The following is a 278,499-nucleotide window of genomic DNA, read 5'->3' as shown; positions in this document are numbered from 1 at the left end:
AACAAAGAGAAGTTGGGAAGGTCTCTGCTTACTGTACGGCATCAGCCAGAGCCACTGAACCTTGGGGCTCGAGGGCTGAACTGTCACAGCTGTGGGAATCGATGGTACTCTCATGCAGAACGGTGTGCTCGTCACTGTGCTAAAAAACATGTGGCTGAAGTAGCGGGGAAGGAAGGAGGTGTGTGAAAAGATTGGGTATGCTTGGTTTGAAGATGTGTAAGAGTTATAAATGGTCCAGAGAACACCCACTTGGAGCTTTTAGGCAGTTTCATTTTTCTGGGAACAAAGAGAATTGGGAGTGAAATTCCGGTGAGATGGGGAGCTCCCAGCAGGCCCAACGCTGACCAGGGCTCCGTATTGCAGTGGTGGCAAAGGCACAGCGAGGAGTCGGGCTTTTGCTCCGGGATGAGGCCTCCCATGCAGAGGCTGGCCCATAGCCGCCCTGTTGTGCTGTGCTGGGGCTGGGTGCAGGGGGACGCTGTGCTCGCAGTTCTGGCGCCTGTAAGGGCAGAGGAGCAGCGCGTGCACAGACAGCTGACGGGGGCTGGAATGGGTGCGGGCTGGGGGCTGTCGCTGCCCACCCTGGCCGTGTCTCAGCATGAACTGGGGGCTGCGTCTGGAGCAATTGGAGCTGAAACTCGTGTTCCCCACGTTTGTGTCTGAAAGTGACATTTAGTGCGCTCTTGTTTTTAATGATGCGATTGTATTGCTTGGATTGCTTTTCACTGCCAGTTGCTTTTAAAATACTCCAGCTGTGATGCACACAGAGAGCTCCGCTCCCTGATTAGAATTCTCAGTTGCCAGATAAAATGTTCCTCCTCCTGTCTAAATAGCTTTGCAAAACAATTTTTTCTGTGCAGCGCAGATCTTTCCCTGTGGGTGTCTAGCAGCTCTCAAATTTCCGTGCTAACTGTCTGCAGTGACATCTACTGACATGAGCAGAGATTGACTGCAAGGTCTAAGGGGCAAAACCCGCTGATATATTAATCCAGTAGCTCTTCTATTATATTGTCATCTTCTCTGCTTCCCCAGTGATGCCACTTTCAATATCTGCCAGTTGGTATCTTCCATAGCCACCCGCGTGCTGCTTTGCACCTCTCCGGGTGTGGAGCAGGGGTGAGCGCCCTGCTGGCAGAGACCTTTCCCCCAGCTTTTGTGCCACAATGGCTACATAAACGTGTCAAACAGTTGCATGTAAAATAATGCGATACACTAACATTGCTGAGAAGCTGCTGTTACTTCTCTGAGTGCTGTTCTTCCACTTCTCCTTAATGATTTGCTACATCTGCCATTGGGGCGCATATGAAGATGACATTGCAAACTGTTTCTCTGGTATGCACTGCAAAACGGCTAGGAGATAATAACCAGTACTGGAGGAGCTCCGTGTGTACATTTGCTCATTTTTCTTTTTTAATGATGAACACAAATTGATCAAAAATAAAGATAAATTAGGAAAATCCTTGCACGCCTTGAATCTTAATCCATTTTCTCCTTTTCTGTCTCTGCCTTTCAAAGGAAGTTTTCTGGGTTTCTCCTTTTAACTTCTCTTTTAGAGCACAACTTTCTTCTCTGCTTTTCCTAAGAAGTACTTTCCTTGAAAGAAACAAAAATTGCACTGAGCTGCTTGATGATGATTCTTTTGTAAAAATGTATGTGCCTCTGTCTTGCAGAAATGCTGCTCATGGATTCTCACTTATTCAGGTGGACAGTATGAAGGTCACCATGAAAGATATCTTGCAAAAGGCCTTAAAGAGAAGGAAAGGATCGCAGAGAGGCTCAGGTGGGTCATTTGTTGCATTTTTTAGAGGAAAGTGTGCTTTTTCCTGAGGTTATTTCATATCACTTTTTAGCTGTTGTGAAAAATGCACCATTTTTTCAGTGGTCATTGTGATTTGCGGCACCACTCTGAAGCTGTTCTGTGCACAGGTCTGTGTTCTGGATGCTGCCAGAGGCAGACAGCGGAGGAAGTGCCTAATGTTTGCTGCAAAGCAGTGTATCCGTTACTGCAAGTATTTCTTTATGGTAACAAAGCCGTTTGTGCTCAAGTCCAGCCAGTGGTAGCTTGAGATGATGGGAGGCATTACGGTAAGGCCAGTCCTTGGTAGAATTGCTACACTTCTAATTTATGTGAGGAACTGATACCTGATAGGAGGTTAGAGTGTTTAAATAAGTAGTTGTTACATTTAGAGAAAAAGTGACTTTCTGCAGTGTTGTCAAAATAGTGCTATCATGGTTAGGACATATCGACATTTAAAATAGGAAAATTGACAGTTTGTGTTTTACAGCAGTGCTTTTCCCAGATATAAACATATTAGTACATATATTTCAGAAGTAGAAGGCTGAGAAATCTATCCAGCAACAAGGAATAATTGCTGTGAGAAATTGCACTGAGCTTTGTCATGCAACAAAGGAACTTTAATATAAACCTATCTGTGTACCAGGTAAAGATACAGATCTTGTCTTTGTAAATGAGTGAAGCCTCCTTGTACACCCTTAGTTTTAACTGCGTGAGGAGAAAATCAACCCCGTTCTGTTTGGAAGTGGTAGTTTGGTGCAGTTTTTGAAGGAGTATATAATCTGTCACGGATTTAATTAGCTATCTTCAGATGAAAGCTGAAGTTTTAATAAAAGTTAGAAGAGATAACACAGTGAAGGACACGGATGAGCTGTCTCAAGGCCATATTCCAAGGGAACGATAAGAGCTGTAAAAAATGGCAGAGGAGAGCAATTGAATGAAGCAATGAAAATCTGATTCTCGTAAAAGAAGGCAGAGCAGCGCTGTGCTGCTGCTGCTGGCGGGGCTGAGCTGCGCGGCTGTGAGCTCTGGCTGCTGGCCAGGAGCCATTGTTCACCGCGGCTGCGGCGGCTCCGTCCAGATGTGCCAACTGCACGTCCCGCTCTTGCCAGCTGACTGCGCCGTTTGATAACCGGCTCTCTGGATGCCCATCACTGGCCGCAGAGATAGAATTAAATGATGATGATCTTCCCACAAGTTGGGAGAGGAAACAATGCATATAAATCTTGATTTCATCTCAGCGTGAGAAGTCTTTATCCATCATCACTCATAATGAACAAGTCGTTAGCTGCGATGAATGGTGTTCTGTTTTTTTCAAACACCTCTTTTGTTCACTTTTTGGTTGACTTTTATTTATTTCTTGGGGTCAGATTTCTCTTCCCCGAAGGGAGATGTCTGGAGGATTCACTTAGCTCAGTATTTAAACTACTTTCCCCCTTCGAGTAACAGATGTTATTCCTTGTCCATTTGAAATTTCTTTTTGCTGTTATTCTGTTATGTTGTTTGGTCGTTTAGAAAAGGCATGGAACTGTCATTTATGCCTTCAGCTAATATATAAACTGCTTTTGTGGCACTTTTGTCAGAAACCCTTTGTTGTAAAGGGACTTACTGGCATAAATGTCATTTCTCTCCTTCTCTCTTTCTCTCTTATTTTCTTTTTTTTTTTTTTTTTTTTTTTTGAGGGAATAATATAAGAGGTAATTTAAATCTTGTTTCTATAAATAAATTATCCACTTGACTTTTCACTTCTTTGAAACATGACCATCATCTTTGCTGGATGTAAATCACAGCAGAATCTGCAGCTGAACATCTTTTGATCACTTCCACGTGTGTTTACTTGTGAACTCTCACTTTGATGAGAGCAGCAGTGTTCTTGCAGGTTGTGCTTTAAGCTCGTGGCCAGAGCTGCAGCTGTCAGCTCCGTGAGCTGCAGTCACTGCTGGGCACACGGTGGCTGTGGGAGAGTTGTGCTCGAGTTCCCGTGTTCCTGAGCCTCATAAAGCAAATGCTGTTTGTTTTGTATTTTTTACCTGTTGGTGAGCACTTGTAAGGCAGTGCTGACGCTGTTGTGTGACTGTGCCATGTGGGTGATACCTCCCAGACTAGGTATTGATGTATTAAATTGGTCAATCATAACTTAAACTTTTTTATTAAAAACTTCCCTTATCCAAAACTTCCCTCATTCCCTGTTACTGCAATTCATCATTCAGCTGATTTTAATTTATTTTTTCGGTCTCGCCTGTCATTTTTTAAAACAGCAGAAATTGCAGCTGTCTGCACAGAGGGTCCACTTGCTTGCACTGCCCTCTGGACCTGGAACAAGCCTTTCTCCATCCCCTTCTGCTGCTGGTAGCAGAACGGGATAGAAATGCCATCTAGATTAAAGGGCAGTTACACCTGCGGGTGCACACACTGACTGAAGCAAGCACAGAAGGATTTTCGTCACCACTCCTCAAGTAGCAGCAAATTCTTCATTTTGGGAGTGAGGGTACCTCTAACTTTCACTGGGAGATATGCAGATGAATGGAATTTGAGATCAGACTATTAGCAGAGTAAGGTCCCCTGCCTTTGTCTTTAAAGTAATTATTAAGCAGTGGATTAGTATGTCAGAGTTCTGAATAAAAGATGACGTAATTTAGGAAAAGTATTTCTCCTCATTCAGCAACACTTTTTTCTAAGCTGACTGCTCTGATTCTTAGAGCTACTAACCAAATTATGAACCGTGCATACGAACTTTTCTTCATATTCACTGTGCTTGCAGGTCGGTCTTCACAGGACAAATGAATCTGTGGTGCTTACAGCTTTGTAAATTGGTCCTACATTTATAGGAAATGTGGAAACCTCTGTTGGCTGTTCTGGGAGGAGGAGAGCTTAGATATTAGACTAGCTTTCCTGGCTATTTATTCAGCTAGAAACCTGTAGCTTACAGGAAAGCCTTTCAACAAGCAATTGTGTTGCGTGATCCTGAAAATCCCCAAGTCCTCACCTCTGCCAGCCCATAACCTCCTGAGCTTCTCGATTTCGCTTCTTTCTTTAAAAATGCCATTGCTGTCCTTGCAGCGACCAACCTTTGCTTGTGGAGCACGAGGCTGTTAATGACAGGACTGTCCTGACGAATGCGGTGCAGAGCCCCGGTTGCTGTTTTGTTTCAGTACGTGCACTGGCATTCGTGTAATTGCATGGTGGACTACGGCTGTAAAAGTAATATTAATGCATTTGTTTCAAAATTCTATTTGTTGAGAAGACCAAGGCTGAATAAGACTTCTGATTGCAATCTAACTGCAAACCAAAGATGATTTGCTACAGGAATATATAGGTCAATAGATGAGGACAGAAGTGGGCCGCGACCTTTCATTCATAGAAAGTGCAATGAAAGAAATGGAAAAAGTGTATCTGTTGTGTCCAGCTCTATTTAGATATTATGTTAGACAAAGACAAAGTTTCTGCAAAGAATTGAAAGTATTTTATATTCTTTGCAGTTACCCTTTCCTGTTATTGCAATGCCTTACATTGAATGTATGATCTCTGATAATTTTTAACTAATAAATTTTGTGCAAATCCACAGGAAGCGCAGGTGGAAAATCACCTGTTTGTGTCATGGCTGAGAGAAGCAGACCCCTGAAGTCCTTTCACAGAGCACGTGGTTGTACAGGAGCAGTGTATCAGGGGCCTCATGACCCATCCCCCAAGAAATACCAGTAGGGGGTTAATGGGAACGCTGTATCCTTGTCACATGCCCAAATAACAAACGGGAAGAAGTTTATGTGAATGGTGGCAAGGAAGGGAAAAGCCTGTAACAAACAGTCAGTGCTGCGTACTGGAGAAGATAAATCTGCAGAGGAAATTGTTGAGGCAGATGTTTAATTAGTTGGAGTCAGGCTGGATAAATCAGGGTAGGAGCTGTCTGTGCAGGTATGCCGGTTTGCCTGCCTTCTCTATGGGCTGCTTTCATTGTTTTTAAAGCTAACTGTTCTTCTTGCTTAGCAAAGAAGCAGCAAAAACAGCCATATAAGCTCTCTCTTATTGTAATGGATTCCCTTGTGTACACTCATAAAATAGAAAATGTAATTGATGTTTTCCTATGGTAATGAAAAATAACTAAGTAGAATTCTTTATCATCAGTTTGTTTAACCTATTGCATGCTCAGCAGCATGTACTGCAAATGCATATTTTACACAAGAGCTGGAAATAAAACAGTCTCGCCTGTGGAATGAGCTCCCAGAGGAGATCCTGCCATGGACCAGCTTGAGGGAGCTCCATAGAGTCTTTCATACAAGAGCTTTGTGAAAATAGCCAGAATGGGAGAGTAAGAGGGGAGAGCTGGGTGCTGCCCTGACTGCGGCAGGGAGGGGGAAAAGCTGAAATCCCCGCACGGCTCCTCAGGGCCTCGCGTGGGCCTCACTGTGTGGCTGGACTGAGGTGCTTGAACAGGGCTCTGAAGAGCACCCAGATGTGCACAGATAATTTAAGGATGGCTTTGTATCAGCTTGCTATGTCTAGGGATCTTGGAAAATATTACTGAACATTGTGAGCACTCTAGCAGCTGAAAGTTTAAGGATAAAGTTGGTCTGAAATGCAGACCCTGCTGTGAACTGTGGAGTACTGATGTCAGTGCAACTGCTGGTTCGCTCCACAGCTGAAACATTGCTGTACACAGTCAATCCTGAGAGTATTTCTTCTGATCTTGCTTTTGCACGCTTACTGGTCTTACTTTTAATGTACTTGCACGTTAGCCGCTAGTCAGCTCGCAGTAAGAATTCCGTTAGGGCAGAGGTACTCATTAAAGCCTGCTCGTTAGGAGGGCTCTCATACAGAACAAGGGAGGCGCGGTTGTTCCAAGGTGGGCTGCAGAGCCCGCCGTGTTCAGCCAGCACAGCACAGCGCTGGCTCCGACTGCTCCCCTCAAAGCGCAGTAGGCAGGTAGGTCCTATCAGGCTTCTTGTATCTGCACTAAAACCCACGTTCAGTGGTTTCTCTAAGGTGTGTTTGCGCGGCTTACAACTGTAAGAACATGAGAAAGATGATGGCTTCGTTCTTGACGCTTTGTATATCTTGATGCCATGGTGATTCTCAAATTAAATATGTGCAGGAACTATATGTACACTTGGAAGCTATCTTCCCTGCCTTTCAGCTGTCTCATTCCTTTTGTTCCTCAACAAATATACTCTCTAGGATGCCAGTTGCCTGTTTTTCCATGGCTTGACTGAACGGACTGTGAATGCTAACATAAAATAGGAATGCAAAGAGAATATGTGTAGAGGCTTTGGCTTTAAACAAATTAAGCACCGATGTCCATTTATAACAACTGAATGTTTTCAGAAGGAAATGAGAGTCAAAACTAAACAATGTAAAATGCTGAAACATTAGAATAAGCCTGCCTGTTCCTGGTCCGTGTCAGCCTCTCGTCATTGGAAATTTCTGTGAGTGAAGAAGCCTTGTCTGATTAATCTTGTCTGATTTTAAGTAGAAGTTCTTTGCAGGATGAACATGCTACTGATTGTTATTTAATAGCTGCTCCAACTGTAAACATGCCTGAACCAGAAATGCTCACTCCTTTTAAGAACAAAATGTGACACAAGTTTAATTGTTATAAACAGTATCTTCTGCCAACATTTCACAGACGTGACCTGTATTTTCCACAGGTTAGCGTGAGTTATTAGCACAGTATTCTGTTCAGTTTGGAGAAAGACTGGTGCATTTCTATAAATGAAAACAGCTGCTTTACAATAACATTCAAGTTCCTAACAGCTGTCAACTATTGCTTTCTGCATTCTTTAAAATTTGTAAAGTGACCAAAAATAGTCTAAAATAATCTTCCTAATCTGTATAAGTGTGTTATCTCACCGCCAAAGGAAGCTAAGTAATAGAGCAAAATTCAAGAACCGGGAATAGGATGTGGGGCTAAAAGCCTTCATGCTGTGTTTCGGTCCTGCAGCGGGGTCGGCCCGGCTGCCCCTCGTGGCTCTGAGCTCCTATCAGGGGGTGACGAGCTGTGGTGGGCCTGGTACAGAGCTGCATTGTGGTGCATGTAACTTCTGTTGGCTCTGAGCTATTCGGTTATCTTCATATCCTGGCCAACAGAAGCTCCCAGTAAGGAGCACTGAGGCACATGTGAGGCTTCTGTTTCATTCGACAGCAGCGAGGGAAAAGGTCCGGGTTTCGTGAGAAACCACATTCCAACAGATAGTCTCAGCACCACTTTTAATGTTAATTTCCCATTTCAAACATGCTTCTGAAAATGGTTTATTAACACATTTTATTCAAAACTTTTGCAGCAGATAAGCAACAGCTGTAATACAAAGATACAGTTGATTTGAGAAACCACGTATTGCCAAGTGCCCTGCCAGGCTGCAGGGAAAGCACGAGGAAGCCTTTCCTTTAAACCTGTCGCACAGTGTTCATCTTTCTGGAGTATTCAGAGCTGTGCCGGTAATGGTGGGTCTGGGTTTCCTTCACTCCCTGCTGACTGCAGGAGCTCCTGGTGGCACTGCTGGGGCTGGAGCCGAGCTGGGGAGTCGTGCGCTGGGCAGGGGCCGGGGGTGGGGAGGAGATCTGTGTGCGGGCAGCCCGTCCTCCCCCAGGTCACGGCTGGGTGTTGTGTGTTGGAGAGCGTGGGAAGGGAGGAACGGGGGATGGAAACAGCCCTGGAAAGATGCAGAGATAATAAAAAGGAGGAGAATTAGGAAACTGCCTAAATCCACAGCGCTGTGATGAAAGTGTTTTGAAGAGATGAACCACGATTAGAATAAACTGTCACTTAAGTCGGATGTTGCCGTTGAAGATGGTAGCTGAGGAGCTTAAAATTAAAAGTAAATATGTTAGAGTAGGCGACGCATATGTTTGCTCTGACTCTCAGAGATGGAAGCCTCAGCATCTGTGACAGTGAAAAGCCAATTAATTTGTATTTTCCTGTGCTTGCACGCGTGCTCTTCTGCTTAATGGTAGTTTTGAGTTTCCTTGGCTTTGCTTTGGGTAATTATAGCATCCCTGCAGAGTTTGCTGCCCTCAGTTGTGAATGGCTTTACCTGGAAATACTTCAGAACCACTGTTTTTCTTCTGTTTACACTAGCAAGATACAAATTTAAAACAATCAATACTCGTAGGTCCTTGGCCGGACTTTCTCATGCTGGCTGCCCCTCTCTCACCAACAAGAAAAATGTATTTAAAAAAATAAAGAAAACACTTCGGTTTAAGCACACAGCCTCCAAATGTCAAACCTTTCTCCCAGGTGTGCTTGTCCCGTTGCCAGGGGCAGCGAGGAGCTGGCTGAATTGTTTTCTTGTTATTTCTTCAGCAAAATGTCCTCCGGATTGGTGCTGTGCAGGGTGAGCACCTCTGTGCTGGGGAGGGTGGCACAAAGGCTGCTTGAAACAATTTCTGTCTGCCAACAGAGGCGATCTGTTTTGCAGCAGCAGTGATCAATTTCAGCCCTTTCTCTGAGCGCTGACGCTGTGCAGGCACGGACGTGGAGGGGGACGGGATGCTGGTGGACGTGGAACAGCTCATGGGGAATAAAGTTTGTGAATAGTTTGTCAGAACAGACATAGCTCGTTAGGCCCGTGCATTTGGGCTGATGGGATTCTGGACATCAGCCCAAATTGTGGAGGAAAATGTTTCACGTCTGGCCTCTGAAATGAAAGTGAGTTATAGAATTGAATCTCTTCCAGAGCTGTTGGTATTGAAATCGCACATTTATTGGTTATTCTGGATTGGTGATAAAGCCGTAATTTATGTGACATTTTAAATTCTCCAGTTCAGCATTTGAATGATAGAGGTTTTTGTTTATTTTATCCTCTGATGAGAGAAGGCATTACTGTTACACCAGGTACGTTTTGGGACCATCTCGTTCACTTTTTGGGAAGCTCATGCAGCACCTGCTGGGCAGTTGTGCTACCCGTGCTGTGCACTGCTTGATGGATAACAGGAGAAAAGCAGCGTTCTCACCTTGAGATCCACACTGGTAACAGACCGTGTGCCGATGCACAGCCCTGGTGGCAGCAGAGCCCGGGCTGCGCTGTGTGCCGATGCGCTCGGTGGGCAGCAGCTGCAGGGCCCTGTGCTGTGCTTGCTGCAGCGTGCAGAGCTGCACTGCCCGTAGCATTGCTTATCTCCAAAACCTGTGATGAAATACTGTGTGTGTGTTGTTGTGTTTTGGCCATAGGTACCTTATGTTATAGGTCGAAGCTGATGATTTCCTTTTCCTTTCCACTTTATTTAGAATTACGTTGCGAATGCATAAAGGTCTGTAGTAAAAATTACATATTTCCGTTAATGTTCCGCAGACCGGTTTGCTGCAGAGCAGCATGCTGCCTGCCTTTCTGTTCTACAAAAGAGTGATACGTAAACGAAGTGTGTTTGTTCCTTTTTAAGGGGCTTGTGACTAAATTCTTTAATTTCACTGGCTGTCAAGGTAGTGTTAAGTAAAATGGGTTTGAACTGCTGTAGTTTTTGTGTACTGGACTAGATGTCAGAAACCTTTGCCATCACTGGAAATTCTGTCACTCTGGATTTACTATCTGTTTCCCACAGCTGAATTCTTAAGCAGTGTGATTTAACACCTTGGCTCTCCATCAGCCAGTCCTGGCATTTATTTGAATGCATTACACCGCTGGTTTCCATAAACTATTTTACAATTGTTTCATATAAATGACTGTTTATTTCTACAAAAACCATCTGTATTTCTGTGGAGAGCAGCAGATAACTGTGTAAAATTTGGTCATGTCACAACAGTGCAAGTTAAGAAAAAGCAGATTGGACTTGGAGAAAAAGTCTCATGCTTGCACACAATATTAAAAGTTTGTTTTCACAATTCAGATATCTTTATTAACCAGTGTTTGCATTTGTAATGATAAAATCTTCACTCCACTTTAGGGGTGTTGAGAGACGTTGTGGATTTTTAACAGATAAACAGACTTAAGATGTCCTCACAGCAGCAGGGTTTGAGATGTAAACATTCTGGCTTTGCAGCTATTTCCTCTTGAACTGTTCACATACTTTCTGGCTCTACTGCCATTGCCAAGCAAACAATGCAATCCTTGCCCTGTCTGTTGCAATCTAACAAAAAATCACAATGCAGGAGTCCCAAGACCCCTCTGTTTTCAGTTTTTTGCTTTCCACAAACTGTCGGTCCTTCTGCTTCGACCTCTTTTGTTTGTCATCTTTGCTCTGTCTTACAACCAAGACTTAGGGTCCAGTGCTGATGGGAATGCATCGTCCCCTGCTGCAGCGCGGGCCGGGAGGACAAAGTGCCATCTCCCACTGCCATCTCCTGGTGCCACCAGGGCTCCGCTCTCAGCCACGTGGGCTCCTCCCCACTCCACGCACACATGGCCTGCTGAAAGCTGGGCTCTGCAGCACTGCGCTTGGCACGGCTGATGCTTTTTGACAGGCTACGTGGAAGGGTGGAAGTACATAAATGTCCTCTTCTTTATGGCCGTGTGATAGCCGTAGCATATTTTCAGCCATAATAAAGAAGTGGTAACAACACATAAATATAAACATAATTTAAACTAAAAAGAAATCTCACTTTCAAAACCTAGCAGAGCAGTAAAGCAGTAAATCATGCATCCTTGTGAAAGAAGAAATTTGTAACAGGGAAGTAGCACAAACATCGGCATTAAATGTTCATCAGCTGTTTCCTTTCCTGTCTTATCCCTGTACTTCAGCAGAGCCCGAAACACAGCTCACATTCACTTTTGTTTCCTTCCTGTCTGCCTGGCTGCTACTGCAGTGATCGTTAGGCAATGGCCGCCAAACCACCTTCCAATTTCTAATATCTTGTTTGCAAGTTTTGAATTAGAATGGTGTGCACAAGATGTGGAGCTGCGTGCTGCTGAGGATGCTGTACCCTCAAGCAGAGCCTTCCTGTGTGCTGAGAGGAGCTCTGCCTGGACAGTGAGTGCTGAAACTTGTCCATGAGCAGGCAGGCATCATGGACAGCATGGGGAGAGCTCACTTACGAATGTGCTGCAGTGTTAAATGGGGTGTGACATAATGCTCTTGCTGCCTTGCTCAGGGAGTGGTATGGCAGCCGTTCTTTGGAAGAGCGTGAGGAGAGACCTGCATTCCTCAGCTTCCTTTTAGCTACATAACATTTTAGCAAAGAAGGAAATTAAAAGGTGACGTGGACAAATGCAGTACAGCGAGGAAGAAATCGGTGCAGCTTTTGTAGGGGAGATTGTGCCTCACAAACATGTGAGCAGCCCCTGACACCAGAGACCCTCTGAATAAGGATGATGCGTTTTATACGGCACGCTTAGATTTCCAAAAAGATTTGACAAAGGCTCATAAAGCAATTAAGCTGTCATGGGATGAGAAGGAGGATCCTCACATGGATTAATAATTGATTAAAAGACAGGAAACAAAGAATAGGAATAATGGCTCTCCATTATTAGTAACTAGGTTACTGGTGAAGTTCCACTGGAACTGGTAGAACCTGCATTGTTCAGTTAATGTGCAGCGTGGAAAAGGATGTGAATGCTGATGTGACAAAATGTGCTGTTGATACAAAGGAAGCAAGAATAGTGCAAATAAAAGCTGTCTGTGAAGCGCTGCAGAGGTATCTCACAATGCTGAGTGACAGGACAATAAAACGAGAGAGGGAATTCAGTGTCAATGAGTGCAAAATAATATACGTGGTGAAAAGCAACCGTAAGTATACGTATAGAATGATGGGCTCTAATTACTTTCCATCAGTCAAGAAAAGTATCTTGGAGTCGTCATGGATAGTTCTCTGAACACTTCGGCTCCATGCTTAGGAGCAGTCAGGAAGACAAATAGAATATTAGAAATCAGGAGAGGAGGAGAGAACAAAACAGAAAGTGTTGCTGTGCCCATGCACACAAATCACGGAGTGCCCACATCTTGATTGTTATATTTTATCTTACAAAGGATATCTTAAAAAGGATAATGGTAGTAGCAACAAAGATGCAGAAACGTGTGAATGCAAAAATGGATCTGGCATGAAACGAGTAGGTTCTGAGCAGAGATCTTTGGCTAGTTTGGAAAATGAGATGACTGGGCACAAGGGGAGACCATGAAGTGTGTGGGCTGAGAACGGTACACTGTGTTAAATGGGAGGGTTTTATCACTGTTGTTCATAAAACAAGAACTGCGTGGCACCAAAAGCAGTAGGCAGACAATAATGTTCTGAGACAAAAGGGAATTCTTTTTCTCACACAGTGCAATAAATTATGGGAGCCAGTGTTGTGGAAATCAGAAATTCAAAAGTGTTTTGAACAAATGCCTGGACAATAAAGGGAGCGGAAGCAGCTGACAAAGGAACATAAGCTGGAGCTGGGGCTTTTGTGAGAATTCAGGAGCTCCTGGGAGCTAGGTGAAGATAAGGGCTGAGCAGGACCAAACGATGTGTTTTGTTGCAGACTAACACTAGGAATGTCGGTTCTGTTTTAAACCATTTGGGTGGGGATTTTTTTGTTTGTTTCTTTCTTTCTTTTATACTGGTGTGTTTAGAAAAGGTTAGGTTTGACAGCTCCACAAACATCAAATATCACGGTAAGTCTGTGATCCTCGTTTTATCTTATTAACTTGTGTGCAGATTGAGATGGCTTTTGTTCGGAGTTTTCCTTAAAGCCTCCTTCTCTTTCTAAGTGTTACTATTTGTTTATTGTGCAGATTCAACCCCTGACCGTGGTATTCTTCATTGCTATTGAAAGTTAATGGGGGAAAAATTGCATTCCAAACATTTGAACCTGTAGTAGCCATGGCTGAACTTAGTTGATCTCTGGTGATCGGTTCAATTTAGTTACGATTTTTAGCCATTAGGCTGGGGCTGAATGATGGTGATTTGGTTGAGGCCAAATGTCTGTAGAAAATTGGCTGTTTGATAAGAGCCCTGTTATCAGAGGGGGATACTTTCTCATTTACATTTAGATGAGTATTGATTATTTATTTACTCAGAGAAGTGAGATTCGTTCCCAATCTTATCTCTCTAGTCTCTGCTTGTCAGCAGAAAGAGAGATAGAGCTCCTGACATCAGCCCAAGATAACAGCACTTTGTAGTGAAGATAAAAGTTGGAATGGGCCTTTTTCTAGTCTTGACTGAAAGGATAAGTTTTAAAAATTAGAACTGATGGGTCATGCTTTCAAAACCCCATTCTGAAGGCTTTGCAGTTTAAAAGGCAACAGAATTGGTTTGTTGTTACATGGATGGCCATTCCCTTTTGTAAGAGAGATGCTTAATTTGATTATGCCGTGCGATTCTTCCTGGGACGCGTCAGAGTGGTGCTGTAGGAAAATAACACTACAGATGTGGTACTGCAATTTTTCTTGTCCGTTCTTAATTCCCAATAAGCCTTCCTCCGTTGTAAGGGCTATCTTGAAACAGCACGGTGCAGTAGGTGCCTGCCAGCAGCCAGCAGTGGTGCAGGGGGTCGCGTGGTGCTGGTCGGAGCAGTGGGGCCGCTGTGTGGGGGTGCCATCAGTCCCACTGCTGGCCGTGGCAGGAGCCAGGTGCCCAGGCTGCCCCGGGGCCAGGCGTGCTGCTGGGCCTCGAGCTGCTCCCTAGGGCTTGGGGCGTTTTCTCGCACCGTTTTGTGGCTGTTCCAGGACTTGGCTATTCCAGGCCCTGCTTGCTTTCTCTCAGCAGCGGTTTATCTCCCTCCAAGTATTGTGACAGAACCCAAGGACTGGAGCAGCAGCTCACAGCCATTCCCTTGGTTCTCAGGGTGGGTCCTGCTGCCTCCAGCCCTCCTGCAGCCGCACGGAGCCTTTGCACCAGGCAGCAGGGAGCCGTGGAGCCCAGCCTTGGCACTGCAGCCCGAAATGTGGTTGAAGTTCCCCCAGCCATGCTCTGTTAGGAGGCCATTAAATCACGTCATGTTTCTGCTACAGTTACTTCATTTGAACTCGTGAGGGACGTCTGCTAGTAAAAATCCCCCACGGAACCAGCAGGATGGTTGCCATCTGCCGTGAAGTGCGGGCCACATAAATGTGCACGGACACGTACTGTGTATTATTTCAGAGTAGGTACTGTAAAAACCCATGTGTACTTTTTTGTGAATTTCTTCGTATTTCCTGTTTTTAAGGAGTTATTCACATAGAAAGTTGCCTGAGCTTCTGAGCTCCATGGCGCAGAGGAGCGGTGCTCTGTTTGGGAGCTGAATGCTCTGCATGCAGCTTTGGGGAGGTGAGATGGGAAGCTGTAATTGAACGTCTGCTGTAGTAAATTTAAAATTAATTGGCTAACAAATTTCATTTCTTAGGCATGCCATCAGAGGCTAAGATACTTAATTTTCTTATATGTTTTAAATATTTCATTGCATACTGTCATAATTCAAAGTCAGAAAAGTACTCAGAAATATTTTAAATGCTCATAAAGAGGGAGTAGATTTATTTCATTATTTCAATCCCATTTATTTTGTTATATAAGGACCAGTGTAAAGGTGCTCTGTATCGTTGTTCACTCTAACCAGCCTTGGGCCAGCAGGTTGCTGCAGTTCCCTTCAGCAGCTGCCTTTTCCCCAACGTCAGGAGTAGATTTTAAGGTTGGACACCGCTCAATCTGATTTAAAGTAGCATTGTCATCTGAACTTTGCTTCAGAAATTGGAAACACTCCTTGAACTGTATACAGTTTGCAAGGATTAGGCTCTCAGGGCGCTCGCAGCAACCGCTCTGCTGTGCCCATTGCGATGCTGCTGCCCACAGTCAGGAGAGCAGGGCAGAGCTCCCAGCTGGGCACGCAGCTCAGGGGCTGGCAGGGAGTGCGCTGTCTGTGGCTGCAGTGAGGACAGAGCCCGTGCCCCAGCATGATGGGGCTTCTCCCTGCCAGGTCTTGGAGTGGTGTCAGCACTGTCTCCTTCAGTGGTGCGGTTTGAGAGGAAAGAAACTGACACCTGAACCTTGAAAAAGACCTATGACTGCAGGAAATGTGTCTGAAAATAACTCTTTTTAAGCAACAGCATCATTACGTGTTCATGTTTGATTCAGTTATATGAAATAGATTTTATCTTCAGCAGCTGTAATGTTAGCAGTATACAGATCTCTGCAAAAAGATCAAATTCCCCCACTGAAGACCCTTCCTACTCATTGCAGCCATCCGGCTGCTGGGACACCAGATCCTTCCCTTCAGGCAGCCCGGGTTCCTGGTTATTGAGGGAAATCCTTCGTGCTCAAGGGCAGTTCAGCCTTCTGAAGAGCCTTCTGTTGGCAGAGGTAGAAATAGCCAAATTGGGTGGAGCTGATTTTCATGGCAAAATGCAATTCTTAAAGGAAGTTACAAAAGAAGGACTATTTCCCTGCACAATGCTCTGTGCAGACTCTTCTCAGCTGTGTAACGGGCTTTCCGCAGTGTTTTCTAATTGTGTCTGTTTGGCTGAGCCCCACAAGACAAGCGGGCTTTGGTGCTGAGCTGGAAGAGTCACACACTGAGGTGTGCCAAGCCGCCACAAAGCAGCCATGCCCACTGCCTGGGGTGCCGAGCTGCACTGTCCTCGGGCAGACAGCAGCCAGGCAGCAACTGGGGATGGGTGTTCTGTACCAGAGTCACAGAGAGGGCAGAGCAGCTGGGAGCACACACGCTGTGCTTGTCACATGGGAAAAATGCCCGAGTAATACAGCATAGATACACACTGAGATCTGGATAGGAGTTTCTTAAAACAGGCAGTGCCCTTCTCTTGCAGCATGGGGAGTGTATTTAATACCAGCTCAGTTAGCATAGGAAAAGTGCAGAAGTTTTGGTTAGAATTTGGTTGGCAGCAAAGCGGGGAGCACGGCCAGACAGCCCAATGCATCTGGAGTATTTTGTCTCCTTGCACACCAGGCTGCTCTTTCTCACAACAGGGCCCTTCCCTTTGGAAAAGAACTTTGAAACATGTGTCTACCTGCCTTACTTCTAGGGTGTGAGTAATCTTGTGGTAGTTGAACGTGATAAGCCATCACTTTGTTAGAAAACAGATGATTTTACAAGTTACTTTATGTTTCAGGTCCTCAGTATCGGCTGGAGAAGCAGAGTGAACCTAATGTCCCAGTAGATTTAGACTGTACCTTGGAGAGCCAGAGCACTTTGGAATTCTGCCTTGTCCGAGAGAACAGTACGTTTGCCCTTTTCACTTTTGCTCTTGTAAATTGCTTAATCTCACATAAGTTATGTATTTTGGAATACAAGCTGTACTGTCTGGGCAAGTAAGTTCTGATGAGACCCTTTCCTGAGGCACTGCTCTGTTATGCCAAAAGAATATTCCAAAGGGAAATGATGGATTTCATACCTTTTAGTAAACAGTCTGCATCCTGTTTATTACTTCATGATTAATCTTTTTTTGTTGAACTCTGCTTTGTAAAGTTATGACCAATCCTGAGAAACACTGGAAACGTGAAGCTTCTTCTATTGCAGACACTGTTCTGTGAATGAAGTGGCTGGCCTGCAGTGTGCTTTGCCATGACTACACTGCTGTAGGAGTCAGTGACAAATTAGAATTTGAAGAAATTGAGCACGAAGCTGTAACTAGAGCAGTATGATGATTTAAAAAATGCTAGACAAATAGTCACCTCCTCACCTATGCTAAAATGTTTTTGCTCTGTTACTGTTATAATGATCCTAATACCATTTCCTAATTTACTTCTTTACAAGAAATTATGTGAAACTTATTACGTAGACTTTTAGCATAGATTTGTGTTTGTCCTCCATAGATGCTGTTCCATCCTTCAGCCTTTCCAACTGTTGTGCTCTCAGTTTTGGTTCGTTTGCATTCTATTTTAGTTGTCAAAATTGTGATTGTACCAATGAGGAAACTTTCAGCATTTCTGTTCTCAGTCAGGGCTGCGTTCAGAGTATTTACCGTGAACAATCACAGCCATTTTCAAGAAGCAGGAGAAAAATTTCTTGCTTTCAACGATGAGACCCCTTCATTTCTGCTTTCCTGCTGTAGCATTTCATATTTTGTCCTAGAAAGTCAGAAGACCATCACCAAAGTAATTCCTAACTCCAGTGGCAAGCAAAGACTCTGCTTCTGTGTAAGGAGTAGCAAAGCTGCAGCATGGCTGCAACGAGCCCTGTAGTGGTACATCAGTGCTGAGCTGAGGTTAAGCATTGTCTGCCAAAATATTCTTGGCACTCCTGCTTGCTTTCTTCATAAAGTGGTTCTAAGAAACTGAGAGAGAGAATGATGCAAGAGGCAGAGAAGTTGCGCACTGTTGTGATGAAGTGAAGCGATTGTAGCCTCCCTGCTCCAGTCACACTCTCCCAAAGGCTGAACTTCCCAACATCAGCACCCAGCTATTATTTTGTGTCAATTCTTGGCCTTTGAAAAGATGCATACTCACACTTCAGTGGGTTTTGCGTATTTTGGTTAAAAATGTTTGTATGCAGGGCCTGTAATTAAAAATAGATTTTATACACTACATCTTTAACTTACTTTTGTCATCTGTGGAAGAGTCCCCCCATGGCCAGTAAGTATTCATACTGTTGCTCTGAGCCCTCATGAGCTACTGGGTTGCTTCGCTTATCGATCTGTCCTACGTTTGTGAGTTGCTTAGCAGGAGGCACTCATCTCCCCTGCCTCCACCCAAACCTGCAGCCTTGGCAGGGCACACAGAGCCTCGGAGGGCTGCTCTCCAACTGGCACATATCAGGAAGCTCTCACGTCTGACTGGAGCCCTCCTGCAGCACACACTGCCCTTCTCAGTGAGGCGGCACGCGGGTGGGAGAGAGCTTCTGTGTGGAACACAGAGCTGAGGAAACGTGTGGGGAGGTTCTGAGGCTGCAGAGTCAAAAGCACTGCTTCTAACTCGAGCTCTCCAGGCCCATGTTAGACAGATCAGCAGAGCCCTGCCAGGACAGGGACTGCCTGGAGCCGTCCTGTCTGCAGGTGCTGGCTTTGGTCCCACGCACGGATTTTGTGCCTGGCTGAAAGGGAAGGCTGAGCGGCCACTTTGTCATTGAAAAACAGATCGCTGTTTGAGTTTGTTCAAGGCTGGCAGCAATCTAGGCAGAATAACAACCGCTTACGCACACTCTGTATCTTCTCTGCCATGCTGTAACTGGGCGCTCTGAACTGACACCGCATTCCCATAAAGAATGCAGGAGGAATTTCTCCCCCAAAGCGTAGGTGAATTTAAAGTGATTTTCCATTGTTCCTGTGCAGGGGTATATGCGAAACAGCCATGGTGAGCTCTCTGCACAAACAGATGTTCAAGGACAATGCAGTATATAAAATCAGTCATAATTCATGCATTGTAGTCCGGTTCCCCGAATGCGCTGAGAAATTGGATGCTGTGGTGCTTAAGGAGCTGTCTTTTGGCACGGCGCTTGAATAGAAATAGTGCCAATTTTGCACTGTTAATCAAATAACTTGAAAAATCTGAGTAACATCAAAATGTTAGTTCATGTTGTGCGTTTTGTTTTTATTCAAAGTATTTTTAGCTTCAATGTGCTACTTAGGAGAAAACTGTTATACTAACTATAATTATATATAATCTGTAATCTACTATATATAAACTATAATCTACTCTTCATAGTCTCATATCCATTCATAAATATGTATGCACATATATGTGTAAAATGTCAAATCTCTGCTGGTAAACTGGCTGTCAGTTTCCTTTGGGCAAATAGAAAGTTTATATTTCAGGGTATTAAATGAAACAGAGAACTTTCCATTATTAAAAATATACACGGAGAAATCCCATCTCTCTCCAGCTTTTACTAATGATGTTCAGACTAATAAAGTGTTTCCAATATTTAGAACTATTTAACTTGCACTAAGATTTGTCTTTAAGCTAAAAGCTGGCACTTTGTAATGTGAAACATGTAGTGGCAAAGTATTTATGGCTGATTTAGTTTTATTCTTACCATCTTACTTCTGGAAAGTTCCTCTTTCTCATTTTATCATTAGATAGTAATTAGTATTCAAAGGAAATTGGCCTTAATATATTAAAATTGGTTTAGTGCCTTTAGACCTGTACCAAAGGCTGTGTCTTATTGGAAAATGTAACCGGGGACTCTGTGTATGTAATTAATTGTAATACAATTAAGAACTTCCATTAAGCAATAGACAAGTACATTAAAGTAATAAGGGGACATTTCTGCAGTGCAGTCAACTTTATGTTTTGTTGTTGCATCAAGGAAATATAGGTTCACTTGCTCTTGAATGGGATTTTCTTAAATATTTTAAGAAGCTGTATTACAAGCAGCATCTCTATGTTCTGATATTAGAAATGCATCACTTTTAGACATCCCCTGGCTCTTCCAGGAGTCCATGCGGGATCAGCTTTGGCTTTCAGACACGTCCATTCCAGGCTCACGCCTCTGGTGCCACAGTGTGCTGTGTTACTGCTGCTGCAGCTCCCAGGGGGCCGCGGCTCAGCAGCCCTGCACTGCAGACCTCCACTCACCCTCAAGTTGCAGCACCAGGGATGTGCAGTCCTTGGGCAGCTGTCCCGGCTCAGCTTGGAGCAGCACCTCATGCTTCCTTCAGGCCGCTCCTTCCTGCTCTGCTCGTGGCTGAGCTCGTGCCCCGCTTCTCCCACTGCTGCGCCCTATGGAGGCACGGTGAGCAGCCCACTGCCTCGCAGTGCTTGGCACTTTTTGCAGGCTCCTACCTGTCTGTCCTGCGCACAGCTCCAGCTTCTTTTGCAGTTTCTTTCACAAGCCAAATCTCAATTAGGCAAACTGTTAGCAGAACTGCAGAACTCTAGGTGTTCTCTGCAAGCCATTATGCAGAGGCCTTTGTTTCTGGCCCAGGCCAGGGCCGTGTGCCCTGCCGGCCGCTGGGCAGCTCTCAGGGAAGCGCCGGCCCCAGCATCCACTTTACTTGATTGTCTTCCCAAGCAGAATCTTTTACATTCAAAAGCCACAGTGCGATCTCCATTACAAATACCCTGACAGGCCTGTAAATATTTGACAGGTTTATTCACAGCTGCTTGCATGTGGAAAATATTTTTATGATTCTTCCCCCAATCAGCCGAGGAGACGGCGCTGCTCCCCTCGCTGAATTCCGGCAGTCTCGCAGACATCCTCGGAGCTGCGGGGAGAGAGCAACGTGCCAAGCTCTGCAGTCAGGTTTTTCCCTGCAGGGCATTTCTCTCTGTTGTTACTGATATTACTGCTATTATCCAATGCACCCTCAGGGGTCCGGGTGTCTTGCCATCTTTAGACAGATGATCTGTTTTGATGGTGGAGTTTCTGGCTGCTCTCCCAAGAGCAGCAACTGTAGGATTCTGTAAACCTGAATCCACTCACAAAGCTTCATAAAACAAAATCAGCAGAGGTTATGTGATGCGCAGAGGATCTGAAATGCTTCCAGCGCAAAATCCTGCTGTTCCCTCACGTCAGCCACAGCAGAGCGCACTGCTGCAGCATCACACGCCAACACGCTCACGTTTGCAGCCACGGCGGCTTTTTTTTCCCCTGCTTATGACCTGGCAGGCTGCTAATTTTCTTTCTAATACTTTTAATAGAGGTGTGTGCCATGTGAGAGCAGCTGGGCGCTGGTAGCTACGGGCAGGCAGGGGCTGGGGCACAGCAGCAGTGGGACCAGGCAGAGCTTTCCTTCAGGAAAGGTGCAGGCTGAGGTTAGTATGTTCTTTCTGTTTGGTTTGGGAGGTGTTAATGATGGCAGAGCATTAACGATGTCCCCTGACCCACTGGGCCAGGAATGGGAGGTTGCTCCCTGAGCCCTGGTGTGCCATCACCCTGCTGCAAGATGCTTCTGAGTGCACCAAAAAGTTTGACATATCTCAGTGTATCTTTGAAGTACTGCAACGTGAGAATTTGACATGATACATTATGATAATCCATAGTATAGAGACATTAACACAGGGGTCTTTGACAAAATACATTGTAATGTCTCTGAAGGAGCCATTACAATTTATCTTGTCATTCTGGAGCATGGAGTGGTGGCGATGTTAAGATGGCTCTGCATAAATTCACACATAAACCATTTCCTTTGATTTTTGGAATTTTTTCAAGCCGAATGGCACAGCCCAGTGTGTAGCTTTAACTCCTCTGCCCCACACCACAGGTGCTCCCCGTGGGGCTGTGGGAGAAGTGTGGTCTCAGCCCTGCTGTGGGTGGGATGGAGGCAGTGGGACTGATGCGATGAAATGTGGATCTTCTGTGTGCTTTCAACGTGTGTTTTGACTCATGTAGCAGTAAATGCTCATCTTACTTCAGTGCAGACATGAATGGTATTTGTCATAAGCAATGACATTTGTAACTGAATTAACAAATAGAGAAGGGAACGCTCCTGGCAAGCTGGGAAAAAGCTCCATTCCTGGCGGTTTTGTTCCTTCTCTCCTACGTCTGTACTGCTTACAGCCACTGCTCTGACAGTTTCTCTTGCTGAAGCAAATGGTGGGTAGGTCTGAAATTACCCCGATACAAGGGAGCCTGCTTTGGAATCAATGCTAGGCACTTGACTCCTGTGCCAGGGCTCCCCCCGAGCCGCTGTCTTTCCAGTGTAGGTGCCCTTGTTGCCAGGGCCAGACCTGGGAATTCTCTCTGCTTCCTGGGAGCTGGAGTGCCCAGGTTGGGGCCAAGGGGCAGCACGACAGCGAGGTGGGGGCAGAGATGGGCAAGGGGTTCCCCAGAGCGTGCTGTGGCTTTAAGGCCTGTACTGAAAGTCCAGCATCTCATCTTCCCATTATTAAAATTTCAGCAAAATATAAAGTTTTCATTAATCTCCTGCAGCAAATTTAGTACCCTGAACTGGCAGTCGGTTCAGCTTTTAGGACTGCATTAGCTGGGATATTGAACAAAACGTGTCATTCTTCAGTATCTACTTGAAGAAGCTAAGTCAGTTTTCAAATATATTTTTACCTCTTTATCTAACGGCATTGGAATGATCATTTAGAGCTGAGATGCTTTATTAGCAGCTGGCATAGAAATTACTTTGTGCAAAATTATGTATTGCATTATAGTAATGTTTAAATTGGTGTTAATCCAATGTCATAAAACAAAAAAAATCCTTAAAATGTGTTGTATTTTTTCAGTAATTGGAATTTTGGCTTAATGAGATGTTACCTTTTATAAAGCCATACCTGCAGTGGTAATGAGAATACTAATTGACAGTAAGCTTCTGTACGGGGAGCTGAGCTGGGGGCAGAGGCGGTGCTGGCAGCGCAGGGGCCACGTTGCGCCGCGCCGCGCTGTGCTGCAGCCAGGAGAACCATGCAGGGGTGGGCGCCCACAGCCCTGGCTGACCCGTGCCCAACTGAGCTGGGGCTCAGATGCTGCTTCCCCTCCTGCTGTGCTGGAGAGCCCACGTGGCAGAGCTGGGGGGTCCCGTGCCCCACGAGGAGCTGATGCTGGGACATTGGGGACATGGCAGTGCTCTGCACTGGGCCGTGAACTTCTGCTGTAACGTCTGCGATGAGCTGGTGGCCAAGTCTGTGGGTGGAGCGTGAGAGGATCCTCCCGCTGCCGTGGGCCCTGAGCGCTTTCTTCTTTCCTGAACGAATTGGCAATCCCTTGGTTTAGATGTCAGTGCAGGTGCCCCCGCGCAGCCACGTGCCGCCAGTTTGCGTGCCGTCCTGTAACCTCTTGTTCATTGCTGTGGGTTGTTTTGCAGGTTCGAGAGGAGAGGAGATCTCAGAGGAGGACCCTCAGATTGACATAGCCACAGTGCAGGACATGCTCAGCAGCCACCACTACAAGTCCTTCAAAGTCAGCATGATCCATAGGCTTCGATTCACCACTGATGTTCAGTTAGGTAAATCAATCCCTACTAAAGTGCTGTGGAAAATTGAATGGTTCAAACCTTTGGCCATATCTAATAGCTAACTGTCCATTTCCGACATTTTTAAGGCATTCATTATCACGTTGGTCAGTTTTATTGTGGAGCACATCGCTTGAAAGTGTTGCTAGCATTTCAGCAGTAAAAAAAAAAAATGCTTTCCATTGAAAATAATTTGGTATTTTTATTATCCACCATCAGCTAGCACATGCTTCTTCTGAAGGAAGGCCATTGCTTAATGATCCCATCTCTTTTTTTTTTTACTGAAAGATTTTAACCACCGAGTCAACATTTGGAGCGAAGCAAAATACAGCTAGCATCCTCTGAAGGTGTTGTGTTGTCCTTCTTCACTTTCTGAAGGCTTTTGAAAACCTGAAGGCCAAGGGATGACAGAATCTTGAATTATCAAAGTCCCATTACTATTTTAAAATGATTGAATGGCTTTTTAACTTTGTGTTTAAATTGTGGGAATTTGATTAATGATGGACTGGTGGGTGACCTGGGACATTCCTGCAAGTACCGTCCATAAAGAAATGATTCGGCAGTAAAATATTAGGTGCTGTGGTGCTTACAAAACACACTTATTCTTGGGAATTCAGTAGAACTGTTAAATTTAAGTGCTAGCATTCTCTGTATTGTTGTCTTTACAGTCTCTTTGCTCTTGCATCCTTAAGCACATTATAAACGCATGTCTCTAAAATTTGTACAGGAGAGGCTTTCTTGGAGGTTCTGAGCTGCCTTGTTAAGGAAGGGTTGATAGGCTGGTGCTGGAGCAGGACAGCACTGGTGTGTTCTCTGCTTTTGAGCAAACTGTCGGGGAGTGAGAGTTGGCTTCCAGTGAAGTTTGACCCCCTGTGTCTGGAAGCCGTCTGAAATGAGAGCCCAAAGAGGTCACAACAGATAGCTGCAGATAAATGGGGAAGGGAGAATAGCTGTTAAATGAAACAAGTGGTGTATCTTGTTTTGTAGCAATGGAGCTGATCCTGCCCAGTAGTGTAAGGACCACAGCATTTCCCTTCCATAATAGTCTGTGAACATTTATGCTTTCTGATGACAGCACACTGGCAGTGGAATTTTTGCACTGTGACTATTGTTTGAAAATCCAAGAGGACTCAGTGAGGTGTTCACAGTCCAGGCAAACAGTGCCAAAGCCTCCAAAAGAAATCAAAATAATTGCACAGTGCTGGTTTTTTTCTACTGAATGTCTCTGTGATGTTAAAGGAGCACTGCTGATAAAGCAAGCACCGAGGTGCTATTTGCAGTAACAATGCTGAGTGCTAATGTGTTAATCATCTCCGAGTAACAGACTGCTCCATGCAGTCTGAAGTATTAAAAAAAAACTAATTCTCTTTTAATCTCTAATGAGTGGCTGTGGTTATGGAGAAATTCTTCATTGGCTTAGCGATCAGTTAGCAGTCAGTCACTAAGACTTTTCTCAGTAGCATTTTTATGTGTCACTGGTTTTATGGTGCAGCCACAGCAAAGCGACACTTTTCTGGAGATTCTGAAGCCACAGCATCGCTCCTTATTGGCAGCACTGGTGGTTTGATGGCAGCACAGGTCCAACAGCAGCACAGGACAGCCGGCCACTTAGCTGAAAAGTGGTGTGGTGACTGCCTGGAAATGTCTGTGTGGCTTTGGGGAGAGCCCCAGTTCCATCATCTGAATGTGGAATCTGGAATTAAATCTGGCAAAGGGGATAAAGGATAATAAAAAAGGTTTTTTCAAGTACATTAACAGTAAAAGGAAGACTAGGGAGAATGTGGCTCCCCTGCTAAGTGACGGGGGTGTTCTGGTAACGGGGGATGCTGAGAAGGCGGAGATACTGAATGCCTTCTTTGCTTCTGTCTTCAGTGGAAAAGCTCCCCCTCGGGAATCTGAGACCCTGGAGGTTAGTGAGAGGATCTGGGGAATGGAAGACCCCCCTTCTGTCAGGGAAGAGGTGGTCCGGGAGCGCCTAGGCAACATCAATGTTCAGAAATCCATGGGACCCGATGGGATTCATCCACGGGTGCTGAAGGAGCTGGCAGAGGTGATTGCTGAACCGCTTTCTGTCATCTTTGAGAAGTCTTGGAAAACAGGGAAGGTGCCTGAAGACTGGAAGATAGCCAACGTCACCCCGGTCTTCAAAAAAGGCAAGAAGGAAGACCCAGGCAATGATAGGCCAGTCAGCCTCACCTCTGTCCCTGGAAAGGTGATGGAACAGCTGCGCTGGATGTCATCTCCAGACAACTGGAAGAAAAGGAGGTTATCAGGAGTAGTCAGCACGGGTTCACAAGGGGGAGGTCGTGCTTGACCAACCTGGTAGCCTTCTATGATGTTGTCTCTGGCTGGGTGGATGGGGGGAGAGCAGTGGATGTAGTCTACCTTGATTTCAGCAAGGCATTTGATACTGTCCCCCATGACGTCCTTATAACAAAGCTGAGGAAGTGTGGGATAGATGAGTGGACAGTGAGGTGGGTTGAGAACTGGCTGACTGGCAGAGCACAGAGGGTCGTTGTTGGTGGTGCAGAGTCCGGTTGGAGGCCTGTAACCAGCGGTGTTCCTCAGGGGTCGGTGCTGGGTCCGGTCTTGTTCAACATCTTCATCAATGACCTTGATGAGGGGATAATGGCCACCCTCAGCAAGTTTGCCGATGATACGAAGTTGGGAGGATTGGCTGACACGCCTGAAGGCCGTGCTGCCATTCAGCAAGACCTGGATAGGCTGGAGAGCTGGGCAGAAAGAAACCGGGTGAGGTTTAACAAAAGCAAGTGTAGAGTCTTGCATCTGGGGAGGAATAATTGCATGCACCAGTACAGGTTGGGGGATGAGCTGCTGGAGGGGAGCTCTGCGGAAAGGGACCTGGGTGTCCTGGTGGACGACAGGTTGGCCATGAGCCAGCAGTGTGCCCTTGTAGCCAAAAAGGCCAATGGCTTACTGGAGTGCATTAAAAAGAGCATGGCCAGCAGGTCAAAGGAGGTGATCCTCCCCCTCTACTCTGCCCTGGTAAGACCTCATCTGGAGTACTGCGTCCAGTTCTGGGCTCCCCAGTACAAAAAAGACAGGGATCTCTTGGAAAGAGTCCAGCGGAGGGCCACGAAGATGGTGAAGGGCCTGGAGCATCTCTCTTATGAGGAAAGGCTGAGTGAACTGGGTCTGTTCAGCCTTGAGAAAAGGAGACTGAGAGGGGACCTGATCCAGGTCTATAAATATCTAAGGTGTGGGGGGCAGAATGGCGAGGCCGGACTCTTTTCAGTGGTGAGTGGAGACAGGACAAGGGGAAATGGCCAGAAACTGGAGCATAGGAAGTTCCGCACAAACATGCGCAAGAACTTCTTTACAGTGAGGGTGACGGAGCACTGGAACAGGCTGCCCAGGGAGGTGGTGGAGTCTCCTTCTCTGGAGACGTTCAGGACCTGCCTGGATGCCTACCTGTGCGACCTACTGTAGGGAACCTGCTTTGGCAGGGGGGTTGGACTCGATGATCTCTGGAGGTCCCTTCCAACCCCTACAATTCTGTGATTCTGTGATTCTGTGATTCTGTGAATGTGAAAGAATGTATAAGTACGTGCAAATACTCATCTTATTTGAATAGATCCCGTACTGTACCTTATTTCACTTGCATGGGGCAGGTAGCCAAAGTGTGAGCTGTGTTTGTGGATTGCTGTCTGCACAGTGGTACTTTTTGAAATGTTTTTAGCTGTCTGAAGAGTGGTCACTGAGTCTGACGCAAGATTTATTGAAAATATGGGGGCCAGCTCAGTCATCTTTACATTCTGCATGGTTCTTCTTGGCAGAAAAAAGAGATGCAAACGGGAAGGGGAGGAATGAGCACCTCGTGATGTGATTTTTGTTAGGGCTGGAAGCGGTAGCCCCGGCAGCTTAAAGCCTACCTTTGTGTGTCTCAGCTAATGGTGGATTATGATGCACATGCAGTAGTGCTCCCAACATTTTTAGAAAGGTGCAGTTGTGGTGTGAAGGCATAAGACAAATTTGCTTGTGTACCATGTTAGCAGAACGAAAAGAAGCGCATTGCCATGGGAAGCTGCTGCCAGAAAGCATTGCAGCGGGGTGAGGGCATCGCAGAGCCAGCAAGGGGAGCGAGGGCAGAGCAGTGGTACTGGGGTACTGCAGCTGTGGCATTTCTTGTGCTAAATTGAACGAATTTTAAAATACCCTAGAAGAGGTATTTTTGCTTATTTTCTGAGTATAATAAATTTGTGCTGCGACAGAGACTGTAGAAGCCACATCCATAATAGTGTTTTGATTTTAGGTTTCAAAGCGCGCAGATTGCAAGAACAATAACACAAAAAAGACAGCATTCTTTGTCAGTGTGCTCTTTGGATGTGTGTGAGCTTAAGCCAGTGATGCTGAGATACAGAAATAATGGATGAAGTATACAGCAACAATTTGCAGATAAAAATAATAGAAGTTAAAGTGTATTTTACATGATAAAAAAAAGATGAAAGAGGAGGAAGTCTGTTACATCTGAGACGGTTACAAAATCTGTGCTTGGTGAAGTAGCCTCTGCTGAAAAGATTGATGCAATGGGGAGTGACCTTGGCTTGGAGCAGGAGCTGGTGATGTATGTATGAGCATCTCTCTGCTAAATGGACCCAGATTTGTAGCACTAATATACATGGAAGCCCAGAACCAAACTCAGGATGGCAATAAATCAACAGCCACTTTGGGTGTCATTTCTGGTTTATATTCCACTATTGTTCTATCACTTTAATTCATGTCACTATCATCTGTTCATCTGGAACAGTTTTATATAATTTTCCAGTGGAGTTACCTGACAAATCCTATCAAATTAACAAGGTACGTTAACAATATTGACTGACTGTGGATGCTGAAGTTGCAGGACCATGCTGTGAAATTTTTAAAGGATATTTTTGGGCGTGACTTTTTCTAAAGGGCGGGCAGGGAGCATCCATTGCACGCAGAGAGTTTTATCTTTTATTCTTAGAACTTGCCTTGACTATTTCTTTATGTCCTCAACTTCACGTATTTTGATTAAGCTACAGGAAATTGCATTTTGAATAATCGATTACTGTGAAATAACAAAACTGATTTTAATGAATGTGTCCAAAATTACATTGCAAAACAAAGTGGGCTCCAGACAGAGCGTCAGCCTGCTCCCATTACGTAGTTCTAACAGTCCTTGTGTTAATTAGACTCTTGATACAGTGCTTAATTGAAATGTGATGTCTTTGATGTGACGTATGCTTAATGACAAAGTGCATTCTTGGATTAATAGAAGTGGGGAGGGAGTTGGTGGCATTGTTACCACCTGTCTCAGCAGCCACGGGTAAAGTGAAGGTTACCCTGTGTTCAGTGGAAAGGACAGTGAGAGAAGGCTGCTGCGAGCACGCATTGCTTGCTGTGTGTGCTTTCGTTTTAGGTGCATGAAGTACTGATGAAGTATTGACAGAGGAGATGTGCAAATTCTGCGGCAGTCACTGTGCTTTTAGAAACACTGACTTTGTTTTTGAGGGTTGAGACAGTTATGAATGTGGCATCCGATGCTTATTTGGTCACAGCTCTTAGAGGTTTTATAGTCAGCTTCTTTTTTTCTCCTGCTTCAGACAAAGCAAAGGCAATGTATTCAAAAGCATCGTAGCCAAAGCCCTTTAAAAGGAGAAGTTTCTCTCTGCCATTTTTCGTAAGTTGCAAGAGTGAACTAAAGTTCATTTACTCCTCTGCTGCTTCCTTTTTTCCTCCTGTACCATGAGCGTCCCCTGGAAGCCGTGACTTTTAGAGACTGAGAAGTTTGCTTCTCAGTGTCAGCAGACACGGAGCAATGAGCTCCTGCCCAGCAGCACAGCGCAGCAGTGCAGTGACGACGCCTGCAGCAAATGCCATGAGCACCCCAGCAGGCTGCAGCTCCCCGTTACATTCCACTGCACAAACACCGCTTGCAGGAGACATGCAGAGGGGTAATAGTGTAGGGATGTTCTGCACTCCGTCCCCAGAGGTCTGCAGCAGGATGCTGTGTGTGGAGGCACACCTGTGTGCGGTGGGAACCAGCCCCGGCCGTCTGGGCTGGCTGTGTGGGGCCAGGAGCTCCCCGGCTCCCAGTCTGTGCTCACTGCAGCATCATCAGAGCTGGGTGCCACTGTTTGTGGGTGTCTGTTTACCACAAAGAGCACTTCCGCAATACTAAAACACGTGTTGTCCTTGTGTAGAGTATGTTCTATGTGTGCTGCCGAGGAGATGTAACAGTGACGTGTGATGGTGCCTCTCACATATAGTGACGACTGAAAATATGTGTCTTCATATACATCCTGCAGTTCATGTAGCTGCTGCTTCCAGAAGAGCTCTGTGTGTGCTGGGAAGAAATTTTCCTGTGATTTTTTTTCTCATTGGTGTGCTTATTTCCCAGCAAGGCAGGAGAATAAAGTACAGATTATCAATGCACTTTGATAATCATTTGCTTTCGGTTTCAAAAGCTGCCATGCTTTCAAAAAGCCCAGAAGGGCGATATACTTTCATCCCATTTAAGATTTATAAAGTGTGTCAAATGGCTGATATGAAATCACTTAAACAGATCACTATTGTGGTTCTCTATTCTTTCTCATCTCAGGTATTTCTGGAGACAAGGTAGAGATAGACCCTGTTACTAATCAGAAGGCCAGCACTAAGTTTTGGATTAAGCAGAAACCTATTTCAATCGATTCTGAACTCCTCTGTGCCTGTGACCTTGTGGAAGAGAAGAGCCCAAGTGAGTAGTCCTTTTTATTTATGTCCTCTCTCCTCTCCCTCTCTCTGTGTGCTAGATGCCCAGAGAATTATTGCTGCCATGTCCTTTCCTTTTATAGGTGTATTTTATTCATTATAGAATGTTTTTAATCTGACTTGATTCTGTTGTAGAGAACATAACGCAAACAGATGCACGTTTTATGAGCCTCCTTTTAATGCTGTTTGTGGCCAGTGGTGTTGTTAAGTTTCCTGCCTGCTGTCTGTAGCCGCTGGCAGCGCCGCACCAAGGAATCGCTGGGTAGGCTGCAGCTCAGGAGTCACATCCCCGTTCCACATCTTTGTGATATTTTTGAACTTCTTAACATCTGGAAAGGCTTTGAACAATTCCTCGGACATGTGAGGATCTCAGTATCATCACAGTCTGAAATTGCTTCCATTGCGGCTGCAGGGTCAGCAGAGCTTTGATTCAGGAAGGCGTTGGCGCGGGCAGCAGCCAGAGGGCTCCTGTATGGAGGGGACACCGGGCAGAGCCAGGGAGCTGTGCTTATTGTGCCCGTGGAGTAATGAGGGTCTGTATTCCTAAAATTCATTGTAAAAGGCACAAGATAGGCCCTAGGAGAACGGGACAGTGTCTCCTGGTGGCGTCAAAACGTAACTATCCACTGGCAAAAAGTAACTGAGATTCAAAAACATGGCAGGATTTTATTACGCCTGGGCTTGTGCGGGGTAGAGATGCTACATATTAAGTACTTATCTGCAAGGTGACAGAGAGAGAGAATTATGTGATACGTATTTACAGAGGTAATGATCTGTTGAATTCTTTTGGAAGAGTAAATTTATAGCTGCCACAGATTTTATCAGCAATTATTGAACTATATCCTTCTCCCCTTCATTACCCCTTCCTAATTCCATATTCTTGCTCCAGTCACTGTCTCCCTTTCCTGTCTCCCAGCAAGTTTTTATGATCCTTGTGAAGGTGTGAGCCTGGGGAGAGATGTCCCTGCTGACCAGGCAGTCCAAGTGTGTAGCAGTTGTCTTTGTGGAGCTCTGAGATGGCACCCAACGTATCTCTGTAACAGATAACTGACAGCCTGCAAAGGCTGTGGCAGAGTCTGTGGTGCTTTGAAATACCCAACCACGTAGTGCTCAGCTGCACATCAGACCAGTTTTGTTGCTAAAGGTGTAGTTTGCACTTGTGAACATTAACACCTCAGGGTTTGTAGCCACATTTCATTTCAGATGCAGATATTCGTAGTGATAAAATTGTGCCAGCAAAATAGGACTGTATCTGAAAATCCAGCCCTGAAAGGCAAGGTTTCCAGCTTAGGCTCCCTTTAGCACCCTCAGCTGAGATCTTCAAGCTGTCCCTGAGCATCTCCAGAACTGTGTCCTTGTGGATGGGGCTGGGTGGCAGCGCCTGTGCCTCAGCAAATGACACTTGGACCCAAACGGAGCAAACTGATAACCCAGGGGGAAACAAGGGACAGAACCGCAACCTTAACGAAGTGCAGTCCACCTGTGAGTGGAGACCCTGAAATGAGGAACTGTGGTCAGTTTTGAGAGAGTTCTGACAGGTTATGTCAAAGGCAACCTTAAAGATACTGCATTTTTATTTTCGCATTTTCATGTAGCCATCCGTATGATTTTCATGTTTAATAAATGTTCAACATGGTTTCAAAAGGAGAAAATAATTTTCCCCTGAAATCCGCTGACCTCTTCCAGATTCACCAAAGATGTTCCGAAAGCCATTATTTTAGGTCAGCAGAAGAGACTTTTAGTGTGACATGTCAGAATGATGCATTTGGGGGAACTCTTAACAGCAGATCAGTATCTCTTGAATTTTAAATGGAAAAAAGTTATTTTAGTAGCATAAAGGAATGAAACTCACTGTATTTCACAAGTTTTGTCTGTGATTTTTATCAGCAGAGTGATATATGTTTATAGCAGAGTTTACATCAAAAATTATTCCTGGATCTTCCTTGAATGAATTATTGCAAAGAAAGAGAGGCTGAGCGAAGATAAGGTGCTTGAGTTCTGCAGTATATTTTGTTTCCATGTTTTTATCTCCCGTAACACAAACGCGCTCCATTTCGTCTTTCTGAGTGCTGTGCACACATAGCAGGGCTGGTGCCATTGCACCACAGGGAGCACAGCGTATGCTTTCTTAAACCGCCTCTGCTCCCAGCCGTGAGCAGCCGGGGCCGTGGGGCTGCTGGGCGATGCTGGGCTGTGAGCGGCGCGGGGATCTTGGAGCTGTGCTGCGGGCAGTGCTGCTCTGCGTGCTGCTCTGTGTGCTGCTCTGTGTGCTGCTCTGTGTGCTGCTCTGTGTGCTGCTGGCAGTGCTGCTCTGCGTGCTGCTCTGTGTGCTGCTGGCAGTGCTGCTCTGCGTGCTGCTCTGTGTGCTGCTCTGTGTGCTGCTCTGTGTGCTGCTCTGTGTGCTGCTCTGTGTGCTGCTCTGCGTGCTGCTCTGTGTGCTGCTCTGTGTGCTGCTGGCAGTGCTGCTCTGTGTGCTGCGGGCAGTGCTGCTCTGCGTGCTGCTCTGTGTGCTGCTCTGTGTGCTGCTCTGTGTGCTGCTCTGTGTGCTGCTGGCAGTGCTGCTCTGCGTGCTGCTCTGCGTGCTGCTCTGCGTGCTGCTCTGTGTGCTCCTCTGTGTGCTGCTGGCAGTGCTGCTCTGTGTGCTGCTCTGTGTGCTGCTCTGTGTGCTGCTCTGTGTGCTGCTCTGTGTGCTGCTGGCAGTGCTGCTCTGCGTGCTGCTCTGCGTGCTGCTCTGCGTGCTGCTCTGTGTGCTCCTCTGTGTGCTCCTCTGTGTGCTGCTGGCAGTGCTGCTCTGTGTGCTGCTCTGTGTGCTGCTGGCAGTGCTGCTCTGTGTGCTGCTCTGTGTGCTGCTGGCAGTGCTGCTCTGTGTGCTGCTCTGTGTGCTGCTCTGTGTGCTGCTCTGTGTGCTGCTGGCAGTGCTGCTCTGCGTGCTGCTCTGTGTGCTGCTGGCAGTGCTGCTCTGTGTGCTGCTCTGTGTGCTGCTCTGTGTGCTGCTGGCAGTGCTGCTCTGCGTGCTGCTCTGTGTGCTGCTCTGTGTGCTGCTGGCAGTGCTGCTCTGTGTGCTGCTCTGTGTGCTGCTCTGTGTGCTGCTCTGTGTGCTTCTCTGTGTGCTTCTCTGTGTGCTGCTCTGTGTGCTGCTCTGTGTGCTGCTGGCAGTGCTGCTCTGTGTGCTGCTGGCAGTGCTGCTCTGCGTGCTGCTCTGCGTGCTGCTCTGTGTGCTGCTCTGTGTGCTGTGGGCAGTGCTGCTCTCTGTGCTCACTGAGGGCCGTGCACTGTTTGTTCTGCTGCTGCCGGTAATTAACGCTGCATAGAACTCAGCCAGCTCTTACTTTCGGTGGACTAAAGGGGTGTCAGGGTTTTTACTGGTACTGGAAATGTAAAGATAGAAACTATATATAAACGTGGTGCGGATGGTTTGCTTACTTTCAGCTGAGGTTTTATCTGTGATGACAGGTTCGCACAGTTGTGCTTTAGTGCCACTTGTGTGTTAAAGGACCTGACAACCCAGATCCCGTGCTGTGAATGTTTGCAGGCGGGCTGGAAGCCGTTCTGGTAGGAGCAGAGCTTCCCTTTCCTGTAAGTTAGTAGAACTCGGAGCTGCGCTCAGTGAAAAGGGAAGATGACAACAGAAAGCTTTGGTATCTAATTCGCCATTATTGTGGGTATCAGAGGCAGGAACGGCTGATGATTTTTGTTTGCCCTCATAGTAGCCCAGGTTAGCATTTGAATTTTTATTTGTAAATTAAATCAGACTCCCTGAATTTAGACAGAGAGAAGAGGTAATGGCCCTGCTGGCTCGGTCAAATGCCATTAGAACCTGGAAACACTGTGTATAAACTGCTCGTTTAAATCAGGTTCAGTCTGATTATCACGAGAGATTCTCAATGTTTTGAATCTCGAAAGGAAGCATCCTATCATTGAGAAATAAGATTTAAACCTTAATAAAGTAGTTGTCATTTTTATAGCTGAAAAGAGCTTTGTATCTCAATTAAGTGTACATAATATAAAGTCTTAAGGAAGCAACATAATACGTTTAATACAATTATATCCTTTTGCAATAGTGTAATTTAAAGGAAATCTGATTCTGTTAATGTCTCTTACATTATTTGGACAAAGGATAAACTTCAGTGTCACTAACCACTGCCTTTGCTACTCAGCACCCTGCACACAGGGCTGTGACCACTGCATTGCTGGGCCGGGGCGGCACTGAGGGCAGTGCTAAGGGCTGTGCTGGGGGCAGGCCATCCAGTGGCACTGGCACCAACCACTTGGCAAGACGCACCATTTTCAAAATAAATATTTTTTTCTCCATTCTGTGTTTTATGACAGCTGCAGAAATTAGATTTATTTGATAATTTACTTGAAACACTGAACAAACGTTCTCTGTGATCATTTTTCTTCTGTTTTGTATGTTTTTCCTCTTAGGAAGGCAGATACGTCTCAAGCACTTGGTCAAAACAGCCTTAATATGAAGGTAGTCTAAACAAAGGTGTTCTGTAGGTCACGGAGTACATCAGTAACTTCGGTTTGTAATTTAATTGCCTTCTTTGCACCCCGCAGCTTAAGATTTCCTTTAAATTCTGATTCCATTGTTGCGCTGGGGCTTAACAGAGTGTTAACCTGGTAATAGGCACAGGGCCTCCCCATTATATGTCTCGCTATCGAGCGGTTCTGCATGACTAGTTAAAAAAGATGGCAAGAAGATTAATGAAAGCCGCCCGGTACAGAGGGGGCAGGCACCGTCACAAGACTTCCAGTGAGGAGATATTGGAGCTGAACCAGAGCTTGGCTTTTTCTTTATCCCGTGACCTCTGAACCCACCTTACTGTCGAGAGCTGCCAGCAGAGCCGACGTTTTGATTGATGTTGCTACACAAGTCAGTCTTTCCCATTGAATTCCACATCTGCACGAAAATAGCTTTTCTAGCAGTATTCATACTGGCTGTAAGTGATAGCCAAAGTGATGGCTGAAATGCTTTTATGTAGTTTTCATTTAAAGCTAAAGGTATTTGATGTTTTAATTCAGTATCAAGTTCCTCCAGATTATGCATGTTGGTAGTACTAATTTAATGAATTCATTATGGGGTTGTGAAAGGACTAAAAACGCACAGAGCGCGTTGGGGAGGAGCGGGTTCCCGCTGCTCGGGGAGCTCCAATAAGGATGTTGCACGGTTGTTCAAGGCCCTGCCGTGGGGCCAGAGCAAAGAGGCAGCAATTACCCAGGCACTGTGCAAATGGTGCACAAAATACTGCGTGGTAGTTCCTAATATTAATGCTCCTGCTGTGAGTAATGCAGTCTCTGAAATAATAGTGGAAAAATCATACATGATGGAAACCTAATCATAGATTCTGCTCAAAGGGTAAAAAATAGATTCAGCGGAGAAAATATTACCAATACTTCAGGCTCAGAGTGAAAGAAACCTCAAAGTGTGCATCAGAAAGATGTGAGTCCAAATGCGTGCAGACCCGTGGTTTGCCGAGCAGCAAAGTGCCTCAGAGGCAAGACAGCAGCGTGCATACGGCACTCGGTCTCATTGAACTTCCCACCTCTGTCACAGCTCTGGACTGCACACGGGTCATTGCGGCCATCGGGGGGCTGGCAAAGGTCAGAGATGTTGGAGCCCTGCAGCCCTTGGCCTGGGGAGGCACAGCAGGGCAGGGCAGGATGGGCAGGCAGAGCAGGGCAGGCCAGGACGGATGCTCCTGGCCCCACACATGTGGCTGCAGCCCACTGAGTGCGCTGCTGCTGAGGAGCCTGCATCAGAGTCCTCTGGAGCACAATCAGGAGCGTGCATTGCCTCATCCTTTTAACAAATATGTTTTGTAGCCCTATTAAAAGGGGTCTTCATCTATTCTGTCAAAGCTATTCTGCTGGGGTTTTTTAGTTTAATTACACTATCCAATTAAAACTCCTTGCTGCATTTTGATTCGCTTCTCCTTGGGCTTGAGTGGATATGACATTTACAAGGCTCGCCTTTCAAGCAGACAATAGCGTGATTGATGAGGTGCAGACGCAATGAAGGAGGCGATTGCCATGTGGAAACACTGCTTAGTGCATTTTGATTTATTTATCATCTTTTTTCCAAAACAAGGTTGCTGGTGAGAGGTTTGGGGCAACCCTGATTTCCCCTCCTGATTTTCAGTGCATTCTTGCAAAAAAAAGTCTTTATTCTGCCTTTGGTAAAAATTCAATGAAAAAACAAAAGGCTTTGGAAAAAAAATCCAGATGTGTGAATTGTTACCGTAACTTGACATAGAAGTGGGCTCTTTACGGACATCTGGAAACAAGGCATCCAGTAAAAGCAACGCTTTGTAGGAAGCCCATAGCAGAACATAAAGACCTGAGCTGTAGGAAGAGTGTTCATGGGGGGGCAGGGCTGCAGCACCCTGCTCTGAACATCGGCGTTGTTTGTTCCCACAGCAGCGGTGTTCTGGAGGAGAACATCAGGTGCAGGCTGCACTCTGTGTTGTTCCCAGAGGCGGTGGTGGGTCGGGGTTTCATCCATAGTGACTGCACTCTATTCACGAATTTTCTTTTCATGCTTCATCTAATTAGTGATTTAACTCAGTGCACACTGCTTTAAAGATTGGCACTGACAGATAGGGGCTTTTGATACCCTCTGAATTTGGGGTTGATGGAAGAGGTAGAATACAAACTATTCCTGAATGTTTGGAATACAGATTGCAGCAGAATTTCTCATTGGCCTCGTATTGACACAAAATCAGTGAATCTGGGGGGTGATGTGCAGTTGGGATGAGCACCTCTTCCCTGAACGTTGTCAGGAAAATGGGGTGCAGCCATGAGCAGTGGAGGTGCTGCCCATCCTGGTGCAGTGACCTGCAGTGCTCCTGCTGCGTGCCTGGCACTGTCTGAAAACCTGAGTTTCTTTCCTTAAATGTTTTAGCAGACGAATATAGTTTAAAATAATCCATATTTTCCAGCCAGTAAAACCTGATTGCAAGGTATTAAAATGTCCGTGTTTGGTCCCCTTCTGCCTTCAGCTGCCCAGCACAGGTGACGTGTGTAACCTGTCTGTGGTCCTGGTGACAGACAGCTGCTGGAGCTGAACGGCTGTGTTCCAAACAGGCTGAGGGCACACTGCTCGTGCAGGAGTCATTGTGGTGATGTTGTTGGTACAAGATCTGCATTTGTTTTAACTGCCATCATGTATGGTAGAATCCCACTGCTGCTGTTTGCTGCCAGATATTCTTGTATGGAAATATAAAAAAACATTGAAGTTCCTATTGATCTCTGAATTGTCAGAGGTGGTGCTCTATTGGAAAGTGGTACATCACACATTTAAGCACTCTTGGAAATGGAAATCAATCTCACAATTCATAAATTCCATCTGGCTGGAACAGTAGCAGAGCAAAGTGCCAGTTATGATTTCAATGAACTAATATTTCATGCTGTAAATAGTGTGATGTGGACATGGGAGCACATAAACATAATAGTGTAATGGAGTTTCTAAAGAAAAGTCTTTTTAGCCTCTTTCCACTACATCACCTGCCACGTGCAGGGCTCGTCCTGCTCCATGCTGGGGCAATGCAGGGCAGTCCAACTCAGGGGCTGCGGCTGAGCAGCTGCTGTCCTGGTCAGGGACACATGGATGTGGGGACACAGGGATGCTGCCCTGGCAAGGGTTGTCTCCAGGCTGCCGGAGGGACTGCAGCAGAGTGAGCTCTGCCTCCTGCCATGGGATGCAGCACAATTGGTATTGGCATCTGTAGCTCTAATTGTCTTCAAAACAGCTGACTCGATACAATCCTAAAACAAGTGTTGGAAATGAACTTCTGTGTTCTGCCTCTGTCAGCTGCGTAACTGCTTCTGCCAGAAAGGAGGAGTAAATCACTGCTTTAAAGGAAAGATGGAGATCCTGGGAGGGTTCCTTCGTTGGGCATGACGAAATCTATGGTCTCCCTTAATTTTTGTGTTAATCTCTCACCCTGTGGCTCAGTGCCCCACCCCCCAATGATGTGTGGCTGAGAAGCAGGCGGTCAGCACGCCGCCCATCATTCCCTCCACCCAGGATGCAGGGGCTGCCCTCAGCATGCCTCAACAGCACTGCACACCCAGCCTGCATGCAGCACCACGCACCAGCCCTGCAGCTGCTCCGGCACCGCTGCCCCTGGCAGCCCCAGCTCTGTCACATTGGGGTCATTGGTCACTGCCACCCTCTGCTGGGGTCTGAGCAGCGGGGAAGCTTGCCAGCAGAGAACCTCACAGATAAAAACTGCAGTTCTGTGTTAGTTTTTGATTGTTCTGCTTGCAGGGAGAGGTGCCTGGTTTCCTCGTACTGTTGCTACATTCCTTTGTATTTTACAGTGACATTTTCCTTTGCCTTAGCAACAGAGCAGGTTTGGGTATTATTATGGGGAGGGGATTTTGTGATAATTCCGGGACTAATTGGCCTTTTACCTTAAATATGGCACTTCTATGTGTGGTGGTTACACTGAATTGCTAGGTGAGCTGTTGCAGCGTGGCGGTGCGAGCGCTGCGGCCGTGGGCTGGCTGTGAGCTAACTGACCGTCTGATAGATCTTTGCTTTTCCTGCAGCAGGGATGTGATGGGAAAATGAACTTTATTGAAAGAGTTCAGCTGCTCCTGTAAGCCACCACTTGCCTTAAATTGAAATGACACGAGAAGCCTGTCAGCGTTTCATTGCTCCCTTCTGTTGTGCTGATGGTATGCTAAGATCACCATCTGTGTTTTGCTTCTGTCAGGCACACAGCTCGGCAGAAAACTTTAGGGAAATATTCTGAACCTTTTTTCTTATCTTTGCAGGTCATGCAATATTTAAACTTACATATCTAAGCAATCACGACTACAAACACCTGTACTTTGAATCAGATGCTGCTACTGTCAATGAAATTGTACTGAAGGTGAGTATTAAAATTTTAACGTGACCCAAAATTCTGAGTGTTGTACCAGTTGTTAGACATGGAAGTCTTCAGGAGGATCTGAAATGCGGGCATGGCGCAGCACCTGTGGAGCACTTGGGTGCTTTAGCTCCCAGTTTGCTGCCCCACTCCCTGGGCTGGGTTTCGGTCAGGAATTGGCACTGCAGGGACCACAGGGCACACATGGAACACAGGGCTGCGCAGCATCAGAGCGGCTCGAGCGGAGCAGAGCTGGGCTGGGGCAGTGCTGAGTGCAGCAGGACTGCTCCCCCCCGGGCCAGAATGGCTTGCTTTTCCCACAGCTCATTGATGTACGGATTGATCTACTTCCTGAAACAAATTGGAAGATTAAACTTCATTTTCTGCAATCTAGTATCTTACGTCAACTCAAAATCAAAAAAACAGTAATTTTAGGAATCCACCCGTTATGTTTGCTTTGCTGTGTGAAGCCCCAGGACTGCCGAATGGCCGACCTGCTGCAATGCTGGTGTTGGCGGCTGAGCGCGTGCTGCCTTCTCCCTTGGCTCTTAGTCCGGCAGGCTCCTCTGCTCCCACTTCATCTGCGGAGTCTCCGGAGCACTTGGCAGAGCCAGACTGCTCACACAAGAAAGCTGAAAAGAGTTTTGCTCTGAGTAACGAGAATATTCAGGGGAGAAACATTACCAAACAGTGCTTTATTTCTTACCTTGCAAATTGTTTATACAAAATACTTCTAGGTTTTTGTGTAAGTTACCAGTTTATTTTCAATTCCATCAGCATTAAGAAATATAGAGAAATCAGACTTTTCAAATTAGGCTTTTTACATGATCAAGTGCAAGACACCGAGGCTTTATTGACCATGAAAACTCCCTATATTTCTACGCCTTAAGCTGTAATATGCAATGAAAGTGAAACACTCTACAGTGCATAAAATCGTGCAAGTTTTAAGCCACAGCATATTAACCAGCTAATGGTGGACCAAAGGGCATTTTTATCTTTTTGATTCTTGCATTAACCTTCCATTAAAATTATCTATGTGATTATCACAAAGCACTGGAGATAATAAATTTAGGGAATAGCAGGCTTGTTAAATATCATTTAAAAATGCTTTCATCAAGTAAAATATGCCAAAACACAGGGAAACTCTGAGATTAGCTGAGTATGCAAACATCATAATGGAGGTATTATTTTTATTAAAGCTGATAAAATCTTTTATTGAAGCCCATAACCACTCCAGAGCAGCACAGCGGCCGCAGGACGTGCTGTGTTGGGGGACGGAGCTGCCCAGGCGCGAGGACGGGGGCAGAGCCGGGGGTGGCCCACATGCAGGGCCGCTCCTGCTGTGGTTTTGCCCTTTTCCTGTCGCCCTGCTGGAGGTGCAAGTGTCCCTGCCCTCCCAGGGCTGCATGCCAAAGCTCCACTGCAGTGAAATCCTTCCGTGTCTTGCAGGTTAACTATATTCTGGAATCACGAGCAAGTACAGCCAGAGCAGAATATTTTGCTCAGAAACAAAGAAAACTGAACAGGAGAACAAGCTTTAGCTTCCAGAAGGAGAAGAAATCGGGACAGCAGTAGCGCCGGGCCTCGAACAGAGCCTGACCGCCGTGTTCGGGGCGGGGGCTGCCGGAGGCCGGGGCAGAGCGGCGGAGCTCCAGCTGCTGACGGCAGGAGCGGCCGGGGAGGACATCGGCGCGACCCCGTGTCTGGTGGCTGCGCGATGCTCCCTCCTTGGCGAGAGGAGGTCTCCCCTGTGACACAAATAAAGAGCCATATCAGCCGGAAAGAAGACTGTTACGCTTCAGGTTCCTTTGATTAGAAATAAGAGAATGACGTAGACTGGCATCATTTAATTACTGTATTATGTACAATCACAAGAAGAGATGTGATTACATATTATTTCACAGCCTGGTTAAAATAAATTATATACATCTGTAATACACCCACGTACACACAGGTATTGCTTGTGACATGATCAAATTTCTAAAAACAAAATGTAGGACAAATGTATCCATTTTTACTATTAATAAACAGATGTAATCTTTTTCAAGGTCCATCTGATGCACAGTTCTTTTGCGGGGAGGCTGCAGTCCCAGATGGTTGCGCTTCTGTTGCTGACGTGCAGGAGGCAACTGTGAGCCAGGAGCAGCAGCCATGGCAGAGCGACTGGTGGGGGAGCGCTGAGGCGGTTCAGGTCTCTTTTGCTTCGTTCTTTTCAAAACAGGTTTGTGTAGCTGCTCCTCAGCTTTGCATCCCCTCTGTGGAAGGCACTTCCTGCAGCCAGCACCAAGGCAGCATCTGCAGCCTGAGGAGAGCGCGGCACAGCGCTGAGGCCACGGCTGGCACCCGGTGCTGGGTGTGCCCCTGCTCCTTACTGTTCTCTGGGAATAAAAACAGAGACCTGCTCTGTACTGGGACTTGTGACTGTGCTGGCCTTGTCTGTCTTCAACATATCAGGGAACACGTGAACGGGATTTCAGGAGCCAGAGCTGCATTTTGGTTCCACTCACCAGAGGTGTCCTTCACAAATCTCTCCAAGCTGCCGATGCTGGAGCCCTGTGCTGCAGCCGTGGGTTTGTACCATGCTGCACCCACAGCCCTGCGAGCTGCTCAGAGCCCAGCCGGCAGCGCGGGCTGTGTGCGAATGTGGGGCTGCGTGGAGCTATGTGGGCTGCGTGCCCTCCCTGCCGTGCTGCAGCACCACCTCCAGCAGTGGAGGTGCTACTTTTGTACAAAAAATGCTCTGAGCCTTAATGTGCAGGGTGTGGATAGCGGGAAGGCAGCAGGGCTCTGTGTCAGCTGTCTGTTACATTTAAGTTCTCTGTTGTAAAAGATTCAGTTTTGGAAGCACATGAGTGCCGCCCCCTGGGGCCACGCGGTCTCTGTGTGCAGTCTTCCACAGTTCCTATTTGCAAAGGATAAAACAGAAGGAAACATATTTTATAGTACAGTATTACATTTTTAAGTATTTTGTATGCACAATTGCAGCACAGATGCAACGGAGGAAAACCTTTCCAATAATGCAATGTAAATTATTCCTTTATTCAGCTTTGTGAACTATTTAACATTAAAGTTGTTATGTGAATGTGCTTTGCCACCCAGTTTCAGTTCTTCTTAAATGAAAATGTTCCCTACTTCGGTGTTGGGAACGACTTCCATCTCCAACTTCTTTTCTTGGCCATAACGCTGCTGCCACATTTACTCGTTCTCAGGAGATATTTGGTAGGTGCAGTGTTTTCCTCTCAGTGAAAGGAAGGCCTGTCACAATAAAGCCCTCCCCACTGGCAGTGCCGCAGTGCAGGTGGGTGCTCCCCTGCCAGGCCGTGCTGCTCCATACCTGCACTGCCCGCCCCTGAGCACACAGCACCAGCTGGGGTCGGGATGCACACAGTGAGCAGCAGCTCGAGGGGGCCGGGGCTGAGTCTGCTTGCTCCGAGACACTTGATCACACTTAAGAAATGATTTTTCCTTCAAACTGCAGATCGGAACACATGGTGCAGGGAACGCGTTTCCACTGCTTGGTGCTTGCTGCAAAAGTCAAAGCAGGGCTCCTGGCTGCAATCTGCGCGCAGCTGAGCACAGAGCCATCCCGGCTGGTCTTTCCCGGTAGTTGTAGATTTAATTGATTCAGATGGGCATTCAACTGGGTCAGGGAAGCAAGCTGTTCCTTCCATGCCGTGTTACTGGGCTTCAGCAGAGAGGGTGGCTGCTGGCTGCCGAGCAGGGATACTTCTCCCTGAAATGCATCAGACTCTGTTGGAGGGTGTCCACATTTTCTCTTCCTGTGAAGAGGCCCTGCTCTCCTGTGCACTGCAGCTCTACCTGCAGCAGTGCGGGGCCCCGGGAGGCTCCTGCAGAGGCTGAGCACTGCTCCAGGAGATAACGCAGAGGAACGGAGCCGCTTTCAAGCTGCAGTGCTGCAACATCTGTGTTGTGCTGGCACAGCCCTGGGCTGAGCAATGTGTCCAGAGGTTACTTCAAGTGATACATAATGCATGTGCAAAATCTGCTTTATGCCAGAAGCCTCTTCACCTAATGCAGAAAATTAAGCTTCTATTTCAAACTGAAATGATACATTTCTGTATCTACTTTCAAGTTAGATAAAAATGGAAGGCTCTTCAGCTGCCCTTGCTTCCAGCCATTCCAGGAGCCCTAAGTTCCGCAGATGCAGAAGGGCCGTGCGCTGGGAATGGGCCCTGTGCACCCATGGTTGGTGCAGGGCTGCTTGGGCCACAGCAGCAGTGATGTGCTCCAGGCAGTTGTGCAGCTCTGGTGGGGTTTGCCAGGAGAGATGGAGCAGAGATCTCTGCGGGCCGGAGGACGTCCATTGGCAGTGTGGCCGGGGCTGGGCTCCGCATGGACGGCGCTGCTCCCACCCAGCAATGGGGACGAGCAGGCAGAAGCCATCATGCCGCCCTGGGTGCAGCCCTGAGATTAATGGGGGGAGTTATTTATGGAGACATGTTTGTAATGGGCCCATGAATTTCACGGAAGCGCGCTGCCGAGGCGGCGGTGGTGTTGGGCGCCACTGCTGCTAAAATTAATGCTCCTTAAATCACATCCTGGGGCGGCCATCGTGGTGTGGGGATGGGCGAGGCCAGGGGCAGCGGTGCAGGGCTGTTGGGGGGGAGCACTGCAGCCCCACTGCTCAGAGCGGGGCCGGCACTGCTGCCAGCAGCGGGCACAGTGGGGCAGGGCCATGCATCGTGGCTGTGCGGTGCCACGCATCTCTGCGTCAATGCAAAAGAGGGAAAAAAAACTCAGCGGGGTGTTGTTGGCTCTAAAAACCCTAAGTATGATTTGTGAACTCTCACAGCCTCGGTAATCTCATCAGAGTAATGGGATTATATTTCAAATCACCATGGCCTGTTCATTACACATTTAAACTCCTTTGACAGAGGAAAAGTTAAATAAAATGTGTGCGTCAGCCCTGGTTGACTTTCCCAGTTCTCTTTCTTGATTAGACAAACAGATGCTGAGCTCCAAAATGAAAAAATAATGCGCTCATTTATTCATTTTTCTGACAAGTTGCAGCAGATTTTTAACGCCCCGGGTGGGAATGCAGGGTCAGTCTTTGCCACTGTGCCACGGCACCGAGCGGTGCCTGGTGCGCCCAGCGCAAGCCAAGAGCTCCGGAAGCCACCCCAGGTCCTGAGGAACAGAGCCGGGGTGGGGAGCAGTGTGGGGGTCCTGTCTCTGTGGGGCTGAGGCCTCATGCCCGCAGTGCACAGAGGGAAGCAGCTGCATGAGATTGGCAGCAGCCATCCCAGCCACCCCATCCCTGTGGGAGCAGTGCTGACACCGGGCAGGGATGCGCTGCCTCTGAGGGAGCTGCACACCAAGGAGTCTGGGGCTCAGTGAGGGAACTGAAATGCTGGATGATTAGAAATACACCAGCAAACACCATTATTGTCAGGAGTATGCGATAGCATACAGTAATGAAGCAATTATTAATGAGCAACTGCAAGGCTGTCATCAATTTAAGCTTTTCAGGATCACAGACTGAGGCAAGCTAAACATTTAACTGACATCCACTGGATGGTCAGTGGAGCACATGGGGCCACCCCCAGCACGCTGCCACAGAGGGCCCAGCACCCCCTGCACCCGCTATGGGCTCTGGCCCATGCACCAGGACATCCCTACAAGCAGCAGGACGGCCCTATGAACAGCAGGATGGCCGCGCCTGCTGACCTGTGCTCTCAGGCCAGGCACTGCCCACACACAAGGCATTGCAGCCCGGTGAGGCACAGAAGGGCCAGTTGTGTCCCGGAGCAGCTCCCGCACCAGCGCAGCCGTGCACCGCAATCTGTCACGGCGGCTGCGGCCACGTGCTCTGCAATCTGCACTGCGTGTCGGGGCTGTCATCCGACATAATTCCTCCCCGCTGGCATATTGCTGATTTGTGCATAAGTGATGCATGCAATCCACCTGAGTGAGGAGCGGGGGGCTGGCGGCCCGTGCTGTCAGGGCAGGGTGTTTTAGTGCCGCCTGCGATTAGGTGGAATTGACAGGCCCTGAAAGCGGGGAATTGCACAACAGGGGAATTAACAGCCAGGGACTGGAGTGGAGTGTGGCACTCGTTTAATCTGCAATTTATCAGTTTACGCGTCTTCTTGTCGCAGGCGGAAGATTACACTCCAAAAAAAGCAGGCTTCTTTTTTTTTAATTTCACCTGACAGGGAAAAGGAAGAGCAGTATTTAGAGGCTGATGCTCACCGGTTCCCACCGCGTTCAGGTCGGCGCTGCACTGAGCGGTGCTGAGCCACCCAGGGCACAGCAGCAGGGCCCCAACACGGCCTCGGAGCTGAGCTCTGCCCGCGGGGCGCACAGCTGCTGCCCTGCCCGAGGGTCCCGTGGTGATGTGCCCCCCTCCCCAACCCCGGCCTGCCAGTCCCGGCAGCCCCATCCCGCAATGCTGCAGTGCAGTGCACAGAGCCCCGGCCGCTGGGCCCCCACCATGCAGCTCGCTCCAATTTTGATCGTATCATCAGAGTCTGATAATGGTTTCCAGGAACACTGTAGCCTTTCTGCGAGGTGACAGCCTGTAAAGGCAGCATGACAGATAATGTATTCTACAAGGGTACAATAATGTGACTCCGAGCGCATTAAACTCCTTTAATGTGGGTGACATACACCTTCCTCTTAACATACGTTATCATCCTGGGGGCACACGCAGCACAGAGTCGGCACCCCGCACTGCGGCCCCCCCGGCACCGTGGCTCCCACTCGTCCCACTGCCAGCTCTGGTGCCAGCAGCCCCCCTTCCATCCGCAGCTCCTTCCCTCGGTGTGAGGAGGTCAAACTCAGCGATGCAAATGCTTTTGCTGCTCACGAGCAATCTCCTTGGCCTCCTCGGCAGCCTGCTCTGATACTGCAAACCTTTATCCAACCTCCTGGTATCAAAGAATATTTATAATGAATTAAATACATTTTTAGCTGCTTCTTTCCACACTTACTGCCACACTTCCACTGCCACTTCAACTTAATTAGGGAGGCCTCGCTAAAGAGATGGGAGTAAATTCATCTATAGAAATGTATCTGTGTATAAATGAAAAAAGCAGCCACCGCAGGTCAAACCAGTACTTTCAATTTATTGCCCCAGTACATTCATTTGTAAATAGCTCTGCCTTGCTGGTTTCTAAGTGCAAGGCTAATGTTGGAGTGCTTAAATTAATAGTGACGCACACCTTTCATTATTGCTATTAAATTAGGTGCTGGGCTTTGATGGATTCACTTGTTGCTGAACTAAAAGCCTCAGAAATGTGGGTGTGCGTATCCATTTGGCTTTACGGCAAATTTAGGTCTCAATGTCAAGGCGACAGCACCGAGCAGCTCCCCCAGAATGCACTAATTGCAGGACGGCCCTGGCACACAGCGGGCACAGAGCGTGCGGCTGCAGGCGCAGGATGGCACCAAACAAGAAGGGCAAAACTTCGGAGCTGTGCCACCTCTGAGGGTGCACCCATGTCCCCACCGGCAGCCAGCAGGTCACACCGGTGTGAGCACAGGAGGGGCTGATGTGGGACTAACGCCGGTGCCAGCAGGAAAGCACCCAGTTCCTCATTCACGGGGTGCTGTTCATCTGCGATGACACCATCAGGACACCGCAGGGTTTGCTCGTCAGCACTGCACCGCGTTCCTGCCCAGAGCAGGAGCTGAGTCTGCAGCTGGGACCGGGCCGGGACTGCAGGGCGAACTGCAGCGTGCGCTGCGGGTTGAGGCGCAAGGTGAGCCGCAGGGTGAGCCGCTGGCCGGGCCTGCAGGACGCGCCGCAGGCTGGGCTGCACGCAGCCGCCTTTGTTCTGCGGCGCGGTTCCCGCTCCCAGCGCGCCACCTTGAGGCGGCTGCCTGCAGCCCTCCGGCACCGCGCCGGCTGCGCACGCGCTGCCTCAGCCCCATCCTGACCCCATCCGGGCCCGGCTGCAGCCATCTCCGAGCCCGCGCCTGGAGCCGGAGCAGCTCCACGCGGAGGGAGCAGGGACTCCGCACTCACCCCAGCGGGGCGGGAGGGCCGTGGGAGCCGTGTGCTCACCATCCCTGTCCCTGTCCCAGCCTACGGTGTGGCGGTGGCAGAGTGGGAGCCCGTGAGCGGTGGTACCACGACCTGCCGCCTCACTGACCCGCATGCTAACCCAGCAAAGAGTATTCAATGCTGGTTCTTTCTAAAATGATAAAATTTGTCTATGCTATCAACTATTTAGCGTCTGGGTTCCCGAGAGATAAAATATTTAAACATCGTGTTTCCATGCAAATCTTGTCCCAGGCTTTAATATCCTTTTACCATGCATTCTCAAACACTGGGCTGCTGGAAGGGCCAGGGATGCACTGCAGACGCCCCTCTCCGAGCGCTGCTCTCCCACCGCGCTGTTGGAAGCTTTCACTCGCACAGAAAACCATCTTCTGGGGAAACGCGGCCGTTTGCATTCCAGTTTGGTGCCTCTCATTGCTTTGCTGCTGGGGGATTGAAATCATCGCCGTGATAAACCCGGGAATGGAAAATAAACAAACACAAACCGCCGCTGTGAGCCAGTCGCTCTGCGAGCTCAGACACTTTCCTTTGGCGCAGGGCCCCGCTTCTCCCTTTGTAAAACATTATTATTAGTCAATAAAAGCTAAATCCCCTCGATCAGCCGGCACCCCCGCAGAGGAGCAGACGGCCCCCCCTGGCCTCACTGATTGACTCTGCGCAGCCCCAGGACTGCTCACGCCTCCGCAAATGGGAAGATCTGATAAAGACCTAATCCAATTACAGTGCACACTTGCCAATGGTAGTTCGCCTTTAATGGAACTTTGGGTTTGTTTTTTTTCATCTCCCGCAGAATTTCTGCCCTTCTGATCTCCAGATGAGAAACCAGCGCCAGCTGTGGGAAGAGCACTCAGCGGTGAGATAGGGCCAGGGCTGCGGGGCTGCAGGGCAGAGCTCTGGGCCTCGGGCACAAACGTGGCACCGCTCGCCTGGGGCTGGGGAATGGGCTCTGCGTGTGCTGCGGCCACCCCTCCCTGGCCACAGTGCCACATGAGCACGGCAATGGTTTTGGTGCCAGCAGCCACCCCTCTGCCTGCAGTGCCAGGCGCACAAATTCCCATTGCTCCTTCAGTGTTTGAGAGAGAACAAATTGCTAATCAGCAGCCACCCCCTCCTCAGTGTCCTCTGCAGCAACACTCCAATAATTAATTATAAACTACAATACTGATCAGCTTGCATGTACTCCATCTGCACTGACAATCATTAACCATAATATGAAATTTATAATGTTGAGACATGGAACCTGGCGAGATGAACTGCTCTGCTTTTTAATCAGTTTTATGGGATGATATAATGCATTGATCGACAAAGACAAGATACAGTACGTGTTCCTCTGTCTATAGCCGGGCAACCTTATTAATTTAGATTTACAAAGAGTTGTTTGATCCGAAGAGGAGAGAGGTGGCAAAGCCCCAGCATGGGGTACCACCCCCCACCACAGGTCCCACAGCTCAGAGACCAAGCGGGGAGGTGCTGCGAGGGGATGGGAGGAAGAACCGGGAGGAAGAAGATAACCCAGGAATTAAGCGAGGTGCACAAACGATGGCTGCTCTCCGGAATCAGAGCTTTTCATGCGCCCACTGTGCAGCCGGGGGCATGGCTGCTGGGGGCCCCTCGAGGTGTGGGGCTGGTGCGGCCGCTCTGCTCGTGGCAATGGGCAGCGAGCCCCCGCCTGCCCCTCTCTGCCTCTCACGCCCCCTCCCCGGCTGCACCTGTGTCCAGAACAGCGCGGCCCATGGCAGCCGGACAGCTGGTAACCATATTGGTGTGCCATGGGCTGTCATCTCGCATTTGCACGCCTGTTCGTGCTCCAAGTCCAGGAGAGGCTGGATTGGTTGTTTTCAGGTCAGAGGCTGCATCCAATACAGGAGGAAAATTCCCATTTCCCCACCGAGCCGTTAACCGTGAAGTGTCCTGGCCCCGCTCCTCACCCAGCACAGGTGGCAGCAGGGCCACACCACCACCCAGCCCCATGTCCCCATGACCAGGTCATGCCATATGGCACCGGGGTATGTGTCCCCACCCCAGGAACACACCGCCTGCTGGGCACCTCCTGCCCACAAGGGACACGCGGTCCCCACAGCCCTCAGGATCCATCGCACTGCAGACGTCCACCTGGGGCTGCTGGTCCCACGGAGCAGAAGACCATGGCATGCAGTGCAGTACTGCAGCACTGAGGGTCCCCACGGTGCCCCCGGGTGCCAGTGCTGGGCTGTGGGGATTTGGCCGATCCCCTCAGGCCAACGCCGGTGCCGCAGAGTGCAGCTGAGGAGCTGAGCACAGATTCTGTCCCTGCAGAAAGGCAGTGCTGCTGGCGCAGCTCACAGATAACCACAGCTTGTCAAAAAATTTGGGTCTGCTCTCTGAATTTAGAAGTGTAAGTAACAAAGTAACTGAGGAGCAGCAGTACATGCAGGTCCTGTTAGGCGTTTGATTTAATAGCACATGACGTTTTGATTAAAAAATTAGCTCTATGTAATATCAATAGAGCACACATTAAAAGGATTAGGAACACAGTGACTGACAGCTCTCAGAAAGCGGCTGTCAATGGGGAATCGTCATCGAATGGTGATATTCTGCATCTCCCTCCATGATCTGAAGTAAATACAGAATCATCACAGGTAACAGTAGAACAGGAGGAGGAGGACCAGGCACCGGCAGAGATGGGACGTTTCCCCATTCCAGAGCAATGTAATGGGAGATCTGCAGCTACCGGGGCCACTGCGTGCCTGCAGGCCTGCAGTGTGCAGAGCAGCCGCCTCAGCTGCAGCTGCTGTTGGAGGGCACAGGCTGTCTGCAGAGCAGGGGCACCGTGCAGCAGCACTGCCTGCTGCAGGACACGGCCGGGGCGCTGCGCGCTGTGGTGCCACATGGCCAGTAGTGCCACTCCGCCACACTGCCGCCTGCAGCAGACGGAGGCTTTTGAAAGGCAAATCTTTATTAGTGCAGCAAGTGTGCCTAACCCACATTAATTCCCAATTGTGAATGCTTTCAATTAGCGACTGCAGGCACTCAGAGCACTGGATGTGTTCATTAGTGACACGGCCTTGCTGCTCAGTGACAAGCGGATGACAAACCTGTCTGAGGGACTCAGAAGGGTTTCAGCTGCATGCAGCTCTGGTGCCAGGAGGGGGAGAGCAGCAGGGATGGCCTGGCACTGGGCTCAGCAGCTCATTGCCACGTACGGTGCCCCAGCGTTGGCAGAGCCCACCGATCCAGGGCTCAGCATATCCATCACCAGGAGAGGCATTTGCAGAGTCTCTGGGCCATCGTGGAGTGCTGAGTCCTCTAAGCTCTGAGCAGATGGCCCAGAACTGCCTCCAGAACTGCCTGGGAGCAGCAGGACACAACCTGCCCTTGTCCAGGGTGCAGCCAGGCACAGACCTGCCCACAGGCATCACTGCCCACAGCCCTGAGGCAGCACTGTGCTTCCACAGAGCTCTCCTGGCCCAGTAAGGGAGTATCAGCTAAATAAAACAAGAAGTGAGTGATGCCACTGTGCCCTGCTGGATTGAAATCGTGAGAGCAAAGTGGTTTTCCCGGGGAGATTTATTTCCTCTGCGGGCAGCCAGCCCAGCACAGAGAACAGGCCCCGCTTCCTCCTGAAGTCAGTGTTCTGTTTTTATTTCATTTTTGAGGCAACCAGAACAATGAAGGAAATATAGAGATGTTCGTTCAGCACCACCGTGGCAGTGGAGGTGCGCAACCACAGATGCACACCATGCACAAGGGCAACCCCTGTAGGTGTCACAGCAGAACCGGAGTCCAAAGCTGCTCTCCTTCACCTCTCCTGCTGTGAGCTTCAATTTCAGATTGCGTCACCATGCAATATCTGGGTGCCAATGCTCCAGCCCTGCTCCCGCGAAGCACGCCATTATATCTCCCGTAATTGTAAAGATGGCAAAGTGCTTGAGTCAGCAGTCCCGCTGAATTTTGCTTTCAACATCTGCAGCCCTATAAATCTTTGTCTCCTTCAGGTGAACCGTGCTCTCCGCTCAGGCTCGGCTTTACGTTCCTCTCCTCTCTGTGCCCACGGCAGCTCCTGGCCCCGCGCAGCCCCAGCGCTGCACACCGGGCACCAGGCCCCGCCGCTGGCACCGCTCACTGCGTGCCAAAACCCCGCTGCTCACCAGACAGACCTTCACAGGGATTTTTTTTTTAATTGTTTTCAAAACAGATTTCATGTGGTCCCAAAATGAGACCGTGATTGTAAATTAAAGTGTAATTAGCCTTTACGCTTTTATATTCATTAACTCTTCTCTGTTAATGATGCAGAGGCTGGAGCACAAACCCAGCATTATGAAACCACATCCAGGAAATAAAATAGTGATTTAGATAATGGCCAGAATGTATTGCTACTTACACGTAATTAAACAAATGCTCAATTTACACTTGGAAACATGAATGAATGTTGATTAACCCCAGCCCAGTGGCTCTGCCGGCGACACGGGGACGTGGCCAGACTGCCGGCAGGGCAGGGAACACGGCACAGCCCTGCCAGCCCCACACGCGCCTGGCCCCGCAGCCGCAGCACAGCCAGCCCACAGGCACGCGGGCAGCTCCAGCTCGGCAGATCGGTGCCACGACCTCGCCCAGCCACAGCCATCGTCCCGCTGCCGCGCGGCCACAACAAGCTCCAGGGCTGCACCATCACACCCAGCTCCTCACAGTCCCGCAGCGAGGGCCGGAGCAGCACCACGGGGGGGCATCGCCTCTGCTGGGCCGGGTTCAGCGAGCTCTGCCGCCGCTCCTGCACGGGCTTTGTCTCCCGTGCGCCTCCTGCCCTCCAAATGCGCCAGTTACTATGGAGACGTCGCCTCGTTAGTGCGGGAGGAGCCTAACAAAGTCCACTTGTGCGGGATAACGCTGTTTGCTGCTGCAGATCCAGACGTGAGCAACGCAGGCAGGGGCACCAAGACCTGGCCAGGGCTCCATCTCTCCATCCTTGTTCCCACAGCCACCACAGCCTGCCGAGGCTCCCAGTGAGACAAAAGGAACTGCCCAGCAAGGCAGGATCCGCCACCTAGACACAGTGCAAAGCCTAGGAAAGACCTGAGTGCCCAGAGCACGTGGCTCATCTGGGGGGACAGGATGCACAGGGTCTGGCCATGAGGCGACAGGCTGTGCTGGGACAAGTCGTGCCAGCACAGTGAGGCAGGACCTCTACTCCCAGGGACCGAAGTTCATGGATCATTGACTCAACAGGCCATAATGGCTCCATCTATCGGGGTCAATACAGGCGCCTTTGACACATGATAGACAATAATTGCTCCTGCTTAGAGACTTTTTAGTTCATGGATCATTGACCTGATGGGCTGTAACAGCTCAAAGGAGGCTGTGACACGCTGTACACCCCTGCACCTGGAAGCCCTCAGGACAGAGCAGCATGAAGCCACGGCCCTGGCACATGAGCAGGAACCGAGGGCATGCTGGGCCCATGGGAGGGCAATTGCCAGGGACAGGGCCCTCACCTGAGCCTTGGGGAGAGCGCTGCAGCTACTGGCGCAGAAGGGCACCGACGGAGAGGAGCTGCCAACATCACCAGAGCCCAAATCCTGCAGCCTGGCAGCTGTGGGTCTGTGTGAGCCCTGCCACACTGCCCTGCAGTGCTCACCCAGCCACGTGGGCACCGGCCTCGTGCAGCCCAGCAGCCATGGGCGAGTAGCAGCAGGAGGAGGCCGGGGATCCCCACATGCCAACATCCCTGCGGTATGGGAGCAGCACACAGGAATGGGCTCCCAGCCGGGGGCTGCAGCTCCTCGCTCCAACAGCAACTTCCAGGTATATGATTTAATGAAAGGCACAATAAGAAGTGAAACAATTAGAATTTCTGCCTCATTATCATGGTAATCTTATCAGTCGGATAATGAGGTATTAATGGAGATTTAATGTGCCTCTCATAACAGAATCCCTTGGAGAAAACACATAAGGAAATTGCTGTAAATCCACTTAATGATGGAAAGGTCCCCAAACACCATATTCCAGAGGATGAAAAATGCCGGATGCAAATGAGAGAGAATCAAGGTCAATAACACTGCAGGGACCGCATTCACTGCGGCCCCGCGCGCAGCGGCCGCACCGGGCGGCAGAGCCGACCCCGCTCCGCTCCCGGGGCTGCGCCGCTGGGGTACCGCGCCGGGCCGGGCGGGGGCAGCGCCGCCGTGCCGCCCGTGGAGCCGTGCCGTGCCGCACCGCCCCGCGCGGCCGCCAGGGGGCAGCTCCGCCCGAACGCGGCCTCCGCCCGCCGAGGCCCCGGGCGCCGCGCGCTGCGTTCCGTGCGGAGGGCCGGGCCGGCGAGCGCGTGGGGTCGTGCTGTGCCTGCTGCTCCGGGGCCAAGGCACGCGCGGGGTTCTGCGGTTCCGGACCCAACCCTCCGCCCGAGAACGCGTAATAATTCAATTCTGCCATTTTTCCAAAGCTGAAAAAGTGATCGCGCGTGGCAGAGCGCTTTTAGGCGCCGTTTCCGGCCCGCACTGAGAACGGCGACCGCGGGACGCTCCCACCGCCGAGCAGCGCTGCCCCGCAGCGCACAGCCGTCTTCTTCCCGCTCTGGCCGTCAGGCCGAGCTCCCGGCGCAGCTCCGTGGAGCGGTACGGCAGCAGAGCGCGGGGCGCTGCCCGCGGTCCCCACGGAGCCCCACGGGCACAGCGCACAAACACGGACTCCAGCCAGGCCAACTGCTCTCCTTTTAATCAGTTTTTACAGAATAATACATAAATAATCACGTTAGAGACAAGATGGGTTTCCTGTATACAAGATTGTGCAAGCTCGCTCATTTAGATGTATAAAGGCTTTACCAGTTTCAAATAGGAGAGGCAGTACAAAGCTTTTAAATAGAGGTAAAGCACAATTAAAAGGTACAGAACACACACTACGCACTCAGCAGAGGTTAATTCTCCAGTAGTACAGGCTCAACCAAGGCACCAGCTGTTCCCGGCTCAGAGCTGCCTGCCCCGTCCTGCTGCTCCAGCTCTCCGTCCTGCTGCCAGCCTGAGGCTGCACAGTCGGTGCTGCACACGGCCACATAAGTTACACTCGATTTCACACACACATGCTTCACTTGCTTGAATCTTTGCTGCTAAGCAGGTCTGCCCTCTCCTGCTGCTCCTTTTCTGCCCCACCAGCCTTCCTCCACACACATTGCAGTTTGAAAGCAGCCGTGAGCTCTCAAACCTCTGCTCCAATTTGGCTTAAAGAGCATCAACATTTTCCAGCAATACAAACCAACACTGTGCTCACCAGAAACCCAACACAGGAAACAGGATCGTGGCTTTTTTTCCTGAAATTTATGGCAGTTACATTCAGCGTTTGGTAGCATAAGGTCTTCAAAACGAAAACCTCTGAACTCAAAGAGGCCACACCCACTCCAACTCTCCTTAAAGAGGATCTACAAAAGCCTTAAAGAGATTTCGTAAGAGTAAAAAAAAAGTAATTTCTCAGGGATGAAAGGATCAGCCCTTTTCTTCCACTCCTCCTCCCCAAAAAATGAAACCACCACCTTAGCAGCACCAGCAGGGACAGTCGTGGCACCGTTTACCTCGGCAGCTCCTCGGGACACACCAACAAGCTGCCCTCGAGCCGACCAATGCAAGCTACTGCTACTGACCCCGTGCCTTTTCCCTCAGAACGTCCCATTCGCCCTTCAGTTGTTGAAGGCATTTGAAGAGAGCACCAAGTTCACAGAGTCGGGTGCACGAGGTTGGCCGGCACCTTTTGGCAAGTTGTCACTTTTGGTCCTTTATGCGCTGTCTTTTCACATTCACCACTGCACACCAAAATCTAACAACATCACTTTCTACACATTTAATTCATCGTTCTAAAATAAAACGTTACAGGACACCAGGGAAAGTATTAATGTCATACTACAGGAAGGTTTTTAATTCTTTGGAAACCCTAATTCTCTAACTACGGCTAGCAATGCGACCTAAGGAACTTTCAAAGCTGTTTAAGAAAAAAAGCAAAGGACAATTTTGCCATGAAGACTCTCAGCTAATCTGGGGCACATCAAAACAAACACTGCTTTTAAAATAAAGTTTTAGAATGACTCCAGTTCTTTTAAGTAAGTATTTTTCTACACAGTGTAATGAAGATGGCAAAGGAAATGGTTCTTACCCCTTCCGTAAAGGAGAGCAAATCTGAAAGCCGTGGTGGTGCTGAGCAGAGCCCATCTGCCAGCAGGCAGAGGGCAGCGATCACCAGTCCTTGTGCCATCCTTTAAACGAGTACAGTGCAGAACAAGACCAATTTAGGGATCAGATATTCTCCTCAACTAAAACCCAAACTGCAGGACTAAAGGAACTTTCATACATTGGTCTTAACATCCGATACCCAAGTCATAATTAAATATTAAGGAGACTTCACTATAAATAAGTTTATATTGCTTTTAGAGATGATCTCGCCATACCTTCCAGGACATATTTGTGCTTTGCTTCTGGGTGTTATTGGTCAGGGCTGTGCTTGCAATATTAAGTTACGTGTTCAGCACCAATAACCCATCAAGGCTAAATAACTGGAATATTGCAATGCTCCACACTGAGTTACCGCAGGAAGGCAATCAAAGGAATTCCATTTCTATCGAGTGTTGCTCCTCCACAGAATGAATCTCTCAGAGCAGAAAGGCTCTAAATAAAAGTTCCCATTCCTCACTCTCACTTTGGATTAGCTTGGCAAAAGCGCCACACCGAATTACGTATTAGAAGAGTCCTAGTAAAGAAGTTTCTTTAATGATGCCTTGACAAGCAGCACAGCCAAACCAAGCACATGACAGTTTGCATACTCTGTTCTAATTTCAGTTAACCAAATTATTTTCTGGAGTACTAGCTGTGTTCGGGTTTTAATCATCAGGATGCACACATTCACAAAACCAAAACAAGTGTATTTTGCAAAGAACATGAGAAGGATTTTCTTTCCTTTACCACTCACAGACACCACATCTTACCGTGCCCTTCTGTCAGAAGTGCTCTCCACACTCCAGGAAGAGCAAAGAATAATACTGACATGAAAAAGATAAAGGCTCACTGCCCTTTTTCAGTGTAATTGTAGCTAAAAAAGAACAGCAATTGCTTGTATACACGTGACAACCACTGGCCATCACTCAGACTGTTCATGAAAAATCCGCGTGGTATTGTGCATAAAAACTTGTTTGAATTCATCGTTGTCAGTTTAAGGGAAAGGTGGGGTGGGAAATCTATAAAACACCCTGAACTGATGTCATGATATGTTTCATAAAGAACAGTGTTACATTTTAAAATATTTTATATGAACAGTAAAACTTGCACTGCTGCATAGCAGACAACATGAAGAACATTTAGTAAAAACATTCACTGAAACCCCTGGTATATGCATTTAATGTCACTAATCAAAATATATATTACAGCCCGAGGTTCTGTTAAGGATCTCTGTTTGGGGTTTGTACAGTATACACAATATTTCAGAAAAAAATATTACAGTAAGGTATTTTATTACTCCTCTTTTATATTAGGCTTATCTACTGTAACTTACAGACCCTCTCTCCTTTACATATTCAAACCCTTATAGTGCCCTAATGCCCCAGCCAAAAAGTGTTCAGCTATCTAACAAGCCCTGTCTATTATAAATTCCAGTTTCAGAAATTTCAGTACTCTTAATTACATTTTAATAAATAGTTCCATTTGCCCTTTTTTACTCTTTGCCTTTTTGAGGAAGTCCTTTCACTTACCAAAGCACAGTATGTAACAACCTGTTAGAGGTCAGAGAGGCTTTTGCTCGTTCACTCAAAGGACAGTGAGTCCACAGATAGCTGCGATGCATTAAATACAGTTATATACTATTTACATTGTCCTCTCTGATTTTCAATTTAGGTGAAATACACTTGGTAACTAATGTCACCTACTACAAACTTTCAGTGTGGCTGGTGCTTTATTAATAAAAGGTGTATTGAGCTAGAAAGTACACTGAGTGGTTGCCCTGATTATTCTTGTTTCAGTGTTCCGTTAGAAATGAAGTGAATTATTCATGTGAGTAAGAATTCAGGAAGAGGGGTGGTGGAAAAACCACAAAGACTTTTCTATATGTTTTGAGATTCCAAAATACCTGAAAACTGTGGTCCCTTTTTCAGTGCCAGTATCTGCAGGGGAGAAAAATGCAACCGAAAGAGAAGAGGAAAACCTGTTAAATTAATTTGATTAGTAAAGGTGTGTTTTAAAATGCCTCAATTCTGTACAATATTATACAATGGAAGTCTCTTCTTAGCTGTCACAGCTGTTGTACATTCTTACAGACTCTTCTGCTAACAGTCTGCCCATGTATGTGCTGAGTTACTTGCGATCATCAATAGTTTTAATGAATTCAACTGCTGCTGTGAACTGCATCCACCAGTAGGACTCTTCTCCAGATAAGCAGTTGGCATAGAAACTACTTATGTACTGAACAGTGGACAGCAAGCAAGGTGGATTTGCCTGAGGGTTAAAGAAGAAAAAGACGCTTACAGTTTGTTGCCAAACCTAAACTCAGAATTACAAGATACAGAATAAAAGTACAGTTGTATTTCTGCAGTGATCCTCACTACCACCCAGCACATGATCATGTAACACAGCGCAGGGCAGTGACTGTTTATCCTGAGCACCCTCACTTCCCCCCTCGGGAGGAATGGAAGGAGCATTTCTCTAATGCAGAAAAACGACAGGCAGGCCATGAAAAGAAGGAAATCACAGGCAGAACCTATCAAGTCATCACAGACTTCAGCACGTTAACCTGTTATGTTAGCATTTTATACATCACATGCCATTCTCCAAACTTTAAAAAAAAAAAAAAAAAAAAAGCAAGTCAGTATTAATGTGGATGTTGGTCATCAAAGAGAACAACATTAAGCATGAACAAGTGATAGGTGCATCTCAAAAAAGAAAGAAAGAAAGAAACAACCACCCCAAAGATCAACAATGAAAACCACCACCACCCCTCCAAACAATGCTCAGCTCTCAATTTCCCTGGTTCCAACTGCAAAGTGTGCTTGGATTCTAAAATCTTAGTTGTGACCACATTTCTATTTAAGCCTGCTGGATTAGCTCTCCTTTCGTAGTCTAGCATGCTCCTACTTACCCAAACGCATTATCATTTTTCCTGAAATTTGCTTGCTTGGTAAAAGAATTAGTTGTGGTTTGTGATCTTTGCAGAAGAACTCACCTTTATAAGAACAAAGACCAGAACAGGAACAAAATCATCTGCCCCAGGTACTGAATCTTCATTTGCCAGGCTAAGCAGGTTCATAATGGTTGAGCACATTCGCAGGATGCACTGCACTTTGTCTCGGGGGGTTTTGTAAGCACTTATGGTACGGATTTCAGACTGTGCCGATGGCCACGGTGCCTCCCGGAGATACACCTAGGAGAGAGAAACCCAACAGCAGGCCTCAGTTATCTGTGCTGCTACTGAGCACCAGAGGATCCAAGGTACCAGAGGCAGGAGCCAGGCTCCGGACAAATGAGAAACTCTGGGTCAATATGGCTCCACTGCAGGCAGAACAAAGGTGGCTTCCTGCTGTATTATAATGGAAAATCACAAGGAAATAACACTACGTGCAATTAACATAGTTAGACTGTACTTTCTCCTGACTTCTACAGTACCCTGTTTTGAAACATTGTAGAGCTGTATGCCTGTCTTCCATATATAAGCAGCTTTATGAATGTTTGCCATTTTCAGTCACACAGCTCAAACACTGAACTAGAATGACTGCAAGCATTCAGCCACTCACACATTTCTTAAGTCTACCAATCTAATTTAATTACCTTCTTAGCGCTGAGAAAAGTGAAAACACCAGGCAAATGGATAGATGTGTCAAGGTTCCATTAATGATGCCTAGTTCTGAACACCAATTTGATAACTACAAACCGCAGTCACAGCATATAAGTCATGTTAGAAATATAAAGGGTTGAAATCTTTATTCCAAAGAAAATTATCTGAAAGTTTGCATCTTATTGCAGTATAGTATTACTGCTTCAATCTTATCATCAGGACAGAAGTGGTAAAATTCAAAGAAGAAAAAAAAAGAATTTTAAAATATCAGCAGATGATCCCAAAGTATTGGTGCAGTGTGTTTTCCCTGCAGGGTATTTCAGCTGTATGGCTACAAAAGTAATGTTTCAAAATGTAAAGCAAAACAATCCTCTCCCTATCACAAACACCATCACTCCAACATACAGAGTGAAGGAAAGAAGTTCTTACCTCAGGAATCTGAAGTGCTTTGTGGTTTGCAGTCACCACTTTAGATAACCTCTGTATGTGCTCATGAAGGACCCTAAAAACAAACATAAAATCAAGAATAAGAAGCAAGCAGCAGCCAGCAGTCCCCAGGAGTTTCCCACCTAGTTTGGTGCACTACAGGAGAGATCTTCAGGGATGTGTATCACCACGATCTCAGCCAATGCACAGCAGGTCAATAAACCACACACAGGATTTCCAAACAATCAACTATGAAGTCAGTAAACCATTCAAAAAAGATGCTCAATAAAATACAAAAGAAACCCTAGATGAAAAGTACTGTCCTGAAACAGAAAAGGAAAAAGGAGTCCTGAAACAGATTTTATTTGTTCTCTTAGCATGTGCACAGAACTGAAGGTCTGTATCTTAAGTCATTACATTTTTAACTTTATTCTGCTTTTGTGGACTGTTGCAAACACAAACCTTCACACATGATGCTAAAGTGCTTCTCGGTTCTTGTACAAGACATTCTGAAATGAAACATAAGTTTGTAGGGCATGGTTGCCTTAAAAGAATCAAGTCTGTCACATTAAGACCAAAAAGCAGCCATCTGCACCAATAGTGAAAGAGAAACCAGGTATTTCAAACCACCATGACTTACTGGTCACGTAAAATATCTCCATCCTGATTAGGGTAGAATGCAAGTTTGAAAATACGATTCATCACGCTGCGCTCTATAGCTAACTGTGCATCCTGAAGCTGTTCTTCGCTGGCATTCTGCCATATGGCATCCTGAGCCATTGCTCCATATAAGAACTGAAGAAAATCTTCAACTTGGGCTGTTTTGTCATCTGCTGCCGTAAGTTTCTGGAAATCTGATTAAAATGTAAAAAGAAAACATATTCAGTTAAGGTTAAAAAAAAAATATTTCCAATAAGCTTTCCTGGAAAGAAGAGCTGAGAATCCACGTTGTACTTCTCGCCTGGCACCAGCGGGGCTCTGTGCTGCCCACAGCCTGGTCAGGGAAATTCAAGCGAGAGCATTTGAATACAGGAATTAAAGGAGAAGAATGTAGAACACGGTCAGTTAAGCATACCCTCACAATACCCTACTTGATACTATGTTAATCACTTCCTCTACAGTACCAGTTCTTGCCACCCACAGAGATAACACCCAGAATAATCACTACAACAGTTGCTGGTAGGAATGAGTGCATGCAAGGCTGTCAGATGCCAGAGAAAAAAAAAAAAAAAGAATCAAGAAAACTCATTTTTTAGCCCTACCTTTATTAAATAAGTATAGTTGCAACGTTAATGTTTATCTACAAAGTACAGAACAAGTGGCACAGCCAAGTTAATGCAGCATGACCAAATCACTGGCAACTCATCAGCATTGTATTTATAGCATTCTGTACCAGAAGACAACTGCCACTCAACATCTGCCAGCAGCCTAAATGCCACAGCTGCCAATTTCTCTTTTAGATCATCCAGAAATAGATGCCTCCCTTTAGTCCAATGAAAGGGCTTAACTCCTCTTCCTTGGTCACTGAACCTTACTAGTAGAACTTTAATGTCAGTAGATACAAATTCTTGCTAAAGACCAGCCTATATAGACACATTTAATACTGTATGCTGTATTAACACTGTATGCTGTATTAACACTGTATGCTCCAAGAGCAAGAACTGACTCCAAATTTCTTATATCTTTACTTCATCTTTACTTTGTGCATACGTAACACAGAAATTATTTCAAGAAACCTTGTTTTGAGAGTTGTCTTTCTGTGCCAATATTCTTTATGCTGTGACGTTTCCGTATCTTTGGCACCCACGTTAGTACATAAGGAGTGCAGAAACAAAAATAATCCACGGTCTGCATTAATCTTACCTTGAATAAACTCCCTGATTTTCTTTTCTTTGCTCTCTAGCAGTAACCTCACACACACTGTAGTGAAGTATCTGTTGGCCACCTCTTTGTCTCGCAGAACTCTTTGCAATAGCCTTTCCAAGTGTGCCTGTGTTGTCTGCAGGCCCTGGCGACATCGAGTTAAATAAGCAATATATGGAGCTCTTTTCCTGAAAGAAATGTTCTACGTTAGATTCACAGAAAAGAAAGAAAATAATAGCTTTATAAACTGCAAAGCTGTAACGCAAGAAGAGTCCGCAACCTGTTGCTTTTAAAACAAAGATAACACCTGAATTAGGAAGTTCAGTCCTACACAGACTTCACTGCCCTTGCAGCACTGCAGAATGCACAACTAAAGCCAAATTCTGAACTGCATCTCTTTGGGTGTGGAGCTGGATATCAGCCACAAGCTGATTTAATTCAATTTATTACTATTTAGTACAAGTCATTCCCAGAAAGAGGACGCAACCTCATTGTTTTGTGGAAAAGTAGAACTGTAATAAACTTATTTGGTAAGGTACAGTTTAAATAAAGGATCTTTCTAATCTGCTAGTGAACAAATGTATGCATTTGGAAACCCATTAATAAGATACAGAATAAACTACCTGTAGTCCTCTGCAATAGAGGCTAGCAGCTTCCGACAGGTCCTGTTATCAAAGCGGCTCACACATCGCATTGTTTCCTGCAGCTGGGCCATCAAGTTCTTGTCTTGAAGGTTAATAGCTTCAGCTAGCTGAACTTTCAAGAAGCACACAATTTCATTATCTAACACAGAATAAGGGAAAATTATTAAGGAAACGAAACATAGGCACAATCAAAACAGAAAAATGTTCTTCAACATGGGAAACACACACGCAACAGCTTAAACAAAAACATCTGCATAGAAGCATTTATTAAGTCTCTGAATCTTCCAGATATCAAGGAATACGTTTTTCTGTCATTACCTTATCTAGTATTGAGAACTACTCTGAAATGTAAAGAGGAATATAAGGAGATAGATTCACCTGTCTGCAAATAAACCTATAGTGGAGGAATGCAAACAAGTCATACAAATTAAGTCAAACGGAAGACTCAGCAAGTCTTCAAGCCAATATCTTGCTACTGTAGGTACTTCCCAACAGCACGTTATTGTGGGAACCAGATTTAGTAGGCAACAGAAAAGAGAAGATGCATACAATACAAAACTTCTGCATGTATAAAGAAAACTTACCTTCAGGATCTGTGTGATCTGGTAAACCATTCCTCGTTGAATGTGTCAACATTGGAAAAGCAACAGAATCTGCTGAACAGAGAGCCAACCTCAATTTCTTCTTTGCATCCCTTAAAGAAAAAAAACCATTTCCTTAACAAGGCTGCTGTGAAGACTGCTGCTTCATAAAGCAATCCACATTTTTTTTCTTTTTAAAATACTGACCAAACATTATGTAACATAACTTGAGCATACCAGTGTTGTCAAGATGGAAGAGGATCCCTTCTTTAGATACACCATCTAGACCAGTTTCACAGGAATTTTCCTAAACATTGTTCTCCTATCCCCCTCCCACCTCACTGGAGAAACAACAGTTTGAGATGCTTAAAACCAAAAACATGTAGCAGTTTACAATTAAGGAGGACATCATTATTCACATTAATATTTTTTGTGGGGAACTGATCACATGGCTTCAGCTTTCAAATCTTCTTTTTGTGGGTAAGACTAAATTTGAAAGTGTATTTACCTATAGGAGAAAGCAGAACTTTGTGGCTGAGCTACTTGACTTGCAGAGTCTGGGAGATCATCTGCAGACATGTTTTGCAAAGCCTCATCACGTGGAGAGTCGTGGACACTCTCACCATCCCCTGCAGTCTCTATGGAAAGGAAAAGTGACACTTGTGGAGTCAGAAGAACCTCGACTAATATCTTCTGTTTCGTTCTTGTTAGTGTGAGAGGAAATATAGAGACAGTAAGTAAGACAATCTAAGTTGAAAGGTCATATTAAAATACGCCATCTGCAAGTCCCTAAGAAGAAACTGCATCAGTTTAAGGCAAACTGTGAGCAAATACACTTCTTCAGTTTCCATTTTAAAAAAAGCAAACTGGTAAGAGATGTAACAAATCACCACCTCAGTGGCAACACAGATGACCCCTTTCAGGAACGTGGATTTCATTCCCAGTTTCAGAGGAACTACACCACAGGTTGTATGAGAAAACATTTCTGTTTTAGAGCTCACACTATTACACTGTTAGCACTATGTTTGTCTAGAACACTGAAGTGTTTTTTTTTATCTTTAAGAGGGAGAAACTATGTTGGTAAGGACTACAGACATCAGGTTCTCACCTCCACTGTCATAGTTTACTAAAGCTCCTTCACTAGGACTGGTTCGCTTAATTGCATTCCTGTATTTGTCCAGAATATCTTCTGCAGCTTGAGCCTGAGCGCTGAGCCTCGGGCTCGGATCATCTGGAAAGTCATTATAAACAAAAGGAGTAAACCATGGGTTATGCCAACGGAAAGCAAGATGCAAAAAAATTTACACCCATGCATTCAGATTCTAGCCATTACAAACAGCTACTTGCGTTCCGCGTAACTACAGTTCAAATATAAAGTCCAAAGCAAAAGCAGGAGGAAAAAAAAAAGCACTATGAAAGTGAGCAAATAAAATCAGATTGTTAGCATATTTATATCATATGCACCAGTGATTCTTGTATACTTGAAAGCCTCCAGAAATGACTATGGAAACAGAAAACTAAACACCCAGGTCCAAATCAAATTTAATTTAGCACTTAAGGAATTACCATAGGAATGTGTCTGCTGTCCTTACAGCTCAGCTGTGATAAGAACATAAGCTTTTTAATGAACATTCTAAAAAATAAATAAGTGGAGACCTGAGTCAAGATTCCAGTACAACTGATATTGACTGAAGTATGACAATTTAAAAGCAGTCTTCAAGGCAACAATCATCATTCACTTTCTTATTCAGAAAGCTAGTGGTGAATATTAAATACAATAGCCCATACCTGTCTGTAAATACACACCTAATGGGCACTCTGGAAATCTACAGGGCATGTTACAAGAGAAAATTACTATGATAACATTATTCACATACCTTGTAGTGTTGAGTATCTGTCAGGTACCATATCATCTTTGTCTTTTTCCTGCTTTTCTTTCTTTCTAAATGGAATTGGAGCTGAAAAATACATGGTAACTGTATGTTACCCGATGTCAGTCTGATAAGCTGCTCAAAGTGAAACGGTAAACATTTTCCAGTGAAGATACAAAAAGGCAGCATGCCCTAAGGTACCCAAACAAGACAGACAAGATCCTACCTTTGGGCATGGCAGACACAAAGCGTTTTCTCCACCACGGTTTGTTTCTGTCAGACTTCTCATCATCGCTGTCTTTTCGCTCATCCATCTGTGGAAGAATGGAATTTATATTTCAATATCACATATCACATGTAAGGACAGAATTTCCTCTTGACATCTACAGGTTCTACTCTATCAACTGAAAAAAAACCAACAACAAAAAAAACAAAAACAGAACTACAGCAGAGCACGGAAAGCCAGAGCAGACCAAGTTAGAAACATCCCTCCAGAAAAGGTAAGATTAAGTATGAAAAGCCAAAACTGTGAAGAAATTTAGATATTTTTTAAAATTAGGATCTACAGCATTTTAAATTTTAACAATACAACCAAACTATTTCTCAAATCCCATTAAGTCACATGGAGCTTTTCCAGTACATTTAAGAGGAACCAGGCATATTTAAGTCACTCTGAACACCTGCAGATTTCACTTGTAAAGGACTATTTTAAAAAAAGTGTATCATAATTCCTTGGTTAAACACATTTAACACCATTTTTCTCTGGCATGAGAAAAATAATTATATTTGGCACACTAGGGAAAAAAAAACCAGCAAGTGATAGATAGGAGCCTCACCTCTCCTCTAGAGGAGTCCTTACTGGGAGATGACGACGATGACTGGGATGTAGCCATCAGAACAGCCGCCCCTGGGGCTGGAAGCTCCCTCTCCTCATTACCAGGACGTCTGTTCCACCCAGGATCACTCATAGGTCTCCGAACTGATGACACTATATCCGAACTCCTGCTGCGGACCAGCCTTTCCGGATAAGAGTGCCTCTGCTTGAACGCTTCTAAATCAGTTGGAATTAAAGCATGAGACCCAAAGTTTGGTAATCGAGCCTCATTACCTCCCACAGCTCCTTCCAAAATTGGTGGGTCTGGTGGTGGGTGAGACGGTCTTGCATAATGTACTTTAGGCCGTACAACAGCTGACACACCTGAGGTAATAAACATAAAGGAAGCCACAACATTTTTAACATTCACTGAAATAAGTTGATACTAGCACAGAAGTACTGACTGCCAATTTTTGGCCTTTTCTTTCCAGCTTACCCTCATTCGATGACAAAGGGTCAAACAATGCAAGCAAAGAATCTGTCTGAGAAGGAGGAGATGTCAACTGACTGGCTCCTGAAATACAGGCAAACAAAAGTTAGCACTGTGCAAAGAACTGCCTACACATAAGGAACACTGGAAAAACAGACCAATCCCAATGAGCAAGAGGGATTACAGTCAGTGTAAATAAACAGAATTAGCAAAAGGTGATCTTAAATTGAAAGATCAGTCTCTAGTTGTACACAATACTGGCCTCTCTGTCAAAGAAATGGTGCTAACAAATCAGGAAAACGTTAAGCTTCATGGTCAGCAAAGCTTTGAAACAGGAAAAATTGAGGAATTTTTCTTTCATTTTCAGAGCTTCTACTGCACTCCTATAAGAACTCAAATTTAAGGATTTTAAACTTGTAATTTTAACTAATGTTGTGAGAACCCACTTACAGGTATCTTACTTACCATGGGCTGTTTCATCCATATCAGGACTTGTCACAGAATCTTTTCCCCCAAAGTCAGAGCTACATTCAGACCTGAGATCCTCAATCTTGTTAGGAATATCTTCAGATGTTGCACTAATACCTTCCACGTAACAACAAAAAAAAAGAAAACAAAAAAAACACCTTTAATACTCTTTCATACAAAAGGAGGCAAAATCCTGAAGCTCTTAAAATGTTTGGTGAGCACAGTAATAATCAAGTCCTAACTTACAGTAGTACTTAGAGACATTCTAAATTTCTGTGTTCCCAGCATAAGCCTTAATTATTTCTGCTTTATGTCTTCAATAGTTTTAATTCAATAGCTTTGAATACACTGAAAATTGGCATTAGAAAGGTGCTTCACTCTGATCAACTTTGTGGAAAACTGGGAGCTGAAGTATGTGTATGTATATATATATATAGATAAACGTACTTAAAGCCATTGTAATAAACAAAGGCCAAATCAACACTCTGCTGCTAACCATTGCTACTGTAACACAGATTATTTGATACACTTTTTTTTTTAAATTATTTCTTTCGTAAGAACTACTGCTTTGATAATTCATGAATGAGTAGATGGAGTTATAACTCATTTTTCTCATTCAATTAAAGCAATGGCAGCAAAGTAGATGCTGGTTGTGTTCTAATATAGAGATGTGTGTTCAGAGACAATTAAACCCACCTGATACAACACTGAGGCCTGGTGTACTGGGTCGAGAACTGACCTCCCTTACATCTGTGTCATCTGATGTGCTACCCAGCCCAGAACAGCTTTCCAGTTCTTGCAGCCTTTCCTCCTGTTTCAGATCTGGGGCTTCTACAAATGGAGACAACAGAGAGAAGAGAGAAAAAAGTATCACTACTCAATGCCGGGCTCCCTTGAAATTCACCCACAGAAGGAAGAGTGGGGGGCTTGATTTAGCATGCTAGGTTTTAAGCTAACTGAACCAATTCAGCAAGATAGCAATGCCCAAGCAGCATAAGCACTTGGCAAGTTTTTACTTAAGCGTTGTATTACCCAGACAGCGGTATACAACGTAACTAAAATGAATTGTGATCAAAGAAAGCACTACTTAGCATCACTGGAAAAGGAAGCAAATAGAATTTTGCTTTGCAAACCCTTTTCTCTCTTTTTTTAGAACTTAAGAACTTCATAAGTAAGAGTCTCTCTGCCTAGGAATACTTCATCCATCTAATACTAAAAGTATTCACAAACATTAAGGCAATGCTGTTGAATGTTCCCACTACTACTTCCCACTACTTTGTTGAGGGACATAGTTTAGTAGGAGCTATTGGGAATAGGTGAACGGTTGGACTGGGTGATCTTTTAGGTCTTTTCCAACGTTAGTGATTCTATGATTCTAAAGAAATAAGCACAAATTACACAATTCTGACCTGAATCGCTTGGTAATACTTCCACACTCCAAGCCTCACTTGTGGTTTCTGAGATGGTTGAACCTGTGCAAGGATCAAGCAACACGGATCCTGAACCTGGTAAACACAGCAAGCTGCCTAGCATGTTCTCTGCAGCTGCACCTGCAAGAGTAAAGCAGAAATGCACAGTGGCATATATGCTTCCTGAAGACAGATCTAATGCAAGAGAAAAATAAGACAGTTCAAGTGTCCTTAAGGTACTACAGAAAGAATATTGTAAATACAGAAATGAGTGACCAGATGCTATACAGGTCATGTGCAAAGTCTTCCTATAGAAAAGTCTTTCTTTAATGAATGCAAACACTTATTCAGAAAGAGATGAGAAGAGCTTTGCAACTTGACCATTTTACGACAAGCATGGAACATTTTAACATATCAGGTGCAGAAATGAGTTACCTGCAATTTCTTGTAAACGATCTTCGTCAATATTTGGATCAAAGTCACTACCCAAGACATCTGTACTCCAAGTTTCACTCACAGTTTCTGATATATCTCTGTCATCAGTCAACCCCATCATATCACGGATTTCAAATTTACGGAGCTTGTCATCAAGATTATCCTGAGTTGTGGCTATATGAAAATAAGAAGTACTGAGTTTTCTGAAAGGCCCCTTCAACTACTTCTAATTGGAAGTTTATAGGAGAACATTAAAGGAAAAAAAAAAAAGCTAACACCAACTGATTCCATCAGATAAGACAGCATTTAAAAGTAACACTTGTGAAGTACTCTTATACAAGAGAATGGTGCCTAAAAGCACTGAAGTGTATTTGAAGCTAAGAAAAATCTTGGACTACATTTGGTGGCATAAACTAACAAACAAATAGATAAAACTAACACGCTGTCAGGAAACTTCAGGCAGTTCCTATAAAAAGAACTTCTTACAGAACTGCTGAGGCTGGAAGGGGTAACTGAAGTCCAAACCCCTCTACTCAAAACACGGTTAATTGCAGGTTGGCTCGAGGCCATATCAGTCACATTTTGAAAATGGAGCTGGAGACTCCAAAACCCCTCTGAGCATCCCACCCCAGAGTCTGACAAATACATGCTAAAAATAAGCTAGCCAGATGCTCTAAGACTACTCCAATCCAGACCCCCTATTCCCTTGAAGGGAAAGTTAAGTACCAAGCAAAACTTTAAATGCATTTTCCTATGAAGGACTTAAGTCTCAAAATCCCATACATTCTTCTTTTCCTATGAACTACAAGAAATATTTCTAGAGGAAAACAAAACAGCAACAACAAAAAAATCCAAATAAAACTGATTGTACAAGGTGAGCATTTACTTATTTTCATCCCCAACTAGTCAATTTCTCAATCTTTTTCCACAGAACTTTCCCACCCACAGCACCACAGGAACTTGCACCTGCCTTGTTCGTGCTCCAGCAGCTGCAGAGCTTCAACACCATTACTCCCAGAGGGGCCTGCACCAAGCTCTGATACAGACTCCCCTTCCAAATCCAAAGATGACACTGAGTTGGAGCGATTTGAAGGACCTGTGAAAAAAATATTTTATTGTAAATCTGATTTGAATACCAGTTCCTAAATATACAGGATTAACAATCCAGGAGACAATTAAGATTAATACAAACAATGAAGAGAAATTAAGTAGTAATCCCAATATAAAATATCAAACTGATAAACTGTTTCTCTGCTCTTAATGTCTACCTTTTAGATACTTAACCTGCACTGTGATCTGTACTTTACATGCATAGAGGACCATATGATTACAAGAACCTAAAAATACGTTACCAGAGAGGGCTAGAATCTCACCATTGCCACTTTGACTAAAAGTCAGTAAAGACATCAATATAACACGTTTAATTGTTCATTAGCTTGTTTGCTTATTTTGAGAAGAGTAAAAACTATGTGACAGAAGTTATACAAAATAATGCCCACTGCAGAATTTGTACAAACTTCTTCAATACCACAGATAAACCCTGCTTTGTTCTGTCTGAGACTCATACAGAAGAACAGTTCTGAGTCCAGAAACCACTCTGGACTCAGAGATATGTAATAGTTAATTAAAAGATCGTGAAAAAGCCTTCAAAATCCCTCTGCTTCCATCTCTTAAATACGCTTCTTTTTGCCATAATCCTCAGACTAAGTTACGTCTTTGCTGGTCAAAATTCAGTTCCTAACCTTTTTCTCCAAAGGACTAACAGAAAAGAAAAGCTCCTAGAGTAACACAGCATGATCTTTGAACAGCAGAGATGACATGCTATGTTTAACAGAAATTCCTTTCATAGTTAAAAAAAAAAAAAAAAAGGGACAAAACTTCTTCAAGACTTAAGTAACCCTTCACCTTCAGATATTCCTTCCAGATTATCACTGCAGAGTGAAAAGCGCAAGGTTTTATCAGGTTTACCATGGAGTTTGTTTTCATCAACAGGGACATCTCCTTGTCCACCATCTGCAAGCTGCATATTTAGGACCTGGGGAGTAGGGGAATGAAACAATACTTCCTTAAAATAATCTATTTATTTCCTGATAATTACACAGTAAACAAAACATTGCATACATTTTTGCACACCTTTTTTTTCCTAGATGCTAATGGTACAATCAATTTTCTAACATTCCACTTGAAAAAAATAAAGTTACCTCCAAAGAGCCTGGAAAAAACACCAGGTAACCAATATGTGAACACAAGGCAAATCCTGCTAACAGCAGAACCAGTAGCTCCCTCCTCACCCCGGCTGTCCAGCCGAACATGTAAACTCATGGTTACACAAGGCTGCAAGAGGAAATAATCCAACCTATCAGGTATGACGCAAGTCTGAGTTGCCAAAAACTTTGGGATCAGCATTCCAGTGCTGTCATTCACCTATGCCACTCGAAGCAAAGGACATGGGGAGGTAATGGAATTAATTTATGCAGGCCTGGTTTGCTCTTGAGCATGTTAGACAACAAAGCCTCTCGATAAATCTGCCAGCTGCATTTTTCCTGTGTTAATATACTGACTTTCAGACCTTGCAGATGTATGAAGTTGTCGGAAAACAACTTCTAAACACAGGGAGGATTAACAGCTAAAATACCCAAGCTCAGTAAGGCAAACAAACAAAACAAAGTGAGTACTTTAATTCCTGTCCTGGATTTGTTGCCCAAACTCAAATGCCACAGGTTCATTGTCCTGCTACTACAGAACACAGAGGCCACATTTTTCAAAATATCTGAGCTTTGATGGTGTTGCATACCTCATTTTCTGACATCATTCCTGGAGTAATCTGTGGTCCGGCTCCCAAAGAAATCACCAGCACTTCTTCCGGCTGAACTTCTGGGATGGTTTCCTGGGAGGACGCTTCATGATCCCCATGCTGATCCATGAGAATATTTGACCTACTTCTGCTACGAGTTGCTAAGAAAGTATTTTGAAATATCAACATTAGAAAGCTTTTCCTTGTTTAAGAAGGAAAAAAAAAAAAGAGACAATACAATGAAAATACAGAACTGCAATGTTTTCAATTGGTAACATGCATGCTAACAAACTTATAAAATGCAGAGCCTCACTAGAATTTGAGAAGGAGCTAGCCTTCAAAACTCAAGTACTGATGCGTGGAAAAGCAATCTTTTACAGAACACCTTAGAGATACAAGGTACGATACATCCTGCTTGCCCACAAAAATTTCTACACCAAAGATCAGCACCGATTTCAGTAACTTCAAATGGCCCAACCTTCTGACATGAAAATACAAAATAAAACCAAGTAGTAGCAGCAGATTTACCCCAGCAGCCACAGAAGAGCTGTTTAGCAGCTGCAATTGGAGGTGGGAATAAGTCATCTGCACTGGGTTTGTTAACAAGACTATTTCATCCATGTAACTGAAAGGGATCTCAAAAGATACCTCAAGTATAACTAGCAGTCATACATGCCCACAACCTAGAAAAACCACGTATCCTCACAACAGTCTGACTCTGGTCTAAACAAATGGGGGAAAAATTGAAAAGTACCCAAAACCAAACAAATAGATCTCTTGAAAAACAGATTCTGCATTTGTCAGATTGTGTGTTCCAATCACAAAATGACTCTTAGAAAGTTAGTGGAGAACATTAAGAAGTCTGTGACCAACAGAAAAGGACAAGATTCCTGTGGCTTAAAACTGTAATTTGTTGAGCAATTTTTCTCCTAAGAAGCAGAGAAAAGTGACTCAAGCAGTTGTCCGAAACACAGATGCAAAGATTCAACACCAGGTGTTGGACTGTTTCATGGCTCTTCATCAGCCTTTTCGTGTAGCCTCATTTCCCCTGTTTGGCACTGAGAAAGGAAAAATGCCCATGTGGAATCAAGGCTGCTAAGTATGGTAGCATGACACCAGCCATTGCTTGATTCCATCTAGGAAAAACAAGACGAGTGTGCAGAACTAACAGGCCAAACTTTGGTTTTAAATTATTACACAAACACACCTAAGGTTTGCTGTTTTTTTAAAACTACATGTACATACAAAACGAGCTTCATACAGAAATCAGTGAAAAATCTGAAAAAGTAAGCAAGTGCCAAAGTGAACCAAAGGCATGCTGAGCTATCACGATCGTGTTACAAATAAAAGCTTCACAGAAAAGAATGGAAGGAAGGCATTACCCACCAAAAGGGGTTACTAGAGTTATATGAGCTGAAAGATTGGTAGCAGAGGTATCCCAGGCAGTAATGGCTGCCAACTGCTGTCCTGGATTTCGAAAGCATTAAAATGAAACAAAACAGATCAAAATTTTGAGCAACGACACTATTTGATGCTATAAAATAAATGCTATTGTGCCAATACTTCATAGATTTAAGAGCAGAGCCATTCAGATGCAGAGTAAAAATGACATGGGATAGGTCTGTTTGGGGGTTTGAGTTCCTGTGCCTCTTAGCTGGCTCTGGATAGTTGGATCCCACTACAAACTAACACCAACTCTCTCAAATGAACAAAAACATCCCATGAGGTCATACCCACATTAATATACACCAGAGAAGAGCATCACACTTCCTATTCTAACAGAAAACATTACCAAAATGGAAAAAGTTCAAGATTCAGAAATGCTATTGAAAGAGGGGGGAAAAAAACCAACAACCTAAAATTGCATTACAGTGGACTACCACAATTAGATCAGGCAGATAATGGAGAAGAAAAGAGGCAGTTTCTTCTTAATGCACTCCCTGAAAGTTCGACTCCTTCTTCTTCCTTCTTACATCAGCTCTCTTCTAAGACTCAATCATTTTAATTTTATTCTGTCCCACTAATGAAGTGTCAGAGCTTCCATCTTACCACTTTCCTCAGCAAACTTCCCATCTTCAAGTTTTCCCATTATTACCCTTTGCACTATCCTGAACAACAGCGACGTCAGCGTTTTTCTCCAGCTCAATCCAGAGTGGAGACGCTCCCTGTGCTTGCATCACAAAGTACTACAGATGCCTGTCTGTGCAAAGCAAAATACTTCACCACCTGCACATGAAAAGTAGAACTGAAGGTGCAGCTAAAGAGTACGCCTAAAAGAGCACTGAAAAAATGTTAAAGAAAAATGCATTGTGGTATCAAAAAGCGTGCAAGACGACTGTTTGCTGGCCTTACCTATCGGTAATCGATTTTTTTTGTTAGCTGGAGTAGTTGCCGGAGAGAGCTGTGGGGTATTGTACGGCGTCATTTCTAGGCTGCTGCTTTTCCCTGGTTTGTTCTGGGGTAAGTTTGTTAGCAGGTTTTCCAAAGCCATCCGATCTTCCTTAAGTTGATCACTCAACATTACATTTCGCATGAAACCGACCTGCAAATTTAGAAATTGTGTTGTTAAGAATTGCAGAGCCCTGTTTATCAACTACCTGTAAACATACGGGGCAAGTTTATTTTACTTCTATTTAAAAGCTTAAGAGATTACCAGAGTAGTTAGCTGGCTGTACGTCATGTAAACCACTGTTCTACTCAGCCCCTCCAGAAGGTTGACAGAAGACATGGGAGGAGTTTCAACTGCACGCCCATCAATAACGACATCCAGGAAAGCTGCAACACAGCTCTACAAGGGAAGAAGTTTGGAAACAAAGACCATTTACCAGAGATTAAAAAGAAATTCAGTTCACTAACAAGAGCTAAATATTTTACATAGTAATATAAGCTTTGCTTCCTATTTTTAAGATTTCAGGATAAAATACCATGTGTCATTAAAACCACTGAAAGTAAGGTAAGGAAAGCCTGCAGGGACTTTTAGTACTTCCTTCTGATCTTTCCCGCATTCAAAAATGGTAACTCACGTGTTTCATTGCAGTGTTCAGATTTTCCATAGGAATTCAGATTTTCAATAGGAATTACACTGCTTAAGGCAAACAATCTGTCCTAACAAAAGTGCTGAGCACAGACTAGAAGTGAAACAAGGAAGCATCGTGCAGCATCACTTTCTAACCTGTTACTCGTATAATAGATGTGTAAGTTCGTAGCAATGACACACAATTGTAATTAGCAAAAATCATCAAGTTACATAAATCAACGTGGTTTTTTTTTAAGTACAGGTTTTGATTTACTGCTGCATTCATTTCACTGTTCTAATGAAGTAACTGCAGAATTGCTATGGAGTACTGACACTAAGAGGGGAAAAGGAGAACAAAAAAAGCAAGAAAAGAACACCATTTCCTTGTGCTACCAAATTACTTTTTCCAATGCTAGATTTTACACAAAAGTCGTCTGCAGATCTGAGTTTTTTCTTTAGCTTCAGAAGAAAAACACAGACAGCAACTCAGAGTTTCCACTTGAAAAGGTTAACTTGCTTTGATGTCTTTTCTACATTTCCTTTTGAAAAGCAGCATAATGCCAGAATTGAGAATCCCTGAATCTAGTACTCAAGATTTTGTTCCCAGCTCTACGTAGGATTTAATCTGCTTTTCAGTACACGTAACACATAAATCAACTGCTTAGCAAGTCATTTGCAATGTCTGAACAAAGAAGCTGCAGAAGGATGAAGCACATCCAGGAGTCCTGGCTCCTTTTAGTTCACTCTTACTTTGTCGAATTTAGCAAGGTTGCTCTTCATACGTGGGTCTCCCTCCTCAGAACCTGTCATTGCCAACTGCTGCAGAAGTCTCCCAACCTGGAAAGAGATAAACTATGAGGAATAAGCATTTCAAAACAACATGAAGGTGGACCCTGCTATAACAATCAGTTAGGACAATTCCTCCATTTTACAAATAATAAAAACCAAAAGTAGTTGTGGTATTTAAGTAGAAAATCTGCATGCACAGTGTACTATGTGTGTCCATAATTCCAGCCTAAGAACAAAGCATATTTGTTTTCACAACATAACCTAGATTCAACTCTCAGTTCTCACATCTCAAACCTAGACATTCTGAATGGCTGTATATTCTTCATTAAGTGAAAGCTGGAGGAAAAAAATAGGAAGAAAGCCAACTCCAGGCCAGAGAAAATAATCCTTATTAATCACCAACTGCAAACCACTCTCAGTTTTAAAGAGTTGCCAATTGGAAGCTCTGTTACAACCTGCAGGCAGCAACACTGGACAAGATTACTTACGTATCTCCAAAAAACACTGCAAGGCCTGTTAGTAAAATGCAGTGAGTAAAATTCACCACAGTAATTTTCTGTAGGAATCACTTATTGTCCAGTTCACAGACATTTAAAAGCAGGCTGATTATGTGTGGGGAATATCCTCCACTAAATGTAATGATGCTTAATGTCATCAGGCAACAGGTCTATATTCTGTCATCAAATTATTTGAGATTTACACAAATATTTCTCACTAGGGCTGGGGAATGCCTTAAGGTCTAAAAAAACAGGAGGTGCTACTGGCAGACAAACTGCCCACTGCTGCCTGACAACATTTTTTGGCATAATACAATGTTACTTTACACACCCTCCAGAATTCATCTTAAAGCATAAATGTAACTGCAGCTTCCACTCCTTGGAGCAGCTCTCCTAAGGTGTATTTGCCACTTCTGTTAAGAGAGAAAGGAATGCATTCTACAGCGCTTTTAAAGTCAATATTTTAAGCAAACAGGCACATTAACTTTAAAGCATGCCTCCAGAGCAATGACGACACAAGCATTATATTAGCATTTGTCTTATCTATAGGATGAACAGTGCTCTATCTTTTCATGATACCACCTGCTGCAGCAGAAACAAAACACCACGAACATTTCTCTCCATGTCTTTTTTAGACCAGTTCAAAATGAGTCATACCTGCATCAGATTAAATCTCGCCACTTCGTTTATAGGTGCATCAGAAATTATCCCATACTGTTCTGGATTGACAATTGCAGGACAGATGAAACATGCTAGAAGGAGGTCTGTGCACATTGCTCTGACCTCCCCAACCTCCAGTCTGTCTACACACGAGAGCGTTTTGTACATTTGTGACACGATCCATCGCAAGCTATGTGGAAAACAGTACGTATTTTGTTTCAGATAGCCAATGAATTTGTTCACCAACGTCACCAGCTTCGCCTCATTGGAGTCAACCATTTCTTGGACTCTTTGCTTAAATTTTTCTGTGCCTTTCTCTCCAAACAACTTCTCCTGTTGGACTGGAGAGAATCTCTCAATTAATTTGTTTGGATCAGTTTCCAGGTGATCTTCATCTTCAACCAGAAGCTGCATGATCGGCTCATGTAAAGTTGCAGTAAGAAAGAGTTTCGCAGAAAAAAGTCCTTCAGAGAAAAGTTTGAATAAGATGCTGAACGCACAAGTGCCTCGTCTCAACAGCCGCCGAGGGTTGTCACTTTCCTTAAGTTCAAATTCGATCAAGTAACGAAGGACCTGCAGGAGGTAGCTCTCATCCTCCTGCATGATGCAGTTTCCATAAATGGAGGTAAAGACTGTGTGAATGACACTCTGGGTGTTGTCCTGGTTGAGCTTCTCTCCAGCAACCAGACAGGACGCGATAAGCCTAGGGTTCTCTCTCAATCTGTTTAGGAACTCTCCATAAGCAGTCTCCTGAAATCCCAACTGCTTATATCCATCCACAAACTGTGTATCCTCCAAGATTTTAGCATGCTGACAGCATTCAGCAGGAGAAGCTTCCGCACTTAAAGAAAAACATTGAAACACTCTAAGTAAACTCTTAAGCAAACAAATTTACCAGATGTCACATAGCCAATCTGTCCACACAAAAGATGTCCTTCCATATACTTAACCCAAATGATTTCCAAATTCAGGAATAAGAACGGTTTGTTCCCATAAACCACAAACAGCAGCAAAGCAAATACACACATTAGAAAGATGGTAGTTTAAGCAGACAACAAACAAGCCTCTGGTGAGCCAGATACCTCAGTTTAGATTCGTTTTTAAAAAGTGCTATTTTTGTAATTAGTACAGCAAAGGACTCTAAAGAGCGATAGTGTGAAAAATCTGGTAGTTTTGCTGCAATTCACGGAAGTTCAGGTATCTGTTCTCCCCAGGGCCACCACCCCTCCAAGTCACCTTGTTATGATCAGTCTGTCCAAGTTAATCCGTTGCTGCTTGGAAATCCACGCTGTGCGGTACAGCTTTTCAGCTGTCTTCAACACGTCTGCATTCAGCCTCTGAATAAGTTGCTTTTCTGAGTTTACATACAGTCGTTCCTGCTTGAGGTGATGAGCCAGTGTGTGTATATCCAGCTTCACCATCTTTGACAGCAGACTACACAGTACTCACTGAAAGAAAGGAAAAAAAGGAATGAAATCCAACAGTAATGGAAACAAGTTCTGTCAGCCCCAACAAAGTAATAAGCATAAGTAACAAAGTAAGGAGGCCATAAGCTTAGCAGTAAACACTTCTGTGCCCATTCTGCCTCCATGTACGGTTTTCTAGCTGCCAGTTTCATTAACACCTTGTCACTTCAGCACACCAGGAACACTTGCACAGCAGCCAACGGTATCTCTAGCTCACACCAACTGAGCTAGAGAAATAGCGATAGAGCACCACAAGGCTTACACCACACTCAGCACACAGAGTAAAGAAATGGGCTGGAAGAGAGCTGCAGCCAGTGCCATAGCCTAGGGAGCTCAGGGAGACAGCGAGGAGTCGTCCCACTGTGCCACCTGCATGGCAAACAGGGAAGAAAAAGCTTCTGTGCTTCCTGCTTTCCACTAAAGCACACCACCAGCACGTGGGCACAGTTACCTCCGGGCTGCTACAACAAATGCCACCTCTCACCTTTGCGTAACTGGACTTCTTTGCTAGATAAATTAATTGCTAGAAAAGGCGGCAGCTGGAAGTAAGTCTGGAGATGCTGCTCAGCAATAGAACTCATTCGGAAGAATTTCCTCAAATATTTCCACTTGTAAGAATATTTTTGGAGGGCCAATCCAGAAGTGTTTTTTAAAGAGAGAAACTGAAACAAGCAGAGGTTTTCCTATCACAACGGTGTCAAAATAAGCCAATCAATCAACACTAGCCACTGTTCTGTCTCAGTGTTTTCTAATTGTGAAGTCAGAGCTTACACTTATTACCACTATGTGGGCATGGGAGTTCAGTACCAGGCAGAACAAGTTCAAGCAGCAAATCCATCTAAAAGTTAGCTCAACGAAAGAAACAATAACATAAATTGCATTATGTTGACATGGGAAAGGGTAGAATCCCATAGATCAAATTATGTCTCCATGGAATCATTAACAGCCGCGGGGCTTCTTCACAAGAATTAACAGCAATACTGCATAATTTGGGAAGAAAAAGGGGTTGATCCACATATAATACATAGCTGTCAAACACACTGGCAATGGCTACATGGCAGAGCTGTCAGAGGGACGTGGTGGAGAAGCCTTGAACGCTGCGCTAGAGTTAAACAGAAAACTTACTTCCCATAATCTGCAACCACCCCAGAGAAGCCCACCTCTACAAGACCGTTTATTCCATGCTTGAGAAACTACAAATAATTTACCAAGCGCTCTCTTTTTGTGTTTTAAAGATCTGTGGTTCACTGCTCAGCAAAGTAGGAGATGATCTTCTCTGAAGAATACAGATTAGCTCCCTAATCAGGCAAGGTTTTACATCTGTTGGTGCTTGTTGGCGTTTTATTCCTAGTGTGAGAGCCTGATAACCAGGCATGCTGGCAGCGATGGCCACTCCTTGGCTGTGTAATTATGTCAGGTTACACTATAAATGAAAGAACAAAAATGCTAGCAGAGACAGAACCAGATGCTGTCACGTCCTTATGCATTCCTAGCAAATTCAGACAAACCTGTATACAAAGCTCTCTTTAAAAAGGAAAAGCATGCTAACAAAAAACCGTGACCCTAACCAGTGGTTACAGCTCATGCATTTATGCTATTCAAAGATGAGACTGAGCAAGGAACTTCAAGGATGCAGTGATTCTGATGTATTTAACTGGGGCAGTCTCAGACAAATGATTAGAAAAAAGAAATGCTGACATCACTGTCAAAGTTGTTTGAGAAGTGAACAATAACTTCTTGCAACTCATTTTTATTTTTAGTCACAGAATTTTAGGGCTTTCAGGAAAACAGCACTGAACTTGATACTGCCTGTAAAAATTAGCTTTTGTTTTGGACTGTCACCTGTTGATGTCAACTAGGGAAACGAATCCATTTAACTGCACCTACTGTGATATCTGTGGAACTACTGTCTGTCTTTTCAAGTGCTTTGCAGTGTAAAGCTGTATTTAATGATGTTCATGGTTTACCAAACTTTAACAGTTTTAATTGGCCGTTTGAAGGTGATCACTTGGAGGCTCTACATTTCTGAACAGAAAGTTAGTTCAGGTGGTTATCCTCAAATCCCAGTCAGCACAAAAGATAACAGCAGCCTGGAAAGAATACACTATTTCTAGTAAGCAACCACTGATGCAGCTGTTAGATTGCCAATAACTTCTCCTAGAGCTAAGGGCAATTAATCAAAAGAGAAATTAAAAAAAAATTAGCTAATACACAGAAAGCAAGTACAACTCCCAGACAATCTGGAGCCCAAATATGCACGTACATAACGTGTCTGGTCAGAGAAAAAGCACAACAGAACAGCAGGGAAGACTTCCACAGAACACTGCTGTGATTTGTAATGTCACCTATCGATACCTTATCAATATGCCACTATCTTTCAGACTCTTTTCTGTCTGCACCACAGAACACAAACATAATGAAAGTGAGAGGAGAACTGCTTTGAAACTGAGCTGCAAGACATCAGTGAGCATGACTGTTTTCTCAGGAACTGTGAAAATCCACAGGGCAACATGCTGACTGTCTGACAACAGTTTGTGCCCTACGTACATGAAAAAGGGATCAGCAGCTTCCTTGGCTTTACAGTCCTCCGAAATATTAAACTTGTTGGCAAGTACCAATTGCTACCAAAATATACCTCTGCAGATGAGGAATGCCTCACTCGCTCCTATTACCAATTATTAGGAACAAATTATTCCACAGTCATGCAAGCATAGCAAGAATCAGTGCAAACAAGTGGGTGTTCACCTTCCGTGACTGGCAGACGTCTGAGAACACTAGAGATGGAAAGCTGGAACTGTGACACATATGGACCTTCAGCAGCCTTCAGACTCACTCTAAAGAAAGCATAAAGCACAGTCAAAAACAAACCAACCAACCCAGTTGAACAAGATGCACATGCTATCCCTCTCTTCACACACTGGTATTCACATAGCCTATATCTGAAAAGGAAAACTACTCTATCGTTAATACACCTACGTGATGCACTGCTCCCCTCCAAAAGCCCCTTCCCTTCATGATCAGTACAAGCAGACAACAGCTGCATTCTTTAACCTTCCCACGCTGCACAGCATTCACGCCATGCCAGAGCTCAGGACAAGAGCTTTAAGAAGCAATTAGCCACACTTACGTATTTGGTAATGCACTGCAGCAGGCCGTAACAGAACAGACAGGACGGCAGCCACCTCAGCTGCTACTAGTTCCTGTTTATCAGCTTCTCATACACACAGAAGCCACCCAAAATTACCCAATTAACTACTTTACAACGATCATCCGTCGGACTTGAAATAAAAAGTGTCTGCGTGCAATTGTATGAAGGAGGCGGTTTAGGAAATTTAGAAATCCAACTGTCTGATGCAGTTGAAGAAATAACAGATATTAAATAAGTCCCACTATCTGCAAGCCATTTTTCAATCCAGGTAACTTCATTTTAATAGAAAAATATTTCAATTATTTTAAGACCGCTTAATAAGCTACTAACTGGAAAACTTACTGCAGCAATTCAAACAATTCCACCTCACAATGCCCCACCACAACAGACTGTGTGAGCTGACAGCATCTAAGATGTTTTGCCCTACTATCAGCATGCTCTGAGTTCTTCAGAATCCAGAGCAATCTATGTCTTTGGTAAACACGGACATAAACTGTTTCTCGCATTTAGAAGTCCCATAAAGCACTCCCTGAATCTTTAGGTGCTGAATAGCAGCACATGGAGCGTGTGTTTTGTACTGTGGCACACAGAAACAAGTGGCACCTCTGTTACACATTTCTGCAGTTCAGTTGAGAGAAAAGAGTAAGCAAAGCAGCAAATACTGCCACCGTACACTAAATTCTTCTTCCTCCTCCAACATTTCCTGCTCATGGTTATTTGTTCTTCCTGTGTCTGCTAAGCAAGACTCAGCTTCCAAAGCAAGTTTGGGCAGATCAACTGCAGGGAGGGCAGGGCAAGGCCAAACTGAGATTGTTCCTTCTTACTGAGAAAGAATTCTTAAGCAAGCTTGAATAGCTTCCATGCTAACTTACCCCAGGTGAAAGCATCTCATCTTCATTAACATTTATAGTAACAACAAGCAAGCCTTCTTTACATAAGCTAACAACCTATCTCCTAATGTTGAGCTAAAAAAAACCCAACATTTTTCAGTTCACCATGACTTAGGATTTACCTGCTGAACCCTCACATTATAATGCCCACCACATCAAAACACACAACGTGCAAAATGCATTTCAATTTGCTGCAATTCAACTATCTAATCAACATTAACACAAAACAAGCACCTCGAGTTTGCTTCTGCTCAGTGGCTGCTGTGCAACCAACACTGAACACAAGCTCTGTGTGCAAGAGCACTTCATTTCTCGAGTCCCTTATTAACAGAGCGTATCAGGAACGCATAGGCTCAGCTGCCTACTAAATTGTCAGCTGCGGTACTACAGCAACGCACAAGAGTCAACAGGGGCACATAACCACCAAAACCTGCTCCAGTAGCTCGTGCTGTTAGAAAGAGTCGCTCGCCCTACATAACGAGCCGCACCAATTAACTTCCAGGCAGAAGTGCAGAACCTGAAGTTGGTGGTTCCACAGCCCCCCGCGCAGGCTGTTCGCTCTCCTGGGCCCGCAGCACCGCGCAGCCAAACCCACACCTACGGCACCTGCGACGTCCCGAAACCCACCGCAGCGCAGCCGCTCTGAAGCCCTTTTTCTGAAACCACCAGCGCAGCCGACGCCAATTTGCAGAAGCGTGCTTCTTTCAGATCCCCCCAAGCGCAGCTCCCACTCGAGGCGCAGCCGCACCGCGCGGCTCCACCTCAGCGGCGGGCACAGCCGCTCCTTCAAAGCGCGCCGTCGTGACTTTGCAAGAACGAGAGACGGACACTCGCCTGACCAAAGTCCTCCGGCACGAAGCCTCTCGGCGACAAAAAAAAAGGAAGTCACGACACTGCCCAAGTTACAAGTTCTAAACCTCCGTCAGACGGAACCCGTAAACCCGGCGGTGCCGGCGCTCACGCCGCTCCGCAGCCGCGCTGTCCCGCCGCAGAGCACGAAGGGCCGCGAGGCGCTCCCGCCTGGCGACCGCCGGCGCTAACATGGCAGCGGGCGGAGCGCGGCCCGCTCAGCTCCCGCGGCGCGGACTGCGAGCGCGGCCCCCGTCCGGTGCTGGGCGCCTCCCCCCGCCCGGGGAATGCGGACGAGATCGGCACCTCGGCGCGTCGGCCTGCTCCTCGCAGCGCTTCCCGCTCGGCTCCCTGAAAAAGCAGAGAGGGGTCGGTTGGGCCCGTTCCGCTCTCCTTTCCTTTCCTTTCCTTTCCTTCCCCTTCCCTCCCTCCCCTCCCTTTCCCTCCCTTCCCTTCCCCCGCGCCGCCGGTGGGGATCCGAGCGGCGGTCCCAGCCGCGCGGGCTGCGAGCCCTCTCCCCTACCCGGCCCCGGCTCCGTCGCCGCCGCCCGGCTCCGCTGCGGCCCCGAGCCAGGCGCGGCGCGGCACTGCGCAGGCGGCGGGCGGCGACGCCGCGCTCCTGGGACATGTAGTCCCGCGGCCATGCGGTCCCGCGGCGCCGAGCCCCGGCCCCCGTTCTTTCTTCAGCCCCCACCGAGGCCGCGTGACGGCGCAGCATCTCTGGTGTGGGGCTGCTGCTGGGTGGCGCGAGGAAAAATCGGGCTCGGAGCGGTCGCTTCGCGCTGCATGGCTCTGATGGGCACCGTTCCCTGGGTTGCGTCCGGACGGACGCCGCCCTTCTCCCGCGGCTGCTTTACAAGGGAGGGCCGTAGGGCTCGGCCGGCCCTGCGGATCGAAACGCACGGTGACGAGCAGTGGAGTATGCAACGTGTAACAGCGCTGCGTGGGGCAATCTGCCTCACGTAATAGCACTGCTTAATCATAACCAGCATCACATGCGACTGCACAATCACAGCTTGTGCTTTAGTTGATGGTCACAAACTGATTTTAACTTTGCCCTCCTTTCTCAGCTGTCCCAAGATCCTCAGAAAGTACAGAGCTCACTGGCTGCCCGCAGGAATGGGGCCTTACACAGCTTTGCCGTGGGAAGCAGGAGGCTGAGATCAGACAGCTGAACGTACAGGTACGGCCCAGCCCCACCTGTGCTCCTCATAACACATGTAGCTCAATTAGAAATACTAGGGAAATCTATGTCTTAGGACATAACTTAGTACACACATAAAAAAATTCTTCCAACAGAGGTATTAAGAAGCTTGTTCTCTTAAAGAGAAAAAGGGCTGCACCATTTGTAGCCCAGCTCTCACCTGGGCACCTTGTTACACTGTGGAATGGTAGCAGTAAGCCAAAACCCAGCATGAGGGCATGGCATCCAGGCTGCAGCAGGGGCAGGGGTGACTCGGGTGGGAAAGTAACACTCCTCAGTCACCATTATTGCTTTTTCACGTCTAAGCCATCTGCAGAGCTCTTCTCTGCATCAGCTCAGCACAGCAGCCACACATCGGTGCTTTGTATTTCTCAATCTCCAAACTATTATGTGTGTGTCTTTTTCGTAGCTGACACAGTTACAGCCTCAAATCCTCTCCTCTGATAAAACAGTGCTTACGTAATTGAATTTTAAATATCCAAATGACTTTTTAAAAACAACCACGGCACACAGAAATGCAAGAACAAAAAAAGTTCCTTGAGCCCAAACACACACATCAGCAAAGCATTATGTCTGTACGACACAGCCAGCTGGCACACCGTGCTCCTGCCTGTAGCGCAGAACACGGGCTGCATTACAGCATCGCTGCCCTTAAGAGAACTGAGGGGAATGAGCCTGAGGCCTGCAAGCATCAAGATGTCTCCTTATCTACACGTGGCTTCCCGTGAAGAGATAAAATACGTTAGGCACAGTTCTTGGGATACGCAGTTGTAGCGAAGACAGTTCTTTAATAAGGCTAAGCTCAGTAATTTGCATCAGGATTCTTCAAAGAAGATGTGAATTCAATGCAGAAATAATTGAGTAAAAGAAATAAATCTACAACGATATATAGAAGACTCTGAAATACACCTCCTAATAGGAAGAACAGCACCCAGATGAGAGCTTCAGAAAAGGCGCACTGTGAGCAGTGGGATCACAGCACTGCCCTCAGCGCTGCCCAGCTGCGAGGCTCCCAGCATGGGGCAGCACCACGGCTGCGTTCTTACAGCGTGGCTCAGGGCTGTCTTTGGAGCCACGCTTTTATACAGCCCAGAGTTATTTCTGTTACGATTCAGCCCTGGTTTACGACGATATCACCCAATGGTTCACGAATCTCATTTTCTCATGTCGCGACTGACCCAGGGCCCTCAATTCCTTACACTAGTGCTCAGACACGACCCCAGGCCCGCTGCGTGAAGGTGCGGCCCTGCTGTCAGTGGGACAGCGCGGCCCGGCGCTGATGTAACCCGGCGTAACGCCGGGGCGAGGCGCGGCCTGTCGTTGTCCGGGTGCCAGCAGCAGGCGCGAGCGGGCGCTGCCGGCACGGACGGACCCGAGCCGAACTCTGCGGAGCTACGGAGAGCCCGCCCGCACCTAGGGCCCTGCAGGGAGGAGGCAGACCGCAAGGCGCGGCCCTCCTTCCGCCCATGTCTCCGGTCTCCGCCGCGCTTGGCCGAGAAGGCTCGCCGTCGCCAGCCTTCCCCCCCCCCCCCCCCCCCCCCCCAAGCACCGGGGTCGGTTACCATGGAAACTTCCAGAACGTCGCCCCCCCCCCCCCCCCCCCCCCCCCCCCGTTCCCTACCCTGGCCTCGCCGCCACGGCCGCCCCCAACCAATGGGCTTCTTCCGCTTGGCTCACGCTTCTCTGTTGATTGGCCCGCGATACCGGCGGGGTGAACCAATCGGGTGGCAGGAGGGGTGCGCGCCAGGCATGTCAGAGCAACCGCCCGCTCCTCACCAATCAAGGAAGGCCAGCTTAGTAGCAGTCGGCCAATGAGCGCTCTCCAGCGAGGGCTCTGCGGCCAATGGCGAGCCTCCACGAAGGAGTAACGAAGGATATATAAGGGCGCGCGGCGCGGCCTGGGTGTTCAGCGGCAGTTGGTGACACGGCGGTTCGTGTGTGACGGTAGGGGCGGTGGTGGGGCCTGCTGCGGCCTGCCGGGGCCTGGTGGGTGGGGTGGTGTGGGGGGCTGGCTGCGGAACTGGACTGAGCCCCGTGGGTGGGGGGGGGCAGTGAGGCCGGATTGGGTCGCGCCGCGCATGTGGCGCCTCCATTTTGTGACTGGCGTTCCTTAGCAGGGCGGCGAACGGGCGGCATGAGGCACCTCCTGTTGGCGCTGCTGCTGCTGTGCGGAGCGCGGGCGGACGACGAAGAGAAAAAGGAGGACGTGGGCACGGTGGTGGGCATCGACCTCGGCACGACCTATTCTTGGTGCGTAAGGAACCGTCTGTTGTGGGGATGGGCATCGTGGACATGGGGCTCAGGGTGGGGGGGGCTGGGGTGAGTGGCTGGGTGGGGGAAGAGGGCGGGCGGGAGAGAGAGAGAGAGGAAGGGATGAAGGAGCTGTGTGCTCCGGGGAGGGGTCTGGCAAGAGCTGGGTGGGGGAACCGTACCCCTGTGCCGTCTGACTGCTCCATTTCTCCTTCAGCGTGGGTGTCTTCAAGAACGGCCGCGTGGAAATCATCGCCAATGACCAGGGGAATCGCATCACTCCATCCTACGTGGCATTCACGCCTGAGGGGGAGCGCCTGATCGGGGATGCGGCCAAGAACCAGCTGACATCCAACCCTGAGAACACTGTGTTTGATGCCAAGCGGCTCATAGGCCGCACCTGGAATGACCCCTCGGTGCAGCAGGACATCAAGTATCTGCCCTTCAAGGTGTGCCTCATGAATAGGGGTGGGGGGGGTGGTGGCAGGGTTCTAGCTTTTGTGGTCAGGAGTGGGCTGCAGGAGCTGTGCATCTCTCTTGACTTGGGGGGGGGGGGGGGGGGGGGGGGGAGGGGTATGGTAGGTAAATAACAGTGCTGTTCTAAGCAGTCTGTGGTTTTATAGCCTTCTTAAGAAGGGCTGTTGATGTCTAGAGTACAGACTCTATGCTTAAGAACACCTGGAATACACCAGTCTTTCTCATTTCAGGTTGTTGAAAAGAAAGCTAAGCCGCATATTCAGGTTGATGTCGGTGGTGGACAAACAAAAACATTTGCTCCAGAAGAAATTTCTGCCATGGTCCTGACAAAGATGAAAGAAACTGCAGAGGCTTATCTGGGGAAGAAAGTAAGTTTGAATATTTATGACAGGAACTTAAAACAGTTTTAAAGCTAAGGATAACCTTGCAGTCCCAGACTTTGTTCAGTGCTGTTGGCTTCTTAGGCAGCCCAGTTGGTTGGGCTCAGCTAAAATGATTTCTTGCTATCAGAAGTGATAAGATTATTTCTAAGGTACATAGCTTTCCTTAATCTAATTGTTTTATTTTCTGCAGGTTACTCATGCTGTTGTTACTGTGCCAGCCTACTTCAATGATGCTCAGCGTCAGGCTACAAAAGATGCTGGTACAATTGCTGGATTGAACGTGATGCGCATTATTAATGAGCCGTAAGTAGCCTAAACTACCTTGCCTGCTGGTTATTTGGGAATGGGGTTTGGTAATCAAAAGTTTCCTGATCTGGTTACTTCTATACAGAACAGCTGCTGCCATTGCATATGGATTGGACAAGAGAGAGGGTGAGAAGAACATCCTTGTGTTTGACCTGGGTGGTGGAACTTTTGATGTCTCCCTCCTGACAATTGACAATGGAGTCTTTGAAGTTGTGGCTACCAATGGTGACACACACCTGGGTGGAGAAGACTTTGACCAACGTGTTATGGAACACTTCATCAAGCTCTACAAGAAGAAAACTGGAAAAGATGTCAGGAAGGATAACAGAGCTGTACAGAAACTAAGACGGGAAGTAGAGAAAGCAAAGCGAGCCCTGTCATCCCAGCACCAAGCTAGAATTGAAATAGAATCCTTTTTTGAAGGAGAGGATTTCTCGGAAACACTTACTCGTGCCAAATTTGAAGAACTGAATATGGTAAGGTTACAAAGCTGAAGCTACATTCCCTGAGCTCCAAATTAGTGACTTGCTAGCAGTGGTGTGCTGTTTCACTTAACTTAGTTACATTTAAACAGAGTAAAAATAACTTGCTACTTGAATAAAAAAGCAAGAAGTTACTTCCCAGGGTGTTTGGGACTCAGCATGTTACTGACAGCTAAGGTCTTAGGAAGGCTGACGATGAGCCGCTTGATGATCACTCTAATTCTTGGTACCCTAAGGGTGCTTAGTTTTGAAAATGGGCGTGGGAATGCGATCTTACTGTTCTAACTTTCTTCTTTCTAGGATCTGTTCCGTTCTACAATGAAGCCTGTTCAGAAAGTTCTGGAAGACTCTGACCTAAAGAAGTCTGATATTGATGAGATTGTTCTTGTTGGTGGTTCTACTCGCATCCCCAAAATACAGCAACTTGTTAAAGAGTTCTTCAATGGGAAGGAGCCTTCTCGTGGCATTAATCCAGATGAGGCTGTAGCCTATGGTGCAGCTGTTCAGGCTGGTGTTCTCTCTGGGGACCAAGACACAGGTAATGACAACAAATAGTATTGTTGGCAAGTGATAGAATGGAGTTTTCACAATCATAAGAAGCTTAATGTCTCTAACTCAGACTGCTGTTGCCAGTGATAGACTGTTATGCTTCTGCAAAGAGGAGCTGAAGTCAGTCATGCTCTGATGCACAATCTTTTTTACAGGTGATCTGGTGTTGCTTGATGTGTGTCCTCTGACACTTGGCATTGAGACAGTTGGAGGTGTAATGACTAAATTGATCCCAAGAAATACTGTTGTTCCTACAAAGAAGTCTCAGATCTTCTCCACAGCTTCTGACAATCAGCCAACTGTGACAATTAAGGTCTATGAAGGTAAGTGCCCTAGAGCTGAACTTTCTCATTCAGATTTATGCTTGTCTTGTCAGAAAGCTGTGTGGTGCTGTCAAGAAGCTTATGCACATCTCCATACAGAGAAGCTTGATAACAGTGTTAGCTCAGACTGTTCACCAACTGAGACAGCTCTGATCAGGCAGCTTGAACTCAAAAGCTATTCCTGTGGTTCTTTTCAAATAGTTTTTCAGTAGTTGTGATTGAAAGGGCTTTTCTTCAGAGTAAGGTACTGTAGGCATCTAAGACAGACATCAGGTTGGAATTAAAACCTCAGCTTTGGAAAGCATGCACCTCGAGTCAGGTGTTGCACAAAATGCAAACAAAGGTTAGTACATGAAACTGTATCAACCTGTTGTTTTAGGTGAGCGTCCCCTCACCAAGGACAACCATCTCCTGGGAACTTTTGATCTGACTGGAATCCCTCCTGCTCCTCGTGGCGTCCCACAGATTGAAGTTACCTTTGAAATAGATGTGAATGGAATCCTTCGTGTCACAGCTGAAGACAAGGGCACTGGGAACAAAAACAAGATCACAATTACAAATGATCAGAATCGGCTTACACCAGAGGAGATTGAGAGGATGGTTAATGATGCTGAGAAGTTTGCTGAGGAAGACAAAAAGCTTAAAGAACGCATTGATGCCCGGAATGAGCTGGAGAGCTATGCGTATTCTTTGAAGAATCAGATTGGGGACAAAGAGAAGCTGGGTGGCAAGCTGTCCTCTGAAGACAAAGAAACGATAGAAAAGGCAGTGGAGGAAAAGATAGAGTGGCTTGAAAGCCATCAGGATGCAGACATTGAAGACTTCAAATCAAAGAAGAAGGAGCTAGAGGAAATTGTTCAGCCAATTGTTAGCAAGCTGTATGGAAGTGCAGGCCCCCCTCCCACTGGTGAAGAAGAAGCAGCAGAGAAGGATGAGTTGTAGATACTGGCATCTCTGAATGTTGTGTGTGTATATATTGGACTCAGGAACACTTGTTAAAATATTGAACTCTTAATTTGGAATGTAACTTTGAATCTTCACCTGTGAGTGGAGCTGGAAATGCTGGCCCAAAGTGGCTGTTTACTGCGTTTCGTTAGCAGTTGCTTGATGTCTGGGGAGGGAAGGGTAGCAGGGGTGGGAATGTAAATGAGAAATGGGTTTAGAAATATTGGCCATGGAAGCATTCTATTTAACAGCTTGGTCATGTGAATTTGGTGTAGAACTTTTCTACCTGAAGTGACCACAATAAATTTGTTATTTACACTGGATTTTGTTGTAGCTTATAATTTGTATTGACTGAGTTCAGGTTAGCTGTCCTAAAGGCTTAATACAAAGAAGGCTGCAAAAGCTTTCAAGCTCAACTATGCTGATTCCGCTTGGTGCTAAAAGTCAGTTCCAGTCCTCTCCTTTTTTGTAGTTTGGTTTTTTTTAACATCAAACAGGCTGTAGCAAACAGCTCCAGAAGCGTGGACGTGGTGCCACTATTGGAATGAGAACTACTTACAAGCACTGAATTGTTTCTGCAGTGTAGCATTGTGCTTCCAGCTAATTACACCACACATTTGTTACAAAGCAAAAAGCCCAGGGGTTAACCTGAGCACCCAAGGGTTACAAGCGCTTGTAACAGTAACCTAAAGGAGAGAAAGGTACCTTGTTAAACCTGAACTGGTAAAGCTGGTACAGAAGCAAAGGGGACAATGTGCATCTACCATTGACTTTTCTGAAGGAAAAAAAAAAAAACAGCCTGCACCAAAAACTGGAAATGGCCACCTCAAGGTCAATCTTTACACGTGAGAACAGTGGTTCCCAAATGCAAGTAACACAAGTAGCAAGTCCAGCTCTCCCTACTTTGAAAGGTGGCTTTTCTGATGCAGGAGAGTCAGGGGTTTCTCATTCACTTATATTCAAAATAATTAAGGGCATTTGTCTTATACTATCTCCCAAATCTTTGTAGATAACCTCAGTTTTGCAAGTGGAAGTAGCTTTATAGTCAACTAGGAGCATGTGAGCTTCAGGGAGAAAGCTGCCTAAAACCTCTGCAACCCCCAGCTTTTCACCTTCCAGCAACACACAAGCCAAGAAGCTGCTGAAACCACAGCAGCCGCAGCCTACCAAAGGGGCTGACGTACCTACTTGTAAGCATGACTGCACACCGAAAGCAGGACTGCCACCCTTATGAGGGCAAGAATTTGTTTATTGGAAATAGTGAACTTAATCAGACACTGCTACAGAAAACTTGTAAGGAAAGGGATGGTACTGTGAAGGGCTGCAGCTGGACTATTCAATCAAACTTACAATGCAGTCCCTATATATCTCTGCTTGTGTATCCATCCCACCAAATATTAACAGCAGATGCATCACTGTGTCTTCAGTACGTGTCTTCTCATCCTGGCCTCTGCAGAGGTGGTCAGCTCTGTCACCAGCTGATGCAGCTGGCTCAGCTTTATCTTCCCTACTAACAGCTCCTGAGTCAGCGTTGTTGCCAGCCCGCCAAGGAATGACACACATGGCGTGGTCCAGTCTCCCAGCAGGCAGAGGAGAATCAAACTGCAGGAGTGTCCACTGCTGCTCCTCTGCAGTACAAAAATACATTCACATCTTAAAACATCACTTAACAGACTCAAAAGCCATGCTGGAACAGTCCCATTGCTGATTATACATCAGTCTGTAGTACCATCTAGCCTTAACTATTAGGTCTTGAACTGGTATATTTCCAGTGCAGTGACACTGATTGCTAAGAGAATGAAGCCTAAGAACTAAAACCACAATGTATTTTCAAACAGACTGGCATTTACCATTACAAAGCTGAGAGAAGTCTCCCTACCTATATGATACTTGTATGTAGTATCTAGCGTCCCATCTGGACCTATTCCACCAAAAATGTATAAGTGGTCTTTAAACACAGCCGACGAGTGGGAGGCCCGTCCTCCTGGCACATCACCAGTGGCTGCTATCTTAACCCACTTCATGTCTGCTGTTGCACAAAAAGAACAGAGTTATGGTTATGCATTATTAAACAAAACAAAAGAAACAAACAAACAAAACAAAGCAAAACACATCATAGCACAGCTATTGTTCTAAGATACTTATGGCCCTTCTTACTTGTATCAATGCAGAACAGATCATTGTAAAAAATATCACCAGCTAAACCTCCATGTATGAAAAGCTTGGTCCCAGCTGCAACAACAACATGTCCATGCCGAGGAGAAGGGGGATCGCCGTGGGTTTCAGGCTGAGTCCATGTCAAAGCAACTGAAAAATGAGAATGTGTGTGTATGAGGAGGAAAACTGATAGCTCTACAAACCAGTAGCCCCTGAGTCTTGCTGGGGCTCCCTTCTGGTGCATGCAGGGCCATAGGAATGAACAGAACAATACCAACAGTTCACGAGAAGTCCCACAGCATTCCCCATCCCAAATTTTTACACTGCCACTTTGGCCCAAATTTCCTATCACAGTACAGAGGTGAGCACGCATCAGCAGCAACCTTCACCCCTCCCTTTAAACTTGCAGCCAAGGCTGACAAAATCTGGGAGGCAGATCTCCAGTGCAGTGGGCAGTTCTCTGCTGGCACAGCCTGTGACACACAGAGGTACCTGTGTCAAAGACGTGAAGCTGCTGGTCTTTAACCGGCTCTGCTCCTTTGTCTCCCCCTCCGAAGACATACAGACAGTCCCCTACAGCTGCCGAGGAGGTGTGGAACGTCCTGGGCAGCGGCGGAACACCCTTCACCTCGGGACTCTCCCAGGTTCCTATTTCTAATTAAGAAAGCAAACACGGCAGACACACATGAGTTCCGCGGGGCCGCTCCGTGCCACGGCCAGGACCCACACCCGCTTCGCCGACGTCTGCACTCACCGGGGTCCAGCACTTGGACGCAGCTCCGGTTCCCGGCCCGGTGCGCGCCGCCGAACACCCAGAGGCGCGAGGGACAGCAGGCGGACAGGAACGTGGCGTGCTCGTAGCGCGGCCGCAGTCCGGTCCAGGCAGCCGGGGCCCAGAGATGCGCGCCTGCGGGCCGGGCGCGGCGCGGTTAGGGGGGACGGAGGCGGCCCTGCGCCCCGCCCGGCCCGGCCCTCACCCAGCTCCACGAAGTGGGCGTCCGCGAAAGCGCCCGCGGGGTCGGCGCCGCCCAGGAGGAGCACACGGCCCGGCCCGCCCGGCACGAAGATGCAGCCGTGGCCCACGCGCCCGCGGGGCCATTCACCGCGCGGTGCCAGCCGGTACCTGCGGGGAGCGACGAGCGGTGCTCAGCCGCGCCGAGAGGCAGCCGGGACCGCGCCGCCCCCCTCCCGCGGCATCCTCCGCGCTCACCACTTGCCCGCCTGCGGTCGGCAGCCCGGCTCCAGCAGCGGCAGCATCCGCGGCCCCATGGCGGGACCTGGCCGAGCCGCTCTGAGCTCAGCCCTTAGCGCGGGCCGGCCCCGCTCGGCTCCAGCCGCCACCTTCCGGTGCGCGGCCGGAAGTGCACGAACTTCCGCTGGCGTCCGAGGCCCGCGCCGCTTCCCGGAAGTGGAGGGCTTCGCTTCCGGCTCCGAGCTGCTGTCCCAAGATGGCGCCGCTGGACCTGGATAAGTACGTGGAGATCGCACGGCTCTGCAAGTACCTGCCCGAGAATGACCTCAAGGTGGGTGCGGGCGGGGTGGGGCGGGGTCGGACGGGCGGCGGCGGACGGTGCCGGTACCGGTACCGGTATTCTCCCGGTGCTGCTGGTGGTGGTGCTACCCACTGTGCTCCCGCAGCGCCTGTGCGACTACGTGTGCGACCTGCTGCTGGAGGAGTCCAACGTGCAGCCCGTCTCCACGCCCGTCACCGTCTGCGGGGACATCCACGGGCAGGTAACGGCGCGGCGCCGGGACACGCCTCAGTGCTCGGTGCCGCCGCCCGCGCTGACGTGTGCCCCATTCCGCAGTTCTACGACCTGTGCGAGCTGTTCCGGACCGGCGGGCAGGTGCCTGACACCAACTACATCTTCATGGTACGTGCCGGTGCCGCCTCACCCTCGCAGCTCGCGTCGGGCCCGGACCTGTGCTGAGTGCCGGCCCCGGCGGCAGCACCGTGCCTTCCCAGCCCTGGCTGCTGCCCGCGAGGGGAGCTGAGGCGGGTGTCCCGTGCGGCGGCTGTGCGGTCGGGGAGCAGAGAGCGCGTCCTCCCTGGTGGGCTGCAGGCCTCCTTCGGCATCAGGTTTCTTCGTGCACCGTGGAGTTAAAGCGACTGTTGCTTTGCATTTTTCAGCTTTGGTGTTTCTTTATTTATAATTTTGTTTTGACTTTGCAGGGTGACTTTGTAGATAGAGGTTACTATAGTCTTGAGACTTTCACTTATCTTCTTGCACTAAAAGCTAAATGGCCCGATCGTATCACGCTGTTACGAGGCAATCACGAAAGCAGGCAGATAACGCAAGTGTATGGATTTTATGGTAAGACTTCACCCAAGTGATTTCTGAATGGGGGGCAGCATGCCATAAACAACTATCTCGTATTTCCCTTTTAAAATCTGCTTTGTGTGCAGCGCTATGTGGGGCTTTCCTAGAACTGGGTGGGAAATGGTCTCAAATGTTAACACTGTTGTTGTGCTCAAGAAGTAAAGGTGTTTTATTCCATCTCTAGCCCATCTTTTCCTCCAGCATCTCAGTTTTTCTTTGTGTTTTTTTGATGATATGCTTTGGTGTCTTTTAATGAAAGATTCTACATAATTCTCTTTGGGTATAACTGAAAATCATTGTGACATACAGGCTTCAGCCTGCTTTCTTCTGGATAAGGTGCCATAGTGTGTCAACAAGAGCATATATAAACATTTATAAGCCTCATGAGGCTCCAAAGAAATACTTGTCCATCAGTTTTATTGATATATTTGTATAGCTGTAAACGAAGCTACCGTAGCACTTATTTGTGGTGAAGAGGACTTTAATTAGCCCTAACGGGTTCCCTGTTTCTGCCTCACATCTCTTGCATGAAGCGCGATCATATAATCAATATAAACACTGCTGGGTGAGCTGAGGGGCCGTTCCCAGGCAGTCGGTGGGAAACTGCTAAGGTGCTGTCAGTTGTGTTGCTTTTTTCTCTGTTGCTGAAGTAAGAAAAAGCAGTAGGTAGTGAGGTCCTCTCCCTGCTGGTGGACCACAGAAACAGTGAAGAGTGCTTTCCACCCAGCGCTTACTGGTTGCTCCCAGCTGTTTTTTATTTGTTTGTTTCCTTTTTGTTTTACATCTGCCTTTTCAAGTTCTGTTCTGTTTGACTCTGATCATATTGTCTGAATTTCTTCTGGTCTGCTAAGAAGAAAAACGTTCTCTATTTAACAGATGAGTGCCAAACCAAATACGGGAATGCTAATGCTTGGAGATACTGTACCAAAGTCTTTGACATGCTCACAATAGCAGCTGTAAGTGTGAACACCTCACTGAAAAGATGCGAGTAGATTGTCTAAATATAACGTATAGAATTGGTGGCCTCTAAGGTCCTGCTGGAGAGGTTCTGGGTTGGGCTGAAATACCCACTGTTTTGTGTTTCCTTTTCTCTCCAGTTAATAGATGAGCAGATTCTCTGTGTGCACGGAGGCTTGTCTCCAGACATCAAGACACTCGATCAGATTCGAACCATTGAACGTAATCAAGAAATTCCTCATAAAGGCGCCTTCTGTGACCTGGTTTGGTCTGATCCAGAAGATGTGGATACATGGGCCATCAGCCCGCGAGGAGCGGGTTGGCTGTTTGGTGCCAAGGTGACCAATGAGGTAATGATGCGATTCTGTGCTGTGTTCCATAATTGCAGGTGTGAGACAAAGCTTTACTGTAGTGATGGGTGGATTAAGGAACTTTCCCTGTGAGGGAGCTGGGAGTTGGTGTGGAGGTGAAGGAGGTTTTCTTGTGACTTATTGTTGTCCCTTCAAAAAGTGCCAAGTGAGATAATACACAGATCTTGATTTTAAAAAGTATAACTAGAATTACTAGGCTTTGTGTAGAATACTTTTCTAATGATTTGGAAGAAGAAATGCTGTTTTTGTTAACAATGTTTGACTTAATTTTTGTTACTTTGCAACATAGTAAGCAGGCTTCTTGAGGCTAAGAGCCATTGAACTTCCCAGGCTTCTGAACCAGCCCTAAGATGAATTCCTGAGTCATGCTGTGCATTGTTCTCTGTGGTCCTCTGCAGCATATTCAGGAAGGACTGAAAGGTGTGGGCAGCACAGGCCCAGGCACCATGGCCGTCCCGGGCAGGAGCGTTTCTCACTGTTCAGGTTTCAAAACCCAAAGCTGCCTTTTCTGTGCTCTGAGAGGAGAGGTTTGCTCCCAGCACCGTCTGCTCAGTCCCAGCTCTGGGGGTGCTGCTGGGGGCGCTGGGCACAGGGGGATCCTTGCATGTGGCTGGGGGCAGCAGCGCTGCGCTGGGAGCACAGGGAGCGTCCTTAGCACAGCCTGCACCTCAGTGCTGTCAGTGCTGCAGCCCACAGATGAGCCCAGCAGAGCTGCAGGAGGGCTGCACGGCAGGAGCTGCTGCTGGGCCCTCGCAGAGTTCTGACACACCTTTTTTTCTTTGCAGTTTGTCCACATCAACAACCTGAAACTCATCTGCAGAGCACATCAGCTGGTTCACGAAGGATATAAGTTCATGTTTGATGAGAAATTGGTCACGGTGTGGTCTGCTCCCAATTACTGCTATCGCTGTGGAAACATTGCTTCAATCATGGTCTTTAAAGATGTAAATACAAGAGAACCAAAGCTATTCCGCGCAGTCCCAGACTCAGAACGAGTGATCCCTCCCAGGACAACCACCCCCTACTTCCTCTGAGCCGCCCCCGCCTGCTGCCCCCGCCCCTCCTTCTGCCCCTTGACAATATACTTTTTATTGAGCACTTTGCTGCTGAAATGCTGCCTCTTGCCTTTTTTATTTTTAAATTATCTAAATTTATTGTGCATTACGGTGTCTGTAGCGATTTCCTTTTTTCCCCTCCTCCCCTGGATTGATTTGGGCGGAGCTGCACCGCGCCTGCGGCATTCCGAGCGCCGCACGCCGGGCCGAGACGAAGCGTTTCCGTTCGACGGCGGCGGCGCCCGGGGCCGCGCTCATCCCTGAGCTTTTTTGTTTCCGGTAGATTTCAAGAGGTTTCAGCAGCAAAGTTCCCGCAGCCGGGGCCGTCGGGCCGCATCGCCGCGTGCTGCCCGGTGCTCCGCCGCCCCTCCCTTCGTACATTAAAGGAATCGTTCTGATTTTTCAGTCGCGCGTCCTCTCCGTGCGGCGGGCGGCGCTGTGCGGGCTGGGCCGGCGGGGGGCGCCCTCCGCTCCCTTCTTCTCGCCCCGGGCGGGACGGGGCGGGCTCTGCGCTTCCGGTTCCGGCGGGGCGGAGCGGCGGAGGCGATTCCGGTTCCGACGGCATGGCGCGGAGCACGCTCTCGTCCCGCTTCCGCCGCCTCGACATCGATCAGTACGACGAGAACCGGTTCGTGGAGGAGCCCGAGGAGGCGGCGGCAGCCGAGCCCGACGCGAGCCCCGAGGTGGAGGCGCTGCTGAGGCAGTATCCTTCGGGCGGGTCCGGCCCGGCCCGCGCTGCCGTCGGGAGTCCCGGGAACGTTACCGGGGCGGGGGCGCGGCCTGCGGCTGCCCGGTGCCGCCCTCCGTACCGCCCCGGCCCCGTCCCGCGCCGCTGCCGCCCGGCGGCCGCAGTTTCGGCTGCCGCTTCCCCCCGGCCCGGCGGCCTCCTCCCCTCCCCCCTCTCCGGGTCGCGCCGTGTCCGGGGCTCCCGGTGCCGCCGTTACTCCTTGACTCGCGCCGTAGAGGCGAAGCGCTGCGCGCGCTGCACGCGGCCCTGCGGAGCGCCCCCGCCCAGACGCGCAGCGCGGCCCTGAAGGTGAGTGCGGCCCGGGATCCGCGCCGGTAATGGGCGGCGTCCCGAGGTGCGGGGAAACGCGCCGGCAGCAACCGATGGCTGAGAGAGGAAGTCCTGAAGTACCTCCGAGGGGGTCTCGTAGTGTGCTGCAGAAGCAGGACGTTGGTCTCAGACTGTAGATTTGTTGCAGGCAATTCTGCAGTGCGCTCCGGGTGGCTCTCCCGAGGTAGGAGTACCAATAAGTCCGGTTTTAAAGAGCTCTTCCCTTCTGTCTTCTCACTACGGAAACTTAAGGTGCAAAATGTTCTCCTGTTTGGCTGCAGCATCTTCACCACCGGCAGCGCAGCCGCTGCTCCGGGCGCTTTGCTGCACGCGGCTCTCGGGGTCGCGTCCAGCTTCGCTGATCCTAACGGCGTTTTCCTTTCTGTGCAGGAGCAGGCGCAGGGAACCATGCTCAAAGTCCTCACGTCTTTTAAAAGCAGTGAAATCGAACAAGCGGTGAACTCCTTAGACAGAAATGGTATTGACTTGTTAATGAAGTATATTTATAAAGGATTTGAAAAGCCGACAGAAAATAGCAGTGCAATATTACTCCAGTGGCATGAAAAGGTGAGTGCTTGCTCTGGGCTCTCCAGTTGCCATCAGTGCTTTCAGGAGAACCCCCCGAAAGAGAGCTGTGCGATGAGGGCGATCCTCCCCTGAGGAGCAGTGCTTGGTGCTGCCTTTTGTCTTTGGTCTCTTAAGGTTGGGCTTCCAAAGCTTCTGCCAAGCTTCTGCCGGTACTTCAGAGCTTTCCTCAGCCAGGAGGGGTGGGGAGTGGCAGAGCAGTGTCTGCTGCAGGAGGCATTGTGCGTTCTGTCTGTTGATGGTTTCCCCCAACAAGGAGCAAGAACTGGAAGTGGAGGTGTAATTGTTTGAAAGGTGTCCTTGGGCTCATGGGATGCCCAGGACGGCTCAGGTGTGACATTTTTCATCAGTGAAGTGCTGTGACAGAGTACGTATCCAAATTTATCAGGATATAGCAGACCTGTTTAGTTTGCACAGTAAGGTTTTGGATGTCTCTGAAGGTTCCAGTGGAACCCACAGAGGCACTCTGGTATTTCTGCGGAAGGGTTGCAGGAGGGGATGTGCTGTGCTCACAGCTGGCTGCTGGTTGGTTGTTTGCAAAGGTGTGCTTCCTTCTTGTGAGGAGTTAAGACAGAGGTTGTGCAGTGGTGACTCCAGCCGCTAGCAGCTGTCCCCAGCCTTGTGGAATATTGATGGGCAGGAGGAGGAGAAAATTTCCCAGGAAGGAACATAGTTGACATTTTGTGGCGTTCTTCCCACTGGAGACTGTTTTTGGGTCACCACAGGTTGATGCTCCCAGTATGTAACATTACACAAGACTGCCCTGACTGGAAAGAAGTCAGAACATGTAGACACATGCAAGCATCTCTTCGTTTTGAAAGGAATATGACAGGTTTGCAGTGGGCTGGGCGCTGCTTTCCAGCAGCACAGGTGGGACACACAGCTCAGCTGCCTGACCCCTGGAATGGCCCAGTGCCATCTGTGTCCATCAGGTCTGGCACTGATCTGAGCAGTCCTTGCATCCTTCTCCTTGACTTTAGAGATGTTTCATTTACATTAAGGGTGCAAATGAAACCACACCAAGCCCTTCCTCCTTTCCTCATTCAGGAACAGAAGGGGTGTGAGGCATTCTGCATCATCAGTGACACCCTGTCCTTCACTAGATGCAAGTCATCTAGATGCGTGTAAGGTTTTGGAGAATGTACTTTAACCTTCACATTTAGTGGGATGTTTTGCCATGTTTTGTTTGCCCTTCGTTTCCTCGCTTCCTGCATTTATAGAGCAGTACTGCCTACGTACAGCTAAGACCTGGGTCAAAGAAGGCACTCATCTGTGTAAGTCCACAGAGGATAGGGGGCATAGAGTTCCCAAGATCATGGCACAGGACAGGAACAGGTAAGGAGCTGAACATGACAAAGGAATAAGCGTGTGGACATAGAACTTACTACTGCAGGAAGCTGAAGGTGTAAGCCGTGCAGAAGGCACCTGCACAGACATGGAGGGGTGGAACAACGTGAGAACTGAATTTCCTGCTCTGGTGGTAGCAATTAGCATAGAAAATTGCTTAGGAGTTAACCAGCACAGTGCGTGTTTCGTGTGATGGAACAGTCGTACCGGCAGAACCACTGCCAGCCCTGCAGGCTGTGAAGAGCAGTGAAGGTTTTATCATGGAAACCTGATGCTCTGCAGTGAAGTTGAGTATCTAGAACTATTTGAAACATGTCTAATGTCTGCATGTTCTGGGAAAAAAACTTCTTTGCTTTCCACAAGTAACTGTTTTTAGGTTTTGAGAACAAAAGAGTGAGGTGCAGCCTATGAGAGCCACTGGCTGTGCGACTGTAACACTGATCTTGTCTCCCTCTCTCACCCACAGGCATTAGCAGTAGGTGGACTAGGTTCCATAGTAAGAGTTCTTACAGCAAGAAAGACTGTTTAAAGACTATTAACTCAAACCAAGGCAACCATCGGTTTTGGACCCAGAAGAAGAAGTAGCTGAAATGACGCTGGTCCTTCTTGATTAGAGATTGCAATCTACTGAAATACTATGGAAACCTCCTCTTGGACTGCTTTTAACATTGAAGTGGGAAAAGAGTAAAGGTATTCCTGTATATTCTGACTATCACATACAGGAGCCAAGACATTCTCCTGATTGCTTCTTTTAAGGCAGAGAGAAGACAAACTCCTGCCTCCTACTACTGAAAGCGAGCAGGTATTCTCAGATGTTGCTTTATCAAAGTGTGGTGATCCAAGATCCTGTCTGTACTGCTTATTTAAGAGGGAGCGATGGTCTTCACAGATGCAAGGTTCTGACGGTTTATGAATGGGAGAAGGGTTTATTAGCAAGATGATTTTGTATATATGTGTGTGTATATAGAGAGAGATACAGTCAGAGGACAGCTGGACCATGGGGTTGGTTTCATTGTAAAGTGCCTGCTGCATCAATAAAGTTCTTGGATCATACAAGTTAAGGCAGTTTTTGGCTTACTCTTAAATATGACACTCAAAAATCAAGCCTGCAGTAACAGCATTTCTAAGCTAAGTGCCCACCTCTGCGTGAGCACTCACTTCCAACTCCTTCCAAACTTTGTCTTCAAACTGAGCTGTGCTGGCTGCTCCAGCAGCCTCGCTCAGTGCCCTGGTTTTGGCTGCACACAGCCTGGGCCCTGCTTCCAACTGACACAGCTGCAAAGGGAGGCTGTAATCCAGCCAGCCTGGATTTAGCACCTGCTAAGAGCGCAAGTAGCAGCTGCCCCTAGAGATGATTTCAGGAGGCAGAAGCACCCTACCTCATTCCTGGCCTAATTCCCTATGAGAAACAGGCCTTAATCTCACAACTACAATCTTAGCACAGGTCAAAGATAAGTTTTGCTTCAATGCTTTAAAACTGTTTCAAATAGCTGTAGCATCCTGGTGGACACAATCAGGACAACAAAGAAAAAGAAAGAAATCAAGATTAGAGTTTTAATCCAAAACATATTGCACCACAAATTTCATAGTGTTTCATAATACAATCCATATTTACAGCATAGAAGGAAAGAAATTCAACAGCCATAGAAAGGATTGTGTATACCACTGTTTTTATACAAGGGAAAGTGCATTAGCTTTTTTTTTTTAATATATATGTACATATATACATACACACACACACCATTCTTGCTCTGATATCTGAAGAAAATTCAACACTTGAGAACTCATTTATGGTAAGTTAGTGAGCTTTGGGATGCTAAACTGTTTGCATTAGTCAATATATAATTAAAATTTATGCATCACTCTGTCTTGCAGGCTGCCTGCACTGCATTCATTACTGTACAGCAGTAACCGTTCAAGCCAGGCACAACTCAAACCAAATTTGTCCCTCAGCCTGCAGCAGTGTGACGAGGGAGAATCCTACCCTCTGGCCTCAGGTCACACAGAAGCAGGTCAGGGCAAGGAGACGCTCCAAAGAAAGACCCTTCTGAGGCCCAGGAGGGTTATCCTGCCCCTGCTTTGTTTCAATACAGGAACGACCAACAAATCTACTTTTTGATTGTCTATTTTCATATTGGAGTTGCACTCTTGCCCTAAACTTCCCTATTCTGTACAGTTAAGTGTCACGGATCAAGTCTCAGTGTACGAGTGCTGCTGATGTTACTGAGTGTACTTCAGCAGATGCCAGCTCTGAACAGGAGCGCCACGCCAGCAGCGGCTGCCTCAAAAACAGGCCGGCCCCTAGGGCAGATGTGCCCCACGTGTGCTGCTCTGCTGACCTCGTGCAGAACGCTTCCATCTCTTCACAGCAGCTCTGCTGCAACTCTCACACTGTGTCTCACCTGCCACCACCACCCAGGTCGCTCACTGTCAGCAGAGCCAAGTCAGACTCTGAACGTGACTGCATCTCCACTACAGGACAGGTAGAATTTTTTTTTTTTAACATTGAATAAAAACCTTTGTTAGTAACACAAATCTCATTGTAAAAGAACTACCAGAATAGCAGCATTGCATTTCTTATATATAGATATATATCCAAGTTTTAAGAAGTAAGCCTGATTGCTGCTTCCTATATTCATCTAGATTTTGTGGTGGCGTTAAAACTGAAGGGCAAAACTGTCAGCTGAGTTCCCTTTTCCTAAGGCAGAACCAAGGCTGATTTGTGAAGAGTTCAGTTTTGCCCTCAAAAACAAAAGCCTCCTAAGCCGTGGTCTTTTGTCAGGTAGTCAGACACAGGTCACAGCCACCCAGTGCTCAGAACAGCTATAAGCAACGGCATCTGAACTACAGAACCACAACAGAAGATGCTGGTTATGAAAGCTTGTTGCTAGCAGACTTGTTAAGGAAGAAAGCCCAAAGTGCTTAGTACCAATATTAGTCACGCTCTTTCAAGGTGTATATATATACATACAATCTTTTTTCTGTTTTCTTTTTCATTATAAAAAGTATTTTCAGTGTATACTTACAATACCTGGAAATCAGTTTTAAAAATTTAAAATGGTTTACTACCCCTTCTTCCCAGTGCTAACAACCCATGGTACAGACTAACAGATCGGTTTTCAAGGCGACTGAGTATTAGGTACTATAATTAAGACCATTTTAAATATTATTTTTCTTTAAGAAAAGTAAAATCAGTAAACAACTCTAAAGTTGTGCTCTCAAATTAAATAATCATGATCAATGTGCAGCCTTCAAGACTGCAGGCCAGGATATATGCACCTTATATTACACAGTGATATGAAAAGATGCAGACTATTAGTTATGTCAGTGTAACAAGGCAAGGCAAACTTCTTTTTTGGTTAAAGCTCCTGCTCCTGTCCTTTGAAAGTCATTTCAAACTGTCAAAAATTCAGCACAGTATTGCCAACAATTTTTTCCCCACTGCTTTCCACAATGAGACAAGGAAGCTTTACTGTGTCTGCAGTTACTCAACCCTCGCACTCCTAACATAAGCTGGAATCACCACCACAGCAGGTGCGTGCGTTAGAAGCTCCAACTGCCAGCACCCACGTCAGTGAGGTTAATGTTATCCTTTGGTGCCAAGATAACAGGTCTGGTGAGCACAAGGAGCTGACTTCCATTGAGAGACCATCCAGACAAAGGTCCCTGATCCCAGCCCGCAAGAGGTGTCAGTTTGTAGTGAAAGTTTCTCCTTGCACAGCATTACTTTTGTAAACAGTGTCAAAGTTCTTGTACAAAATACTGCAATGACAGTGATTAAGACACACCTGAAGTGGTGTGTGCAGTGTTCTTTTCACAGAAAAAACAGTGGCTAGATGCTGACTGCCCGTTTTCAGGATCCCTTAAGACCACAGCGTCCTTGGGCTTGAGATAGAGGGCCGGATACTGCCTTTAGGAGATGGCTTTGACCCAAACCATGACATCTAGGACAGGAAAGCACAATACATATCATGCTAGGTTCACACTTACAAGAAGCTGGAGACTGGAACAAGAGTATAGTGTATCTGCATCTCCCCATCAAGTGATGGAAACTATTTATAAAACAGAACTCTGCAGAGTTCAGATTGTTTCACATGATTAAATCTGGAAGGAACAGCTACTTTTCAGCACCTCCCAGCATCTAAGAGCGCTCACATCTTTTGCTGCAAGTCCAGTTATAGGTTACAGGTGCAACAGAATCCTTACCTTGTACTCCAACGTTTCTTTAAGCATATTTTCTTCCTCTTGGGAAAAATTCAGTAAAACAGATACAGCCTTAATAAGATGGAATGCCTGAAAGAAACCACAGTGCTTATGATGCTCTCAGCCTCTGTGTTCTGGACTACAGTGCAACACTTTTTCTGCAGGCTTAGTCACAGACTTTTTAGTTACAACTGCAAAGAGCAGAACAGTAAAACCTTTCCCTATGCCCTCTTACAATGGACCAGGGCAGCCTGTATCTTTCTTCTTCTGACTGCATTTCCTAGCTTTCTTCAGCTTGCATATTTTCCCTACAGCATCCTGTGGTAATTGTTTGTTTTTAAGTTCTAAAAAGTTGTAGCAGCATGCAGACAGGTCAGAATCATGCTGCTTTACACAACGTACCGACTGCGCAGCACTAAGATACACCATGCAGAGCTACTAAAGGAGTCAAACACTCCGGATACCACGGAGCTGCACAGTTATTTCTTCATCCTTCCTACTGTCTTGACCTACAGTTAAGAAAAGCATATTTTGGCATGACTTCTTTCTACCTGTAACCTTTTCAACACAACTTAGAGAATATAAAGGAGCTTCAAGTGCACAAGGAATTATCTCTTATGACACCTCAACAGCATGTGCTTTATGTCCTTTCTGGTTTCTGTTGCTATCTTTCTTAAACATACAGCTACTTTACAATCACATATACTCCATATGCTTTTTAAGAATAGTACAGAGCAGCTTCAGCTCTTTAACTTCTAGACATAACTACCTCCTACCTTTCACTTAGTTCCTGATGATCTGTACTCCCAAACACGCTGCTGTTTTGCTTTATTGTGCTGCCTCACTCAGTCAATTTCTTTTCACATGCAAAAATACTGAGCTGGCATAGAGGCATTCCTGCCAGGTACCAGAGATGAGAAGACGAGCGTACCAACCCGTCTTCCTAGGATTCTTTACCTCGGACTCCCGGCAGGACATGAATTTTAGTACAACATGTTTAAGGTACTCAAAGTTTATCTCCCTTGAGTCATTTAAATCAGAGTTGTTTGTGACAGTCACAGCAGCATTAGGCACTTCAGAATTTGTTTTTTCACGTACTTCAGGTACCTCACTGTCTGGCCTTATTTTCTGAAAGAAAAAGAGAAGAGCATTACAGGTTGTGTCAGTTTGATGCTGGGAGAAAATGTGAATCTGAGATACCTAATGCAAAGCATTTGTACCCACAAGATGGGCATCAGTAGGACAAGCTTCTCATCCTTCAGGGGATGACAGCAGAGGTGCATATCTTACATTTCTTGAGCCTCCAGGAGAAAACCCAGCTCTTGTTAGAGTTACATCTGTGTGACCAAACCAGTAGAATTGGCTCCATACTAGAAACTGACATCATTTTTCTTTCACCATTAATCTGCTCTGTGCTCTTCAGATGCACAGAATGCAATTCTCCAGTTCAGAACAAAATATATATATATATTTTTTAAATCACAATACTTGAATATTTTAAACCCCCTTTTAAAATGTTTAAAATATGAGGGCTTTGTCTTAGAGTGGGAAACTATTTTGAGAAGAGCTTTTTCCTGTGGCTGACATCACTGCCTGGGAAATTTTAGCTGAATGACAGCTGAGCAGCAACCACAAATCTCAGTCATCCAACATACAGAAACATTTAGATACCAGACACTACAAATCCAAGTCCATACCTAAATTCAGTGCTGCAGTATCTGAATAGCAATGGCTACCCAACACACCATCTACTCAGTAAATACAGACCCAGAATTACACATTTCTTAAATTAAGGGTTCACAGATTTGTCTGCAATCACAAGGAAACTGCGAGCATTCCTAGTAAATAAACAAACTGCAGCTTGCAATCAAGTCTTTGGAATTTCTACTGTAAGTAACTTCCAGCAAGTGCCAGCTGGAGAGACTGAGGAACAGAACCCTTACCAACTCCTTCTGGAGAGTTTTTTTCAGTTCTGTCATTCTCTGCTGTAGCTGCTTTATCATCTGTAAGCAGAGCAAAGGACGGCGTTAACACAGCATTCAGCGTTAGGGCACATACTGACACAGAAGTATCTGAAGAGAAAACATGGGAAATGAATGCAAAGAATCAAGCAAACCAACTGGCAGCTCCAGAGAAGAGATCTGGATGTCTCACAATTCTGGCTGCAAATGTCGGCAGGCGTGCGACAGGACACCTGAGAGAAATCAACTGAATTCAAACTGGGATCTGCAGGAAAGCTGTAGCTGGCATCATTTGGAGCTTCTTTTCTCCAAAATAGGTAAGGAGCAGAAGCAGAATTGTGCCACAGAGATTTCTCTACAATTCTGCTGCAATTTTCATTCACTATTGCTACACCCTTTTACAGTCTGCGGTGGGGAAATACTCATAGAAAGTTGGATTCAGATTGGATCTCTCATGTTTGTAAGCCTGTTCAGGCCTTCCTTTCTAAGGCTCTGGCACCTATTATTAGGCTTCCTAATTAAAACAGGCATTTCTGTTGTTTAGTTTACCTTGTTTTTCTCAACGATTTGCTGTTCCAGCTCTCTGTTATCCTTCTGAAGTTGAACGACATCTGTAACTGTTACCTCTCCATTCTGTTCTGTCACACGATTTTCTGGAAGGTCCAAGTGCTCATTCAAGGCTCTTGTTGATTCTTCTAGCTCTGAAACCTACACAAATGAAAACAGCAAATTGCAGAGGTGTGATACTTGCAGCCTGTTAACAGTCTTCAGAGAGAAAGCAAGATTTTATTGCTTTTGTATGCTTTTGCTTGCTGTGGTAGTGGGAGGTAGTGGAGGTTTTGGTTCTTTTTTCATTTAGGCCCATTGTTTGTTTTCCAAACCAGAAAGCAATAGTGACAATCTACTCCACATCTCTCAGTGGCCTGTTTGGCACTTTTGGGTCTCTGCCTCCTTCAAACCCCTTCATTATAAGTGAAATAAAATAAGGTGATGTCCTTCACAAAGCAGTCACAGTTGTGACAGCAGACAGCTTTCAGAGTAGCTTTGCAGTTGGCACTCACATTTTTCTCATGTTCTCTGGCCAATAGGAACTCCTGTATCTGCAGCTTCAATTCTTCTATTTCCTTCCTTGCTGCTTCTTCTTTCTCCACTGCTTGGCTATTACTTGCCTCTATGTCAGATCGTAGCTGGTGCATTTGCAGCAATGCAGCTTCGTGATCTGAGGATGAAGAAACTTGCTCAGTACCAACCTACTGAATCAAATGAGATTTTCTCATCATTTCCTATTTGTCTACACAAATAGACACAAGTTACTGCGATGGTAAACCCTGACCTTTTTGCCTTGCTCTGTCACAAAGACGTGACATTTAAGCCGCCCAAGCTCACATGTGTATTCTTGCAATGGAGCAATCTCTCTTTAAAAGTCAGAGTCATTTTAATACTTGAAAGCTTAATTATCAACTACACCTCTTCTAATAGAACACAGGCCTCCACCAAAAGCTCGTGTGACTTTTTCTCTGATTGCACAGGAACACGTGGGGCTGTGAGCACACGTGGCAATGGCACAGACAGCTGCTGACAGCCAGCCAGCCACAGAATGGTGCAACAGGAGGCCACCCTTGGGGTGCCTTTCTAGGTAGGGGCAACACAGTAGGAACACAGAGGTATTTGGAACTGAATGAAGATGAATGCACTTCATTTTTTAGTGTAACTATGGAAAATCAGCTTACAACTGACTTAAGAATATAAATGATGTCTTTCAAGCAAGAGCAGTTTTTAAAGTGGTACAAAGTATCAGTCATCAAACTGGACCAGTTCTTTATTTCCTGTGTTTTGCACTATATGTTCACCAACAGAAAGTACAGTAAGATCTGTTATTTTCTGATAAAACACTGCAAAGCAATGATTAAGAAGGTGGGTTTTGTTGTTGTTTGTTTAGAAAGAAACAGAGACTGACACTGAATGACAGAGGACTTTCAAAATTCAAATAGATTAAGTTTGGAAATAAGAGAGATCTAGAATTATTACCATCTACACATAAGAAAGCCCACACCTAGAGACTGTATTCTGTTAAAGCAGTCTGGAATACAGTAGAATGTTTTCATCTAACCTTGACTGAGTTGGTTTAGTTCTTCCTTCTGTTTTAGAAGCATACCAGATTTTTCATCAATTAGCCGGTCTTTTTCCTTTATTAAGGAAGCCAGATGAGAAACCTTTAAAGCAGTCAAACAAACAAAATTAAGGATATACACTTAGAAGAGGCTACGGAAAGATTTCAACATATCTCAGATTTTTTTTGTGGCAAGAACTGAAGAATTCTTACATGAGTGGAAGGCAGTGGATGGTATCTACAACTAAACAAGGGCCTGAGCTATGTGCTGGGCAACACAGGACCTTGAGAAAGTAGTTGACTGAGCATTATTGTTACAGATAGCACAGTATGGATGTCTACGTTCAACTCCAGATTCATAGAAGGAATCACCTACACAGTGCTTGTCTCATTAGAAAGTGCTGAAGTAAACATATTGCCAAAGCTAAAACACACTTCAGCTTCTGATAAGTCTGAGGCACAGACTGCCTCATAACCAGCAGGTGGCAGCTGTAAGACAACAACTGTGCAAGTCTGGTGGCTCTTCCCACAGCTAGAGCAAGCAAGCAAACATACACAACAGTTCCAGAATAACAAAGATACTAAAAGATAGAACTAAATTCAGTCAAATTTGCTCAGATGACAGCTCCCAGTTAAAGAAAAACGCTCACATCATTCACTATGCTGCTTTTAACAAAACAGAAGAACAAAATAAGGTTACCCAGAATTCATATTCACTTACTGGATACAAACTCCTTCCTATCAAGAAATTTAGGGTTCTAGAACTGCTGTGCTTCAGAGGGACAAAGATACGATATAAACTCTGAAAGGAACACAACAGAACAGACAGCTCTGTGGTTGTGTTTGCTATCCTTGTTTTTTGTCTGATTGTTTTTATAGAAACCAAGCCACAAACTCATGAATGCCTCGGGACGGCTGGCCCACCAGGACAGCACATCTTACGAACTAAAGAGGTCTGCAATACCAACCATCTACGTTCTGAGCAAACGTCTCCATTCACTACCAACTGGTCTTCCTCTCAGTTTATACTCAACTACCAAAACCTGCCAAACCCTTCAGCCCACAAACTTATGAGTATCTCTAATTTTGCAGCTAGCCATATTTAACACTTCTGTACTGATTAACTCACATAAACTGATTAGATTCCTGTGAAAGCATTTATATATACACCTTTACGTTTACAGAGGCAACCAAGGCCATCTTCCATACTGAAGATGATTTCATTAATTATCATAATAGTCAGGAACATAAGTCCAAGTCTCATCTGATGTGTGAAGTCTTGGAGTGTTTGTACGTATTTTAGACTGTTGGTATTTACCAACCTGCTGTTGCAATTTGTCCTTTTGTTTTTCTGTTTCTTCCAATGTGTTGGCAATTTCAGTATTGACAGTCTCTCTGTTGCTCAATTCTTCCTGCAAACCAAAAGTAATTTAGAAGTTACCTGAGAGAACTACAACCTGAGTTCCACTTCACTGTTTGATGTTGGAACTACTCTGTATTGCTACTGCCAGCAGGATTTAAAAGTCCTTCATGCGTGACAATAAAGGAACGTATTTTTAGACAGACCCAAGCACTCTGCTTCAGGAAAGGATCACAACTTTGTAATGCTTCTCAGAGCACTTCTGAGTATGAAAGAATTTGAAGTACACAGAACCTGAACGTAACGTGATTCCAAGTACTAAGAACATAACATTCTCTACCAGTAACTGTTTCTCAAATTAGGCTCCACATTTAACCAGTGTCACTGACTAATTAAACTCTTACCTTCAGCTTGTTCAGTACAGATTCTTGTTTTTTTAAAGAACTCTCATACTCTTCTCTGCTTCCACTGAGATTTTCATTCTCTTTTTCCAGCTGGCTCTGTAAAATAAAGACTGCTTAAGTACTTAAGTACTAAGTACAAGTGTTCCAATGCTTTGCATAAACAAATACATTCAATTCACATTTTGTTTTTCAAAGTATTGGATCTTCTACTGTAATGCAGGGAACTCTTAGTAAGCACATGCAGACAATAAGCAAGGTCCACTAGCTTTGATAAAATCGTTCTGTGAAGACTTGGGAGCCCCACTCAACAGTTTCTGTACTTACTATCCTGTGCTGAGCAGCTGCTTTATCGAAATCCCACGCTGTCTGAAGAGCAGCAATTTGAGACTCTAGCTCAGAAGCCTTCTGTTCATACTGATGTCTCTCGCTTAAAACCTGCTGCTGTCGTTTACTTCTTTCACTTTCTAGATCCATTTGCTTATGAGAAAAAGAAAACAAAGTTAAACAACTATATTCTGAAGCTCTAATAAGAATTGGATGTATTTGCACATCACACTCAAACTTCAGTAACTGAGTTTCTTTGGTAGCAGTGCCAGGAGCTCTCACACGAACACTACTAGTTTAGGAGGCAAACAGTAACAAAACAACTGAGCAACAAATGGAACACAGAGAAATGGTGGAAATGCTGAAAAACGGGCTTCTCTTGGTCTCGCAAACACAATGCAGTACACTCACCAACTTCTGGATCTTCAGATCCTGCTCACAAGCTTCCTCCTTGCTCGTTTTCAATGCTTCTGTTGCAACCTGTAGTTTCTGTTCCAGTTCTCTATTCTAAAACATAACATGAACTTCCTTATCCACTGACATCTACGCTACTAGAAAGAAAAACAACGTATAGAACACAGGATGACGTAACAGGGGCAGGTGAACACTGAAACTATGGAACTACACAGTTCAAACAGAATGTCTACTTGACACATCCTGCTTTCTTTAAACACTCTTCATCATTTCAGACTTGCTCAGCAATGGTTCCAATTTAGCTACTTGTTTCTTACAGCAGGAAACACAAGCATGAGAAGCCTTAACTTCAGAACCTCTGGGCACCTCCCCATCTCTGCAGGTGGAGAGATGACCTGAGCCGCTCAATGAAACCTTCCTCTGGAAACTAAGTGGGACACATAGCATCACCTTAGGTCAAAAACACAAATGCAGTGACAGTAAAAGCTACTGGGTGTAAAGAGGATGGAAATAGTTAGGAATTTGTAAGGGGAAAATAAAAAAGCAACTTACCTGTGTTTCTAACTGGTTCACAGCATTAACATGTTGCATTCTGTCTGTTAATATCTGTTGACTGGCTTCATCCAGTTTCTGCTCAAGAGAAGCTTTCTGAAGATTATATGGGGTTAAGAACAGAAGGGAGGGTGGACAAAGAGATAAGATTTTAATGAAGAAGTTTCTTTGAATTTCATTAATAACAACACTAAACTTGAACAGTTTCTTTTTGATCTAGATAGGAAAACACTGCTCCAAGGTGACTCTAAAATAGGAGCATCAGCTCTGGAGAAAGATCAAGTAGTGAAAAGAGCACTAAAGAGAAGTAAATCTCTTCATGCTTTCAGCTGTTTCTTAACAATTCTGAGGCTGAAGTGTTGAACATGCAACATTCTGTTTATACATCTATGTGCAAACCAGCCTCCCACTCCCGTCCCAATGCTTTGGGAATCATGGTGACAGCAGACGAATTCCAAGAAACAGAGTGAGCTGTTCTCTGTAAGGATCAACCAATAACATTCTCCAGTTGCTCTGCCTTTTGTGGGCATGCTAAAAAACTTCTATTTCCCTTCTAAGCAGACAGATGCATTGCCTAAACAACGTGCAAAGACCAATGCAGACATCTGTGCAGCATGTACACACATGGGCCCCGTGCAGCCACCCACACAAGCTTGTCCAGCAGTGTCAACACACACCAAAGAGACAAACATGCCTGCACGACATCATCATATACCCTTTCCATGCCAGTAAGCAATGTATATTCTAAAATAATTCCTTACAACTGCACTTTTTAATCAGTCCATAAATGTAAAATTACCTCCTTGAGCAGTTCCTGTACATGTTCAACCCCTGAAAGATTTCTTTCTAATTTCTTTTCCAAGGAAGACACTTTTTCCTGCAACTGTTCAATAAGTTTCCTTCTCTCATCAAATTCAAAAGTCATCTGCAGGAAAAAGAAATCACAGAATCCCTTTTCATAGCCAAGCTCTTGTCTAATTCATTGTGGTTTGACTTGAGAAAGTGCCATTAGTTCTGTTTGAAAAGACAACATGATGCTAGAACACTTAACAGACACCAAATTTCAAACACAGAACCAGATGCATCTGCAAATTCTTAACCTTTAGCTTGTGTTGTTCATATTCCACCTTCAGAGATTCGTGCTCTGCCCGTAATGTTTCTAGTGTCTTCTCACATCCAGAACCAGCAACTCGAGCCTAAAAAGAGGAATTCCTTGCTCTGAATCTTAAGATTTCACAGTCAATATGCAATCTAACTTCTGTAGACGAGAAGCTCTTCCAATCAAACCCTGATGTGAAACTTACATTTTGCAAGTCTACAGAAAGGTGCTGAATGACAGCTTGTAGCTCCTGTTCTCTCAACTCCAGAGCAGTGATCTTATTTTCTGCATTCCTCTCAGCTGTCATCAGTTCATCTCTTCACAGAAATAGGAAAAAAAAAAAAGTGACAGTGTTCCAGAAAAATAGCATTTGGCAGAATGATCTGCTAAACAATAAATGGACTAAGCAACATCAACCAGATTTTCTTGTACTAAAACCAGCCACTGTATTCATTATACATCTTCCAATCTTCCAAAGAGGTAGTGTTTAAGTATCCAAAAAAAAAGAAACATAAGCTTGCAAAATCCTAAATGAGTACTGCTTTAATTGGCTTGTAAAGACATACAAACTCAGCCTTTACATCCACCCTGCCATACTAGCAGCAATGAGTCAGTTTGTTGCATATATAAACACCCTCCCCCCCGCCCCCCAAAAAATAGATTTGGACAAATACAGGAAAACAGACTCATCATGAAAATGCATCCATACCTGCGTGCCTCCAGCTCCAAGAACTGCTCCTGCAGCTCCTGAAGATCTTTCCGCAGGCCTGACGACTCGCTGCTTGCCTCCTGAAGCATCTCCTTGGCATGGATCAGCTCTCGAGTGCGTGCCTCCAGCTGCTGCTCGGCTTTGCTCAGAGATTCTTCCTTTTTCAAAAGCTGAATACCAGAACGTTAGTAAGAACTGGTAACACTGATAGTCTTCTCACCTGAACGGCCTCCCTTATCACGTTATGAGATGAATTAAGTGCAATAACTCCTAGAACAGTCCCTGCTGAAATACTCAATACGACCCCAGATGTACATACTATGGTAGGATTTGGACATGGAGCCACGCTGGACACAAGCATTAAGGCTAAAAAAACCTAACGCAGTACTTCAACTGTGTGTTCTAACAAGAAAAGAAGTCATATTTAAAATAATGTTACCATGTGTTTAACTTTGGCCATTTCCTGCTGCTGAAAGCCTTCCAGCTCATCAATTTCATCTCTCTTTTGAAAAAGGTTCAAACTCTGCTCCTTCATTTCTTGTAACTGTGTTTCGAGCATTTTTTTTTCCTGATAAACAAACAGAAGAGGAATCCAAGAACATCTGTAAGTTAATCTGAAGTCAGTGAGAGGTCAATTAAATTCTCTGGGAAATAAATCTGCCCTGCATCCCCGAGGCTCTGCGACGGTGCCATACGTAGAATCAGAACTTCCTCTGATTCAAACTGCAGGAGGCAATCAATGAGTTTCTCAAGTTTCCCTTTATAAGCTGTCTTCACTGCCATGCTCAACTCACAAGCAGATGGAACCTATCTAAAAAATTAACAGCGAGCAGCAGCAAGCTCAACATCTTCATAATAAAAGGTACTTTAAAGTTCACCTTCAAACAGCTACAGCAAGACTGAAATCCTACACTGAGAAAATTCCTACCTAATAGATCCCTTTCTTTCATGAGACAGATGACCAACTAATGGGCTCAGACCAAGTCACCGCGTCTTTCTGCATCCCAGCTGTCTCCTCTGTAATTAAGGAAGCTATGATTCCACTGTATAAAACCACCAGATCTTTGTCTTTGCAACCCACCACTCTTCCCTCCCACGTTAACGAACACTAATTCCAGAAGTATCTCACAAAGCATTGGCACTGCTAATAAAGGCAGATCTTCAGTCCTACTCACTGACCAACCAGCAAAGAAGGGGCTGAACAGAGTTGTGCTATGGAAAATATGTGGGGCACTGTTTAAAAATATAAAATGAACAGAAAACTTAATTACCTTTTCAATGTGACTCAATTTTTCCAACCACTCCTGAACAAGAAAGAAAGAATTAAAATCACAATCCAGCTGCAGACTTTTGAGTATAGCAATTAAGGAGGAAAAAAAGAAAAAGAAAGAATCCACACTGATAACAGGAATATTAAGATGAAGAATTATGAAAACAAACAATTACCAAAATAAAAATAACAGATAGTGTTTTTATATACGAAAGCTATGGAGTAATTTATGTTATGCAAGTACACAAGTATTATTCAAGTAAATGAAACAAAAATGACAACAAGGCCAACCACAACGGAATCTTATCAAACATGTGCAGACTTCATACCAGAAATTTTTGTGGGCTCTTTTTAAAAAGATTAAGATTCAGAACAATTACAAGCAACCTGAATATCCCTTCCTTTGACTTTGACACACTAAACCAATGCAATGCAGGACAGCTACTTTAATTAATGTACACAGATCTCCACAGCCAGCCAAAGGCTGAGTTGTTAAGCTCCATTACCTGGTCCTTTTTCTCTAAGGCCAAAGCCATTCCTTCAGCCATCTTGGCCCGGTTGGCCTGGTGCGCTTCATTCTGCTCTTGAAACTTCCTCATGGAAGCTACCAACAAAGAAGCACCAAACTGTATTAAAAATCCATATTTTAAAATTGCTTCTGAACTGCTTCTGTTATTTACACATTCATAGAGCTGCTTCTTCAAGTATTCAGCACCATCTCAGCTCCAGCACTGATACTGTGCCACTCACCACACAGCACTGCCTGCACACGACAGAAGCGTCACAAGTAACAGAAGATGTCTTCTGTTCTTCACTGCACTAAACAGAGCCGTAGGTTTCAACAGAGCCCCTGCTGCACATCAGCCCAAAATTGGGGAACAGCATAAGAACTTCACTCAACAGCCAGCACAATACTGCTGTTCACATCATAAGGCAGGAGCCTGTTCTACCTCTTTGCAACTTGCACGTATACAGTTTGAAAATAAATGTTTAAAAAACTGCGTGTAAAAATTGTTTCTTTCCAGGTATATTTAAATCATAGCAATTTTCAACTATAAGAGAGATTAAAAATCAGTACGTACAATCTTGATGCTTTTCTAATGCATTTTCAAGCTTCTCTTTTATCTTCTGCAAGTTTCGGATCTGATCAGCATAATCTTGTGTTAGGAGGGAGAAGCACAGACCAGGAATGGACAGACACAGGGGAAGGAAATCAGGAAAAAAAAAGGGGGGGAGAGAAAAAAAAACAAAAACAAAAAAACATGAGTGGAAAACAGCAATGATTTTCTCAACTAGAAAATCATTTCTTCTGAGGAAAACTTGGATGACTGTAATGATGAAGACAAGCAAGTAGCTCCTCACTGCCCATAGGGTAAATGGATACAAACAAGAGGGTCTGTCCCAGTGCTACAGGAGAAGTTCCACTCCATGCAACAGGGATGGGAAGGAGTGTCAGAACAGAACCCTCACTGACAGCTCTGCAGAACAAGGTATTATCTTAGAAAGCAAAACAGCCTTGAGAATGTTTTGTGCTGGATTCTTTCCTTTCTCTTCATTTCACCTGCGTTACTGTCAACATCAGAAGTCTTAACTCCTAACAAACAAACCATCACATACACAGAATAATTACAAAAAAAAAAAAGGGGAAAAGACTGTTTGAAGCATGGGGACAGAAATGCTACCTAGATGAGAGCGACAGGGGCGCACTACAAGTTAACTTCCTAAAACGAAACAAACATTTTTCAGAACTCTGAACACTGAAGCTGAAAGGAAACTCTTCTAAGCAATCATTTATACGTATCAGGACACATACCAGACAGCTTGACTTCCAGTTTTCTTATTTGCTCATTTCTTCTGAACAACTGGGATGAAAGATCCTCTCTAGAGCTGCTTCCATCAGAAGCCTTGACAGAAGAACAACCACGTAACTTACAAATTGCAGTCAAAATAATCCTGTTACATACTAACTCTACGACGATAAACACTGCCCAGCCTAGGAATGATGCAGGGGATTCTTCTAAAATAGCCTATAGCAGAAGCATTTGTTCTAACCCATCACTCATACGACAGCACAACAGAACGGCTAGGAAAAAAAAAAAAAGAAATCAAGCTCTAACAGTGAAGAGCTCAGAACAGATGGGTCAGAGAAAAAGTCTTCTGGAAAAAACAGAAACGAGGAAAACAAAGCAACAATATTTACGTGAACTCAGAACTCTGCAGTCTTTCCGTGCAAAATCCAAAGCATAAATGGCACATGATTCTCTATGGCTTTAAGGCTGTACAAAATCTGCATTAAGAGCAGTTAAATGAATACTAAGTTTTGGGATTTTGAATTCTTGCCTCCCTACTGCCTCAGAAATTAGTTTCACAACTAGACATCTTACATACTTGTTCACTTAATATTCGTTCAATGTCCCATGGCTGTTTAATCACGTTTTGTATTGAGATAGCTTTGTAACTAGTGCTTACACGAGTAAACGAGTGACTCTCATAGTAAAGAGACAAATATTTTCCCTTTGGTATTTAAGCTGACTCAAGCTATTGATTCATCTGCACATTAAGACATACACCACAGAGCCACCAGAAAGCATTCTCAACTCACACAGCACACTTAAAATGGTTCCTGTAAAGCAGTGACAGAAACACGGCTTAAGAAGCAGCACTTAGAGTAAGGCAGGACTCACAAAGTCGTCTCCCGAGTCCGCTCCCACGGAGGTGATGGACTCTTTGCTGATGGAGCGCGGGATCCTGGCCGCCCCCCCGGGCCTGGGAGCAATCGCTGCCTCCTCTGCGATCTTCTTCTTCAGTTTCGCAAACATTTTCCTATACTCCGTAGCACCGGCAGAGCCAGGTGCTTCAAGAAGCCGCTGCCTGCGATGCGGCTAGCGCACCGACGTTCTGCTTACAGCTTCCAGATGCCCAGACGTAATTTTGTGCCTCATCCACTCAGCTTTATCGCATTTCTCGTTCCTTTAAAGCCTCCATGGCCTAACGATTCCTGCAAGTCAAGGCGATAAGGCTTCCGCGCCAAAGACATCCATACCCGTTGGAGATAGCTAAACGCTTTTGATGTCACCCGTCACAGCCCGCCCCGCACCGCACCCTCAGGTGCCCCAACCCCAGAACCGGGCCCGGCCGCGGCCCCGGCAACGGCGGGGCGATTTCGGGCTGCCCGGCAGGCCGCTCCCGGCCGCTGCCGCCCGTTCGGAGCCGGCCGCAGTCCCGGTACGAGCGCTGCAGTGCAGTGCAGTGCAGTGCAGTGCAGTGCAGTGCGGCCCGCTCCCGCCGCCCCGCCCTCACCGCCCGCCCACCGCTTCGCCTCGTCCGCTGCCGCCGGGACCGCGCGCCGCCGCCGCCTCCGGCGCTGACCCGGAAGTGCCGCGCGGGCGGAAGCGCCGCCGGGCGTTACACATGCGCAGTGCGCCCGCCCCACCCCGTCCGGTCCCGCCCCGCCCCGCGCTCCCGCGCGCAGTGCAAGAGGCGGCACACCGGGTGATGGCAGCAGCGAGCAGGCCGTGCGTCGTGCGTTTATTGTCATTGCCAGTACAGATCAGCGGTAACGAAGGTGTTCATCGCGGAATGGACCGACACCGATTCTCGCTTCCATCTCAGCTTTCCCCGACAATTCCAGCAGCAATACAAACACACTTCTTTCCTCCCACAGACACCAACAACGTGGGCAGAGCGCGCTCTGGCATTACATTGCTTTGGCAATTTACAGATCCTTTGCAAAAAAAAGGCTATTCGCTCCAAAACTTTTATTCATATATCTCTATTTTAAGTAAAATATCTGTGTGTTTTTATTTTTATTTTATTTTTTTACCAAAATACGATTTACAGGCACACGGCTGTCAAATAAGTTTACTCATTATAAAATTACTTTTGGTACCAAAAGGTCTCATTTCTCCGAACGCTCCCAGCCCCGCCCTGCTGCACAGCGGCTCCTGCTCCGCTCCTAACGAAGCCCCGACGGGGGAGCGACGAGCAACGCGTGCCAAGGGAGACCTGCAGCGCCAGGGGCCGACAATAAGAGCGGGCCTTAATGCTCGAGCCAACAGCTGCCGCTGCATCGGGCAAAGCTAGAGGCTCCAGGGCTCCTTTGGGAGCTGCAGTCCGCTCTCAGTGTGAAACCAGGAGCTTCAAGAGCAAATCATCTCTGCATGCATCACCGTACTGACAGGAATGCAGAGATGCTCTTCGATATTCCAAATGATCCGATTCGGAAATCTCAAACTGAATCTCTTATGTTTTGGCAGAGGAATGGTTTAGAGTAAAAACAAAAAAAACCCAGAAGAATAACTTTTAAAAAATTGCCTGATGTATTCCTCCTGTTCTAGTTGCAGACATCTGAATCTTCAAAGCACGTGCACTAGATTTGGTCATAGAAACAGAACTGCTCTAGAAGTCAAAGACACTAGAAAATGTGGGAGAGCCGTCTCAGCAACATGCAACCTCTCCACTTCGCAGACTTCTGCCCCACCCTCCACACCAACACCCCTCACACAAGCTGACAGTGCTGCTAGGCAAAGTCACCAGGGATGTGAACAGCTTCCAGTCTGCGGAGCTCCCTCAGCCAAAGAACAGCAGCAGCCATCACAGATCAGCCGCTGACACCTAAGCAGCCACTTGGTCCAGAAAGGGCAGGACTAACCGAGGGCTCTGCTACTGCCATCATTAGTGACCTGTAATACGAACACCTACTGAAGAATCTAACATAGACAAAGCTGTTACAAAAGAAGCCTCAAGACAAAACAAAAAAAAAAACAAAAAAAACAAGTTCAGACGGATTCCAAGCTTTTTAGCTTTTAGGAAGAAGCAGGCTTCAGGCATAGCATGGAGTTACAGTGTAAGGATGAAGGCAGAGCAAGGGGAGGCACTTCACAACAACATGCCTGTGGATGAGCGATGGAGCGATACTTTCATTCCCAGAGGAGCTGCCTGATCACAACTACTCACACTGCACCTTATGAAGATGATTATCTGAAGCCTAATTCCCCGTCTCCATCTATTTCCTGCAATCCTTAAAAGACATCGCTGCACATCTCCCTATGGAATAGTCTTGAGAGCTTTAATAAGTCATAACCTGACAGACACTGTTTGATAAACTATCCAAACAAACCGTCCTGAAACTTCTTGAGAAAGTACTCCAGGGAGCAACTCCAGTTTGCAAAGCTCACAGAGCTGGTGCTCCATTTAGTTGTGAATGAAGAAAATGAGACATCACATCCCAGGAGTAGTTAAAAACACAGCTGTAAAGATTCATAACCTTTTCTTCCCTTCCCACTGTTATTCTGACAAGTCAAAAAGGCAAAAAAAGAAGGCAGCAACACTAACTGTGGCTAAGATGTTCGGAACAGAGGGGGAGGAACAGAGGTGCCTCCTCTGAAAGTAGGATTAATTCAAACGTATTACATGCAGAAGAAATAGGAAGCTAGGCAGAAGCTGTCCAATACACAGACATCCAGTACAGTTCACATTTTCCTCTCATAGTACATAACATACAGCATTTACCCTTGCCTGGTGATGGCAAGTCTTCTCTATTAACATGAGCGAAGGGTTAGCAAGACAAGAGGGAAGGCATTAGGCCTGAGAAGAAAGGGATCTGTTCTCTTCTCACTCAGAAATGGTTCAGTCTTCCCCTCGCTTCCAGTGAGGACTGCTAAATACACAAAGTTTTCTTCAGTACCTACAAGCATACACAGAGAAGGTACCTATGACCATAGCACACAGCACACAGTAGCACAACTTTAGAATGACTCAGTAAGTTCAAACAAGACAAGCTTTTACTTGGAGAGAAAATATGAGTTTTCATCTTGAAAGCAGTTGCTTTGGGTCAGAAGGGAGGGGGCTGGCTCAAAATCCAAGACCAGATACTTATCCATCTACAGCGAGAGCAGACAGAAGGTATCAGCCTTTTTCTTTGTAAGGTACACTTTTGCACTCTTTCTAACACAAGTGAAATCTTTATCTTTGAGTACCCTTGTCAGCAGCAGTCCTTCTGAACCAAAGGTCAGAAGGTAAGAAGAGAATGAGGGACCTCCAGGAGGAATTTTTGACTTGGATGGTCATTGCTGCTAAGAAATTCAACATCTGAACTAATTTTGAAAGTTTCAAATTCTCCTCCTATATTCTAGCATCTGCAGCTTTTCTGTTCGTTTTGTTTTCTTAAAGACCTTTTCTTAGGGCTGCACAGCGGATTAGAAACCTGTAAGATCACAAGCAAAGACTCCTTGCTTCAGCCCAGCTCAAATGAAGACTGTGTCTGCCAAGGCTTTCCCATTCAGTTCAACACTTCCCACAGAAGTTCACCAGCTCATGCTAATGGAACCATTGCTCCTATCCTCAGAATTCGCATACTGTCATCCAGGTACATGGAACCAAAATGAGAACAGCTTCATCAAAGCAAATGCTAAAGCAAAACAAAAGCATTTGATTGGAAGGCAGTGAGCTTGGGAAATCTGATCCTTCTCTCCTGTAAGCTGAATGCTGCCGGAGGAGGAACAGCAGGCAGGGTAACAGAAAATCCCTCTCTCTCACTTGCTGTTGCATTAAAGGCCTTCTGCTATCTTTAGCTTCCACGCAGAATCCCATATTTTAACAAATGGAGACCTCCTACCAGAGGTAAAGGCAGATCATTCGCTTCACAGTTCAGAATCTATGAATCTAATCACTGTAACACAGAGAGGAGCACTCATTCCCCCGGCTAACTGAGGCTTCCTGCATCTGAAATCACTTCTGAATTACTTCAAGGACAAACTGCAAGTCCCTTAAAACAGATTATTACAACAGCAGAAGAGCCGTAACTGTTACGACAACCACAAATGATCTGGAATACTTTGGGGAATGCACCCAGAATGGCGTATGTGTGTATATATAAATTTTGTATATAGACATTGTACTGTTTCATACTTTTTAATACATATACAAGTACCTATACATATATACATATTTACAATTTACACCAGCCAGTAGATGTATGCGTATTGTACATATACACACAGACGCCTAGAATACACATGCACACACACAGACACGCACTCTTTAAAATAAACTCCATATCCCATGTAACAAAGTCCTGCCAAAGTCCAAAGAACAGCACCAAGTGGTGGGGGCCCAACACAACAGCTTCAAGACTGCTTAGAACAAACACTACTATTTTTTTTTCTTTTTTTTTTTTACTTTTTTCTTTTTTTTTTTTTTCACTTTAGAAATTAAAGAATGGGTGGCATCAGCTGCATCCCAGATAGAGAGGACCGTCACAGCAACTTCCCACCTTCACTCGAGCAATTCCTGGTGTGCCACACCATGCTACCCACGAAGAACATACCACTGAACTGAACGAAGGCTCATCAGTGCTGAACTGCTGCCCTCCACTATTCCAGCTGAGAAGATCACACCTTGTATGACAACACTTGCAAACAGGTCTACTGTGATAACTATGGTAGCCACCAAATTTTGCATTTTTTTCCCCCAACAAAAATGGAGACATGGCTGAGGTTCAACATAAAAGCGCTGATCATACTCATTCTTCCATTGCCTTTCTAGTACACGGAACAGCGAACATAAACTCATTTAATTAAAATATTTTCACTTCCTTCCCCCTGCTCAAACCGTTACTACCAGGAGTTGCAAGAGGTCCTTGAGCTCTGCAAAGAAGGCAGTACAGTCTAAGAGAGTCAGGCAAGCACTTTTCTCCAGAAAGAGCCTTTGCAGAGGCTGTTGCACTCCTTAAGATCCCTAGGCTGAGGGATACTACAGGGCTACCAAACACAACCACAGCCTCTCCTACTGGCAGGATCCACACTTTAACTAATGAGAGGAGCACTGGCATCTCTCTCTCAGGGCACAGCTCCAGCACAGGTTATTCTAACAAATGGGGGATAGGAAGGGCTTGTATTCAGCACTCATGGGGCATTCTTTCAACTCCAGTCAGGGAATGGTAACACTGTGGGAGCCACACATTTCATCCACACAAAGAAAGGAAGATAAAACCTGCTGGAAATTAAAGAATATCTGACTAGTGGCTCACAATGAAGAATGCTATCTCCTAGAAAACTGTGGCAGCAACAAAAATGGCAAGATGATCCTTATTACAGTGAGAGAGGGCTTTCTTAGTTTTTAATTCGCTAATTGCTAACCACGTATCCCATCAGACAGAGGGGAAATTGTGTCCTTGGCCAGCAGTTCAGAGTTTATACATGACATTGCTGTGTCAAATCTGTAGGGAGCATTAACTTTCTTTACAACTTCATTTCAAACTCGTTGTCTCCAAATGCAACTTAATCTTCCACAGTTTTGTCTACTTACTTGCCTAAGACTGAAAAAATATATTGGTTATGAAGGACTTTGTTTTATTGCTATTGTTGGTTTGCACTGGGTGGTTCCATCTTTATCATTTCAAATCCAGACTCTTTGGGGACAAAATACCATTTTTCTATCAATTTTTTTCCAATTTCTTAAAATTGTATAAAAATAAAGGATTTCCACAAATGTGGGATAAAGGTAACCAATAATACTTCTATGCTTAGGATCAGCTGTTGGAAATGTGGTTGACAGCCACAAGACCAGAAATAAACCTCTAGCAATTCTGTAGTTTAACATTTAAAAGACATGAAAACTTCTTATAAAATTGACCCCCCCATACAGAATGGAACAGCTAACCTAACAGCTGTTTATTATTACTTTTTAAAATAATGGTCCTAAGTTTAAAAATAAAATCAAGTACTTCCTTTTATGATTTTCACATTAGAAAACTGCACCATTCAAAATCTGTGGCCAGGGAAACCCCTTTGCAGTAAGACAGTTTTTCTCAATAGTCGTCAAGAGTGTTTTCCAGGAAAACATTTCTAACATCCAGTATGGAAGCCAGCTCCAAAATGTGCTTTTGGAGGTGAGGGTTCTCCACCGTTTCATCTCTTGGCAGCTGAGGGTAAGATTCTGGATAATTCCGTGTTTCCTGCTAGATGACAGTGAAAACAAAAAGAATCAGATATTTTTTTTTATAGCTTTTCAGAAGACTGCACAAGTCCAATTTCACATAAGAGATAACCCAATCTGTTTAGCCTGCCAGAGAGAGAAAAGATTCCATCAGAAATGACACCACTTCCAGTTTTCCATTACCTCAGAGTGGCTCTACAAACCCCCGTTCATCTAAGACGGTTAAATCATACATTCATAAAAGCTTTGCCATATAAAACAATGACAAAGATTAAAACAAAAAACACCCCAACCTGACCTATACTTACCTAATAGGCCAGAGTTTATTTCTTGACATTGTAGACACTTCAGCATCTCCACTGGGAGATTTCTCCCATCCTAAAGGGACCAATCCATCCCCACTCACAGATGACCTATTTTTCTCTAGGAAGCCTAGCAGCTAACTTCGGTTTGGAAAGCTACGAGATATCTGTTACATGAGTTACATGAGATGAATACTGTATACTTCCTGTGTTTTGACTTTTTTTCTTCTGTAATGTTTAAAAATAGAGTAGGCAGGTGATTTGCCAACAGACAGAAATATAGAATGGTGCAGATCCAGAAGCAGGATTTCATTGTTGGTACAATATTAACCAGCAGGGAGGGAAAATACCATCTTCCTGCTTAGTTTACTCATTAAAACTTCAAACACCTTTCAAACTCCAATCCATGTTAGAATACATTCCAGCTATGAAGTTCCACTCCTTTCTATTTTCCTCTCATATTCTTGTTCTACACCTCTTTAGTTGTGTAGAAATAATAGTTCTCACTATCAAAAGGAATTTTTTCTACCAGACAAAGCTGTTTAGAGTGACTCAGAACATCTGCTACTTACGTAAAATATTAAGAATGAAGCAAGACAAAGGCTTCATGTGTGTGGAGAGGTACAAAGACACAAATTCAATACAAGCTAAAGGCATTAGCACGTGAATATCAGCTCTCTTTCTGAGGTCACAACTATATGTTTAGCCATTAGGCCCTTCCATCCTGCAGTTCTATAAGCACTCAACTGTCATTCTCACAAAGGGACAGATATCTCTGCATACCCGGAAAATTTTGTGCATCCTCATAGTAGCTGAACAGAAGATAAATCTTGTTAGAAGCAAACGAAGAAATTCATCCCCAAAAAACTGAAGAAAGGATTGATCTATAAAAAAAAAAAAAAAGGCAACAAACAGAATCAATTCAGAAAGGCTTTAAAAATAAGCCCTGAGGAAGCCACAAATACTTGCGTGCCTCCTCCCTCCTCGTTTGCTACTCTGTCCCTTGGAAAGGCCGAGCAGCAGAAAACAGCATCACCTGAATTGCACCACGTCTCCACCGCAACCCGCGGCACGTACCTATGGAGCGGGAGTGGGTCAGCAGCTGCGCGATGTCTCGATTGATTTTCCTAAGATAATCCTGACACTTCTCCCACAGCCCTCTGCGCATGCTTGATAATCCAGAGACAAACAGGAATGCCATTAAAGGATTGTTCAGAAAGAGTGTGAAGAGGCTGCCCCGCTGAGACTGATCTAAAAATCAATAGACAGAGATACATTTGGCTCATAAAGCAGAAGAGCTGTCCTTGCCTCAGAATGAAGCTGCTCACCCGCTGCATTCTCCAACAGCAGTTTGTTAGCTTCACGTGCTTTCGTAACCTATCTGCCCAAGGCAGCACATGAGCACAGACCCTAACAGCCCCAGTCCCAGGCTCTGTTCTGTACTCCAGTGCACCATACCACACCCTCACAACAACAGCAAGACATTCCTGACTGATCAGTGAACATCACACAAGCATCTAATAGTTGATAAAGAATTCAGCTCTATTTTTCAAAGTCCATTTAAATTGAATTAATTATTACAACACTTGCTTTCTACTTAAGTTTCTGCTAAATAGTAGAACTAGTTCTGAAACTAATGAAAAGTGTCTGCTTCTTGCACATTTGCTCATGATGCTTGCCTAACACTTCTCTACATAGCTTAAGCTAGATGCTCATACTTGTTACTTGTTACTTGAATAGTAACTTTAATATGGCAAATTCCAATAAGGAAATTTTAAATAGAATCATAGAATCATAGAAAGCTTAAAGTTGGAAGGAACCTCTGTAGGCCATCCAGTCCAACTCCCTGCAATGAACAGGGACACCACAGCTAGATCAGGTTGCCCAGGGCCTTATCCAGCCTCACCTTTCAAGTCTCCAGGGATGAAGCATCCACCACATCAGTGGGCGACCTGTTCCAGCGCTTTACCACCCTCACTGTAAAAGATCTTTTCCTTTTATCTAACCTCTTTGAGCTTGAAACCATTTCCCCTTGTTCTATCACCTCAGCCCCTGCTAAAGACTCCCCTTCTTTCCTGTAGGAGAATAGTTATTATTTTATCATAATCACGTGGACAGAAAAATGATGTTTCTTCTCCTGATCCTGCTATAGACCCACCTTCTCAGACAATGCAAATCCAAGTTTTCCTAAAGCTACCCTCTAAATCAGAACCAGATATGAGAGGATTTTGCTTCAGATTTGACATTTAAAAGCTAACACCTTAATGCATTCTGCTGACCTTTGGGTACTAATAAATCTATCTCAAGTGCTAATAATAACAGCAATAATAAAAATACAATAAGAATCCCAGCACTGTGCTAGAAAACACCATACTATACTTTATACTATACCTTGTAATGCTTTTGGATATGCTGTTGGAGAAAGCAAGCACACCAATGGCTGTCCAAATAAGTTGGTGAAATTCTGTAACAGATAAGAATTTAGAAGTATTGATTGTTACTCTGCTTGCTTTTGAATATTTGACAGGCTAAGGGTACAAAGAATACTCAGGACATAGAACACGCTAACTTAACTGCCACACAGTTAAGATTGGTTGTAAAACTGACAAACTGACTTACTTCTAGCTCACAGCACAGAAGAGATATAATCCATTATATTTTTAAGGCTGCTTAATCCTCTCATTTCACTACAACTGATAGCAGACACTAATTTCATGGAAATATGGCTTTCATTAATAGGCAAAACAAACAAACAAGAAGGATATCCTGCAATAGCAATGAAAGCCAATGGCATTAAGGTCAAAAAAGATGTAGTGTTTCTCCTCAATACCAACAAAATTATCCCATTAAAGTGCTTTCTTTACGCTTTTCTTTCCAGAAGAACTCTGCCTGATGAAGCAGAAGAGCCCAATGGAGAAAAACTCTAAAATTTGTTCACTTTAAAACAAGCAGGTCACAACCCTAACATCTGCTGTATGGAAGCCACGTTGTAAAATGTCTATTCAACAGACCTTCTACCAGCATTTTAAGGATTGCACAGGTGTTCTGTTGCACACAAATTCCTCCGGAAACCTTAAAAGAAGTCTTTGTCTTGTTTCACTACCATTCACCTGGTAATAATCTTATTATGTATCTAACAGGCATATTAACTGGCAATAATGATTACCACTAAAGAAACCCGCAATGAACTTCCCCACATTACCTGTCATCTGTCTTGTCAGCAACAGCTTTCTTAAAACTGCAGGCTTGCAAACGCAGAGAAAATGTAAATGTTTATGTCTACATTCCTCCTTACGCACCCAGAGCTGAAGCGCAACACACGCTTCTGCAGATTATATTCTTAAACCTGGCAGGATGGATGTCAGGTGTCAATCACCACAAGCACTTGCTTGTGCAAAATCATCAAAAAGATAATTTTTTAATTCTTCCTGGTTTCTGCATAATTCACTTGTAACATTCCTTTCCAGGCAGCATATTTCAGTTAAATTAGTTTCACCAAATAATTTCATCCAAGTCTGCTAAAGGTAAGAATCCAGTCCAAAGAAAATAAAATACTACACGTACCTGACAGAGTGCTCACTAGTCCTAGAAATCTCTTTATTTCAACAAGATCCTGATGGAGATTTATAATGCTAGATATTAAGGTTCAGTCTCTAATGTAGAAACAAAAACTACGATCGTGAAGACGCTATCTGCAGCCAGCTCAGCAGTTAGCAATACTGAATGACAAATAAACATTCAAAAATTCAGGAGTCACTTCAGACACTGACAGTTTTGATGAACAGGGGCTGGCAGGTCACACATTCTCAACATGCGTGCTCAGTATTCATGAGCAGATTCACATGTTGAACTCAATCTTCTATCACTCAGTCAGAGGCCAACATAGATTTCACAGAATCACAGAATGGCCCGGGTTGGAAGGGACCTCAAGGATCATGAATCTCCAACCCCCTGCCACAGGCAGGGCCACATCACTTCTTGGCTTTTGGCTAAGACCAAGTGTAATGTCATGTAGATTTCTGACATGTTCCCTCAGTAAAATGAATACTGCTATTAAACATTGCCTACAGCCATAAAGTAAAACCAAGGGTCAGTCACACATCTCAAGAAGGGCGTTGTTCCTTGACAGCATCTGTGAACAGTATGGATTCTAAATGTGCCAGGTGGTTAGGTCAATATAACTGCTAAGTCCTACAATGGGAAAAACTACCCAGTTTACCCTAAAATAGAACTCTTTGGAAAATGGCTGCTGCTTCTTCTACCAGCTGCTACATCTAAACTGTGGATCCAGGAGAATGAGAGTCTCAAGATTCCAGGCACCTGTCTCAGCTCTCGCTCAGACACAGCTGCTAACCACAGCCCAAGAGAACACCAGGATTCACTTTCCACCACCTCAGCTCCTGAATTCCACAGGGAAGAGTCGTGTTCAAGCACACAGCAAAGGAAAAGGAGCAGGTAACAGCCATGGCTCAGGGGAGGACCACACCGTGCACCACAAAAAACAGCAGAACTGCCGACAGCAGGTCTAGATAAGGAAATGCCCTGCCTTTCAGTGCATGGACAACTCCAAAAAGGGTAAGCCACACTTTTGGTTCAAAATTGTCTCTTTTTTTTTACTTCAGTATTCAAGCTTCTCAACAGAAGCGCAGCTTTTAAAAACACATTTCACATCTCATAAACATTTCTTACCAAAAGAGAACAACCTGTGATCTCCAAAAGAGGTCATCTCACATGTAAGCTCTACTAAATTGAGGGTTACATCACATCACTGACAAAGGCCTTGCATTCTTTCTGGCTGGAGCAATACTCTTTAAGACTCTGCATTTGACTGTAATCGCACACAACCACAGCTACCTGAAAGTAGTGATTTTAAAATATTATTTCATCTACATATACAGTGGGAACCTTCAAGAACGCAGCCATCTGTATTTCAGTTGAGGTTCAAAATAAATAAATTTTAAAAAGCTTCAAATGGATGTGCTTGATCCGTGGTTATCTTCCACTTTCAGTTAAATATACAGGGAAGTAAATACACAATCAAGGAAGTGCTGATTGTCTGACAAAGTGGGCAGGACGTACTTTCAGCCATCACTATTCAAACCTTCAAGGAAGGTTGTGAGGATGGGAGTGCACTCAGGAGATCAGAAGTGGATTTTAGAAGAGGAAGCGTGAGCAGTTGCTGTTACTGCTGGTGTTGCCAGTCGTGACATTTAAATGTCAGGATAGCTGCTGTCTTGTCAGAAAAGATCACAGTGACTGTAGAAAAAAAGTCAGTACACTGACCTCAGCTTTTCACAGAATTGCACAGAACCTCTTTGTGCCAGTGCTTAAGTCTACAAAACACCTTGTAACACACCGAGGGAATATCTGCAGGACAGCACTGTTAAGATATTCTGCTACATGAAACCAAGCACGTAAGCACATGCAGAACAACAGACAGGAATTTACAAGGGCTAGGAAATACTGAGACTGAGAATTCTGTCAGTGCCCTTCAGTTGAAAAGAAAACAACTATATAGGAATCAATGTCAAGAAAGAGCAGAGAAAAATGAATCTCCACCACATTCTCTTCTCAGAGTAAAGCACTCTAATTACATTTCTCTCCCTTTAAATGGAGAAGAGATTTAATAAAAAACAAATTTATGCTGCAAGCCAGCGTGGTGAAGTTAAACACAGCAGTGGTTAAAAAGCCCTCTGAAATGCACTACAATGCCACGAACAACACTCTACAGAGAGGCCAGATCATTTCTAAGACTGTTAGGTAAGAATTACATGGCTCAATACAGAACAATTCCGAATCACCTAGTCACTAATTTAATAACTCATTAGCCAACACAAGCCCTTAAAACAAACGATGCAGGCTGTGGATACGGAAACAAGAACAAGTTCATCTGGCCACTAGACGTCCCTACTCCGCCTCAGAAACACAGCTGTGAATGTTCACTTTTCTCACTGCAAATAATGGAGCTATAAAAAGCAAGACATAAGGAAGTGGCACTTTCCCCAGATATAGCACATTCATAATATCTAATTCATGACTGAAATAAGTGTCATAATGCTCTCCAGATGCAATAGCCAACTCAGATTGCAAATGCCTGCTTTTTTATTACCCGAACTGCAGATTCCCAAATATGATTTGGCATGGAGTAATTCTATTTTGAGTTGATAGCACCCTAGAAGGAGACTCATTGTCCAAGAATACATCACTCTACAGTAACAGCGGATGCTAACTTGAGTCTTGTTATTTCTTTGGTTGAGATACTTTACAGACACAGACACCCCATGTTTTAAAAGATTGGTCTCAATGCTTTGATTTGTTTCTGGTGGTTAAAGGCAACTGAGTGCTGGATGACTGGAAAAAAAAAAGCAGATTAATTAGTGCCCTCCCCCATGCACACACACACCAAGCTTTGTCTTTGGTATATAACAAAAATAAACCTCCCACCAGAGATCTTGGAAATCTTGAACTTTTATTCCCTCCAGGAGGATTTATTACTTTCCAATGAGCGGCTGTTCATGTGCTTCTCCTTCTTGTTCCTATTCATAGGATCAGATCCTGACTAGCATGCACAACCTCAAAAGAAAAGAAAGACTGAATACAAAGTGTTTAAAAAAATATCCTGTTAAAAGTGTAAGCTAACTAGGGGTTGACACTGTATCCTATCATGTAAATAGCTGTCTTCAAGAGCCTTACCTTATAGGCCACACTGTTCGAAGAATCCACAATGATAAAAAGTGGCTTTCTTGTGAAAGGGTAGAGATCCCCAGGGTGAAGGCTGAAAAGAGAAAGATGCTTCACAGAGCACCAGGATTGCTACGAAGCTGTGACAGGGCACGAGTTTCTCAAACACAGCTGCTCATGTCCAGATCAAAAGTCAGCAGTTCCCTCTTGCCTCAATCTTCAGATTCACCCTGAGAAAGTAACTGCAAAACTAACTGGGTATTCTCTGTAACATGGATTACAGGAATTGTTAGTTCTTTCCTAACAAGAGATGTAGAGATGTTTGTCTTCCTGAGAACTAATCATCCATTAACTTGAAACTTCCCAGTAATAAAGAATTTACCTTAAGTCACAGTAATACTTCCCATGCTTAAATTGTCATTTAGAATTGCACAGTCATTTACAATTGGTGAAGTTCAAGCCAATCTACATTTATGATGTCCTGCCATGAACTGAATGTGTTTGCAATTGTCACACTCATAAAACTTACCAATGCATCTCCTTGTAAGATTGGTTTCGCTTGTGGATAGCATCTCCATTTATAACATCCCTGTTACTATTTGTCAGAACACCCCCGAAATCATATGGACCTACAGAGGGCAAAAAGAAATTTGAAATTAACAGCTGTAACGAAGCTCTGTTAAGAACTTAATGAACACAGGAAAAGGAGGAAGCAACCAAAAATCCCAGAAACAAAGTGAGTCTGAGCTACTATAGTTGTAGGGAGAAAATGGAGGAACGTGGAGACTTTACTGGCTACATACTCAATGTAACTCATATTCAGTAGTTTGGTCATCTATCAAAACAGAAGAAAAATGCAACATCATATTTTCTAATTTATTCATTCCCTATTTATCCACAGATATAACACAAAAAAAATCCAGATACCAGCTCTCATTACACTAGATAGCAGAAGATTAAAACTCATTACTTACTTCATAGAGAACAATTAATACCTTCGATAAATGTCTGCATAAGCTAGTATATCCTATAACCATAATCTCACTAAAAACTAATGTTAAATCAATCAGCCCCTTTAGCCTCTCAGAATTGATATAACATCTGCAATAAGTGCACTGCGAAGAGAAGAAAATGTTCAAAGAATGAATTTCAGTATTCCAGAAAGGACAAAACATTTTAAACAGGTCTCCAATCTGCAGCAAAGATTCATTTTTAATACTTCAAATACAGAATTCACAGTTCTTAAATGCACATAGCTGGACATGTGCTCCTAAGTAACCTAAAGAAAGGTTCTGCTAAGCTCACACAACTGAGCTACCTGCCAGTCTGTTTGAGAGCAAAAGTGAAAGGAATGGCTGAAAAACACCAATTCCTACATAAAAAAATCAAAAAATCTTGGGATACCAAGAAATATTTCTGCCATTGATATGAGTATGAAGCATCACTAACTTTGGCTCAAGACAGTATTAGGGTTTCCTAATACTGCTATACAGTTGCAGAGTTGGTCGACTCACATTTGGCCACCAACTGCAACCCTTTCAGGATTGGCTGCATAGGACACTTTTCCATTTCAAAGGAAACTCTGGGGCTACAAAACTAGGAACAGAACATACATTAATTTAGCACTGTTAGAAATGTCTCACATGTGACCTGTCAAGAACAAATGGCTTACAGGCAACTGATAGTGCAACTTGCACTGCTCTCTCTTTTAATAAGGTGGAACTTTTTTGGGGGTCCATGCAGACTGCATCACCTTATTAAAAGAATGCAGTTGTAATGAGATTCATTTCGTAAAAAATTAAGTCTGATTATGCAGCTTTTCAGAAAACAGAGCTCTAATGGCAAAGTAAATGGTAAAGTACTGAACTGAAATAATACATGCAGTGAAGTGAACATAACACAAGCTGAATAGAACAGATCAGCTAGAACCCACCAACAGTCATAGCAAAAAGTAAAATGTTAAAAACATTTAAAAAAAAATCACTGCCACAATCAAAATTTGACAGGGATTTTTTTTTTAACCTTTAACATTTTGAGAGATCTATAAATCATGCATGGGAACGGACAAGGCATGCATCTCATAAAGGAATGCAAGTCTCAATCAGATGAGGTGTGTACAATATTTAGGATGTTAAAAACACTTTTTTCCTTAAATTATAAAAATATAAGTGGATCTTTTGACTGTGTTTGCTTCAGCCAACTAATTTTCAGCTTTTACATTGCAGCTCCATCCAAATGTTCTGCTAAATTCCAAAGAACAGGAGGATGAGGTGAGGGGAATAGTCAAAAAATCATGAAAAGGCTTGAATTGTCACATTAACAAGTATGCAAATAGAACAGTCCGTGCAGACACTTCAGCCCTTTTAGCACCCATCCTGACTGTACGCTCTCACAGTACTAGAGATTTGAAAGAATCACAAAGTGCCAGTTAGCTATTTTATAACGTTTGCACGGATGCATCCTTTGAGCCATGTGGTCTTCAAAATTGGTAAAACTTTTGATACTTCAGATGCATCAAAAACTGGCGATGTCCTTTAAAAAGGTCCCAGGTTAATGCACACTAATTTAAACACAGAGAATTATCTACTGCTTGTGCAAAGAAAAGACTTATCTAAGTAAACAGTAGAATAAAATCAACTTGTCTTTTACAAGGAGCTTTGTGACATCTTTCTTGATCACTTGTCCTGGAACACAAAGAGAATTCAAGCCCTGTTCATGACAGGGAGCATTCCTTTATTGTACCTTCACTATCCGAACGACCTGATGGGAACACGCCCGTGGCAGACAGGTAGATCAGCAGCACGCTGTTTGCAGGCAGCTCCTGAAATTCACAGACAGAAGAGTGGCAAGGGGAGAAACGCAAAACACTCAACCATTAGATTAATAAAAGCACTATCATTGAAGAACGTGCTGCTCCCACTCCCAGCTGTCCTTCATGCTTTTCTTCTTAGGAGTATATACCACTCCCCACCACGTGCACCCCTTTAAGCAGGTGAGCATACAGACAAAAATGTAAAGCAATGATATCAATACTGTTGTGCTTGTTCGTTTCCATGCAGACCTGCAGGCTGACCTTACAAGTTCAAACAGCAGTTTAAAAAAAAATAAGATTTGCTTCCACATAGAACCTGTTACTAAACAACCCAGAACTGAGGCTTTCCAAGATATGGAAACCCCAAGCTTTCAGGATGCATGTGAGCTAACTCCCAAACTATTTACATTCTGACAGGAATTTTTTTTTATGTCTAAATACTCCAGTGTGTGTAACACCTGCCTCTCCCCTGAATTCCCAGCTGAACAACAAAAGCAACACATCCAGGCTCCCACACAGACTTGCAAAATAAGCCTCTTTTCATCCCATCTAAGGACAGTCCATATGACAAAGCAGAAGCTTTTAAATTCTGCAAAAGGCTGAGCAAGTGGGGGACCAAAATTCACTGATTTCACAAACCTTAAATGATGCTGCTAAAAATGTGTACAGCTGGCTAAAAGTTGGTTTATAAAGCAGGTATTTATGAGGGTTTTCTCGCCTGGCTGGTTTCTCTGTTGACTCCTATTGAAAAACAAATAAATTTAAAAAATAACTTTATATTTACAAAGCAGCTTCATTACCCTCTAAATTTCTGCTTATTACAATGTTTATTTTCAATGTATTTCCCACTGAAATGGCTTGCCCATGCAGCATTTCCTATACAGTAAAGTATGATGTAAAGTATTAGCAGCAGAACTTCACATGATCCCTCACTCTGTTATCTACAACATCCTCTCTAAAGCACAATCCACAATAACAATGGAAAACAAGTTCCCTGTCTAAATTAAAAAATTAAAATCTAGCTATTTCTTTTTACCTACAGATAAAGTCGGGTGGGTTTTTTTGCTTTCACAGAAGGGGATATTTAACTTTGATATCAATTAGCAAGATGATGAACTTACGTGGCTCCATGACTGCCAGAGTGAAAGCAAAGCAATGGGTGAGCATACGTGGACAAGGACAGACACTCCTTCAGAGGTACCCAGGCTACACCACTGTAAACCACTTGTGAAATTATGTCCAACTGTTCATTTCTAATAATTTACCCACCATTGACATTTTTTCCCCAAGAAAACAAAACCAAAGGTAATGTGTTTGACACATTACTTGAGTCAAACTCCACAGATTTGAGCTACCCTCCATCAACTTCAGGTAAGAGCTACATCAGCCTTCCTAACTGGCTCTGCACAGTGACAGTACAGATAGCTTCTTTTCTTCTTCCCCTCCCCCAAGCTGTTAAGACCTGCTGCTAAGTTTGTCACTGAAACAAAACTCACCTGCATTCCAGGTTTGTTCATCTGCGAAGCTAAATTCATCGGTTCCCTTTCAAGTGCTTGTAGCATTCGGAACATATCAACTGTCAATTCACTGAACTTCACCTGCGAAAGGAGACAAATGGTTTGCTCTGTCAGATACAACTGAAGTAGTCTGTTTTTCTTTGGAATTATCCAAGAGCCTCAACTACATCCCACGCGCCACTTTCTGTCAATATATCTCTGAATCTCGAAAGTCTGTGAATGACTTTGAGCTCATACAGGGCGAAGTCTATTTACTACAGCTCTACCAGCCCAGTTTACCGCATCCACAAATTAGACTTTTCTGACTTGTTCACAAATCATGTGATGGAATACCCCATGTACTCTGTATTTAGACACTATTTGGAAGATACACAAACTCTAGTTTACATTCAGCTCTGCTGTTTACTGTAAAAAGAGTTCAGAGATAACGAAGTCTGCATAGTTTCACCACCATCATCATCTAAAAAACAAGCCTTTGAAAATCTCGTGAAAGCCCTTTCCTGTTGCAACTGCAGCTGGAACAAAACGTCCCGTTGAGACCCTTCAAGCACGAACACTGCTAAGAACAATCTCTTATATGAAAAATCAATTGTACCTAGCCTCTACTGCAATAATCCAAATATTCTGCTGCGTGATTAAGAGATATTGCTGAGAGGGAGAGAATTTGAGCTGTAACAATACAAGTTAAGACTTCATGATTACTTTTACCTGGTTATTGCAGTTCCCAATAATCAGTGCATCTGCAAGAGCAAGCTGTCCCACTATCATTCCCTGCTCCAGCAATGGAGCTCCAGTTTCAGAAAGCCTGTTGGAGGTGATTACAATGGTGTTGTCGTCATTTAAAACCATTACAGGGTCTGCCTAAAAAGGTAACCAGAACAAATTAGGAATTCAGCAGAGCACACAGGTTTGCATTTAGTGTACATAGAGAAGACAGCGTCTTCTCAGTCACAAACTTTTCAAAAATAATGCAGATTTTAAAAATTAGTTTGCCACGTTTGTATGAAAGCCACTAAGGAAAGGCACTCCAACAATCAAAGTGAACCTTGGAGCACAAGAAAAACCTTGAGCAAATAGGAATGGCTTCCACAGCAGCAGAAATAAAAAGGTGACTCAGCTTCACAATTCTGCCTTCACTACATTGTATGACCAGGTCTGACTTTTTAGGCACTTGAACAGCTGTCACTGCTACACTACTGTAAACACATTTCAATGATTTAATTGGGCAACAACACAGTCCTTCCACATGGCACACCTGCTTAGCACAGAGGTGGTGACACAGGAACACTTTGGTGAAGAAGTCAGAAAAATTTACCTTAAACTGACAGAAAGTAATGGTATTCTCACCTCAATAAAAGCTGCCACTTCCTGAAGAACCAGGTTCCACTCCACCTGATCTTCAGTATTAAAACGATGAGTGTAGTCTTCAATCTCATCTGAAAGCTCCTAATTTAAGAAGTTCAAATGCTCAGTTACTTCCTAAACTGAAAGTTTAACTGTCACTAACTTCACAATGTGCTTAGCTGTGCTGGCCTTTAAGAATGGAAGAAGAGTCACTTTACTCAAGAACAGATGCAGCACACTTATGACTAACATGCCAGCCAAAACAAGCTCCCTCAGGAGACAAAGTGCCAATGCTGCAGTGGGTTTCAGCAATGCCAAGTTACTTTTCAGCAGGTCTCAGTGTCTGGAATGTCTCAAGTGTAACTATCACATTCACATACAGTCTTGTTGCTTGTTTTTCCCTTAACCTATGTACAACAAGGATTCAAATTTAATCTCACAAACAACTTCAAATACATTACGAAAGTGAACTGTGTGGCTTTTTTTAATTGCTGCTACTAATTCAAGTGAGCTTAGACAAAAAGACAGTAATGCAACTACACAAAACTGTCAAAACCAGAAGCTGCTTGCAGCAAGGTTGTCAGAGGGGTTTGGGAGCCATATACTGTTAGGAGAAGCACACTGTTTCTTCAGGGCAACTAGAGGGTAGCTCTCAATCTCAGCAGTAACTACTGGAATATTTCACTTGGCGTTCAAATAATACTATCAAATTATTCAAACACCAAGTGTTTGATCAAATGTCTGATTCACAGAAGATATTCATTGTGTTGGATGTCATATATATTATAAAGACCAGCACTGGTCAGTACAAAAACTTGAGTTTACAATTATTCAATACTTTATTCCCATAGCAATGGCATATGCAGATCCAGCCTCTCTAATTTCATGGTAACATTTATATCCTTTAGCAAGGCTTCATTCTGATGGGTCTTTGGGAGGTGCAAAATATATTCAGGATGTATCCTAGACATGGGACAGAGTGATGGCAGTTTGGAAGGGAAGAGAAATAAGCTCAGCATCAAACTTGGAGACATGGGCTTTCACAGCAATGAAGCGTCATGAAGACTTCCTGGGGGAGACTTCATCAATGTCTTCAATCAATTACAGGAATGAAGAGGTGTTCACAGTCACTGAACGATTCCAACGCTTTCAGATCAATAACGTGGATCTTACAGTTTATTTTCAACTACATCTTCTTGAACCAAATGTTCGTGTCATGCTGATATCTTTTCACAGTTCTATCCATATTACCATTTCCTTCTGTGGCATCCAAATTCACAATCAAAAGAAATTAAAAAGGAAAAGCTACACAGCAGCACTATCAAATATCATAGATCTAATTAGTGATATTTAAGGTTAAATAGACTACGTTACTGAGTTCTGAATTAGGAGAAAAGCCCTGGAAAAACCAATGACCTCCCACTCTTATCACTGTTACCCTCATTTTAACATACCTTTACAAGGTCCTTTACAACATCCATTTTGTTGAGCAAGAGACAAACCACTATAAACCTTGCATAGTAACGCAGCTTCTTCACCACTAATTCAGGCCTGAAAAATACCATAGAGAAATTAGAGATCAGAATACAACACAGGTAGGCAAAGCATACAACGCAGCATACCAGGTCCCAGCACCACAACTGAGCGGGACTCAAGATGTCAGAAATTTGGGGCTAATAACTTTCTAGCTAGGGCCACATAAGAATGTTCCTCCAGTCTTCCTGTAAAGCTCTTATTTATACTAAGGTATTTAATCATGGCAAAAGGGTTAAAAAAGAAACTTCCTCCAACAACACTGACTTCATCTCAGTTATGATCCTATGTTCCAAATTACTTGCTACTTACATAAACTATTCTGGTCTTAGGAAAGAAAAAAAGAAGGGCATCCATTCAGATATACCTGTCTTCCTTGTTAACCTGGGAGTAGTATGACCTCTGCCTGATCGCGGAATAGAAGGAGAAAGCTTCATTGAGATAGCTGGTTTCAGAAGTGCGCAAGCTGTAGAGGAAGAATCAGATTAGCTCAGGGCTTCAGATGCAAACCCGTGCCAAACCCTCCCTTCCTGCCCCCTTAACCTTTTTGTGCATCAATGGCAAAACTCTCTCTTCAAGTAACTTTTAATGTAAGCCAGACTCATTCTTACTGTATGCTGGGAAGACAGATTTCAGAGCTTGGATTCATTCTCTGATAACAATAAAATCTGCCCATCTTGTGCCCATAGGAACAGGTGACAGGTTAATTCAAGAGTTTAAAGGTACATTAAGCTCCCAAACTTGTACATCACACTTTTGCACAAGAGCCACATGCAGCACACGTGGAAGACTTAGACACCTTGGAGGTGGGAGGTAAGTCCTTAGGCAGTATTGATGTGACTCTAGGAATATCATAGCAGGCTCAAAGGTGCCTTTCTCTGCAGCACCCCCATGCAGCCCCAAGTGCCTCTCGTTCAGAGCTCATGACTCAACTGACATCCGTTTCTACCTCAGCATGCCCCTGACTGAGTATGCACATAATGAGCATGGAACTGCCACTAACACTGCATTTCCCTACTGAATCCTTTTCTGTGCTTACTTACTAATAATGGTAATAGAGCTGCCCAATCTTGGAAGCAATTTCCCCAATTTGCCACCGCTTCAACCCATACCGATTGTCCAATACTTGTCTATTTCGCAAGAGAGAAAAGAAAGATTAAAAGGCATTCCAGAATTTCTCAGATCATCACACCAGACAAGACAAAGAGCCGCTGTAGGGCCAAATTCAGCTTTTGTTACTGGTGTGGTATTCCCAAAAGCAGTTCCTCACAGAGCCAATAGCATTGCATATGCACACCAGAACATGGCCATTTAGGTTGCAAAAAAACTTGTGAGAGCTAGACATAAGTATGATGCATGAAATACACGAAACAAAAAAGTCACCAAATCCCAGAACACTCAACTACACAGCCAACATGAGGTGTGAAAGATCAGAGCCCACACTGCAGCAAGACACTTCACACCACTCCAGATAGGTTCTGCACTGCAGAAGCCATCACCCCAGCTTCTCCTTGGCAATACATTAAAGCAGCATGCATTCAAGTAGAGCAAAAGGTTCTGTTCTACAAAAAACAAAAGTTGCACTGAAAACTCTGTAACATTTTAATTCATTAGACTGTGAGCACCACAGGAAGTGACTATTCCCTCCCTTCATGCTTGAATGACACAATGAAATTTCAATCTTAATGGGGGCCCCTGGCGTACCGTAATGCCAGAGATTAAAGTTGCCTTTAAATTCATAGAACAGAGCTGCCCACAACATTCCCTTACCGATGCTGCTGTTGAAACTTCCAGAGTTTGGTGTAAACATCAAACGTTCGCCCAAAATAGGATTGCCACTGCTTCTGCCCATACTGAGGTAAATCCCTGCAACAAGAGAAGTAACTTCATTGTTTTTATGTACAGAAAGCTAAACTGGGCCCATAAAATATGATCATTTAAAAAAAAAACAACAACACAATAAGAAATACGTACCTGGAAGCGAGCAAGCGAGCAATAATATAATGGCAATTAGTTCCTTTGGACTAATTTAGATTGATGATATTTCTTTCTACTCACTCAGGAAATAATCTTTTTTAAACAAAATGGCTGCTCACTGTTTCAGAAACAGTCCTATAAAACATGTGTAAATCAGCTGTCCAAGCATCATCAGGCCAAGCCAGCAATGTAGATGCATGCAGCCAACATTCACTGGATCCGGTTACACCATCAGGGTAATATTTGTCACCCCTTAACCCAGAGCTAGCAACAGGGTGGAACCTGAGACGTGTCTTTTTCATTATTGATTTCCAGTGCCATAAAGCAAGTTAGTCAAGCCACTTCCATTCTCCTTTCATTAAGTCATTTAATTTCCATGCTGTGATATATTTTCCTCCACCTTCGCCCTACAACTGTGATGCAGTCCCAAGGATTTTAGCTTTAAAGGTACATACTCTCAACCCTAGCAGAAGGCCTTCATCTGAGAGTTGTTTGGGCCTTGGAACAAACACAACCAAGAAGAATGAAGACTGTCAGTCTCACTGAATTCATGATGCTTACAAATCTGTACTGAAGTTGATTCAGAGGAGGCATACAAGCAGACGTGGAACTGGAATAGCATTTCCAACACGGCAAAGCATGTCATTTAATTCAAGAATTACTCATTCAGGGAATGCTCTCTCAAATCACTGTGCTGGTTAGCACACCACTCAGCATCTCACTCTTCCTGCAGCAGACCTGCCTGCAAAGGCTGCACCTCCAAGCCTGGGCTATCCAAGCTGCAGCAAATCACTACATTTTGGAAATCATGCCATGACATCTAGAGGAGTCAAAAAGGCAAAGCACTATACCACAGTTTCCAGAGCAATGTGCTGGTGTCTTTCTGCTAACTACAATTGCTTTAACAGCACCCCAGGTAGAAAAGGAAATTAACGTTCCTTTGTATATCAGCCAATCATACTTGCCACTCTTCCTCTCTCAAATACTGAGAAGTGTGTGCACAAACTAAGAGACAGACAGCTGTTTGTGGATGATTGTTACGTATATGCCCCTCATCAGTAAGCTAAAATGGTCTCTGCATCTCACCTGGCATCTTCTATTGCATGACAGTCACCTCTCAGTTCTGCCCCTCCCCCTGCACAAGCCTAAGCATTCCTATGAAACCTCATTCAACTCACTGCACTGCATTGGGTGGGAATACAAGAAAATAGTGGCATTCTAAAAAGCCTCTGTTATGCAGCACGCACGTGCCTGGCCATTGTTGTCCACGGTCACTGCTGGGTGTCCACATGTATATTGCTCAAGCTGCACGCTCTCCTAATTGCAGCTGGCATAGCTGCACAGTGCCATGCAATCCCTGCGCTCCCCAGGGAACAGGGAAGATCTCCATGGAAACAGACAGTCGCACTTGTTCTTTTGATAGTATGCTGACATGGCTGTAATAAAACTTCATTTATGACAATACATTACCATGGCTCCCCCACAGATTTTTGCAGATAAGCCCTGCCATTGCCACCACCCATTTTCGCTCCCGTTTGCCGTTTTGTGTTCTCGTGTTGCTCCCACGTACCACAAAACCTTGCCATGAGAAAGCAGCCAGCATAAGTGAGCGAAGACATGTAGTGCACAGTTTCTTTAATCAGACCAGAGAATCTGCCTTACTGGGTGAGAACGGTAGTCCAAGGAGCTCCTGCTTCAGGAGCCTAAGCAGTACTGGGATAACAGGCTTTCTGCATAGCTTCTCCCTTCCCCCTGACCCACAAGGACAGTGAGCACACCAGGAACACAGTATCCAGCCTCACCTGCCATCGCTGTGTGAAGCCTCTCAGCAAGAGACAGGGCTACAGCCTGCTGCAGTACCTGAAGCTAAGAGGGCCCTGTTGTTTCTAAACCAGCAGCATCTCATAAAACTACGGTTCAATTTGCATCTTACTAGAAGTCTGAGAAATTAACAGTTAAACACTACCAGCTCTTTCCATGAAAGGGGAGCAGTCACAGTTCTCGCAGTTCAGCATTATGAGTAACAAGACCCTTAATATAGGAAAGTACAATATCTGTGGAACATCCTCTTATTTAACCTTTAAGCTTCCATGTGATACTGAAAAATCTTAAGCATAGACAGCATCTTAAGCAAGAAAATCGTAACTGATGACAGTACGCCATAAGAAGCTGCTTCCTAACATGCTTCCTCTCCTCAGTATTTTTCCAAAAGAACAAGTGGGAGTGGGAAGAGGAGGGAAAAGAGAAACTGGCACATACTTCATTGACTCGCTCAGAACTTACAGCTCAGGGTGTTCAAAAACAAGTACAGATACTAGAAAGCCTCTATCAACTCTATTCTAAGTTGCTCTGGTAGGTACAACCACAAAAGGATGGCAGTGTGAGCATCAAGTACACTTCAGAGCAGCACTCTTGGCAGATCATCATATGTTTTCCTCAAATGCCGTATTTGGCATCTGTAGTGGGAAGAGAGGAAGGAAATGCTACTGAAACAAAGACGTGGCAGGCTGAGCCCTTGCATTTTTGGCAGCAGCAATAGTTAAGCAGCTGCCAACACAGCTATAGGCTCAGTTCCCTGTAGCTGAAGTGCCCAGAGGAGATTTCAGGAAGTCACTGCTCTCCTGTCTTTCCCTCATCACCTTATTTTTTCCCCCCCATGAAACATATTCCATATTATGATTCTATGATATTAGAGACAAGAGAATGCCGTAAAATACAGCAATGAAGGCCATAATCATCTTCCAAAATGAAGGAGGCAGGCAGGTGTCAATCTATTTATTACGCAAGCAAAAAGCAAGCAACTGGGCCAACAGTCAGGGTCTTGCCAAGTCCCTTCTAGGTAGAACTAACCAGAAGAGAACAAGCAGTAACAGAGGAGATGCCTGAAGACTATAATGTCACTTGACCCCACTATTATGGACACAAGAATCTATGGCCTTGTTGGTAAAGTCGTTTAAGTTCAATGGTTCAGTGGTAAGTGGTTAAGTTCAGTGCAAGAAAGAACTACATTAATTGCATTAAGTTACAGCAAGGACAGAGGTACGTTCTCCTTTTCACTCAACGGAGCTGGCTGTTGAGGCTCATCTCTATTTTTTTATTGCCCAAATTCCACCAAAGGTATTTTCCATCTTCTTTTCATCTAGCTGGATAATGTTTCATTTTGTTGAAATATCATGGATGCACGTGGAAACTATCTCTCATCTGAAAATCCGATAGAAGCTCTGCTTTCCTCCAAAAATGAAAGCCAGAATGATTGAAGGTATTCTGCCATCTCTGTGATCTAAGCTTGAGCATCACACATCCAGACAAAGACAGTATTAATTTGTACTCTTCAGTGACTCAGGTCAAAATTTGAAGCCAGCTGCATCAGAAAGTCAATGTAAGGCACTGGAAACCCTGGCCTCAAGATATCAGTCCTCTTGCACTACTGCCTGTTTCATACAGCGCTGAATGCAATCACCAGAACTCCTTGCCTCTACTGCACACTCACCTTCCAGATTTTGGACCATAAAGTATTCTGGATTTGGTAATCAACTTTTAAACCACATGAAAAACATGATCAATCTTTGGGGAGAGGGGGACATCTTTGCTAACCATCTGTGTTTGAAAAACAGCAAGCTGTATGGGCCAAACACACAGTATTACTCAGAGACCAGTAAGAGGTTGAACTGCCAACAAGATATGAGCTAAAAAGCATGTTGCTTAAGAGACTCTACAGCAAAACTCAGAACAGCTCTTGGAAACATAATCTTTAACTCAGCATACATTGACATAAACAGGAAACCTATATCACTGTTTCTAATTGGAATTATTTTCCTTAAACTCCTCTTTCTCTTATTCCCTTTCTTATTGGTGCTGACAAAACAGATAGACTTACCTTAAAAATGCTTTAAAGACAAAGGCAGATGTTACCTTTCCCCACAGTCTATATTAAACACCTGTCTCACCAGACACAGACAATATAGACTAAAATTTGGACGTTGCTGTTTATCACTTTCTAAATTGCCTTCAAAAAAATATCCCTGGCCACCTTCCTTCCCACCTAAGCCAGTCCTCCTCATCCTGGCACAGAGATGGGGTTTCTGTGGTACTGCCTTTTGCAGTTGCATGCAGCTTAAGCTGTACAGTAACATCTGGTCCCCAATCAGGTGTTTCAAACATTAATTCTACAATTTCATGGAATTCACAACTTCCAGCTTACTGCCAACTGACATGACTGAGACATTTAACTCACATTTCTCACATCTTCCCTACCATCTCAGGAGAAGTGCATGAATCTCTACTCCTACAGACATTCTCACGTATCTGGTCCAAAATTACCCATACAGAAGCACAAACTGCTCTCTGCTGAACAAACTTCCTGGTTTTGAGCTTAAATGCTAGTTATATATTCAGCCTCACTCACATGCTCAAACACACATTCCAGTGCTTTTCTGAAGCAATTCTGATAACATGCACTAACCTTAGGCCATTGAATAGCTGTTTAGATTTATCCAGCAAGTAGCAAAAATCCGTAACTGTTTTCCTCTCTGCTTGGGGAATATCATCTTCAGCTCCTCCTGATGACATGATTTGTTTTAGGGCAAACTCAGTCCTATGAAGAAGAAAACAGAACATTACTCAGTAATTGAGGGCTACTGTGAATTCATCCAGATTGCATGCATGTTCCACAGGGATGGTGACAACAAGCATGCAATTCCCCCACAGGTTACTCTTCTGAAGAGTCTTTAACAGCTGAGAACCAAAGCATGGGACTAATTACTGCACAATGCAATAGATAACAAAGCAAAATGTAAAATGGCACAAGAGTCATAAAATAAAGAAACTGAGGACTGTACTCACAAACACAAAACTGCCAATAAAAGGATATTAGCATAAACAACACTTCATACATAAATAGAGACATATTCTCTAAATTTGCCTTTCTGCAGAGGTGTTTATCCCCTGCTGTATCTAGGCACTAGTCCCACTTCTGTTAACATTTCATTTTCTTTCTGGGACTGTTGAAAACTTTGTTTATGGTTTGCAAAGTTTGTTAGCTGTTATTGGTATAACGTAGCACAATTGGACAGAATGGCTTTTATAGTCTGACTTACAACATACATGCACAGAAGACTGTCCTTTCTAACAGCCAAAAGTAAGCCACACGCATCTCAAAAGCAGCAGTTTAAAACTGCTGCCAGGTCTTTGGCTCTTCTGTGCTCTCAAAGAATTTTGGTGCAAGTTAAAACACAACCCCAAGGGGCCAATGCAGAGCTTTTACCTCCAGCAACTTCTCTACCGGATTGGTAAGCACTTCTATTAAAAAAGTTTCCAACTTGTGCAAAGGCTCTGTTTGGACCTTGCTAGCATAAGTAATTACCCCAAAGTCCCAATCCAAGCCAGAAAATAGCACAGCTAACTCCTTACAGTCAGTGGAAAGTACCCACAAGTATCTTCCATCAGTTGTAATGATAAACCTTCTCAACAACTAGGCAGACTTAAGAGAGAGCTCAGAGCATTTCATTCCCACCAAAAGCAGAAGAAATCAGTGGTTTCCAGCTGCTCTGGGGAAGTTAGCAAGTATGTGCTGCCACAATTCTCTAGGTCAGACAAGATGCAGCACACATTCATTTGGTTTTAAACACCTACATGATCATGGAGCGCAGCATTACTGCAAGAGCATTGGGTGTGCTGCACAAAGTGCTTGCTGAAGAGCTCCAGAAAAACGTAGCAAGCATCTCTGCAGGTAACTGCAACACAGGTGCCAATGTAGGAGTTCAAAACACACCAACAAGATGTCAAAACCTGTTGGTACAAGTCCAGCAAAGCTGAACATGAATATTGTGAAGCACCAGCCGGCATCTGAAATCTCTAAGCACTTACGGTCACACAGCATGAAACACACAACAGTAAGAACTGGGAGAACCAACACAGGAAACTGAGGGGAACGGGGGAGCTGACAAACAGAGGTCAGAAGTGGCCAGGAGGTGATTTAGGAGTTTCAGGAGGACAGACAGTACCCCAGGTCCCACGTGCTCGGCAGCAAGCTGGAGCTAAATCCTGCGGCGAGGCCCTTGGTTCCGCAGCGCTCCTCTGGGCCGGGTCAGACACTCTAGAGTAACTTCAGATACATTTTTAACAATTGAGGCATTTGCGTAAGTTGCAAAGCACATTTCATACAGTCAATATACCATTCCCAAAATTTAATTCCATGGCACAGTCCATTTCATCTTATGCTGCTTTAAATTACACTATTCATCTGCCACAACTCTTGCCAACACTGGCCACCTGACTCTGCTGGCCCAGGAGCAGGCAAGTAAAACCAACTGCAAGTCTCAGAATCCATCAGACCCTCTGCAAATAAGGCTGTTTCTGCAATCAATAACAGATAAGCCAGAGAATTCACTGCCTGCTGCTTTAAAAGGTATCAGGAGACAGAAGAAAATTCTTGCAGAGAAACCATAAAAAGCTGGGAAAGAACAAAAAATGAGAATGATTGAATTAAGGGAAAAAAGAAAGACTTTTCAGATTGTAGGCAGTTAAGATGTACTTCAAAAGTCTGTGCCAAGCCCAGACAGTTCCTAATTATTTAGCACAATGCTAATTTGTGGGAAGTCAGAAGAACTGGGGGGGGAGGGGGGGGTGGAACAAAATGAAAACAGAGATCAGTCAGCTGAATAGCTGAATATAAAACATTTTGGAGATTATTCAGCTTCATGATGTGACAATCAGTATGAAGATCTGAGCCTATCCATGAAGCAGAGGGCCAAAGTACCTTTTCTGTTCGTTGGAAAAAATTATGAAAAGCAGAGAGAACAACCTGTCCTCTTGTCAGAGACTTCTGCTGCAGGGATCTAGGAAACAAACCACATGTAAGCACATTCTGACACTGCAGACCCCTTGAAAAATTAGTATGCCATGGAGATATTCCACTACCACTTTCATTTTACTCCTCTATACACAGGTTCAGGAAAGAAAAAAAATGCATGTTGCAAACAAGCCACACATTGTATTAAGGCAACCAGAAACTTGAGTTTAGACTAAAAAGTGGTATTATAAAGCCAGGATTAGGAGTAAGAGGCAGAGAATGACACGAAGCACCACACAATCCCCAGCACTACCCCTAATGCCACTTAAAATGTTAGAAGAGCATCCATCTTTATCCAAGAGGTCGTGTTCACTCCACTGCAGCGTGCAGGGCAGAAGGGCTTGCAGGCACCCAGAGGATGCCAAGATTTCACAGAGAAGTTGGAGCTGAAAGGCAACAGGAAGGCTTGTGTGGGAAACGGATGAAAGCTTCACGACGCTAGCAAGTATTTACTTTATTTTTTTTAAGTTATGTGTCACTTACATCACAGACGTTTCCACTTCCCTGTGGTTTGCTGTCTTTTGGCTAAAGTTTTCCAGGCTCAGTTGGAAGGGAAAAAGACTGCTCAAGTCAAAGACAAGCACTCCCAACCAGCCTGGTACTCAGGCTCAAGCCTGCAAAGCAAGGCATGCTTTGTGAATGGTGAAAGAACACCCTCGCTGAAATAAATCACGCTAACAATGAAAGCCAAGCACAGATATGTTAAATAACTGTATTACATGCACATCTCCTTAGCCAGATGTATTACTCAGCCAGGATTACTTAGCCTGCAATTCAGCTGTCTGCTGAAGAGCGTGGTCACAGCTTATCCACTGACACTTACAAGGAGACAAAACCTCATTCCATAGAAAAATTAGTGATCCCACAGCTGCATGGCATTCGGTACAGATGGAAGCTGAGGAGCATGTCACCTCTGTGCATGCAAACAAGGGGCTACAGCTACACAAGCAGAGCTGGCCGGACATGGTCCCTCAGCTCCTGACAGCCTTTGTACAGCCTCTCCTTTGCTAAGCCACAGCTCCTGCTCAGCAGCGGAACCACGAGTTCTGCCTTCCAGTCAGCCAGGACAGCCACATTATATGAAAGTTAGAGGACAAAAGCTGTGAGTACCTATTAGTGCTTTCTCTACTTCACTGAAATGGTCAATCGAAAAACACATTCCTCTCACTAGAGATCAACACTAGACTTCGAACTCTCATCTTGTACTGCAAGAGGTGAGCAATACTTATACAGACATTTGCTGCACATTTGCTCTGCCCTTTAACAAAGCAATGAAAGCACACAGCACTGAACGTAAGCGATATGGAGCACTGATACTTCACCTGTGTGACAAGCAAACTGTCTGACTTCAAACCAGAACTTCGAATTTTAGACATTTGTACTTCAAGCCATCGCTTCCATAAGCAACCTTACGATTTCCTAACCTTAGGCATGAATAGATATTTCAGAAGCAACCCTTCCAGAAAGCAGAATACCTCACATGTGTAGCAGGTGATTTTGTGCACTTTGCAAATACTCTCTCTGTGGAGTTCCAGCCTCTCATAGATAAAGTTGAGATGTTAAACGTTCACACTATGCAGATAAACAAATGTATTATTATCTGGAGAAGTAATCAGTGTGACCCAGTGAGGCTTCTCATCTAAAATTAGAACAAGGATTCGTATTTTATTTCAAGCTCCAGTTGTTTTCATCACTGAGCTTTCAGCTCTGTCCCTTAAATAACCCACACACAACCTTCAGAACAGGACAGTGAATGCAAGCCTAATACGACCCAGGACGCTTGATGCTGGGAAGGGGAACAGGAGGGAAAGGAAAATAATCTCTTCTTTGGCAAAAGCACTGCTCCTGTGTTTATCACCCACCTACCTGATGACTGCAAAGAGAAAACCAAGCAGTGAACGAGATTGGGTTGGGGTTGGCTGTGCTGATCAGCCTCTAACCTGAGTACCAGAACTCGTATTTCTGTGACAGATGTAACACAAGGCAGTACCTGTCACATGAATGACATCTCCCAAAATCTTGCCGATCTGGAGTTTCATTGCTTGCAATGAATACAAATGGCAGGACAGCAACACCCACCAAAAGGAAAAAAAAAATCACTGCCTCTGCATTATGCCAACATTCTTTCCCACGTCACCCTCAAAGGAAAATCAAACAAAAAGAAGTTGCTGTTCTATGATGGATGGACCAGTGTCACACTGCCATCATTGGCCTGGAGAAATAAGAGTATCTTAGTTCACAGCACTTGCCTTTGTCAAGCAACACATCTACATTTGCTGTTTGCCTCTCTTTCCTTCTACAGACGGGCATTCTCAGCTCTCGTGTTTTCTTCCAGAGCCACAGTGCATGTTTTGGGCAAACCAACTGCGTGTCTCCATGTCATCTGCTCAGTGCGAGTCCTGACGTGACACGACAGCAAGCACTACCAACCCGAGGTCCCATCCTGCACACCAGCCCGGCGCAGCCTCACCCTCGCCCACTGTCAGCAGGAGCCTCAGGACGCCCAGCAGGGACACAGCCAACGCTCCGAATTCTGCTCCGCTCTGGCACAAACAAACCTGAATATTGAGAATGCAATGCCACCCGTATGATGTTAGTTTCAAATAAGTGCTTAATCTATTGGATCAGGTTTTGTTGTACGTTTTTTGTTGCTTACAGCACACCTGTTTGTATCCAGAACTGCGGCTGTGGCAGCTGTTCCTCCAGAACAACACAGAGCCATTCACCAATACCACACCACAGAGACAGAAATCTGTCCCTGCTTGTGCTCCACATCCAGGGATCATCCAGACCCCATCCCAGCACCAGCTTTCCAAAATCCTCTCTGGGCAGGCTCGCTTTTACACAGGGCACCATCACGGGGTGCGACTGTCCTGTTCCAATTCCCTTCATGACACAGAATTTTTGCTTCTCTCCTTTATGTTCTTGCCAGTGGCGATCTGTTCCACACTTGTGCTCTCCGTGCCCTCTGTGATCCCCCTTTCACTACAGTTCACAACCTCTTGTGTATAGGATGTTGAAAGGGCAAAGGCTAAAAATGTCCTCCCAGCTGGGCCTCTGCCCTCGCACTGAGGGTGTTTGACCAAACACCCTCTTTGGTTTGTTTGTGACCAAAGATGAGCTCAAGCTCAAAGTCAGGCCGAGGCAGAGCTTCTGGGCTATCAGAGTCCAGGGATCCCAAATAACGGTTCAGAAGGAATGTGGAGGAGGATGCACCTATTTCTAAATTCAAAGAGTGACTCTGCAGAGGTGCCTGCACGCCACCTACATGGTGCTTAGCAGTCATTTGCTCTGTATGAAAGAGCAGTAGGAAAAAAAAGATCAGGCGAGCCTGCTCTTGGCAGGGGTGGGAGGGAAAAGGAGAAAAACACCATCAGCTGCTGCAGGCTGAGCCGTGTGTATTTACATTTCACAAGCTAAACCATTTAGTGGTTTATTTACACACAATGTGCTTGGAGCAGCTAAAATGCCAGTTGTGTTTTATCTTGATTTTGTGGCAATGCACATAAGCCCTAAGAGCACACATGAACAGTCTGCAAATGAAACACAAACCTTACACATCTGGAAACATCCACAAACCAATACAACCCAGGGTTCAAAGGCAACCATCAAGTCACAATAAAGCAGTGCATGCTGAAGGAATTGCCCAGCCCCATCTAACTTTCATAACCAAGACAACCTACAGCAAGGCATAGGGGGCCCCGGGTCCCTCTGGGCTGCCCCTCCATGTTAGAGCGAGGAGGGAGCTGCAGCCAGCTCCATTTTATGCACATCTGATGGCAGGACGCCAACACAACTGTTGACTGAGCCAAATCTGGGCCCCCTTGAACTAAGCCATCACCTAGAGCAGTGTGGAAAAGCACATGCCTCTTGTGCCTGCAGCGGCCAAGTTCCTGAAAAGCATCCGAGTTGCAAGATAGCTGTTTTTTTTTCCCTTGACTCAGAAGAGGACTGATGTGTTAACTCTTTTATATACGCTCCCAGCTCAAAACTGAAAGGTTGCTATATGATGGAACCTGTTGCTATGAGATGCAGAGAATCAGGAGAGTTCCTCACAGTAAGGCCAGCCATTTGCTAGATAGCCCAAATGGCAGCTTGGGCCAACATGTGAACCCACAGGCAGCTGTCATTGCACGCTCCAGCTTGTCAGCGCTCTCAGCCAAGGTGCAGGTGGCTGCCTTCCAACAGGAATCTCATGCTGACAACAGAGAACGCAGCACAGGCGAGGGACAGCATTTTGGTCAGGTCGCTTTTACCCTCCTTCCAAACTGATTCTTGGCAGTGAGCTGCCAGCAAGCATAGGCACTGTACAGAGAGCATCACTGGGAATTTCTCCAGAGTAAAGACTGCTCCTGAACCATTACCTGGCAGCAGAGAAATCCCTCTGCTGACTGCTGCTTTAATTATATAGAAAATCAGCTTCTGGTCCGTGTTCCATTATAGTAGTAGCAATAATTAAAAGTACTTGAAGCGAGGAGTCCTCTGAACCTGCTGTTCCATCCAGGCTTCTTGGCATCGCACACTTCCCTTCTTGACTGATATCCTCAGGGAACCAGGCCGACGGTTATTCTGCTCTGCTCCTGTTACAGGACTGTACTGCACTCTCTCAGCGCATGTAAGCTGCTAGGTAGTATTTGTGTTGGCAGCTGACTCGCATACCTCATGGAACCAGACCTCCATCTGACCCTCCACACAGCTCCCACACACAACTCGGTCCACTCCTTCAGACAGCTTCCTTCTGCTGCAACACACGCCGTTCCTGTGCCCAGCCCGTCTGAAGGCTACAAATCCAGAAGAGAGCTGATGTGCTCACAACGAGCAGCCGGGCTGCAAGAGGCAAGCCTGCAGAACGTCTTCACACAAACCGACTGAAGAAAACGAGGGCAGAAATTGCATGTAAATGTCCTGGTTTTTCTCCTAAAAAGCTTGCTCTAACTAAGCATTTCTGTAAAAAGAAAACTGAATTTTCTGGAAATTCTGTGAAAAAAAAAGACACCAACACACAGATTTCTGTGATAAAACTGGTAGTTGTATTTTGTCTTTCTCCTTTCTTTTTATTTCCAAGAATATAGCCCAGCCTTAAATATTTAGGCAGTAACATCGCCTCAGAAAACACTTTCACACCAGAACTCTTTCTTCTTGCCTAAATGACACCATCCATAGCAAAAAACAAACCAAAGTCATGTGTCCAGATGATCAGATTCATCTCTGCTACCCATTCACCCTGTGCCTATCAACATCTCCATTTAAAGCCAGCAGAGCTAAACCAGAACAAAGCGATGCAGAGAACAGGAGTGCGACGGCCGCAGTCAGCCCAGGGCTGCAGGCACTGCACAGCGGAGGGAGAGACTCCGATGCCCCATCCCCCACCTCAGCAAATCCATGCCTTCAGTGCAGCGTTATGGAAAACATCTCAATGTAGAACTCACTCAGACTGTGAAGATTTCCAACATTCTGAATTGGCATTCATCATTTTATTACTTCCTTCCACCAAATAATACAGTCATACGGAAGTGCATAACACAAACAAGCTGTACACTCTTTCCATTGGTGAATACTTGCAGCATTTTATCTCTTGTAAATTTAGATCCTCAGGTGAACTCGGCAAACAAAGAACACAGACTGTATCATCCTTATATGTAAGGGCTTTCCCCAGTTTGTCATCTTTGTGGGAAAAACTTCCAACGCCTGGAAAGGAAACGGATTGTCGACTGAATTTTGACTGCGTGTCGTACCTACATTTCAAAATCATACAACGATGACAATTGTGTAGCACAGTCAAATATTTCTTCTCTCCATCTGATTCCCGTGAATAGCTTTTATATATCCTGCAGCAAACTCCCAGCTATCACATTTGCGTATGCTATCTGTATTATTTCAGCAGCTCAGACTAGAGAATTATTCTCTTCTCATTAAGTGACTCGCCATTTCTCTGAACAAAATAGAACTCAGTTTATCAACAAACCTTAGAAGAGGCCGACTTACCCATTTCACACACAACACACCTTTTCTCCCCATAAGATGAATTACAGCCAGGTGCCACACTCCTCGCTTCTCATCGCTCCCCGCACCGTCTGAGCGCAGCCACAGCAGTTATGCAAGGAGGTTCACCCAGGGTGACAGACAGCACCGCATCCGCCTCCTTCCACAGCCACGCCAGGTCGGTCTCCCACCATTCCCAACGACTGCTCCCAGCGCTGCAGCTGTGCCGCTTGTGGGAATGGTGGGAGGGCACGTGCATGCTGGGAGATTCACTTACACCAGCATCATCACCATCACACGGGCCAGCGGTGCTGCTCTGCATCAGCTTAGACACGACACTGAGATCCACGGCTTGCCTTTGGGCAGCTCTTGCAAAATCTGGCCTTTCTATGACAATGGCTCCATTTTGCAGGTCAGAGGACTAGGATTACTTTGCCGAGATAAGCTCAGAGCCCTTTTATAACACTACAGAAGCATAATTCAGACAGACAAAACCACGTCCTATTCTATGCGGCGAGAGATCGAGGCCAGACCTAAAACCCGACGACGGACGTTTTTCCAGGGCAGACTTCAGCGTTCGCGCCCACACGGGCAGTAACAGAGCCGGTAACAGCGGGGGTCGGCGGGACCCGCGCTCAGCCGCCGGCCGCGAGGGCATTCCGCAGCACCCGTGGCCCCGAGCCGCCCCGGTACGGCGCAGGAACGGGCGACGAGGAGCCGCCGCAGGGAGCGTCAAACCGGCACAGCTCCGCCACGGTTCGGGGACGGGATCGCGGAACCGCGCCGCACCCGGCGGACCCTGCGGAGGGGCGGGAGCGGCGGTGGGCACGGGGAAGTCAGGTCAAAACAACTGCCATCGTTTTGCCAACCGAGGCCTAACCCCGCCGGTGTGGCACCGGTGCCGCGGCTCTCCCCTGCCAGACGCACAGCCCGCTGCCCCCACCCCTCCGCGGCTCCCCAAAGGGAGGTGATGGAGATGATGGAGGTGACGGAGGTGATGGAGATGATGATGGAGATGCCCGCGGCCCCGCCGCCCGCCGCCTCACCTGGGCTTCCGCTTTCGGCGGGGCTCCTCCGCCGGGCCGGCAGTTCTGCGGGGACGACACAGCGGTGAGGGGCGCGCCGCCGCCGGGCCTGCTCCGCTCCGCGCCGCCCGTTCCTGCCCGCCCCGCCCCGACCGCGCCGCTCCGCCCCCCGCACCTGGAGGCCGGGCCGCAGCGGGGCAGGCGCTGCCGGACCGCTCCTCTCACCATCCGCGCCGCCCCGGGCGAGGCCACCGGCGCCACGGCCACCGAGGCTCGGGCTGCGCGGAGCGCGGCCGCCGCCTCGCGCCGGTCCCGGCCGGCCTCGCCCCGCCCCCGCTCCTTCCCGTTGGGCGAACGGCCGGGCCGGCGGCCGCGCGGTCCTCCGATTGGCGGAACGGGCCGTCGCTCTGCGCGGCCCTTCCCTCCCCGCGGTACCGCCCGTTCGGCGGGAGGCGGCCGGCGCGCGGCAGCGCCACCCTGCGGTGAGGCCGGGGAGGCGCGCAGACATCCGGGCCGCTCCACATCCCGCCCCGCATCCCGCCGCGCGCCCCGCCCTCACGTCCCCGCCGCTCCCGGGGGCGACCGCCGCACCTCGGTCGGAGCCGCAAAGGCGGCTCCGCGCTGACGGCGACCGCGCCGGCACCGAAGCGCCGCCGCCCCGCCTTCTCCGGCCGCGTCCCCGAGGGGGTGTGGCGGCGCGCCGCCCCTCCTCCTCCCCCCGCCTATTCGCGGGCTCCGCCGGCACAGCCCCTTCCCTTTTCCGCCCGGACCGCGCCGGAGCCGCCATCATGGTGAGTGCCGCGGCCCTGTCCGCTGCCATCCGCCGCCATCCGCGGGCCCTTGGCCGCCCCCACCCGCCCCCGCCGCGGCACCGGGCTCGGGATCGCCGCTATTGCGGGGTGGGGGGGTCGGGTCAGGGCGGGCGGCGGCGCGGGGCCGTGGGGCGGGGGAAGGCTCGGGATGGGGCTGACGGGCTGCCCGCCGCCCGTAGGCCAAGATCAAGGCCCGAGACCTGAGGGGGAAGAAGAAAGAGGAGCTGCTGAAGCAGCTGGACGACCTCAAGGTGGAGCTGTCACAGCTGCGGGTGGCCAAGGTGACGGGCGGAGCCGCCTCCAAGCTGTCCAAAATGTGAGTGCGGGAGCGGACCGGGGGGGGGGGGGAGGAGAGGGAGCGGGGCCGGGGCTGCTGCTGCTGTTGGTGTTGCTGCTGCTGCTGCTGCGCCAGGCGGCGGAAGCGGCGCGATGCTGACTGGCTGTCACGTGGGCGCGCTGCTGCTGGGCGCTCCGGTTTGAAATGTCCGCCAGCCGCCCCTCTGAGCTGATCTGTTGTCATCCTTCGCAGCCGCGTGGTGCGTAAGTCCATTGCCCGAGTCCTGACCGTGATCAATCAGACTCAGAAGGAGAACCTGCGAAAGTTCTACAAAGTAAGTCTGCTCTTCTGCTGTAGTGGTCGCTGTTGTCCGGTCACAGTGGCGGCCTGCAGCGGCCTTCCTGTGAGGCACGGCCTGCTTCTGGAAGGAGCGGTTCCTGCAGTGCAGATACTATTAACTAAGTGTTGGTTATGCTGCAAGCGACTGAGGGATTCTTTCTCTCAAGGCTTTTTGGTTGCTTTCCAAATGTTACTTGTTAAGAATTTGGATTGTTTGGAAAAGGAGAGAAATAATGTTTCAAGAGGTAAGGTTCAACCTTACAATCAATTTCTCTGAGTCAAAGTTAATACAGCTGGTACAGAAGTTGTTATCAGCTCATGTTTTGCAGCAGATAGCTCCAGTTAAAAGAAATTTGAGGTGCTGCTGTGAGTCTATGTGCAGCTTGGCTCTCTGTGTGCTCATGCTGCTGATCCCTGCATTGCCATCTCTTGACCTCAACTCTCATATGTTTTGAAAACAGGGCAAAAAGTATAAGCCTCTCGATCTGCGGCCAAAGAAGACTCGTGCCATGCGGCGCAGGTTAAATAAACATGAAGAAAACCTGAAGACCAAAAAACAGCAGCGAAAAGAACGTTTGTACCCTGTCCGAAAATATGCCATCAAGGCATAAGAGTGCAGCGTACCAGAAGTTCCTAATTGCATTGGCCGAGTATGTGTCATTAAATAGAACTTTGTTTGGAAGGTGTCAGTGGTGGTCTCTTGAATAGCGGTGAGATACAGATGTCATCAGTTTCGTGGAGAGAAACAGGATTTGCAGTGCCTCTCTGAGCTTTTACTGTTAATTAATCTACTAACACAATTTGCAGCTTAAGATTATTTTTTCTTTGTGAAGAGTGAACAAATGAATACAGATCTGTGGTTTAACTTAAAGTGTAAGGCAAAAAAATTTAATTTGAGGTTCATTTAAAATCAGAACTGCACAGTTTACAGTCAGCTGGGATTCATTGCTTAAGGAGCTCTAGAAAAAAAACATTTTTGTCTTGTGCCAGAAATTACGTGTTGTGGAGGTGAGCTGCTTTGCTGAGGGGTCCTAGTGGACTTCCTTGAAACTGCAGATTTCCCTGGTCATCTGGAAAGCTGTGGTGTCACTTGCGCTGCAGCCTCTTCCAGCCGCTTTTTTTAACCTAGTATCTCCAGGGAGTAGAGCAGATACACGTGGCCCTCTGGTCTTGAGAAAAGGAGACCTGGGAACTGCAGCATTGTAGCTGAAATCTTGTCTTTGCATAATTACCTAGAGGATCCAATCTGCTCTACGGAGTCTGATTAGGGGCATGCTAAAGGATGACGCATTGCTTTGGAGTTCAGCACATAAACACAGATTTCTGAGGTTGAGCAGTGTGCTGTTCTGTGCTGCTCTCATTAACAGTATCACAGGCATTGGATAGCAGATCCCAAGCCTCTCGCACATAAACCAAAAGGTCTGTTGTAAGATGTCCACGATAAGTTGTAGCAGCACTTTCCTTCCAGATGGTGCAGGGCTGCAGAGGGATTGCAGTAGGTGCCTGCAGGCAGATGCTGTGCTCACCCAGAGAGTTAATAGTATAAAGATGACCCATTTCTAATAGCATGCAGGGCATTTCTTTTAAATGAGAATTGTCCTGTCAGGCCATTGCTAGCATGCGAGATGGGAAAGGAGGAAATTTGGTTACAGTTGAAGAGTTAGGATGGCATGAAAGTTTCTGACCAAGCGTGTGCATTTGGAAGCTGATTGCAGTGAAACAAAATACAGCAGCCAGGGCAGAGAAAGCTGGTTCAACCAGAATATTGTTACCTTGAGAGTTTGTAGGCACTCCCCCATCTCAGGGTTCCAAACTTTAACCTGTGAAGCACAGAACTGGTTAAGTGGATTTTCTGTCCCCTGCTGGAGTCTTTTGGAGCCCAGCATTCTGATTTTGCAGGCCTTTTTTGGTTCTGATGTAATGAAGAGTTGCCCAGTGCTGTGATGCAGCAGCGATGGCTTGTGTTAGTGAAGTTGATGTATTCAAACAGAATTCTGTACCCATCAGGGAGTCCTTCCAAAAGATTGGATCCAGATTCTGTTCAGGGAAAAGATCTTAATTCTGCCCGCTGAACTCAGCATACATATGAAGGATTTTTAAGCCTCAAATAAATTGTAACCAGAGGTCTAATTATGTGTGGTAAAGTGAGTTTCCCATATATTGAGCTCTTAGGAGGGATGGCTTTACAATGATGCTAATATTGGCTGTGTGATCACTTTGTTCAGAGCTCAGTGTGGACCTGAACATGATATGTTTGGCACTAAAGGAGACCCAGCCTGGCAAGCTGTGGGCTCAAGCCCTGCAGGGGTCCAGGCTGCTGAAGCACACTTTAAGATGGAGTATTGTGTGTGGGAGCTTGGGCTCCGTGAGGCTGATACATTGCCTAAACAGAGATGGGGTTACAAGGTAGGTTGCTTCCCATTTCTGAATACCCTGCAGTGGCCAGCAGCAGCCCATTAGGAGAAACAGGAGCTTTTGACCAGTGCCAGGAGCCCGATGCCTGAACAGGGAAGGAAAGGCTGCTCCTGCGTCCTGGCAATTGGGCAGGCTGTGCTCAGGTGAGTTTGGGCTTTTCTGGAGAGGCGTTCTGTGCCCCAGCACTGCTAGGGGCAGCACTAAGCCTGATGGCTCTTGGCAGCATTCCTGTCACGGAGGAGCAGACACAGGAGACGTTGCCCTGATGGCCCACAAGTCCTGTCCTGAGCACTGGGGTGTAAATTCCAGACTGATGTATGATCCCAGGAGCTGACTGCCTGTTGAGAGGAGCACGAGCTGTGCTGTGATTTGAAAGAAGACAGGGAGAAGCTGAATGCAGAGCTGGAGGCAGCATCAGAGTATGCTTCACGTGTCGTGGCTGCTGCTGTCTGCCCCCAGCCAGGGATGTGACAGCAGCACTGCTTAGGGAGGATCTTTATAGAAGATCCAACGGGCTGTCACTAACACGCCATTTATTAGTCAGTAATGGGGAGAAAAAAAAAACAGAAAGAAACTTAATTACCAGGCACTGAATATCCCAGGGGAAGTCACAGGTTGGGATAGCACTGCTGTGCTCAGAGAAGACAACTTACAGAGACAAAATTAACAGCAGCTTGAAGCTGCCATCACTGAACGTCTGAGGTGGCAGCGCAGTGTGCTGCTGTTTGTGTGTCTGCAGTTCCACGAGGCGCAGTTATGAGCAGTAACTCTCGTTCCTTCCCTTCCCTGAGCACAGTGCTTCTGCTAAGGGTTCAGGTAGGGAAAGCATTTGTTGCTGCCGTCAGAACAAGAAGGATGTGCGTCCCCGGCCTTCGTGCGGAGCTTTGCGGGGCCGTCAGCAGTTCGTGCTCGTTCCCCCTTACCTGAGAGTCCCAGAGGACGGCTGTGTTGTCCCAGCTCTCTGACGGCAGCTGTTTGCCGTCGGGTCTGGGGCGCACGCGCTCCTGCAGGGTCCTGTGAGTGCCGGCGGTGCGGCCCCCGTTGCGGTGCGCAGCTCGTGCCTGGACCCGCGGGTCGGAGGCCGCTGCTGCCCCGCACCGCTCAGAACGAAAAGTAGCTGCGCTGCGCGGCGGTGCGGTCTCGCGAAGCGCCGGGCAGAAGCGGCCGTCGGGGCAGAACCTGCGGTCGTTCGCGGGCCCCGCGGGGAAGGAAAAGGAGGATGGTGTCGGCGGGGGGTCCGCCGGGGCGGGGTTCCCTCTTTTCGGAGTGGCAGCTCTTCCGGCGGCGGCGAGGAGCGGGGCACGCGCCCACCTCCCGCCGTTCCTCTGCAGCCGCGCACCGGCCTCGCGACGAAGCGGCCGCCGCGCCGTGCCGGCTCTGACCGCGGGGCGGCACCCGCGGGGCTCGGGCGGAGCGCCCTTCCCGAGCGGCCAGAGCCGGCTGCCGCCCACGGGATCGCGTGGCCCCGCACCGAGCGAGCGGACGGCGGGCCCTCGGGGTGCGGGGTGGGCGAAGCGGGAGCGGAGCTGCGGGCCCTGCCGGCCGGGCCGGAAGGCCCGAGGGCCGTGGGTGCGGTGGGAAACCTTCCCCGTGCCGCTGCAGAGGCTGAGCCCAGGCCCTCACGTAGCGGGGACGGTGCGGACAGAAGGGTCAGGGAGGGCAATAAAAATAGACCGCTGCAGCTGGCTCCATCTTCAAAGCACGTTTGCAATGTGGGCACAGCACCAGAACACGCTCTCATCTGCTGCCTGAAGCACATTGCTCATTCCCCAGATCAGCAGCCCTGGCCAGACGTAAGAAGCAAGGGAAGGGCTCGTTCCCTCTGTCGAATTCTCCAGGTGCTGTGGATCCCATTGGCATGGCACTGTGGCCTCACAGTTCTCAGTGATGCCCAGAGGGGGGTTGTGTATGGCAGGTGGCCATGGAAGTGTGCTCTTTCCCCTACAGGAGGAGTAGCAGCCTTCCTCGTATGGCCTGGGGCTGGCACGGCTGGTGGAGCAGGAAATGGCAGCTGCGCACATGGAGCTCTGGAGTTGGAATGAGGGCTGAGGTGCTTGGCACAGGGCTGGTCCCCTCTAGGGGTTCCGGTGTGCCTGGAACTGCAGATCCAGGCAGGCACTGACCTTCCATCAGCCACAGTAAGGCTGCCTCCAGCTGGGAGAGCACCTGGAGCAGGGCCCACACTGAGCATGGCACCTGCACCACATCCTGCACACAGCCCAGACGGTAACTGAGAAGGAAGCAGAGAAGGTTGAGGAGAACCGGGGCTTATTTGGTTCACTACCCATCCTGCCAGTCCTCTAAGGATCAGTTTGTGCCCTGCTGACCAGAGGGTGTTTGTGGAGCAAAGGATGCTGTTCATGCAGCCACCCCCCACTCGGCCCCATCCACCCTTCCCTGGGTGCTGCATCACCGTGGCCTCGGGCCCTGCAGTCCCGCCGTGTTCCCATCTCAAGCTACATTTGCTGCTCGCTGCCACGCGGAGGGATTTTAATCTCTTAATCACGTTATGAGCAGAGGTGGTGCTGGGCTCGCACAGGAGGAATGTCTGGAAGTCAGCTGCGTCTGGCACGGCAGGAGCCCGTCCTGTCCCAGCCACGTGTCCTCACCACAGCCTGCCTGGTGACATCTGTCCCACTTGGCCCTGCCTGGCCAGCAGCACGAGGACGAGTGGCACTGTGCAGACCAGAGGCAGGCACGGCTGCATCTGGCCCAGCTCTGTGGCGGCACCCAGGGAGGTTTCAGGCATCACTGAGCTGCGTGTTCCAGCCCTGAAAAGGAGCTGAGAGGCGGCTCCGTGGCTGCAGCTGTGGGGGAGCGCATGGCACACAATAGCAGAGAAAGGCATCAGGGTGACTTTCAGTTGAGAAGAAGACAGAGCGGTGGGAGGCCGGGGAAGCCCGAAGAACACATCATAATAACTCCTCGGGGAGACAAAGGCCCTTTGTTTTTGCTCACTGCTGGTGCTGTGTCAAGCAGGAATGGGGCAGGCAGCAGGGATGCTTCGCAACGCCCACACCGAGCAAAGCCTCGGGATGGGGCGGTCGGGGGTGAGCTGCAGATCCACGGGACTGGGCTGTGGTGCCCAGGTGGGGCAGGGAGCCACTGGGGAAGGACTGCTCTCAGGACACGTCCGTCACTCGGGCGCAGAGCTCCTTGTTATCTGGTGCTAATGGCAGCCCGGGCATGCTCTCAGAGGGGCGCTTCGCAGGAGGCCTCGAGGCTGCAATTAGCCAGTACTGCCCTCCAGCCACGCGGTTCTCATTAACCTCACCCTGGGAGCTCCCCCCTCCCCTGCCCCTTCAGGCGCCACGCTCCCTCCTCTTGCCTGGCTCTGGGCAGCGGGACGGAGGTGCCGGTGGCACCGCACACAGGTGCCGTGCGGATGCCCGTGGTGTGGGAGCGCTGTGGCTGGGGACACGGTGCGGCCGTGCTTCATTTTTGCTGTTTTTTCTCCCAGCGGGAATGGAGAGATGCCCCTAACCCCAACCCATCGCTGGATTGGTGCAGCAAGAGAGCACAGAGCAGAACGGCAGCCCCCGCGGAAGAACAACAAAGCCCTGGAATTAGAGATGTGCTGGGAGTTTACTTTACTGCAAAAAAATGTCAGAAATCTGTATTGTTTGGACAGGGATTTGCTGGGGATCGTTAGATAAAAGCCTGGCAGGGACCCAGCCAGGGGGAAAACAGTCAGGCGGCTCCTTTCCCGCGGCGGGGACTGGCGGCTGAGCAGGGGATGCGCCGCACCGCGCTGAGCTGCCCGGCGGTGGCTGTTGGGCTCCGGGCAGGAGCAGGGCCGGGCAGGACGTCCTGCGGCCCCGGGACGGAGCCGGGCTGCCTTGCGAGGTGCCATCCTGGGCTGTTCCCAGCAGGAAGCTTCAGCCGTGCCCTGGACGCGTGCTCTGCCCCAGGGCTGCTCTCGCCCCTTTGCCACCCGGGGCCCCCTGGCAGCGTCTCACTTGCCAGATTTTGCAGTGGGTCGGGGCAGCTGCGGCCGCATGTGCCCACGCTCAGCTGTTCTCCTCTCTGTTCAGGTTGTAGTGAGAGCAGATTTCCTGGCACCATCCCAGCTCCCAGATGTTCCTCCTCAGGCTGCAGCTCCGACCTGGAAACAGCAAATTCCTCTTTTTTTCCTCAGGACAAGCCAGGCTGTGCTCCTGGCGCTCAGTGCCTTCAGGACGCGGCCATGGCACAGCTGCCAGGTGCCAGCCCAGCCTGGCTTTGGAAGGAAGGACACGGTCAGACGACGTGGCTATTTATCTGTTACTTTTTAATACTGTTCACTTCTAAATTGACAGAAACCAAGCCAAGCAATGCCCTGCTGGGGAGGAGCACAAAGGCTGCAGCTCCCTGGCCCATCCCAGCCTGGTGTTGGGTGCTGGGTTCAGGCAGGGCAGAGCGTCACACCAATGCTGCTGTGCCAGCGCACAGCTCCTGTGAATGCATTTAAATAACAAGCTAACGGGCTGCAAAAGCAAAGGCATCTTAATCGCGTCTTCTAAAATAGCAATCAGTGGCTGTTCCTCCCAGCGAGGCAGCACCCAAGTTGCACCCGCCCTGCAGGACGTGGTCCCTGGGCCAAGAGCACCCAGAGCTGCAGCAGGAGCGGGGCCAGGCTGGGTGCAGCCACTCGGTGCTGGGGTGGGCGCCTGGTGTGGGGACCCACAGGGCTCTGCTCCTCGCCCTGCCCCAGGGCTTCCAGAGCCGCCGGAGGTGGGACGTGGCCCAGCAGCCACCATGTCGTGGGGGTGTCCCCTCACCCCGGCGCTCCCCCAGCCCGGCCCCAGTGTGCTGCACACTGTGGGGCTTCTGGGTGGAGAGGGCTCTTGGGGAGCTGGGCTGTCCCCGCGGCCCTGGCCAGCACTCAGACCACAAAGTGCAGCCGGTATGTCATCTGGTGGCCGTTGTCCCAGGCGTAGAGCACCTTCTCCTTGGGGTTGTAGTCAACCTGTGTGGTGAAGGCATACTCGTTGAAGAAGGGCAGCCGCAGCTCTGCCTCGGTGTCTGTGTGTGTGTCGAAAGCATAAGAGATCTGCCCCTCCTTCTGGCTGGAGGTGTCCACGGCATACAGGATGCCGCAGATGATGAAGCAGTTCCCGTAGGCGTTGCGCTTCAGCCCCGTCCTCCAGGTGGTCTCCCTGCGTACTGACAGGTCCCCGGGGTCCAGGCGGCTCAGCACGATCACCTCCTGCTGCGTGTAGTCGTCGTCCGCCGAAGGGTAGATGACCCAGAGCCCGCTCTCATCCACTGCAAAGTCGATGTCTGAGTGCCCCCTCCACTTCCAGGGTGTCGTGTCCTCGTACACCACGTCATGCAGCAGGGCCCATCCCGCCACATAGCGCTCCTTCAGGTCGTACTTGATGATGTTCTTGGTGAAGGCGCGGTTGTAGTAGAAGGCGCCGCGGTACACCACGTGTCCGGTGCCGATCCAGTTGTAAGGCAGCTTGTAGAGGTTGCTCCAGCGGCCTGGGAGGGGTGGGAGGCATTCAGAGCTCCTGGTGACCACAGCCCAGGCACGGAGCTGTGTCCCGTGCCGGGGTCACAGAGAGCCTGGAGGTCCTGCGCCACAACCAGCCCTCACCCTGCTTGAAGTTCTCCAGGCTCCTGAACTCCACCAGGCTGTTGCCATAGTAGTAGTTGGTGACATAGATGCGGTCATCCTTGGCCGCCGGGTCCTTCATCCAGGCCCCCTCATTGCGCCCGTAGCTGTGGTGCTCCGTGGGGGGGTCCACTGAGCGGATGGTGCCTTCGCACTCCACCTCCTTCACTGCAGAGGGAGGAGGAGGGGAGGAAGGCTCAGTGCTGCCAGAGACAGTTTGGAGCCGCCTGCACCACCCACCTTCACCCACCTCTGTTGGGCACTTCAGGGCCCCCGGTGCTGACAGCTCCATCCCCGTGCGCGGTGCCAGGGTGGCTGTGGGCAGTGGTGCGCGGGGCCGGGGCAGTGCTGGGTGCAGCTGTGGTGTGGGGCACTGGGGGCTCTGCACGTGTGCTAGGCTGAGCCGGGGTGTCCGCGAGGCCCCGCTCCTGCTGCCGCTCGGGCACGGCCACCACCCTGGCAGTGCTCTCTGTGCGGACATGCGGTGGGGTCAGCACTGGCCATGGGGACCCATGGGATGGTGCCCGCAGCCTCACAACCCCAGCCTGAGCACTCACCACGGCTGCCGGCCGCCCTCTGCACCTCTTCCACCTGCCCGGCCTTGTAGTAGGTGATGCCCCGCACCACGGTCTGCTGCTGCGCAGGCAGCTTGGCCTTGGCCGTGGGCTGCGGGCCCCCTCTCTTGGCATTTTCCTTCTTAGGCTTCTCAGGCTTTAGTGGTTTCTCCTTGGGTGTGCGGACAGGCAGTGCCTTGCGGACAGCAGGGAACCGCGCCGCCTCCTTCCCACGGCTGCCTGCTGTGTCCTGGGGGAACCCAGTCAGAGCCCTCCAGCCCCTTCCCACGATGGAGCTGTGGGCACTGCTGCAAGCCTGCAGCATGGTGGGGCTGGGGGTACCTGTGCTTTGCTGTCGGGAGCGGCAGCAGCGTCCTTCTGCAGCAGCTGGTAGCCCAGGTTGGAGATCTCCTTCTTGATGCTGATCATGATGTCAGAGTAGTTCTCATAACGCTTCATCTGGTCGGCGAGGTGCAGGACGCTCTCCTTCATGATGTTGTTGTCCCGGCTCAGGTTGGTCTTGATGGTCTGGCAGAGAAACAGAGAGGGAGAAGAGAGGAAGAGGAGAGTAGGTGTGGAGCCACAGAGGAGCCCGCAGCATCCCCAGAGGACCCGAGCAGCCAGGTGACACCTGGCCACAGTTTGTGGTGCTGCTGGGCTGGGTGCATGCACACAGTGGGGAAGGTGCTTACCTCCTCCAGCGTGTTCATCTGGGCCACCACCTTACTGATGTAGGAGTGCACCTTCATCAGGTCCATGCTGTAGAGCGTTCCCTCCAGTAGGTCCACCATAGACTGCAGCTGCGGGGGGAGAGCCAGGCTGGGGTGGGGAGCACAGGGCCCCAACCTATGGCTGTGGTGCTGTGGGGCCGGGAGCTACCTTGAAGAGCTCAGGTGCCTGCTTCTTCAGCTTCTCCATCTTCCATTCGTTCTCACAGGGGTTGAGTGAGGAGGGCGGCGCAGTGCAGGAGCACTTGCAGTCAACCCCTGAGCTCACTGTCTCCACAGTGTAGAAGTCCTCCACACGTGCGCTGCCATCCCTGACGCGGCTGCAGGCGTCCTTGCTGAGCGGGCGCAGGATGCACTTGCAGCGGCAGTCAGAGCCCTCCGAGGTCATCCGAACCTGGTCCTCACCCAGCGCCTGGGGGGATGCAATGGGGGGGATCCCGTTGCCACCGCTGGGCCCCTTCCACTGCATGTCCCTCCCCAGAGGCTCCTGGCCACAGAGCACGGCCCCGACCCAGGCTGCTCCATCCCTGTCCCCCACCAGAGTGACAGTGACAAAGCCCAGAGCTCCTTGCCCACGCATCAGGATGCCACATGCCCAGGCACACAGTGTCCACTTCTGCTGCCATCTCCAGCTGCTGGCCAGCCCCAGGCAGGCAGCTCTGCCCTCAAGTGCTGCAGCATGGCCGGGGGAGCCATGGAGCTCACACCCCACACAGGGCCAATTGTTCAGCCGAGCTGCAGCCGCCCTGGGGTGAGCTCGGCTCTGCAGATGGGCTCCCCCACAGCCCACTGCGCATCAAGGGCTCCCTTGTTCCCACACAAGGCCCTGATGCACGCTAGCGAGCCCAGGGTGCTGTCGGCTGCCTTTTCCAGATAAGGAGCTGCTCTCTCTCCAGCCATGTTTGGGAACAATGCTCCCAGCACGCGGGCTCATGATGCTGTGCGTCACCCAGTGCAGAGATGGCTGCACTGCGGCTTCAGCATGGAGAAAACCACTTGCTCCTGTCCTGCACTGCTCACCACGTGCTGTGAGCAGGGCTGGAAGATGCAGCACAGCAGCTGCAGCCGAGATTTCTCCACCCTGGGCTAGCACCACAGCAGAATGACGCCAGTGGAGCAGAGAGGGCTGCCTGTTCTCTCACACCCATCCATGAAAAAAAAATCTTTGTCCAAGCTGGTTTTGGCTGAGACACTGGCTTGGAAAAAGTGGTTTGTGTGTGCTATAGGTTGTGTTGCAGGCTGCCTGAAGGGCACGCACTTCGCTGGGGGTCAGCAGGAACTCCTCTATCAGACCAGTCCTGGGAACACTGTGAGTTGGTAGGGCAGTGGCAGGGCCAATGCTCCATGGACACAGCTCCAGTGGGGAAATTGGGCAGTGCCTGCAGTCATGAACACACTGATCACTGCCACTGCCACTCTTGCCCGTGTCCTAGCGAGTCCCTCTGTGAGGGAATGCAGAGCTCAGTGCTGCTCTGGGGCTCAGGAAAGAGCAAACCCCGGGTGGTGGGTTTCTGTTGGGACTCGGGCTGGGCCAGGTGGTAACCTAGCTGGGTTGGCCAAGGTCTGCCCTTAGCTCAGCCCACCCCTGCAGCCCGTGGGCAGGAGCAGGTCCTGGTGCTGTGAGGGGAAGGCAGTGTCGGGACCTCTGGGAGTGTGAGGACCCTGCGGCCATGGATCAGTGTGACTCACTCTGGGAACACCCGGTGGCAGGGCTGGGACATGGCTTTAACTCTTGTTGTCCCATCCTCCACACCCCAGGAGTGCAGTGTGGCGTGGGAAAGGGCAGTGCTGCAGCATTTCTGCCAGCACTGTGCCTTCCTGACTCAGTGGTGGCTGAGAACAGTGACCAGCACTGCTCCTTCGGCCCCCCACAAGCCGGAGGCTCTCCTTCCTGAGGTTGCAGCGAAGCCCCTCTGTTTTGCATTTCTTTTCATAGGGAAACGAAGGATTCGGCAGCTGGGAGGAAACCATTGGGCTGCTGGCAGTGCTGCAAAAGGAACAGGATCTCGTCAACCTCTGCAGGGCGCCGCGGGCAGCGAGGGATGTGGGCAGGGAGCGGATCCCCTTAGCAAACACTGCAGCTCCAAGCCCCGCTGACCTCCCCATGGCCGTGTCAGCACTTGTGCAAACACGAGGGAGGGCTGCGAGCATCTCCCTCCATCTCTGCATGGGCTGAGCCAGCAGCACAGCCCTCCCAGACAGGGAACCCCGTTGCTGGCTCAGCCCATGCAGAAATCCACATGCACAGCAGCATCCCAAAACCATGAGAGCAGCAGCCCCAGCCCTCGCAGTCGTGCACCTTCCAGCCGGTGGCAGCTTCCCGTGGGAGCAGAGCAGGCCGTGCCATTTCCCTCCCATTGCTTCTTGGCAGCGCTGCTCTGGGGAGGAACGGGGCTCAGCGTCATGCTTAGGTGGGGCGTGCACAGTGCCGGAGCGCTGCTGTGCGTTGTTTGCGCTGCGCATGGAGTTGAGCAAACCGAGGTGGGAAGCGGCATTAGCTCCTACAGCCAGGCAATAAGGGAGCTCCTTTGCACGGGCGGTAACATTAATCCCCGTTCTGCCCTCTCAACGGCTTCCTTAAACAGGAACCATATGTTCTATTTATACATGAAAGGTTATAAACAAGGAAGTCTTAAAACAAGGTCCTCTCACTGCGGAGGTCGGTGTCAGGAGCATCAGCGGGGACTGTACTCGGCGTCCCTCCCTGCTCAGTGCGGGCGGTGCTGCCGAGGCCGGCGGACACCCAGCGGCTCCGTGGGGCGGCCGCAGCCCCGCTTCCCCGTGCCGTGTCCGTGCCGCGAGCCGCGGAACTTTCCCAGCGCTGTTTGCGTTTCTGGGACCTACGCAAAAGCGCTCCCACGAGCGCTGAATTTGTGCCATTTGGTGAAAGAGGGACCTTCGCCAATGAGCGACGGGCAGCGTTCGCCACGATGCGATTTCTGCCGGGGGGTTTGCGCGGTGAGGGGCCCCGCGGAGGAACCCCGCCGCTCTCCGCCCTCGGGCGCTCGGCACAACGCGGCCCGCCCCGACGCGCGGAGCCGTCGGGAGGCGGCTGCGGGACGCGCCGGCGTGCGGGACTCAGAGCCCCGAGCTCCGCGTCGGGAGCTGCCCCGTACGGCGCAACCGGTGCCGCACCGCAGGAACCCGCGCCGTCCGTCTCCCGAGCCGCGCGCGGGGCGCTTCTTCCAGGGCTCCGCTCGCGGCACCAATCCCCGCCCGACGGCTCCCTGGGCTCCGCCCGTGCCGCGCACCTGAGCCCCGCGTTCCGGCCGCTCCTTACCGTGACGGCGCCGCGCGCCGCGGCCAACGCCGGCAGCAGCAGCGCCGGGAGCAGCAGCGCCCGCATGGCGAGAGCGGCGCCGAGCGCCCGCACCGAGCGCCCGCTCCGCCCGGCCCGCGCGGGGAGGAGCAGCCCCGCCCCGGCCCCGCGGCGGCACCGGCCCTGAGCTTCTCCTCGTCCCGCCCCGGCGGAGTGCCCGGTGCCCGCCCTGGGGCCGGACGGCCTCGTGCTGCCCGCGGCTGCTTTCGCCGTGCCGTGCCCCGTTGCCCCGCGCCGCTGCCCGGCAGCCCAGCCCAGCCCAGCCCAGCCCAGCCCCGCCTCGCCCCCCCCACGGAGCGGAGTCCCCGCACCGCGCCGCCTCGAGCCCGGCCGCCCCCTAGCGCCGCACGGCCCCGCGTGGGACGGGGCGGGGCGGAGGGGCGGGGCCAAAGCGCTGCGGGGCGGGGCGGCCGAAGGCGGAGCCTCTCTCCCCGCGGGGATATCCGGCGGCGCGGGCGGACTACGCTTCCCGGCGTTCCCCGCGGGAGGCGGGGCGGCCCGGCACGGCCCGTGCGCGGCGCCCGCAGCGGCGGCTCGGGGCTGTCAGCAGCGCCCGGAGCGGCCATGGGGCAGCGCGGCCGCCGGGGCCCCTGAGAGCCGCCGCGCCCCGGCCCCGGCGCCGCTATGGAGCTGGAGCCGCCCGCGGAGCTCCCGGAGCCGCGCGCCGCCGCCAAAGGACCGCCCCGCAACGGTGAGTGCGTGCGCGGGGCGCGGGGCCGAACGCGCTGCGGGGCCGCCGGGCCGGGGGGCTCGGGGCGCGGGCCGGGCCCGGCCGCGTTGCGGGGGCGCGAGGCGGTGCGGGGTGGTGCGGTGTCACGTTGCGGTCCGGCCCGGGTCCCGTGGGGGCGCGGGGTCCGGCGGGGGCGCAACAAAGGCCGCGGCCGCGCTGCCCCCTCCCGGCCCCGCGCTTTGTGCCCCGGGCGCTGCCCCGGCCCTGAGCGCCGCGGGCGGGAATCCGCGCGGGGGGGGGGGGCGCGGCGCTCCGGGGGGCGGCGTCGCCCGGCGGCGTTGCCCCGCGCCGCTCCCGGTGCCGCCCCCGCGCCGCCGCTCCCCGCGTTTCGGGCCGCGCTCCGGGCGCCTCAGGCACCATTTGGGCCCTTTTACACTTCCAGTATGCAGCTGCCGCATCTGCACTTGAATGTCCCTGCCAATTTTTATGGCTTACGATTGCATTTTACCATCTTAAGGCACTTTTCTCTACAAAGGATTCTCTCGAACAAAAGGGGCTCCTTATCGGGCAGTGCGGTTTTTGCTGCCTTCCAGCGCTGCCCTGATGCACCCAATACTGAGATGTGACCATCCACGAATGTCCCTTGGGGCCGTGACCCTCAGCACGAAGTTGCTGGATACGTTTTATCTCCCTTAATTAGATGTTCAGTTGGATGAGAAGCATTACATCTTTTCTTTCGAACTTTCTGCCTTGGTTTGGGAGCTGATGCTGCCGTGGTCCCCATTCAGCAGCGTTAGCAGTTTGCCCGTGCTCACTGCTTTCCCTATAGAGATGTGGGACTTGGGGTCCCTTTTGTTTGCTCCCACTTGTTTCTTGCAGCTCGGTGCAGGCATTGCTGCCAGTACCTGCAGCCTGTCCTGCTGTTCCATGGGTGATGTAACCCTGGTGCTGCTTTGCCTCCAAAATCATGGAGTGCTGACGCTGTGCAGAGCTGCTGTGCGACCTTCAGCCTCTGCCTGGCCGGGTGCAGCGGGGCGATGGGCTCAGCTCTTTGCTGGCTCAGAAAGTACCTGCAAATGGCAATGGGGTACTGGCTGGGAGAGCTTCCCTGCCTAACAAAGGTTCCTAGTCCTTCTGGTGCTTCGAAGTCCGGTATCTATGCTCACTCTTCAAGAAAACAATTGAACTTTATGGCATTGTGTATAAAAGTAGGCTACGTTAGCAGTGGCTGTGTTGAAACCCATTAATGAACTTAAGCCCTACATGTGGCTCCTGGTTAACCCTGAGCGGACTGCTGGGGTGTGCTGCTGGCAGTAGGGGGGGAACCCCAGCACTGCTTTGAAATGCAGCCGTGTGGCTGTGGGTCAGCTGTTACAGCCTTGCTGTCGGAGCCGTATTTTGGGCACTCTCACCTTCTGAGAGGATTTCCCCCAGCATGTAACAAACACGCTCTGTAGTACCGCATATGGAAGGCGATGGGTGAAGTACGTTATTTTTCAAAGTCACGAGTTCGCGAGGGCGCCAATTTCTCCTGCAACAGAAGCAATTTCTTCCTGGCAGGATCCTTCTGGAGACCGCTTTCTTTATGCTTTTATTTGGTATGTTTTTCTTCTGTCAATAAAACATAAAAATAATCAGAGTGGCATCAGAGATGTTATGTTCAGTGGGATCAGCAGCAAAGCAGCCATCCGGAGTTGAGGCGATGTGTGCTTTGCTGTGCTGTGAGGCGGATGTGTCAGGAAAGCAGCAGAGCTCCTCGAGTTCCTTAAAGTCAGGCAGGTCTCGGTTTGCGTGAACCTTGTGGCAGAGAGAAGGGAGAGCTGAGGGACCGCAGAGATGTGCTGTGCTCTAAGAGAAGTCGCTGCTCGCGCCCTTCCCTTTGCCGCAGCTCTCTTAGAAATGTTACTGACGGTTTTAGTGGCTCTTTATGCTTGGTTGCTTTGCATCTGATGAGATAAGCCTTTGCCTAACAAAGGCTGCTTCGTGGATATCGCTGGGTCCTGGCTGACTCGCTATAAACATTTCTTTGAAGCTTTGGGAAGGAAAACAAATTGAGTCGTGGAATGGCATTGCTGCTAAAGTCAGACTGAATCCAGAAGTTATGGTGCGAGTTGGGCACGGTGCCGGTCTGTGTGGCAGGGATGGTCTCACACTGCAGTGACAAACAGCGCGGCTCTGCGCTCACTGTGAGGAATGAGGTCGGCAATTTAGGAAGAACTAATTCCTCCATTTTGATTTGACATTGAGATGGAAAAATGCCTCTTGGTGTGAAGTTGGAATTCAGTATTGATGGCTTCTGTAGATCATTAATCGGGAAAGGCTTCGTGCGTGTCTTTGTGACTGCGATGTGTGTTTGGCAGGAGTGTGACACTGCCGCAGTCGTTTTTCTGATTTTGCTACGAGGTGTAGAAATGCTCCACTACAGGAACAGGAGGGACTCTCCCGTTCAGGACAGCCCTCCTCCAGCTGTCGGGGAGCGGGGCAGTCCTGCTGCTGTGCCTCTGGCAGGTCGCTTTTGGTAGCTTTTTTCAGGAGGAGAATGAGGAAGAGGTTCAGTAAATTACTGTTCTTCTCTTTCGTGGTGGTGGCTTCAAAAAAAAAAATGCGTTTAGGCTGCATTCTCTGAGAATGAGAGCGCAGTTTATCCTGTTGATAAACTGCGTATTTAAATAAAGCCTTCAGCAGTGTAATCTGGGAATTCTAATGAAGTCATTTACATAAAGAATTGGCCCCGGATCTCATCAGATGGCTGCTGGTGAGCTGCGGTGCATTCTTTCCCTCCAGCTGTATTAAAGTGGCCTTTTGATCCTTCCTTTTTTTTTTTTTTTTTTTTTTTTTTAGCCTTTAACCACAGTGGTTATCACTTTGCGGAGTTAATTGAGAAAAGGAAGTTGGGGGACAAGAGCGCCCTTCAAGGTTTAGCTTAAGTCTTCATTATTGAAGTTCTAATTACCTCATTAAAAAAAAAAACTTTCAGATTTTACACTGAAATTGTTTTCGTAAAGGAAATGCACTGCCAGTAGGACAGCTTCAGTAAGATTCTGCACTGGTAAATGATTACCAATAACTTATCTTGAAAGCAGTGTGTCTGCAGTGCCTTAATGATGCTCCAGCCCTGCGATAAGGTGGCTGCGTGTACTGAGGGTGGATGGACCTCGCGTCCTTCAGACACTGCAGGAGTTGTTCTGCTTTCTGTTGCCTCATCATCCTGATGACTCCGTGTGAGTGCTGCTGCTTGGAGGCATTTCTGTCTGTGTGAAGGTGTTTTAAGCTGTTCTTTATTTCCCTCGTGCATCGGGGGGGAAAAAAAAAAAGCTAAAAACTCTCCCAAGCTGTAATATGAGGTGACTGAGAGCTGCTGCTGTGTCATTGCCTTGAGATACCTCCTCCTATTGAAACTTGGTGGGAGCTTTAAATATACCATCGAAGTATAATGTGGAATTCTGAAGCCTTTGAAGGATGGCTGTCATAGAGGTAGTAACAAAGCAGAGGACTTCTGGTCCATGGTGATCCTGCCAAATGCTGCCTATTCTTCCAGAAGGTTTCTCTTTCAGCCTCACAGCTGGAACTTTTTTTGTTTGGCAGTGTGTACTAAAAACTGATCATAGTATGTTGTTACTGTGTTACGTGTACTTCTGCTGTGAGATTATACATCCTACGAACAGCAGCAGAGCAGTGATTGTTCCTACCTGTGAATAACTTGAGTTATCAGCAGAGCTGTGCTTTGCTGTTGCACAGGAGGCTTTGCTGAGCGTTAAGGTTGGGTTTGTAACAGTTTGTGTGTCTAAAAGGAGCTGAAGCCCCAACTCCCACCAGAACGGGATCCCATGGCTCTGTGGTGGGGGGTATTGGCCTGGCTTGCAAAACTGGAGAGAAGCGAGGAAGCATCTGCTGAGCAAAGGACTATGTGAGCTCGTGTTCCTGCCTTTCAGCAACGATCTGAGTGTGCTGGTTTGGTGCATCCAGCGGTGCTTGTTGGCTCTGTGCAGCTTTTCTTTGCCTCCTTCCATTTTCCTGCTTACCTGATGCGTGCTCTATTGCCTTGTCATCAGCACGTGAGCTGATCCTTTCTGCTTCATCTTAATTACATGCGGCTCTCCTCAGTGAACTGTCCCTACCACAGGATGATATCCATAAAAATGACACTTCCTAGTCTTGAAAAAGCTCCCTGGGCCTGCTGGAGACAAGAGAAAAGGGCACCCAGCAGGAAGGGAGGCCCATGGCTCGAAACGTTCATCAATCATTTTCCTGGCACCAGGAAACCAATCAGCCCTTCTCAGGGGTAGAGCACGATCAATCACCCAGGGTGGGAAGCAGGACCTGGGCCCTGCTGGCGCTCCTCTGTGTGGGCACAGTGGCAGCGTGTCTGCACTCATCTTGGGGCAGGAATACTTCTGGATGCTCATCCTACTTTGTGTCTTAAAAAATTCTGTAATTTTAAATAAAATCTTATGTCTACATATATTCTTATTATAGCCAGTAGGCAGGGGCTATTGGAGTTCTTTTCTAGTAAGATGCTGTAAATTGAAACGAGCGAGTTGTTTATGGCTCGGCTCTGCAGGGCTGCGGCCTGGTGCCTTTGGCTGCTTGGGCTGTTTTCCTCCTCCTGCTTTAATAGTGACAGAAATGTGACACAAGCGTTGCAGTGATAACGCCAGCACTGCCCCCTCATGCCGGGTGCTTGCAGTGGGTGCGGCAGGGCTCTGGGCCGGCTGTGGGGCAGCGTGCCCCCCTGGTGCCAGCCCCATCCCAAGGACAGGTGCTGTTCCTGTGCGCCTTCTCTGCTGTGGAGCGTTTCTGACCTTCCAAACAGAAGTGTTTCATCAGAAATACTCTGGACTTTAACTCTGTGAGAACCCCCAGAGTTTAATGCGCACCATGGTGTGCTCCAGGCTGGCTGTTGGGCAGAGCAGCTCCTGGGCCTGTGCCCATTGCTGATGCCTTCAGGTGCTGGGCAGCGGGGGCAGCAGCCCGCTCGCATGGCTGGGCTCAGTGTAGTGCCTGTGAGTTGAGGCTGCTGACAGCACAGCCAGCTGCTCACAGTGCTGGGGACGAGATCCTGGTTACTAATTAAGAGCTTTGAAGTGACCTTGAGTCTAAAGCTGTCTCAAAGTAAATTTAAGGCTTTTCTTCATTGCAGAAGAGGTTAGGTACAATGGTGTGCTGTGCTGCAGAACATGTAATGGTGGCCTTGGGTGAAGGTGGGAGGTATCGGGAGCACAGCTGGGCGCAGGCTGGCTGCTCAAATCTCTAGTTGAAAATATGTAAAAATGAAGTGGCATGTATGTGGAAATAACCAAAGAGAACAGGACAGTGTGCTCATGCCTAATTGCTTTGGAACTTCTTTCTTTCAGTCAGTTAACTCTAAAATAATATTGAAATTCTTCATGTTCTTGAGCCGTTGCCTTTTGTATTGAGCTGTGATTAGGAGTTCTGATTTTTTTTTTTTTTATTTTTTTTTTTTATCTACAAAAAGTTATCCTACATGTCAGTAAGGAAGATAATGCCCAGAAAGTGATACAGTGCTAGAGTAAGCTAGAATGCTTGAATCTCTTGTGGCTTATGGTATAGATGCTCAGGAAAAGCCGTCTTGCCCTTCTCCAGGACAGGGCTCAAGCTGCTTTCATCTCATTCAGTCCATGTGGATAAGGTCGTGCTGGGATTCATGGTTTTGGTAGGATGAGGTATTTCCAAGCTTGGCCAGGGCTTGTAGTTGGGACAGGGTGAGGTAGGCTGGTGCTCAAATGACGAGCCTTGAGCTGCACCGCTGGCCAAGCAGAACGTGGCCCATCTGTGAAATGCAGTGGACAGCGGGGCTCCTGAGGTGGGAGTGCTCCTACTTTGATTTCGTAGGGTGTTTAATTTCTGTGTAACACAAGGAGAGAACTCAAATGTCTCTGGTCTGTAAGCATGAAGGTGTCGGGTGCTGCTGAGCCAGCTGCTGGCGGAGCAGTGATGGGATGGAGGTGGCCTTGGAGGCACCTGGCCTGGTGAGTGGAGCAGTCCCCTGGAGCATCTGCATGGCAGTGCTGTAGGCGTGCATTAAACGTGGAAAAGATTAACTTCTGCTGTGGTGTCTTATGGATTTTTTTTTTGTTGTTCAATCTAATGGAGTACTGGTTAATTGCCATGCCTGTAATTGATTAGTATTAAACCTTCAGATTTGTTTTTAGAGTGTCAGTGTACCCTAAACTCACTTGAAAGTGATTTTTCCATTGGGAAAAATGAGAGCTTCCTTTTTTTTTTTTTTTTTTTTTTAAGCCTACATTTTTCCTGTGTTTAAGGCAGGTAACCTCCTAGTACAACTGGAGACAAATTCTAAAATATCTGAACATTAGGAATGATGCTTCTCTTTTAGAATTAGAGCTATCTTCTAGCTCTCAAAGATCTTTCTGATGTGCTTTTCATGATGCTTCAGTGTGCCACCACACTTAAGAGCTAATAAGACATGGCATCCCACAAAATAAGATTACAGCAGACAGATGTGGATGGAATGAGGCCAAAGGAGAAAGGAAAGTTTCTGGAATTGCAAGCAGCAGGAGCTAATGCAGTTTGCAAGCAGTGTGGACAGTAGGCAGAGGGAGGTGGTGAGAGAGAATCAGATTTCCCCCATTTCTTGTTTGTGTGCAGTCTTCATCCCTGGGAGGCCAAATGCTCAGTGTAAGCTTCTCAAGCTAACAAAGCCCAAAGCTGGTCTTGGTAGGGCTGCAAAGGAAGAGCAGCTGGTACTGGAAGGCTGTAGGTCACTGAATTTCATGGGAGTTGTTTGAATCAGTAATAGAAGAGGGGAACAGTGCAGAAATGCAGAATGTCAGCAGTAGGCTCCTGTATATGCTACGGTAAGCATACCTGCTGCAACTCCATTACCTCGTTTGGTAATTGAGCTTTACAGGAATGTGCTGTACCTAGGCTGTTAGAAAGCTTTCACTCTTCCCAGTGCAGCGTGTTCTAATGTTGATTGTGTGTTCAGTAGTTGATTTTAATGGCTCAGGACTTGTGTATTCGCAGTGAAGGAGTTTGCTTTAGTGTGTGGTGCTTACACCTATTTTTCACATTCTAGGGCTCTGTCGAGGCCCTTCCACAGAAGGCAGTTCACCCTCTGTAAGCACTAGCTAGTCTTCTCTCATTTCCAGCTTAGTGCTGAGAGCAGACCTAGCAGGGTTTGGCTGCGTCCATTACAGTTAGAAGTTGTAATGCTATCTCCACTAATTAAAATTTGAAGATAAACGCTGTTAAATTCATTAACCTTGAGGTTAAGGGAAAGCTGTTTCCACAGCTCATAGCATGTTTGTGCTTCTCCAGGATCCCTGTTTGTCATGTGCTGCTGCTGGATTGAAAGGGCATGTCACAGGGAGGAGGTCTGGTAGTGCTTCTGGTCTGAAGTGTTGGTTATTGGCATCTGGGGCCTCTGGGAATGCTGGATAATTTACAGCCCGGTTTCTGGCATGTTCTGTGTGTCACAGTGTGCTATCAGTTTTTGGTGGATGAGTATTAATCTGCATTGATAACTCCTCAAAAACACAGTGCTACCTCCACCTTCAATAATATCAGTTAATTCTATTTTTTTAAGCTGAGTAAATGTAGGAGATCAAATCAGTGGATTTTGTTTTAGTAGCATGCCAAGGACTTGTGTTGGACAATATTTTACCTGTGAGCAAAACGTAAATGTAAGACTTTCTCTAATGTATAGACAGCACCAAGATTTACAGAATGATTATGCAACTGATGTTTCAATATTGGAGTTGTCAGGGCTGCCTGCGAGGCAGTATCCTATTCCACCAAAACATGCTTCAGGTGCAGCAGGTGGAAAGTTGTATGTCTAGGAACAAAGATGTGCATCAGGATGCCTTCAGAAGGAGGAATTAATGTTGAGAAGTGTTGGCTGTGCAACAGGAATCTGAGTAAGTGCCTGTCATTGTAGTGCTTTGGGAAAACACTAATGTGATCCTTTAGGAGCTGGAAGTCCATCTTTTATTTTTACTGCCTATCTAATACTGACACTTCTGCATTGGAATGCTAATACTGTAATGCTGCATAAAGAAGGTGGAGCCTGGCTTCTCCAGTGTCTGGTTCAGTACTTCAGAACGTGTAATTTAGGTTATGAATGAAACATCTGGATAGTAAATGTCACCAGAAGATTGTGAAACACTTTGGTATTAAGCTGTGAAGATTAACATGAATCTCAGTTTACAGGCAAAGAAACGCAGATGTTTTATAAGGCACATTTAGGTTTGCCTGCTGTAGCTTCCTTCCCATCAAGTGGATTGCCCCATGCATCTCCTGGAGCTCTTGGGGTTGCTTGTTTGAAGCATTTCTTCATAAGTATGAGCCCTTTGTGGGAACCCACAAACTTTCGCTTCCTGAATACAAGCACACAACAAGCTTTTCCTTTCTGTAGCCTAAGTCTGAAGACAGACACAATTTCCACTATCTCCTCTGAGGGCTGAGCTGCATCATGACCTCGGTGGAAGTGGTGGCTCTGGCCCCCCTGCCTGCAGTGCCAGGCAGCCCCGCTGTGTTGCTGGGTGGGCTGCAGCTGGCACCTGGGGGTGGGCACTGCGCTGCTGTGATGGAGCGCAGAAGGTCCTGAGAACTGCTCTGAAACTCATGGTAAAGCTGAAACCGCAGCATCGCAGGGCTCCTTTCCGCCTCGATTTTTGCCTCTCAGGAGGCATTTCAGGAATCCTGTGACTTTCGATGGCATCAATAAATCAGATACCACACCGACAGAATTTTACTGGAATGTAAACAGATGTTTAAAATGAGGATGTCTGTACAGTGTTTGTTGAATACAGCACAGGTACAGCTCTTCAAGCACTAGGGACATTGAACTGCTGTGATTATCTGCTTTCAGTTGTAGTTGTGAATAGGAACTTGATTTTTTTTTTTTTTTTTCCTTTTTAACACAACACGAAATATTTATCAGGAGATGACCTTACCCTGCTCCCCTCTGCAAGCAGTGTGTTTTCCTCACTGAGGTGAGATGAGCAGCTCCACACGATGTAGGGGAAAGGGGAGGAATGTCTCTGTATGGTAGCATTAGCTGATAAGGGATAATGAATCACCTTTAGCTCAGGTCTGTTCAGCAGCAGCTGATCTGTGGGGCTGTGGGCCAGTCAGCCTTGCCTCGGACCCTGGGGAGAGCATGGAGCAAATCTTCCTAAGAGATGTTCCCAGGCATGTGCAGGATGGAAGGTAACTGGGACAACTGTGGGTTTACCCAGAGCGATTCATGCCTTCTTATTTTCTGAAGAAATGACTGGGCCCATGAATGAGAGTGATTTGCTGCTCACCTTTATGTGAAGCGAGGCTTTTGGTGCAGTCTGCCATGTAGCAGTGTAACCAGCTGGGGAAATGAGAGTGAAGATCTCCTTGCGCTGTCTGGCTCGAGGGGCAGCAGCCAGTTGTTCAGAGACAGTGGTGGCCCCTCAGTGCTGGGTGATGGGATGGAGCATGCTGCTGGGCTGGCAGATGGCACCAGACTGCTCTGGAGAGCACAGCTGCTATTCAGAAGGACTTCAGTAACCGGAAGGAAAGGGCTTTGACTGAAACAAAGTTCCCTAAGACAGATGTCAAATCCTGCATCTGGAACATGGTAACACCATGCAGTGGTGTGGGCTGGGGAGCAGCTCTGCAGAAAAGGATGTGGGGTCCTAGGGAACCTCAGGGGAATGTCTGTAGTGTGTGCTTGTGATGATAACAGCTGACTGTGGGCTGGCTTATGTGGAGCCAGCAGGCTGAGGGGAGTGACCGTTCCCCGTGTGACATGGCGAAGCTGCAGCCATCACTGAGATGGGAGGTGAGCTGCAGGATGCCTGGAGCGGGGCTGCTGGGATGGCTGGGGCAGGAACAGGTGACAAATGAGGACAGGCCAAGGGGATTGCATTTGTTTAGATTGGCGAAGAGGAGGCTAAGTGGGGATTAATTGGCACTCTTCCAGCCCTTTAAAAGTCATTATAGATAAAAATGAAGTCAGTGTTCCTCCAGAGATTTGTGGCAAAAGGTCAAGACAGTGGTTGTGAGTTGCAAGAAAGGGAATTCCTGCTGGATGTCTCGGGGAGTGTGGGAATAAAGATTGTGTTGGGAGTGGTGCAGCACTGGAATAGGTGTCCAGAGAGGCCACGGAGTCTGCATCTTTACAGATGTTCAAAGCTTAGTGAATGGCTCCCTCAGCAAGCCAATCCAACCTTCAAAACACGTCTCCTTCCAGTGGGAGATCAGCTGGATCTTTCTTTACTTAATGTCTTTTTCTTGGCAATCACATAAAGCCTCACTGCATTTCATCAGACAGATTCATCTGCAAAAGTAATTGTCTGCTGGTAAAGCAGTGGAAGATGCAAGTTGCTGGATGTGCTCTCCTGGTCGTTCTGATCGCAGTACTCTGCAGCTGCTCGGGGCACTGTCTTGCTCACTGTCCTCTTCCTGAATGTAAGATGATAACGCTTGGTGCTGGCACCAAAACTCATGCACCAATACCTTCAAAGTCCAATGCTATGGCACAGGTTCAGGCAAGTTCATTTCTAGGAGAGGGGTCCGTATAGCCCTTCAATTAGCATGAGTGGGACAAGGGCAGCCAGAGGTCAAGAGAAGTTCAGAATAGCATAACCTCTTTTTGCTGGCGTTTCCAAATGTTCCTCATCCTGCACTGCCCTCCAAGCTCTCCTTGCCATCATGTTTACTATACAGCTGTAAAAATCAAAGAACAAGGCCTGGCTTAATACAAGGGAAGTTAGAGATCGAGTGGTTGAGAATAGGTAGCATTGTTGTTTAAAACAGGAGAAATAATTGATTTATGTTATGGCGGCCAATTAGGCTGTAAACTGAGAAACTCTTAAAGCAACCCTGTGGCTTCAAGGCAGCTTTTTGCTCTGATTTCTGCTCAGCAAGTAAGGGGTACCCCAATAAAGGTCATCAGCTCCATGAGCTAAATTATTAATTCCTTTCATGCCACTCTGGGCTTGTAAACAGTATATAATACAGGAAAACAATTGGCATCGTTCACTTACTGGGCAGAGGAAAAGGTCAGAGGGTAAATAGTTGTATTGGCAACAGCTGGTCTTCAGAGCAGAGCAGACTTTTGTCCTTTTCCTCTCCTAGAGCAAACCTGTTTCCAAAGTTGTAGCTGGGTGTTGATCTGTATCTCTTAGCTGAATTGTCTTTAGGAATTTAATGTTGCATATAATCATGAAAGTAAAAGGGCTGGTGGGGTAAGGGTGGATAAGAATGCTTCATCGTCAACCTGGTCAAAGCAAGTTATAGGGAAAGTACTTGTGCTTTGGTAAAGTTATTTAAAAAAAAAAAAAGTGATTTGAGATTAATAGGCTCTGAACACCACTTTGCCAGCAGCATGAGAACAGAAGTGCTGCTGTGCTGGTGTTGTGGACTTGCCCTGCTGTGTCTGGGGGACTCGTTGCTGGGCTCCAGCAGTGCCTGCCGGAACGTGGAGGCAAATCTCAGAACTTTGGGCTTGAGCAGAAGGAAGTTGTGATCTGAGAGTGCTGGCTTTGGTGAACGTATTGGTGAATATACTAGGAACGAAAAGCATACAAAATGTTAAGCCTGGACTGAAATTTCCCTGTGCGGTGCAGCTAGGAGATGCTGTTGTGCTTCTGTTGTCTTAACATTTAAAGTGGCATCGTGGGAGCAGGTGTAGAACTACAGGAGTTGAAAAATCCACACCGGGTTGCTCTTCAAATGCTTACAGCTCAAAAATCACTCTTTCAAAGGCTTGTGCTACTTGGTTGCCTTTTGCACCGTACTCCATGACTAACACAGCTGTTTGCAGGTGTAGCTGCTGCCCAGGTGGTTTCCTCTGCAGCTCTGCCATCTGGTGCTGGGGCAGCAGGTAACCCCCAATCGATGGCCATCTGCTGCCTCAGCCTTTCTGAAAGCTCGGCTGTGCACGGAAATGGGCTCTGTGGGCTTTCTGGTTGGGCTTGCCAATTCACCACTGTCAAAGTAATGCTGCACTTATTTTCATACATATGTCAAAGGATATATGGCTATAAATAGGAAAAGCAAGGGGAAAACAAACAATCCATAAGACTCTTCTCAGGAATCCAAAACTGTTCAGAAGTCCTGAGCAGCAAATACCTTTATTTCAGCAGGGAACAGAATAGACATAACCCAGTGTGCTTCTGACTAAACCCCTCATTGCTGTTCCTGTGGCTGGCGTTTAGTGCAGTGGGCTGAAGCTGTTGGTCCTGTAAGACCAGGTCTCCTAAGCAGAGCACTCATGGATGCAGGAGGGTTCCGTTAGCACAGGCATGGTCTGTCTGCTCCATGACGGCGGTCTGCTGAAGTGCTTAGGTCTGTGTGGTTTGCCTAATTACAGCAGAACTTTTCACTTCTCAGTATAAACAATAGTCTTCAGTGAATTGCTGCTGCCGAATAAATCAGAACTGTAAGAATGTGGAAGATGTGGTTTGGGCTGACAGCGAGCTCTGGCTGTGGCTGCTCTGTGCCTGAGGAATGTGAACTCGTAGTGTGCATTTACTGGGTCTTGAAGATAAATATGATAATGATTTCTTTGTGATATCTGCTAGTATCAAAATGATAAACGCTGATTTGTTCAACTTGGGCATTTGTGGTAATGGATGAGTAAATGCTCTCTATTTTGAGGCAGATCAAGATCCAGAGAGAACGTGACTTCATTCTACCCAGTCTCAGATTAGGATTGACCCTGTTACTGGAAAATGGCTTTTTCTTTGTTTCGCTCCTGGAAAGTTGGATCCTTCCCAAAATGCAGAGGGCACCTGGCACACCCTCCAGATCACATTCTGGCTTTGTGGTTTTTATTAGCAAAGCACAGGAAGGTTGGTCTGTTTGCTCTTTCAACTGTTACAAAATAAAGCTTTTGGAGTGTCTTTGTCTTTAAAGGCGTTGCTTCTGGTACTCCTTTGTTCCGTGTACTTCTGGAAGGGAATCTGCCTTCCTATCAGGGATCTTTTGAGATTGCACTGGCCACAGACAGCATGGCATCTTTTCACTTTGCAGTAGTGCTTCACTTACAGGATGATACTGTGCACAGCTTAAAGCTGTCAGAACTTGCATTTCTTCATGGTGAAAATACACTTAAACTATTGCAGGTCAGGTTGCTGGATGGCTGCTCCGAAAGCAGCTCTGCAGATAATGGATGTGCAAGAGAGACAGATTGTAAAAGAGGAAGGGTGAAAAACTGCTGCTCATGTACATTTTCAAAATTAAAGGCTTCTGAAGTACCTGGTAAAATGCACATCACAACTTTCTCATTTTCACTTTCCCATTAGCTACAGATGTGGAGCAGATGAATTCTTCTCCTGTCCTTCCTATGAACTCCATGGCCAGTAAGTACCTCTTTTTCTTGCTGCATATAATGAGGTGGTATTTCTTGCTCAGAGAGCATGTAAAGAGATGCATCGTACTGCCCTGTGCAGACTTGGAGAAGTCTGCTAATGCTTACAGAGCTGAGGATCTGGCACTGGTTAGCTCTTTCCCACAGAAGTAGCATCAAGCAGGTCTGCAGTCACTGCTGACACCAGCAGAAGGCTGCACAGGGGTCTTTTCCAGTGGAGACAGGTCAGTGAAAGCTGGAAAGTTGATGCCTGAATGTTACAGAGTGAAAATAAAATGTGAGGTGCTGGTAAATTGCCCTGTGGTAAAAGTATCTGAAGTGCTTCTGTATCATGCTTGGAGATTCAGTAGCTGGAGGCTTCTACTGAAATTGAGAGCAGACAGTAAAACCCACTTCGCTTCTGTGGCCAAAACGCTGCTCCGCACCTAAAACGTGAATTCGGAATCCTGCAGAACTCCATCTAGTGGTGCCTGCTGTGCCCGAGGACCACATGCATTTTGTTGGAGTCCACTAGATGGCAACAAGTCGTTGTCAGATGTTATGGACCAAATTCCAAACAATTGTATTCCAAACAGAGGGATGGTCTTTGTGCAGACTTTTTATTTAAAACAACTTATATCATTTTTGGAAACACCGGAGTTCTCAAGTGTGGCAGACTATGAACAGGTGTCCATTGAAAAGCAGTGCTCAGATGTTCCCAGCTGCTAAAAACCTGTCCTGTTCCAGGACACAGCCTTGTCTCCTGTTGTGTTGGTGGCTCTCAGTTTGTTGGAGGACTGCTGTCCGTCTGCCTTGAGAAATGTAGAGCTAATCAGAACATTGCTTAATGTTCTGTTCAATCTTTGTAGCCTGAAAAAGCTTAGACATAATGCATGAGAGGCCTCAGTGCAGTAAAAAGTATTAAAACAAATTAATTTTTACCATATTCTCACATCAGGATGTATCTGTCAAATACTAAAAGCAAAGGCTGTCTGATGCAAGTTGAGCAACCTTCTTTTTCCCTTAAGTGATTGTTTATTATTGCTAGCCTGAATGTGTCCAGCTACAGCTTTCTTGTCTGTTATCTTTGAACTGAAAAATGCCTGTCTATATTGATATAAACTTCTGACAAACTAAATAAACTGAGCTCTTTGAGTTCTTTCAATGTCTTCCTGTCTTGTGCTCTCACTGTGGGTGCAGGTGGGCAGGCAGTGCCTGCTGGTAGAGGCCCCTGGTGTGCAGGTCCTGCTGCCCATCCTGCAGGGCTGTGGTTGCTGCTGGCGTGGAGCAGCTGGTGCCACAAACATCCAAACTGTCCTAGGCATGAGTATCCAAAACTCCTGAACATCTCTGCTACAACCCGTTCCCTCCCAGCCTGGTAGATTTTTTTTCTTGTTGTCTCATTACTAAATGGAAGTAAAGAAAAAGACAAAAGGACTTCCACAGTGGAGCAGGAAATGGAATTCTTACACATATTTGTGCATTCAGAGCATTCGACTGTGGGGTGTCTGCCTAAACTTTCTGCTAACGCATTAGCAAACTGTACTGTAGTCTTTGTTCCTGAAATGTCTTATCTGGAATAACTGAAGTGAGTTATTCTCATATTCCTTTGCAATAAGGATGAACATCTGTCAGGGATTTCTTCTGTGTTTTCATAAGGACATGTGGAGAAAAGCAGCGTAGGCCAAGTGGTATTTCAGTGTTTAAAATAACATGAATGTGCTTTCTTATTTAATAACCCATTGGGGAAAGTCCACATTGTGCAGTCATACTCCTTGAGTCTTCCAAACACACTTTAAAGTTTCAAAGGCAAAATGTCCACCTGCATCCACACCAAGCCCCTGCCAGGTTTTGTGGCTGGGCATCCAATTAGTTCCGTGGAAATTTCTAGATGTGACTGCAGCCCCCAGCCCACACCAAGCATGCTGGGGCTGTGCTCACTGGTGGTGGTTCACACTGAACAGATCCCCTCTGCCACACATGGGAGGACTTGTTCTAAAGCCTGAGTTCTGCATGGAGTAGTCTTCAGCTTGTCAGTCTGTTGAACTCAGCAAGGTGGTTCCTGGCTAAACTGAAACAATTTTGTCTTCTAGCAGAATAAGCAAGCAGGGATTTATTACTAAGATTCACCTAATTGGAATTCAAATGTCTGTAGCCCGTTGTTCTGACTTGAAGTGTGCAGCAGGTGTACAGCTGGTGGCTGTGCAGTGCCCTGCGCTGCATGTCTCAGCAGGCTGCTTCCAAAGCACCCTGTCAGCAGCTGCAGGAGGAAGCATGGCTCAGGAAGATGCCTCCACCCATTCAGCAGTGAATTGACTGTGGTACTGCTGGCTGAGCACTGACCGCCTGTGTTCAGGTGGCTGTGCCTGGCACCATGTCCTGGGGTCTTTTCTTAAGAAGTAAATCATGTCTGAAGTTGCATTCAAATGTGTTCTGTGTGGAAAAAGGCACTTGAAGCCACTGGTAAGTGCCAGTGAGTAATCTGTTTTTGCTCTTCAATACGCTTACTTTATGTGAGTAAAACTTCACTTAAAGAACACAGCAAGAATGTTTACATTCCAAGATGATGTTTTTAATGTGCTTCAATAGTACAGACTGGCACAGAAATGTACCTGATCAGGCTTCCATATTTATATAGATGGCTTGTGTGCTTTATAAAGGATCCCCCTTAGAAGCTGCATGGACTAATGCTGTCTGCACTGAAGATGGCTCATGATTTCTTTCTTGTACTTGGAATAGAAACACAGCCTTGAAAGAAGCTGTGTTTGTGCCCTGTTAGAATATCTGCTTTTCTACAAGGTATGCTTATTTTATCCCAAATGTACTGCTTTGTAAATGTTAATCTGGCGGGCTGCCAGGTAGCACAGAGCATCCCTGTGGGCACGTGCTCCCTAATGAGCAGAGCTGGCACGTTCCACTGCTCCTGCTGAGCCCCAGTGCAGCCCTCTGGTTACTGGCAGGCAGAACTTGACTCAGCTTCACCAGCAGTAGGCATGCGTCCCCTTCCTGCCAGCCCCAGGTGAGCAGCACAGTCACGCAGCCTCTTAGCCAGCTGGTCCGCAGTTTGCATTCATTGATCAGTGAGTTGATAGCAACAAAAACCCACCGACAGCAATGAATGTTGATTGCAGCCATTAGATGCTGGGCCGGAGTGCTGACAGCCCCGCTGTGCGGTGTGGTCCTGCAGGGCAGGCGGCAGTGCAGTCCTTGGTCGCAGGGCACGCGGTTATTTCAGGGCTTCTTGAAGTCTTGGTGACTTCTGGAAATTATGTTTACGTGGGGAGGATAGTAGAAAAACATTCTGTGCTCTGCTAATGGCATTAAAATATAACTTAAATTGCCTTTTACGTAAAGATGATTTGTTTGGTTACTCACAGATTCCTGCTGGCAGGCAGATTGCTTCTGTGGATCAGATGATTCCCAACTCTGTAGCACAAGGCTGAGAACTGCATATTCGTCACCGCACCTTCAGCCTGTTGCTACTGAAATGATTGTCCAGCAATTCTTGAGCACAATCCCTGTCCTCAGACTTGATGAGGGCTGGGTTGCATTCCAGAAATACTTGTATTACAGCAGTATGAGAGACATCCTGCCCAAGCTTTTGTCCTCTCGGGGATTACTGCAGAGCCACCAGCAGAGCTTGCACAGGGCCAGTGCCCTGGCCAGGAGTGCTGCTCCGTGACGGTCTGTGTGGCTGAAGGCTTTCAGACCCTCATGATAGGGAACCTCTGGTGGTTGGGTACCAGATGCCCAGTACTGGCAAAAGCAACGTGCTAAGAGCCTGTTCTGTTGTTTTAATTCTGCTGGATCGTGTGATATGAGCAGCTAAAGGTGCAAAGTGAAATTCCAGGGAATAGCTGTCACTTTCTGGAGCCTGTGCTTTCTTGTGGGTATGAGACAAATATCTCATGGCTGTGTGCAGAAGTAAAACTGCATGTGATCTCTTCTACAGCAGCCCAAACCAACAGGCATGTGCTCTAAGGTTCTGTGGTTCCGTGCTCTTGTGAGGGTGCTGTTACAGCAGGCTGTGTGTGGTGCTGCACCTGAGCAGCCAGGTGGGACAGCAGAGCAGGTGCTGCTGAGCTGTGTGTTCATCTCTCCTTTGAAGGGAGGGACATTTGCCTGTGTGCCTGCTTGTAAAGCGACAGTGAGTCATGGGAGCAGCTGGACCCTGTGGGGAGGAATCCAGTCCTCTGGCAGTGCTGCTGGTGAGCAGCTGCTGAAACCCAGTGCAGGCTCCTTGGAGCAAATGAGCTGACATTCCAGAGCTGCTTCTAGCTGAGCTCAAGTTGCCAGTCCAAATGGGATGGGTTCCCCTTCTGTTCTGAACACGTACCATCCTCAGGTTTGTTTCCAAGTGTACCATATGCTGTAGATATGTTACTACTCTTGTGGTGTCCGCACAAAATCTTCCATTACTCTCAGATACTTTGTTTTGCAGAAATTCTGGTCTAGCTCATAGTCTTTTAAAAATAGAAAACAAGCATTTCTTACACATCAATTCATTTTTTTGAGAAAGTGGAACTGGAAAAACTCCATCTCTGTAGCTTTCAATATGATCTGTAAATCACAACCTGCTAATAGCAACCATATGTACATAGCTATGAAGGTTCAAGCTCCGTTTAACAGAGGGTTTGTGATAAACCTCAAGGTACAGTCAACGGTCGATGGTTTTTCTTAGTTCTCAAACTCACCGACAGCGTTGAATGTTCACTGAAGCTATCCAAAGATGGCTGTATACATGTACTGTGCATATTTTCCATGCATATGTTTTCCATAGACTAGCAGTGGAAACACTGCTGAGGGCTGCACATTCTTTATTGCAAAGTCTTAAACTGCTCCGAGTATTTTAATTACAAAATGGAGTATTTTAATTACAAAATGGAACCGTGAGGACTAATGAATAGCAGAAATACAACAATACTGTTATCAGTGTGAACTTGACTTAGCGCTTCTTAGAACAGCTTTGAATGTGTCTGAATGGCAGTTGTGAAAGAGCCTTTCTTCCTGTGGATGTGTGTATTGTCAATAGCTGCTCTAAGGTTTTTGGAGCATTTTGGAGCCTGCAGCTCGGGTTGCCCTCCAAAGGAAGAGCCGTGGGGTGGGGGTTGGCCAGACTGATCCCCAGCCATGTGATTCCCAGTGGACTCACCCAATGCTGAAATGTTTTCTGGGCTGACTGCAGCAGGGTTGATGCTCCCAGCCTTGCAATTTTGCATTTAGTCTCTTTAAATTTCTATATTGCATCCAGTCATCTTCAGTTTTTTCCACCTGGTTTGAGTGGTTTGAGAGAGAAGCTACTTGCAGCTTATTTTTAGAAGTGGAATCTGCTGCTGTTCCTGAAACAACTGCAGGGAGTGAAGCAGAGCTCACAAAGTTAGCAGGAATCATTTCACTGTAAAATTCTGCAGACGATTTCAATTCAGTGTTTCCTCTCATCCTAGGGCCAAGAGAGTTCTCTGTGAATGTAACTTAACAACCTGTGTATTGTCTGCAAAAGTCGTTAAAGCCAGTCAGTTGTCTCATGCCGAGCAAGCTGTATGTTCATGTGAGAGATGAGCATGTTCCCAGAATGCAGCTTGGAGTCGCTGCTTACATGGACTGATCCTAATGGTGCCATTAAGCATCAACTGATCCTGAAAATTAAAAGAACTCTCTGCAAATCGGTCTCACCTTGTTCCTGCAATCTTTTCTGAGTAGGAGCTGGAGGAGAAAAAAGCAACAAAGCAAAGCAGCATTGCTAACAAGCAGCGATCAGCCTGGAGCAGTAATCCTTGTGTGCCGCACGGTGAGCGCATGTGCTGTGTGAGCATACAGCAGGGAAAGCATGAACAGACCGAGCACAACACGGCAGTGTTCACATGCTGTGTTGTGAGAGGCTTTTGCCTCAGTTCACATCTTGCCCCCTTTGTGCCCCCCACCTCCCACTCGGTCACGCTGTCACCTGCAGAGCGCTCCATGGCAGCGGTGGGAAGGCCAGGTACAAACGCGTTTGTTTTGTCCCAGGGCAAGCTTTAGCTGTGCCATGAGAATGTTCCTGTTGTAGGTGTGTGTGTAAGCAGCGATGCTGCAGCCAAACATCTTTCACGTTTAGCGCTGATGCTTTTGTTTCTTCACCCTGCCCCAAGGCTCACTGGAGGGCTGCTGGATACATCTTGGGGTAAGGTGAGATCAGGGCACGATGGAACCAATCTGCACCATTTGCCCTGTGGGATCGTAATGCTACAATGTTATATCAGAGAAAATAACCACAGAGCTCTTCTGGGACCAGAGAGAAATGAAACTGATAACCATTTCCAGAGATTTATGGAGGATTTCACAAGTTATTGTGATTCAGTTTTGAGCTGACAAATTTGCTGGTGGATACAGCCTAACTCCAGACCTGTGTGAGGTGTTTGACTTAATAACATATGACACCTTAAACTGGTATGATATAAATTTGCTATGGCAAATGTTAAAAGGATTAAAAAATGACAAATGAGGAGGTCTCAGCATAATTCTAAATGGGAACCTGACCAAGTTGATGACTTAAGAGTGACTGTGCTGTGTTGTAAAGCACTGCTCTGCACACCTGGGAGAAACACTGTTTCAGTTGTTGCAGGTTTTTGTTCTTTTGTTTTAAATGGAAAGATGAAGGATAGATACAAACATAACTCTGTGTCTCTAGATAAACAGCAGAAATGAATGTTTTGGTAAAGTCAGATGCAAAGTTTGATGTTTGGGAACAAGGAACATTGACTGTTCTGGCACCAAGGACTCTACTGTAAGCAGCAGTACTTGCTGTGTCAGGTCAGCGACTGCATGTGTGTGCAATCTAACTACAGGAGGTATTGCAGGGACAAAGGCTGTTACAGCTGCACTGAGTTCTCCTGTAGCTGCTGACACAGTACTTTGTCCTGATGAGTATGGGCTATGCTATGCTGCAGAGATCGCTGAACAGGAAGGGTTCCTAAAAAGGTGAGCGGAGAGCAGAGGAAATAATCAAGACTATTGCCAGTCTGTTTAGTTCAGTGTCAGGATCGAGTCGATCAAACCAGTGGTATGCACATGAAAATTGCAGATAAAGGTCTCTGAAGCACGTTGACAAAAGGCAGAGAGTTCTGTCCTGTCTGTTGGTACCCCTACCCACACCACAGGGCACAGCAGAGCTCCCTGAGCTCCGTGGTGGTTCTGGGGCTGCAGGGAAACACAGAGCCTTGGGTCTGGGCTAACTAGGGGAAGATGTTTTGGCTTCACAAAATTGGTGTGATCTTTTGTTGCAAGAGAGCATTCAACAGTGAAAAGCTTATTTTGAACTGCAGAGAGATAACGCTGCAGCAAAACAAAGAGGAAGCAGAAGCTGAAACATCTGTACTTTTTAAATGGAACTTGCTTTACCTTCCTGTGGCAAACACACAAGCTCTCAAAATCAAACCCCCCAACCCGTTACCTGCTAAAAGCAGTATCTGTCAAATGTGCTCGCAGGGAGAACTGCTGCTGGCCTGGAAGACGCTGCGTTTGGGGGCTTTCTTGCTGACCTACTTACATAGGAGCGATCACACTGGATTAGGCTTCAGCTCAGTATCTGTCTCCTAAGTTGTTTTTGTGCAGGGATCAGCCGCACAGCATTGCCAGCTCTGCCTCCCTCTTCCCTAGGGACCAAAGGGAGGTGGAGCAGCTCCTGCACCCTGGGGGGCTCCTCTGAGCAGAGCTGTGGGTCTGCAGTGAGCTGCATGTCGGCAGTGTGCGTGGAACAAAGCCATCTCAGCCCAGGATATCTTTATTTCGTACGTCTTCATCTTGTTTTACGTAATGTAAGAAATCTTCTGTTTAATTCAAAACAAAACCAAAACCAAGTGATGGTTGGGAGCTTTGCTGAATTGCAGCTATCAGCTACAATGAAGCAGATCTAAGCGGTGGTTAATGTGCACGTAGGGAAGGACATAAGCAGGAGAAACTTGCATATATTTCTTCCTAATCATCTGCTGTCTTCCAGATGGCTTTCAGCTCCCTCTCTATGTCTCAGCCTCTGCGCATTCAGTAACCATGAATGAATTTGTGAGGGTTCTTCAGCAGCATCCCTGTGAAGTCCTCTTATCCTACATCTTTTATGTTTATTGCCCCAAAGATTACTGTCAGTATTCACTGTCAGGATAGCTGAGATTCCTCAGTGTTAACTTCCTGCGGTTGTGCTCTGACACATCTAATGCTGGGTAAAGCAGCTTCTGTGGATACACCACCACTGTCTGTTGGTATATCCAGCATGCTAGTGATTCTTCGTCGCTGAAATATTTCTCCTGCATTGTGACAGTGGTGAACTCAGGTAAGCACTTCCTCCAAAGGCTGTGCTGAGTGCTCTTGTTGATGGCAGCTGATCTGTGCACCAAGGCCCAGCCCAGGTTCTTCCTTTTGGTATTTTTAGAAACTACTGGCACAGCTGTCAGTGTGGCAGTCCTGTTAGCCAAAACTACTTCTGCTGTGGAGAATGGGCTTTCTGCTTTCAGATGGGAAACAGTTGGAGTTGGCCAGACTTTCTGTGGTAGGATGGGCAGAAAATGCTATCTGTTCTTACCCAAGTCTCAGCAGTGAGGTTGGAGATATCCTTATATTTTTCTGAAACACAAAATGTAGCTGGAGATCAGAATGTTGAAGAGAATCCTGGTCTCTGGAATTACTCTCTCCTTTATTTCTGATCAGCATGCTACAAAGCCTGCTCTATGGGCATTGCTACGTGCACCTTAGCAGAAATCATTTTAATGCTTCAAGACTGAAGAGAAGTGCAAAAATCGCATGTGTATCTGACAGAGAAAATTTGTGTTGCAAAGTAATCAGAAGAGAGAGCTGAAGAGTTTTTCTTTATGTGCTTGAATCCTGGAAGAGCAGACTGACACGTGGTTCTCCCTGCAGAGGGAAGGTCCCTCCTGAGCAGGGGCAGCTCCCAGGTGCAACACGTCCCACACCGTGGCTGTAGCAACGTGCCTGTGTTCACAAACTGATACTGCCGAAAAATACAAAAATATCTGCTTTGGAAGCTGTCTGGATGGAGAGGGATCAAATGAAGGATTTGCTTTTCACAGTCATGTCCTATCCATTGTAACTTGTCCTTGGGCGATGGTCTGTGTTTTTCAGCTATATAATCCAATTCTCATCTGCCAGACTTCTAGACTTGCAGTTCTTCTCAAAAGAAACACCTCTGAAACATCACTTTTTTGGCTCAGCTTAGAAAGCATGGCACCTCTGGGCCAACTCTACATTGCTATCTTGAAGCATGTATTCAGGATGTATTTAATATGGTAAAGATTTTACTTCTAGTAACTACTATAAGTACTAGTACTACTATGCAACCAGTTAAGTGCATAAAGCACCTATTTTATTTTTTTTTCTTCTTGTGGAGGCCATGCAGGTCCCCATTTCGTCACTGGGCACCCATTGCTGTGCTGGCAGCACCAGATCCCACCCAGCCCTGGCTCAGGTGTCTCTTTTAAGTCTGTGTGTCAAAGGATGTGATGCAAGTCAACGTCCTCTGTCTGCAGAGCATCAAGGGGAGTTGTAATTCCAAGTGCACTGCTTCCTATGGCATTCATGGGCACATGGATGCAGATAGGTTTCTCTTATTGCTAAAAGATAACCTTATGTAGTGTCATAAGATAAAAAAAAACAAAAAAAAAACTTTAGAGACCACTGATCTTTTAGATCATCCTGAGGGTTATGAAGAGGACACCCAGTACTGTACCAGCTGACTGTTTCCTCCAAGCTGTGACCTGTGTGGTTCCCATGCAACCCACACAGACCTTATTTTTGAGACTACAGATTCCTTCTTGCCTGTGCATTTAGCATCCACTTCTCCACTGCAAGGCCCCGGTGCTGCAAAACATGGGCAAGGAGGGGAAATGGCTCCCATATGCTGAGCCGCAGAAGCGAGCATCCTGCCGAGCCTGCCTTGTGCAGCTCTGCTGCAGCAGCTGCTCCTGGCTTGCGTGGCCACAGTCCAGCACCCATGGCTGCATGGGCGCCCTGAGCTCGATCTGTTAGCTCTCCTTTTGTGCTCTCTCCTACAGCTGTTTGATCTCACTGCCTGCATTTTCTCCTGGGCTGTGATGAGAGCACAGCTGATGTAGGGGTGTTCTGTGCCAGTTATCGAAGCACAGCGATGAGCTGCAGGGGCTGTAGATGGTAGTGCTACAATCTGGTTAGAGTACTGTTTGAATTGAGGATTCAATTATTATGTCGTTTTACAGTTTCCATTTTGTACTGAATTCATTGGTATTTACAAACTATTTTCTAAGATTTTAAGATACTTTCTCTCCTTCCCCTTCCAAGCACTTCCACCAGCACGTTTGCCCAATACCTGGTTCTTCTGACTGGAACAACTCAGACCTGTCAGTAGAGAGGAATCTTTTCCACAAGGCAGATTTCTCTTGGAAACACTTTGTGGAAACCACATTGTGGTTTCACGATGACAACCCAGAAAGCATAGGTTGGTATCTCAGACACTGAGCACTAGTGTCAAAATGCAGATGGTAAAATCCTTGCACACGAATAAACGCAAAGTTCTGGAAGAAGCCTGGTTCTGTTCAGGCAGAGCAGTAAAACCCACTGTCCTGTAAGGGTTCCCCAAAGCTCACATGGCACAAAGGAAACGGCCCCACTGCACTCAAGTAGTGCAGTTCTTCATTTGCAAAGCGTAACGCCGAGCACTGCATCTATCTGCTGGTTACTGAAGGTAAAAATGAATTAAATAGGGCAAGCAAAGCTGCAGCTAAGCTATTATGTATTTCACATTGCTTAGTGTTTGGCATGTGGGCCGAATGCTTTAGATTATAAGGCATAAGCTTTTCAGAACCTTAAGTTATTTCAAAATTAAATGGATGACAGGCACAGGTCTGCTGCCTGGATTTGATTTTCTTTGTGCGTTAGTAGAAGTAGTAAGCAATGTCTATGTAAGTATCTAATGAAGCTATTTTCTACTGTTATAGGTTTACTATGAGAAACAGACCTGAGACAGCACAACATTTTGAATAAAACAAATTGAACAGATTCTCAGAAATGTAGGTCACAGTAACAGATGACCTATACACGGTCCTAGTTTTTGATGCAACTGTCTAATCTGCTCTGAGAGTACTAGCCAGACATCATTCCTAATTGGCCTTGATATTCAGTGAACAGAAAGAAAGCTAAAGCCACGCAATGTTTAAATCTTCAGCAGAAGAAATATGTGGTGGATTTGAACGCGTTCCCTTTCATACTTACAATCCGCACTTGTCCTGTGAACCTTTGTCTGCAAATGTGTTGACCATCTGAGAAATCTGAATTTGAGACCCCAGCTAAGGGAATGTGACTCTGAGCAGCCACTGCTGTCAGTGCGGCTCCCACTGCACAACGCAGCTCTGCAGCGCGGCCGCGCGCTGGGTCCCCAGGCTCCGCATTGGGCTGCACTGATGGCTGGCTGGGGAGAGCTGTCGCTCCTGGGCAGGTGGGCACAGCCTGGGCCGGGTCCTGCAGAACGGGACCTGCGGGCACCCAGACTGCGGGCACTGTCGTTGATAAGCTGCTGACATTTCGGGGCCCTGGAATGCAGCACAGCCGTGAATGTCTGGCAGGGGGGCCTGGGAAGTACTGTGGGTTTGGTTAAGCCCTTACCACCTCTGTTTACAGACCAGACTAACTCTTTTTGTTCATGACCCTGACTTTAAACGCATTACTTGCAGCAGGCACTGCAGGCTTCCTTCCTGTGTGCTAAAGCAAATGTATGGGATTTTGGGAGGGCCAGGAGGAACGAAGCAATAAGGCCTCATGATGTCTTTTCAAGAAAGCTATTGTCTCATTTAGGTTACCAGTTAGGAATTGTACCTCAGGAGGCTTTCAGACTGATAACCTCTGGTTTGCTGGACCTCACAAACTGCTCCATGTGCTTCTTTGGCTGGCAGTGACTGCTGCCATCAGCAATGCAGTGCTGTGTCCTGGCTGGAGGAGCAGGGGCTGTGCACCGGGCATGGCCCCAACCCCACCGTGCACAGCTGCAACACAGCTGGGATGGAAGGCAGCCCTCTGCTCAGCCAGCACTGCTGCTGTTCTGTGAGAGCAGCTGCACTCACATGCACGCTGGTACAGTTAACACAAAGTTTGGTGGGTGTTGAGATGCAGCATTTCAGAATTAGTAGTTTCTGATAATGCTGACTCGTGGCCATTGTCTGGATGGCTGCTGAGCTGTGCACACAGCTTTTGGGTGCTACGGGGAATCTAAGAACGAGTGAAGTCTACATAAAAAAGTAATGTTATCGACCTACAGATCAGTTCTGTGATATAGAGACACATCACTGTCTTCTGAATTGTAATTCAGAAGTTGAAATGTTTGAGTTGTATCAATAACACAGTTCTGAAGTGATTATGGCATCTGTTGGCTATTATGGAGATAAAATGAAATTCTTAAGATTCCACATCTTTTGTTGAAGTGCCACACTTGGTCGGACCTGGTGCATTTATTGGCAGCTGAGCCTTGTCCTGAGTGTTAGCTGTTAACGAGCGCTCAGACTGCACGCGCTGTGGGATGCTGCAAGTGCTGCAACTTCAAAGTCTGTTTGTAGTTAAAAGGTTTCTTCTTTTTTTGTGAGTCTTCATGAACTTTATGTGGGAATGGGTGTAAGTGGAGGTGGGAAAGCTGCTACCTGTTACTTCTGGGAAAAGGTTAAGAACCTGACCTAACAGGAACTTCAGCAGCTCTCAGCATCCTTTCCTGATGTGCACGACGGGATTATTCCATCCCAGCTGAGGTTACAGACGTTTACAGGCAGGGATGTGCCCAGACATTCCTTTTACAGCTGCTCTCATTAGGCACAGGCTCTGCCAGCCTCTAACAGGGCACTTCCATTCTGAGCAACGTGCTCAACAGGTATTAAAACTGAGCTACCTAATTGCTAGGCAGAACACAACACGATGCGTGTTCTCTGTTTAAGCAGCAATTTCAGATTGTAATTTTTTAATTTTTAAACCAGCCTACTGATGAGCAGCTGGTATCGGCACTCACAGGAAGCAGAAAAGGTGGCTGCTATGTAAAGCACAGCACTATTTATTCTATGAGTGCTTTGCTGGTAGATGCATCAATGGCCATAACTTTTAATAGACATCATCTGGAATATTTTCATTCAGAGGCTCCTTTTCATGGGTCCTCCTGAGTCATTACCAGCAAGGAAAAACAGAAAGATCAGAACAGCTTGGGGATTCATGTCACCCAAGTTCTACTGTGAAGCAGAACCATGCCCATCCATCCATGCCACTGTACTGCAGCAAGAAGAGAATTCAAGGAAATTATGTAATGATGCTGACAAAACTGATTCCCAGCACAAGTGTTTACATTCACGTTTCTATTTCCAATGCTCTGAAACAGCATCTGAGTGCACTGTGAGCCGGCCCCCCGCATGCGGGATGTTAGGTCACTGTTATTTGTACCACGCTGGAGAGAATTTCACTTTCGCACAACCATGTGTGGTTTGGCCATCCCTACCCTGCCACAGGGAGCAGCTAACAGCCAGCCCTGCTTTCTCTTTTACACTGCATGGCATTGCTGCAGCTCAGTGACACACACGTTCTCCGCTTGCTCTGCGTGACAGCTCTGTTTGCTCCCCAGGTGAAGCGGTGCTGCTCTGTGCTGCAGCCTGGCCTGCGGCTGTGTGGGCGCTGGGAGCCTTGGGGCAGGGCCTGCACCTGGCGGGGAGGCTGGGGATCAGTTCTGGCAGGTGAGGAGGGGCAGCCTGAGCTCCTGGGGCACCTCCACCCCAGCACAGCCAGGGCAGCTCTGCGTGCTACAAAGCCCCGCGCGGGGCCCCGATCTCCGTAACTTCTGCTCATTGGCTCCAGGCAGAGGATTAAAGCCCTGTATCTGAGGAGCCCTTGCTTTAATTCTAGGAGACTATGGGAGAAGCAGGGCAATAGGAAGCACCAGACACCGAGTGTTTTGTTTTCCTCATTTATTGCAGTTTGCCAGGTGCCACAGCTCAGGGTCCCTACCACACCTGCACACAGCCTCCAGGCTGCCCCCAGCCACCGCTCCCCCCAGGCAGCCGCACCGCTGCCGTATGCGAGTGAACGCGGGGGGTTCTGTCCGCGAAATCCCTTTTTCTTTCTCCGCGTGACTTCTGGCCCTCAGGTGCCGCAGAGCAGCGGCAGGGCCGTGGCTGCAGGGCCGTGCCAGCTGGGCGGTGCGGAGCGCCCGGCGCGGTGCAGCCCCGCGCTGACGGCAGCGCCGCATCAAAAGCTGTAATTTCCTGTGCGCTGCAGCCCGGCTCTGCCGCTCCAGCTTTGTGTCCCCCGGCCTGTGCCTGCGCTAACAGACCGCTATTGTCCGGCGGCGAATGGTGGCTGGCAGCGAAGAATTGCTGTCTGGTTTCTATTCAAATCCAGGTACGGGCCCATGAATGGAGACGCCCGGCAGCAGCGCGAGCCGCGGGCGCCCAATGCGGGGCCGTGCGGGAAGCGCCTCAGCTCGGGGTGGGGTTTAACGCCGCTTTCTGGTACTGCTGAGAGCTATTGGAGCCCTCTCCCATTTCTGGACACGAACAGTGGGAGCAGTCGCCCACTTGGGAACTTTCTAAACTTGTTGCAGCGTTTTTCTTGAGCGGGACCAGCTCATTTCGTTTCTAAAGCTCAGGGACCAATAGAAAAAGTTGATGAAATCGAAGTATTTCCTTAAAGCGTACTAAACGTACAGGTTGGCTGAGTTTTATTGCGGACCGAATCTGGTGCAAGCGTCACAGTGAGTGACAGAGCGCAATGCGTTCAGCAAACACCCGGCACTTCTCACGGCATAAGTTTGGCTAAGCGATCTTCGCACGACGCTTTCCACACGTTTCAGGCATCTGCGGAATGCTGCACCCGGGGTTCGCGCTACCGTCAGATCTGGGATCGGCCGCACAGCCCCGCACCGCCGCCCCGCACCGCCCCGCACGGCCGCCTTTGTCCCCGGGCGGCTCCTCCCGTCCGCGGCGCCGCGCCCGCCCCTGGGCCGCGCAGTGTTCGGTTACAGCGCGACTTTCTTCTCCTCCGCTTTTTCCTTTCTTTCTTTTCTTTTTTTTTTTTTTTTAAATCCCTGTCTGGGGATGGGGCCGATATGGGGCGGGGGCTCTTTCCGCCCCGCTCTGCGCCCGGCAGCGCACGAAGCTTTGTGCGGCCGCCGCGCGGGGCCGGGCCGCCGCTCCGCAGCTGGCTTACATTACGCGATGGATATAAAAAGCTTCTATCGGAGAACAAAGGAGCACGTGCAGAAACGGAGCTGGAAAAGCCTCTGACAGCCCCGCGCCCGCCGGGCGGCGACGAGCTCCGGCCGCGCGCCCAGCGCCCGCGGCCGCCCCGACCGCCCCGACGCGAACGGAAACCCTTCATCCTTACCTACGGCCCCGGCGCCGCGGTCCCGCGCTGGGGGCACCGCTCGGGCGCCCGCAGCTCCGGCCGCCCCTCGCGGCCCCGCCCGCTCCTCCCCGCCGCTGCCCGAGACCGTGGCGCCCGCCCTGTCCGGCCCGGCTCGGCGCTCGGCCGGCGGCGGCTCGGGGGCGCGCGGCGGGCGGGCGGGCGCGGCGCCGAGCGACTCCCGGCGCCCCGCAGCCCTGTCTGCGCCGCCCCGCCGCGCCTTTATAGCGGCCGCCGTCACGTGCGCGCCGCGACGCCGCCGAGTGGCCGCGCCGCGCCGAGGGGCGGGATGGGGGCGGCCGCGCCCGGCGGAGCGTGGGGCCGGGGCGTGTTTGGGTGTCTGGCGGCGGGGCCGGGCCGCGGGCAGCCGCGCCGGGGGCGGGCGGGGACGGGCCCTACCTTGCGGCCGCCGGGGACGGCGCCGTGCGCGGGGCGGGGCCGGGTGGGGGTGAAGCGCTCGGAGCGCGCTCTCGGCAGGAGAGCCGGGAGTTCCGCCGGTTTGCCGGTTTCGGTGTTTTCGGTACGATACAAACCGAGCCGCTTCTGCTGACTGCCGGCATCGGGTTGCTGAGGTTGCCGGGGCTGGGGTTGAAGGATTTCACCGCCGTTGGCGGGGCGGCTCCGTCCCCGTCCCGAGGTGGCGGAGGGACTGAGGCCCGGCCTTCAGGAGTGTGGCTGGGCGGTGGGACGCGGGGTTCTGAAAGCCTTTCTCAGCAGCTGGATCCACAGTTGTGTGGCTCTCCTGCCGTGTCGCCGTGTCCCCGTGTCCCCAGCAGCACAATGAGATGCTAATGTCTGCAGTGTGGGGCTGCACGCTGGGGATGTACTCTCTCCAGGGAAGTGTTGTCAGTGGGAGGCACAGAATAACAAGATTCATTAAGATTGGAAAAGACCACTAAGATTAACTCCAAGTGCCAGCCCATCCCACTGTGCCTGCTAACCACGTCCCACATCCCCATGGTTCTGAACGCTGCCAGGGACTGCCAACTGCAACGATAGATGGGGAGAAGTGAATTTCCTCGTCTCATTCTCCTTTGCTCCCAGACCCTTCAGCCCTCCTTCTCTACTCGTTCTTAGTCTTTGCAGTGTGGCAGCCCCCAGCTCGCCGAGCCCATCAGTGTGCCTTGTCAAAGCCACCGTGACCGGAGCCCTTCCCACTCCTTCCACATGGCTGTCAAAGCATCGCTGGGAAGGAGGTGCTGCGTGTATCACACAGGGCATGCCCCCACAGGAGGGGGGAAATGGGGCTGCCGATGGCACTGGGAGATGCTCCCAGGATGGGAGGGGCAGGGGGCCCTCCTGGAGTTCTTCACATGGGATTCTATCATCGTCCCTAAGGGCCAGGTATGTGAGTATGTGGGATGTGAAAGTGGAATGAAAAATCTAATGACAGTTCTGTAACAGTCACCAAAAGGAAGCAGTTAGCAGCAAAGGGTGGCATGCTGCTCAGTGGTACCCGGCTGTCAGTGCCATGCAGCTGCTGGGGATGTGGATGAGGTGTTCCCACCTCCGTCACTGAGAGCGAAGGAGATAGTGGTCCGTTCAGCCACAACCCCGTGGTAGCTCCTCCTGATTTTAGACAGCTTCCATTCCCTCTCCCACTTTGAGGATTGCCCTTATTGTTTTTCACTGGTTGAGGTTTGACCATTGCTCCCAAAACAGATGATGCCATGGACAAAGTATGTTCCTTGTGCCCTAGGAGTGCTTTCTGGCTCCTGAATGTGCATCTGAGCAGGCGGGTGTGATCACGCTGCCTGTAAAGAATGAGGTATCTTTGAATCTATTTATGACAAATCTGGATGGCAGGAGTGTCCCTGGGGGCAGCGTGGTCTCTGTGAGCTGTTGTGGCGGCTGCTGAGCCCTGGGAGCTCTGCCAGGCTCTGCGCGTGGCCTCGCAGGTGTCCGAGCGGAGGAATCTTCATGCAGTATCTGCTCTCTGCTAGTGCTTTATGCTTAGGACTGCTTTGAACAAACAAATGGAGCAGATTTGCTTAGAAGGCCTCTGGTGAGCCTGTTTTAGGATTCGTAGCAAGAACATAAAAGTCCCGGAGTCAACCTTGGTGTCAAAGTTTTGCTGCAGAGAATTTACGCGAATTGAAAGAGGAAAACGGTGGAGATCATTGGGCCACCAAAGGAAGGGCATTGCAGGGAACACCCAGTGCTTCTCCCAGTTGCTCCTGAGGTCTTTTGGCACTTCCAACCCTGGATAAGAGTTGACACAGTTGGAGGGAGGAGGGAAGGAAGGACTTTTCCTTAAGTGTGTTCAGATGAGATGCAGCTGCCGCAGCCAGCAGGTGCCCGGCCCACGTGTGTCCCATTTTCCTTGACGGCCCACAGCTCGGCACGCTGGGAGCTGCGGGCTGAACCTCAGGGACTCGCCTTCCTCTTCCCGTGTCAGCTCTGGTGGGGCTGCAGAGAAGCGCGGTCAGAGCGCTGCCGTGGGGCTGTGTCCCATTGCTCCGTGCCCACAGGCTGGGAAGAAAACGGTTTGGGCTGTGGTGGGCGAGGGCGGCTGCGGGATGCGGGACCCGCTGTTACGGCTGGAACCCAGCGGCACTGCTGGGCCCGGGCCGGGCCGCTCCTGGGCGTGGGGGCAGGAGCTGCCGTGCTGCCGCCTCCCTGTGTGCACTTTAAAATCTCGCTTACAGGCCACGTAGCCCTTCGAGTGAATGACATCAGCCTTCCGGAGCGTTACTATTGAAATGCGCCCTGTGTGCTGCGGGATCGCACCGGCAGTCACACGGCGCTGTTATCCCTACAGCATCGGGAGCCGGGGAGTGGCTGCGGCTGCTCGTGGAGACGTGAAGGAGAAGAAATACAGGGGCAGGGCTGAAACAGCATCACGAGTCAGTGGCAGAGGCAGGGATGAGGTCTGCTAACTCTGTGCGTGCATTTGTTTGTAGGGTATTCTGCCAGAATTAATAACAGAAGAATTGGCTCCATTTCCACGTTTCAGCTGTGAAAAACGCATGGCTGTGTTCCTGCAATCAGAGGAGCACCACACGGGCGGCGTCCCCAGGGCTGGCTTTTTGCGGGGCTGTCACCTTCCGTAGCCTTCAAGTGGATAAAGAATTTTTGTCATGCTGCTTCATGAATGAGGTCTGTGCTCTGCAGGAGCATAAGAATGAGCTCTGGAGCGTGCATCATCACGGAACATGCGATGGTGGTGGGAGCCTTACAAACTGGAACGTACCTTTGCTCTGTGTTCCCTTCCTCCCCTCGGCTCTGGGGAGATGCAGTGTGGTTTCTGTTGGCCATGGGGTTATTTTCTGATTGCTGCTAAAGCACTGGGAATTGTATGGAGCTGCCGGCCCTCTGCTTTAGCATCATTCAAACCCTCGTGTTTAGAGACCGTGCTGATATCTTGGTGTGCTTTTTTCTTCATCTTTTTTTAACTACTGAGGAAATTTGCATGAAAATAGAATCATTGTTTCTGAAGAGTTCCATCTGCTCCTGCTGCTTATTCTGCTTATTCTGTAGCTGAAGTCATAATCCTCTGTTTGTGAAATTTCCCACTGGAGAGGTTTGGGTCTCGGTGCAGTTTCAGCACAAAATTGCAGAAAAGGGGAAATACAGACAGTGCACCTAAAAAGAAAAAAAGAAAAACAAAGCACAGCGCTGCCATCAGAGCTCCATGCCTGCATGTCCGTCTGCAGCTGTTGCACTGTAGCTCTGGAGGGACGGCGCAGCACGGTGTGCGGGGCTCAGGGCGGGGAGGGTTCCCTCACCCCGACAGAGTTTGGGCTGCGTGCACAGGGCGGTGCGGTGTGTGTGCAGCTGCGTGCTGACCTCCAGCCTGCCCAGGTGTGTGTGCAGGGTCAGCTCGGGCCGTGAGCCCCTCGGCACAGAACGTGGGCAGCCGGGCTCCTTCCCCACAGCGGCTGCGGCCCCAGTGGCATTTGCCCTGAGTCTGCTTTGGAGTTACAGCCTGCAAATGAGATGGAACCTTTGTGTCGTTGTGTCCTCCTGCTCTTAGGTTTATGCATTCTGTGGCTGTGTGTAACACCTCATGCATGTGTGTTAAACGCGTTCTTGCAGTGGCAGCGATAGGAAATGGAGCCTCTGTGCACTGCAGTTCTGCCTGTTCTGCTAGGACCTCTGTCGCTATGCAGAAATACTGCAGGAAAGTGGGTCAGGGCGCGGGGCTGCCGGGAGCCCCCTGCCAGCGTGTGCTGCGGGAGAACGCTGACCTCGTTTTGCACCGCTGTGCGCTGCGTTGCGTGTGGTGAAAAGCACCACGTCCGTGTGGACGGGGCTGTGCTGGAGCCAGGAATGTAACACGGTGTTCTGCTGCGGGAAAGCGATGGCTTTCCAGCATTTTTCAGATCTCAGATTTGATATTTTCTCTGTAAATTTCCCCAGCACCTTGCAGCACCTTGCAGCACCCACAGCACCTCCCGACCGTGGGCTGCTGTCCCCCAGCTCTGCCTGCAGCCAGAGCAGAACCTTTTTGTTTCCCAACTCCGTGTACAAGTGAGATTTATGATTTACCTCTGTATGGACAAAGGATAGCTGCTATCAGCAGATCTGCATACTTTGCATACAGTTGTGCTTTGTAAGCTCCACAGGAAATACACGTAGCTTAACAAAGTCAGAGCTGTGGGCAGCTTCCTACTGCTGCTCTCTGGCTGTGCAGTGCTTTGCTGTGCCCACAGCTCGCTGTGCCCAGAGCTGCGTCACACCGGTGGTACCACGCTGTGCTCCATGGGCACGGAGTGCTTCTGGGCCCTGAGCACAAGGGAACACTGCAGGCCCCTGCAGACACTGCACGGATCATTGGAAGAGCATCGCCACTCCTACACAGAAAAACCTCTGTGAAAGTTTGTTCTCAGCTTTGGTCCCTCCATTTTTCTCTATCACGTATCTGGCCGTAGGCATTCAGATGCATTCTAATGTGTGTGCCTTGCTGCTGTGCTGGTCCGGCTTTGCTCTGTGCAGTGCAGCCATGAGCTGTGAGCATTGCATTCTGCACAGTGGTGCTGGGGCTGCTCTGCCCTCAAGCTGCAGCCGGACTGTGGACCCGGACTGTGGCCACCTGCACACCACGCTCCAAACAAAGGTGCAGAGCCATTGCTTGCATGTGAATTCTTTGTGGTTTTGGTTTCTTTCTTTTAAAATTAATCGTGCTTTTTATTTCTGTGTGCAAAAACATTGCAGTGCACACGCATGACTTGGGTACAAATTGTGCACAGCTTCAGCTCAGCTATAAACAAGACCAGAAATTACATGTAGCGCTGTGATTTAATTTTCTCTGACATATTGAGTCTATGTTTTAGCCTACAGAACTCCACAGCTGTGCCCTAATTCTCCTTTCCTTGTGATCTCAACATCGCTGCCTTTTAAGGCATTGCTATTCTTGGATCTCAGCAGGACACCATGTTACATTGTCACTGTAAACTTGGTAGTAGTGCATCGCATGAAGTCGCCTCGCTCTGCACTTGCGGATGAAACGTGCAAGAAGGAGTTTTTAGCAGTTCAGTTGTTGCATGGTGCTGATGGAGCACTTCATGTTCTGCATAACAGTGTGTATCAAACTGCAGGTACAGAGATTCTTCTGTGACTGCCGTCCGAAGGTGCAAGGAAAACATTAATATTTGGTTAAAATAACGTGCAGTAATGCAACTGTTTTTTGGCAATGTGTCTGAGATGGCAGCGCACGCAGGAAAAGATTTCCTGCTGTAATTGCAGGGTCACCACCCCGCACTGTCTGTGCTGCTGAGCGGCCTTTGTGGCTGCAGAGCCGCGCCGTGCCGGAGCAGCGCTGCCGGGCTGCAGCTGCGGTGCTGCCATCTCACAGCTCTGCGGCTGCTCCCGCGGCGCAGTGTGGCAGTTTGCTGCCTTTGGGGTAGGAGCTCAGCAGCTGAGAGTGGGACTGCTCTGGCACGTGGTGTCCCACCGCTGTGTGCTCACGTAGGAGAACGTGGAAGTGAGGCAATGTCTTCTGTCTCAGCACAGACTGATTTTCTGTAGGTGCGTGCGGTCATCAGGGCGGCCCCACGCCGTGTGCTGGCACTGTACCCGTGCTGGGCACTGGGAGGCTGTTTGCCTTGGCTCCCAGGTATGTAATAACAACACGAAGGCAGTTTTGTTCTATTTTAACTTTAAAAAAAAAAAAAAAAAAAAAAAAGAGTCAGCTTACCTTAAACAACCTGGAAATAAATCTGGACATTTAATGCAGTTGGAATTTCAGATATTTAACTCTGAAGCTGCTGGGGATGGCACGTTGGTCCCAGACCCAATACACGCCAGATCCCTGTCCTGGCCATGGGCACAGTGTCCCTTTGTGCTTGGGTTCTGTGGGCAGGAGTGCTGGGGAGAGAGAGGGGGAAGTGGGGAAGCAGGAGCTGCAGCCGCCACTCAGGGCCCATTTGTTTGAATGGGTTTGTGGAAAACAGAAGAAATTTGGGATTACAAATTATTGATTTCTTTCCTGGTTTTGGAGAAGAGTGCTATTTGTCGTGCTTCCTTCTGAGCTTGCATTGCTGCTGTATGTTGCCCCAGTTCTTTCCCTGTCCGCTGAAGTTCTTTAGCAGTGGTTTATTTCTTATTCTGTGTGCAAGCGTGTGTGGAAGATGATCACGTTTCCCAGCTTCTCCTGCTTTCCTCCTTATTTGTGAAATTAAGGGGCATTCTTTAGGACACAGAGGGCCCCATTTCTCCCTGAGCTACCTGGTTTTGTTCAGCAGTTTCTTGACTACAGGAATCTCACCCTACAAGCGTGCTGCAGTTCAGGGACTCAGTGTACTTGCAGCTGGTTGTAGCTGCTACCAAATGCAGAAGCCATCCTCCTCGAGTACATCATCTTATTACCTTAGATTTAAATATTGGATTTACAAGATGTTGTAGCCCAGTGCTCCAGTGGTATCGTATAAGACACATCACAATAGATACGGAGTTTAAATGGCTTTGATACAGACAGAGGTCAGAAAAGGCAAGATAGCAGCAAAAGAGGCTATGTCAAAAAGTAATTAGAGCAGGACAAATGGATTGTGCAGGCATGTCGAAGGCTTTTATTTCTGTAGGCAGTGAGTAGGAAAGGTGTTAATGTAATGTGACAGATCTGGAGCAAAAATGAGGGTGCAGGGAAAACAAATAGGAGCTGACCAATGGAATGGTTTAGATTATGAGGTTTGCTTTAACATAATTTGATTACACATGAAAGAAATGTTTAGTGTAATTTCTTTGAAAATCTAATTGTCTTAAAGACAGTGTGTTTGGTTCAGCCCTTCCAACCAAAGCAGTGTGGTCTGCAGCAGCCCTGAGACACAGTGAGCATGCGAATGGCGTGTCCTGTGCTGCTCAGAGAGCAGGGTGGAAGGCTCTTTTTGCTAATGTTAATCTACTGACACTGGTTTCTCTTCGCAGGCACACACATCTTAATTTGGGACCTCGTTCTGTTCGGGGTGGGTGCATCTGGAACCTGGGGGCTGCTGGTACCGATTGTGTGAAAACTTTATTGGGAGGGAGAGGCTGGGAGCAAAGTTAGCGGGAGGGAGACAGGGAGGTAGCTGCTGTTTTCCCAGGCTGTGGCTCTTGCACGGCGCAGAAGTGAGAATGCTGCCAGGAGGAGGCAGGGGGCAGCGGTGCAGAAGGGCCCTGCATTTCCAGGCCGCTCTGAAGGCCTGGACAGAACGGAAACGTGAGGTGATGGAGGCACCTTTCTTGAGGAGCAGCAGATAAGACTTTGGACTGGATGTTTAATCCTGGGGCTGCACCATACATGTTCAACCTGCTACTTCTGTGTTTTTGTTGCCATAACAACAACATTTAATTTGAAAGATGAGAACTGTATGAAAATGTAGGAGGTGGCATCCTGCTGCAAGGGGCTCCTGCGAGTGCTGTAGGTGCTGTAGGTGCTATGGGATGCTGTGGGATGCAGCTGTGGGATGCAGCAGTGCTGCGGGTGCTGCCCTCTCCTGTCCAGCCGCCTCCCTGCAGCTCCCCCGGCGCAGGCTCTGGCTGCAGGCTGGGGCTGGCAGCAGGGCTGTGTCCCTCTGGTGCTCGCCAGGACAGAGCCCTGCCTCGCCGTAGGGCACAGGAACGCTTTAAGGCTGCGCGTTTTTTAAAGCGGCTGTAAAAGCCCAAGGATTACAAACTGTCGTGTTTTCTCTCTTTCAGTGGAACACATATTTAGCTTTGTTTGGCAGCAGCACATGCAGCTCAGGCCATGGTGCTCGAGCTTATGTCAACCTTCCCCCTGAGGTCCCCCTCCTCGATTCCCGTGTGCCCCGCTGTGTGCAGCTCCTGCATTGCACGCCGTGTGCTCCTGGTGCTGTGCAGCAGCAAGCGGCCGGCTGCAGTCAGGGTGTGCATGATGCAGTCCTGCACCCGTGGCCTTAGGTTGGAAGTAGTTCCCCCTTTACTTTTGCTGTCTGACCCAAAGTTTGAGGGGATGCTCTCTCAGTGCTTTTTGCCCTGGTGATGCCAGCACACAGGTGCTTCCCAGCTGCTGAGCCAGCTGCTTACAAGTACGATAGTGCTGCCAGTTGGGGGTAGCAAATTGCTGGCTTGTTGCAGAGCGCCAGCATCTCAGCATAGGATGAGACTGACCTGTGCACAGAGGAGCTCCTCCTGCTCAGGGTTAGAAAGGAGCTCGATTGCCTGCTCATAGAGATGTAAAGCTTTCCCTCTGTAATTCTCTTTTCTTGTACTTGCCCACTAAGGCAGTAAAGCCATATACTTCTCCTTCCTGCACTCCCATTTGTTTTCCTTTCTCCTCCCTGAGGAGCTCTTAACCTCCCCCTCTCCTGCAGTCACTCAGAGGCAATGCCCACTCTTTGTCACCCATTGAGCAAGGGATGATGAAACTTTTCTTGCAATCTGCTCCGTGCACCAGCATGGAAATTCGGTGCCCATGCAAGTGGTTATGATCACTCCTTGCAGCTCCTTCCATAGCTTCTGAACAATTCCTTTCTAAAGGAGAGGGCTCATTTGGCCACGCATGGTGCTCCTGCTGCAGGCAGCTGATGGGAGCCTGCATCTCCAGAATGAGCAGCGAATGCATCTGTAAGGAAAAGCCCACATCAGCACTCCATGCTTTTGCAGGATACCTTTTAAAGCCTTGCACAACTCTTTGGCATATTTTCCTTTTATTACCAGTGATCTGCTGTGTTCTGAGCAGTTTGCATGATGCCACAGTTCACTGTGCAGAAATTACAACGGCACACAGCTTCGTTCTGCCTCCACTTGCATGCCAGTGGCTGTACTGGTATTGGGCTGAGTCAGAGCAGCAGCTTGCATGCAGGCACACCGGCAGGCTTTGACTTGTACATCTTCTCCCACAGTTCTTTGTGGGGTTAGGAATTGCTCCCTGTGACTTTCACACCCGTGCAGTGTTACACGGGAGTAAAGATCTTTCTGATGGGCTTTGTGCAGAATATTGGGACTAAGAATGGGGGAAGGAGCAGATGCTGCTGGTGGTGGAGGTGCCTCTCTCTGCTTCCGCCCCAGCCCTGTGCAGGATGCCCCGGGTATCTCCACACCTCTCCTATTGCTTCCTTTGCCCACCCCCTCGTGGCCATAATGTCAGGACAATAAATCTGTTGCAGGAGCTGCTGTCACTCGTCGAGTCATTGCAACGTTTTCAGCTTCTCGTGTTGATAACTGTTGCTGTTCTAAAATTTGAGCTGTCAGTTGCAGTAGTGTCATGGCTCTGTGTTTTTATTGCTTGTTTGTTTGTTTGAGTTTGGGAATGGGCTGATTTCAGGGCAACATAAGAAACAGCCACAATATTTTTTCTTTTACCAAAGTAGCTCTAAGGCTGCTTGGTTCAGACAATAGAATTAATCTATCTTGTCTTCCTTGCCTGCCCTGTGCCCCATTCACAGCTCAGCCTCTCATCTTATAGAACCTTTCCAGATTTCTGCAATTATTTTCTGCCCTGACATTATGGATATGAGTAAACTGTGACATAAGTGTTTAGCGTGAGTTTGGAGCAATTTGGAAGACTTGGGCTGTCTGGCCAATTACCCTTTTCCCAGCATCAGATTTGTCTATACTTGCAGCTCTACATGGATTTGCAGGATTTTTGCCATCCTGCAGTTTGAGCTGCTCCAGCAGCAGTGTGAGCAGCGTCACGCTGTCCCCAGGGCCAGCTGCTGTGTGTCAGACCACCTCAGTGCTGTGGCGCTCTGCATTCTGCTCACACATCTCCGAGGGGGACCAGGAGCAGAGCGGGGCACTCATGTAGGATAAAGAATGTGGAGATTTTGGAGCAGGCACGATTGTGAGCAGCTGTGTAAACAGCACGGCCAGGGGCCGGGCTTACCTTGGCCGTGCGCTGGGGGTGTGGATAACAGGCTCCTTGTGCGAGCCCTGCTTTGGTAACCTCTGCAGTGAGAAAGGAGAGGTCAAAGCAGAGAGTGTGTCAAGGACCAGCGCAGCAGATCTGCAGATTTACAGCGCCAGCACAGCAAGGCCCTCGGCAGAGCTGCAATGCCTCGCCACCACCTCGTGCACCTGCTGCGTGCTGTGGGCAGGGTGAGGGGTGGGCACGGGCAGGACTCAGCAGAGGGATCCGGCCCCACCAGGGCAGGGTATGGGGCTGTGCTGCACCAGGGGTTATTGGCATTGCTGGATGTCACCAGAAAGCAATAAAATGTCAGGCTCGGGAGTAAGTGAAATACGACCTCTTTTGTTGCCTCCGTGACTTGTTTGCTTTAAGTCGGCCATTTCTCAGCATGGCTGAGCCCCTCAGGAAGGGGAGCAGGCCGCGGCTTCGCAGCTCAGTCAGTGGAGGCGTGCGGAGTGTGGCATTACGGAAGCTTTTTTGGCCGCTCTTAAATGCCTCGGCGCGGTGAGCAGCGGTCCAGGCACGGGAGCACCGCTGGGCGCTTACTGCCACGTTCGGACCGCGGCCCGACTTTGCGGTAACCCCTCGGCGGCGCCACGCGCAGCCCCCGCCCCGCGCTCGGAGCTGCCGGTGCGCCGCCACGGCCGCGAGCCCGGCGGGCCGCACGAGGAGCGCCGTTCCGCAGCGGGGCACGACCCGATCGGAGGCGATCGGCGCGCTGCGGGTCCCGCGGCCTAAAGCCCGGGGTCTCGGGGAGAGCGAAACGCGTGCGCGGCGGACGGCGCCGGGCTGCGCTCGGCCGTAGGGCTCCCGTCGGCTCGTGCCGTGCCGGAGCTGCCGGGCGCGGCCGCGGGGATTCCGGGGCGGCGGCTGCCGCGCTTCTGCCAACGCGGGTACGAAGCCGGGGCTCGGTGCCCGGCCTCGTCCCGCAGCCCCGGCCCCCCGCCCCGCGGCGCTGCGTGCTCGCTCTGCCCGGGGGCCGCCCCCGGCCCGGCCGGCAGCGGAGGAGGCCGAGCCCCGCCAGGCCCCGCGCTGGGGGCCGCCCGCAGAGCCCCGCGGTGACATCACGGCTCGTTAGCATAGGGTCGGCCCGCGGGCGGCGGGCGATGGCCGAGGCGGGGAGCCCGGCCGCGCCGCTGGCCTCGCTCCGCGCCGCCGCGACCATGAGGCGGCCCCGCTAGGAGCCGGGGGGATGAAGCGGGACTCGACCTGCATGGAAGGTGAGGCGGGGCCGGGACGGACGGAGCGGGGCCGCCTCGCCCGGCGCCTTTGTTCGGGGCCGCGCTGCCCGCGCTCCGCCCGGCTGCGCGTTGCGGGGAGCGGGTGGTGGGAGCGGGGAGCTGAGAGCCGAGTGCGGCCGCGGGCGGCCCGAGCGCGGCGCTTTGTTGCGCTCCCGCTGCTGGGTTACGGCGGCCTGGTGCTCGGAGCTGCGCTTTGCGCGGCGCGCAATTAAAACAAAATCGTTTGTTCTGTGGCTTGATTTGTTTGTATTTGAAACTTCCTAATCCGTTGGACCATCTGGAAGAGCTTTTTTTAGTATCGTTAATTACGGATGGTACCGGGGTCATGCAGGCTCCCGATAAGGCAGCTCCATCCCCCCGGGACCAGTGCTACTTCGCAGATATTTCACGGCTTTTTTTTTTCCCCGTGATCGAAGGCGGTGGCAGAGCCCCACTAAGTGCGCTTCGGAGTCGGGACAGAAATACTTCGTGTGAAAGCGTTAAAGGGAAACGCGTCGGGTGCTCCCGGCCCGAGCTGCCTTGTGCCGGGCCTGCCTCCCTGCGGCTCCCGGCCGGCCTTCCTTAACCCGGCTCTATGCTCGTTGGTCCAGCTGGTCTCGGTAGCGCAGTCATCATAGGATGGGAAGCTGCAATCTTGCTGCTTTGCAACTTATCAATTTTAAAAAATGGTCTCAATCAGATTTTAATCAAGAGCACATGGCCGTGCTGGAACAGCAGAGTTTTGGTTTTTTTTATCTGGGTTTACAGAAAGTTGATGGCTGAGGAAGCAGAGCTCTGTGCTGATGTGTGTGCTGTGGGCAGAGCTCCCCCCACAGCAGCTGCAGGCTGCCATTCCCTGTGCTGGGGCACAGTTTGGTGGAGTGGGCTTTTGTTCCCAGGGCTTTGTGCAGCTGGTCGTGCCGAGCTGTGCCATGCTCATTGCCACAGGCTGTGCTCCAGGTGAGCCGTGTGGCACTGGTGGCAGCCCTTCTGCTGGGACGTGTGTCCCTGCATAGAGTCACGGGGTTCCCCTGACTTCTGGGCAGGGGATTTCTTTTGGCTAAATCCTTCTGCAGGAACAAATCGATATGGAATGCATCTGTATGCGTTGGTTGCAGTTAGTGGGTGAGGTAGCGCACATAGGTGCACTGGCTGAGCACTCTGTGCCTCCTTAGCATGACATCTTTTTACATTAAGAAGAAAGGCAGCAGGCTGCCTCTTTTCCCCCCCTTCTCTTTTCTATCCTGAGGCTATTAACCTTTCCTATGGTTGGTGTCAGCTCCCCAGGGCGATGCCTGGGCCCCAGCAGCTCAGTCACTGTTTTTCTTGAAAGGAAAAGAAAGTGAAAGAAATCGCTAGGTAAGAGAAAGGGGAAAAGTGATCTCTGCATGTCTGTTGGTGTTTGAGGCATCATTGGAGGGGAGAGACAAGTGAGGTTTGGGTGGGATTTAACACGTGTGAGCTGCCCTCCCTGTGCCCCTGGCAGCTGGTGTGGAGCAGCTTGGGAGTTAAACGTGCTGAGCAGCGCTGTGAGCCCAGAGCTCCAGGGAGAGTGAGTCAGGAAGCAGAGGAACGAGATGTGGTGGTGAAGATGTTAAAGCTATTGATAAATTGCAGTGCTGAGTGTCATCTGTAATCTTCTTCTCAAGGGGACATTTTCATTGCTTTAAAGTGTGTTCAGTTGCACAAGCTGGAATTTCTGCAAGCTGCAACTTCCATCATCGCTTCTCAACAAAACTAAATCCCAATAAATTCTCTTTTTGGGATCCTCAGTGGGGGTTTTACATCTTCTTGCCTCGGGTGCGGAGGTGTCAATGTTGCAAAGCCCTGGTGCTGCAGGCAGTGCTCTGAGCGTGTGCACGTGGGCTCTGTTTCCTGGCAGAGCTCTCACGGCAGCTGGAGCTGCTGTGCTTTTGAGCTGCAGAGCATTTCTGCAGCCCTGGGACTGCTGGCATCTGTTCCCCCGGCACGCGTGGTGCTGCCAGCCTGTCCCGAAAGCAGTGAGCGATGATGGATGCTTGCTGGAGCCCGAACGCAAGTCCCAGCACTTTATTTGCACTGTATTTCTCTGCTCAGTTGTGTGCTTTAATGCTTTCTGTACTTGTGTTTTCTGTGCTTGTGTACAAATGTGCCCAGAAAGTTGAGTGCTGTGTGCTTCAGTAGGAATCTAAGGTATTTCCTCTTGAAAATTCACAGGGATTTTTTTTTATTTATTTTCTTAGCGTTATCAAGAGTACTCATTTCATTGAGGGAAAAAGTAAGTCTTTTAAAAAACAAGTGCACGGCTTTTCCCGTGCAGACAAGCAGAGGTCCCCCCCACTCCCTCGCACTGTCTGTGTGACTCTTGAGTAACATCATAATATTCTTGTAGAATTTACGTTGTATTAAAACGCGGTATGAAGCCTACCATGACCTTTGAAAACAATACATCCTTTAATGTGGCTTTGGGGAGGGGTTAGTGAGAGAGTAGCCATAAAAATCTTCAGGGTTCAAGATGAGGTTGAGATTTTTGTGAGTGCTTTTGTCGTGGCAGCAACTGTTTGATTTAGTGGCCCCTGCGACAATAGGTGGTGAGAACAAAGCCGGAATATCCCGTGTATGAGCCGTTATGTGTGAGACCCATCAGGAGAGCTGAAAGGAAGGATGTTTCCAGATGAACCACATGCAAGCCATTTGGAATAACTCATTATCAGCGGCTTTGGTTCTTAGTGAGTATTGTCACGTGTGGCTGTTAAAACCAGAGGAATTAGTGGGAGGAGGGAGGGCTTCTTTGCTTCAAACAGTTGTTCCTACTGTGTTCCCGTGAAATTTCAAGGTGAAGGGAGCTGAGGGCACCCCAGTGCAAGGCTGCTCTCATTCCACCTGTGCTTTACAAGCTCTGTAAGGCTCAGCCCCAGCGATCCCGGTGTTGGCTCACAGGAGGATCTTGCACTAAATAGTGTGAAAAATAGCAGAGGTCAGGAGCTGGCAGACCCGTAGGCTGCAGTAGGATCATTGTGACCTGACCACAGTTCCTGCAGGATTTTTTAAACCGCTGGAACTCTCAGGCACTTATTTTCATCCCGCAGTTTTGTTGGAGTAGCAGCTTACGGGGTACATGGGCTTCTCTTTCTCTGCTCCCAGGAGGTTTGTTTTGTTTTGTTTGTGGTGTGTGCCACTGTTCTACGGTGAATTTTAATCTGGAAACGTCCTGGTGAGGAGTTTTTGCAGCACGGCACGTGCAGCTTGAGGTTCCAGCAGCAGTGGGGTTGCTCACACCACTGCCTGCTAAGTGGGGAAATGGGCACTGCGAGGGAAGGCCCTGATTCCTGGCCGCTTTCATTAGCCGTGCTTCCTATGTTCTCTTGGCGACAGCCCTATTCTTCCCATAACAAAAAGCTGTGCCTGGAAATGAGCCCTCATTTAAATCCCCACCGTTGGCTTGCAGCCCGTGTGATGGCAGTGTGCGATCGCAGTGCTGTGCGGCGTGCGAGGGGAGGGCAGGGCAGTGTGGGTTTGCAGCATTGTGCAGGGTGTGAGGCTGCTGCAGGCCGGGTTCACAGCTCTGGGAATAGAAGGGGTGAGGAATGGAGCTGAGTGCTGCATGGGGCCACTGCTCAGCCCCCTCAGCTACCAGGGAGCTGGAGGTGGAGGTGATGCAGTTCCAAATTGGGGTTTGCCTGGGCCTCCAGCGAGATTCCCAGCCTGCTGGGAGCCCCCCAGTCGGTCCTGCTGCCTCCTGGGGCACATACCTGAGCTGGTCAGTCCTGTAGAACTGGGAGTGTTGTGGAGCAGCGATGACACCACAAAGGCTTCTTCAGTTAAAGTTTGTGTTTCCTTTGCCTAGGCCTTTATTTTAAGTTTCTAGAACAATCGCAGTGACATTTGTGAACTTGCATGCTATTCGTTGCTAAGTCTGAAAAATGACTGCCAGTTGGTTGTGGTTACTACTGGGTTTGAGCAGAGAGAGGCACGGATGAGAACAGCAGCTGGCTTAGATTTTTGGTTGGCTCGTGGAGCTGAAAACTGGTTTTGTTCCTGACCCTAATGGGCTTGGCTCATTTATTGCTATTGAGCTCAGGTGTTCCCTGGTAGTAAGGAGCTACCCAGAGGTTTGTCAGCTGATACAGATTTCATGAGGATCAGAGAGCACCTGGCTGTGGCTCCTGTCCTGCTGCTCCAGAAGGGCCCTGGGCAGCAGGGCTGAGGCACAGCCTAGGGGTAGTGCTCTGCTGGGGAGCTCCTGCTCCTCTCCTGCTCCTCCAGCTTTGTTCTGTGTGTGGTAACTTCCCCAGGCTGCATGCTCCCCATTTCCCTGCTGATTTGAGCTGTAGCTATTATGGGAGTTTCTGGAGCAGATTCTGTTGTGTGATTTGAACCCTAGGCAGCAAAGGAGCGATTCCACACATCAGGCCTCTGGTGGATGTACGTGCTTCCCTCTGCCTTTTAAGCAGTTTGCTCTGTTGTGTGAAGGGCTGAGGCTGGCTGCAGGAGCTGGGTCGCAGCACTCATCCCTGGAGCTCCGTGCAGCCATTGCCACCTCCTGGTGCCTGTGGAAGCTGCGGGCAGCGGTGCGCGTCCGTGCGTAGTTGTGTTGAGGCTAAGAAATACCAGAATGAAACCTTCTTAACCAGCTCTCAGAGGAACGCAGCACAGTGAGATGCAGGTGTGTGGTTCCCTGAGTCCTGTGACCAAAACCCACACCGAGTTCTTCCCATGCCTTGCCAGGGTAGGGTGCCCATGTGTCCACATAATGAATGACACTTGGGAAAGAAGCTGAGTGAGGGATGTGACAGATGTACGTGTCCCATTGCACACAGGAGTAGTGCCCACCTGCTGAGCGCGGCTCTGCTGCATGGTCAGGACTTTGTTAGGTTAAAGTCCTGGGGCAGGAGATGCGGGAGAGGTTCCTCTGGCCTGTGGTTGGTCAGCTGTTGCTGCATAAGGCTGAAGCAATTTGGTGCAATTTGCTGCCATCATTTTAATGCAGTTAACTTTTAATGTGAAGCAGGACTTAGATGTCCCTCTAGATAGTGAGCATACATCTAGGTTAACAAAATTGGTTGCTTTAGCCCTCTTTTTCTTTTTCTTTTCCATTTGACATCCATGTCTATGAAGATTACCATGTGCTCACAGAGGTTCCTGCTGTGCAGTGCATCATTCCTCTTCTGTCTCAGAGGGGATGTTACAGTCTTAAGATACTGAATTTAATATGACAGCTCCTGTTGCTGGGGGTCATACAGTTTACATTTTTTGTCATCTAGAGGCCTTCCAAAGGTTTAGAAAAGGAATAGTACAATCAAGTCGTGGCAGCTTAACCTCATGATCATGTTGGTAATAACACTCAGGATGCAGTGCATGCGATGGGTCTTTGCAGAGGTGGCCGTGTCTCCGTGTTCCCCTCCCTGCCCCCATCCCAGTGCTGCCTTCCTGTGTGCAGTGCAGCATCCCGCTGGTATCTGCCAAGCGTTCTGTGCTTTCAGTGCAGGGACCTGCTGTGCAGTTTGTAACCCAATAAGCACCCAGTTTTCCAAACGGCTGTACATTTCTGGTAAATCATGACTAAAAAAGAGAGCATTTCCAGAGGCTGACTTTGAGACAAATTTGAGGTGTACTGTTCTTTGTTCTTGCTGTCACTTATTGAGAATTCCTGGATTTGAATCCTGTGGGATGCAGTGAGCTGAGATGGTTTAGCCATAGAGCCCTGCGTACTACTGTGCCTGGCAGTAGGGCTGGCTGGTGCCTGGGCGGCTGGGAGAGGGGTTCCAGCATGAGCACCTGTGAAATGAAATTGTTTTGGGAAGGTTTTGGGATGTGGCCACGGGGGGCAACTCCAGTCCCACTGGAAAAGATAAGATGGCGTGGTGCAGTTGTTTTGTTGACCACAGAGCCCTTTCTCTTCTCTTCCAGATGACCGGGTTGATCAGCGAACCTGCCTGATCTGCGGGGACAGAGCTACGGGTCTGCACTATGGCATCATCTCCTGTGAAGGCTGCAAGGGGTTTTTCAAAAGGAGCATTTGCAACAAGCGGGTTTACAGATGCAGCCGAGACAAGAACTGTGTCATGTCACGCAAGCAGCGCAACAGATGCCAGTACTGCCGGCTGCTCAAATGCCTCCAGATGGGGATGAACCGGAAAGGTAAAGAAACGTGAGCTTGGCAGTGGTGGAGTTCTGGGTGTGAAACAAACGTTGTAGCTAATCTCAGACAGAATCACCCTTTGCCTTTTCAGCGTAAATAACCAAAAATTTTATTTGCCTGAATAAGCAACCATGTAAATAAATCTTGGCCTATCTCAAATTTTTTGGTTTGCCTTTCTCCCACCCCTGTCCCTAAGGCAGGCGGAGTCCCTGCTCCTCCCAGCTCGTCTTGCACAGGTGGGAGCACATCTTGTCATCAGAATTTTATAAATGGGAGTATTTTATTGTAAAATGTCTAACTCTGCTGGGAGATCCCTTGTGCAGGGCCAGGGGTGTGGCAGCCGTTCCAAAACCATCCTGGTCTTTGCTGCATGCCCCCATTCTATGGAGAACACTTTATGCCCTCCCGCAGGCATCCAGTGCTGCTGTCTGTCCTGGCACCAGGCACAAAGCTGCGTGGCATGGGGCAGCGCTGCCATCTCCTGGCCAGCAGGTCTCTCGTCCTGCAGCTGCGCCTTCGTGGGGATGGGACACATCTGCTCGTGGGCGGTTATTTAGGACTCTTTGCATGCACTTCAGGATTGCTGCATGCAGCAGGGTTTTGGAGCTACACCTAAGCATTTGCAGAGTTCACAAGGTAGAAACCTCCCAAACACACAGTGCAGTTGGTGAGGAAGGGACAGGCTCAGCAGGGTCCTGCAGTGAGTCCCGTGCTGCCTCTTGGGGACAGGCTTGCCAGTATGAGAAAATTATTGCATAATCAAGTTGCAAAGTTACTTTGTAACTAGATCTACATTTTTGAAACCAGATAAGCTATAGAGCTTAACTTTTGAAGGAACTTGCTTCGAGGAGAGTTTGGCTGCCCTGCCTGCCAGAAGGGAGACAGCTCTCCTGGACAATATGTGTTTTGAACCAGCCAGCCCTCTGGAAGCCTTCTGATGGTCTACCAGCAAACCCAAACACCTTTTTGCAGCTTACGCAGCTAGCGAGGCTTACAAAACTTGCACTTAGGCAAAACATCTTGAACGCACTGTAATCTGGGAGACAGGGGAGTTCCGAGACAGAGCTATAAACAGCAGGGCATGGCGTTAGTCAACAAAGGCTGAGTTGGGTATTTATCTTCACTGATATCCATACAAAACATCTCAGCAAATAGAAGGTATTGCCAAGCATCTCCAGGTATGGTACAAGAAATTCCTGCTACAGGAATTTTCACTTAGATTTTCTCTAGTTTTCTGCTTCTGGAGAGCCCCCCCATCCCCATGCACTGTACAGCAGGGACAGCAACAAGGTCACGGTGCAGCTGGGAGAGCCTGCTGCCAAGTCTGCCTGGCTGCTGGGAAACAGCTTGGGCCCTGATAAACGTGGGGATGGGGATCAGGTGGAGAGGAGGCACCGCAGACACTGCTTCCGTGGGGCTGCTGCGGTGGGAGGAGAGCTCCAGCAGCACCCCTGTAATTGGGCTTCACTGCAGCTTTCTGTAATTTGATTAAAGAGCTTTCTGAACACAACTGCTGTATGGAGCCGCTGGGCTGTTCTTCTGAAATGAAACCGCTTAGCTTGGTGTCGTCACTCAAATTTTAAGTGGGTAGTTTGTGTGCAGCTAACTCGGTGATTGCTTTGGGAGAGCTGACCCTCTGGAACAGCGGCAGTGTGAGCCAGCTGCAGTGAGGTGCTTTATCTCTGTGTTGTCTACAGCATCAGCGGAGTCTGTGCGGGTGCAGCGGGCCTGCACCGGCCTCATGGGCTGAATGGAGTAGACTGAGACATTCTGCTGTTCACGTTTCATTTTCTAGTATTGAATTATTTCAGGAAGAGCAGTAGGGTTGCTTTCCATGTGCCATCCCTCAAATTAATACAAAATTGTCATAAAGGACTGATCGTTCCTTCATTCTCTGTTGCTTGAGAATCTCGCTTAACTCTCTGAGTAATGTTTGTTGCCACAGAAATACGTTGCTCTTGGGGTGAGGATCACTGCGCTGCAATGCACTTTAAGCAGAATTAATCTTTTAAGACATTGTTTTAAAATAGTAAATAAATATCTTTTTTTTAAATACCAAATAGCATTGTTGCTTACCAAGATTTGGTTGTCTTCTTTCAGCAATCAGAGAGGATGGCATGCCAGGAGGAAGAAACAAAAGTATTGGACCTGTCCAGGTGAGCACATGCAGAAATTTCTCCAGGGCTCTCTGTTGTTCTTGTTCTGACGACCTTGGCAGTCATTTCTGCGGCAGCTGGGTTTCTCCCTGCTGTGGCTGGGGAAAGGCAAGCAGCTGGCCATTTTGGGATGGGGAAGGTGAGTAATTTCTGCAGGAGGTGCATTTTCCAAGTGCTTTGCTTGCCATTACTCCTGGTTCTAGCTGCTGGGAGCCAGTCACGGGCAGCACACCCTGGAGTGGAGAAAGAGGCACTGAGCGCCTTTGGGAGGACACAGGGGCAGTGGTGCTTTGGCAAAGGTCCCCCAGACATGTCCCTGCCTCCTGCTAACACAGCAAGGGTTGGCCACCCTGTCTGCTGCAGGTGCATGCCACAGTCAGTAGGTTTGTAAGTAAAGTTCACCTCTGCTGTCTGTGGAAGAGGATGCGTTGCAGTCTTGGGGCATCATGGTGTGTGCCTGCATGGGCAGCCTGGGATCCCTGCACTGCTGCTTGAGCCGTCAGAGCTGCTTGTCCTTCGTGAGCAGCACAGGGACCTCAATCCCTTCAAAGCTCCCAGTAAATCTTGTAGGCTGTGCACTGCAATTTCTTAAGTTGTTGCAAGAGGAGCTCCCAGTAAATGTCTTGCTGATTGATGACACAGCTTGTCTGGAGACGTCTTGTAAAAAGCGAGGTAATTCAGCACAGCAGCCTGTACTGCGTGTGTGAGGCATGACGGCTGTTTCCAGCTGGCTTCTGGAGAAGCAGTCTTTAAAAAGTTTACTGTTCATTTTAGTAAAACAGAAAGAACACCAAAAGCATTTTCTGATACAATGTACCTATGAAAGCACTACTCACTACAGTGCAAAATGAAAAACATGAAAAGCCAGGCAGCCAGGAAGTGCAGATCCTCTGTGACTGACCAAGGCAAGAATTCCTGCAGCCCCACTGGCTTCCAGCAGTGGAAGGGAGGCAGCTCAAATCATAATAAAAATCATATAGCACTTTCTGCTGTTTGCAACCATCATATTTATATTGTTAGTTACTGATTCTTAAAGTCCACGTGAGTCTATCAAGGAAGAACAAACTTTTATTTCTGGCCAGGTGGTGACTCAGTTTTTAATGCCTCTCTGCAAAATGCAGCTTTAATAGAAGAGCGGCCTCTGCTAGTCACAGCAGGCCCTGGCCCTCTGAGTGCTGTGTGGTTGGTCACTGCTGAGCCATGGATCATGCCATCAATTCCATGTCCTGGTGTGCAGCTCTTTAATTATTGCACTCTTCAGATGTTGTACCTGGTAAGCCTATAGTGTGGTTGTCTAATAGTTTTCCAGGGCTGGAATAAACTTTGAACAATGTTAGGTACTTGAAAATGATGCTCAGAGTTCACTGCCCTTTCTTGCATCATGGCAGTGCGAGGTCTCCCCATGCACAGTCAGCCTTGCTAAGAGGAAATACAAAGAATTAAACCCAAAAAAGCTCAAAACGTGGATGTTGCATATTCCTCACAACTGATGTAACTTCCCCAGGAGCATATGCAGCTCCTTGAAGCGTTGCACCACGCTCAGGACTGAGTGATGCTGTCGATGGACTGGCTGCAACCGCTCTGTGGTTTTGCGCTCTTTGACAGCGGCTGATTTACGGCGCAGTGCTGTGTGTGTCTGACATAATCCCTTTGTGTGTCCATTCCTCTCTGCTCTGTTACTGACACCTGAATTGTACTGCTGGAGCTGAAGGTCACCGACATCAGCTGTAAATAGAATTTTTTATATGTGTTGTTAAATGTAAAGGGAGAATGTGGTGTTTCTAGGAACAGTGAAGGGCAGGCCGGCTCCAGCCCTGCTCAGTGCGGCGGGCGTTCGCATGTGGAAGCTCTGCCTTGTTTTCTGTTCAGTGGAAGTGGCAGCTTGGCACTAACTGCACTGATCTCATTTCTGAAAGATATCGGAGGAGGAGATTGAAAGAATTATGTCTGGACAAGAATTTGAGGGAGAGGCAAACATGTCATGGAGCAACAATGGAGACAGCGACCACAGTTCCCCTGGAAATGGAGTTTCTGAGAGCAACCAGCCTTCACCTGTGTCTACTCCATCTTCAAGGTGGGAATTAAGTCTGGAAGAGTTTCATCTTGTAATAATTCTGACTGTTTCCCTGAGTGATGCCTGGGGTCAGCATAGGAGAAGTTCACTGGGAATCCTTCTGTGCGAGCTGAACGTGCTGCACATCCTTGCATCTCTAAATGCACTTTCAGGAAGGCAGTAACTGGATTGAGAAGTACTGAATTGAGAGATGAAATTCTCATGTTGAAATGAAAAAAAAAAAAAAAAAAGGCAATGTTGAGTTAAAATGTTAATAATTGAACTAGAGCTCTTAATTTGTATTGATTTTATTTTTTTTCCTGCAGATTATGGAGAATTGATTAGCTTTCACTGCTCGATCTGTATAAGCTCTTTTGCTTCTCTGTGCTCAGATTTTGAAAATAAATGGATTCCATTTAGGTTACTAATTGGTGGTGGTGTTTGTGAGCTACCAGTTAGTGCTGGCCTCCTGATTCAGCGTTGGACACAGCAAGGATCTCAGGCTTGCAGTCCATCTGCTTTCAGTTGTACTGTAAGCTAGGAGGTATTTGCTCTCCCTGCTGACATGAACTATTAATTTACAGTCACAAGTTCTGTTCCTTTAAGAAAGCAGGGGTGGAAGTGCTCACTGCAGTCGGGTGTCTGCTCAGAATGGCTGCTCAGCAACTGCTCCCAGCACTTTGCTCACAGGAACTGGCCGGAGCCGCGCTCAGCACGAAGCACCCGATCTGCACCTCAGTTATTTCCAGTGTAGGATTTAAACACAAAGGGTTTTTTCATTCTTTCATTGAGGTTTTTTTCTTTTCTGTTTTAATCCATATATTCTGTAGATGGATTTTTAACATTTTAATGAACGAGGCAGAGTTTTTTTTAGTATATTAAAAAGCTTTACCTTTTCCAGTAGGTCCGTGGAGCTGAACGGATTCGCTGCACTCAGGGATCAGTATATTGGGACGCCAGTGTCCACGCACTATCAGTACCTCCCGCACCTTTTTAGCTATTCTGCCCACTCGGCGCTGGTGCCCCCCCAGACGCGCAGCCTGGACCCCCAGTCGCACAGCCTGATCAACCAGCTGGTGTCAGCGGAGGACCTGGAGCCGCTCGGCACACCGATGCTCATTGAAGACGGGTGAGTGTGCAGCCCTGAGCTGCGCATTTCAGGCTGCGCTGCCATGAGCTGCTGTGCTGCATGGGGTGCTGCAGGTACAGGGAGCCTGGGGAGCTGCTGCAGCCGCATTGCAGGCAGCAATCCAGAGCCTGTCCTGTGGCGGGGCCATGCCTGTGGCTGGGACTTTGCAGAGTAGTGCAGTCTGTACGTGCTGGGCTGAGGCTGCGTGGCAACGGAGTTCAGTGGTTTCACCCTGAGGTTGCACTGGCGACACACAAGGGCTGGTGACAAGCACCACAGCTGGAAAAGTACACGGGACTGGAGTAAAGTGGGGTCAGCTTGCAGGGACCACTTGCTCTGTGCCCAGGACCTGCAGGTGCTGCCTGGGGTGAGCCCCAGCTGCAGACGTTCTCCTCTGGCCCCAGCAGGCACTGGCAATCGCTGCTGCTGCCGCCAGGTGACACTCTGGGCACCGGCATTCCGGGTGCTCGCACACCAGTTCTGGTGACATTTTTCTTGCTTTTCAAGTGCCTTCTCAGATTGTGTCATTCTGTGTTTTTAATTTTATGCCTTCATATTAACTCTGCCTGCAGGTATAAAGTGACTCAGGCAGAGCTGTTTGCATTGTTGTGTCGTCTGGCGGATGAATTGCTTTTCAGGCAGATTGCTTGGATCAAGAAGCTGCCATTCTTCTGTGAACTCTCAATCAAGGACTATACCTGCCTGCTCAGCTCCACCTGGCAGGAGCTGATCCTGCTTTCCTCGCTGACTGTTTACAGCAAACAGATCTTTGGTGACCTCGCAGATGTCACCTCCAAGTACTCGCCCTCTGACGATGAGCTGCACAGGTGAGGTGCTGGTGGGAGTTCTGTGCTGGCGGTGTGTGCTTGAGACTTCATATGTGGCAGGCTGTGGTAGTCAGTGCTGAATGAAGGCTTCTTTTTGCAGGGAGGTGTAGGATGTTTCCTTTCCCTTTGGTCATGCAGCTGGAGTGGATGTCCAGTGATTTCAGTTTGTGGTTTCTGTTGAGACTGACAATTTTTCTGCTTAATCTCTGTGGCTGTTCTGTGTTTCTCAGAGCGTGGCAGATTTCTTCTTAATTTTACCTGAACTTTCTCTACATCCTTCTTTAAGGATCTTTGCTACATGTTTTAAATCCATTTTTTTATTCTTATTTCTTTCATGAAAGTTGTAGAAATCAAACCGTGAGGGAAAAAAAATGCAGTGTGAGTGTAAGTCCACTTTTAGCTTTTGTTTTCAAGCTAACAGCACTAACAGCCAGAGAGGCTTCTGGCTGCCTGAGCAAATAGCTGGACAGAGACTTTCTGGCTATTGGAAGAGAAAAGATGTGCTGGTTGCATCATCTTGAGGGTGACTCTCCTATAGCAATGCCATCTCACTTCAGCACAACCCTACAAACCAACTTTATTGCGGGGAGAATGAAACAAATTAATCTGACACTGGGTAACCCTGAGATACAAAAGGTCTTATTGAAAAATTGTTTGGGCAACGGAAAGATTGTTCACAAAGCTAGTTGTCTTTATTATCAAAGTGTTCGTTATTAATTGCCATTTCATTGTTTTGATTTCATAAATGTAAAGATGTTGCAACTTAGCTGTTGTTTTTCCATAATCTGTACTATCTGATGCTCTGAGTAACCTGCCTGTCATTTATCATTTTGGCCAGGGTTTTGGGTTTTCATGCTTTTTTTTTTTCTTCTTTTTTTTTTTTTTTCTTCCTTCTGTAGTCTTGGTGCCAGACAGATCCTTTTGGCAGCAGTCAAAATCTTACAATATCATGATGAAATAGGTGGGATTTACCTAGGCTGCTGCCCACCTTCTGCTTTATCGTTTGCTCTGTTGGTGCTCTGCCTGTGCTAGGCTTGGCAACATTGCAGGAGTCATCGGGGGATCTAAATGTTCAGTAAGGAGAGATTTAGAATACGTCTCTCCCCTCAGGTCATCGTATCACCAAGCAGTTCCTTGAGGTTCCTTTGTGCATCTCCCTTCACCCCTTGGAGACCAACTTGCTGAGGGCCACAGGGGAGGTGAGGGCTGGCCACAGGTGCCTTGTTTCCTGGGGCAAGTCCCTGCTCCATGCTCAGCCCGGCTGTTGCCATTCATCCTGTGCCTGGTGCTGCTCCTGCAGGGAGCAGCGTGGGTCAGAGGGAAGCACAATAACACTTGTTCCTATATTCATCCTTCCTTTTGTTTGCACTGTCCTGGTCAAAGCCTCAAAAGAGAAGAGTGTGTTTCATTTGGAGTTTGTGATAAATACGAGCGGGAGGTAAGAAAACAGGACAAAGGAGGAGCCCTCCCCCTTCGGAAAGGGCGATTCAAAGCCCGTAGCCTCAAAAGTCCTTCAGAGGAGATCTGTGCACATGGGTGAAAATAGGCATTCTTAGGAGTGGAATGCTGCTGTGGTCTCTTCTGATTTAGCTTTTCAAGTATCGCTAATTGTCATTAAGGAAAATAGGAAAATGCACACCAAAAGCCATTTGCGGGAAGCTGCACAGATGAGGGCTGAGTCTCTGTTGTCTTTGTGGCAGCTTCTCCATAGTGAAACTGCCTGCGTGTGGCAGGGGGACATACGCTCCTGACAAGCTGTTTCCTTCAGATTTGTGAGGAACTCATGAAGAGAGGTTTCTGCCTGGAGAGGTTTCTTGAAGAGCTTCCGTTTCCTTGGAGAACTCCAGTGCTGATTAGTGGTTATTGCAAAATGAAGTTTGATCTCACAGCCGGCCGAAAACAATTGCTGTGAGCTGTGCTGGTCCAACTCCTTGGGGTTATTTCAGTATTTTGCAAAATGACAGGAGCAACTCTAATGCTTAGGTAGGTGGCACTGAACGCATCGGATGAGCTCCTGAGTCTTATTCCACTCTAACAGCAGGCTGAACGTTCTCCTGGGCTGCTGGATCAAATGTTTTCTTTTATTGTGCTGTTTTCTGTAGGTGAATATGAAATGAATGGATTCCTGACCTCTCCCAGCACTCTTCTGATAGCACTTCTCTTCCCCCTCTTCCCAGCTGATCCTGATAACCCATAGCCAGAAACTCGCCTGGTATAAACTGCGAGGAAAGGTGTGTGGAGGAGTTGGTCCTCGGGAAGAAATAGGGCTGTGAAAAACAGAACAGCTTTGTTTGAAAGGGGGAGGAAAGTATGCATGGAAAACTAAGACAGTTCAACTGCAGGAATGAGAGAAGAGCTCTCCTGGATTTATGAAGTGATGAGTGGCTGGTAAAAATATGCATGCTCTAAAAACAATTAAACTCCACAGACAACTGAGTGGTCTTTGTGCTCATTAACTTCTTGAGCTTTGCAATCTTGCACCTGCAAGATTTTTAATGTCAGCTTGAGAGCAAGAAAACTTGTACAACTTTAGATTAGCCGACAAGGCTTTCATCACTTACAATATTACTTTCCTGAAGAACTGACCCGAAGTTCAGATAGCTTGTTTTCACTTCTCTGAGGCCAACCTCCACCGTGCATTTTACAAATAACTTTGAAGTAAACAAACATACATGCCAAAATAAGGTGTTATTCACTGAGAAGAGTTCTATTTTCGTTCTATTCAGAGCTGGCTTTCTGGCTGCGCTCTTATTCTTTGTGCGGCACAATGGCAGAGCGCAGCTGAGGCTTCCCGAAACACTTCTGTCCCACTTCTGAGGATTTATGCAATACACGGTTTCTTTGAAACCAGTGATGTTGTGGTGAGAGGCACTCAGGAGAGGCCGGTACTGGCCATTTGCACACGTGGGCAGTGCCTGCAGGCACCAGAGCTGCTCTGCACCCTGCAGCTCGCTGCTGCTTCTGCCCTGCAGCACGGGGCTGGGTTCTGTGCCCTCAGCTCTGCATCAGGCCATTTCCCAGGGTGGAAGGGCGGTTTCCCTCTGCGAGGGGCTGCCCTCTGCCACCTGCTGGGTCCTGGCTTCTCTTGGCCAGGGTGGGAGCTCAGAGGGAAGCCTGCAGCTTGTTTTTAACAGACTTCCTGTGTCTGAGGCTGATGGTTTTTGTGGAAACATCTCATCCCCCTCCTGTTTATAGAACTTCGTGGATGTTTATAGTCATGTGTATTGGACTGGGCTCCCCCACAGGACTGTATCTCCTCACCTGCTTGCTTTGAGCCCATGCTGCTGTGTGACAAATAGTCCATCTCTGTGTGCTGTGCTGACAAACAGCAGGGCGGCCGTGCAGGGAACTGGGAGCTGTGAGTGCAAGCACCACGCGTTCAGAAGCAAACACACCTCATAGAGGGAGAACTCGGGACTGGCAGTAGTGGTGGCTGCAGGTGCCAGCAGTGGGCACATGACAGCCCTCACTGGTGGCAGTGCTGCTGCCCTTGGGTTTCACAGTGCGTGTAGAAAGCACAGTGACTCCTGCATGGCCTGTTTGGGGGAAGGGCTTCAGAAGGAAATAGCCTTACTTAGACTGCATGATTAACCTCAGGCATTGTGTCTGCAACCTGGAGTTCTACCTGCGTTAACCTTGGTTATTTGTGTTTTGGTGCATATTTGTATTTCTGAGGAGGGTCCTGGCCTTACTGCAGTCTCACCACAAGAAGCTCTGAGCCGAGGAAGACGAACAAAGCATAATGGGCAATAAATATGGTTGTGTGGAAGTATGGAATCTTTGTTATTTACTCATGGGAATTTTAGGGAGGTGATGGCTGGTCCTCACCTGTCCATTAGATAACTGGGGAGCGTTGTTGTGCTTGGGTCAGTGTGATTCTGTGATGTTAATTCAAATGGCATTACACAGATAAAAGAAATTGTGGGCACTTCTGGCGTTGGAAATACAAAGTGAAGGAAAATGCCTGCCCCGTGAGGTGGGAAGGCACTGTCCTGATGGTGACCTGGGGCAATACAAGTGTAGAGAGGCAAAGCAGCCTGCCTGTAAGCATAGAGAGGTAACTGCATGTTCCGTGCTCCACTGGACAGCTGGAGCAGGGTGGGGATAAACTGAAGCACTTCCTTCTACTTCCATTTAACAGTCCCAGCAGGCTTGAAGCAGTTTTGGTGAGGGTTTTTGAATACTGTTGCAAGATTTAAAAATCTCTGAAGTTACTAAAATGAGCTTCTTGCTTTTGTTACGTGGACTGTGCCCCAAATATGCTGATGTGTGATCTCTGTCCTCCAGATTCAGTGAAGAGGGGATGGAGGTGATGGAGCGGTTGATCTACCTCTTTCGCAAATTCAACCAGTTGAAGGTCAGCAACGAGGAGTATGCATGCATGAAAGCCATTAACTTCCTAAATCAAGGTGAGTCAGTGAAGAGAAGGAATCAGTCCTGCTGGAGGAAGGACCTGAGACCCAGGGATTGATGTGGGCTCTGCAACCCCTCTGCTGTCGTGCAGATAGCAGACATCTGTGTGAGGAAGTTCTGGAAGTGAAGGAATGCTTTTGCTTGGTTGCTTTTATTGCCTTTAAACATAGACACCAAAGACAGTGCTTGTGCCATATGTACAGTTGGAACGTATCTGAAATGTTCATATCAGAGTTAAGAGTGTAACAGAGAGACTGGTAACATTTGTCTGGAGAACATTTGGGTGGCCAATTTCTTACCAGCTGCCAATGAACTTTTCACCAGTCATCTGGAAGTGACATTGGTGTAGATAACTGTTTAGGCAAATCAACAATTAATTTGCATGATTTCTTTCCATAGTAAATAACAATCTTTCACAGATTCCAAACTGAAAATGCATTTGTTCGTCTGCTTGGGAGGGTGGCTTTGTGAAACTGGTCTTCCCTTCGTGGAGTTTTCCTGACTGTTGAAGGGATTTACCTTCAGGATTTTTGCTTAGGTCACCTAGTTGGCTTCCTATTTAGAGTCTTCGTCAATATATTTTCCTATTCCTAATGCTAAGTCTTTAAAGGGGGAAAGAAGTACTTATGTGCAGGCAATGGATTCTGCCTAACGAGGGATGGTATCCTCCTGTTGGCTAATCACTGTATTAGAGCCAGCAGCTCAGCCTGTGGCAGTGCCCTTGAAAATCTTCAAATAAGTCAGTGCAAAATGAAATGTGGGCTAGTTCTTCAGCATGTGAGGAGATCCTGGTCAGCTCTAACAAATGTGGTGGGCTTGAAATAGTTTGGAATCAGTAGGTTTGTCGTGATTCCCTTTCCAGTAGTTGGTTGTTGCCATTTCATGTCTGTGGAACCTCTTGAGACACTCCTTTATTGTTGTGTGTGCATAAACGAAGACATGTATGGAGAGGAAAATGCTTAATAGATGGTGCTCAGCTGTAATTTTGGAAATAAATGTCCCCAGAGTTTTTCATACTATGAAAGATGGTTGCAGTCTGTAAAATGTGCAGAAAACTCCCTCCTCCCCCACTCATTTTCACCAGGAGATAATGCTGACGCTTCAATGTGTGCCCGGGCTCAGATTCCGGTTTGCTTCCCTGGGCAGTTTCCTGACACTTCTTTAGCTGTCTCCATTGTTTTCCAAAATGTATTTTCATTAACTTCCTGTCTTCTTTTATTTTTAGTTGAAGTTTGCAATTTTTTATGTGACATACCTGAAAATTATTTTTAAAAGTCAGCTTTTGGGCAGCAGATAAATGCCTCTTCCGTCAGATTGTCTCACAGGGCTGAGCCCGCAGTGAGGGTCGCATAGTTTCCGTATCCAATGCGTTGGATCCCCCCCAGGACACCCAGCAAATGTGGTTGATCACGCTGAAAGGTGGCAGTGGCACTTCCTGCCACGCTGATGGCTTGGGAATGTCTATTTTCCTTCGTGTTCATTGCCTGACATGGATAAAGCTGAATTTTAAAATAAGAACTTGACAAGTTTGTAAAGCTCGTTTGACGTAATTCATAAGCAGATGGGAAGAAATATGATGATACCTTGAATTATAGTCAAAAGCTTTCCTCAGCCAAGATGATACAACCAAAATCACCGTGTTTCTGTCTGAGGAAGTATTACATTGGATCCGCTGTGAGGACAAAACCTTGACATGCAGCTGCTTTGCAGAAGCCAGGCAGGGATTTAAGGTTGCTCGAGCTGTTATCTGTGAGGGAGTGCCCTGAGCACTGAAGATGAGCAGGTTAGGCCTTCAGCTCTTCCCTTCCATGCCTTTGTGGAAGGAGGCTTTGTGCCCAGACTCGCCGGGCACGAAGTCGCTGTGTAACTGGGCACTCAGCCTCCAGAACAGCGACCCAGATTAGAGTTTTAGAAGTCAGTCTGTCCTTCCTGAAGAAGCATGAATCTGCTGCTGTTCTCAGACGTTTTCCTTATGTTTTCATCGCTCTGGTCATATTCTCTTTCAGACATTAGGGGTTTAACCAATGCATCCCAACTGGAGCAGCTGAATAAGCGGTACTGGTACGTTTGCCAGGACTTCACAGAGTACAAATATCCACACCAGCCAAACCGTTTTCCGGATTTAATGATGTGTTTGCCAGAGATACGATATATTGCAGGTAACTTCTGAGCTCTTCCCCCGCTGCGATCATTTGATCTAGTGACGAAATCTGCTTTTGAAAACAAAGTTAACATGTGAGAATGGAATCCTTGCTCAGGGTGCTGGATGGCATTCATGTGAGACCTCGTTCTGTTCATGCCCTGGCTTTGAGGCGATCTCTGCCACCCCCAGGTCGCTCACCCAGGCTGACTCCTTGCCATGTTGTCCCGCTGTGCCAGGTACATGTGCTGTGTGCTCATGTTGCCCCGCTCCCAAGGAGTTAGGCCTCCCCTCCAAAATGCCCACGTTCAGCATTTCGCTCAGGCTCATATTTTATTTTCTCCCCTCCTGCTCGGCTCAGAGGCATTTTGTCTCAAGGAGCACTGAGGTGTGATCCTGGTGTGAGTTGTGTCAGGAGGGGCAGGGAAATCCCTGCACACTGCCTGGGACGCTCAGTGAGCAGGGCAGCAGCAGACCTGCAGGTCCCCCCTGCCTCAGCTGCTCTGGGCCTCGGCACCTCTGAGACATGCAGGTGAAGTTCCTAGCTTGGTTGTGCCGCTAATTAGATCTGCAGGATCTGGTGTTATTAAGACATCGTTTGTTCCCAGATGTTACAGTGAAGGAAGATGCTTGTCTCCTTGTGTCAAGGCTCAGTGTGCTTCGTCCTACCCTGTTGTAACAAACCAGATAATAATCACATAATAGCTCACGTAATTTACTCGCTGAGATCAACAAGGGAGTTTGAGGAGAGACAGGATTTAGTCTTTCCCAGTTTCTATAAATACTGCTCCATTGTGGAGAAATCATTTTGATCTGACTTTGCCCATTTATTTAGCTTTCATTTCAGTAAATAATAAATCCTGTTGTGCCCAAATGGGTATCAAATGTCTAATGTAGCCGTAGGATGATTAACTGTTTCTCTGAAAGGTTCAAGGTAAAACCGTCATCAGTGGAGCTGGCTTAGGTGTCTCTCGGAAATCTGATTCGGGAATGGCTGCTAATTCTGATCTTTTTCTTAACAGGAAAGATGGTGAATGTCCCACTGGAGCAGCTGCCTCTCCTTTTTAAGGTCGTTCTGCATTCCTGCAAGACAAGCGTGAGCAAAGAGTGAGCCCAGCTTGGCCCCGGCCCGTGCCTTACTGTGTGCCTCAGGCAGGGAGCGGGCTCACCTCCAGAGGATGGGGGAAACATCATCAAGGCAGGAGGGAGGTGCTGAGACAGGGCAACGGGTGTCCCTGCCATTGTAGCAAGAATCTTTTGTTTGGGTTGTTTTGTTTGTTTGTTTTGTTTTTTACTCTTTTTCCTTATATATTTATTTCACGACAGAGTTGAATGTATGATCTTCAACACGATGCACATGGTTCTGTATGAATGCAGCAGATGCATTCTCCAGCAGTTTACAGAATGTGAAGATGTTTAAAGTTGCAGTGTTTGTTAGGGTTAGTTCTTTTGTATTTTGGGGCTGGGGACTGAGATGACTAAGACTACCTCAAGGAAAGATGCTGTTCGCACACTGCTCTTTTCATGATTTGTATCCAGAAGTGTTTGTCATAGAATGCAAACTGCCTCATTGACAGAGCTGTCAATATTCCGGATGGACAATTTTGGAAAAGGGGGTGTTAGAGAAGTGCCAAGCTTTTTTTTGTTTGTTTAAGAACTAAAAAAAAAACTAAAAAAAAAAAAAAAAAACCCTAAAAAAATAAAATAAAAAAAGGGAAGAAGACAGGGAGTGGAGAAGAAAGGAAGTCTGTCTGCCCAGTAGGTTTCTTTTCCTCCAGCAGTTTTCAGATGCAGGTGGTGCCTGCAGTTTTCTTGAATCCTGCCACCAGGATTGCAGGGCTCCCAAGGCAAGGAGGGCTCTCACCCTCATTCTGGTGATGCTGAGCTGCCCTCCTCCCCTAGCCTCCCCAGCTGGGCTGCCACTGTTGCTGCAGCACCTTTCTGTTGGATTGAAACTGTGCTGTTGCAGCTCATAGTAGGCTCCCAACATGGCAGCAGTAAGGTACTCTTTGTGAGAGAGTGAGAACTGTCATTCTAATTGCTTCCTTAAAGTCCATTTTAGGTTCATAAGAACAGGAAAAACCTACTGAGGGAAGAGGCAGGGTTGCCCCTTTTAGTGTATTCCCCCAAGATGTCATTGACTACTGAGGAAACTTCTGCATTGCAGCCATCAGAAGCAGCTCATTTATGGGAACTGCTAACTTATCCTGCAGTGAAATGCAGCCTGCATAAGGGCGAGAAAGGACTCCAGGATCCTCTGGCATGGCTTTCTCTGCTGGACTCGGGGAGTGTGCACAGCCCATCGTTGTATCCTGCAAGGACAGTTTTATTGTTTAGTGGAATCCCTTCTTTCCAGAAAAAATTGGTATGACTGCAGAGCTTGGTAAGCTGTTTGTCCCAGGTGTTGGGTTGGGCTTTTCCATTCAGCAACCTCCACACCACTTCAGTGTGTGGAGGAATGGCTTAATGGCAGCCAGGTGTCTGAGCAATTGCTCCATCCCGGCGTTTGGCTCAGTTTGAATATCTCGTGGGTAATCTCATGGTGTCCTTCCCATAGTGGTGCTGGGGAGTTTAGGGGAGGTGCTTTTATTTTGGTTTCCTTCATTAGCTGAGGAAGACGCAGTCATCCTAGGGCCACGCTACCCTGCCTGGAGTCCTTTCCCTGTGTCCTTACTGTGATCTTTTGATTGCTGTTTTTAAAATACTCTGGGAAAACCTACTGTTTGCTCAGGGTAGGAGGATCCAGTTGCTCCCTTTCTGTCTTGTCCTGATAACAGCTGCATATTGCTCAAAAGTACTGAAGCTGCTATTAGATGAAGATGAATCTGACGGTGAACGGGAGAAAAACGTTGTTCACCAAAGTCATCTTTCCTTCCCTGTACTCATTCTGTGGAAGCCCAGGAGCCCTTGTGAGACTGGCTTGGCACTCTCTGGGTTGGTCAGCAGCGATGTGGGGCACCGGGAGCCGCCTGGAAGCCCTGGCTGCTCGCTGAGGCTGCCCCTTGCAGGTGTGCTGCTGGCTGCAGAAGGCCCAAGGAGCACTGCTTGCTTTGGAATTCTGCCTGGGAATTTTCCAGCTCGATGGTTTCCCTTTTCTAAAAGTCCACTAGCTGTTCATTTCTCACTATTTAAATACGAAGTTACGGGTAACAGCTGCTGGGACCAGCAGCAGTTCAGTTTGATAGAGCTTCACAAATCCAAAGCTGGTTCTGTAAATCTCATTTACTTTCTGACTGTAAAATGAGACAGGCACGTATTTCTCAGGAAGGCCTTCTGCATACGTCGTATACCTCAAGTGTAAATGGGAAGATTTTAGTATATCTGTTTGTAAGTTAGGAAGTATTTCTTCGCTTTTAACTTTAATTTCCAAATAGCTTGATATAATCTTTTTATTACGGGTTATCTTCTGACTTGCTGTTCTATACGCTCAAAGAATTGTTGAATTGAATAGGAATAATTTTATTCTACAATCACCAAACTTGTGTAATCTGCTGATGAATGAGAGTTAGTTTTAATAAGTGTACATAAAAGCAGTCATCTTATTGCCAAATACCCAACAAAACCAATCTGTTTGTTATTCTGAGTTTATCCAAAGTGCTCCCAAAACTCATGCTGCACCAACAACAAAACCCCTAAGTTCACTTAGGATGGTAAATGGGCAGCACGTGTTCTTTCTGCTGTATACACCAGATTTTGTAAAGGTCCATTGGCAGCATTTATTGTAGGGAGTGGAAGATCCTTACTAAACTGACAAGCAAGGGAGAAGTTAATATAGCAAACCAGAATGTAACTCACTGGACAGTCATTCTTAATACCTTCTGCACCGAGTCCTCTAATGACTTGTATTTTTTAAACAGGGTAAAGTGAATGTGTTGCTTTGCAAACTCAGGTATTATGAGAAGGTAGGAATGTAGCTAGAAATGTAGAGACGTTAGGTCAGTCGCTAGATGTATTTGTGAATTTGGTTTGAAGGACACCCTGGAAAGGTTGGAATTTTTGTTCCATTCTTCACGTAGCATTCGGTTTACAGGGCCTCATATTTTATTTGTGCTTAATGCTAGTAGGGGGAAGTTCATTATCTTTGGTATCTATCTGCTGTTGCTTATCTGACCTTCTGTCATAGAGGAATCAATCAACAATAATAGTCTTTGGTAGAATTTTCTGCCATGACAAGTCAATTTTTATCCCCGATTTGAAAGATAAATTGGCTGACTGACCCCCTCCTCTCCTTCATAGTATTTGTGCAAATGGAAAGCTGAAGAGTTACTTTTAATCCGAGCAGAGATCTGGGACATAAATTTGAAATGCAGGGGCTCACCTTTTCAGAGGAGCTCTGCGTGGGCACCTTGCTGCTGTTTCACAGCTCACAGCTCATCGTCAGTGGGGAGAATAGAGCAAAAATTGCTGCTGCAGGCGACGGGGGTGAGACCCCAGGACTTGAGCAGAAGCTCTGACAGCCGCTGGCTTTCCTTCCCCTGCTTGCTTCGGGTTGGCCTTCCGTGCCATGAGCAGAGCCGTGCCCCTGTGACGTGTCAGCAGCAAGATCTTTTGAGCTGTGTGTGGCTGCCAGGCCGCTCCGAGATGCCAGGAGCCTTCCTGACCTGATGGTCCTGGAGGTGCCCGCAGTGGTGCCGGCCCTGCAGCCATTTTGCACGCACGCCAGCTGCTTTCTAAGTGCTGGTGGCTGCCATCTCCCTCGTCTCCCCTTGCTGCCCGCAGAGGCGCTGCGTGCTGTGGGATCCAGCTGTAGCTCCAGCATCTGTAGGTCTGCAGCGTTGAGCTTTTCCAGTCTGCTGTCGCATAAGGACTGACGGAGTGCCACTGAGCGTGGCTGTGTGCGGGGCTCCTCAGCACGGGGCGGGCGCAGCCAGCTCAGGTCCGCTGTGTTAAATCTTGTCCTTCAAACCAACCTTTTTAAACGAAAAACTTGAATTTCTTTTTATTACATTTTTTTTAAACTACAAAACAACAAAAAAAATCTTCTGTGAATGTGCTATTTACCGTTCATTCTTTCTTCTTTCTTGGTTTTGATTTGAAGCTATGAAGCTTGGTGTCTGTGAAGTGTTGTTATTTCTGTATTTCTCAGGATAAGAAGCGGCAATCATCCCTGCCATGTCGAAGGCAGGAGAAAGGGGGAAACGTGGGGAACTACTTTAGGTGTGAAGCTGATTTTTAAGTTTTAGATGATGTATGAATCGGGGGTGATGCATGAGATGTCAGGATCAAGCCGTAGTGTTTCTCTGGGTTCTCAGTGTGTTGTTTGCAGCACACAGCAGCTCAGGGATAAGTATTTAAACGTGACCCAGAGAAACCCTAAGTTTTGATGTTGCAGTGGTTGCTTCTTTCATGCCTTGTCTGGAGGACTGTCTGAGATCTGAATGGAGCCTCCCCTGGAGATTCGGGGGGCTGGGAAGCGTGCTGCCTCCCACTCAGCACCCTGGGAAAGCAAGGGGCGACGTGCCGTCCTCGTGGGGAGCCGCGCTTCCCCTGGGGCTGCGTTGCTGTAGGGAGCAGGAGGTTCCCCCCATGCTCCCATGTACAAAGCACCTGGCAGCTCATGGAACCATGGAACCATTTGGGTTGGAAAAGACCTCTAAGATCACCAAATCCAACTGATGTACCCCATCCTTTTTTTGCCTCTGTGTCACATGTGTTCACCTGCTCATGGGAAAGCTGAAATTGGGTGTTACTCAATAGGACAGTCTCTGGCAGACAGTCCCGTTCCTGCTGTCAGTTGGTTACTTAGGAATTGAAGCATTTTCATTTCCAGTTGGTGCAGCTTCCTCTTCCTGCTTCTCAGGGCATCTCTCAGATCTGTGCTCTCTGCAGCTGCCTGGGGGGCACCCACAGGCTCTGCAGAGCAGCAGCACTGGGCCAGGACCAACGTGGGCAGTGGGGCCACAACCTCACAACCTGCTCCATCGGCTGTCCCAGCGCCTCGGGTGTGTGCAGAGATCTGGGGGGCAATGCGGGCAATATCTCTGCTGTGAAAAAACATAGAAAAAAAGTGAGAGATACTGTGCAATTGACCTCTAACAGGTCTATGAAAGAAGCAACACGTTCAGTGGCAGAAACGCCCCCAAGGGCAGAAAGAAACAGAAATTGAAACCATATGACGATCAACCTTAACAAAGCCTTTTGTGATTCATTGTTTTCTTTCAATTTATAAAATGACTTGTAATAGTTGATAACATTATTGACTCAATTTCCATGACAAAACTACCTCGTGTGACATCCTGTTTATCATCTCAAAGGGATTGTGTGAAAAACGAAATGCTGCCGGGTTTGGTGCTGGTGCGGCCCAGGGAGCTCCGCAGTTGTTCCCCTGGTGCTGGAGCGGCTGTGATCCGCAGGCGCTGGGTGCTGGAGTAGCAGGGCAGAATTGCTGCGGTGCCGCACAGGGCTGAGCTCCGCGTTCCTCGTAGTGCAGAACGGTGCAGGATGTGCTCTGCTGGCTTGACTTGCTTGGTGCCCAGCCTGGAGCAGACTGCAGCCCCGTCCCTGCACTGCTGGAGCTCTGCATCCTGGCTCACAGGGTGTGCCCGAAGCAGGACGGTCCTGGTCCTTGGGACCCTCCGCAGATGTTTCCAGCGATGGTTTCTTCCAGCAGCACGCTGTGTTTTTCCCACGATCCCTTGTGTAAATCAGGGAAGCAGGATGTCCCCTGGCATGGCATGCTGTTACAGCTGGAGCCGGCCCGGCCTCGCCGCGGCCCCACTGGCGTCCCCCAGCCCGCACGGGGCACGGCGCCGTCCCCGCTCCGCTGCTCCGCTCTGTGACTTGACTACCTGTGGAAATGTGACCAATAAGTGTTGAACGCATGTTTAGCGAGTGTTAGCTGTACGAACTAATAAATGTGAATTGTTCTGCACTGCTGTCCAGGCTGCCGTCTGCTTTCGTCCTCCACCCTGAAGAGTGACTGCCCCATCACTGGGGGGCCGGCACTGGGCTGGTGCTGGATGTCTCTGGGTACCACTGGGTCTCATGGGCTGCGTGAGCCTGTCTGCATCCCACCCACCAAGAGCAGGCGTCAGGGTGGGCCAGGGGCACTGCGAGGTGATGGTGCGGGTTGATGGCATGGGGTTGTGGGGGGATGGCTGGGCAGCAGGGGTGGGAGGGGTCATTTGGAAGAGAGCTGTGCCTGGGAGTGCTGGCAGCAGCTGTGGTGACTGCATGAACCCTTCAGAGATGTGAGATGGTGTGAGGTGGGCGCTGCACCAAGCTTCTCATGCTTACATCTTTGTGTGCAGTGGGTGCACGTCAAGGCCCTGGGCACTCTGTGAACTGCTGAACGTACAGATGGTGGCTCTTGGTCCTCCACGGAGCCAATGGATCCGTGTAGGGTCGCTCACAAGGGCAGTGTTGTCCTGCAGCAGACATTTTAACTTAGGAAGGTCTCCAACATCTCTTTCAACAACAGAAATCCTTTTGTTCAGACCTGAATGGGTTTTGCTCTGGGAGCAGGGTGGAGGAGCTGCCTCGTGCTGGGCCAAGCCAAACAGCACTGGCTGCAGGATGGCTGCAGGTCAGTCGTGTCCCAGACCCCAGCTTCTCTCTGCAGCGTTGCTTACTCCTCCCTTGCTCCTTCCAGGAGTTAAGGAGTCCCAGCATGAGCCACACTGCTCTGCTCTTCCACCACGTGCTCTCCCTTGTCCTGTCCCTCTCCACTGTGCTCATTTTGCTTATTTACAGCACTTCTCCTCCCAGCAGAGTGGCTGTGATGCCTCTGCCCCATACTGCCTGGATTTATTCCCCCGAGGGGCCCTGGAGGTTGGCAGTGTGCAGGGCAGTGCAGAGGACGCTGTACTTGCTGGGTTGGATTTGCCCAGCACCAAGGCAGAGTCCGGGGACATGTGGTGGCACGGGGGCTGCTGCGGTTGGGAAAAGTACAGACGTTTTAATTTCCAGCTGAACCTCTGCTGACCACTGTATTTTGATTAGAGCTCTGCTTCCTTTTCATCTCCGAGCTCGGGCTGGTGACAACTGCCGCAGCCTCGTGTGCCGAGTGCCATAGTTTATCACCGAAGGCCAACTGCTCTATGAATCCAGAGCCAGCACTGAACAAATCACGCTGTCACCAACGTCAAACTTGTTAACCTGATCTTTGGTGGATCACCAGTGTCAACATTGCATGGGACATACATTATCGGGCCCAAGGACTTTGGGAGATGCGTTTGTCAGGCTGTTCTGTCACAGTCCCACTCTTGACCTTCGCAAAGTAACTTTCAAGGATAAGCCGCCTTCCTCTTAAAGAGAGAAGCTGTCCCCCAGCAGGTCACCCACAGCCAGGGTGGGGTGCGGAGTGAGGATGAGGCTCCCCATGTGGTGGGTGAAGGTCTGCAGGCATAGCTCTGGGCTGGGGGGATCTCTGCTTCATTCCCCACCACTCTATCTCCTCTGGGCTCCCACCTCGCACCAGCTGCTCCCACGTTGTGCAGGAGTCAGATGAAGGACAGCCACTGCTGCCGGGACGGTGGCAGTGTGTCCCCAATGGGCTCCTGCCTGCCACTCCTGGTGCTGGGATGGGGCTGCTCGAGGCGGGGAGCGGCCGTCGGCCCCCGAGGCGGGCGCTGGGCTGCAGCCCCACGCTGCTCTCCCCGCAGGGTGACCCTGCTAATCAGCTGTGAAAGAGAAAGAAAGCCGAAGAGAAATCTTTCTCTCCGCTAACCTCATCACAATAAAGATTCCTATAAAGAGCTCTTATCCTTGAAGAAAATGAGGCACATAAGCAAGAATAGTAAACAAAAGGCTGTCATTTTGACCTAGGAGTGCTTCATGTTGTTGGCAACTGCCAAGAGGAAACATAAAGAGAGGCTGCATCCAAGTCTCAATTATGCAGAACTATGTGACTGATATGTCAATGAGTCCCCCCGGGAGGAGACCACCAGCGCTTTGCGGCAGTGCCTGCGCACCATCTGCACGCACCGCCATGCGCCGGGCCTGCCCGCGCCCCCGAGCACAGGCGTGCGTGGCATCGGAAGAATGCGGGGGACAAGGTAATGTCATCAGCAGCGCTATCGCCAAAGTCCTCACCGCGCGCATTATCGGTGCGGGCCGCGGAGTCAGGGACTGCGGGCAGCCGGCGGTGCAGGCAGCCAGCGGCGGCCAACAGTAGTGCTGACCACACCTGCTGCAGGCACGCTCCGGGAACGTGGCGCAGGCAGGAGGGCTGCCCTGCCGCCGATAAGCCGCATGGATGGAGATAACATCCCAGGAGGAGATGTGCTTTGCTGAGCATCAAGGCTGCGCACCAGTGAGGCGCCAAAGCGTGGCTGCAGTCCGCAGCAGTGGCGCGGTGCGGTGGGCTCAGGCTGCGGCCACACGGCCCTTTGGTGCTCGCCACAGCAGCTGGGGCGGTGATGACGGCCGTGGTGGGGCTCCGGCCCAGCAGAATGCAGAGTGGAGGCGGTGCCGGTGCCCATCGGCCACGACTCGGCTACATGCAGGAGCCCATGTGGCCGGGAACCGCTGGAGCTGGGCTGCAGCCTTGGCGAGGGCCTGAGCAGGGAAGGTGCCCAAGGCCGCAGGAACGCATTTACCCCCACAAACACCTCGCTTCCAAAATAGCAGACGGGCGGCGTGAGGCCGGGCCTTCCCGGGGGAACAATGCCCGGCGGGAGCGGGAGGAAGCGCTGCGGCCGCCCCGCACTGCTCCGTCCCCGCCTCACTCGGGGCTGAGCCACGAGCCGCTGCGTGCCGGCCTGGCGGGACCTTGAACCTGCCAGAGATTTATTTTCCCTGACATTGGCATTGCATCGGAACATCTGGCATTCAGCTGATAATTGCTGGGGATTGGGGCGGAAGCTGCCTCTCCAGGCCTGGCTCTTCTACAGAGCTGTGTTTTCGTTACTTTTCACTTCTCTTCAGCTGCAGAGCACGGAAAAAACAACCTGGGCAGTGCAGATTGCAGCTCCCACTCCTTCCCTGGGGCTTTGTGCTCCCTTCTGCCTGTGAGGACGTGCCTGGGCCCTGTCCCTGCTCTCCCCACTGCCCTGTGCCAACCCGCCGAGCCAGGGTCTGTGGTTGGGGCCAAGCATGGACCCACAGGGCAATGCTGTGCCACAGTGGAACGCGGTGCTGTTGGGAGAGTAAATCTCCACTCTGGGAGGAGAGATGTCAAAGTGGTCGCACCTCAGGGGCCGCAGCTCGCTGCCCATACAGGGGACAGAGCCGTCAGCCCCACTGTGCCTGCAGGCTGGTGTGGCATCGGGGCAGTGCGGGAGGTGGGAAACCCATGGAGCAGCAGTTCTGCCCCTACACCTCGTCCCCAGTGCTTCCCGTGCAGCTCTGCAGCCCCAGTCCACTAGGGCTATGCACCTCGGCTGCCTGCTGCTGGGCTCGCTGCCCCATGGCCTGCCCCGCCTCGTCCATCTCACAGCCCCCTCCCTCGCACCGTAAATCAGCGCAGCCCCAACGTGGGCGCTGGTGCGCTGCCCTGCCCGCCGTGCCCCCACCTCCCCGCAGTTCCTCTCTCCTGGCGCTTTATCTGCCACAGAGGTCCCACTTATCTCCCCTGTCACTTTCTAATGCTAGTTTATGAGCAGCGTTTTGTAGCTTAATTATGATGTTTTTCAGCATGGTCACGTGGCCGCAGAAACCAATAAGGCAACTAAGTTGGTCCATCTCGGCTGAGCCTGGCCCCCGTGGGGAGGAGATTGGCCGCTGTCCTGCACCGGGCGGTGTGCGCAGCCGGACCCACACCTCCCCGGCGGCCGCAGCCCTATAAATCCCCCAGCCCGCCCGCAGCGGGCAGCGCTGCCCGGCACCCACAGAGACTCCTCAAGCTGGAGCTGCTCACCATCGACGCAGAAGAAGCTCTCCTGTGACCTCGGCCCCCTGCACAGCAGCGCTGAGTCGCATCGCGGTGAGTACTTGGCGGTGGGGAGCCCCGTGGCTGCCTGGGCCCCTTCCCACGCTCTTGGTTCGTAGGGTCTCAGTGACATGGCGGAGGGTGGAGACACCCAGCGAGGAAGTGGGAGCCATGCGTGGGCCTCCGCTTCCCATCTCCGTGAGGAAGGGATGGAGGCACCAGTGCTAGCTGTGCTTGGGGACGTGCAGGGACATCCAGGGATGTCATGTGACACCTGGGGATGCCCAGGGATGCCCACCCTTTCTCCAGGCCCTCTGGCAGCAGCAGGAGGCCCTGCCATAGCCTCGGCCATGCTGCGCAGAAGCGCCAGATCCAGCTGACGGGACGAGGGGGCGGTGAGCAGAGGCCTCCGAGGGCTCTGGGAGTGCAGGCAGTGCTGAGCTGCGTGTGCCTGGCCCCAGCTCCAGCACAGCCCCTGCATCTTGGAGCAAGCGTGGGGGTTGTTGGGACCCACATGAACTCCACGGCTCTTCCTGGGCTCCTCTCTTGGTGGCTCTGTAGCTCACAGAGGCTCCCTGTGGTGTGGAGCTGCTGCCGAGAGGCTCCACAGGCAACAGGACCTGCACACCACCCTGCACAGGGCTGCTCCACTGCTATTCTATTCTTAGTGTGGGCTCCACGCCGGGTGGCTCTGGAGTGATTCTCTGCTGAGCCCACTTCCTGTTTGCCGCACATCCCTGCCAGCACTGCTTCCTCCGCGGGGCACCGCGGGCCTCCTTGGGTGTGCAGGATGAACCGTAAGGGGTGAGAAGAGTGGGATAACCTGTGTGGGATGGGATGTGCAGGATGGGACATGTGGGATGAAATGTGTGGGATGATCCAAGCCCTGTGGCCAGTGCCTTCCCTGCAGCTCCATCAGGCACCAAGCACCTCGAATCGCAGTGACATGCAGGCAGCAGGACAGAAGGGTGTCTCAGGGAGTGTGGTTTGGCCCTGCGGGGCTCAGCAGTGGACCCTTGTTCTCCTCGTGGCCAAACACCCTCACGGCAGCCTCAGTCCATACAGCTTGGAGCAGGCAGCTCCTGCTGCCTGAGTACTGCTGTGCCCCTGGGCACCAGATGTGGCCCTCCCCGCTGCTTCAGTCCTGGCTGTAATTTCGGCTGGATTTGGCCCTGGCTCTTCAGCTGATAGGGCAGGGAGCCAAGCTGGCTGTGTTCACCTGTGAGCAGGAAACTTTCATGCAGGACAAATGCAGATGATGAACAGAATGTGCTTCTGCACCGATTTGACAGGGAATGTTTCATTAGAGTCCCTTAAAATGAAGCAATTAATTAAACAGCAGCACTGAGCGTGCCACAGGGCAGGCAGCATTGCCATGCGAGGGCAGCCGGCCAGCGGCAGTGCCGGTGCCGTTCCCGATGGCTGCAGGGGAGGTGCAGAAGGCCGTGCGCTCCGCGCTCCTCAGTCCGGGTTCTGATCAGCTCCCTGCGACTGCCTGCTGTGGGGACAAAGGGTTTGGTCCGGGCAGCGCTGGGAGTGCGGGGCTCTGGTTAGGACTGGGGGTTAGAGTTGGGGTTGGTAGCATTAGAATTAAGGGATTCAGGACTTGGTGAGTGCTGCAGGCAGTGTCCTGTGCTTGGGTGACACAGCAGCCCCCAGTCCCTTCTTACGATGATTCCTGAGGTGCCCTCAGCCCGGGGCTCCCTCAGTCCCGGCCGCCCCCGGCCGCAGCCCCCGGCGGCGTCCAGCTCCCCTCCCGCCCTGCCCTCGGGCTGCCGGGTCTCTGCAGGTCCCTCCTCCCCAGCCCGGCCCCAGTCGCCCGCCGCCCGCTCTCCCAGAGGAGGTTCCCCATCCCCCGGGGGGCTGTCCGCCCGCCCGCACCCGCATGGAGATGCTCTTCCAGGCGCTATAAAGGGCTCTGGCTCCGGCACCTGCGCTCGGGCTTCGCCGCGCCGCTCTCCCGCTCCACACCCGGCGCAGGGCTCGGGGCCGCCCGGTGCCGCCCCGCTGACCCGCCCGTCCCGCAGCAGGGCCGCCGGCGGGGATGGATTATTCCTATGATGAGGACCTGGACGAGCTGTGTCCGGTCTGCGGGGACAAGGTCTCCGGGTACCACTACGGGCTGCTCACCTGCGAGAGCTGCAAGGTAGGAGCCGCCGGGCGGCGGGCAGAGGGGCCGGGCGGGGAGCGGGGGGGGACATGGCCGGGGCAGGGGCAGGGGAGCCTCTAGCGAGCCGCCCCCCGCCCGCTTTCGTTGGCGGCGATTCACCGCTCGGCGGCGGGACGGGAGAGCGGCGAGAGCCGGGCGGGAGCCGGGCGGGGGGCGGCGGGGCCGGGGCCGGGAGAGGGGACTGGGTGCGGGCTGATGCGTGGTGCCGGTGCCGACGCATCGCCGCTGTTGGCCGCCGCAGGGCTTCTTCAAGAGGACGGTGCAGAACAACAAACACTACACCTGCACCGAGAGCCAGAACTGCAAGATCGACAAGACCCAGAGGAAGCGCTGCCCGTACTGCCGCTTCCAGAAGTGCCTGACCGTGGGGATGCGCCTGGAAGGTACCGCGGGGCGGCCCGGGGGGGGTTGGGTGCTGTCCCCCCGCTGCGGTCGCTCTGTGCCCCGCGCCTCCCGGGCCGGGAATTGCCGCGGCGGCTCCGATTCCGTTTTTCCTCCCCAAGTCAACGAAAAATTCGTTTTGTCGCCCTGCATTCTGCTTTTCTTTTCTTTGTTTTTGTTTTGTTTCTCCCGGGTTTTGGCTATCGAGGCTTCAACTTTCCGGGACTGTCCTTGCTTGGCAAAACGTTGGGAAATAACTTAGAATTTTTTTTTCCTTAATCGCACAATTCCAGAAGCCGAGACTTAAGGAAAACTTTAAATATTATGAGGCTGACACGAAAACTGCGGGAGATCCGCTGCAAATCAGTTTTTCTCTCTGCGCGGCTCCGGGCAGCGCGGTAACACTCGGTGATCCGCCGAGAGCCGCGCGTCGCAGCGCTCAGCCCCACCGCGTCGCGACGGTCGGGCTTTGATATCCCCGAGCCCTACGCCGGGATTTCTGCCGCGCTCGGCACACGCAAAGCGCGCTGAGGACCGCAGGCAAACGGGGAAGGAAATCCCGCAGCTGTGCCCGCTCCCCTTCCCCGGCCGCGATGGCAGCGGGCGCGTGGCGGGCCGGCAGCGCTCCTTGCGCGGTCCGTGCAGTGGTGGCCGATCGAAGAGCGAAGAGCGGGGCCGCTCCGCGCCTTGCGGCAGCTCTGGGCTCGGGACGGGTGCTGGGAGCGAGGGGAGGCAGCGGCGGCGTTTGCGCCTTCGGGGTTGGGATGGACACGCTCCGCTTTCCTATTTTGGGCGGTTTTCGTGCGGTGGAGCTCGTTCGGCCCCGTGTTTTGCCCAGGCTGCGGCACCCTCTCACCCCTTTTTTTAATCTCCTCGCTGCTCGCCGCAGCAGCTCACCAAGGAGGAGGCACCCGCAGGCGAACGGCGTTCCCGTGGGACTCTTTTGTGTTAAAAACACGAGCCCGCCTTGCCTTTGTGATCGGTGTTTTTCGGTCAGGGAATCTGAGCTACACGGAGAATCCTCCAGCAAGACAGGACAAAATCCAGCGAGATTTCAGAACGGATCCGGTTCTGAAATGAGAAAGTGGAGCGCGAGGGAGCAGGAAAGCCCCTTCCCTCTTTGTGCTCGCGCTTCGGGAGCAAAGGAGGGGATCGGCGTTTACCACAGGAGGCTTCTGTGAGCACCTCCCGCACGTGCAGGGCTGGGCTCCGCTCCTTGGTCATCGCCCTGCCCGGCCTCGGGCCGTGGGGGGGAAACAGTACTTAATTGGAGGACGGGGGAGATCTGTGTTCTCCGCGCACTGCAGCGCAGACGGGGGTGCAGGCTGCGACCCAGGGCTGCGGGCCGAGGGCCGGCACAGCCGGCGCTGTCAGTGGCGCACCCCGAAGGCAGCGGGGCTCTCATAGCCCGAGCGGAGGCATCCCAGCGTCCAGGTACCCCAGTATCGAGGCATCCTTGCGTTGCGCGGCTGGATAAGCTGTTTCCATGAATAAAGAACGAGGGAGGAATCGCAGAGCAGCTCCCCGGGGAGCACATTCCTGCTTTCCTGCAAATGCTGCTCCCGGCCGTGCTGCCTCCCCTCCAGCCTGCTTGGGGAAAGTCTGGGGGCTTGCAGCCCCGCGGGGCACGCGGGGAAAGGGAGGCAAAGGAAGGAGGGGGGCACGGAGCAGAGCAGCCAGCAGCCTGCTCTCGAGGGCTGCGAACCCGCCAAGGGCTGTTCCCTTGCACGCGGGGCCGCGCGGTGCCTGCTGGCTCGCTCCCCTCTCGGCTGCCGGGGCTGTGCGGGTGGGCCGGCGGCCGCCATGCCGGGGCCAAGATTGTGCTGCAGAGAAGCACCTGCTGGGGTGACACATTCTTGGGTTTAACTCGAGGTTCGGAGCAGCCTCTGCTGTGCCGCCGCAGCAAGCAGGGCGGTGAGGAGCTGGGCAGCAGGGAGAGCACTCCGAAGGATGGGAGAGGATTGCAGAAGGCAGCGCGGTCTGTGCTGCCCCGAATGAAATTCCAGGGGGGGTCCAGGCCCGGAGGCCGTGAAAATGAAAGCAGCGTCAGGCACCCAACTCGCTCGCGTTCCCGGGGCTCTGCTCTGCGCTCTTTACCTCCGTGTATTTCATGCACCCAAGTATGCCTTCCTCCCTCACCATGCAGCACACCCCAACCTGCAGCACAGCTCTCTGGGAAGGGGTCCCACCGCCCCCGGCCCCATCGGTCCCCATCCCCCCCACACCGTGCTTCTGTTCTGCTCACTGCAGCTCTGTTCCTCTGCCCACAGCCGTGCGCGCGGATCGGATGCGTGGTGGGAGGAACAAGTTTGGGCCCATGTACAAACGGGACCGTGCCTTAAAGCAGCAGAAGAAAGCGCTGATCCGTGCCAACGGCTTCAAGCTGGAGACAGTGCCACAGATCGTGTCACCCGTGCAGAATGACTACGGGCTGTCCTCCACCATCCACAGCATCCACGCCATGGCCAAGACCCTGCCGCCCAACCCCGCCGCCCTGACGCCTGCTGACTATGAGCGCGGCCCCTACGGGACCCCCTCCCTGGCCATGACTGTGCCCAGCCACGCGCCGCTCGCTGGCTACCACTATCCCTCCTTCCCCAACCGCACCATCAAGTCTGAGTACCCCGACCACTACAGCGCTGTGCATGAGGCCGTGCCTGCCTATGCGTACCCAGAGACCTACCCCAGCAGCTCCCCACCCGACATCCCCGAGGTCATCCTGAAGCTGCTGCAGCTGGAGCCTGATGAGGCACAGGTGAAGGCACGCATCCTGGCCTGCCTGCAGCAAGAGCAGGGCAAGGGCCGGCATGAGAAGCTCAGTACCTTTGGCCTCATGTGCAAGATGGCTGACCAGACACTATTCTCCATCGTGGAGTGGGCGCGGAGCTGCATCTTCTTCAAGGAGCTGGAGGTAGGGCTGGGTGGTGGGGGCCGGGGGGCCAGCACGAGTGGGGTGGGGGCTGCAGCGTGCCAACATGTGGCGGGGTTGGGCGTCCCGGCTGAGCACCAGAATGGTCCAAGCTGGCAACAAGGGGCTCACGTATCTGATCCATCACGGCAGCGGGGGGTATGGAGGCAATCGCAAGGCAGAGTGAGCGCGGTATCAAGCTGAAGATATAATTGAAAAACGTAACGTTGAGGAATTACGGGTGAAACAATTCTCTCCTTCGTCTTCAGGAGGAAAATCGATGCTGTCAGGCAGGGTCTGACAGCAGCCAGCAGGGATGGGGCGAGGGCCCTTCTACCTCCCAGCCCCACAAGAACTGGGGCCAGCAGTGGGGGGGAGCAGGGCTGGGGCAGCCCAGCCACGCTCAGCCTTTTTGCATTCTTAGCCCCGGCTGATCAAAGATCTCAAGCTGGGGCAGAACCAGGAGATGCATTTTGCAACGCAGCCAAAGAGAGCTGAGCCACAGGTGGGGAGATGTGGTGCCCTCTTGCACTGCCCCATACCGACCCATCCTGCTGCTGTGGGACCTGGTGTCATGCAGGGGCTGCAGAGCAGTCCTCACGCCCAAAATAGCCCCCGGCTGCACAGAACAGTGTCCGGAAGGCACGCAGTGGGGCTGGGTCAGGCTTCTTTCAATCATATCAGTGTCCAGCCTGGATTTTGGGAACAGAGAGGCTGTTGTTTTGCAGGAGATATTATAAACAGTGTAAATGCAGATCTCAGCTGCATGGCCACGTAGCCTTGCAATGCTATTGTCTTTCTGATCGCTTCAGGAGAATGGGCTGTTTCTGTGTGAATCCACATCTGAGGGCTCCAGGCAGGAGGGCCAGAACTCTCACCTGGGCGCAGGCAGCTCGACAGACCCATGGCTGCTCCCTGCCCTGCACAGCGCATCAAAGCGCGGCAGGGTGGGAAATGAACTCTTCTAGTGCCGACTTTATGGCTTTGCCGACTTTATGGCTTTGTCTGTGAGCACAGTGTAAAATCGTGGCCTCAGGGATTGATGGCTGTAACACAGGCAGTCCCCGCTACAAAGTCAGCGCTTCTCAGGGCAGGGACTCCGTGGACCCCCCCACTCCTGGAAATGGCCATATGCAGGTGGTTGCTGCTGCACCAGCCAGGGAAGGGCAGCAAGATGCTTTGAGGAGTCAGGCAAAGCATCGGCATTGCACCAGACATCACGCTAAGCGTTGCACCAGGCTTTGCACTGAGCATCACACTGGCTTTGCACCGCTATTGCACCAGCACTGCCCCAGCCTGCTGCGGGTACCCCCCAGTCAGCGGGTCCCATTCCTGTTCCCATGTCCGTTCCTGCCAACGTCGTGCTGCTGCAGATCCTCTGCCATCACCTCCAGGGGATGACTGCAGCCGGGGGTGTTGGGGAGACCCCCCCGCCTGCGCCCTGGGAAGGACGCGGGGGGAGAGGGGCAAGCGGCCTCTTGACATCAGTTCACGCGCCACGTCCGCCTGCCGGCACAGGGCAGCCAGATTGAAAACAGATTTAACTTCCCAGATATATCGTTTCATTTAAGGGCCAGTAATTCTGTCAGTCTGCCACTGACAAACGAGGGTCCCCATGCCAATCCGCCGCGAGACTGATGTCGCCGCGTTCATCTTGTGTCACCAGGCGGAGAATTACGGACTGCGCTGGCCTTCGGAGGCAAGACTAATAATGCCGCGCGGCAGAGGGGGATTTGGGGGCCCTCTGTTTATCGAGGGCCGGCCACAGAGCCGCGGCGCGAGGCCACGCGGGCGGAGGTGGAAGAGGTCAGCGCTGACGCCCATAAATACGAACTTTAACTGAGTCTAGATGAGATGTGTCAGGGCTGAGGGAAGATTTGCAGCGGCTCTTCAGGAAGAAAAATATGGGCTGGGGGTGAAATATATTTTGTAGGGTTGTGAGTCTCAGGCAACTTTGTCCTTTCAGATGTAATTTTTTTATATATATCTGAGGAGAGAGAGATGTGCACGCACACACTCGTACACACACGTTGTGTCTGCCCGAGGTTCATTTTATATACCAATATTGGCGTGGTACTGTTTAGATAGGTGATAGTGCTCCGTGCACATATAAATGTCATGTACACATCGTGTGATGACCTTTGGGTTTGGATGAGCAGCCAGGAATGTGCAACAAACTGCTGTGGCTCCAGTCAGAGGCCACCCAACGCCCAGAGTGTGGGCACATAGGCTCATAGCAATGGGCACGTGGTGAAGGGCACGTGGCGATGGGCATGTGGTGAGGGGCACAGTGGCTGGTCCCTGTCCCTGGGACCAGTTTCCCTCGCTCCTTGGGAATGATCTGGGAGCTCCCGCTGGTCCCATATGCATTCGGCTGCTCCTCTGTCTCTAGCACACATGGGTCATGTTGACCCCATCTCCTGGCCAACAGCCAGTGCGTTTTTGGCAGATTTAAAATCTCCTTCTGGCGGTGGACGCAGCAGCAATGTTCAGCATCCCATGCACTGGGGTAAATGTGACCGCTTCCCTCAGCCGTGTGCTCCCACAGTGATGCAGGGAAGGGGCAGCAGCCTGGGGCTGAGCACAGCTCTGCCTGCAGGGAGATGACCCTGCACTGTGCTCAGTGGATTCTGCTTTGCGCTGCTCATTGTGGTGGTGTCAGGGCAGTGGGAGTGATTCCTGCATCTGGCCGTCACACCTTGTGTTTGTGTGGGTTTTAATTGCAGTGTTTGGTGGATGGTTAATCCACTTTCACACTCCCAGCAGTGGTGCTGGCAGCTCGTGTTCACACCCGGGAGCTGCCTGTGCTGTGGGTCGGGGAGCACCTGCAGGAACAGCACCACACGGAGCCCTGGGGGCACCGCCTGCCCCTGGCAGCCCCTTATTGCAGAGCAATGGAATTTTCCATTGATCACAGACTGCCATCTCAGAAAGGCCTTCTCTGCAGTGGTGGAGCTGTGTGAGCGCTCACGCCGTGCGAGGAGCCCTTCACTGCCGTGTTTTGTGCATGGGTTGAATGCCTTCTTCAAAAAATAAAGGTCACCGCTTAAAGACAGCTTGCATCAGGTCCTCCATGCAGCACTCTGCTGAAAAGCCTTGACGTTAAAAGAGGACGATCCTTTGCTTAACTTTTGCAGGCGAGCAGGGAGTGTGCCGCTGCACCAGCGGACCAACCGCCTCTGGATGGCCACACATTACGAGCCCCTGCTCAGCCATGAGCACTGCAGGGTATGGAGCCATGGCGGGGGGGTGCCTTGTCTGCCCCTTGTGGGTGGGGTGTTGGCTCAGGCTGGGCAGTGCGAGATGGAGGGGGGGCTGGTGGTGTGATGGAGATGTGCTGGAACTGCCCGCAGAGGTGGGGAGAAGGCAGTTAGCAATTGTTCAAGGAAAGAACGAAGATCTCAAGATTGTTTAAATGTTTCCTTTTGGAAAAGATTTTTTTTTTAAGCCATTTTTAGCACAAAACCCTCAGTCTGTCCCTTCTGGAGATCATCCCAACGAGGAATGAGGCACAGGAAGGAGGTTAGAAAACAACACTGTGAGACTGAGCATGGGGCTCAGTGCAGCCGCAAGCGGTGGGGTGGGAGGGGGGCTGTGCTGGGAGCTCAGATCCCTGCGCCGCTGCACCGCCTCAGGACAAGGGTCAGCCAGGATGTGGATCTCCCACTTGTTTTGATGCAGGATGAGCTTTTCCCCAGTTCTTCGTGCAGCAGCTGGGCAGAACCCTCCATCCGGCTGTGCTCTGTTCAGCACTGCTTCCAGGCGGCCCTACTGCGTCCTGCTGCACCTTGCTGCCATGTTCACCCCCAAAGGCCCCAAAATACATCTCAGTGGCCCCTGGGGGTGCTGGCATGGGATCCATAAAGCTCTTTCTCATCTCATTCCTATTCCTTTTGCAATCTCCCGGCACTGGTTTATTGCAGCCTCTTCAGCCAAACGATGGCATTATCCAGCTCTATGATACCGCATCTATCTTCCTTCCATCAACAGCAAAGAGCAAATGGCACTGCAGAGCTCTCCGGGTGGTGCTGGGGGGAGGTAATTGCAGTCACCCCATCTTCATCTGTGGGAACGATGGCTTTGGCACCACTCATGTCCTGCAGCACCATCAGGCCTGGGTTGGGTACAGCTCTGCCTTGTGCCACATGCTCCCAAACGTATGGCTGGCTCATCCGCCATCCACCACTGGCACTGCCTCCAGCCCCACTCTCCAGGGAGACTCTGGGAAGTTTGGACACTTTGCCTCTCGAGTTAAATGTCTTAGCATTTCTTTGCAAACCTGGTTGTGTACACGTAACTGCATACACTTAGAGCCGTGCACATTTCTTACAGCTGCACGCACAGCTGTGCACACGTATAGCTCTGCATGCCCAACCAGCACATGGCTGTGTGTGGGGGTGTGTGAAGGTGTGGGCAGCCAGGCATGCTGTGGGGGTGCTGGGGTTTGAGTGCTGCCCACGCCTCCCCCAGACCTGCCCTGGGAGAACGGACGCTCTGTTCCTTCAATCTGGAAGCAGCCCAGAGCAGCCTGCAGACACAGAGCCTTTGTGCAGCCCCGTCAGGCTGCAGGGAAGCGGCCAATGGCCGTTTTGTTAAAGATGTTGTGCGTGGCTCTGTGAGGTTCCTGCTGTGTGGAGGCAAGGCAGCACTGATAAGGGGCAGCCAGTGTCAGTGGGACATAGATGTGTGCGGGTGAGGGACTGGGAAGTATTTTGTGGGTGCAGTGTGCACAGGGCTTCCATCGGTGGGGACAGATTTGTGAAAAGTAATTCTTTAGCTGGGCAGAGGAGGGAGGGGGCTCCTGGGAAGGCAGCAGTGCACCGTGGGCTCCTGCTGTGAGCCCTCTCCACCTGTGGCCCTGTGTACAAACCTGTGGTCCTGCGAGGGGTGGCCCCATGGCTCTGACTCCCCTTGAGCAGAAGTTTGTTGGGCCTCAGGTATCCCACGTGGGCTTTGGTACAGTGCCAAAGCAGTGCCACTGCTCGCCCTGCTGGCAGGTGGCCTCCTGTTGCACCCATTGATGACCGGATTCACTGCTGTGCTTGGGCGGTGGACACAGATTTCTGACACTGCTTCCTCTCTGTTATTGCACCCACACTGTGCCACACTGAGCGCAGCACTCCCGGCCCTGTGGGATGCACTGCAGTACAGCCAGGGCCCAGCACCACGTCTGAGTGCCGGTGCCAGCAATGTGACTCTGCTCTCTTACAGGTGGGAGACCAGATGAAGCTGCTGCAGAACTGCTGGAGCGAGCTGCTGGTGTTCGACCATGTGTACCGGCAGCTGCAGCATGGCAAAGAGCACAGTGTGCTGCTGGTCACTGGGCAGGAGGTGAGTGCAGGGCTGCACTGCACTGTGGAGCTGGGGACTGCTGCTGTCTCCCTTCTGAGCTCGCTCCTCCCTCCAGTTTGTGGTGGGCACATGGTGGAGTGGGAGTGGGGCCCTGTGCTTGATGCTGTTCCTCCTGCAGGTGGATCTGTCGGCAGTGGCGGCGCAGGCGGGCTCCATCCTGCACTCCCTGGTGCTGCGGGCACAGGAGCTGGTCCTGCACCTGCATTCACTTCAGGTGGACCGTCAGGAGTTCGTCTGCCTCAAATTCCTGATCCTCTTCAGCCTCGGTGAGTGAGGACCGTGGATGGGGCAGTGGGCAGTGAGGGCAGTGCCTGTGTTTGCGGATGGGCAGAGGGGATAAAGAGGCTTTGGTGTGGCATTGAGAACAAGGGCTGAGGCCTCACCGCTGCCCTGCCCTGTGAATCTGGAGCTTTGAGGGCTGTTCCTGCTCCATTGTGGCTGTGGAGGACACTGCATCCCCAGTCCCGTGAGCAGAGCCTGTTTTGATCACTCTCCTGCTTCTGCAGAGAAGGCAGCAGCTGATAGTGCCCTGCAAAGCGCCGTGTTGGCAGGGGCAGCCGCAGGGACAGCCCTATCTCCCGGGATGTGCGTCAGCAGCAGCACCAGGAGCACGCTGCTTCTGATTAGGCTCTGCCCGGAGCCTGCGGTCGGCCGAGGCGGCGCGTTCACACGGCCGCTCCTCACCCAGACAAAACACGCGGAGCCGCAGCTGAGAGCCCACCCTGCCCAGCCCTGCCGCCCCGGGGCTGCACCCTCTGCCCACTGCTGCTGTGCAGGGATGCGACGCGTGGCCCCATCGTGGCCTTCGTGACCACTGCCACCGCCGCCTGTTTGGTGCCGTCCCAGCAGGGGCTCTGACCTCCCGGCACAGAGCTGCCAGGCGCTCAGCTGTCTGCCCTGCTGCCACCTCACACCTCTGCCACCGCTGTTGCTAATTGTGCCCAGAGAGAGTATGCAGCACCTGGGTGCTGGGGAGAGATGGGCGTCTCTGTCCCATCCCAATCTCGGAGTAGAGTTTGCTGAGGACATCCCTGGCAGCAGCAGGTCCCAGGGAGCCGGGAGCCATGCAGCTGTCCCCTCCTGCAGCTGCAGCATCTCCTCCTCCCAAGGCATTCTTTTTTTCTCTGGAGCTGTTTTGAAATCCAGAGCAACCAGATATGGCGACTCGCTATTTCAACAGTGATAAGGTGTGGCACAAACAGTGCTGGGAAATGAGGGAGCTGGAGAGGGGGCCATGCCCCACTGCTGCCCCATGGGTTCTGCAGTAGCGCGACCTCCAAGGCTGCCCCATCCCCATCCCTGAACCCATCCCTGTCCCCATCCCTCCCGCAGATGGCAGCAAGCACGGCATCATCCTTCCAGGCACTGGTGGTTGCAGCACTGCTCTCAGCCTGGGATTCCTCATCCCCAGAGCAGCAGCTTTCAGGGAGGGCATGGAATAAAACAGCAGTGTTTTCCCAGACATTATTTTGCCCCAAATTCAACTTTTTCTCTCCATATTGCAGAGCTCACTTGGAGTAATTTGCCCTTCTCAGGCTCAGCTGTAGAGGATGGGATTGTGTATTATGTTCAGGATGTAATTGCCTTTAACAAGAGAATTTCCACATTTACCACTCTGCCACAGCACAATCAAAGCCAAGCCCCACTCACAAGAGCTGCCATTTGAGTTCTAAATAGATTTCTCTCCTGAGCAGGTAAAGAGATTTAATTAAAATTAGGGCTTCTCAAAATAGCAATATTTATGAGGACGGCACAGGTTAGCTTTGTTCTACAGAAGGGCTTAATAGAGCCTTAATGGATTGACCTATCATTCGATTTCATGACTTACATTCATGAAGCAGCTACTCTTGGGGAGGGGAGGAAGAGAGGCTTTTATAGCCCACATTCCCTTAAGCGTTTGCAATTTATCAGCAGCTTCTCCCAAACAAAAGGAGCTGTGAATAGGAAGAACACTTGAGGGCATAGAAATAATCCCAGGCATATCTGTATGTGTGATGGGAGGCTTTGTCACAGGACAGTCTTTGCAACTGCTGCAGTGTCGCTAAATGAAGTGAGTCAATGTTATTTGGACAACATTCTTTATTCCTTGCAGGAATGAAAAGATTATTCAAATATTCAATTAAACAGTGAATAGGGTCTTTCAGAGAACCAGGTGAGTTCATCGAGTAGAACTAGCTATTGTTGAGCCAACTCAGGGGATAGATTTGACATTTATCAATATAACTTCTTTTTTTTAATGACATGCACAATAACCTTATGCAGATAAAGAGATTTCATAACAACAACCCCGGGTAGAAGGGAGGCGGCCACAATAGGAGCAAATGTGCCACAGGAGTTAAAAGGGAAGGGTGATCTGATAAGTGCCAGGCACACCCCGCAGGCCTGCAGCCCACACCGTGTGGTGTCCAGCAAACCCTGACCACGGAGGCTGAGCCCCCGGGTCCCAGGCGCCTCCACCACCAGCACCGCACATTGCCCTCCCAGGAGCCGCTCAGCCCTTGGCGTGGCCATGCCTGTTGGGCTCCAAAGCCCCAGATAAACTGCAGAACCCCACCGCTTTGCTGCCTGGATCTGAGGGCTCCACACAGCCAGGCAGCGCTCAAGCTGCAAACTCAGTCCTGAGTGTGGACACACAGGGAGCTGGCAGCACGGCGATCAGCAAACTGAGCACCCAAGCTGCGGCACCGGGGAAAGGACAGTGGGGACAGACCCTCCTGGTGCACCCAGCACTGTGCAGGCAGTGCCTGTGCCTGGCTCCACTTCACTCCCCCCATCTCGCTCTCTTGTAGATGTGAAGTACCTGGAGAACCACACGCTGGCTAAGGATGCTCAGGAGAAGGCCAATGCAGCACTGCTGGAGTACACGGTGTGCCACTACCCGCACTGCACAGACAAGTTCCGGCAGTTGCTGCTGCGGCTGACCGAGGTCCGGGCGCTGAGCATGCAGGCAGAGGAGTACCTGTACCACAAGCACCTGAGCGGAGAGGTGCCCTGCAACAACCTCCTCATCGAGATGCTGCATGCCAAGCGGACTTGAGTGCAGTTCCTACATGGACTCTGCAGGGCCCCATGCAGCAGTGGGGCAGGGCATGCACCTGGGACCTCCTCTCCACCCCTTGCCTCTCAGTGATGCTATTTAACCTGTGCCAGTGGAAGGTCCCCGGCGATTTATTTTAAAACGTGGTAAGGACAGTTAGTGGTCGCAGGGACGTGTGCTCAACAGCCAGCCTGCCCTGCCGGCCCTGCAGACCCTGCACAGTCAGTGCCCGACCCACTGCCTGACCTGGGTCTGCAACGTGAGCAGGGGGAAAGCCTGTCCCAGCTTTGCTCCCATTTCTGCTCCTCTCCTGTCATCCCTGCACTCTGTCTCTCCGCCGCTGCCCTCCATTGCCCAGCATGCCCCCTCTGGTGTAGAGGGCATGGGAAGAAGTGAGCTGAAATCCTCCCAGCATGTGGGGTTTCTCTTTGCTCTGGCACCAGTACAGCGGCAGGGGATTTCTGCAGCAGCAAAGCTGAGCCCTGGGGCTAAGAGATCTGCTCCTGTCTGACGGGAAGTCACTGCCTGCCCAGCACAAAGCAGGGCACTGCTGACCCTCAGCTGGCTCTGTTTTCTTAGCGCTTGCCAGTGCCACGGCAAGAACTGCGGTTTTACAGCCCTTGGCACCTGCAGTGCCCAAATCCCACCCATGTCTGGGCTCAGCTCACATCCAGGATGGCAAGGTTTTGTGTAGAGGCTCCAAGAGACAGTGCTGAGGACAGGAACTCATCCCTGGGACACTTCAGCTGCCCTGCAGCAGGGCAAGAGAAGGTGCAGGGACAGAGGCACGGCCAGGCACCCAAAGCCTGGGCAGATTCCTGGAGCTCACTCCAGCCACCAGCTGTGCCTGTGTGCTGCTGGGGAGCAGCCGAAGGGCAGGACAGGGACAGGGATGGGCACCACCCCCTGACCGTCTGCAGGTGATGCTGGTGGCAGCAGGGCAGGAGGGACGCTCAGGGCCTGGCCTCATGCTGTGGGCACTGGGACAGTTGCAGCAGCACGTGCCAGCACGTGCCCAGGACTGCAGCTGCGGGCCCTAGCAACACCCCTGACACTTGGGCAAGGAGGAAGCAGGAGGGCCAGTGCTGCCTTGTCCCCAGGTGACAGCAGAGCACAAAGTCAGGCACAGATGCCGGTTCTCCTCCTGCACTGGGCTGGGGCTCAGCAGGGCAGCACAGAGGCTCCATCGCGGCCTCCTCCTGCCCCGCGCTGCTCCTCACTGGTGCCCAGCGCATGGCCCTGCCAGCTCCACCAATGGATTTGGTTCAGGTTTTTTCTCCGCTGTGCCAGTTGCAGGGGACACACACACTGCAGCTCCACGCAGAGCTGGGGCTTGAGGAGCTCTCGCACTGCCAACTGCCAACCCCAGCTTGTTAGATACAGAAGAGCATGTTTGTTTTTGCTTTTCAACGTTTGTGCATTTTCCTCCTGTGGTTCAGTTTCACCTTCTTCTTTCTGTGAACTTAAAGAACTGGAGAAAATTGTTTTGGAGGTAAAAGATTTTATTTTCAGAAAATGAAAAGTGTCCTTAAGTGTCTCTCTCTCTCTCACACATCCTTTCCTCTCTCCCATCCCTCTCCCCCTTGCTCCCCACCTTCCTTCCCAGACAGGAGGTTATTAACTTCCATGTCAGGAGTAAACCACTGTAATAAATTTTGCAGTTCATTTAAGAAGGCAGACGTTCTCTTTTTTGATTGTATTTCTGACACTCCCTTCTGGTGCCGCTGCTCCTCCCCACCCCAGGGCTCTGCTCAGCCCCCCAGCCCCCATCCCATGGGACCCCAGCAGGAGGGGACCACTGCTGTGGCTCAATAGGAGGGCATCAGTGACTCAGGACCTGATTCCAAGTGCTGCTGTAATTGCCATAGCAACTCTGAGTATGTTTTGCAAATAAGCTTGAGAATTATAGCATTTAGGAGGCAATGGGCAATGCCATGTGCTGAGGGAGGGAGCAAAACCTCAGCAGAGCATCAAGCAATGGCTGTGAAGGCAGTGCCACTGGCAGAGCCCTGAGCAGGGACTCCCCTGCCCCCGACAGCTGGAAATGCTGACACCAGAAGTGGTGTTTCTGCACCCAGATTGTGGTTTTTGGCCAGTACAGAGATGTTTTGAGGGTTGCGGTTTCCATCAATAAATAAATGCCATCCGGCACAAGCTGTGCTGAGACCAAGGAAGGAACACGGCGTGATGGGACAGCCAGCCCATGGGATCACAGAGCCCCGATCCCTCGCATTGCAGCCCTGCACCACTTCCAACCTGTGAAGCTATCGCACGTGCCCACGGAACTGTTCCCAGGGACAAATTACAGGGAGAGAAGGCTGCCTTTAAAAATCAGCATTTACTGTCATCATAACCAGCAAAAAAAACCACGTTTCATGCGCTCTACACACTATAAAGTAACAGGAGAAGCAGTCCAAGGCACAGAATGGAGGGAGTACATAACGCCAGCTGGAGGGGGGAGCAACCAGCCAGATGGGAAACCAGGAGGAGAAGGGAGATTTTTTTGTCCAAAACACAGCCAAAGAAGTTATTAAAGTCAGCTGGTTTAGAAAAGAATTGAAGCGAGCCGCCGTCTTCCCTGATGCCTATGCTTCCCATGCAGCCCAGCACCAATCCTGCCCTGCAGAGCGATGCTCTCCCCCTGTGTGGGCACAGCCCTGGGCACAGTGTGTCCCACACCACATCCTCCAAGTGAAACCAGCTCTGGTAGTGGCACAACCAGCGCTGGCAGCAATGTGGTGCTGGGGATGTGTGGAGTGCCTTCAGCAGCACACGGAGCCCAATGGCCCTGTGAGAACCCCCTGCAGCCCCTGTCCTGCCGTGGCTTTCATGATGCTCAGAAGAAGCACAGTTAGCAGCCCTCCATGGGAAGCAGCTCCTCTGCCCACCATCCTCCTGGCTGTTTGAAGAACCACCAGTTTCATGGCACTCAGAAACCTCCTCTCAGAAACCTAAAGCAAAAGAGAGATGGACTGAGCCGCACTGGCTGTGAGAAGGGCAGGGTGGCTCCCCACTGCCCTGCTGGGGTCCTGGGGCACAGGCAGAGAGCAGGAAGACTTCTTCAGCTGCTCAGCAGTGACATACACCAGACACACTGCACAGGGCACCGTCAGCTCTGAATGCACCGAATAAAGGTTTCAGCAAGATTTAATGTAAATACCAATGGTATTGTGGAAGAGAGCACTGATTCTGCCTGGGCTGCGCTTCCCCCATCAAGGTACAGGGCCCTCTCTGCCCAGCTGGGAGGGACAGCAGCACCCAGGACAGGGAGGGACAGGGCAGCCCAGTGGGTTGGCATTTCCCCAGCACCCATGGCACGCTCAGTGCCTGGCTGGCTGCAGATCCCTGAGATCCACCATTTCCCCATTATTTTAAAAGAAATCCTACTGAAGGCAGTATTGAGAGAGTTGCAGAAATACTCAATATTGATCACAGAAAGGCTGGCCCGTGGAAACAAGATCCATGTTGCTATGTGTGGCTTAGCAACATATAAATGTATTCAAACCGAATAATGAAATTATCGTGGGGAAACAAAGAAGCCATCACTTGAAGAGATGGAGGATGTGGAGGCCTCTTGGAGCTCTTGTTCACCAAGACAAGGAAGACAGCACTTATTGTTTGTGCAAACATGTGAATCCCCCCAGCCATCCCCTTCTTACATAATGGGTGTAATGAATCTGGGCAGAGTGCTCCATGCAACGCACATCTTTGTACAGCTGGGCTGGAGCTCATTACTGCGAAAAGCACGCGGCCCCTCCGAGTGAATTGAGTCCTTGGAAGGGGAGACCGAATATTGGGGGTGAGAGAGAGGGAGGGCTGTGGGGGCAGCACTCAGCCCCAGCCTGCCTGTGCCGCAGCCACCCTGCTGAACAGCATGCTGTGTGCTCCTGAACCTGGCTGGGCCTTTACCTGGGCTCAATCTGCCTTCACCCTCACACACAGCAAAGTGCCCTGAGCCCTTCTGTCTTGCACCATGAACCCCACGGGTGACCCCTGCATGGGCAGCAAGAGCATGGCTGCACTCAATTACTGCAAAGGGGTGAGGCAGATGGATGCCACCCCAGGCTCTGCTGGGCAGCTGCAAGCAGGTCCTGCCAGCCCCCAGCTTCCTCCCTCCAGCCCACGAGATCTCCTGGTTCAGGCAGGGGCAGGCAGTATCCTCCTGCATCTTTGCATAACCTCCTGCAGGCCTGCTGCTGGCACCATGACAATCTGCATTAGAGCTGGCTGGAAGTTTTCAAATAAACACATTTGGGGCAAAGTACATCTCTCGCATTAAACTATTTGGGGAGAAAACAGAAGAGAGTATTCAGATGATTTGTCTCTCAATCACCATCAAACACAGAGGACTACGGCTTGCTTCCCCGGCAGCTGTTTTCCCCAAGAGCTACACAGCATTTTGTGCTGCCAAACAAGCTGAGACGACCATGTGCAATGCTGCCCTGCCCTGGGGTCATCCCAGCATTACTGCAGCTGGACACTGCTGCCTTGTACTTCATATGTTTAATGGCTGGAAGCACTTATCTTTGAGTCCTGCGCCTCGTTGCAGAGCAGCACAGCGCCGTGCTCGCTGCCTTACATGCACACAAGTGTGAGAGGAGGGCTCTTCTGGTTCAAGGAGATCTTCTCCGTCACCCTCAGGCTGAAGCACAGCCCAAGCCGTGGCCCCAGGTGCGAGCAGAGCTGCTCTCCAGGCTCGCAGGGAGCTGTGTGCACGTGGGCCCACTCCAGCTGTTGCTTCCCCTGCAGTTGTGTGGTTGGTGACCCAGGGAGAGGGGAGGCACCAAGCCAGGCCCCAGGACTGGCCAGCCTGTGCATGGGCCCTGCCAGTTCTCCTAACCCCAGAGGCATGGCACTGCGAGGCTCCCTTCCATGTGCTCAGGGCTGTGCGTTTTTTTAAATATACACTGGGGGCTTACCTGAGAAAGCAAAAACAAGCTAAACAGCCCACCTCTTTACACAGCTGGAGTTTAATTACACATGTGGCTCATTAAAATAGGCAGGAGCAGGTGAGGCTGAGATGCACCAGTGCACGTGCTCAGCGTGCACAGTGCTGAGCCTGGGACTGCAGCACGTTTACTCCCAAACACTGCTGTCTGCCTCGTTCATGTGTCCACTGTGGGGAGGAAAGCTGTAAGGCTTCTGGGTGGCATCTTCTCGAAAACAGTCTAAGCTTGCCCTGCTTAGACACTTAATATGGAGCAAAATCAGAACCTGCTAATGCACTGCATCCCTTGACAAAAGAAAATGTAACAACGCAGAAAAAATAATATCAATCCATCCCTGCTGCTTCTTCCCTGCACTGTCTGCTTGAGTGACCCCATCGAGAGACTGCATTGAGAGTGCTTGCAGTACTCATCAGTGACAGATAAAAAATAAAACAAAACAAAATACACTGCACCTGTGTGCAGAGGAGTCGGGGACCTGCCCAAAGCAGGGCAGGGAGCTGAGCTGCTGCCAGCCCCCCCAGCACTGCAGCCCAGCAAAGGTCTGGGGCTTAGAAGGGATTTCTGTTTTCAGTTCTACCCACCTTCATGGTGACATTGGCCTTTCTACAACCTGAAACAGAAGAAGCTAAATGGCTGCTTTTAAGCTCATAAATCCATCCCTGTCTGAACACCCCATCTTTCCTGGCTTCCCTTCTCCAGGAGCAAGTTGCTCCTAACACCCGCCCATGATTCCTGCAGCAGCTGTTGCTTTGCAATACCCTGTGGCATTAAAGAACTGCAGCCACCCCTGGAAGCAGCCTGAATCTAGCCAAGCAGCCCAGGGTGCTGGACCCTTCCCACTGCTGCCTGGTGCCTGCACGCATCTGTTGCATGGCTGCTGCCTTCCAGTCTGTGAGCTGCAGCTTCACTGGTGCGCAGCAAATTGCAGACAGGTGGAGGCAGCAGGAAGGCTGCAGAGATGCTGGAAAAAGCCACATGGGTGCTGGGAGATGAGCAGCTATGGCCAAGCTCTGCAGGGCCTCCGTGCACACCCTGCTCCTCACCCCTGCTGCAGGGCATGCCTCAGCACTTTGCCAGGACTGCAGCCACCAAGGCATGATGGAAATAAAACACTTCCTACAGTCAGAGCAAAATAACCCGCCCTCCACCCTCCAGTTCATGCTTCACAATGCAATCAGAGAAAGGAGGATTGGCATAAAATAAATTGAAGATGAAGAAGGAAATGTTACCTGAGGATTTGAATGCTGTCAGCTCTACAGCCTGAAAGAGGGAAGAACATTTGTTAGCAGAAGGCACGGGTCAGTCTGCTGCATAGCTGGAACCCCCAGCCCTCCCTGCCAAGGCCAGCAAGGCTCCTCACAGCACCAAGCTGCCCTCTCTTGCAAGCGAGCTCCTGCAGTGCCTGCACCCAGCCCCACAGAGATGGGTGCTCTGCAGGGCTCCCTGCAACTCACTGCACCTCTTGGCAGCTCCGCTGCTCAGCCCCAGCCCTGGTGTGACCTGCAGCCTGGGCACTTGCTAGAAGCATTGTGAAAACCAGGAGCAGAGCAGAGAGAACTTCCTTGTGCGTGGAGAAGTCCGCACATAAACTTCTTCCATGTGCCCAAGTGATGGTTAATGCTCCAAGGTGTGAAATTCCTGCTCCCAGCCCCACAACAATAAATATCACCAAACAACATTTTAAAAAGCTGAAACACAAAGAACATCTTGTCTGTGTTTGTATCTTCACTTGCTTGGTGTTTTGTCGTTTTAAGTGTTTTCAAACGTTTTTAAGTAGCATCCTCTCTTCATCCAAACTATTGTGCAGCTGCCAGCGGCATTCTTAATTCACAGCTCCTCCAGAGAGTTACATGAGTCACTTTGGCAGGGAGCAGGAAAACAGCACTGACTTATATAACGCAGCAAGCAGTGCCCATTAGCCGGGGGTGGCACGACGCAGGGCCCTGTGCCCTGCCAACCCCACTGCCAGGGCCTGATGCTGAACAGAGCCGCTCAGCAGTGCGGGGCTCATGGCTCCACAGGGGCACAGGTTGGCATGGGGCGCAGTGCTGTGCCCATCCTCGCCCCCCAAGATGCAGGCACCAGCCTGGCCTGCTGCACGCTGCTGAGCGCACCTTTGTTAGCAAGGAAACAAATACATTGAAAATGAAATGTTTAAGCAGCAATGACACACTAAAGTCCTAGGTGACCCTCATACAGAGGAAAGCAGTTTCTGTCTTTGCTTGCTAGGAAATGCCATGGCCTTGGCATTTAGGAAATCTGCCTCCTAATACCCCTTGCATTAGACAACTCAGGCCTCTGGGCTAATCTCTTTAGCCCACGTCTCGCGTTTTGTGCCAGAGAGCTTAACTCTGCTCCCAGTTTACACAGCAAACACCTGGCTGGTTGAGAAAAGCATCACCTGCGAATTCTGGTCGGTGTTTAGCATGAAGGAGGAATGGCATTAACCGCAGTATAAATCACGGGAGATGAAAATATGGATTTTATTGAGTGGCTTCAAAATGATATGCCAGCTATAGAAGTATTATCTATTGGATAAATAAGAGCTGTCTATGTGACACAGGTTTTCAAAGGATAAATATTAGAGAGGGAGAGAGAGATCCTTCAGTGAGAGACTTATACGAAAGTAGTTGGATTTTATTCTGAGGAAATTACAGCACTTGTAAGTCAAGTGCACAAGGACTGATGATCATTTCAATAGTGGGAGATGGAAGTGGTATCAGAGTAGTCAAATTTAAATTGTTTTCCACTTTAGGCCATACCTTGCTGAGCTCTGCATCAGGCGTCTGCCAGGGAAGTGAAATGGCTGCAGAACACTGGGCTGCCCTCCTTGGTTGGATACAACCTGGCTGCTGCACAGACAGCAAACCCCTGCTGTGTTAAATCTGCAGTCCCTGGAGGAAGCCTCCTGCCTTGATCTGAACCATCCTCTGCTCACTGCTTTACAAACTCAATTTCACTAGCTCCTGTTCATTCGTATCCCTTGCCATAGATCACCCCTCCATCACGCTCCTCTCCAGGAGAGGGGCTGCAAGCCCTGAGTGCAGCGGGGAACAAAGCAGCAGCAGGTCCAGTTCCCCACAGCTCAGAGGGGAGTGCTCTCCTTGAAAACGTCCGCTCTGGGGGTTTCCTCCCCACTGCTCTCCGTGTAGCTGAAGGTGGACGAATATCAGAAGGCATTACCTACCGGTCTCTCTGGTGCCATGATTGATGAAATCCCCATGGGAATTTTGCCTCCAAAGTTGCCTAGGGGACAAAGCAGCACAGTGAATTTGGAGATTGGAATAGAAATATTCATGCTTTACCAATAAACTTTGCATTCCCTGAACATCATCCACTGAACCAAAGGGCCAGCCATAATTGCAAGTATATTCTTGCACCCACAAACTGGATGGAGCATGCAACACCTTTTTTCCCTAAAGCTCAAAAAGCTATTTCCCATCACCACCTTCACCTACTCTCCTCTAGAAAATCCATTTTTAGACACAAACATGGATTCTTGCCTGAAAATAGGGCAATGCTGCATAATGCAGTTATGAGAACCCCTTGCTCATGCTCAGCCAGCCCACAGGGACAGCCCTGATCCCTCTGAGACCCACGTGCTCACAGTCCCTTGCTTTCCCTGGGAACCCTTCATCCCATGCTGTGCTCACCCTGTGTGCTCACACGGGCCCAATGTACAAATGGGTTCAGCGCCCTGCCAAGTGAATGCATACCAACATTCAAGCCTTGGGATAAACTGTGGTCTCATGATAGAGTCTGGGCCAACAACTCTCTTTACCTCTGTTGGTGATGTTCTTCACTGGAGGATCTTTCTGCACAGGGTTTGAAGAGGCACTCGCTGCTGCAGGACTCGGTTTCCCGGTCTCCCAGGAGGTGGTGTTTCTTGGACTTGATAAGTAGTTGATGGGATGAGAGCAGTTCTGCAGTGACAGGGAAGAAATTCAGGTCAGTGAAAACTGTAACGTGTATTTACTGGATCCAGATCCAACTTTAAAGATTGGTTTGATCTACACTGCTACCCCTGGGACATGAGCTCTCATCCCACCCCGGTGCAGAAGGCTGTCTCCTAATCTGGGGCGATGATCTTGGGTCTGCATTGTCCAACAAGACTGCAAAGGAAGGAACCAGCCTCTGTTCTTCCTACACAGGACAAGTGGGAAGGAAAATAAGACTTCTTTCCAACATTATCCCCTTAAAGGAGTCCAAACATACGTAGCTAGGGCCCTCCTATGATGGGTGAAGGATGAACAAAGGGGGGCAGCAAGGCTTCTTTGTGACTTACTGTGAATGAGAGTGCTTTTTTCTTGTCCTTCATCCTCTGGATGGCATTCCGCACCTGAAGAAGAGCAAGGACATTACAGAGGGACACAGCAACTCAAGCAGAGCAAGACATCCTCCAGCAAGACACAGACAAAAAGCAATAGCTATCCCAGAAGCACAGTCTGTGCTATGCCCTCTGTTGCATCAACTACAATCCCAGCTACTGCTTCACTGCTACTCTGAAGAGTGACAAAGCCTCAGTCAGGGGTATCTCTTACCTCACTGTTATAGATTGCATAGACCAGGAATATATAAAGGCCCTGAAAAGGAAAGAACACAGAAAGTTAGAGATGTACAGCTGCTTTGCTGCTACTTTCCATGGGAGGAAATGAGTTTGATGCGTATTAGAACAGTTGAGGATGAGGCTAAGGGGAAGAGGCAGACATTGGGCACAACCAGGGAAAAGCTGGGCTAGAAGAGCATTCCTAAAGTCAAGCCCGAGAAAAGTTTCTTCACAGAGAGTCCAAAGGAGAGGAGGTTTCTGTTCCAGTCCCTCTTCCTTTCCCTCTCCCTCTATCTCACCTCTCAGCAGCAGTTCAGGCACTCGGCAGAAGTTGCTTTGTGCCTCTCTGGAGTCATTTAGGGGGAGCCGGCATCTCCAGCTGGGCCCCGCTGCTCCCCTCACCCAACACTCTCCCACACTCCTCTTCACTGATGCATGCAAAATCCCTCCAGAAACACCTCCTTCAGATCTCAGAAACAGAAACCACCAAGAATTTGTTGCAAGGGAAACTGAAGTCCAGGAAGGAGCACTCCCTTCCCGCTGAGCCCATGGACGGGGACCTGGACCATCCTCCCACAAAACGCAGCGTGATGCTGTGGACAATTCCTCTGTCCCATGTAGTGACAGACCACTGCGTGCCAGCAGGAGCCTCTGATGCATGTTTAGGGGGTATTGATTCAGAGGCTTTCTGCAGCCTGGGTAAAACCTTCCCAGACTGGCACCCCATGGCTCGGGATGCACGGTCTTGGCCCCCCTCCCTCCCACCAAACTGGTGCTCCTGTATGAAAGCACCGGGCACCAGCAAGCAACCAAATGCTGTGCCACAGCCCAAAGCTCTGTTCTAACCCACAGCTCGTGTCTCACACAAGCTGTACAGCAGGAAGGACTCTGGGCACAGCCCGGAGCGAGCACCACCTGGAGGCCACAGCCAGGGGCTAATTACAGCTCCAGACCAACAATTTTGGCCTTAAGGCAGCCCTATCTGGTCCACCAGATTTATGTTATATCTGTAGGGTGTTTGTTATCGCAGCTAGATAAATCAGCTGCAGCAAGAAAAGTAATCCATCTTGTCTTCAATGAGCCTCGCTCTTCATCTGCGAGCTCTTGGCAGGCGTAATGGTAGCAATACCCTGGCGCCGTGCCACGACCTGTCCTTCAGACAACAACGCTGGTCACTCCTCCAGAGCAGATTTCTGGCCAGGCTGCCAAGGCAGGTCTTCCTTGAAATAATCATTCTGTAGGAAAGTGGAGTGGGGGAGGGAGCGCTGAGGTCAGCGGGGAGGAAAGCAAGGAAGAAGAGGAGGCCCAGCTGCAGTGGCGGGCGGAAGCAGAGCTGTGGCGCAGGGCTGCACCAGAGGAGCTGCTCTTGCCCTGCTGCTGCCCACACCGCCTCCTCCCCAGCAAAGCAGAGCCGCCATCTTCCTCAGCGGCCGCCATCACGAGCAGCTCCGGCTCCACTCAGGGAGGGGTCAAAGAAGCAAGCAGCCATCACTGGGGAATAACTGCTCAGCACAGTGCTGTGCAGTCCTCCAGATTTGTCCCAGGAACTGCTGGATGAGTGGGAGATACATGAAATAGCTTCAGGAATAAAGGCAGCCGGCCCGAGGCCGTGCCACAGGCAGGGCACAGTGGCAGGAAGGGCAGCACCTCATTCTGACTGTGCGCTGCCGGGGTCAAGGCTGCGGGGCAGGGTCAGAGCTGGAGGGGGCACCCCAGGAGCAACCAGAGCACCCCCAGTCATCCCACCCGTATCAGGACAGCTCGTGGCACCGGGGTCCCTTCCCCACTCTGTCAGCCCGGTTCAGTTCTGGGCAGCTGGCTCTGCTGCTGGTGCTCAGCAGGTGCCCAGCGATGTAAAGCAAGGGTAAGCTGTCAGTGAAGCACATAGAAACAGTTTTTTCCTGCATCTGTCTCACTCGGATTTCACAGCCCAATGCCTTGCAAGGCTTTCCAGCTGGTTTCTCCTATGGTGGCAGAGGTGTGAAGCCCTCACAGTATCAGCAGAATTGGGCAAAACAGGAGCCCTGGGCTGACCCCAGCCCCGATCTCATGGTGGTAGCAGAGGGGCTGCATTGACCAATTACAGGTTTCTTGCCTTGTTAGCTGGGCAGGACAGGGACTGCTGGCTCATCTTGGTCGGGTTTTGGCCACAGCACTGCAGCCCCCTGGGGCGCAGCACCTCACGATGCTGCTTCTTGCTGGGCTGAGCTCTCATGCTGCCTGGCTGGAGGAGGAGCTGCCAGGTGTGGTGTCAATGCACAGAGTAACCTTGAAAACAGTCTTCATTTTCCTCAGCTAAATAGAAAGCAGTCAAACAAACAACTACAGCAGCAAAACTTTCCAGTACAACACCAGCACATAAAGAAGCACACCAGCCTTAGAGGAAATCCCAAGGCAATCTATAGAAGCTGTCCTCAATAGGCCAGCCAGAAAAGAAGCTGAAATATGACGTTTTTATCCCAGCTTTTTCTCAACTCCACAGTTGCCCACCAGCATCAAAATTCCTTTTCTAGGGTAATTTCCAAACTGACCTGAACTTAGCAAAGAAGGAGTAGAAGGCAAACAAGCACTGCATATTCATGGGCAAACCCTTGACTGTTTGCCCACACAACCAGACTCACACTGAGTATTAGGAGAAAGAAGAAAAACAAAAGAAGCAGTAACTTAGAAAGCAAAGGAAGAAAACAAATCTTTATCCAGCTACCATCTCTTCTCCTATCTCACCCAAGGTGGATGTTGCTGCTTGCTATCTCTGCTATCATTGCTGTGCTTTCCGTTGCAGGATCCAAAACAAAGAGGCAGATGGAGGACTTCTACAACCAAAATTTAAATGGCTTGGAGTATAGTAACCAATTACTCTTGAATTGGATCCCCTGGAGTAAAATTTGCCTTCAAGAACTGGGCAAGGGATTCTGAAAAATAGACATGTGAGTATCTAGTACAAAGCCACAGAACTGACTGTGGGTGAACGCTGGTGTTATCTGGACTGGTCCAGTCTTTGTACCTGGGGCTGGGCTGAGGCCGTGTAGATTCTTTGCTGCCAGGAACTACCTGTCTGTGAAGATGCCTCCCTTTTGCCTTGGGATAACTATCTCTCCTGCAAATATCAGGAGCAGTGGTGTTTAGTGCTTCTCTAGCTCCATCTACAGCTGCTTTCTTTCAAGGTTTGGAATGCTTTGTCAGCCAGGTTGTTGATGCTTTGAATTGCATGTGGCAATTCAGCAAGCCCTTATGATATTTTGTCACCATGTGTCCCTGAGGCTCAGCCTCCTGAGGTCATGGGAATAGTTCCACCTCAGTGCAGAACAAAGCACTCCTTGCTGCTGTAACTAATACAATTTACTTTGCTTTTTTAATCACTTAAACACTGGTTAAAGTTTTCTTCTTTTGAAGAAACCAGTAAAGTTGGAAGAAAAATGAAGTTCCCTAACGTAAGAAATAAGATTTGAGCTAGAAAGATGTAGCACCAGTAGGACACTCCAGAGGCTGGTGCAGAGGGGACATCAGATGGATGAGTTGCACAGGGCATATCTTTCATGTCTTGGGAGCAGGAGCTTAAGTTTCTCCAGATAAAATAGCACAACAATTTGGGAAACTTGGGCTGGACTTCAAGCCTGACAAAGTTTCCCAGCTGGTAATGCAGGTGGATTGCACTGCAGCATGAGAAACAGCAGGTACCTGCTTGGCTGTGAGGTGAGGATGAAGGTGGCTCAGGACTCACCTGGAGGGAGTTAAGCACGATGAAGACGTAGGCCCAAATGATGCTGAGGTGGACAAGGATCCCACACACCCATGTCAGTCCCAGCACAGGCAGCAGCACCAAGATGGGTTTGGCTGTGGCCCTGTCAGAAAGTAAAGCTCAGAGTTACTTGGGCATGTTTAAAAGCAGAAGCATTGCACTGGCACCATACTAAGCTGTGGAGCACTGTGGGTTCTGGAGCACTCTGCCCTGTATTTTGCAGTTTAGAAGAGAGCTCTCCTTGTTTTTACCCGGGAGACGGCTCTGTACCCCCAAAAAGCGTCTCTGACGAGGTGCTGAGCAAGCAGCACCCAAGATGGTAGCAATGAAACATTCCTTTGCAAGCAAAATTAGAGGAGAAAAACCAAACACTTCACTTCCCAGCCTGCGATGTGCCAGCCTTGCTCTTTTTTTATCATTGATAGTTAATAAGAAGGGAGCTCTTTGACGTCATTAGCCATGAGAAAATAGCTATTTCCCTGGAGTTGCTGCTACAAGAAGGGCTTCTGTAGTTGTTTTACAAGCACATGGATGTCACCCTGCCCTCCTGCACTGCCCTATCTTTGTGCCTCTGTAATTTCGGGAAAATTTATTTATGATAGAGGGGAACAATGCGTGTCTAGCAGGGGTATCTGGCGCCAGCTAACAACAATAAAAATTCATAGAGATGATAAAGTAGTGACTCAAGCAGCAGTTTTTAGAGGTCTCCCTACATTAACTGATTACAGAAGTCCATGTTGCCTCTCCTTCCCCATGTAATTGCCGCCGGGGCTCCTTTCAATCCACCAAGTCCCAAGCATTTAGAAAATGCTTTTTATTATTTTAAATAGCCCAAAGCCCCTATACTGGGTACATCTTCTGGTAAGCATGTACAAGTGCTATGGAAGTAATGACTTTGAACCACAAAGTTCTGTGGAAAGGACTCCCTTTTTTGACTCGGATCTCTGTGAAATTCCAGGAAACCAGGCACTTCATGTCCCTTGGCTCCTGAAAACACTTGAGGCTGCTCCCTCACCTCCCTGTAGTTACTGTTTTACAGGATGTCTGCACACCTGACAGCAAGCTGCTCAGCAGCACAGAGGTTTAATGTTCTCAGTGGTTAAGAGTCCAGCAGAGGAACTGCCTTTGAGTGATGCTCAGCCACTCTAGAGGAGAAAATCCTTTCTATCCAGACAGCTTCAACTCAGACTGTCATCACATGCAGTGAGACACACTGCATGTGTCAGGCTGCCAGGCTGCCCAGGGAGGTGGTGGAGTCTCCTTCTCTGGAGACATTCAAGACCTGCCTGGACGCCTACCTGTGCGACCTACTGTAGGGAACCTGCTTTGGCAGGGGGGTTGGACTCGATGATCTCTGGAGGTCCCTTCCAACCCCTACAATTCTGTGATTCTGTGATTCTGTGAGACAAAGACCCTCGGTTTAACAGCATTTCCATTTCATTCTATACTCCTTCAGCCAGCGCTGTGATCTGCTTACCATATTTGTATTCCAATCTGGTTCTCCAGGCTGCTGTTGGGTGTCAGCATCTTTGCCCTCCTGCGAGCACTGGACACAGTCACCACCACCACCCGGAAAAGCACAAAGGTGTTCACCTGTCAGAAAAGAGCCAGCAGACCCATTAAGCTTCAGTGACCTGAACTCCAGTGCGGTGAGTCTCTTTTCTGGGAAGTCAGTAACTAATTATCAGAATGTGAAGAGACGTGTTATCGCTCCTGAGAAAAATGAAATACCTTATAGGGTTATCAGCACAAGTATCAGGTCTGTAAAAACTGATCTCAAAACCTTTCCCAAGGAATGTCTTGTTAAGAGGCTGCTCTAGCCTCCTTCAGCGCTGCACCTTTTCCTGCTGCCGTGTTGTTCTGCTGTGATACTGATAACTACTTCAAGGATGATATTCCCATATGATGAGCAGATCTTTATTTAAGGTGAAGTCACATTTAGCCTACACATTTATCACCATTCCTAGTCTAACAGACAAAACAGAATCTAGTCAACACAATTTTATTAACTATTTTTTAATATAAAAAAATCTGTTTTGATTAAAAAGACTTGTGGAGCTATGTGTGAAGTTTAACAAAAATTCCCAACTCAAAAACCACCAGGAAAGCCAGTGAGCAAGCATTTAGCTGCAGAAGTGCTGGGACTGCTGACTCTGCAGTGCTTTCCTCAAACCAGGATGCAGGAATCAGACCTGCCAGGAAGGCTTTGGCACTTACTGCCAGGATGAAGAGAACAGGCCCAACAAAGGCCCAGATGATATTGGTCTGAACATTCAGCCAGCAGTGGTTGTCTGCCACATAGTTATTGAAGGAAGTTGCAAGGGTCACACCCACGATAATGGCTGGAAGGCCTGCACAAATTAAAAAATACGTATAAATAAAAGGATAAAATAAATTAGAACCCAGAAAAAGCAAGTATGACCCGAGCAGATCAGCTGAGCTCTAGAAAATTGCTTCAGAACCCCCATGACCCGACATGCTGCAGCATGAGCCAGCTCAGCCTCCTAAACCCCACTACAATGTGAATTTACTACAGCTGAAATCTGCCCCAGCTCTACAAGACCAGATTTATATGCTGTCAGCATCACTTTTTTTAGATGTAAAGCATTACAAATCCTGAGCCCTGACCAATTTACTCAGACTGCTGTTTTAACAAAATGAACGATCAAAAACATAAAACAATGCAAAATACTGTAACTACTTTTTCAGTATGCAACTAGGTATGTGTTTTGCAAGGTGCGCTGACCTAAATAAGCTTCTCTTCAATATAAATCTGTTTATTCCAATGAATTTTATGCACCCAAAGGAATCACTCAGAATGAAGACTGCTTAATCAAGAACATAACTATATTTTAATAACAAATACAGTAGCGATTCTCTACAAGAATTTACCACGAGCTTCTTCCTCTTGTTCTTTGTATTGAACCCTTGGTTTTAGAGAAATAACAGAAATGCTTTTTAGCTTACATCTTGAGAGTGGTGATTTGATACATTAGGGTATGAAAGCCTCTGAGGAACAGTGACAGCAGGCTCTCATATTGAGCCAAGCCAAGCATTGGTCTGACTGCACCACTTCTGGGGGAATTTCTCCTATTTTCTGAAACGTTTGCTATAGAAAATAATTGATGCATGTTTCTGAGTCTGTAGATACCCCAGCCTGTCGCGTAGTAGAACTTCATTCTCCTGTCTTCACTCATGTTGACTGCTACCACCTTACTCCACAGGAGAAGCCCCTCAACCAGCATCCACGAGAAGGCTGCCATGAATGAGAGATGAAGGAAGGCAGTGACCAGAAAACACAGCACCTGGAGAGAAATCACATGCTCCTTCAGGAAGAAAAGTCCTCTGGAAAATTCTGAGAATGTGCATCCAGGAAGAAAACTGCAACTCCTACATTGCTGTTCTACAACTGCTTGTATTTCCTGAAGGCTTTTGTGGTAAGAAGCAAGAGGTGAACTTTCCTGACAGATTGCACACTTCAAACACAGAGTCACAATTCTTTCCTAGATGCAAACTACAGGTAGCTAATGAAATGTTAATAGAAGGAATTAAACTTCTGTTAGCTCTGCCGATGATAACACCTCAGCAGGACTGGTCCTGCAAGGGAAACTGGTCCTGCGAGGGTATGTTTTAGTGAGCTTACCTGGTTGGTCTTGGCCAATTCACTGAACATGAGCAGAGCTTCTGCTGCAGCTAATGCAAAGATCAGGTTCTTGTGTACAGTTGTTCGTTCATTCTTGGGGACACTGGGGGAGGAGACATGAAGACCTCAGCTGCAGGCAAGTGAAGGGATTTGAAGTGTTCTGAAGGGTGCTTGCTGGGCTGTGCAGACCTGCCTGGATAATGTGTGATCTTTCTACTATTCACTGCAAAGATGACAGTCCAAAGAGGCAAAGGACTGCCACGGTGCACAAGCACTTGGTGCTGGGAAGCACTCAGCTCTGCCCTTGGCCAGTGCTCTGAGGGACAGGCAGGGAGTAGGTGGAGGATTCACTGCTATACTCACACAGGGCAGATCTCTGTGCTTGCTGAGTGAGAAACAGTCTTTGCACTGTTTATTTTATAAAAATTAGCTCTACCGGAGCAGCTTTTATGGGAAACAATGTTTGTCTGATAAATGCCTTTCCATGGGCACTGAGGTGTGAGCACAGCTCATGTAAATATCTCCATGGAAACCACAGTATTGCATCCCCTCCATAGGCAATGCCAGCCTCTCCTTTCCCTACCCTCTGCTGCCAGCAACCGACTGCAGCTCCCCAGCTCTCCCCCGCCCATCAACAGAACTTGACACTGACAAGCTGTGCTTTCTGCACTTGTACTGAGGCAAAATATCAAACAAAAACTATACAAAGGCCACAAGTAATAACTCTTCTTACCCAACCACCAAGAATAAAATGAAGGTAACAAGCAGGGCACAAAAGGAAACTCCACATCCGATAAAAGTCAAGGTTTGTAGTGTGAGCTCCTCCTTGGTGGTCCTCTGCCCCAGTCATGGAACAACAAAAGGCAAAACCCCCGTGAATTAACAACGTGCTGCTTGCAATTCCTGCACCCACCCCCCAGGTCAGTTGAGAAAGGCTGCTTGCTCACCTTTATCTCATACACTTGCAGCAGCACAGCAAAGTTTGTGGTGTGGTTGCAGAAACAGACAGTGGAATCTGGGAGAGATGTCACCACAGAGCAGCCAGCTGTTGACCACATCCCAGCAGCATCTGGGCTAACATGCGGCAAAAGAAAATGAAAACATATTAAAATGACTGGCAACTTTAACAGAAAGCCAAGGCACTGAGGGAATTTCATGTGGAGTTGCAATGAGGAAGGAGAGGGTAACAGATGGCACTTCTAGTGGTTTGGTCTCAGCAGGTTTGCCTTATTCAGTAGGCTTGCACAGGAAAATTGTCCTGAATGCTTGTGTACCTACAAGCCTTTCTGGTAGGTAACAAATCAAGGCTGACCATTTTAGTTGTATGTACCTCATTAAAAGTCACTTGCTTTTGAGTGACTTTTCTAAAGGAGAGAACTCTATTCTAGCAGATAGCAGATGTGAGAGAATTACAGATCCTTACTTTTTACCTTTACATTTATGCTGTTATGTTTGTTTTTGCAGTGAAAATAAAAGCTTATAAATCTGGTGACCTGAACAAGAGCAAGGCACCTGAGGCTGAAGTTCCAGAAGGCACAGATGGGCCCCACCAGCTTATCAGGCAGGTCCTGCAAGAGAGATGGAAAAGAAGAGGTTGCACAGCCACACACGCATGCGATGCAGACTGGTGGCAGCCATTTGCCAGGCTGCAGCGTAGCAGAGCAAGGGCTGTCAGTGTGAGACATCACCTCCCAGGGAAAACGGAGGGCAAGGTAAGAGCTGGGTGTGGGACACACAGAGCCCAAGAGTCCTGGAGGTCTTGGGCAAGCTCATGGCACTGCCTGGGGGTTTGGCTGTGCCGTGCTCCTAGCTGAGGTGGGGGATGTACCTGGGTGCGGTGCTGCAGATGGTAGCGCACAGAAGTGCTTATCTCCTGGTAATCGCTGAGCACGGTGGATGAAATGACAGCAGTGCCCACCGCAGTGCTCAGGTACCTGCGAGGGAAAGCACGCTGCTCAGAGAGCGCCACCGGGCGTGCTCAGAAAGCAGGACCGTGCTTCATACGAGACAGGGCGCGCGGTGCCTCCGACCCGCCGGCGAACAAAAAGCCCCGGGCTCCAGCAGCGAGGCTCGGAGCAGCCGCGCGGGGGCCGCGAGCAGCGCCGTGGCGGAGCGCCGGGCCGAGCGGCGGATGCGCGGGCGGCCGTCGCCCCCTGGCGGTCAGGAGCTCCGTCCGGCTGCGGGGCTCTGCACGCCGGCTGTGCTCCTGACGGTCAGCGCAGCAGTCCCGCAGTCCCTAACTCACCCAGCGGAGAAGCTCGTTCCCAAAAGCACGCAGGGGACGTTGTGGTGCACGTAGCACGTGCTGCCACAGCACAACTCGGGCCGGGACGCGTAGAGGCATCTTTGCCTCCCCTGAGCCCTGACTGCTGGGCCCCTTTCTATTTGCCTCCCCGGAAATCTAGGGGCGAAGGTGACTGGGATGGGATGGAGCAGGGTGGATGTCAGCCCAAAGAAAGAGGCGCTGAGAAACTCAAGAAACGGACTTCAAAATGGATTCTCCCCCACCCCACTGGTGCAAGGGGGTTTCTGCTTCACTCACTTCTGTCCTCCATCGGAGGCGGCCACGTCTTGAAAGGCAGCCCTGCTGCCTGGGCCGGGCAGGCAGTGCTGCAGGGAGCTGTAGCCAAACCACATGTTCTTCACTGTGACCCTGCGGAGACCTGGGCAGAGAGAGCACTGTAGGATGGGTGCAGGCACACAGGGCAGCCCAGGTCTCAGCACTGCTGCCCCAGGACTGGATGCACAATGCTGTGTGTCTTGTGCTCCCCCACCTCCAAGCTGTGCCTGTGGAGAAGCCCCACATAACCTCCCCCACTGCCCCTCACCCTTTCATGGAGTGTGTCTCCTCCATGTGCTCCTCCAGACAGCCTGTGGGCAGAGTAAAGACCCTTCCTGCTGAATGTGCTGCAGAAGTGCCACAGGAAGAACCAGCAAACAGCAGGCTTCGTGGCCTACCTTTGGCTTTCAGTCTTTGAATCTCTTCAACAGGGATTTCAATGAAGTCAGGCCTGTCCTCCTCAGGGCTCTGGATCAGGTATGTCTCACTGCTCAGCTGCTGACTGCTCAGCTCCAGCTTCCTGACCTCTATCCCTGTAGCAGAGGCAAAGTCAGGCACTGAAACAGAGTTCAGCCTTTGTCCAGAGCTGCTGTGCAGCAAAAAGCTGTCAGGATATTATAACCACAGCCAAGAGTCACAGCAGCAGGTGGACCCTGAGCCAGGTCCTCGTGAGATGCTCCCCTGTTCTCTGCACCTCACAGTGCCACTCACCAATATTTTGATGCTGGATTCTGATCTTTGTCCTCCCTGAAGTCAGCAGTGGGGCCAGAAGTGACACCACTCTGTCACAGAGCTCAACAACAGCCATAGGCCCTCCGACAGCCTGGAAACATGCAGAGAATAACAGAAGTCAGCACCTGCACTGCTAATTCACAGTTCTCACACCTCACAATAGTTTTCACGAGTGCTTAGTCTTTGTCAGAAGAAGAGATGTTGGGGCTTAGCGCTTTTGCTTTGCTTTTCTACGTATGTCCTCTTCAAAGGCAAACATTCCCAGTTCCTTTAGCAGTGGTGAAAAGACTTGCAAGCAGGGAAACTTGCCAGTGTTCATAAATAGCCACTAAACAGAAAGCAAACAAATAAAGAAGCTTCTGGGAAGCAAAGAAACAAACTGCATTTTAGATCAGACTCCTGAATTTCGGTGAAACTGCGAAATGACCCTGAAAAGGTTTTGCCACTGGAGGCGGGAAGGTGACTGGCCCAAGTGCAGCACAGGTGCCACCGCTGTGCACAGTCAAAGGCCTCCCAGCAACATCAGGTCCTTCCTCCTTTTGCAGATACATCTCCTACACCACCTACGCTGAGCCAGGGCTGGTTTTATGCCACTATCAGGAAGCTGTGAGTAATTGTGGACACAAACTATCCAGCATCCTTTCATCTCTGGAGGTTCCTGGCTCCCTCCCCATGCTGGCTCAGTTCTGAAGCGCTGGCCTGGCTGAGCTCTGTCACAGTTTTCCCAGAGACAGGTGGAGAATGTGGGCCATACAAATACATGCGAGCTGTAAAAAAGACCCGTGTGAGAAGGGAAAAAGCCAGTGAAGAAAATCCTAACGGGGGTGGGATGATGGAAATTCCTCACATAAAGTTTGATGGTGATTTGAACAGTATGGGGTCTGGTGATAGACAACTTCTTGGCAGCCACTTATGGAAAATACAACAAACTGGAAGTGCCCTGCCAGAGACAGAAGGATGTGGGAACAAGGAATCTACATAGCGCCAGAGTCCACAAACTGTGTGCAATTCTGCAAATCTGGGCTGTCAAAGTGGAGAAGCTTGAAAGAGCCGAGCTGGCCTTTGGAGCGAACCCTTCTCTGCGCTGGCACAAAGGCTGTGTGCCCATCCTCACTGCGGTTACTTGAGCTCCAGAGTATGGCCATAAAGGACACGCGACTGTGCAAAGAAGTCTTCAGCCCACAGTCATACTGCAAGCCAAGGACCTGCACACAGAGCAAATGAGCTGATGAGGCACGCAGCTGGCACATCACCTGGCTGATGGATGACCACGTTTCAATATTCTGCTCTTCCAGGATTAACTCAGTCACTTCCATGTAATATTGGCCCAACTGCTCCAGCATCTCCAGCTCCTCTCTCTCCTGGACTTCCACGTCAGCAACTTCCTTTAGTAACTGAAGCACCATGAGGAGGTCAGAGGATGCCACAGGTGTCTTTTCTTTCCTCAGAACAGTTGCCAGGACATCAAGAGTACCGAGAGCGACAGAGAGGTTCATGTCTCGGACGTTACTTGTAAAGATGTTCTCAGGAATCTGCTGTGGAAAGGAAATCAGCATAGCTTAGGTCAGTGCAGAGCTGTGATCTCTGCCCAACTGCCAGCTATGCAGTGTGCTGGGACCACGAGCAACACATTGCATGCCCTAACCCTAACACCACCAGCTGGCACACCTCAGGGCAAGGAGCTCTGCCCTGACATTTTGAACTCTTTTGTCCCCCTCAACCTCATCCAACCCAAAGCCACAGTTTGCTTAATCACAGCACAAGTTACAGCTGTGCTGGTTGCATTCTCCAACAGCAGCTTGGAAGAGGCCACAGGCATAATTTTTAGCAAAGTTGTGTCAAATAACAGCAGAAATCAGCAACCTCAACAGCTCCTGCTGCTCACAGTGCCCTGAAGCCATCAGCTGCTGCAGGACTCACCACCATCCTCTTTGCAAGTGTGTTCACATGGCTGACAAGCAAATGGCTGGATTCCAGCTGAGCTTTTTTCAATTGCCAATATGCATCTGAGAAGAAAACAAAAGCATAACCATAGCTGTTCTGTCTAGCAGTGTGGCTGACATATGCTCTGCTCAAAAGCTGGGGAATGCTCTCAGATGCTGGCTGAGCTCGTAGGACAGCCAGGACAAGGAGACCTCACAGCTGCATTTTATTTCTAGTACAAGATCCCATCTGGAGAGACAGCACAACGCCTTTGTCTCCTCCCCACTCCCCCCACCACGTCTGGAGATGCTGGAATTATGAAGCACCCTGCAGCATAGTATCCAGAAGCCACATAACTCTATAAGGACCACTTCACTGGTGAGTAACAGTATAATCCATCAGACCACATACTGACATAGCAAAGTCACTGCTAGGGCACGTTTTCCGTGTAGTCTCTTCAGAGCAGACACTGGGCCTCCCCACTGCTGACTGTGAGCCTAGCTTGGACCCCCGGGAATGAATGCTGTGGAACCAATGAACGAATAAATAACAGATGCCGTACCCTTTCTGTAGCGACAGATAAAAGGCAAAGATTGCAAACAAGACGTGTGACGGAATGCGCTGCTGCCAACTTCAAAAACTCGACATTCTTCAACAGGCCCTGTAGAAACACACAAACAGAAGGCCCACCACTCCCCAAAGACACGTCAGGCCCAAGCAGATCTTGCTTCCTGTAAGCAAGCCGTGAGCTCTGTTGAAGACAAAAGCTGTGAACTGCTCTGAAACTAGTTGCACTGCTTTGCTGCAGCAGTGCCGAGAGTGGGCCCAAGGTGCTTCTAACATCCAGAAAAAACTGGAGGAGGTGGCAATGCCAGGTCCTGAGCTCATATGTTATCAGGACTGCCAAACCAATCTGGTTGACAGACAGACCCCTCCCCCAGCAGCCCATGGAAACATCAGGTATGCAAACCCCAGAAACACCATCACTGCCAAGTAAGCATTTCTCATGGAAGGGTGAATGAGTTTCATTAGCTCGGGGCATCAGAGCAGCTATCTTTGCTAGGGTGACTGCAGGGGTTTTCAATGACCAAGGATTTCATGAGTTATGGCTCTAAGGACAATTTGGAAATTGCTCATCCCAGCTCTGAACCTCCTTGCACTTTCCTTCCCAAAGAAGATGGTCTTTTCCACAAACTGCAAAAGTTCCCTCACTGAGGACAGGATTTGTTTCTCAGGCCATCCCTTGCTGACCTCATGCAGAGGAAGGCAGGACTTACCTGGGCAAAGAAACTGTGCAGTCACTTCCTCAACAGTGCTTTCAATCTCCAGAGCATTCAAGCTCCACCCAAACACAAGCTCTTGTTCTACCATCCAGCACGACCGAACATTCTCAATCTGCTCCGTGCTCAGGACTTTCTGCCAGATATGCAAGTCTGTGATGTTCCCACTGAAGGACTCTTTTGCCTTGAAGGTGCCCCCGAGGGAATCTTGATCCTGCCCAATTATGAAAGTGCCCTGGCCGTAGATGGCCTGAGGGGCAGCCAACCCTGCAGTACACAGGCCGCTGGCAGATGCCCTCCTTTTACCATCAGCATAGATGGCCCAGGTCCCATTTTCCTGCTGCCACGTCACACAGAAGTGATGCCACTGTCCATCCGCACGGAACACAGGCAGGTATGGGGAATGGTGCCCATGGACAATGAGAGCAAATCTAACAAAGCCTTCCTCATCAACAAAGCCACGGAGCTGGAATTCGTTAATAAAAGCTGGCACAGCATAGGAAAAGACAGTAGCAATCTCCTGAGTCCTGGTGTCCCACTGGAGATGGGCACAGGCTGTGACAGCAGGCAGCACTGGGAAGTCAGAGAGCACCTTCACATATTTTGTGTCTGTTTTGACTCCAAACACCAGGACTGGCACAATATGGTTTCCTAGAAAGAGAAATTCCAGCTGGCATGAGCAAGTTTTGCCTATGATTCTTCTTCATCTTCCACTTATACTCACGTCTCCATTTTGGTTTGTGCAGGACCCCGTCCCTTTCGTTCAGCCAGACAGAACCTCTGATGTGGTGGGACTGCAGCAGTTTGCTGAAGGATGATTGCTCGCTGTCTGGGGGCTCAAAAAGCAGCTGAGCAAAGCGCTGGTCACAGAACCTCTCTGCATGCCACCAGTCCAAAGCAGTGGGCACGTATTCATACATGTGTCTCAAGGTCTCTATCATAACAGGAGCAAAATCTGAAGGAAAAAAACAGAGTAGAGCGTGTGCCTTAGGAAGCAACAGCCAGCCTGCAGGATGCACAGTGATGGGCAGAAGGCAGCGCAGTTGGCTGCACGAATGTAACTTTAGCTACAAAATAGAGGCTCAGATAAGTTTTTTTACTTTCACTTCTGCAGTGGAACACTTTTAATGCATTGTTGCTCTGTGCTGAATATTGCTTGTAAAAACAGCAGTTCTGATGAGAACACTCACCTTTAGAAGTCTGATTCTCAGCAAGAGCTGCAGAGGCAAAGAGGCTCCTGGATAGACTGCCAACCTGTTGGGAAGGCTGTTCTGTAACACTCCCATAAAGCACTGACACTGTCTCAAATATTCACATTATTAAAATTATTGTAAAACTCACCAGAAAGCTGAAGAACCAAGAATCAGGTCTCAAGTCTCTCATGCTGACCAACTGGCAAGCTTTCAGCCCTTGCTAGAACAAACAAGATATTACTGGAGGTGCACTGCAGAGGCAGGAGCATTCCACAGAAAGACAATCCGTGGAGCAGGGCTGTTATTCTCAGAAAGTCTGGAATTCAAATCAAGAAAAGGGCTTTCTGAGGCACCTTTCCTGGATGTTGTCCCACCAGTTCTCAGTTCTCCTTGAAGAACAGAAGGTATCAGTCTAACATCTGTTTCCAGGATACAGAGTAATTAATGATAAAACATATATGGATGTGTGATATCAATAGACGGGCAAGTTAACCTCTTTATCTGCATTAACTAAATAAAAGAGCCATCATAATTACATCGTTAAGCAGCGCCAACTCACGGGTAGCTTTTCACATCTCTTTTAAAGTCCGAGGGAACACAGCTCTGGCACAGCTCCTGCTGACCTGCAGCCCCATCCTCCATAGTGTAACACCTGTCTGTGCAGGGCATCCTGCTCCAGAAATTGGAGTGCAAGGCCGCATAAAGCCAGCAAGGGCGTAGATAAGGGTTTGTAAAGAGACAAACATGGGAACTGGCAGTGCGACCTTCAGGGCAAACAAGCCCTACAGCTGTCTCTCCGCAGTGACACTGCGAGCTGCGAGAAATCTCTTTGACCCCAGTGAGACTCTTGCTGCACTGTGTGTACAGTAAAACTGCAGTAAAAGCACTTTGCTGCTAAGGGACTAAGGAGATGTGCTCTGAAGCCCTGACTCTAACGACGTTCTGAAATGGTTCAGCAGCGACTTTACAGAATCAGAACCACAGAATCACAGAATTGTAGGGGTTGGAAAGGACCTCCAGAGATCATCGAGTCCAACCCCCCTGCCAAAGCAGGGTATCCCTAGGTATCTTTGGTGAACTTGTACCGATTCTTTTTCATCAAAAAAGCTTGAAAACCCTTACGAGCAGAGCGCACAGCTCCCCACCCGACAGTGCTACCGGGGAAGTTTGGAGCGGGGGCAGTGAAATAAGCGGGATACGGGGAGCTGGTAGCGATGCGGGGCGGGTGAGAGGGACAGCTCGCCACAGCCGTCGAGGAGGACGGGGCGGCAGCGGGGCGGGCAGCGGGGCTCGGCATCACCGCCCTGCTGAAGCGGGGGGCGGCCCCGCTCTGCCCCGCGGGGACACCGCGCTCCGCACCCCGCCGCCCGCACCCCGCAGTCCCCCCCGCAGAGCGCCCAGCCGCCGGCCTCACCCGTGACGCGCACCGGCGCCCGAATGGCGGTGGCGACGCGGAGCCCCGGGCGGAGCGGGCTCCGACCCCCGCAACGGAGCCGGCTCTCCGGCGCGCCCCGCGCCCCAACCCGCATGCTGGAGGGAGCTCTTTCCAGGCAGTCGCCGTTCCGGGAAAGTCCCCGATAAGGCTAATGCAGGAAAACTGGTCCCTGGCCCTGGCAGGAAAAAAGAGGCAGTGGGGAATTACCGGGGATCCTTCTAGCAGTGAGCGTCGAGCAGGAGCGTGCTCAGGAGATCCGCGTGAAGAAGATCGGCCCTAAAGGGATGACCGCGGCGCGGAGTGAGACAGGCTCACGAGAGACAGGAGCCCCGGCGGCACCGTCGGCGTAACCCTGGAGTGACGTCCTCCAGCTTCACGTCGTGGCATCCCCTCAGCGCCGGGGTCCCCGCAGCAGCCCCAGGGCCGGATCAGGCCAGCGCGGAGCAGGCGAGGGCTGCAGGGCCACGGGCAGCGCCATGGGCAGCGCTGCAGCCGCCTCGCAGGGCCGAGCTGCCCTTATGATTAATGCCCATTCACTTTTGCTACAGCAACAGGCGCGCAGTTCCCACTCCTCCCTCTCTGTGAATGCTTGAATCACACCATGGATTCACGGGCAACTGGCTTTTGTTCTTCAGGGTCTTCGTCCGGGAATGAAGGCAATTATCACATCTCAGCGCCTCTGCTTGCCGCAGTAAATCTCTCAGAGAAGAATGGACCTTTGAGACAGCTGCTCGGGGCTGCTTAGTCACCGCCGCCAGTTGGGAAGCGGCCCTGGCGCACACAGCGGCACACAGCGTCCAGGGCCGCCCCGAGGGGCTCTGCAGCGCCCGGCAGCTCTGCCAACCCTGCTCGGTGATGGAGGGAGCAGCATCCGAGTCCAGCCCGAGGACCTTCCGATGAAAAAGTGCAAAGCACTTTTCAAACTTGCAGCTAGATAAAGTTTAATAAGAGCAGTTACCCAGCAGATAGCAAATTACCTTATTTATGCAAATTACCTTATTTATGCCCGTGCTTCAGATTGAGTTAACCAATTTTTTGCAATGGAATTAACTGTAGTTCCCTGATAGAGTTAGAACTAGAATCCAGACCACGGCCTCCAGCCTCACCCCTCTTTATTACAGACAGCATCCTCTCTGCATGTGCAGAGGTGAAGAAAAGTTTCCAGTGCTCAGTGAATGCTGCCTGAGTTTGCAACCTCATCTGCACATGTTCTTTAGGTTTGACTTTGAACTAATTCCTACAATCACACACTATGCTTTGGAAGGAATCAAGGTTGGCTCTAGCAAGCTTTGTCAAGAATGCTTCATAGGTGTTGTAAAGGAAGAGCAGCAGCTCCAACCACATGAAAGCTGGTACTTGGCATCTGTTTGCTTCTTGCCATGGCAGCAGTCATCCCCGCCAGTTCTGGTAATTCATCATTGTATCTGCACTAATTCACACAAAACAAATACTCAAGACAGTCAGCTGTCTCCTTAAGGCATCTGTAGTTCCTGAAGTCAGCCTTCATTCCATACATCTCAAAATCAATTAGAAATAACAAAGTTCTTAGTGTTAAGAGATGTCTGTCCAGTGCAAAAAGACCTTGGCAAGCAGAGGTATGACCTCAGGACAGTAAGATGCTGAAATTCCAGTGTACTTTTAATGCCTGCAAATCTCTTTAATAAGCAGATGAGCAAGGGGCAAAATGTGTCGTGCAGCTTGGGTGATGCTGTCACTCTGAGTTAGCTTGCTTATAAATAGGTTGCAATTCTGTTTACACATAGTCAATTAAAAAAATCAGCTCAGGTGCATTTTAGGAAGTGTTATCCTTACCAGCTAGTAAACCCTGATCTACCACCCTCGAGGCACATCTTTCACACAACCCACAGAAGGGCTTCCCAGCACACGGGCCAGGAACACGTTAATCTTCATAAATCAAATAGTTGCCAAGTGGAGTAGAAAGCCATGTGTCCAAATAAGATGTATTGAAA

General features: G+C 48.7%; 13 protein-coding genes across 47 annotated transcripts in view; 7 read left to right on the top strand and 6 right to left on the bottom strand.

The window, feature by feature from the left end:
- The window catches only part of MAPKAP1 (MAPK associated protein 1), an 85,527-nt gene extending 43,413 nt beyond the window's left edge, over nt 1-42,114 (top strand). For 2 of the 4 annotated variants that reach the window (XM_048966452.1, XM_048966453.1), the window contains exons 7-12: nt 1,671-1,780; nt 16,739-16,846; nt 23,318-23,458; nt 30,051-30,188; nt 38,987-39,084; nt 40,531-42,112. In XM_048966452.1, coding sequence (XP_048822409.1) covers nt 1,671-1,780; nt 16,739-16,846; nt 23,318-23,458; nt 30,051-30,188; nt 38,987-39,084; nt 40,531-40,656 — 721 coding nt within the window. In that variant the 3' untranslated portion in view covers nt 40,657-42,112. Of the gene's footprint in view, nt 1-1,670; nt 1,781-16,738; nt 16,847-23,317; nt 23,459-30,050; nt 30,189-38,986; nt 39,085-40,530 lie in introns of all 4 variants that reach the window. The other 2 variants (XM_048966454.1, XM_048966456.1) reach the window with 2 other exon arrangements.
- Nucleotides 42,115-53,781: 11,667 nt separating this feature from the next.
- Nucleotides 53,782-84,898, bottom strand: GAPVD1 (GTPase activating protein and VPS9 domains 1). Of its 12 annotated transcripts, none has more exons than XM_048965671.1 (29): nt 82,507-82,568; nt 82,290-82,334; nt 79,842-79,930; nt 76,867-77,078; nt 75,628-76,471; nt 74,435-74,521; nt 73,322-73,456; nt 73,021-73,210; nt 72,055-72,135; nt 70,669-70,829; nt 69,780-69,909; nt 68,845-68,970; nt 67,875-68,048; nt 67,440-67,580; nt 66,727-66,861; nt 66,028-66,147; nt 65,569-65,646; nt 65,095-65,456; nt 64,485-64,572; nt 64,265-64,345; nt 63,496-63,618; nt 62,896-63,025; nt 62,391-62,500; nt 61,786-61,945; nt 61,163-61,350; nt 59,940-60,153; nt 59,303-59,375; nt 58,265-58,462; nt 53,782-57,540 (listed from the first exon to the last, which is right to left on the bottom strand). In XM_048965671.1, the coding sequence occupies exons 4-29, from the start codon at nt 77,049-77,051 to the stop codon at nt 57,400-57,402; spliced, it is 4,455 nt and encodes a 1,484-aa protein (XP_048821628.1). In that variant the 5' UTR covers nt 77,052-77,078; nt 79,842-79,930; nt 82,290-82,334; nt 82,507-82,568; the 3' UTR covers nt 53,782-57,399. The 12 variants fall into 12 exon arrangements, with proteins under 12 accessions (XP_048821628.1, XP_048821637.1, XP_048821631.1 ...); XM_048965680.1 differs by having other exon boundaries at nt 69,843-69,909; XM_048965674.1 differs by lacking the exons at nt 82,290-82,334; nt 82,507-82,568 and adding an exon at nt 84,809-84,832.
- A 113-nt stretch (nt 84,899-85,011) lies between these two features.
- Nucleotides 85,012-89,225, top strand: HSPA5 (heat shock protein family A (Hsp70) member 5). 2 transcript variants are annotated; one of them, XM_048965683.1, is made up of 9 exons: nt 85,012-85,131; nt 85,305-85,437; nt 85,655-85,886; nt 86,145-86,282; nt 86,488-86,600; nt 86,689-87,079; nt 87,386-87,623; nt 87,790-87,957; nt 88,337-89,225. In XM_048965683.1, the coding sequence occupies exons 2-9, from the start codon at nt 85,322-85,324 to the stop codon at nt 88,897-88,899; spliced, it is 1,959 nt and encodes a 652-aa protein (XP_048821640.1). In that variant the 5' UTR covers nt 85,012-85,131; nt 85,305-85,321; the 3' UTR covers nt 88,900-89,225. The 2 variants fall into 2 exon arrangements, with proteins under 2 accessions (XP_048821640.1, XP_048821641.1); XM_048965684.1 differs by having other exon boundaries at nt 85,025-85,131; nt 85,302-85,437.
- Nucleotides 89,226-89,329: 104 nt separating this feature from the next.
- On the bottom strand, nt 89,330-92,435 carry RABEPK (Rab9 effector protein with kelch motifs). 2 transcript variants are annotated; one of them, XM_048965686.1, is made up of 7 exons: nt 92,270-92,435; nt 92,037-92,182; nt 91,814-91,966; nt 91,552-91,713; nt 91,060-91,209; nt 90,782-90,931; nt 89,330-90,530 (listed from the first exon to the last, which is right to left on the bottom strand). In XM_048965686.1, the coding sequence occupies exons 1-7, from the start codon at nt 92,326-92,328 to the stop codon at nt 90,235-90,237; spliced, it is 1,116 nt and encodes a 371-aa protein (XP_048821643.1). In that variant the 5' UTR covers nt 92,329-92,435; the 3' UTR covers nt 89,330-90,234. The 2 variants fall into 2 exon arrangements, with proteins under 2 accessions (XP_048821643.1, XP_048821644.1); XM_048965687.1 differs by having other exon boundaries at nt 90,782-90,928.
- A 16-nt stretch (nt 92,436-92,451) lies between these two features.
- PPP6C (protein phosphatase 6 catalytic subunit) lies at nt 92,452-96,168 on the top strand. The gene is made up of 7 exons (XM_048965688.1): nt 92,452-92,582; nt 92,698-92,793; nt 92,868-92,933; nt 93,233-93,374; nt 94,257-94,336; nt 94,478-94,687; nt 95,494-96,168. The coding sequence occupies exons 1-7, from the start codon at nt 92,508-92,510 to the stop codon at nt 95,740-95,742; spliced, it is 918 nt and encodes a 305-aa protein (XP_048821645.1). The 5' UTR covers nt 92,452-92,507; the 3' UTR covers nt 95,743-96,168.
- Nucleotides 96,169-96,203: 35 nt separating this feature from the next.
- Nucleotides 96,204-99,813, top strand: ARPC5L (actin related protein 2/3 complex subunit 5 like). The gene is made up of 4 exons (XM_048965689.1): nt 96,204-96,466; nt 96,727-96,799; nt 97,211-97,387; nt 99,219-99,813. The coding sequence occupies exons 1-4, from the start codon at nt 96,327-96,329 to the stop codon at nt 99,279-99,281; spliced, it is 453 nt and encodes a 150-aa protein (XP_048821646.1). The 5' UTR covers nt 96,204-96,326; the 3' UTR covers nt 99,282-99,813.
- Nucleotides 99,814-100,288: 475 nt separating this feature from the next.
- Nucleotides 100,289-116,556, bottom strand: GOLGA1 (golgin A1). Of its 3 annotated transcripts, none has more exons than XM_048966198.1 (23): nt 116,470-116,556; nt 115,843-116,156; nt 114,972-115,062; nt 114,241-114,315; nt 113,665-113,762; nt 113,160-113,192; nt 112,328-112,456; nt 111,889-112,058; nt 111,385-111,496; nt 111,181-111,276; nt 110,880-111,005; nt 110,081-110,176; nt 109,526-109,621; nt 109,115-109,267; nt 108,791-108,886; nt 108,349-108,438; nt 107,027-107,129; nt 105,978-106,135; nt 105,466-105,624; nt 104,899-104,958; nt 103,913-104,083; nt 102,959-103,045; nt 100,289-102,696 (listed from the first exon to the last, which is right to left on the bottom strand). In XM_048966198.1, exons 2-23 carry the CDS (start codon nt 115,975-115,977, stop codon nt 102,616-102,618), a joined length of 2,415 nt encoding a protein of 804 aa, XP_048822155.1. In that variant the 5' UTR covers nt 115,978-116,156; nt 116,470-116,556; the 3' UTR covers nt 100,289-102,615. The 3 variants fall into 3 exon arrangements, with proteins under 3 accessions (XP_048822155.1, XP_048822156.1, XP_048822154.1); XM_048966199.1 differs by having other exon boundaries at nt 116,459-116,539; XM_048966197.1 differs by lacking the exon at nt 116,470-116,556 and having other exon boundaries at nt 115,843-116,435.
- A 3,757-nt stretch (nt 116,557-120,313) lies between these two features.
- On the bottom strand, nt 120,314-152,821 carry SCAI (suppressor of cancer cell invasion). 5 transcript variants are annotated; one of them, XM_048965802.1, is made up of 19 exons: nt 152,710-152,821; nt 152,140-152,184; nt 144,264-144,364; nt 142,724-142,855; nt 138,055-138,150; nt 137,328-137,414; nt 136,652-136,750; nt 136,206-136,302; nt 134,755-134,853; nt 134,116-134,268; nt 133,387-133,488; nt 132,530-132,631; nt 131,821-131,899; nt 129,608-129,707; nt 129,091-129,172; nt 124,789-124,861; nt 123,475-123,648; nt 123,181-123,281; nt 120,314-122,117 (listed from the first exon to the last, which is right to left on the bottom strand). In XM_048965802.1, the coding sequence occupies exons 4-19, from the start codon at nt 142,828-142,830 to the stop codon at nt 121,968-121,970; spliced, it is 1,701 nt and encodes a 566-aa protein (XP_048821759.1). In that variant the 5' UTR covers nt 142,831-142,855; nt 144,264-144,364; nt 152,140-152,184; nt 152,710-152,821; the 3' UTR covers nt 120,314-121,967. The 5 variants fall into 5 exon arrangements, with proteins under 5 accessions (XP_048821759.1, XP_048821760.1, XP_048821757.1 ...); XM_048965803.1 differs by lacking the exons at nt 152,140-152,184; nt 152,710-152,821 and adding exons at nt 145,019-145,497; nt 145,595-149,447; XM_048965800.1 differs by lacking the exons at nt 144,264-144,364; nt 152,710-152,821 and adding an exon at nt 152,294-152,428 and having other exon boundaries at nt 120,314-122,114.
- On the top strand, nt 152,802-154,228 carry RPL35 (ribosomal protein L35). The gene is made up of 4 exons (XM_048965805.1): nt 152,802-152,909; nt 153,110-153,246; nt 153,460-153,541; nt 154,008-154,228. Exons 1-4 carry the CDS (start codon nt 152,907-152,909, stop codon nt 154,155-154,157), a joined length of 372 nt encoding a protein of 123 aa, XP_048821762.1. The 5' UTR covers nt 152,802-152,906; the 3' UTR covers nt 154,158-154,228.
- A 5,986-nt stretch (nt 154,229-160,214) lies between these two features.
- On the bottom strand, nt 160,215-166,416 carry OLFML2A (olfactomedin like 2A). Its single transcript, XM_048966331.1, has 8 exons — nt 166,123-166,416; nt 162,994-163,254; nt 162,807-162,914; nt 162,457-162,642; nt 162,118-162,364; nt 161,811-162,029; nt 161,543-161,728; nt 160,215-161,427 (listed from the first exon to the last, which is right to left on the bottom strand). Exons 1-8 carry the CDS (start codon nt 166,186-166,188, stop codon nt 160,826-160,828), a joined length of 1,875 nt encoding a protein of 624 aa, XP_048822288.1. The 5' UTR covers nt 166,189-166,416; the 3' UTR covers nt 160,215-160,825.
- Nucleotides 166,417-166,736: 320 nt separating this feature from the next.
- NR6A1 (nuclear receptor subfamily 6 group A member 1) lies at nt 166,737-232,724 on the top strand. 6 transcript variants are annotated; one of them, XM_048966404.1, is made up of 10 exons: nt 166,757-166,852; nt 180,100-180,156; nt 212,922-213,152; nt 215,254-215,309; nt 217,226-217,383; nt 218,267-218,491; nt 219,064-219,318; nt 223,606-223,727; nt 225,738-225,890; nt 226,894-232,724. In XM_048966404.1, the coding sequence occupies exons 1-10, from the start codon at nt 166,786-166,788 to the stop codon at nt 226,980-226,982; spliced, it is 1,413 nt and encodes a 470-aa protein (XP_048822361.1). In that variant the 5' UTR covers nt 166,757-166,785; the 3' UTR covers nt 226,983-232,724. The 6 variants fall into 6 exon arrangements, with proteins under 6 accessions (XP_048822362.1, XP_048822361.1, XP_048822360.1 ...); XM_048966403.1 differs by having other exon boundaries at nt 218,264-218,491; XM_048966405.1 differs by lacking the exon at nt 180,100-180,156 and having other exon boundaries at nt 166,737-166,852; nt 218,264-218,491.
- A 3,746-nt stretch (nt 232,725-236,470) lies between these two features.
- NR5A1 (nuclear receptor subfamily 5 group A member 1) lies at nt 236,471-252,196 on the top strand. Of its 2 annotated transcripts, none has more exons than XM_048966411.1 (7): nt 236,471-236,735; nt 238,709-238,827; nt 239,093-239,234; nt 241,503-242,143; nt 247,352-247,471; nt 247,611-247,758; nt 250,282-252,196. In XM_048966411.1, the coding sequence occupies exons 2-7, from the start codon at nt 238,726-238,728 to the stop codon at nt 250,527-250,529; spliced, it is 1,401 nt and encodes a 466-aa protein (XP_048822368.1). In that variant the 5' UTR covers nt 236,471-236,735; nt 238,709-238,725; the 3' UTR covers nt 250,530-252,196. The 2 variants fall into 2 exon arrangements, with proteins under 2 accessions (XP_048822368.1, XP_048822367.1); XM_048966410.1 differs by having other exon boundaries at nt 236,474-236,735; nt 238,712-238,827.
- Nucleotides 252,197-252,297: 101 nt separating this feature from the next.
- Nucleotides 252,298-277,277, bottom strand: ADGRD2 (adhesion G protein-coupled receptor D2). Of its 7 annotated transcripts, none has more exons than XM_048966401.1 (26): nt 276,737-277,277; nt 275,243-275,410; nt 275,092-275,155; nt 274,626-274,856; nt 273,899-274,552; nt 273,184-273,282; nt 272,619-272,704; nt 271,952-272,233; nt 270,678-270,789; nt 270,365-270,499; nt 269,949-270,069; nt 269,235-269,340; nt 268,919-268,974; nt 268,354-268,480; nt 268,140-268,243; nt 267,407-267,509; nt 266,915-267,068; nt 265,981-266,114; nt 265,241-265,356; nt 263,746-263,866; nt 260,020-260,061; nt 259,764-259,817; nt 259,260-259,401; nt 258,666-258,724; nt 256,708-256,738; nt 252,298-253,480 (listed from the first exon to the last, which is right to left on the bottom strand). In XM_048966401.1, the coding sequence occupies exons 2-26, from the start codon at nt 275,282-275,284 to the stop codon at nt 253,473-253,475; spliced, it is 3,183 nt and encodes a 1,060-aa protein (XP_048822358.1). In that variant the 5' UTR covers nt 275,285-275,410; nt 276,737-277,277; the 3' UTR covers nt 252,298-253,472. The 7 variants fall into 7 exon arrangements, with proteins under 7 accessions (XP_048822358.1, XP_048822352.1, XP_048822356.1 ...); XM_048966395.1 differs by lacking the exon at nt 252,298-253,480 and adding an exon at nt 255,516-255,719; XM_048966399.1 differs by lacking the exon at nt 252,298-253,480 and adding an exon at nt 255,516-255,719 and having other exon boundaries at nt 271,952-272,230.
- Between the last annotated feature and the right edge of the window lie 1,222 nt (nt 277,278-278,499).

Source organism: Lagopus muta, chromosome 19 (assembly GCF_023343835.1).
Source record: "Lagopus muta isolate bLagMut1 chromosome 19, bLagMut1 primary, whole genome shotgun sequence".
Classification (NCBI taxonomy): domain Eukaryota; kingdom Metazoa; phylum Chordata; class Aves; order Galliformes; family Phasianidae; genus Lagopus; species Lagopus muta.
Note: the sequence above shows the minus strand (reverse complement) of the source record. Positions and strands in the feature narration are given on the sequence as shown.

Bases quoted from the DNA above. Each gene is read 5' to 3' on its own strand.
- PPP6C (XM_048965688.1), top strand. From the start codon at position 92,508: ATGGCGCCGCTGGACCTGGATAAGTACGTGGAGATCGCACGGCTCTGC. The intron at 94,337-94,477 runs GTAAGTGTGAAC...TTTTCTCTCCAG, and splicing joins ACATGCTCACAATAGCAGCT to TTAATAGATGAGCAGATTCT. The intron at 94,688-95,493 runs GTAATGATGCGA...TTTTCTTTGCAG, and splicing joins GTGCCAAGGTGACCAATGAG to TTTGTCCACATCAACAACCT.
- HSPA5 (XM_048965683.1), top strand. From the start codon at position 85,322: ATGAGGCACCTCCTGTTGGCGCTGCTGCTGCTGTGCGGAGCGCGGGCG. The intron at 85,438-85,654 runs GTGCGTAAGGAA...TTTCTCCTTCAG, and splicing joins CTCGGCACGACCTATTCTTG to CGTGGGTGTCTTCAAGAACG. The intron at 85,887-86,144 runs GTGTGCCTCATG...TTCTCATTTCAG, and splicing joins TCAAGTATCTGCCCTTCAAG to GTTGTTGAAAAGAAAGCTAA.
- ARPC5L (XM_048965689.1), top strand. From the start codon at position 96,327: ATGGCGCGGAGCACGCTCTCGTCCCGCTTCCGCCGCCTCGACATCGAT. The intron at 96,800-97,210 runs GTGAGTGCGGCC...CTTTCTGTGCAG, and splicing joins CGCGCAGCGCGGCCCTGAAG to GAGCAGGCGCAGGGAACCAT. The intron at 97,388-99,218 runs GTGAGTGCTTGC...TCTCACCCACAG, and splicing joins TACTCCAGTGGCATGAAAAG to GCATTAGCAGTAGGTGGACT.
- RABEPK (XM_048965686.1), bottom strand. From the start codon at position 92,328: ATGGGGCCGCGGATGCTGCCGCTGCTGGAGCCGGGCTGCCGACCGCAG. The intron at 91,967-92,036 runs GTGAGGGCCGGG...CCCGGCCCGCAG, and splicing joins CGCCCACTTCGTGGAGCTGG to GCGCGCATCTCTGGGCCCCG. The intron at 90,932-91,059 runs GTAAGAAGGGCC...TTTGTGCAACAG, and splicing joins TCTGTTCTGCATTGATACAA to CAGACATGAAGTGGGTTAAG.
- GOLGA1 (XM_048966198.1), bottom strand. From the start codon at position 115,977: ATGTTTGCGAAACTGAAGAAGAAGATCGCAGAGGAGGCAGCGATTGCT. The intron at 108,887-109,114 runs GTAAGTACAGAA...TTTATTTTACAG, and splicing joins CAGCTGCTCAGCACAGGATA to AGCCAGCTGGAAAAAGAGAA. The intron at 103,046-103,912 runs GTAAAGAATCCT...GGTTTCTTTCAG, and splicing joins TGTCCTGCCGGGAGTCCGAG to GCATTCCATCTTATTAAGGC.
- NR5A1 (XM_048966411.1), top strand. From the start codon at position 238,726: ATGGATTATTCCTATGATGAGGACCTGGACGAGCTGTGTCCGGTCTGC. The intron at 239,235-241,502 runs GTACCGCGGGGC...CTCTGCCCACAG, and splicing joins CGTGGGGATGCGCCTGGAAG to CCGTGCGCGCGGATCGGATG. The intron at 247,759-250,281 runs GTGAGTGAGGAC...GCTCTCTTGTAG, and splicing joins CCTGATCCTCTTCAGCCTCG to ATGTGAAGTACCTGGAGAAC.
- RPL35 (XM_048965805.1), top strand. The intron at 153,247-153,459 runs GTGAGTGCGGGA...CATCCTTCGCAG, and splicing joins GCCTCCAAGCTGTCCAAAAT to CCGCGTGGTGCGTAAGTCCA. The intron at 153,542-154,007 runs GTAAGTCTGCTC...TTTTGAAAACAG, and splicing joins ACCTGCGAAAGTTCTACAAA to GGCAAAAAGTATAAGCCTCT.
- GAPVD1 (XM_048965678.1), bottom strand. From the start codon at position 77,051: ATGGTGAAGCTGGATATACACACACTGGCTCATCACCTCAAGCAGGAA. The intron at 63,026-63,495 runs GTGAGAACCTGA...TCCTTTCCATAG, and splicing joins AGTAAACTATGACAGTGGAG to AGACTGCAGGGGATGGTGAG. The intron at 62,501-62,895 runs GTAAATACACTT...TTTTTCTTTAAG, and splicing joins AGTTCTGCTTTCTCCTATAG to GGATGCAAAGAAGAAATTGA.
- OLFML2A (XM_048966331.1), bottom strand. From the start codon at position 166,188: ATGCGGGCGCTGCTGCTCCCGGCGCTGCTGCTGCCGGCGTTGGCCGCG. The intron at 163,255-166,122 runs GTAAGGAGCGGC...GCATCCCCCCAG, and splicing joins CGGCGCGCGGCGCCGTCACG to GCGCTGGGTGAGGACCAGGT. The intron at 161,729-161,810 runs GTGGGTGAAGGT...CTCCCTCTGCAG, and splicing joins CCCTGAAGTGCCCAACAGAG to TGAAGGAGGTGGAGTGCGAA.
- NR6A1 (XM_048966403.1), top strand. From the start codon at position 166,786: ATGGAGCTGGAGCCGCCCGCGGAGCTCCCGGAGCCGCGCGCCGCCGCC. The intron at 213,153-215,253 runs GTAAAGAAACGT...GTCTTCTTTCAG, and splicing joins GATGGGGATGAACCGGAAAG to CAATCAGAGAGGATGGCATG. The intron at 217,384-218,263 runs GTGGGAATTAAG...TACCTTTTCCAG, and splicing joins GTGTCTACTCCATCTTCAAG to TAGGTCCGTGGAGCTGAACG.
- SCAI (XM_048965800.1), bottom strand. From the start codon at position 152,346: ATGGTGAGAGGAGCGGTCCGGCAGCGCCTGCCCCGCTGCGGCCCGGCC. The intron at 134,854-136,205 runs GTATGTTAAAAT...TTCTTAAATTAG, and splicing joins TTGTAAAGGACCTTGTAAAG to GAGCTTTCAGATGAGATTGA. The intron at 123,649-124,788 runs GTATAGTATAAA...ATTGATTTTTAG, and splicing joins ATATCCAAAAGCATTACAAG to ATCAGTCTCAGCGGGGCAGC.
- ADGRD2 (XM_048966395.1), bottom strand. From the start codon at position 275,284: ATGAGAGACTTGAGACCTGATTCTTGGTTCTTCAGCTTTCTG. The intron at 260,062-263,745 runs GTGAGTCCTGAG...TTTCCTTTTCAG, and splicing joins TCGTGCTTAACTCCCTCCAG to GGCCTTTATATATTCCTGGT. The intron at 256,739-258,665 runs GTAGGTAATGCC...TCCCTCTTTCAG, and splicing joins TCATGGCACCAGAGAGACCG to GCTGTAGAGCTGACAGCATT.